General features: G+C 45.8%; 8 protein-coding genes, 1 long non-coding RNA gene and 1 pseudogene across 15 annotated transcripts; 5 read left to right on the top strand and 5 right to left on the bottom strand.

Annotated features, from left to right (window-relative positions):
• Positions 1–6,230: 6,230 nt before the first annotated feature.
• Positions 6,231–12,568, bottom strand: LOC118097140 (neuropeptide FF receptor 1-like). Its single transcript, XM_035139804.2, has 3 exons — positions 12,271–12,568; positions 11,024–11,123; positions 6,231–9,507 (listed from the first exon to the last, which is right to left on the bottom strand). Exons 1-3 carry the CDS (start codon positions 12,566–12,568, stop codon positions 8,616–8,618), a joined length of 1,290 nt encoding a protein of 429 aa, XP_034995695.1. The 3' UTR covers positions 6,231–8,615.
• Positions 12,569–36,520: 23,952 nt separating this feature from the next.
• EIF4EBP1 (eukaryotic translation initiation factor 4E binding protein 1) lies at positions 36,521–50,523 on the top strand. Its single transcript, XM_035140059.3, has 3 exons — positions 36,521–36,746; positions 48,338–48,511; positions 49,525–50,523. The coding sequence occupies exons 1-3, from the start codon at positions 36,581–36,583 to the stop codon at positions 49,554–49,556; spliced, it is 372 nt and encodes a 123-aa protein (XP_034995950.2). The 5' UTR covers positions 36,521–36,580; the 3' UTR covers positions 49,557–50,523.
• Positions 50,524–72,536: 22,013 nt separating this feature from the next.
• LOC118097317 (nodal homolog 2-A) lies at positions 72,537–84,761 on the bottom strand. The gene is made up of 3 exons (XM_035140060.3): positions 84,452–84,761; positions 79,562–80,376; positions 72,537–72,700 (listed from the first exon to the last, which is right to left on the bottom strand). Exons 1-3 carry the CDS (start codon positions 84,759–84,761, stop codon positions 72,548–72,550), a joined length of 1,278 nt encoding a protein of 425 aa, XP_034995951.1. The 3' UTR covers positions 72,537–72,547.
• A 12,129-nt stretch (positions 84,762–96,890) lies between these two features.
• Positions 96,891–118,737, top strand: ASH2L (ASH2 like, histone lysine methyltransferase complex subunit). Of its 3 annotated transcripts, none has more exons than XM_035139624.3 (17): positions 96,891–97,050; positions 98,209–98,278; positions 99,954–100,099; positions 102,597–102,685; positions 103,569–103,663; positions 105,354–105,449; positions 106,439–106,534; positions 107,286–107,361; positions 108,478–108,495; positions 111,357–111,450; positions 112,938–113,155; positions 114,548–114,715; positions 115,185–115,378; positions 115,865–115,957; positions 116,042–116,140; positions 116,741–116,800; positions 118,517–118,737. In XM_035139624.3, the coding sequence occupies exons 1-17, from the start codon at positions 96,914–96,916 to the stop codon at positions 118,622–118,624; spliced, it is 1,857 nt and encodes a 618-aa protein (XP_034995515.1). In that variant the 5' UTR covers positions 96,891–96,913; the 3' UTR covers positions 118,625–118,737. The 3 variants fall into 3 exon arrangements, with proteins under 3 accessions (XP_034995515.1, XP_088513672.1, XP_034995517.1); XM_035139626.3 differs by lacking the exon at positions 96,891–97,050 and adding an exon at positions 97,200–97,550; XM_088657546.1 differs by lacking the exon at positions 108,478–108,495.
• A 1,703-nt stretch (positions 118,738–120,440) lies between these two features.
• Positions 120,441–132,335, bottom strand: STAR (steroidogenic acute regulatory protein). Its single transcript, XM_035139627.2, has 7 exons — positions 132,129–132,335; positions 128,414–128,527; positions 127,952–128,079; positions 126,592–126,750; positions 125,470–125,654; positions 125,274–125,367; positions 120,441–123,998 (listed from the first exon to the last, which is right to left on the bottom strand). The coding sequence occupies exons 1-7, from the start codon at positions 132,190–132,192 to the stop codon at positions 123,876–123,878; spliced, it is 867 nt and encodes a 288-aa protein (XP_034995518.1). The 5' UTR covers positions 132,193–132,335; the 3' UTR covers positions 120,441–123,875.
• Positions 132,336–143,188: 10,853 nt separating this feature from the next.
• On the top strand, positions 143,189–144,289 carry LOC148683476 (claudin-3-like; annotated as a pseudogene).
• A 14,720-nt stretch (positions 144,290–159,009) lies between these two features.
• On the bottom strand, positions 159,010–228,025 carry LOC118096815 (G protein-coupled receptor kinase 5). 4 transcript variants are annotated; one of them, XM_035139023.3, is made up of 17 exons: positions 227,207–228,019; positions 185,938–186,033; positions 182,395–182,507; positions 181,551–181,622; positions 175,203–175,280; positions 174,122–174,222; positions 173,668–173,760; positions 173,509–173,572; positions 170,337–170,477; positions 168,469–168,659; positions 166,551–166,588; positions 166,051–166,140; positions 165,479–165,687; positions 163,803–163,940; positions 163,178–163,315; positions 161,642–161,773; positions 159,010–160,159 (listed from the first exon to the last, which is right to left on the bottom strand). In XM_035139023.3, exons 1-17 carry the CDS (start codon positions 227,256–227,258, stop codon positions 160,070–160,072), a joined length of 1,836 nt encoding a protein of 611 aa, XP_034994914.2. In that variant the 5' UTR covers positions 227,259–228,019; the 3' UTR covers positions 159,010–160,069. The 4 variants fall into 4 exon arrangements, with proteins under 4 accessions (XP_034994914.2, XP_034994915.2, XP_088514383.1 ...); XM_035139024.3 differs by lacking the exon at positions 181,551–181,622 and having other exon boundaries at positions 227,207–228,025; XM_088658257.1 differs by lacking the exons at positions 181,551–181,622; positions 227,207–228,019 and adding an exon at positions 226,952–227,061.
• A 15,354-nt stretch (positions 228,026–243,379) lies between these two features.
• Positions 243,380–261,770, bottom strand: LSM1 (LSM1 homolog, mRNA degradation associated). Its single transcript, XM_035139971.3, has 4 exons — positions 260,552–261,770; positions 258,773–258,841; positions 246,759–246,874; positions 243,380–243,878 (listed from the first exon to the last, which is right to left on the bottom strand). Exons 1-4 carry the CDS (start codon positions 260,760–260,762, stop codon positions 243,708–243,710), a joined length of 567 nt encoding a protein of 188 aa, XP_034995862.2. The 5' UTR covers positions 260,763–261,770; the 3' UTR covers positions 243,380–243,707.
• Positions 261,771–265,676: 3,906 nt separating this feature from the next.
• BAG4 (BAG cochaperone 4) lies at positions 265,677–279,644 on the top strand. Of its 2 annotated transcripts, XM_088657910.1 has the most exons (6): positions 265,677–265,886; positions 266,135–266,261; positions 272,048–272,149; positions 274,410–274,664; positions 275,893–276,147; positions 278,119–279,644. In XM_088657910.1, exons 2-6 carry the CDS (start codon positions 266,259–266,261, stop codon positions 278,617–278,619), a joined length of 1,116 nt encoding a protein of 371 aa, XP_088514036.1. In that variant the 5' UTR covers positions 265,677–265,886; positions 266,135–266,258; the 3' UTR covers positions 278,620–279,644. The 2 variants fall into 2 exon arrangements, with proteins under 2 accessions (XP_088514036.1, XP_034995503.3); XM_035139612.3 differs by lacking the exon at positions 266,135–266,261.
• A 3,867-nt stretch (positions 279,645–283,511) lies between these two features.
• Positions 283,512–285,639, top strand: LOC148683475 (uncharacterized). Its single transcript, XR_015947063.1, has 3 exons — positions 283,512–283,647; positions 285,052–285,157; positions 285,532–285,639. It is a non-coding gene; the product is annotated as an uncharacterized LOC148683475 (long non-coding RNA).
• Positions 285,640–286,442: the final 803 nt, after the last annotated feature.

The following is a 286,442-nucleotide window of genomic DNA, read 5'->3' as shown; positions in this document are numbered from 1 at the left end:
TCTTATTTTCTTCCTGTTCTATCCAGCCACATAATCAGTGCTTTACAAATAACTGAGGAGACGTGAGAATCTGAGCGCAGGAGTGTTTTTGCACAGCTGCTGTGCCGCAAAAGCAGGATGTAACATTAGTTTGAAAAACAGGACTTGCCATGCTGAGTGAACCCCCAGAAGCACGCCCATTATCCCAGTTCTCCGTTTCCATCATTCATTCATAACTAGTGCTCCAGGCAAGGGACCCAGTGCACAGCAGGATGGTAGCAGCATCCAGCCTCCCACACTCCGAGAGAGACCTTTAGTCTATCTATAGAAGTTCTGTTTTTAGCTGTAGTGACTAATAGCTATTGATGGACCTTTCATTTATCCAATTCTTTCCCCTGCCTCTCTTTTGTAGCGTCTGGTGTGAACCATCCAAGAAGTGATCTCTCCTCTCTCCTCCCTCTTCCAAATCTGAAATGAAAATGAATGAAAATCAGTTCGCAGAGCCAAAGGCAGTGCTTAGGTAATTAAAGACACACACTTTTTGTCACCTCGGTGTAATCAACAGCCTCCATCTCTTAAAATAATTAAAATGATGTGACTAAAGGCCTATAGTTATACTGTGGCAATTATAAATTTTAATTGCTGTGTAGCTTAATAAGGGTCTATAATACCCAATGGTGATTATGATCCCTTGTCCGTTTGCAGTGCAATTATAATTTTCAGAGTGGAGAATATTAGTGAAATATACTCGGAGTGACTCCTGTAGTGACTTCATGCTCTTTATTGCAGCTTGTAAAACAGTGAATGAAATGCCCCCCAAACCTCAGGCTTTTATATACATTATTTACACAATGAGTCCTGTCTGATTGGCTGGTTCTGCTTCCTTCCTGAAGCCTGATTGGTCTTTTCCTGCAGGCCAATCAGTTGTTGCATTCTAGGATCCTACTTGCCTATTGTTCTAGGATCCGTACATTGTTGTTGTTTAGTCGTTTAGTCGTGTCCGACTCTTTGTGACCCCATGGACCACAGCACGCCAGGCACGCCTGTCTTCCACTGCCTCCCGCAGGATCCGTACATAACAATTAGCAAAATATCTCAAACACATTCATTTGTATTTCTGCAAGAAAATTTACCATCATTGTTTTTCTCTTTCTTTTTGTCCATCATTCTTTCATTTTAGTAAAGATTACCTACAGATTACCTATAAATAATATTTGCTGCCAATAAAAGGCCACTGACCCAGAAGATGCCATGGAGAGAGGCAGCAGCAATACCATCCTTATTTCTTTGCACAGAGGTTTATATGACTTTCTGTCAAAAAATCTTTATACTGTACTGCACTTTCTACTGCATTTCCCTCTCACTTTCCTTACCAAAAAGGCTGCTTTTATGTTTATTTATCTAGGGTTGCTTTTTATTTTTATTTTTGTCAAAAGTTGTTGAGCCAAGAATTTTTATTTATTTATTTTTTACATGAAAATACACACTTCCCCAGTGGGTTGCCATACATCCGGGTTTTTCTGGACATTTGGCCGACTCGCAGGAACCACAGATGTTGGCAGCCCTAATTTATCTTTAAGTGGGTATGTCGTTCAAAAGTGCAAAAGCACTTTCATCCACATTCATGGCACAAACCTAAATTTGCCAGTGTGTAATGGAATTCATCTAAAATAGTGACATGAGCTCTGTTTCTTTCATTGCTCTGACTTGTTCTTCAGTACCAACTTGTCTTGTGACTTAACAGGTTCCCATTCTTGACTCACCTAACATTGCTGCCCAGCCCTGACACTAAATGGGACTTCCCAGGGATCCCACAATACCTGCCCCTTTCCATAACATGCATTACTGCTGTGAGGGAAAAAAATATTTGTGTATCCCTGCCCCCACCCACAACCCCCAGCATTTTCCATCAAGTAACAAGAAAAGAAACTGCATTCTTAAATGGCTGAGCAGGAGAGAAATGCTCTTGTAGGATTTTGGTTGCTTTCACCTGACTTTTCAGGTGGCCAAGAGATGTTTGTGAATGTCCTTTCTTTCATCCTGCAAATCATCTCTCTGCTGGTATGCACTCTGCAGCCTCCCTAGGTGCCCACACACCCTCAAATCTCCTGAATTCCTGTAAGTGCAGAAGGAAGGGCAGGGCCCGCCTACTGCCTATTTGACAACTGTTGTTTGTGAGGAGGCTTTTTTTTTACTTTGAAAGGAATTGTGTAGAATTATTTTTATAGGTAAAAGGAAGGACTTCCCTTAAAAATAAAACTCTTATGTGCACCAATCTCCATAGTCACCCTCCCCAATTTAAACCCAGGGGAAGACAGCATGAGGTAACTCCTGCCAGGAAGTTACAGACACCCAGGGAAGCTGCAATGTTGGTTAAATATTTAGTGGAAAGAAAAACATACTCAGAACACTGGTTGCCTTTATCACAGGCAAAGAAAAAGAATTGGGAAATTGAAGGGAAGTTTACTTTTTGCACAGCACTAAACATGCATCTTGCTAGTCAGGGCTGACTTGATACATTTGGAACCTGAGGCAAACCACAAAATGGTGCCTTCCCCTGCCAGCTGGGGAAGAAGGGCATAGCTGCCAGGTCTCCCGTATTCCCCGGGAAATCCCCGTTTTTCCAGCTGTTCCTAGCAAAAAAAATGGATTTTCCCCCCGGTTTATTCTGGCGCGGCGGCCATTTTGGAACTGGGCAGAGCATGCTCAGAAGCGACTTTTGATGCTGCTCTGCCCAGTTCCAAAATGGCTGCAGTGCGACTTCTGGTGCAGCGGTCATTTTGGAACTGGGCAAAGCAGCATCAAAAGTCACTTCTGAGCATGCTCCGCCCAGTTCCAAAATGGCGGCAGCACTACTTCCGGTTTGCTACTTCCAGTCCGGTCCCTTATTTCTCCGACAGCAACTTGGCAGGTATTGAAGAAGGGGTAAGGAAAGATCTACATCAGGAATAAGGGGGGATCAAATCAATCTTACCTGAAGGTTGAAATGGGGATCAAAGGCCATTGGGGAGGCGCTCTGAATCATGCCAGGTGGGTGCAGAGCACAGGACATTCCAAATACCCTGGCATTTCCTCCCTATTCTTCAAGAGCAGGCATCCCCAACCTGCGGCCCTCCAGATGTTTTGGCCTACAACTCCCATGATCCCTAGCTAACAAGACCAGTGGTCAGGGATGATGTGAATTGTAGTCCAAAACATCTGGAGGGCCAAAGGTTGAGGATGCCTGTTCAAGAGGCTACTGTAAAGGCAGCATGGCTGGGGCTGTTGAGGTGGCAGCAGAGCCAGCCTCCAAGGAGTGTGTCTTAGCAGCAGGAAATGAATTCCTTGGAGGCTGAATCCGCTGCCCCACTTTGCTTCATGGGTGGGCCAGATGTTGCTAGCTCATAAAATGTTCTGCAGGAGATTCAGCAAGACATCACCTCTGAACATGCTCCAACTTCATTTTTTTCAGGAAAAAGCCTGAAGCGAACAGGGAATGCTTTTTAATTCTTCACAAATGCTTGTGAGAGAAAAGAAGGCTGATGCTGAGACCTGACCCACTTTTGCCTTGTTTTAACTGACACGATTTTCTGGCTTCCAAGGGAAGTTTAAGCACATTACTGGTCTGCTCTCCTATCTATAGAACATCCAATAATGTATTTCCCAAAATGGTAGCAACATTTGTGAATGAGCAATTGTTCATATACTTCTAACTGTGCAAGAGCTATTTACAGCTCCAATCCATATTCAAAACTTGCACTACATCTGAAAGTATCAGCAGCTGAATGTTGCTTTTCTGGTGACTCATCAATATAAGATTGGCAGGTGTAAAATTGACCCAAGCCTGTAGGCACGGGGGTGGGGGGAGGGTACAGCTTGCATTGTAAAAGGAGAGGCAGTTTGGTGTAGTGGTTAGAGGCTATGATTAAGGCTATGAGGAGGATCCAGGTTCAAATCCCCACTCATCCATGAAGCTTATGACATAGACTTTTTGAAAATAGCACAGCGCAAGTCAGCAAGCCTATTAAAAATCTGTGGATGACGGAAACAGGAAGGTGGAAGAAAGTCATATGATACCCACCAACTTATCATCCATGGGAAATGGCAGTTATGCTTGAAAGCATAACACCCCCCACCCAAGAATCTTGGGAAGTGTAGTCTGTTAAGGGTGCTTGAAATTGCAGCTCTGTGGGGGGGTAAGCTATATCAATAATAGCAATTATTGATTGATTGATTGATTGATTGATTGATTGTACCCCACCCTTTTGATTGGGTTGCCCCAACCACTCTGGGCAGCTTTCAACAAAATATAAAGGAACACAATGAAACATCAAACATTAAAAGTTTCCCAAAGCAGGTGTCTACAAAAAGTCCTATTATTGTTTTTCTCTTTGACATCTGATGGGAGGACGTTCCACAGGGCGGGCACCAAAACTAAGTAGGCCCTCTGCCTGGTTCCCTGTATCTTCACTTTTCACAATGAGGGGACTGCCAGAAGGCCCTCGGAGCTGGACCTCAGTGTTGAGGGTGGAGATGCTCCTTCAGGTATACAGGACCAAAGCTGTTTAGGGCTTTAAAGGTCAGCACCAACACTTTGAATGGTGCTTGGAAACATACTGGGAGCCAATGTGGATCTTTTATGACTGGTGTTATATGGTCCTGGCAGCCACTCCCAGTCACCAGTCTAGCAGCCACATTCAAGATTAATTGTAGTTTCCAAGTCACCTTCAATAGAGCATATTGCAGTAGTCCAAGCAGGAGATAACCAGAGCGTGTGTAACTGTCTGGTGAGACAGTTCCCAAGGTTCTTGGGTGGGTGTGCTTTAAATGCATGGTGTGTGCGCAGGCCCACACAATTTAATCCTGCTGACTGCAGTATAACCAAGGTCCTGAAAGTACCATAGTATGGCTCACTCTCTCACCCTTTGCTCAAGGCTGAACTAGACATGACAACCACCGCAAAGTGTGAACTCATCTCCTTCAAACAGCAGCCATAGGGAGAGAGCACATTCCTGAATGGGACTGGAGGGGTAGGAGATCAACCCTTTTGTCCCAGTGCCATTTTTGCCCATCCCCAAAGGTGATACTTAGGAACATAGGAAGCTGTCTTATACTGAGTCAGAAAGCCAAAAAGCGAGTTCGTGTGTTTCCCTAGTTCTTTCTGTCTCTTACATGTCCACGGCTCTGATCCCAACACCTATCTCCCTCCCTCCCCTTGTTCAGAGTTCATTGATCAAGGGTGTGAATTTCGAGAAGACTCAACACAAAAGGTAATCAGACACATCCCTAAAGAGCTGTGGGCAGCAGAAGGAAGGAGTGGAGCACAGAGGAGGAACTGATTTGCAGTGCGTCTGGAGCACCACTGGCATAATTATGAACTGGCTGGAGCCAATTTCCTTTCACTTGAGTAACTAATGCAAGCTGATTAAGGCATTGCAAGGGCATGCAATTCTCAAATCACTCTGAGGACCCCTTTGACATTCGTATTTAAAACAAGAGGCCAAATCACATTTTAGCTGCAGAAAAGCACTTCTGTTACAATTTAAACTCAGCGTTTTCTTTTTAACTGTTAACCACATTTCCCCTATATATCCCAGAACGCTCTCTCTCGCTGTTGCCCTCTCTCTCTCTCTCTCTCTCTCTCTCTCTCTCTCTCTCTCTCTCTCTCTCTCTCTCTCTCTCTCTCTCTCTCTCTCTCTCTCTCTCTCACACACACACACACACACACACACACACACACACACACACACACTTCACAGGCACCCCTCTCTCCCTTCTTTCCAGTTTCCACTCCATCAATGGTGACTATTGCTCATTGGGACTGGGGCGGGGAGAGAAGGCAAGGAGCATAAAGAACTGATGTTGCTGTTGAACTGGCACAGCTAAATGTTTGCTTCTGTAGATGCATATACACCATACATTTAAAGCTCCATTGCCAAAGGGGGGGATCCTAGGAACTGTAGTCTACCCCTCACAGATCTACAATTCCCAGTTTCCTTAACAAACTACAGTTCCCAGGATTCTTGGGCACTGTCTACTTTAAGTGTGCCTTAAATGTATGGTATGTATGCAGACATAGTTTTCATAGCCCTAAATCCTATCTTCTTTCTCTTTGCCCATAAAAAAAATCTTCTGAGGTCAAGTGAAACTCATCAAAGTGCAATGAAAGTCTAAAAGGGATCTGTAGAAAAGGAATAGGGGGGGGGGAGATGTTACTTATTCTAGCCAAACACAAACAAAACACGCAGGATATGCAATGAGATTTTGTACTCTTATTTTAATGAGTTACCAGCTACAGTTATGTCATGACTTGTACATAGACACACATATACCCTTCAGTTGACAAAGTGTGAGCCATCCCCATTCTATGAGATGAGAATGTCCAATTTCCATGTAATTATCAGCCCATCTTGCTAGCAATGACTTTTTTATTGATACGAATGAGTTGTTTATATCCCACCTTTGTGCCACAGTCACAGTACAAATGAATACTGAAAAATTATTAAACGATGCACTACAATAACTAACAATATACTTCCCAAAATGGCATCAGATAAAAATATTGGCAGAGCATGTGCATTATAACAAAAATAGTGGACTATCTTCATTGGAGGTTTTTAAGCAGAGGTTGGATGGCCATCTGCCATGTATGATCTAGTTGTGATTTCTGCATTGCAGGGGTTTGGACTAGATGATCCTTGGGGTCCTTTTCAACTCTACCATTCTATGATTCTATGATCTGCCTTGAGAAAGTTCCCCCTGACTTCCAAACTGGGAGGATAAAATGAAGTTTGCGTAGTTTTGACACAAGTTCAATGTGTGAGTTAAAATGTGGTGCCATGCATTCTCACAACTCCTTTTGCACAAGTGTGTGTGTGTGTGTGTGTGTGTGTGTGTACAAACATAATTTGATGGGTACTGTATTTGGGGCTGGCAAGATTGCATGCAAAACCTATCCAACTATCCCCCATTGCACCAGTATGAGCCTACAAGCACTCCAGGGAGTTAGCTCCAAAAAGCATATGTCAAGGCTGAGACAGCCCAGGAGGCCAGCTGGGAACGGGGTGCTGGACAACCAGTTTTCAGTGGTACAAGGTTCCAGTCCCTTCCAGACAGCCATAGCCTCCAGTTCCCAGTACTCTAACTTCCCTATGTTGTAGGCTGTACAAGTAACTGAGATTCTTTTTCTGCTTCATTGGAAACATGAAAGCAGTGTTGTTCTTGACATTGCTAAGCATTAGCACTAAGGTTACCACAACATGGGGACGCGGGTGGCGCTGTGGTCTAAACCACAGAGCCTAGGGCTTGCTGATCAGAAGCTTGGCGGTTCAAATCCCTGTGACGGGGTGAGCTCCCGTTGCTCGGCTCCAGCTCCTGCCAACCTAGCAGTTCGAAAGCACGCCATTGCAAGTAGTTAAATAGATACCGCTCCGGTGGGAAGGTAAACAGCGTTTCCATGCGCTGCTCTGGTTCCCCAGAAGTGGCTTAGTCATGCTGGCCACGTGACCCAGAAGCTGTACGCCAGCTCCCTTGGCCAGTAAAGTGAGATGAGTACCGCAACCCCAGAGTTATCCGCGACTGGACCTAACAGTCAGGGGTGCCTTTATATTTACCACAACATGAATCTCTTAACTTCTTCACACAACAATAGCCGCTTTCATTCTTTACAATACTCTCTATTGAAAGTTGTTGGTTTTTCTCTGAAAGCTGCTCAGAAATCTACACCTGCGCATATAAATTATCACTTGTTTGTTTTCTGCAAATTTGCGCTCTGTTGACCCCTGCTCAAAATCCTTTCAATATCTAGCAACATCTCTGGTGTTATACACTTGGTATCTGAATGTCCAAAACTGGGCAGAAAAATATTTACAAAACCACTTGGACTACTATCCTGCAGCCTCTGATGGGTCATGGGATCTTTAAGACATGCTGTCACACCACTAGGTTGGCACTTGAGCTCCGAATGAAGCCCCCATCACACACTGGCAAATAAATCCACCAGTGCAGATGTACCATCAGCAGAGCTTCCATGTCCATAGGGGGTATAAAAAGTGACATGTCCAGGGCATATCAGGGCAGATGAGAAGAGCTTGGATGTTCCGTATCCAAATCCTCCTTTTTCACCCAATATGCACCCAGGAAGAGTGGAAAAGAATGCCAGACTTGAAGACAGAAGTCTGCGTACATACCGGTATTGTACCTCTATAGCACTTTCAAAGCACTTTCTTTCCCTCAAAGAATTCTGAGCACTGTAGTTTACCCCTCACAGAATTTACAATTCCCAGCAACCCTTAAAAACTACAGTGCCTGGAATTATTTGAGAGAAATAATGTGTGTTGAATATGCTTTAAAGATAGAAAGAAAAATAAAACATCAGGCTGAACAGGGGAAATAATAAATGAAAAATTCTGTTCTCTTTTAAAATCCATCTTTGTTTGGGCTTCTGATACAGGATTTGGGGGCAGGCAAGGGAAGACAAATTCTCTCTGTATGTTTTTTTTCTAATAATTGTAGACAGACAGAACTCCCACAACCTGCTCAGTTCACAGAAATTATGAATGAGAGGCCACCCAAATATCCCCATCCATTCATGGGAGGCAAATCTAAATGCAGGAATGGAAATGATCCCAGAAAAATCTCTGCTGATTCAACCCTTCTCAGGCATCCCAAGCTTTGCAAACTTTGCTCAGGGGTGTGATGTCGTTAACATCCTGCAGCAGTATTCCTGGTCCTTGTCCCTGGCCATGTTCAGCCTGTGGACCACAAGGAGCTTGAGGGGGCAGGTTCTTCAAGCACTTTGAATTGGAGGATTCCCCATCAGTGAAGATTTTATTCCGGGTACCAAATCCACTCGTGCTGACGGTTGTCCGCTCGGCATAGACCCCTTGATGGACCATTTCATCAGAGCAGGTTTGGAGTTTGAAGGCTGCCTGGAAGCCCTTCTTGAAGTTCTCATTGAAGTAGCCATAGATGATGGGGTTGACACTACTGTTGGAGAATGCCAGCCAGTGTGCAAAGGGGAAAACGTAACTCGCAAGCAGATTTATGTGCTGCTCATCCAGCTTGGCATAGTCCGTGAGCAGCATCAGTGTCCACAAGGGTAACCAGGAGAGCATGAAGAGCAGAGCCACGAGGACAAGCATTTTGATGACCTTCACCTTCCTTCTAGAAACCGCCAGGTTGCACTGACCTTCGTAAACTACCTGGTGCTGACTCACCGGACCTGAGGACCTGTACAGCTTGAGCCCAATTCGGCCATACATGAATGTGATGAGGGTCAGCGGGACAACATAGATGTGGGCAAAAAGCACTGTGGTGTAGACTTTGCGCATTTCACTATTTGGCCAAGCCTCGTAGCATGAATACAAGGGGTAGGTCATGCTCTGATTGCCATTGTATACCATGTAGCTGTCCTCCTGCTGAGCCACTGTGAGCTTGATAGCAGAGGGACACATGATGGTAATAGCCAGTACCCAGATGATGGCAATGGCGTTGAGTGCCTGGAAGAGGCTGAGCTTGGATTTAAATGGGTAGACAATGCAGAGGAACCTGCAGAGGAAAAAGGGAGGAAGAATACAAGTAGGGGAATGACTACTATGCAAGAACGGAGGAACAAAAGGATATGCTTTCTATCTGGCCAAAATGGGCCATTCTGAGAGGCAGGGAGATGAAGAGTCTGAGCTGGCCTCAACCACCATAATTTAAGATGATTTGTTTATTATTTGCATTTATAGGCAGCTTCCTGTCTGAGATGTCAAAGTGGTTTACACTAGGTAAATAAATATAAATTCAGAAAACACTATAAATTCCATATCAAGTGATTTGCAAAACAAATATTCATACATAAACACACTAATAATATCAATGAAATCAGAGAGCATTACAAGGCAGCATAATGTAAAATTTCAACCCACATAACATGCATTATTCATACACCCACTCAATGTCTCATTCACCATCCATTCTATGCAACCACAACACTCATTCGCTACCTCAAACATTATCTCTATCCCCCAACCGCTCATACTCAACAATATTAACCTACATGCAAAGGATAGGGTGGGTGAATCCTCTAATCCAGTGTTCACCAATCTGATGCCCTCCAGATCTGTGCTGGCTGGGGGCTAATGGAAGTTCACAACTGCTAGAGGGTACCATAGTGAAATGAGGTACCATGGAGTGTTGATCAGATGACTGGGCAAATGAATGCATTGACCTTTAGCACAGACGAGTGAATACATTGTATTCCATAGATGGGGTGCCACCACAAGTTCCCATCCCACAAGGTCTCATCCTGCATCGTAGCATGTCACTGGCACTTTCCTTCAGTCCTGCAGCTTTATAAGCTCCTTGACTCTGTGCCCAACATGAGGATGGAGCAAGTGGGTAAGACCTGCTACTTTGCGGTCAGTCATGCAACTATTTAAAACACAGGAGGACTGCTGTCACAATAAATTTGGCAGTCCCAAACACCTATATTTCATTTAATAAAGTGCTCCATCTCTGATTGTTTCCACTTAGCATCATCTGGCCTCAGGATAGGACTCTGACCAGGAAGGGGCCAAGCAAATACCCTCAAGGTCTTCAGCATCTCCACCCCCTAAGCCTCCCTCGCCACGGCTCACAGATTGTCTGGTCACTGCTGCTGGGGTGGGTGACACACTCAGTGATTGCATGGGACAAGTGACAGTTCCCATGGACAGGTCATATGGGTGAGCTGACCCAGTCCTATCCACTGAACTGAGAACGGACACCTTATGACACATTAAGCATCTGACCTATGGAACTTTGCTCATTTGTTTGAAAGAAGGGTGGTGGGCATCAGTTTCCTTCTTCCTTGCCCCCAAAACATGCATGGGAACTGAGCTTGATCCCACAGCAAACCTGTGTGCTCTCCCTGTCTGGCAAGGGTGGGGAACCGGTGGCCCTCCAGATGTTTCTGGACTACGACTCCCATCATCCCTTTCTACTGGCCATGCTGGCTGGGGCTGTTGGGAGCTGGAGTCCAACACCTGAAGGGCTACCTGCTCCCCATTCCTGCTTTAGGACCTCACCTTCTTCTTACCTATCCACAGCGATTGCCACCAGAGTGAAGACAGATGACGAAACAGACATGCCCTGCACCAGCCCGCTCATCTTGCAGATGCTGTTGCTGAAAGGCCATCCTAGGAGGAAGCAAGCAGTTGGGGGCCATGAGACAGAATTCAGCAGACATTAGAGAGAGGCTAGTTTTACCAGCTGATTCTATCTATTTAACATGCAGGTAGTCTCTCCACTGTGAAAATCTCGTCACCAATACATCTCCAGCATGGCTCAGCTGCTTTTCAAAAAGTGAGAAGCAGCTTAAAGGGGTTATGATTTGCACAGCAGCAGGAGGAAATGATGCTTAATCTTTTCCCTGCTGGCCATTTAGAAAAAGGGGCATGCAAGAGACAACATGAGGTGTATAAAATTATGCAGGCATCAAGAAAGTGGATAGAGAAAAGTTTTCCTCCTTTCATAACCCTCGTGGACTCCATGCAGCTGAATGTTGAAGCATTCATGGCAGACAAAAACAAGGACTTCTTCACACTGTGCATAGCCAAAACTATGTAAATTCACTCACACACCACTAACTTTGGTGGCTTTCAAAGAGGATTATGTTATTTTGTGTTTTTATTTTGTGATTTTATGTTGTAACCGCCCTGAGACCTGCGGGTATAGGGCAATATGCAAATTTAATAAATAATAATTACTATTATTCTCTACTCAAAGCCCCACCCTTCCAAGCAGCTTTCTGTTTTATCATGATGTCAAGTCAACATTCAGCATGGAAGTGAATCAGCTCTTACACCACCACCATCATCACCATCAAATAATTACATTTCTAAACCACCCTTCATTGTGTTATGGGGTTGGATCAAGCCCAATTAGGTTGTAGCCAACTAAGCTCTATGTAGAGTAGATCCATTAAACCTATGTCATGTGCATTAATTTCAGTGAGTCTTCTCTGAGTATGACTAATATTGGATACAAGTAACCCATTGAAATTAGTTTCATTTGGAATAAATGGGGCTGAATTTAAGCCCTGACTAACCTTGCCCCCTTGAATCCAGTGGGAAGTAAGTGCAACCAACTTAGTCTGGATCCAACACATGATCAGGGAACATTTCTCTCTTTCCCCATAAGAACATAAGAAAACAAAGGTCCATGCAACCCACAGCAAACCAGGTGCTTCTGGGAAGACTGCAAGGGGCCATGAAGATGAAATTCCCCCCGGAAACCAAGAGGCTGCACTTAGCCATCCTATGCCCCCCACACCTTTTGGCTTACCTGTGATCAAATTGTCAACTAGTGTGGTAGGAATACAGAAGATGCCCACCAGCAGATCACTGATGGCCAGGTTGAGAATGAACAGGTTGGTGACTGTCCTCATCCGGCTATTTTTCAGTACAATGAAACAAACCAGGCTGTTCCCAGCCATGCACAAGGCAAAGATGAACAGGTAAGCGACAATGTAGATGGCAGCAACAGGTGGTGAGTGTGAGTAATATGGGGAATAAGTCATGTTCCTTTTGGTATTTCCCAAGGAGTAGGTTGTTTGGTTAGTGTTGCCTTCAGGGGTCTCCATAGTGTGGCAATAATCCTGGGAAATACAAAGGAGAAATCACAAGTTAATGTGGATGGTTTGAATAAGGGGAGCCTTTCAGGTACAAAATTAGGGTGCACCTGCTGATGCTACTATTATGAAAGGGCTCCGTTTCAGCTTTTTCATTGCTGAAACAACTGTGTTTCCCAGAGCATAGGCAACATCCTGTCCTGGGGCCAAACTGTACGTTGTCCCATTTTACCTTGTTTCCAGCCCAAACCTCCCCTTGTCTGGCTGAGCCCTGCCCACTCTGCAGAGCAGAACATTGGTTGCCTTAGGGCTTTTCACAGCTGATGTTGAAAAGGCTGCACCAGAGACATACATATACACAGGGAACCTATTCTGTCACTTCCTGTTTTGTTCATCCCATCCCATCCAACACCTGATGAGGCTCCTTCTCTTTCTCCAGAGGGGATAAGTGCAGAGCAGTGCTTTCAGGGTGCTTGCAGGCATGCAGATCAGTTGCAGGTCTTCTACTGCGATTGCTGCAGGAAAGCGCCATCTTCTCCGCAACCTGTGTGCCATCTTGAAGAAGAATGGTCTTGTTGCAGCTACAAACAAACAAACAAACACAGCAACATTTTGCCCAAATTTACCATGTTGTTTTGTCAGCAATCCACCTGAAAATTGCAGGCATGAGAGAGGTGCCCCTGGGTAAGAAACCTGCCAGATTGCAGACAAATAGGCCCAGGGACTTTTGTACTAGGCACCTTTAAAGTTGATGTTTGGGTGGGAAGACCTAAAAGAGATTCGTTTTCTGGGTAAAAGCATTCAACTCATACTGCCCCATACCAATCCTGCTTCACCTCTGACAAGCCCCTAATTCCCCCTGAATCCCTCCAGATGTACTGTGGACCTCTGTTTTTTATTAGTACATATTAAACTATGGCATTCATTTAGTTGCTTATTGTAACCAACCCATGTATTGATGGAAGTCAATATATAAACATTTTAATGAATAATTAAAAGCAAACAAAAATGGAAATGTTTTTGGTAATAGGTTTTCAGATTTATGCCACCCAGAACTGTCTCTGGGTTTAACAGTGCGGTGAGCAAAGCATCCTCTGGTAGACCCCTTACTTTGTTGGTGGGCTCTCACAAGCTTACCGGGTAGTAGTAATGGGCACAGTAGCACTCCAAGCAGCACTGAGCGGCTGGGAGCTGCCATTTTATTTCCCCACAATTCCTCCAAAGTGATGCTACATTGCGGTCATTCTTGGAAATCAACATGGCACCCAGCCACTCTGAGGATTAGGCCACAGAGCGAGAGGGAGCCCCCCAGAGCAAATGTGAGCAAATGGCCCAGCAGCTGTCCAAGGTGCTGACCCCACCACTGACACTGACCCATGATGCAGTGCAAATGGCGGGGAAGGGGGTTTGAGAGCTTCTACTGCTGTGATGTTTAAATGGTTCCTGAAGACGGAGGCTGCATGCTCTGAGGCACTTGCAGGAAACCTGCCACGATATGGACAGCTCAATTTGGAATGCATTGAAATGAGGTAAACAGCTTTTTAATCACCAGGCAAGACATTAATGAGAAAAACAAGAACAAAAGGACATGCACCCAGGAGTGAAGACTTAATGGCCACCACAACTGGCATTCCATTGCTGCTCTGTTTGTCTAATTAGCTAAAGTACCTAATGAGAGCAACCGGCCTACAATTATCTGGGGGTGGGTGCCATTCAGTCTTGTAATTATTCTCCTGTTTAATAAGCAGGTGACTTTAGAAAAAGAAAAAGAAATCAATCAAATCTCCCCATCTCATTTTCCAGGTCTAGAAAAAGACATCTTTGTCAAGGGAGTGTGTTTTCTCAGCGGTCGGTCGCTTTCTCAGTATTTCAAGGGAAACTATTTTTTGCAAGTGCACAAGCTTCTCTACGGCAACCAAGTGCACTTTCCTTTTCCTCAAGTCTGAGCACAGGTGGCTGAGATGAAGCAGGAGCATATTCTGGCACTATAAGCATTTACCAAGAAGCCTGTACTTCTGCGACCTGTAGGGCAAGGTGAAAAGACCAGATATTCTATTCAGACAGGGCTGTCTGCATGCCACTCCAGATTCTGAACCTAAGAACCTGAATTCCATGTCAAGGAAGTGTTCTGAGATCAGAAAATGATTAAGCATGGATAGATTTGCTAGTTTAACATAGTGTTGTTTTGCTCAGGCTTTTAAAATGGAATATAGACATGCTGTTTATTAAGCAGATGTCTTGCTGAGTTGATTTGAATTGTCTCTTACTGTAATTGCTTTGTACTGTACTCTTGTGCTGTTTGAATCTATTATAAACTATCAAGGCATCAGTTTGATTGAATAGCAGGGTATGGATCTTTAAAACCAACCAAACAAGCATTTAATTACTCCAAGATTTTGTGCAATAGGATAGAATGAAATAGAAGGAAGGGTTCAGAGATAGAAGTGAAGTATCATAGCGTTGTATTCAGTTAATACTGACTCAGAGTAAACCTATTGAAATTGATGGATATAATTTAGCCATCTCTATTAATCTCAGTGAGCCTACTCTGAATATGACTAGTGTTGGATGCAACCCATAACAATAAACCCCAATCGAGTCCATATTTTGCTTTAGATTTTTGAAATGCATTGGCTGCTCTTTAAGCAAAGTCAGTGCTTTTCTGTATGATCTCTGTATTTCTTGTAAGCAAGTAAGAGGCTGCAACAAACCTAGACATTTGTAAATGCAAGCAGTTCCATCACAGACTCTAAAAGGCATACCCCAGACCCCTCACAATCGCACTGAGGAAACTGATGGCAACATTTCACGTGCATGTACCTATGGCTGAGTGACAGCCAGAAACCCAAACAACTATTCTACACAATCTTCTGCAACATTGCCAATGACCCTTCAGCACACCTCTGAATGATGCACCAGATCATTGATCTCTGCGTTCCAAGGAACTCTAAGAGTATGCCTGGAATTTTGGGGTGAGAGCATGCAGTCTGCTCCTCATGACACGATCTGTTTGTTTTATTATCCCTGTTTGTTTCCAGTGGGAAGGAAATTGGGGTTTTTTTCTGAATCCATAGTGCAACACCACATGGAATGTGGTACACGGTTCTGGTTACAGCAAATAGACATGAATATTGTCAAACTGGAGAAGATGCAGAAAAAGACAACCTCAGAAATAGCTTATCCTACCCACCTGCCAAAATCCCTTGGGCAGTACCCAAAATCCAGCTGAGAACTTGTGCACCCAAACAGGGCAGGATTGGCATCCAGGGATGTCAATCCTGCTTTCTGTCTGGTTTGGGTAATGTCCGCTGGTTGATAGCCGGGTGTGGTTTCATGAAAACAGGCTCATGGGCCTAAATGGAACCACTGGCAGGTCAACATTGGCCTGTTGAGCACATGCTCATCTCCCCTCCCCTCCCCACACACACTAGGACAACAGAGCCCTTCATTCCACTTCAATTGTGCAAATTTATAGTCCCCTTCATGGATCACTGCCTTGTCGTGGTGAAGGGGCTTGAATAACTCAAAGAAGCTATGAGCTATGCTGTGCAGGGTCACCCAAGATGGACAGGTCATAGCCAAGAGTTTAGACTAAATGTGATCCACTTGGAGAAGGAACTGGCAAACCACTCCAGTATTTTGCCAAGAAAACTCCATAGACATAAAAAATGAGAAGCTTTGAGAAGAAAGTGAGAGTTTCCAAGGCATGCTCTGGTTCATGGGGTCATGGAGAGTTGAACATGACTAAGACGACTAAACAACAAAATTTCAGGTATGTACTGTAATCCTTCCTGAACAATAGCAATGGTCTGGAGGCACCTTTGGTAAAGTAATTTTGCAGGTGGCTTGAAGTGGGTTTCCTGACTTTAGGTTGGTACCCTTATCCTCACCCTTCATGGCAGAGCTCCAACCTGGCCACATTCACACATGCCTTGGCAGTGTCCAGATGAGGTCCCTGCATTGCACCCTGCATGCCTTTGAAGAGCCCCCAGAAACCCCGCCTGGTCCCAAAAGGCAGCTGCAAGAGTCTCAACAGTGACTCATCCTTTGGAGCACATTTTATTCCATTGATTTATTTTTATTCGTGTCAACATTTATATTGCAACTCATCACTGAAGCCTCAGGGTGGCTAACAAAGATGAATATTTTAAAGACATGAAACGAAGCAACAGCAGGATTGGAAGCCCTGTAAACAACAACAAAATAGTGGATAAAGCACAGAACCAAAGCTGTCAAGGCATTAATTCAAGGGGGAAGAGGAAACAAGTGCTAAAAGCAATCAGATGTCATATAATGCAGATAATGAGCTATTGGGGACCCAGGCCCTGATTCACTGCCAGCTCTCCAGCTTGAAGCATCAGGAATATTAATAAAGAATATGGTTCCAGTGGGTGGGTGCAACGTTCATTTTGCCAAACCACTGAGTGGTATAAAAGTCTGAGAGCAGGCATAAGGCAGCAGTGCGGGGTGAGGGAATCAGTAGTCCTCTGTGTGCTTTTGGACTCCATCTCCCATCGTACCTTACCACTGGCAATGCAGGCTGGGCCCAATGGGAGTTGAAGTCCCAGCAACATCTGGAGGGTCACAGGTGCCTCGTCTCTGATGTAGTGGATAAAGGTAAGTTGTCAGGTAGGATGGGGAGCCCTTGACCGAAATCTCTCCTATCCCCCAGCCATGAACTAAGTAACAGCAACAAACAGACAACACAGTAATGTTAGCAAAACAATGAAAAGGTAAACCACCGTGAAGTGCAAATATATAAATGTATATGCACCAACAACCTTCACATATACAAGGAGTTTCAAAAATGTGTACAAAATCTCATGCTCGAGGTCTTAAAAGTCCAGTATAAAGTGCAATAATCAAGTAAAGTAGTAAAGTATCATGCGTTCTTATCTCTTCCCATGCGTTCTTATCTCATCCGACGGGTGGCCAGCTTCTTTCCCATTTCACAGGAATGGTTTCCTCAGGGGGCGGACTCTTTCAAAGGTTCATGTGCAAAAGCTTAACAAGACTACCGAAGCTCACAATCCTCAAAGATTGATGTTCTTATCTCACCCGTCAGATGAGATAAGAATGCATGGGAAGAGATAAGAACGCATGATACATCATAGCACTTTACTATCGGACTTGAATATTTTTTTTTCGGACTTGACTTAGTTTTTATGAACTAAGTAACAGCAACTGCCCGGGATGCAGAGATGCAGGCAGAGGACATTCTTATCAGTAAGTACAGTATGGTACCATGGAAGCTCAGTGTTGTTGACTGGCTAGCTGATCCAGGTGCAGGCTGCTGCTGTTGACACAGTGGCACATGCTTGCAGTTCTGACTGAGGCTTCGGCCTCACTCCATGGGCGTTCTTGAGTGATCATCAGTATGGGTAGAAATTTCCTCTCTGCTCATTTATTTGCCCTTCTGCAAGTACCAGATTTCCTAGAACAGGCCACTGCTGCAATAGATCAGCCACTAAGGCTACATCCATATGATGTGTTGATGGGTGATTTGCGCCTAATTGTTTGCACAAAGTTTGCAGGGAGGGCAGGCAACGTCAGATATTTGATGAGCATTCAAGCTGATTTGTTTGTTTGTTGCACAAGAGCACCAAGACAACTTTAATTGAATTTGCTGGTATGCGATTGAATCTCACCCTGAAAGAGAGGCGGTCTGAAATGAGGATTCTGATGCTGATCTGTCTTACAGGGGCATTGTAAGGATTGTTAAGAGGATGATTATAAAGCACTATGAATAAGTGTGCAGAGTTAATTTTCCTTCTTACCGAGTAATTCTAGCATAGTCCCATACATCCGATATTAAAAATGGGGCTTTCTTGGCAGAACCATTCCCCCTGTTTACCTCTGCTATGCCTTCACTTCCTCCATTGATCCCTCCATGTTCCATTTTAGACTGTAAGCTCCTTGATCACCACCTATCCTCTTGTATTCTGTAAATCACCATTCACATGGCTAGAGTACGACAATAATAGGGATGGTGCTGAGCTGATGCTGTAACAGAGCCCTGGTTTCAGCCATGAACAAATAAACAATACGACTGAGCTCTCTTTTAAAAAAAGAAAGTAACCATTAGATTCCGTTCTCTATCCATCCCATGAATTGGTCTAAAGCAGCCCTACATTGACCTGAAAATGTGTTTCATGGTCCATGGAATGGGATTTACCCAAGGCTGGGGGAAGAAGGGAAGTGTAGAAACTAAAGACTGGGTGTTATGTCCCAAAGGTATTAGAGTAGGCAAAAACAGTTAATGAAGCCAAGGAATATACCATACACCCCCTGTATATAAATAATACAAGGTTTGTTGTCCCCCTTTCCTTCTTCTTTGCTTCTGAAGAGAGAAATGTTAATTTTGCATCACTTTCAATAACTACTCATCTACAAGACAGACTCAATTTTCCTGACATGAGATGTAAAATTTAGAATATATTTCCACAACATTTCCCCCCCCCCTTACCTGCATCCTGCAGTGGTCCAAGGATATTCCTTTGTGGCTGGCAGAGAGAGGAATCAACTTTCCTTCTAACATTCTATGCTTCCATCACTGGAACAACAGATAGGTTTAAACACACAACAGCAGCAACAGGAATCTAATCATGCCTAGCCTGTTTTAGTCAAGAGAAGAACAGTCTGGAGACAGAAGGAGGTGCTGTGCTCCCAGCTCCCATGCCTATCTAGTCCACCTCAGCTCTGACTGAATACAAGAGAATATACAGACCCCTTATAATAAAAGGCAAGAACAGTGATGTCACTACAAAGCTTCAGAACACATGTGCAACAGGGAAACATTGATACTCTCTGCTACTGCACTGTACCTTGCTTTCCATTGACAAAAAAATAGTATTTGTTGCATTGCTAATGTTGACATTATTTGGTGTAGGCATTTCCTCACTTTTCTTCTTTCCCCACTTTCTTTAAACATATTACAAACCTTAACCTTTCCCTTCTTTTTTTTAATTTGGAAGGCTCTCCTCAAATGGAATCCAGCACTCATACTTAAAAAGTGCCCCCACCCCTAATATAAAATAACAGCATAAAATCACAATACATCAAGCAACACATCACCAATGCTAGGCAACCCCAATATAGATGATTGTTAGCATGAATCAAATGCCTCCATAAAGAGACATGTCTTAGCTTGGCACTGAAATGAGACTGCTGTTGGTGGACTGTTACGCCTCAGCAGATGGGACACCCACTTCAGTTTTGACATTGCCATGATTTGAGAACTGATCTGCAGCATGTGCAAAGTGTACCATTTATGGTTTTGTTTCACAGCTAAAACCAAAATTTTGCTCTGTTAAAACAGTAAATCCATTTAGCCTCCCTCACAGGAGCCAACTCCTAGGGGCCAAGGTCCCTTCTCCTCCTCCCCCCATGAAATATTTGAGCCCCACCCCATTTATGGGCACTGCCATTCAGATGGTGTGTGTGCATGTGCCATGTTTTGTGATTGATTGTGTGAGGCAGGGCTTTTCTTCACCCCCTCCACAAAAAAAAAAAAATCAAGTTGCCACCCCTGGCCTCCCTGAAACTGCATGCTGCCATTCCACCCTGCAAAACTGAATCCAGACAGAAAGTGTATTCCACATTCCATTAATGTCAATAAAAAGGCTCACAGGCTCACATATTCTGGCATTGCAGCCTAGCATCCCAGTGATAAGTAAGTTTGTCCCAACCAAGTTGCACTGATTTTAGTGAGACTCAATCCCTGTGAAGAAGTAGGACTGCAATAACAAATATAGTTGTTTGTTCTTTGTCATATCCACCCAGCCCTTAAGATACAAAAATAAACATAATATTAACATAAAGCACCGATAAATAAAGGACACTAAACCAGGTTGGTTGTAAAGGAAAAATGAGGAGGGAGGGTCAAAACCATTTACGGGCTCCTTCAGGTGTTTATTTTTCTTGCACCAAGGTTACACTTTGGTTAAATTATGTCTAGTCCTTATTGAGCATTCATCCTTCTTTTATTATGGAGAGGTTATATGACAACGAACATTCACCCTGATTTGCCAGTGCAGTGTTTACCACCTTTTCTCATTAATCATTTGTCCCCACCCCACACTTTTCAAGGTATTTCCTCGTCACTTTCCAAACCACCAAAGGTCAATTTCCCCCTTTTAAAATACGTATTTCTTATTCTCTCATTGTGAAAATCTGAAGTTCCAGTATGTGCTTGAATCCCTCCCACAAAATACTGACAGTGTGGAAGCATAGTGGAATAACAGAAGAAACAGAAAGTGCTTAGCACAAATGTTAAACGTTTTACAAGTTTTACCAGCTTCTTGGGCTCTGTCCAGGGTCCTGAAAGGCTAACCACTATTTTTCTAGGGAATCCTGAGCCTGACTCATTCCTGTCTGCCCTCTGCCCCAGAGTATTCACCAGATCTACACCCTCCTGATTTTACCTGCAAGTTCTGCTTTATCAGCAGTGGACAAATGCAACTTTCAACTCTCTTCAAAACTATTATCTGGCTAATGGGAGTTGTAGTCCAGCAACACCTGGAAGATACAATTTGGGCTACTTTTCCAGTCCTTCTAAAAATGCCTATAGTGAATAGACAGAAAGAGATTATGCCTGCAGTCTCTGCAATCTCCATCATTAATTAACTCTCTGTGCAGAGAATCTACATATGAGCAGGCTGTATGCAGCTGAGATTCTTTCCAAAAGGAGAGTCCCACAGTTGCACAGCAAGAGAGAGACAACAGGGATTTGGAAGTAAAAGGAGGTTGTAGAAGAGTGTTAGTTAAGTTTTATATGTATTAAGATTTAGTTAAGTGTTATTATGTATTGAATATTAAGATTTAATTAGAATAGAATTGTTTTTTGAGTAAAGTATAAGAGATTTACAGGATTGATATTAAGAGTATTAATAGGTTTAGATAATTATTAAAAAGATTGGAATTAAGATCTGGAAAATACTATGGTAATGGAGTAACATAAAGAAACACAGTTGGGAGGGAATGGAGGAAGTCGATAAAGATTGGTGATATAAGATTGATATGATATTTTTTATTGTAATGTGGGTATTTTGTTATGTTGTGGGTATTTTGTGTTTTTTTCTGTTTTTTCTGTTCTGTTTTATAAAATCAATAAATATATATTTAAAAAGAGAGAGAGAGAGAGACAACAGGCATACAAAAACAATCATTCAATGGAGGTTTTCGACAAAGACAGCTGGCATGGTCTTTCTCCACATGTTTACTTTCAGAAATTCCAGTAAAGACTAAATTCTATAATGAATTAACTCTATAAGACAGAGATATCCCTGCTTCTCAAGACAAGTGATGCTGCGAAGTTCTGATACCAAATAGACACCAGGTGTTCACCATGCATAAACAAAGCAGCTCCAAAACAGCAACTTGCAATTGTCAGCAAAGCCCAGTCAAGTTCTCTGTAAGCCTGATTTGTTTCCCAAGCCAGAATGCTAATCAATTCAGGCCTCCAGCTAGTAAGGTAAACAGAGGCTAGTGAAGTGTGGTAGGAAGCATCTGGTTCCTCCAGCTCATGCTCAGAGCTCCAGTCTTGGCACCTGTGAGAATCTGAGCTCTGGCGTTTATAGTCCAGAGAATTATTCTAGGGGCTCCTGTCTGACAGCCAGTAGCCAGCCTAGAGCCCTGGACTTGATCCATCTCCTTAACTGGTGCCTCTGTTTCTGCATCTTGGTTGCTGCTGGATTAAGGGGTAATGAGAGGAACTCATCCCTATTGTCAAAGCAACAGAGCTGAGAGTCTCTGTTTGTCATTGTGTGCTATGGCAGTTTAATTGCCACCGTACAGCACATCCAAGGTGAGAACATCACTTTGGTTGTCTCAGCAACAGGGTTGCATTTCCTTTCAAAGCTAGGGTCACTCCGCACATGATGGGTATGAACATTTCTCTCTCCTTTCTTAGAACCCAGGGGGGAAATGAGCAATGGGGAGGGGAAGCCCCCTTCCCCTGTTTCAGCACAGCTCCAGCGAATTAATTCACAAAACATTGTGAGAGGTGGTAATTCACATAGCAGTTTCAATATTCAAATGGCTGAGCCACAAATGGTCCTTAACAAAGAAAGAAAAAAAGAAATCCTAGCAACCAAAATCAGCATTAAAGCAGGTTAGGGAAAAGGTATTTTAAAAATGTAATTGCTTTCCTTGGCTCCTTTGGGTGAAAGGGTTGGATAGGCATTAATAAACACAATTCTATATTATAATATTTACAAATGCTCAGTTATACACCCTGAATAGTCCAGATCCTGTGCAGCATGTTTCAACATAACGCCAATGCATTTGGAAGCAACCATCTTGGAGAAAATAATGTAAAGCGAAAGGTGATTTCATCCATATGTGGTGGAGTTGTAAGGTGATTTAAAAAATACTGTTGGGCGGGACTAGAATGTAGCAAAGGGAGAGGTCACTGCATTGTGATAAGACCTCAATGGAACTTTTAACTATCTTTGATGGACAAAACAGATATCTTCCTGACAAAGACTTGCTGTCATTTCTTTTGGCAGCAACTAGGGAAGTGACAGCATGAAATTGGAAGTCAAATGAGGACGGTTCACTATAGGAATGAACAAATGTGATTTGGCAAATTGCCTTTACTGGAAAAACTGACTACATACATAAAAGCAATTGGACAAGTAAACACTGCGGATGACTTTTGTGATCAAAGGTACGAATTTGTTCCTTGGACAAAAGATAATTCTGGCAGTTCTGAAATTCTGGCTACTTGTGGAACTTTGGGATAAGGAAAGAATGTCATACTAGTTAAATTTACTTGTTGTGTCACAAAAAGTATTAAGATTACTATTAGGTCCAGTCACGGATGACTCTGGGGTTGCAGCACTCATCTCGCTTTACTGGCCAGCATGACTAAGGTCATGTGCTCTGGTCCATAGGGTCACGAAGAGTCGGACACAACTAAACAACTAAACAACATGCAGCTGCTTCTGGTGGTTACTATGTATGGCTGTTTTTTATTCCAGATGTGCTGAACTGTTAATGATTTTTTATAAAAAAAATACCACAGATTTGTCATGCTTTGCTTCTTTGATGTTATTTTAGGCCACTGATAAAGACATTTGGGTCAAAATGTGTTGAAGCATGCTGCTGCCTAGGATTTGGCCTATTAAGGACATATTATCGGAGTGCTTGTATTCAGGATAATTACTGCAAAACAATATTTTTTGTCAATACAAATACTCCAGTAATACATCCATAATAACAGATTTATGTAAATTTATTATGCCTTTTGTCCTTAACTCTGATTTTTGCTACCGTTTCAGTATTCAGCAGAAAATTTGGGGTATCTGCACAATAGAACCCTTCTATTCATTCCTCCCCTTTCACCTAGTGGGCAGGATGCAAAATGACATTTTGTCGTCTGGTGAGGCTTATCCTTCATAATATAGGTGGTACTGTCATTCAATCTCAGCTTCTCCAAGCATTTTATTATAACTAGTTTACAGAGACAGATTTAGATAGTGCAAGACAGTGCTCTCCAAGGCCCCTTGACACGCAGAACCATAGAAAATAGGCTGCCATACAATCTCAGTTGGAAATGAGGACCGTTCACCAGTCTTTGCTTCTGATCATTCATTCCTGGCATTTTCTACCTGGCTAGGTATTCTTACTGCTGCAAAATAGCATTGGCTGGTCCATGATGCTCTGGTGCAGCAATGATCTAAAATCTTCCCCAGCAGCTTATCCTCAGGCAACATTGATCAGAATCTTAATAAAGCATCAGGGTTTCATAATGTCCTTGGTGGCTCCATTTGCACTTTTCCTATTAAAAGATTTAATCAAAGTTTATCCCAAGACAGAATGTGACATTTTAAAATGTGGATAAGTGAGGCATTGGAACCACCACACCATCAGTTAATACGCTGAGCCAAGTTAAACTTTTGTGCACATGCAATTGTCAGACTTTCCTCTCTGTATAATGGAACCCACAGAAGCACCCCTGGCAAGTTCTGGGTGGTCTTAACCTTTAATGCTTAACCCTTTTCACAGAAAGGCAAAGGCTGGGTCCAGATGCCACAGAAATAGACATCTGAACAGCATAGAAATAAGCCACAGAGAGCTTGGGGACTGCAGGCTCCCCCCCCCCTTTTTTTTTTGTTCAGTGTGGCTGCAAGGAGATAAAAACCTTTTGTTCCCATTCTTTATTTACCATTATTGGAGTTCTGAGTTTGTTTTCAACATTGTTAATCTATTTTATTCTCTGCCTTAGTAATACCAAGATCACACACACAAACACACACACACCTGTAGTTCAAACTGCTTTGGACTGACTTTGCCTGGGAAAGTGGCACATAAATTAAATGAAAAACGTTTGTAAATTGTATGTGTGTTTTTTTAAAAAAATACCAGCATTTGTTTCATGGTTAAGATCAGTCAAAGTTTCTCAAGTTCAGGAGAAATGGCAAGCTGAAGTGATACCTTCAGGACTTCTTGAAATCTTGTGAGCATGAGATTTTGCTGTGGCTCATTCTTATAACACCAAACCATGGTTTATCATGACATCTGAATGCAGCCTACTCCCTCAAGTTTCATTGAACCAGTGCCAGAACTTCCACCAAGGGATGAATCTTGATTTCACTCAAGAACAATGCACTGTGATTACAGCATGTACGGTACTAACCAAGGCCATAGGGCCATCCCTGCTGTTAGGTAGAATGAGGCCATCATCTCAAGTAGCTAATCTGGCATGTCCTGAAAGGGTGACATTCTCTATATCAGTGGTCCTCAACCCCCGGGCCATGGACCGGTACCGGTCCATGGATCAATTGGTACCGGGCCGCCCAATGAACATTAAATACAATTAAATTAAAATTATTAAATCAAAGCAATCTAAATAAAATATAAACAATCAATGTTCCCCCCTCAGCAGGCCGCAAAACAATCGACGTCCCCTCCCTCAGCGGGCCGTAGTAAAATTATCAAACGTTGACTGGTCCGCGGCGATAAAAAGGTTGTGGAGCACTGCTCTATATCACCTCCACGGTTATGGAACTTGTTGCCAGTTGGGCACTGCCAGACCACAGCTGAAATGTGGGCTTTAGCCCATTGATGGAACGCCAGATTTTCATAGAGTAGGTCCTAGGTTATTTCCCTGGCATCTCCGAGTAGGGTTGGGAGAGATCCCTGTGGGAAATCTGGGGAGGCCATTGCCAGTTAGTGTAGGACTGAGCAGGTGGACCATGCATCAGACTCAGTGTTTGGCAGCTTCCTATACTTTATTCCTACAGGCTTAAGGAATAAGATATAAGTCAAGGAAGCATGTAGGTAGTATTTTGCCCAATTGCTCGGTCCAAATTATTTTAGATGTACCTGGCAGTCTTTAAGTTCTGACTGCTCTGGAATGATTCTATGTCTCCATAAATCCCATGAAAAGCGTGCACAAATAACACTGTTGTTAACAGACTATCACGTGACACCTTTTTGCACAGAGATCTGGACTCTAGCCAAGGTGAAGGCTAGTCAGGAAGACCAGGAGGACCAGCTGGTGCAAATCAAGACATAAATTATTGGAATATTCACAGTTAGCATTCATAGTCAGGACAATCTGGGGTGTGCAGAGCAGTCCCAAGCATGTGTACTCAGAATTATGTCCCACTGAGTTCAATGGGACTTGCTCCCAGCTGAGTCTGCCTTGTGGACTAAAGCCTGAAGGAATAAGTCCAGCTCAGCCCCTACAACCTGTTTTCAAGAGACACCAAAAGCGGGGGAGGGACCTCACTTATAACACAATTTCTTGACTATTCACTATTATAGGGCCATGAGCTTGAATGGACAAGACTGTCCAAGTGGCATTCACATGGAAGGTCAGCAGAGGGCACCAGCACGCTATGTAAACACCTCTGGATTCTGAAAAAATGAAGATCAGCTTAGAAGAAAATGTTACCAGTCTGTCTTTCTTCTTCTTCCTCTTCTTCTTCTTCTTCTTCTTCTTCTTCTTCTTCTTCTTCTTCTTCTTCTTCTTCTTCTTCTTCTTACAAAGGCTTTGCAGGAATATAAATAATCAATTGCTGTAAAGGTAAAAGGTAAAGGACCCCTAGATGGTTAAGTCCAGTCAAAGGCGACTATGGGGTTGTGGTGCTCATCTCACTTTCTGGCCAAAGGAGCCGGTGTTTGTCCACAGACAGTTTTCCGGGTCATGTGGCCAGCATGACTAAACCGCTACTGGTGCATGGAGGACCGTGACGAGTGCCAGAGCGCACAGAAAAGCTGTTTTCCCTCCCACCGCAGCGGTACATATTTCTCTACTTGCACTGGCATGCTTTCAAACTGCTTGGCAGGAGCTGGGACAGAGCAACGGGAGCTCACTCCATCACGGGAATTCAAACCGCCGACCTTCCGATCAGCAAGCTCAAGAGGCACAGTGGTTTAGACCACAGCACCACTTGTAATGATCCCGTGCAACTGGATTGATAGGCATTCATTTCTGCTTATATAAGGTAATAATTGGGTGAAATTCTTTGCCGTTTTACTTGCTATGTGTGTGATTCCATCAAGGACAGGCTGGTGCAGGAATTCTGCTGCTACAACATCCTCCTTGATAAGTGCCCATCAAAGCCAACTGGTGCAACTTGCAAAAACCCCTGTGATTTACCTCCACAAAAAGCCAGGAAAATATTTTCAAGTTGCTTCAGCACTGGCACTTGACACCACAAAAATATAATCATATTAATCCATTTTCTTCACCTCTCTCTTGGCGAGGATGCACAGAGATTAGGAGAATATTTCATATGTGGTGATAAAGTTCAAGCATTTTGAGCAGAAATATATTCAAAGAAATAAGTCTCTTTACAAAACAGACAGCTCACAGTTCAGTTCAGCACAGCACGGCTTTACCGACTGCCTTCCATGGGGAACAAAAGGAGCTGCATTGTAAGGAATTAATTACATTTCTACCCATGGCAACCCATGAGTAGAAACTGGTGGCACAAAACTGGAAAAGCTCGTCAAACATGCAACTTTCTCCATGGAGACAAAAGGCGAAATGGACACCAGCATTAAGGGCGAAACTTACAAAATATATGAAAGCTTGAAATGGACACCAACAATTTTATGGAAATGTTGTTGTTGTTGTTGTTTAGTTGTTTAGTCGTGTCCGACTCTTTGTGACCCCATGGACCATAGCACGCCAGGCACTCCTGTCTTGCACTGCCTCCTGCAGTTTGGTCAGACTCATGTTCGTAGCTTCGAGAACACTGTCCAACCATCTCGTCCTCTGTCGTCCCCTTCTCCTTGTGCCCTCAATCTTTCCCAACATCAGGGTCTTTTCCAGGGAGTCTTCTCTTCTCATGAGGTGGCCAAAGTATTGGAGCCTCAGCTTCATGATCTGTCCTTCCAGTGAGCACTCAGGGCTGATCTCTTTCAGAATGGATAGGTTTGATCTTCTTGCAGTCCATGGGACTCTCAAGAGTCTCCTCCAGCACCATAATTCAAAAGCATCCATTCTTCGGCGATCAGTCTTCTTTATGGTCCAGCTCTCACTTCCATACATCACTACTAGGAAACTATTTATGGAAATATACTATCCTTTTTTTTACTTTCTTGTCTGGCAATCCACACAAATTGCACCCTCCATCTATGCAGTGCAATGTACTTTGTTAAATATCTGAGCTTTTAATCCGTGCGTGGTTGAAGACTGTACTGTTTTCGATACATATTTCTGCTGATATACTAGCATAATCTAAAGCTTCCCCATGTAAAATTGAATATCTAAATAAATTTTAAAATGAGAGTGTGTGTGTGTGTGTGTGTTTTCACACTGTAATGCTACATCTGCATGTCCCAGTGGATAACCAATCAGAAAAGCAGAAATATACCAATGTGTATGTTGGATAGATAGCTGCAGCCATATATGTGATAATGAAGCAAAATATGCAATTCGTGCTGGTGTTATTTCACAGTCGTCAGCATCATAATGCTTCTAAAGAACTATTCTGACCATATTTCCTGTTCCAATAATAAACAGACCTTCTACAAGAATAAAAGTAAAACAAGTACTCAAGAACCATAGCCATTGAAAACGTCAGGACATTTCCCAACAGCGAATGTTCTTTTGAGTTGACACACTGCTTAGGGGCAGTTTCCTCTTCCCTTCTCTATTAGTGACATCTTACCCAGTGACATTTTACACCCAAGTTGGCAGAAAGAGGCAGAGCAGTGCATGGGGCTAGCGGAGTCACAGAGATATAACAATTACCTTTCCGGTATGAATGCAAACATGTGGCCCTGCTTTCATCAGCCAACTGATGTGCCAAAGGCACAGTGGGGCACACCTACAGATGGCTAGGCATGGACCACACTGGATTCAGAGCAGTTAGGTGGTCTTGCTGACCACCCACTTCAATTCATCCCCTAGGCAATAAATCTCTTTCTTTCTTTTCTAGGTTAAAGTTGCCCAGCTATTAGGAACATCAGAGAGATTCATCATTCACAGAAACATCGAGTCAGCCAAGCTGTAAGTTTGCGCTGGTACCCTGAATACCCTTTGCACAGCAATGGAGCATGCACATGCATATCTCTGTGGAAAGAGAGTTTGTGTCATGCTCATGAAGCAGATACAACCATATGCATATTACCATATACTTGCATATTTACAGTGCGATCTGGTGAACGTTTACTTGGAGCTAAGTCCCATTGTGTTCAGTGGGACTCGTTCACTCCTAAAGGTGTTTGGATGCTGCAGCATTAGGCTTGCCAACTGCCCTAATGAAGATCTTCTTTTATACCACCCAAACTAAGAACATACATTTCCAATTCTTACCAGTGTTGCCAACCTTTTTTCTTTTCTTTTTTAACCATCCCTGTTCATCTGACTTTAACTGTAGTCTGGCACACAGAAATTAGAAATTAAGCCAGGAAACATTCCTCAACCGGTAAGCGAAACTTTGTTACTCCCATTTTCTGCACCTCAAGTGTCTAGTTTTACTTATCATTGCATGCATATCACAGCTTTCCTCCAAGGAGTTTAAGGTTCTCCTCTCCACAACAACCCTGCAAGGGAGGTTAAGCTGAGAGACTGTGCCTGGCCAAAGATCACCAAGTAAGCTTCCAGACTAAGTGGGGATTTGAACTAGGGTGTTCAATGTCCTGTTCCAATACTCCAGCCACTACAGCACACTGGCTTTCTTGATGTTAAGAGCCAAGGGTACTAAAAAGAAAAGAAAAAAGACTAGTCCCAACACGAGCGATTAGCCAGTTTGAGCACTGGCTGAAGGTCCCAGAGACTTGGAAGGGCTCTTCATGGGACCAACCCAGCTGAGATTCACTGCCCTCCTCACCAGGCCCTGGGATGCTGCAACAAACTCCCTGCCTCCATATAAATACAGTTCTAACCACCACTGGTTATCTTTTGGATTTTGTGTGAGGGAATTCTTAGATACTTGGAAACTCAGGCAAAAGCAGAACAAATAAGAAAAAAATATTTTACAGAACAAAGTAGATAAAACAAAGGATGTATCAGGAAGTAATGTTCTTTTGGGAAACAAGTTAACTTAATAATTATACTAAAACTAATGGATGTTACAGGCTTCTAAACAAGGTAGTAAATGCATAGCTTCTTTCAAACTTGCTTAAATTCAGTTCTAGTTACAGGTAAGGTAGCCGTGTTGGTCTGCCATAGTCGAAAGAAAATAAAAAAAATCCTTCCAGTAGCACCTTAGAGACCACCAAAGTTTGTCATTGGTATGAGCTTTTGTGGGCATGCACACTTCTTCAGTTACAGATGACTTCTGCATAGCTGCCAAGGAAGCATAAGGGAATTTCCCTTTAAAAAAGGGATAACTTGGCAGCTATGGACTTCTGTTTCGGTGTATCTGAAGAAGTGTGCATGCACACGAAAGCTCATACCAATGACAAACTTAGTTGGTCTCTAAGGTGCTACTGGAAGGATTTTTTTTATTTTGTTTAAATTCAGGTATTACACTTCAGGTAGTTGCTGCAGGTTTTCACACTAAATGGAAAATGCTCAGCTTATTTGGAGTTATTTTACTTTGGGTCCTTAAGTTACAGTGGAACCTCGGTTTATGAACACCTCGGTTTACGAATTTTCGGTTTACGAATGCCGTGGACCCATCTGGAACGGATTAATCCACTTTCCATTACTTTCAATGGGAAAGTTCGCTTCAGTTTATGAACGCTTCAGTTTATGAACAGACTTCCGGAACCAATTGTGTTCATAAACCGAGGTACCACTGTAGTTAGATGTTTACAGCTTAATACTTTGGTTCTTAAACAAGGTGGTACTTTCTGCCAGTTATCCAATTACACTCCTGGGGTATTTCCAAATAGTATAACAGACCCAGGGGGTCACTACACCCCTCTTAAATGGTTTGGGTCTTGGGATTCTTCTCTTTCTAGGTACATGAGAGGTACTATCCGCCCTCCCCAAACACCCCCTACTTCTTGACATAGCGCATAGTTAAATGATGGCCTTTGCTCCTCCCACAAGAAGCAGCGACAGGCACCAACTTGGATGGCTTCAAAAGAGGATTTGACAAATTCATAAAGGCTAAAGCTAACAGTGGCGACTAACCCTGATGTTTTATCTCCATCGTCGGAGCTTCTGACTACCAGTTTCTGGAAACCACAGGAGGGGAGAGTGCTGTGGCACCCAGGTCCCAGGGGCATCTCCTTGGACATTGTGAGAACAGGATTGAGAACATTGTGAGAACAGGATGTTGGACTAGATGAGTCACTGGCCTGATCCAGCAGACTCTAAATAATGCTTCTACATTCTTAATGTTTGAATGTGAAGGGTAGTGCAGGATTGGGGGACATGTGACTCTCCAGATGTTTTGGGACTGTAATTCCCATCCATCCCGACCACTGGCTGTGCCAACTGGGGCTGATGGGAGATGAAGTCCAAAAATATCTGGGAGGCCCCAAGTTCCCCACCTCTGCACTAGGGAGCCAACCCTACACTATAGTTCCTCCATTCTTGGCACTACTTGTGTGAGAGAGACTTGGGGAGTGGCCATAAGTAAGGATTTGATGATTCTTCCACACACCCTCGATTGTCACCCCAACAGGTGAAGTTTGACACAATTGCAAGGTCACACAGAGACCAAAGAATGGGAGATGGAGGGGGGGGAAGAGGAGGAGCAAAAGAGTGGCAAGAAGGAGGGGAAGCTGCAAAATCTGACACTGCATGGGGTTCACAAGTGGTTCCAAAGGCCACCCAAACTTTTCTTAGGAGAACACAGGGAAGGTGAGCTGGGCCACAAGGGGACAGAACAGACCAAAGACCTGGAACAAAGAAGCAACAATAAGAGAATGAGATGAATGGGGGAGGGGGGACTTTGGTGCAGGGGAGGGGCAGGAGAATGGAAATGTCTAAAAACTTGAAATAAAGGGGAAATCATAAGGGACGTGGAGATTGAGAGCTGTAGAGGACTCAGATTTCCATAAATGGTATTTAACTCTGAGTAGGCTTGCTAAGATGTATAAGACCGAATCAGTTAAGTGCTGGAGATTCAAAGAGGCAGAGGAAATGTTTTTTTCATATGTGGTGGACTTGTAAAAGGATTAAAGAGTATTAGGAAATTATTTATAATGAATTGGGGGCGGGGAATGTATAAAATTACTTTCCAAAAAAACCCAGAGTCCTTTCTGTTGGGGATAAGCAAGGCTGAAATTCCTAGGTGTCAGGAAAGGTTGTATTCAGCCACTGTGGTCTGTGTTTTGTTAGCCCCAAAATGGAAAATGAGCAAGGTCCCGACATGAAACTGCAGGTTATTACAATAATCCTGCCAATGTTCTTATCTGTTTACAGTTTGTTGGTAAATATTCAATAGACCAGTTCCATTCTTTTATATGTATCTTTGTTATTTTTTTCTCCCCCCTCACCTTTCCTTCTTTTTTCTGTATCACTTTTTCATTTTAACAGAAATCACTTCAATAGAATATAAATTTTATTTTTAAAAAATGTATATTGTCTTTTTATGCGGTAAACCATGCTGTGGTCTTCGGATATTGTTTGCATCCAATCTGTCTCCAGAAACAATGGAATGCGCCTCTGGCCGTGGGTGAAGTCAAGCCACTGGAGAATCGCAGCAGCTGCAGAGACTGGAAACTCGTAACTGCTGCCTCCCACAATGTGCTTTCTGCATTAGCACCTTTGGATGAGAGGTAGTACGGGTATAGATATTCAATGATGATGATGATGATGATGATGATGATGATGATGCATGCCAGGAGCCAAAGGTGGGTCCTGAGTCTATGCCAGTTTGAGACCATTCTGGTCAGGGCGGATTTATGTATAGGCTAAGTAGGCTGAAGCCTAGGGCCTCTAGATCTAGGGGGCCTTGCCAGCCTGCCCGCTCCCCAGCGCCGCAGACAGTCTTCCCTCTCCCAATATTGCAAACCCAAGACTTCATGCAAGGGCAGGGCAACTCAGGCCTCTAAATCTAGGGAGCCTCGCCAGCCTGCCCGCTCCCCAGTAATGCAGTCTCCCCTTTCCCAAAATTGCAAACCCAAGACTTCATGCGAGGGCATTTCTCCCCCATTTCGATGACATTTTGCTTCAAAAGGAAAGGCGGACTTGGACATCGTCTTCCTCCATAATCCTCTAAGGGAGAGGTCATGCGTACTCACCTTGGATACCACCCTCCCCCATAATCCTTGGGATATACAGTCAAGTACACAGCACCCCTTCCTTGAGGGGAACAATGAACATCCATTGATGGGTTTCCTGCGGCCAGGTGTTCCCACAGCCCATCCTCGGAGAGGCCAGAAGGCAAGGTTATTATTGTTCTTTAGGTGGTGGGTACTTAAGGGGACATGGGTGGCGCTGTGGGTTAAACCACAGAGCCTAGGGCTTGCTGATCAGAAGGTTGGCTGTTCGAATCCCCACGACGAGGTGAGCTCCCATTGCTCGGTCCCAGCTCCTGCCAACCTAGCAGTTCGAAAGCATGTCAAAGTGCAAGTAGATAAATAGATACCGCTCCGGCGGGAAGGTAAACGGCATTTCCATGCGCTGCTCTGGTTCGCCAGAAGTGGCTTTGTCATGCTGGCCACATGACCTGGAAGCTCCCTCGGCCAATAAAGCGAGATGAGCACCGCAACCCCAGAGTCGGTCATGACTGGACCGAATGGTCAGGGGTCCCTTTACCTTTACTTAAGGTGTTGGGAACTTGATCTGATAACCAAGGCAAGTTGATGAACTTGGGTAACCTCATGACTCCCCTCCCTCCTTGTGACATGATGATGATGTATCAGTGATGTATCAATGATGGTTCTGGATATGTATTCTGGGTAGGGAGGGAAGAGCTTGTAACCCATGTTTGGGGCTCTTACTCTGTGTGGAGACCTGTTGCGCAACAATAAAGATTGTGGTCTACTGACCGCTGTTTTGCTCCTGTATTTGGCTGGAACTTCCTTCTTCTGCTAACCACAGAAACCTGGGGGGACTTTTGCCCTGACGAGTATCCTGGCGTCCCAGAATTTTCCATCTCAGAATCCAGACCCAGCAGAACCAGAGAGTCAACAACCATCTGCACAGCCTTCCTCAGCTCAAGGGTCAGGCCAGTAGTGGTAGGTGCTACACTTTAATCAGTGGGAGAGTGCGAGTGAGAGGCCGCATGGGGCAGATAGACTAGGCTGGGGTTACCAGACGTCCCCGTTTCCCGAGGACAGTCCCCGGATTTGCAAATATGTTACCGGACAAATTCCATCCCTGGAATGTCCCCGGATTTCATTATATGTCCCTGGGAAATGTGACACCCTGCTCTCCTGGAGTAATATGCAGCTGGAGGAGTGGGAAGATAGTTTTTGCACAGGCAGAGGTGGGTGGGGGGTGTCGAAGAGTGCGAAAGAAGGGCTTTGCACCTTGCCCGGCAGAGAAACTGCGCACCTTACGCCCCTCCTGGGCCACGGTGCGCCGGCCACCCGTGACTCCCGAGCCTCCCCCGATCTCCTGCCCCCTTCCCCCTTCCTTTTGAGAGATCGTGGGTGGGTGGCTGTTGTCCAGGAGGGGCACAAGGGGCGCGGTGTCTCTGCCGGGCAAGGTGTGGAGGGGTGAGATGACTTCGATCCCCTTGACCAACTGGAGCAGCGGCGGAGCTGGTGCAGAGCCAGGCAGCTGAGCATGAGAGAGAAAATGAACGAGAGCGTGTCCCCGACGGTTGGGAACTGCAGAAGTCAAATTCGAGCAGGGAAGCCTTATGTTCTTTTAAGTTGAGGCTGCTTGAGTTGGGGTACCTCCATTGCAGGGGGTTGGCCTAGATGCCCTTCAGAGGTCCTTTCCAAATCTGTGATTCTGTGATCATCCCACAGTCGTATTCTCAAACTCTGCTTCCAACTACACCCCCCCAGGTTTCTCTCCTCCTCCGGACTTCTCAAGACAGCAAAACAGCTGATGTATAGATGTAATTAGGGATAATAAAGCATGTAATTTTTTATTAAAGTGTCCCCAGATTCATTGAAAAAAATCTGGTAACCAATGACTAGGCAAGCAAGCTCTCCCAATTCTCTTCCATTCCTTCCCTCCTCCTTGGCTTGAACAGAGCAAGGTAAGCACATGTGACTGACACTGGCCTCACCCCTCCCAGGCAGAGAAGTCTATCTTTCACACTTCACAGAACCCTTTTGATGCCTGCAGGATGCACTGCAGATTGCCAAAGGCAGAGAGAGACCTTGGGACTCAGGGAAGGCAGCAGTGGGAAGGGATCCTCAGAGAGATCCAGAACTACCTGTAGAAGACAGCAGGCCAGGCTACAGGTTGGTAACTGGACCTCATCCTGAGGGGGAAAATAAGCATAGGGATCAGTTCAGGGTCAGAGAAACTGCTTTTTGTCTTATTTTATTTGTGCCTGGTGGTGGTTTCCTTTTCTGTGTTTAATTTAAAGTGCCTTTTGTGTTTGAAATCCTGTTACTTGTAGATAGTCAAGGGAATCTTTGTTCTTTGTTTAAAAGCCCAGTCTAGTGCTGTCCTACAGAGTCTCACCCGCTCTGCCTACTACCAGTGCCTTAAGAAGGGTCCTGGGAGGGGAAAAGCCCAAAAATATGCAAGTGCCGACCTCCAGGAGAAATTCAAAGTTAGGGGTTTTCATCTCCAAACCCCAGGAGTCAGCCAGAGGGGTCTCACTGCCCCTCAAGAAAGTCATGGGGCATTCAACCAGACAAAAACCTCCCTGAAAGAGAAACAGTGAAGGAGGATGTGGAACAGCAAGCTGATTATGAGGAAGCAGTCATGATGCTAGCCTAGCTCAAACTGAAAATACAGAACTAATTCAAGAGTCACTTACTGGGCAGGGAGAGGCTAAAGAGCCACAAGAAAAGAATGTGAATAGTCAGATTTTGCAGTTCACACCTGATACCATAGTAGACCAAGTCCAAGGTGTTCTGTATGCAGATAAAGCTGATGCCAAACATACTGTACCAGATGTTGGTTTGTGGTCAGAATTATCATATAGGGAAGTATCCTATTGGGGAGAGATGGGTCCCTCTCAAGTTCTGCATTATTGTCAAATTCCAAACAAGTGTACAAAAAGCAGTCCAGGTTTTGCACAAAAGTTTTTTTTTATTCAACAATCCTCCTTCCCTTCACTCAATTTTGTTTATAACACTTCCATTTTCTTCTAGTCGTGAAGTTGGGGAATGGGGGGGGGGCTCTCAAGTGCAGTATCCTAGGGTCTCTCTTCATCTAAATCCGGCCCTGATTCTGGCGTAAACGACACCGTGCTAGGTGGGCAAAGACGCTCCCGGCGCCGTCCCCTCCCTGGAGGACTACGCTTCCCGCCGTGCTTTGCGCGGCGCCGTAAACAAAGGGGCGGGGCCGGAGGCCGCTCCCAGTTTCTTTCCCTCCCTGAGCCTGGACTACGCTTCCCGTCGTGACGTAAGCAAAGGGGCGGGGCCGGGGGCGCTCCCTGCCCTGGACTACGCTTCCCGCCGTGCTTTGCGCGGTGCCGTAAGCAAAGTGGGCGTGGCCACGGGGCGCTGGGACCGAGAGGCAGAGCGAGCGAACTAGCGAGCGGCTGGTCACGCGTCTTCTGTTCTGCGAGCGCCTCAGCCATGTCCGCCGCCAGCTGCTGCCGCCCTCACCCGCCCCAGGGGCCGACGCTGGGCAGGGATATCCCCGGCCCTGCCAAGCGGCTGATTCTGCCCGACGGAGCCGCGCTGCCTCCCGGCGACTACAGCACCACGCCTGGCGGAACCCTCTTCGGGACTACGCCGGGCGGTGAGCGGCTGAGGGGAGGGAGGGAGCGCCCCTGAGCATGTGCAGAGCGTCCCTGAGCAGCCCCCGCGGCGTGCGTTGGCTCTTGGGACTGCCCTCACTTCCAATGGGAAACAGTTCTGGAGTGCCTCTGGGCATGTGCAGAGTCTCGTTCCGAGGGAGGGCTCGGTGTGGTGGCCCCTTCCCCGCCTCCTTCAGACCAAGCTCTAGTGCCTCTGAACATGTGCAGAGTGACAGCTGCGGGTGGGTAAGCAGGCGGCTTGATCAGAGGGAAGCAAGAGCATCCTTACCAGTGTGAGCTCTTGAGGGAAGTGGGTGGTGGGAAAGGATTGGGGGCCGAGACTCCCCTGCCACTCCGCTTCCTTTTTACAATAAGCACTGGGATCCCGAGGGCAGGGTCTGTTCCTGGGAAAGAACTGGAGAATAGCTGTGGATAAAATGAAGGTGAAGTTGAGCCAGACCTGGTTCATCTCCCTCTTTTTAATAACACATAAGTAATATTGGGGGTGGGGTGGGGAGAAAGAGGGAGACAAGATTGCGAGATGTATGAAGTGTTATTCTCAATTAACAGATTGGCCAGTGAGTACAGTATAGGGAGCCAGAGGATGTATAAGCCATGAAATTAGAGTGCTGCCTTAACCACATCACTAAGGGCCAAACTATTCCTTTACATGGGGAGAAATGATTGAATATGCTGGTGTCCTTTTGCAAAGATTACACACACGTGGCATTTGCCTGTTGGAAATCAACCATTCCCTGAAACGATGAATTGCCACTTCGTGCCAATAGTGCATAGGGGATCCTGGGGTATGGAGATTTTGGGGAAGGGGACAGTAGTTATGGTCAAGCTTGAGTCATGATACTGCCTGTTTTAGAATGATAATAACCATTACGGATAAATATTTTGTTTGGAAGGTGGGCAGGGGAAGATAGTGGATAATTCTGTTAATTTGAGGTAATGGAACTACGTAATTATCTAACACAAGAGAGCAAGCCTAAAACATCAGAAAATATCTTTATTGTGTGGAGAAATTTTTGTCTTTATGCTGTGAAACAAGTCTTTGGTTTAAAAGCTTTCTGTTCTTTGCTTCAGTGCAGGAGCCTGCACAAATGGCTGAAACCAAAACAACTGACTGCAAACGGTGCAGATTAAGCCTGGTTGGTGCATGCCTTCAAAGAGGCTTTGTGTTTAGGGGCAGAGAATGGGTGCCCCAAGCTTGGGGAGTGGGGAGCGACTGCCGGAGAATATGAGAGTGGGACATATTTGTTCTTTGGAAGTATTTGGGCTAGGGATCATGTGCATAGTACAGACGACTCTCAATTTACAGGGGTCATGCAGCACTCCATGCAGACTTAGTTGGTCTTTAAGGTGCTACTGAAGGAATTTTTTTTTTTGTCCATGCAGATTATTAGGCTTTTTGCCACCCCTGATGTTGAGAACAAAGTAGTGAATTTCTTAGATGCTGGGAAATGCACTTAGGTGCGGAATTTAAACTTTTGTTCCAAATGATGTGTCTTGCAAGTACAGTGCTGGGGGCAACTGATGACAGCCTAGGGCACCCTCTCTGCCTCCAGTGAGCCCCACAGAGCTCTAGTGTTTTCAAGCATTTTCATAACAGCACTTCCATTGCTGAACTAGAAGTGTATCCACAACCATGGAGAAGCTCTTAACTTGGAAGGATTTAAGGCACTGGTGGGTGGGTAGAAAATGCTTGAACACAGGACACATAATTTGGCATTGTGTTGCATATTGGGGGCTGCTCAAGACCATGCACTGAAAGTAGAAGAGGCTACATCTCGAAATAATAAGGATGGAACAGCTGATTCAGCTAAAGACTGTTTCTGCCTTCTCTGTGTTTACTGTTATGTCATACAGTAGTAAATTTCTTGAAAAGAATGTGACTTTCTAGAGTTGGGTGATGGCTGAGCAGGGCATGATTTGTGGAATTACGTATATGGGTCTGTAAAAAAAAAAGCCATTGCTTTCTGTCAGGCATGAGACAGTTGATATTAAATGATTATATTGGCATTAGCGGAGAGCAGTCCTGGAGGCTCAAGTGTGCTTAGGCTGCAATCCTAATACCATGGAATACCCATGGAATTCAATGGGACTCACCGGTACTTCTGAGTAGACATGGTTAGAATGCCAGCCTTAAGTTGCCTAGCACAGTGCAGAGGACTTAAATTCCAGTTTATAAAACAGCATGCAAAATTGTGAACAGCAAATTATGTTTGCCTGCAGAAAGGACGGCCATAGTCCTCTAAGCTGTCATGTGTATAACTTTTTCCAGAGTTTAGCTGTGTACAATAGTTTGATCAAAGGCTGCCAAAACCTCCCCAGAGTGACAAGAATAAAAGATAATGAGCAGCCTTCAGTCCATTGCCCCTTCCAATTTACGGTGGTACCTCAGGTTAAGAACTTAATTCGTTCCGGAGGTCCATTCTTAACCTGAAACTGTTCTTAACCTGAAGCACCACTTTAGCTAATGGGGCCTCCTGCTGCCACCGTGCCGCCGGAGCACGATTTCTGTTTTCATCCTGAAGCAAAGTTCTTAACCTGAGGTACTATTTCTGGGTTAGCAGAGTATGTAACCTGAAGCATTTGTAACCTGAAGCGTTTGTAACCTGAAGCGTTTGTAACCTGAGGTGCCACTGTATTAGCATTGCTGAGCAGATGTCCACAGCAATAACTGTTCATAAATTACTGGAAGTAAAAAAATACATAGATCCTTCCAGCGTGGAGAACATTCTGTTATAATCGGCGATGTAGTAATTCTAATGGGTTTTTTTTTTAATAAAAACTGTTCGGTAGCTTTATTGGTATATCAGTCCAAGAGAATGAGCCGTGCTGAGGAATGCTAGTAATTTCTTTTATTTGACTAATATCCATCTGTTTTGCAAACTTCTCTGGTTCCCCATGCAGAAGTGTTGCCAGGCTTTCAAATCTGTACGCTGCTGTCAACTAAAAGCAATTGTTGCTTTTTTAATAGATTGTTTGAACCGAGTTAAACTGCATGGCAGACATGCAAAGGCAAAATTTAATTCTTTGGGCATGGCCTTTTCTGTCTGAAAGACATTGCTGTTGATATGAGTAGTTTAGGACTGGAGGGTAAAGTAGCTAGAATAGCCTTGTGTACCTATAAATGCGATTAACTGGTGAAGCTTCCTGCATCCCTATAGCTCAGGATTTCCCAAACCTGGGTCCCCAGCTGTTTTTTGGACTACAATTCCCATCATCCCTGATCACTACTCCTGCTAGCTAGGGATGGTGGGCATTGTAGTCTGAAAACAGCTGAAGACCCAAATTTGGGGAACCCTGCTATAGCTCATAGAGAACTTGTGGCTCTCAAGATGTTGTTGGACCCCAGCACCCATCAGCCCCAGCCAGAGTGCCAACGGACAGGAATTATGGGAGTTGTGGGCCAACATGGACAGCCACATGGTCCCTATACCTACTTTAGTTCTTTTATGCAAAACTTGGCAGGAAGCAATGCCTGAGAAAAGACAGTATGGTACACCCAAGTTTTTCTCATCAGCCGTCTTTCTCCCTGCTACCTCCAATGTAGTTGCCCCACACCTGCTAAGCACACAGGTCAAGGATTGGTGTGAGATTTGCACAGGTGCCGTGGCCTTGCAAGAATCAGCAAGCTGAATCCGCGCACCAGGAACATGGGGCGTGGAAGAGGCATGCCTGGCTTTGTTTGTTTTTGTGTGAAGCATGATTCCTTGGCAGCCACCCAGACTGCTTCATAACACTAACTGTTTTGTAGCATGTAGCAACGCACAAATATAATAGAGCAGGTATCTTGCAAAGAACAGAAGCGGTTTGCTTAGTGAGCAGCGTAAAAGCTTCTGTGACGGTTCATGGAAGGCTCCAGACTGTGCATAAACTTCTTGGGTGTTAGCATTGCTTACAGTGTTTAACTTGTTATAAATGTGTTTAAACAGTCTTGTAACTCTTGTTGCTCTAGATCAGGCATGTCCAACAGGTAGGTCGTGATCTACCAGTAGATCACAGCACGTCTGCAGTAGATCACTGGTAGATCACTGGCTCCCTCCAAAGAAGCTGAACAACTGTGGCTCCCCTAAAAAAAGCTCAACAATTTACCTCCTCCCTGAAAAAACTCAACAACTTTGACTTGAACCCCAAAAAAGGGGGTAGATCACTGCCAGTTTTTATCTCTGTGAGTAGATCAGTCTCTTGGGAGCTGGCCACCCCTGCTCTAGATTGAAAGGTTGTTGGGGACCAGAGACAACGTTGTTGCGTCTTAGTAGAGACCACTTTGTCAGTGGCACGAACTATTACCCCTTGGTTGGCAAGCTGTGTATTTGTACACACCTCTTAGGCAGAGAGGGAAAAAATAGTAAGCACGGGGTCAAAAAATATGAGATACAGGTACAGTTTGTGACATTTCTATGCAAAAATTCAAATATATGCAAATTCAGAGCAGGGTGATGCTTCATGCATCTGACTAAGTGGGCTGTATTGGACATAATCTTATGCCATAATGACCTTATGCATCTGTTACTCTTTAGGGCAGGCATCCCCAAACTCGGCCCTCCAGATGTTTTGGGACTACAATTCCCACCATCCCTGACCACTGGCCCTGTTAGCTAGTGATGATGGGAGTTGTAGTCCTTAAACATCTGAAAGCAATGCAGTCGTACCTTGGAAGTCGAATAGGATCCATTCCAGAAGTCCATTCAGCTTCCAAAATGTTCGAAAACCGAAGTCACGGAAGCCCGGCCGGATGTTTGGGTTCCAAAAGAACGTTTGCAAATCGGAACAATCACTTCCTGGTTTGTGATGTTTGGGAGCCAAAACGTCCGAGTTCCAGGGCGTTCGGGATCCAAGGTATGACTGTCAATGTTTGTGGAACATCCAGCAAGGTCAAACATACAAACTGAGCTTTGCCATCTTGTGTGAAGATTTAGTTTGGCAGCTAGCTACTGATCTGAGACGTTGACGATAGAGTAAAATGAGTTTTGCTGAATTATGCGTACTATGAAAGTAAGATGAGAGTTACCCTAGTAATATCTTGCTTGGCCCTAGTAGTTTTTGCAATTATAATTTTTTTTAACCGTGTTTATTGTTGTATTTTAAATTGTTGTAACTCGTCCTGGGATCTGAGGGTAAAGAACTGGTACCGTATTAAATTAAAATAATACTGTACAGTACATGCCCTTACCACAGCAAAAAAACTGATACTGATGAATTGGAAAAATAAAAATGCTTACACAAACTCACAACATATGAACAACTTGCATATAAACGCATACTTGCCATGGACAAATTCAATTATATTTGGAATCTATTCTTGGGGGAAGGTTTGCAGTTGTTACCCTCAAGGAATAGGAAATAGGAATAAAATCAAACCTACATGCAAGCTCTGGTTCTAAAATTGAGGTTCTCAAAGTCTTACGCTAAGACATGGCTTGGCATTGGGTGGGATTACACACTTTTCTCCCTATTCCCTTTGCATGCTTTGCTTTTGACTTGGTGGCAAATGGCCATCTGCCATTATATCTAAACCCAGCAAACCAGCACCTGGACCCTTCCTAGAGTACGGCCAGAAACCGTTAAATCTAAAAGTGTGTGCTTATGTGAATGCTGCTTGTTTCCTTTGTTAGCTGTGCTGTTGAGGAGTAAGCACAGGAAAGGCAGAATTCACCTGAAAGCTTTGCTGGGAAGGAGAGGTGATGGTCTACTGCAGAGCTCTCCAAACTTTGTGTCACGACATGCTAGTGTGTCATACGAACACTCCCTGCGCTCCTCCCGGGGCTGGAAAGGGGGTAGTTTAGCTAATAAAACTGAATTACCATGTTGCGAAATGATACATGCCAACGTGAAAAGTTTAGAAAGCTCTCGTTTGCTGCAAGGGGGGGAAGACGTCATTACACTCCAACCCTAATCAGCCCCAACTAGCATGGTCACTGGTCAGGGATGATGGGAATCTAGCAACAGCCCCTTCTTCCACCCCCACTGCCACCCCCCATTGTTGTGTAGGGGAACTGCAAATATAAATTGGGAAGTGGAGTGTGGCTGGCCATAGTGCATCTGTTGAGTTGCTTGCAAGTCTACAGCCCAGAGATGTGACCTTGACCAGCACTTCTCTTATTCCTCTAAATTGTAACTTGGACAGAAAAAGGGGTTTAGTCACACTGGTGTCAACAGCTCTGACCTTTGACTTTCTAACCAAGGCTTATAGAGAGTGAGTGAGAGAGAGAGAGAGAACTGAGAGGGATTGTATCCAGAGGTGACAAACAGAACAGCTGACCTGGTCAAAACTGTTGTTTGTCGATTTCGGCAGAGCTCAGTATGGGGAAGTGAGAACAGGAAGCTGACCTAAGTACGTGACTCCCTTGATATGTCAGGAAAGGGAGCACGTTCTGGTCCGTGTAAACTAATGCTGTGGCAATATCCTGCCAATGCAGCTTTTGGATTCCATGGCTTTAGTTACCTCTGTGACCCACCCACCCCCAACTCTGCAGATGCGTTGCACATCAACAGGCCTTGGCCCGTCAAAAGTCCAAAATAAATCTTATTGCTGCTGAGCAACAAGTAAGTGGCTGACGGTCCTATTTGTGGCTTGTTTATAACTGTCTCGGATTGCTGTGGAGAGGCTTGCCAGTATCAAAGGTGTTCCTGCATAAGTGGTAACTGAATGATGTGCCTCCTTAGAGCAGAACCTCAGCACATGGCGGTCTCTGGGTCCGCTTTTGGCAATCAGTCACAAATGCTTGAAAAACAGCATACAGGGTGAAAGGCCCAAAACTCGGCATGGTGATGGGTGTGCATAACTGCCTGTTCTTGGGCTGAAGTAGCAAAGAGGGGCGTTGAAATGGGCAAGTGTTTTCCCCACTGCCACCCCACAGTGCTTGCTGTGTTGGAGAAGGTCATTGGGTCAGGTCGAGATCTTGTAGTTCAGCTTTTCCAATCTGGAGCCCTCCAGCACCTTGTGAGTTGTTGTCTGGGACATCTGGGGGGGGGACACACCAGGTTGGGGAGGCCTATGGTACACCGTTCTTGTCGATAAGTGACGGGGAGCCTGTGATTTCCCAGATGTTCTTGGGTCCACCCAGCATGGCTAGCGGTCAGGGAGGATGGCTTGGTCTCATGGGAGTTGGAGTCCAGTAACATTTCAGAGGATCACAAGGTTCCCACACCTGTTGTAGAGTGAGAGTTTCTGACTTTATATCATGGCACACAAGCATCATTATGCCATAGAAACATACAAGAGCCACAAAACAGATTGTGTGAATGGCTTTTGGACTCTATTTTTAAAAAATCCTAGTGAATTATATGTGTGGCGTTTATTTGAGCAATTAAGACTATATAAATTTGCACATAAAAATGAAAACAGTTTTAAAGAAATAAAAGTTTTGTTTTGTGTACATAATAATGCACCAGGCTTCTTGTACTTCACATACAAGAGCGAATTCCTCAGAATGGTGTTTGCTTTTCTGCAGTTTTAATAAATATGTTTATTTTAAATGTAGTTGTTTTTTGTTTTTTGAAGTCAAAAAACTGTGTTGGCTTGCTGCTTAAGTATCTAGATTTTGCAGCCCTATTTTAACTGATGGTTAATATAGGTTTTGATAATTTAGATTTCGATAATATGCCACTGTTTAAAAGTCTGAGATCATCCAGTTTGCTACCACTTGTGATTGAAAGGGCACCTTCTTCACACATCACAGAGTTAAACTGTTGAGTTCCACAGGAGACAGTGATGGCCACAAACTAGGATGCCTCTAAAAGAGGATTAGACAAAAGCTATCAGTTGCTACAAGCCACAATGGCTAGGTTCTGTCTCTATGGTTGGAAGCAGTCCATCTCTGCATCCCAGTTGCTAGGAATGGCAGGTGCTACACTGGGCTTCTGCTTTTGGTTGGCCACTGTGAAAACAGGATGCTGGAATATTCAGCTCTTAAGTTCTCTTATGACCAGGGAGTAATTGGGAGCGGGGGGGGGGAGTCAGAAGGGCAATCCTATACTTGACTACACAGAAGTAAGTCCTGTTGAGTTAAATGGGGCTTACTTCCAAGTACTAAAAATACTACTTCCATTGCCTGGTTTCAGAATTAAATTGTTCAATGAGAAAAGCATATTAAGCCTTCCCCGCCATGCACACACTAGCATGTGCCTACAAGCTCACACAACTGTATGTTCATGTAAAAGGGTTACCTGTTATCATGATATACCTTCAGGGCTGTGTACACTTTGCAGTTTTTCTTTTCTTTTCTTTTTTTAAGAAAAACTCACCACAAATGAGAATTCTCTGTTAAATGAGGGCTGATCTGCAGAGCATCTGCTTACATAAAGAAAATCCCTGGTTCAATCTCTGGCATCTCCAGCCAAAATAATTCGTTAGACTGCCTCTCTCAAACTTGTGTCCCCAGATGTTGTTGGACTAAAACTCCCATCATCCCTAGCGACCAGGACCAGTGGCCATTGGTGATGGGAGTTGTAGTCCAACAACATATGGGGACCCAAGTTTGAGAAAGGCTGGCTTAGCAGGTAAATGTGATAGACCTTTGCCTGGGACCACTGAGACACCGTGTCTGGCAGAGTATTTATTATTTAGTAAAAGCATGTGTAAACCACCAGCAAAGCAGTTTTTATAGCTTGGGCAAAGATGAGGCTGACCTGAGCTATATGTATGAGCTTACATCCCCCAACTCCTTGGCACTGAATGGGGGGGGGGGTTCAAGAACAGTTGCAATGTGGCAGCAGTTGTTGAAAAGGGAAAGGTCAAAAATCCCACCAGGTATGCCCAGTGGAATTTGGCCCTAGAAAACAGCTGAAAACTTAATGGGCTAAGTGGGAGAGGGTGCTATTGACCACTTCAAAAATGAAAACCTCTGGGTTTCTGCCAATCCCATTTGTATAATGGCACAAGCCTGTTGTGTTCGCTGTCCCATATTTGCTTAGATATGTGGCTTGACTGTAAACTCAAGGATGGAGTCCTCCAGTGAACCCGTTATGAAATGTCCCTGCGGTAACTGCTACACTGACAACACTTCTAGGAAAACTGGTGTTGTTCTGCAAGTGTTCCAACAGTTGGCAGCTGTAATAACTGACAAGGCTTGGCTCCAGGACCTTGATTAACGGCTGTTTAATGTGGGGCGTAGTCTGAACTGGTGACTCTGCCCATGATCTGCGGATACTAGCCAGATTTCGAAATACTGCTACTGAGTTGGAAAATTATTTAGCACCAGTTCCTCGATGCTGAGTTTCGAAAAGCCTTTCCTCACCACACATACACATAGAGCCTCTGTTTTGTTTGAAGAGCCTCAGTGAATTGGCAGAAGTGACCTTTATTTCGTTCATAGGCCTTCTTTCTTCCAAATGGATTACAAGGTTCACTCCCATTTCATGCTCACAACAGCCCTCTGAGGTAGGTTAGGCTGAGATCCACTGATCTTCATGGCTGAATTGGCTTTTGAACCCAGCTCTCCCAGGACCTAGTCCACACACTATGCTTTGAGCAGGCTAAAGCAGACACATGGTGCTTTATAATGTTCAGAGCACTTCATGTCCGTTATGTCAATAATCCTTGCAACAACGCTGCAAAGTACGGCAGTATTTTCCTGGCATGTGAGACCTGCAACAAAGCATTGCATTATATCAGGCATCCCCAAACTGCAGCCCTCCAGGTGTTTTGGCCTACAACTCCCATGATCCCTAGCTAACAGGACCAGTGGTTGGGGAAGATGGGAATTGTAGTCCAAAACATCTGGAGGGCCAAAGTTTGGGGATGCCTGCATTATGTCCTGTCACCTATTGTATATCCTGCTTCCCATGGGCATCTGTTTGACCACTCGGAGAACAGAATGTGGAAGTAGATGGGCCCTTGGTCTGATCCAGCAGGGCATCTCTCACTTCCTTATCCTTAGCCCCAAATGGGAAGTTCAGGGTAGCCAGTCTCTACCCCACCTCTCTATTTTTCTTCTCCAGCTGACTGTCAACATTCCATAGCTACTGAGCACACTCAAGCCTCAGTTTTTGGAGGGTTGCATCCCCTTAATATTCATTCTAAAATTCTTGGCCCTCACAGTCTGCAGTTCAGAAGAGGAGCAAGTGGCAGTTTGCCTAAAGTTTCTGGCTGAGAGTGTTTCTGGCACATTGAATGCAAATGTGTGTAATAAAACCCTGGTGATCTTTATTACTATTTTAGTAAAAGAGAAAGCTGCTTCCGGGGGGGGGGTGTCATGAGGGGTGATTTATGAATGAATTTTTTTGAAGGAAGAAAGGACGCTGAGCATCCCCTACTCCAATTGCTTCAACTGCTGCCTAACAGCTGGGATCCAGTTAGGTCGTCTTCACCTTTATTCACTTACCATATTTTTCCATGTATAAGACGCCCCCATGTATAAGGCACCCCCTATTTTGGGGGACTCAAATTTAAGAATGGGGGGGGATGGCACAGAGTTGTTGAGCTTTTTAAAGGGGGGGTTGCCGAAAAATCGCTCACCTGCACGCGTCCAAAAATCCGCAGCATCAGCCAATCAACACCAGCCATTGACGCAGCAACCAATAACACGCCCAATAGCCGTTGACAGCCGCGGCAGCAACCAATCAAACATCCACCCTATGCACTATCCATGTATAAGATGGCCCCTACTTTTTAGCATAATTTTTAAAGAAAAAAACCTAGTCTTACACATGGAAAAGTACAGTATTTGGAGTGTAGCTAGGACCAAAGTGAGACTTGAATTGGGCTCTTCAAGGCTCATACTTACAATTGTTGCACCAACTGTTGTTAGGTATTGACAGTCAATCCAGAAACAAGATTTTATTGACTGACTGTGGCTTTTGGAGAGTGTGTTTTGTTCTTTAAAACTGTGTCGTCTTTCTTCCATCCAATCCTGAGTACACATTTTGAGATTTGGCTGCCGTTTACAGATATGCTTCCTTTTAATTCTCTCTGGAAGCAACTGCCATCTCTACTACATGGCAGAAGATAAACATTTAATTGCATTTGTGTCAGGGATGGGGGAAAGATCCCATTTGCACTATATGAATCAATCAGCCAGCTTATTGGATATATTCATTCAGTTTTTAGCTCAAATCACATTGGCAACTGACCCCTCTGTTAAATGCCCCTAAACTGTCAAAGGTTGAAAGACAGAACTCTGATAATGCCCCTTGCCAGCTTGATTAGAGGCTAGAGAGATATATGTGTTTGTGTAGAAACTAACATACTGTACAAAGGTATATTTTACATTTATTTTTCTGCCCGCTTTTACCTTTGGATCAGAGGCCCCCAGAAGGAAAAGTGGCCATCCTTCTGAAGAAGGTTCCCCATCCCTCTCCTCCTCTACTTCCAGTTTTAAATTAGCCACAGTTCCCTGTGATGCCCATAGTTGGTATAAGCAATGGCTTCGAACACGCTGGGCCAAAATAGGTGCTTGAGAGGAGAGTGTGCAAGCCTGATGCTATGAAATGCAAGAGTATAGTATAGCCTAGCACTTGGATGATGAACACACTTTAACATGACTACACCTCTGGAATTTGTTTCTGGACCAAAAAGCCCGTCCTTACCCCGTCCCCGGGATGAAAGCAGTGATTTGTGGGTGTCTCTCTTTCCTAGGTACACGCATTATATACGATCGCAAGTTTTTAATGGAGTGTCGGAATTCTCAGGTTGCCAAGACACCACCTTGTGACCTTCCAGACATTCCAGGTGTTACAAGCCCAACTGTCCATATCCTTGGGACCGAGACCAATCTCATCCACGCTGAGGAAGAGAAACAACCAGGCTTAGGTGAGGGATTTGTTGCTGTGTCATAAAGTGCCATCATTTTAATCACAAGTTGCACTGATCTTACCCAGAAGCCGGTTATGGTGGTCCATCAGGAGCGCCATAAACCCTCTGTGTTGTTGCCTGCCTAGGACTGCAAAAATAGGCGAACCAGGGAGACCCAGGCCTGGGTCAGCACCTGGAATCCAAGGGCAAGTGCAAAGTTCTCAGAGCTCCAGTAGAGCCCTCTACATTGGGCAACCATGTCTGTGAGCCTCCAGTTTTCATGGTTCACAGTACCCTAGAGTAGAACGGTGTCAAGTGCTCCAGGGTGCTGTTGCTGCGACCACTGTCAGGTAAGGGGGGCTCATCAGTGAAAGGAACCCACCAGAAAGCACTTAGTCCCGGGGTTTTTGGAATCAAGCGATGCCCCAAATATGTGGCCAGTGGACTGTGTCGAATGAGCCGAGTGGGTCTCAAATTGTGCATTAAAATGAGATAGAGGTGTTAAAAAGTGTGAGAGCAGGGGTAGCAAATGCTGTACATTCCAGGAATTGTTGGGCTACAACTCCCATTATCCCAGGCAAGCAGAACCAACAGTCAGGGATGAAGGGAAGCTGTAGTCCAGCAAATCAAGATGAGAACGGGTAAAGCTGCCTGGAAAGGCAAAGGTTAAGGGTACCTTGCAAGGTTGCTTTCCCATAGCACAAGATTGCTCAAGCCAGTGGCCAAATGAATATCGGCTTTTGAGAGCACACATTGTTTTCCGCTGGCAGGCAAAGAACACTGAAAACTTTTTGTATCACCTGACCATCCTTATCAAAGGTGGCATTGCCACTTTGTTTGTTCATAGTCACGCTGAAAATATTAAATGGATTATAGGCTGCCAGCCTTTGAAGTCATTGCTTTTTCCAGTTGTCTCAAGGAACACATTGTGTCCAGAACTACTAGGTGCCTTTGGACACTTTGCAGTAAGCAACATCAAGTTAATATATGCAAAGCTTGGAATTCATCAGCAATTTCTTTTTCTTTTGCAGGTGAGGAAGCCCAGTTTGACATGGATATCTGAAAACCTGCCCCCTGAAATATATCTATGCATATAGATACACTTTTCCAGTTAAGACGTGAAATCAGTGATGCTTCCAAAACAAGTGGGGCTTGTAGAATAGCCCGCACTTTTTCAAAGCTTTCCAAGATGGAAGGTCCATTAATTATTATTACTTTTCTGGGAGGAAGAGGAGATTTCCTGTTACATAAGGACTGAAAACACTTGGCAGAGCCTCTCTGTGTAGTGGTGGTGGGAAGGCTGCCAATGAGGAGCATTGGCATGGAGAGGTGGAACGCTCTGTGCAATTCTGGCCCTTGAGTTCCAGTGCCTTTGTTCGTGAATAACTGTGCTGCCAAACAAGGCATTAGGGGGCAAGGAAAGATATAAAAATTTTGCCGGATCTAATACAGTGGTGGGTCACTCTTCAAATCGCATCACTTGTCTATGCAATGTGCTCTACAATTGTTATCTCATCACTGAAATGAGATCAACCGATGCAGTGCACAAATAAGTTGTTTCTGTAAATTGACAGAACAACTTTCTGCCTTAAGCTTTTCTACAGCACGAGCACCAATCCAGCATTGGTATCTTGATAAACTTCTACAAATAGAGTGGAAAAAGAGAGAGCCATGCTTGTTAAATGGGTTTTCCTGTTGTCTTACCTGTAGCAGATTTTCCTAGTACCATACAAATTAATGGCATGCTGAAATTAATTAGACATCAGCAGGTTCTTGTCAATTTCACTCTGGTAGAAACACTTCTTTAAAAAAATTTAAAAAAAAAATCTTGAATGTGTTGGAGAGGGCAAGATCACTTGCTTCCAAGAGATTTTCAAAAACTCTTGAAATGAGAAAGTATTGCTGTGGGAAAGTGGGTAGTCTGCTATCTTTCTTACTTTTTAAAGGGCTGCATACACATTCATGGAAATCTGTACACATTATTCACTGTACTTTAAAAATAAAGAAATAAAACTTTAAAATCGCTCTAAGCTTTGGAGGAAATGGTTTCCCATTATTAGTATTGTTGCATAAACTATCCAATCCAATGGGCGCCTGTGCTAATCATACGCTGTCAAAGAACACAAAAGAGCCTTTTCTAAATTGGTGCCCTCCAGATGCTGTGGACTACAGTTCCCATCAGCCCAGGACAGTGCTTGGGAATTGTGAGAGGTGTAGTCTGTCAGCATCTGGAGGGTAACAGGATCATAGATAGTAGATCATAGAATTGTAAAGTTGGAAGGGATCATGAGGGTCATCTATGCAATGCAGGAATATTTTGCCCAGTGTTGGAAACTGAGATATGAAAGCTACCGTAGGAGCTGAATGGCACCTTAAACCTAGGTTATGGGTGCCACAAAGGAATGTCTGGAACTTTTTTTAATAGAACAGGAATACAAAGCTGAAAATGAATGAACTCAACTAAAATATTATGTTCATTTTTCACATGGTCTAGTCCATGGGTGTCAAACACAAGGCCCGGGGGCCAAATCCGGCCCGCCAGACCTCGTCATGTGGCCCGCCGAGCGCCCCAGCCAGCAGGACCCAGCAGTGGGACCTTGCTGCTGAAGCGCCGCGCCAACAAAGCGCCGACAAACAGCTGGGGCTGGGGAAATGCATTTTGCCCCTGGGTCCCTTCGCGCTCTTTTCTGGCGCTGAATCAAGGCGGCGACCCCCCCCCCTTCCTTTCTTTCTTCCTCTCTCTCGTTCTTATTCTTTCTTTCCCTCTCCTTCCTTCCTTCCTTATCTCTGTCTTCTCTCCCTCTTTCTTTTTCTTTCCTTCTTTATTCCTTCTTTCCTTCCCAACTTTCTTCCTCTCCCTCATTCTTATTCTTTCTTTCCCTCTACTTCCTTCCTTCTTTCTCCCTTTCTGTCTTCTCTCCCTCTTTCTTTCCTTCTTTATTCTCTTCCTTATTTCCTACTCTTCTTTCTCTCCCCTCTTTCCTTCCTTCCTTCCTCTCTCCCTCCCACTCCCTCTTTTCTTCCTTCCTTCCTTCCTTCCTTTCTTCCTTCCTCCCCTCCCCTCCCCTCCCTTTCCCTCTCCTCAGAAACATAGGATGCTGCTTTATACTTCTAGCCCTTAAACCCTGGAACCAGGAGAGCAGCTCCAGTGAGTCAACCTCAGCCAGTCCCTTTGGTGAAGGGTGGTGGCTCACTGGCAGAACATCTGTCCTGCATGCAGAAGGACCCCAGCACCTCCAGGTACCAGTAGCTCTGCAAAGGTCCTGCATGAAACCCTAGCGAGCCTCCACCACCCAGTGCAGTTACCAAAAATCATTTTTCAATAAATTGTACAATAATTGTACATTTGAATATCGACTTGCCATTATTCTGACTATGTTTCTGCTTTCAGAGCTAGTTATTACTTACATTATTACAAAAAACAGTAATAATTGAATGCAGTGACAATAATTTATGAGAATAAAGAGTGGACACATCGTCCTACAGATACAACCGGCCCTTTGAGGGTGACCAAACTGCTGATGCGGCCCCCGATGGATTTGAGTTTGACACCCCTGCTAGTCCTTCCTCTGCCCCCCCCCCTAATATTCTTAAGAGGGTCTCTTCAGTCTTCAGAGAGTAGCTGGAAGTGGGGAGACAGAAAACGGTCCTCCTTTCCTTCCACTGCAGTCTTAATCTGTAATCTTTGGCGCAGTACTGTGCTCAGAGCTCAGAAACTGCTTGCACTAATGAAATTCTTTGTCCCAAAATGCACCTACAACAATGGGAGTTTCGGACACTGCTTTTGCCCAACGTGGGGTTTGAACCCGTGACCCAGAGATTCAGAGTCTCACGCTCTACCGACTGAGCTATCCCAGGAGTTTGCGGGCTACCCAAGAAACCTTCGGCAACGCTCAGTACAGAAGCCAGAAATACAGAGCCAGTGTAGCATTAGACAGTGAGACAATAGCCTCAGGAGGCAGATGCACACACCCAGGGGCGTCTTAGTATAAATCATGTGTTATATCAGTGGTGACTGGTGCCCATTGGGTCTGGTAGGGCAGAAAGCAGGGAGGCCAACAGCAGGGGGAGCCAAAGCTAATGAGAAGTGGAACTAATGCAAGTAGAACCTACTACAGTGGTACCTCGACTTACGAACGACTCGACAACCGAATTTTTTGACTTTCGAATGGGGCAAATGACCACACGCTTACGAATTTCTCGACATCCGAACGGAAACCACAGCGGTATTAGATAGGGTTTTTTCGACTTACGAATTTTTAGATGGGGTTGCTTCAACTTACGAATTTTTCCGTTTCCAATGCATTCCTATGGGAAATCGCGTTTCCAATGGCGCTTTTTGACTTACGTATTTTTCGACCTACGAAGGTACCTTCGGAACGGATTAAATTCATAAGTTGAGGCACCACTGTTTTTCTATTTTTGAGCCCCTCCCTGCTGAAGTCTACAAGGGCAACCCTGAGGCAAAGGAGAAGGAAGGCAACCCTCCACTCATTGGACTTGTAAGGCAGGCAGGTGAGCACTGGCTGAGGGCAGACTGAGTTTGGGTGGGGCAGGGCTCCATTCACCCACATGGACCCTTCTCCACTGTTAGAACTTCATTAATATTTCTAAGCAATGCTACCTTAAAATGCAAGATGCAATAGGAAGTTCATCAAGGAGGGTGCCTGCCTTGGTTCAAGTGGGAGGAAGTTCCACAGGCTTGGGCCCACAACATTGAACACAGTTTCTAGTAGTTACAACCTGTGCACCTGAGCCATGGGGATCACCCAAAGAGATTCCCCCAAAGTGATCTGGCAGGGATATAAGGTAAGGTTACCATAATTTTTTCAATGAATCCGGGGACACATTTCAGCTTCAATGGATTTTGTATGGGGACTGATTTGTAAATCCAGGGACTGTTCCCGGGAAACAGGGACGTCTGGTAACCTTAATATAAGGGGTTAAGATGATGAGGAAGGGAGACACACACCAAGATATGCAAGGCTCCAGTTGGTATGCTAAATTGGGAGATCAGAAGGCAGATCAGGCAATCCACTGGTAGATCTCTAGGATGATTTGCAAAGGTTCCCAGCTCCCTATGTTTTAACAATGGCACCAACACAAAGCCTGCCCCTTGTAAATGGGGCTGCTGCAATCAACAAGGTTGGTGAGAAACAGGAATAGATTTTATATATATCATTTTGACTCTGCTTTATATTTTTTAGAAGAAGAAAAATACCTCAAAGCAGTTTACGACCTAAATTAAAGCATCAAATAAAGCATTACATAATATCAAAATAAAAGATTCCAGATAATGGTCAGATGTGAAATCCACATTTAAAGCAGAATTTAATCAACAGGAAAACAAAAATTCTCTTAAACATAAAAAATTGTGGATAAAAGTGATTTTCAAAATACAATTATCTCAAAATGCCATAATTAATAACAGAATCGGTAGAAGCTGCCCCCACGCTCCCCCCTGTGACAGCCTCTCCTCTGCATCCAAAGCAAACATTCAGTCTGCAGAATTACATAGCAGTATATTAAGCATCATTTATAAGCAGCTCATTCAAGATTTGTGTGCAACCTTCGGAAAACCAATTCATGCGCTGAGCATGTGCTCAGGTTTGTTTTATTTGCTCCACTTATATCTCCCCTTTCATCCAAGGGGGATGTATGTGGTTCGTCTCTCTCCCCATTTCATTCTCACAAATGGTTTTCTGCTTTTTGGTTTCCACCTGGATGAAGAGGTTTTATCAGCTGGGAAGCTTCCTGTCTTCTTGATGAATGTTTGGTTCCAGTCAAGGTATTAAAGGAAGACATGATCAAGGCAAACCAGTGTTCCTTCTAGCTCATGATTGTCAACACTGGCTGGCTCCTAAAGAAGATTGGCAAGTTAAATTAATGGAATATGCTGAAATGGCAAAACTGACAATGAAATCAAGAGGCAGAGATGACAATGAATTTAAGGAAGAATGGAAGATGTTTATTGCATATATACAGAAGCATTGTAAACAGGTTAATACATTAGCAGGGTTTTAAAAGCACTTGTAATTTTACAATGGATGGATAATAGATGATTTAAATACAGTGGTACCTTGGATTACAAACACAATTGGTTCCGGAAGTCTGTACTTAACCTGAAGCGAACTTTCCCATTGAAAGTAATGGAAAGTGGATTAATCAGTTCCAGACAGGTCCGCAGAGTAATAATAATAATAATTTATTATTTATACCCCGCCCATCTGGCTGGGTTTCCCCAGCCACTCTGGGCGGCTTCCAACCGAATATTAAAAACAGTACAGCATCAAACATTTAAAAACTTCCCTAAACAGGGCCGCCTTCAGATGTCTTCTGAAAGTAGAATACAGTAGTTACTTTTTGCCTTGACATCTGCTGGGAGGGCGTTCCACAGGGCGGGTGCCACTACCGAGAAGGCCCTCTGTCTGCTTCCCTGTAACCTCACTTCTCGCAATGAGGGAACCGCCAGAAGGCCCCCAGTGCTGGATCTCAGTGTCCGGGCTGAAGGGCTAATTTCAAAATGATTACGCAAGAAAGAAAGCATAGGTGATATAATAATGGGATAAGGAACATTAAAGTCAAAAGCGAAAGAAAGAAAGAAAGAAAGAAAGAAAGAAAGAAAGAAAGAAAGAAAGAAAGAAAGAAAGAAAGAAAGAAAGAAAGAAAGAAAGAAGAAAAGCCTCAAATCATTGACTAAATAATTAAGGCAAAGATAAAACCCATACAAAGTTTAGGAAATCATGCAAAGCTCAGGCTCCTCTGAAGAATATTAACTTCTCATTTATCCAAACAAAAGAAAATCTGGGTCAATCAGCTTTCCTCTGAATTCACCACACAGCCTCATATCAGTGCAATGCTATGCTACCAATGGATTCCTGTTCACCAGAAAATTTTGATGACCCACATTTCACATGCCCAAAGGGCATTCAAAGAGGTGTGACAGCGATTTATGAAAAAATCAGCAGTGCTAAAAAGGCCTCTAGGGAAAGGAAGATGCTAACTGGTGCTCAATGGAGTCCAACTCAGCAGACATCTATTTCCCTGGCAGGGGGCACAAAGCTCCGAAAAATGCACTTGAAAGCAGGTGTGTAGCTTGGTTAGTAGCCTTGGCTTAGCACATCCCTGCTTCAGAGTGAGAGTAATGGCACTTGCGTGCATTTGCATGCAAATGTCTCTCATCAGATCATCAGCACTTCAAATATGTTCCTACATGCTAAAGGTTCAGTGCAGTTTGGGAACATTTGCATCAAAGCTAGCCAGGCCTTTGCCCCTTAATCCTCAAAATAATCTGCTTTGTCTGGGTGTGTAAGATTTAGGCTCATTATTGATGAAGTGGATGAGGATCACACCACCTCAGGGCACCATAGCCAAATCCTAAGTGTACTGCTAATTTTAAAAAATGGCTTCCTCTGGATTCAGGATGTTAATACATGAGAATGCAGAAATAGGAGAAGCATAAAGTGGGCTGGGTTGGATATCTCTCTAATGATCTGATCTAACAACCCTTATTTTCCTCCCACAGAGAAATGCAGATTGAACGTTTAGATGTGCTAGTCCCTTCTAAATATTTTGAATATTTCTTTATTTTTTCTGAATTTCTCTGGTGAGGGACCAGCAGAATTCAAATTGCACTGGAAAAACAAATGTATATTTCTTCCATGCCATTGTTTTCTGATTCTGCTTCCAGTTTCCTCTGAAAACAATGCCTGCTGTGTGGTACATCTGCAACTTCTTTTTTAAAGCCATCACTAGTGAGGGGTTTTCTTTAAAAATGTTTAGGGGTACTCTCATTTTGACTCAAGAAAATCACCATTTTATAGTTCAAATCAGGAAAAATACAGTAAATGGACAGAAGTAGAAAGATTCACAAAATGTTTAGGGGCGTTACCACTGGGATCTTGCTCTCCTAACCTTTAGCCAAAATCTGTTTCCCTACATGATCCATGGATGTTGGCCACAAACATAAGGCTATGGGCAGAATAAGGATAGCAGCGGAAGTCTGCCCATCCCTGCTTCCCATAAGACTGGTGGCTTCATGTTGTGCACCACCAGCATAGCTGCTTGAAGCCAGCTGGAGTGGGCATGTGTCCACTAACACCTCTACCCTGAAGAGAAAGGGGAACATATGGGCCCTTCCTGACCCTAGGATGCATAGGACCTGCCGCATGATGTCACGACACCCCTCTCTCTGCCCCCCCCCCGCTGCATGACGTTATAATCCTCCCACGTGATGACATTCACCACCCCAACCCCCCTCTCTCTCCCTCTTGCATACCCCATGTGCATCTTCCCCACGGCAGGTCCAGGTGGGCGAAGGGATAGGATTCAGCCCCCGTCCTCCCCGCCTGCTGGACAGCCACACACAGAAGCCTCTGTGTGCTCGCACATATATAGTCAGTAGGTTGCCATGGTTTTTTGTGATGTCACAGATAGTCTTCAGCCAATGGCAGCAGCTGAGGCCAGAGTTTATGATGCAGCATCCTCAGCAGTGCTGGCTGGGCAATGCCATGTTATTGTGATGTCACAGATAGTCTGTAGCCAATGGCAGCAGCTGAGACATCCTCAGCTGTGCTGCTTTGACATCTAGCAGATGGTAATACAAGGTTTTTCTATTAAAAAAAGAAGGTCACAAGTGAGACATCTATGTAATCTAGGTATATGAAAACCCTCCAGTATTCGAATGCAGCGTTGTGTCAAAATTTCAAAGCGATTGGTCAAGTACTTACGGAGCGCATAGATTGGTAACAAATGGACATATATATTTATAGAAAGGGGAGAAGCAAGTCAAAAAAATAGGAAAAGGAAACATAGAAAATGCAGTGACCATCTAATCATCCATCTCATCCTAAACGTGTAAGTAAAATTTGCCATCCAAATGTCTTGATAGATATCTGAATGAAACTGAAACAAAATACAGTGGTACCTCTAGTTACAAACTTAATTCGTTCCAGAGGTCCGTTCTTAATCTGAAACTGTTCTTAACTAGACATGTGGTTTCGCTAATGGGGCCTCTTGTTGCCACTGCGCCGCCGGCACACGATTTCCGTTCTCATCCTGGGGCAAAGTTCTCAACTCAAGGTAACTCTTCTGGGTTAGTGGAGTTTGTAACCTGAGACGTTTGTAACTCGAGGTACCACTGTACGTTCAGCAGCAGCAAAGGGCAGTGAGGTCCTGGAACCATTGCAAAATGGATGGTGGGTGTTTTTCCTTCCAGGTTTGATTCAGAGGTCTCATGGAAACCATAAGAGCTTGCAAAAGCCACTTTGGTCGTCCTGCTGTTGGTCCCCCATACCACAAGCATATAATTTAAAAGTGCATGGGCATCTGCAAATACCAAGGATTTCTCTGATACAAAATAAATGTGGGTGACTATTTTGGACCACAAAGAAAAATAAATCGCACCTCCAACATCTATCTGTATTACCTATGAAGATGTTGGTGAATCCATTGAATCTTCTTCCTTTTTATGAGGAAGCCACAACCCCCCCCCCATTGAATCTCTTTGCTTGTGGTAGATGATTCCTGGATTTTGGGGGGTGGGAGGGGGAATAGTGGGTTCATTCCTTTCTGGGAAGTCATTTTGGGTAACAGCTCTTGCAAATGAACCTCTAGCCACTCCTTAATTGCTAGAGGCTCACAGTGTGAAACCGCTATCTGAATATGCAGCAATGCTTCCCCCTCTTTTGTGCTGACAGGCAGGCCTCAGGGGTGAGAACCAGACACGCTTTGTTTATCTGCAAAGGCTGATGTGGATTGGAGCTAATCAGCCTTGAAAAACATGGTGGATTTTTGGGGAGGCAGTGGCAAAACAGCACCTTCCTTCTCACAAGGCTTGCTCCTTTTAATCCCCCCCCCTCCAATTTTGGGGCCAGCACAGATCTGAGATGAGAGCTGGGATCTACAGTTGATCGGTCCTATAATGTTCATCCTTTATCCAGCCACAGATGTTACTTGCTACACACACACACACACACTCATGGACTCTCAAAATCTGAGGGTTGCAAGGTGGTAAGTCATAAATTCAGCCCATACACCAGCAGAGAACACAACAGAAATGTTTGGGTCAGGGAACAGTGGCTCTCTAGATCAGGGATGTCAAACAGATAGTGATCTACTGGTAGATTGTGGGGTGTCCATGGTAGATCCCTCCCTCCCACCCCCCAAAAAGGTCAACAACTTTGGTCAATCCAGTGGGTAGATCACCACCACTTTTTTTTATAGTGGGAGTAGATCGCAATCTCTTGGACTGCTCTAGATAATGTTGGATGCCAACTCCCATCAGCCCCAGCCAGAACAGTCAATGATCAGGCATGAAAGGAACATAGGAAGCCGTCTTATACAGAGAAGGACTATTGGCCCACCCAGTTCTATATGATTTTCAACTCTCCCTGGAGATGCTGTACCATTGAGCTACAGTTCTTTCCCTATGACAGAGTTGCGATCCAACAGCATCTCAAGGGCCATGGTCCTCCATCCCTGGTTTGGGGCTTTTTCATTAGAATTTCATCTAATTTTCATTAGAAATCTAGTTCAGCCAATGCACCTCCCCAACACGCAGAGAGGGAAGCATTTGCACGCATCTTCTCCTTCTCTCCAGCTCCTTCCTTTCCCATCTGGACTGCACCCACAGGAAAGGGGCGTCAGGTTGATGTGTTTTCACGTACAGTTTATCCCCCTGGTTTATATACTGCCTTTTGCTCTCATGATTTTCAAGGCAGCTTACAAGGAGCAGATAATAATACAACCTCTCTCTCTCTCTCTCTCTCTCTCTCTGTGTGCGTGTGCGTGCGTGCGTGCGTGCCCTTGGTCCTCTAACCAAAGCATGGGGCCAAAGAGTGGGGGGAGGGCTATAGTTCAGCAGCAGAGGATCTGTTTGCATGCAAAAGGTTCCAGGTTCGATTCTCAGCATCTCTAAGCAGAGCTGGTAATGAATTGATGAGATTTGCTGCCTCTAATTGTAAGAATGGCCAGTGGCTTTGATGGCTTGCAAGGCAGACTAGGGCAGGGGTCAGCAAACTTCTTCAGCAGGGGGCCAGTTCTACTATCCCTCAGACCTTGTGGGGGGGCAGACTATTTTTTTGGGGGGAGAACGAACTCCTATGCCCCACAAATAACCCAGGGATGCATTTTAAATAAAATAATTCACAGAATTCCCTGGGGAGAAGGGTAGACTTTAAAATCAGTTTGAGAACTGTGGCTCTGTGAGGGGAATAAGGGTTTCCCAACAAGTCTCAGCACACTTAACAAACTACAGCTCCCAGGATTCTTGCGGGGGGTGGGGAGGCATGACTGTTTAAAATAGTAGAACAGTGGTTAAACTGTGTGGAGTGGATATGGCTAATCACAGAATCTGAAGGGATATAAGGGGGTCAACTAGCCCCTTCTTCCTCACCGTTAACTTTGGGCAGGTAAAGTTTTGTCACATCTTTGCAAAAACCATTACAGTATTATTCATTTATTCATTTTGTTTCCTTTATATCCCACCTTGTTCTCCCAAGGAGCTCAATGACCCTGAAAGGTAGTTAAGGCTGAGAAGCAATGAACAGCCCAATGTGAGCTTTATGGCTGAGTGGGAATTTGAACCCTCATCTTCCCAGGTCTTAGTCCGACACTCTAACCCAGGAGTAGGCAACCTAAGGCCCATGTGCCCACAGGGGTCATTTTACCACCCCACAAGATGCCCCTGAACCGAGCCGCCCACTCGCTGAGCCCCTGCCCACTGTGCTAAACCGGTGCGGCGTGGCGCGGGGACTCACTTCTGTGGCGCTGGAAATCACATCTGAGCAGAAGCAGACACCGGAAATCCCGGGGGCGTGTGTTCATGGGCGTATGGAATCTGGCCTATGGAGGGATCTCCACTGGAGTGAACCGGCCCAGGCGAGGTAAACCTTGCCAACCCCTGCTCTAACCACTACACCACACTGGCTCCCAATGTACTCTCAGTATACTCTCTTTGAGTATTCCTTTTGAGTACTGCTGGTTACTGAACCAAGGCAGGTTCATCAATGAACCATCACTGTACAGTCAATACAAACTACTGACTACTAGGGAGAAGTTGCTACTGATTTTGGGCAAGGGGTAAACAAGGAGCAAAGCACACTCTGTTTTTGTTTTTTTATGTGTCTGATGGGGAATTTGCACAACTGGAAAATCAGCTTTAAAAAATTTAATCTGACCCAATTCTTTCAACTGTCTCCACAGGACTTGGTTCCCAGACCACCTGCCATTTTGGCTGTCATCTTCTGTCCCAGTTTGTCAATGTCCTCTTTAAAACATGCTCACGACCCAGGCAGAGTAGTACAGTCATGGCTTGAACAACTCAAGGGTGGAAGCATATTTCAAATGGCCTTCCTGGGCTGGGTCTCTCATGGGAAATGACCCTAAACTCAACTTTTGTAGGGGGTGGTGGTGGCGATGATTAGCTGTTTATGAGTGTAAATGATCTTTCCCCCTTGCTGCAGAGCTCAGCCTCGGCTCAGGTGTCTGGATTCTCACTTCCCAGGATGACAAGACTCCCTGGGGAAACAGGGGCTTCTTCCCAGTTACACAAACATCCACTACACAAAAGACCCCCAGACTTAAGATCAAAGGGCATGACCCATAGCACAGTCTTCTGCGTGGTATCCTGAAAGGGGGGTGGGGTGGAATTTAGCCTTGCGGGGAGGGAGCAGGATTTGGCTTGGCCTGAAAATAAGAGATCATAAACTGCAGCTTTCCCCTTTTTGCCCAGAATTGCTTTGTTTGATTTTTGTTTTACTTCTATTCCTGCCCCTGGTAAATCACTGCCCCTATGTTTTGCAAGTTTTCGAGGGGTACCTGGATAAACATAAGGATGTAAGGAGAGCCTTCTGGTTCAGGCCAATGGCCCGTCTAGCCAAGCATCCTTTTCTCACAGCAGATCTAGGGGAGTGTGACTGGTTTGCTTGCAATATTTTTTGGGGGAGGGGTACTCCAGGGCACCAATGAAATTCGAGGCGCCAAGGTCTGCCCCTGCTCACAGCAGCCAGCCAGGTGCCTGTGGGAAACCGTGAAGCAGCATTCGAGCGCAAGAGCCTTCTCCCCTCCTCTGCTTTCCAGCAAACTGGTACATACTCAGAAGCATTGCTGCCTCCCACTGTGGCAGTAATACCCCTCTCCTCCATGAATTTGTCCAATCTTTCAAAATTGGTAGTAACTAGCTGCTGCATGAGGAAGTGCTTTCTTTTAGCTGCCCTGAATCTTCCAACATTCAGATTCACTGGATGCCCACAAGTTTTAGCATGGAGAGGCAGAAAAAACTTATCCACTGCCTAGTGGGTTAAACCACAGAGCCTAGGGCTTGCCGATCAGAAGGTTGGCGGTCGAATCCCTGCAACAGGGTGAGCTCCCGTTGCTTGGCCCCAGCTCCTGCCAACCTAGCAGTTCAAAAGCATGTCAAAGTGCAAGTAGATAAATAGGTACCACTCCGGTGGGAAGGTAAAAAAACGTTACCATTTGACCATTTGTCACGGTCCGGTCGGCGGGCGTCAGGACCAGAGGCAAGATGGTGGGGTAGAAGCAGGAACAGGTGCAGGGCTGAGGGTCCAGCCGCAGGCAGTTGCAGGGTCAAGGAGCAAGGCAGAGACGAAGGTCCAAGGAGCAAGAAGCAAGGCGAAGGCTCAAGGAACAAGAAGCGAGACGAAAGCCCAAGGAACAAGAAGCAAGGCGAAGGTCCACGGAGCAAGGATCACAACGTCGGCAAGGCAAGGGTCCACGGAGCAAGGATCAAGACGTCGGCAAAGCAAGGGTCCATGGAGCAAGAATCAAGGCGTCGGCAAGGCAAGGGTCCAAGGAGCAGGAGGCCAGATGCAACCAGGCAGGTAAAGCGTTGCTGTGGCCAAGAGCTGGAGGGAAATGCTGGGCTTTTATCCCTCCCAGCTCCTGCCACCAGGTGCAGTGAGGTATCAAGTGGCCTCACCTGAGTGACCACTCCTTGCCTCTCCAGCACAAGCTGAGGTCTTCACCTGTGTGGCCACGCCTTGCTTCTCCAGCACAAGCTGGGGCAGGCCCCAGTCCTGCAAAGCACTACAGGCCCCAGAGCCTGACTCCTGCCCATACTCCTGACACCATTCGCTGCTCTGGTTCGCCAGAAGTGGCTTAGTCATGCTGGCCACATTACCCGGAAACTGTACGCTGGCTCCCTCGGCCAATAAAGCGAGATGAGCGCCGCGACCCCAGAGTCGTCCACGACTGGACCTAACGGTCAGGGGTCCCTTTACCTTTACCTTAGCCTGCAGAAGCTCCCAGATTTAATCCACTGCATCCTCGAAGTTGAAAATCGGGCAGGTGGAATAGAATGGATGATTGTGAACGAGAGAATGGCTGGCTGGCTGGCAGAGGAGCACTCCATGCTGCAATATTTTGTTATAGGAACCATTTGTCCAGTCCAATTGCAAACCTCATCCCTTTCCATATCCACATCCCCCTCAGCCTTTATGACTTCTTTATTTATTCATTTATAAATATATATTTACAACAATGTAAAAACATAAAACCATACACCATGTTCTGTAAGCCTTGGTTTTTATTTCTTTCCCTTGGTGCTCTAACTTGAAATGAAATGCCCAATTTTGACAACAGAACAAAGAAAATCCCAAATCAAATGAATGGGAATGGAGCAAGATCTCCCTGGCAAATTGTAGCCCAAAACTGAGAAAACATGATAACGATTGAAAATTAAAGGCACCTCTCCTCTCCTCTTTTTCACAGTTTTAGAAGTATATTTGAAAACAATAAGAGAAGACCCTAGGATAGAAGGAATAAAACTTGGGCAAAGGGCATATAAGGTTAGAGCCTTTGCTGACGACCTAATAATTACAACAGAAAACCCACTAAAGAGTGTTCTAGCAACAATGGGGGAAAACAAAGGAATTTGGACAACTAACAGGATTCCAAATCAATGAAAAACAAAACTCATGGTAAAAAAAACTTAGATATACAAGGAAAAGTAGAGTTAGAAACAGAGACAGGACTTATGGTTACCAGTTAAGTAAAAGGCAGCTTCCCATGCGCCCATGATCTCTGAGCAGCCAGTCAGATGTTTCTGGCATTACTATAATGTAGAGGCATTTTCTCTCCCCTGCCCCATCTGTTTTATAAAAAAATTCCTTCAGTAGCACCTTAAAGACCAACTAAGTTTTTATTTTGGTATGAGCTTTCGTGTGCATGCACACTTCTTCAGATACAGTGAAATGGAAGTTTCCAGGCACTTATGTAGAGAAGGGGTGGGGAGGGGTGGGGATGGGGAGGGGGGATCACTCAGAAGGGTGGTGGAAATGGGTGATTGACTGACTGATAGCTGTTGATGACCGCAAACGACTGCAAATGGTTTTGCATGAAAAAGCAAGGGTTGAGATGGCTGAAGATCGCTTATCATGTATAATGAGATAAGAACCCGATATCTCTGTTCAAACCAGGTCCCTCCATGGTTTTGAGCTTGGTGATAAGTTGCAATTCAGCAACTTCTCTTTCCAGTCTATTTCTGAAATTCTTTTGTAGTAAGACAGCTACTTTGAGATCTTGTATAGAATGTCCTGGGAGATTGAAGTGTTCTCCTACTGGTTTTTCTGTCTTCTGGTTCCTGATGTCAGATTTATGTCCATTTATCCTTTGGCGTAGGGTTTGGCCTGTTTGTCCAATATAGAGAGCTGAAGGGCACTGTTGGCATTTGATGGCATACACAATGTTAGAGGATGAGCAATGTTAGAGGATGAGCAACATTGTGTATGCCATCAAATGCCAACAGTGCCCTTCAGCTCTCTATATTGGACAAACAGGCCAAACCCTACGCCAAAGGATAAATGGACATAAATCTGACATCAGGAACCAGAAGACAGAAAAACCAGTAGGAGAACACTTCAATCTCCCAGGACATTCTATACAAGATCTCAAAGTAGCTGTCTTACTACAAAAGAATTTCAGAAATAGACTGGAAAGAGAAGTTGCTGAATTGCAACTTATCACCAAGCTCAAAACCATGGAGGGACCTGGTTTGAACAGAGATATCGGGTTCTTATCTCATTATACATGATAAGCGATCTTCAGCCATCTCAACCCTTGCTTTTTCATGCAAAACCATTTGCAGTCGTTTGCGGTCATCAACAGCTATCAGTCAGTCAATCACCCATTTCCACCACCCTTCTGAGTGATCCCCCCTCCCCATCCCCACCCCTCCCCACCCCTTCTCTACATAAGTGCCTGGAAACTTCCATTTCACTGTATCTGAAGAAGTGTGCATGCACACGAAAGCTCATACCAAAATAAAAACTTAGTTGGTCTTTAAGGTGCTACTGAAGGAATTTTTTTATTTTACTTCGATCCAGACCAACACGGCTACCTACCTGTAACCATCTGTTTTAGATTGACTGTTCAGTTACATCTCATGATGGGGAAATCCATGCCAGCTCTCCAGGGTTTCGGATTGGGGGGGGGCATTCCCCCCCAGATGCCATCCAGGACAGAAGATCTGCATGCAAAGAAGATGGTCCAATCCTGCGGTATGGAGACCCCTCCTAGCCTGCCTTGAAGGATGTGGGGATAGTCTCCCTTTGGAAATGGGGCTGCAGGAAGAAGGATGTGAAATGCCAATGTGAATCTGCTAAGAGAAGATGCAGCCCAGCTGGTGCCCAGCTGGAACAGCAGGTGCCTCCAAGTTCTGACAGTGGAGCATCACCTCTCAGGAGGAGCCAGTCCAGGTAGGGGGGTTGCCACGGTGATAAGGACCTGCCCTCCTTTGTGACATCTCTTGCTTCTCCCTTAAAAGCCACTGACTTGCAGGTGGCCATTGTGGGTTAGTAGTGAGGCAAGTTGAGTAGGAGAGAGAGGAGTTGGTGGTGGTTGGAGACGATAAGGAGAGGTGTTCATTTCATTGTTCATTTGATTTTTATTTGATTTATTACTTTTATTTGATTTTTATTTATTTTTTATTTTATTTTTTATTTTACTTTTTATTTTAACACTTTTATTTTGCCTTTTATTTTATTTTTTGTTCTTTATTTTCATATTTTTTATTTTACATTTTTATTTTGTGCACATTTGCACATTTTGTGCATATATATAAAAAGGTAAAGAGACCCCTGACCATTAGGTCCAGTCGTGACCGACTCTGGGGTTGCGCGCTCATCTCGCATTATTGGCCGAGGGAGCCGGTGTACAGCTTCCAGGTCATGTGGCCAGCATGACAAAGCCGCTTCTGGCAAACCAGAGCAGCACATGGAAACGCCGTTTACCTTCCCACTGTAGCAGTTCCTATTTATCTACTTGCATTTTGACGTGCTTTCGAACTGCTAGGTTGGCAGGAGCTGGGACCAAGCAACGGGAGCTCACCCCGTCACAGGGATTCGAACCGCCGACCTTCTGATCAGCAAGCCCTAGGCTCAGTGGTTTAACCACGGCGCCACCTGGGTCCCGTGCATATATATAGTATATATTTATTTTGTACATAGAGTAGTAGTTAGGGGTAAGTGTAGGGTTAGGGCAGGGGTTAGGGTTAGGCTTACGGCTGGGGTTGGGATCAGAGTTAGGCTTGTTAGTTAGTTAGCTAGTTTAGAGAGGAGGGTGGGAATTTTTCGTAAACAAAATGTGTGGAGTGTAAGTAGCATTCCTTTGCTTTCTCTTGGTCTCCTGGGGGCGGGGTGTGAGTCCTGGGGTCCCCTGCACAGTCTTGGCTCTCTGGAAATTGACCCGCCAGTCTTCTCTGGAGAGCTCAGCTCCCCCGCACGCTTTCCCTGCCTTTCCCTTTTCTCTCCCCTCTCATCATTTACATTTACTAGGACATTCCTAGCCCACTTTCCTCCCAGGAGCTCAAGGTGGCCTTCATAGTTCTCCCTGCCACCAATTGTTATCTTCACAGCAGCCCTGCAAAGTAGACTAGGCTGGCCCAAGGTCCACTAGGGAGCTTCATGGCTGAGTGGGGATTTGAACCCTGCTCTCCCAGGTGCTCCTATTCCAGCCCTCCAACCGCTGCACCTCTGCCTGGCTCCATTTTGCATCTCTCCAGCTGCCCTATGACATCAGCCTTCTCCCCCTTCCTGGGGGTCTATCTGACTTCAAGGAAGACCACCACATTCCTCATGTTCTGCTCCTCTTCTGGGACACCTTGATGCTTAGAGCAGTGTTTCTCAACCTTTTTTGGGCCAAGGCACACTTGTTCCATGAAAAAAATCACGAGGCACACCACCATTAAAAAAGTTAAAAAATTTAACTCTGTGCCGCCCTATATTGACTATATAATTATGACTGTAAGAAACACTTGCCAATTGCTGTGTTGGTTGCAATCTCCTGTAATAAGGCTTCACAAGCCGCTGATTTCTCTGCCAGCACAATCCTTTGCTCAGCGAGTTTCAGGTTGAGCTCATCCAGCCAGCTTCTTTAAGTTTGTCTAAAACCACCCTCCAGTCGTTTGCACTGAGCTTTGGGAAAGAGGAGGAGAGGATTCCTTTCCAGCGGGTCAGTGATAATTATTGGCGGCCGCCAGGCACGTGACAATGCAAATCGCCCTTCTCGTCGCCGCACGTCGCGGCACACCAGCCAGCGTCTCGCGGCACACTAGTGTGCCGTGGAACAGCGGTTGAGAAACGCTGGCTTAGAGGACCCTCCTAGGGGTCTCCTCCCTCTCCAGGAAGGGCAGGGCTGTCCTAAGAAGATGAGGCAGAGGTCACTGCACTGCAGAGAGATGGAAGGAATTGCGCCAGACGCCCCTCCTCACACACAAACACCCCCCAAGATTGGGGCTGCCGGCTTCTGCGTCGCCCTCTCTGCTTGTCTCTTCTAGGTTCAGGTGTTTAAGGTGCCTGATCAGCCACAGCAACAGGGTGGCCCACCTGCAAGGCCCGGAGCAGCCCGTGCCGTCAGGTGAGCAAGTGGCCCTCCTTTTGGGGACAGAAGAGAGCAGAAATGGACTAGGGGGGGCAGCTAGTCAAAAGATGCACAGAGCCAGATGGCTGGAAACGACCCAAGGTCCATCTGGGTCAGCGTCTGGAAACCCACCCACCCCAGCGACCACCCCGTTTTGTGGAGGAAGCAGGGGGCTGGGTTGCGGGGCAAGGCACGGGGGGGCAGTTGTCAGCGGGGGGGCCACCTTCCCCGAGGAGCCATGTTCTGGGGGCAGGAGGCCAGGATTGGCCCTCCAGGCCTGGGGTGTCCCTCCCCTGTATAATGCCATTACAGGGAAAATGTAAGATATAGAAGGGGACAAGGCAAGAATGCCCCCTATCACTGCTTCAATCTATATCAGCACTAGAGGGGCTGGTGCAGAGGATAAGAAATAATTCTGACATAAAGGGGATGTGGGTGGACCAACAGAATTATAAGATAAAAGCCTTTGCAGGTGATGTGGTGTTTTCTGTAGAAGAAGCATTGACATGTGTACCTAAGTTATTGAAGGAAATAAGGAAATATGGAGAAGTTGCAGGTCTTAAAACAACTAAAACTAAGGTTTTAGGGGGAAATATGGGTGCACAGGCAAAAAAAAAGATTGGCAGATGGCCAGTGGGCTGACAACTGAAAAAAGGTGAAGTATCTGGAAAGATGGTTAGCAGTGAAAAACTCCAATATATTTCAAGATAATTGTGTAAAGATAAAAGAAAAAATCTTGAGTTATGGGGAAGAATGAAACTTCCTCTAATGGAAATAATTTTGGTTATAAAAATGAATATTTTGCCTAAAATGCTATTTTTATTTCAAACTGCTCCAATAGTAGGCAGAACAAGATGCTTCAAGAATGACCAAAATATATTTCTAGGTTTGTCTGGCAAGGCAAGAAACCGAGAATTAAATATAAAATTTTAATAGATATAAAATAAAGAGGTGGATTTTTTTTCGTTGCCAGACGTAGTACGATTGTATGATGAGGCGGCTTCTCTCCCCTTCTCCCCCAAACTGTGCTGCAGTGAATCAGGCCAGAGTCCAGCTTGCCATCTGGTTTGCCAGGCACTGCTGCCCGCTTTTTGCCAAGGCAAGGAGAGACTCCCCAGGGAAGGCATCTGGATTTGCCCTGGTGAAGCACAGACTGGAGGGAAGCCCAGCCTTTCTCGAGGCCTGAGGCAAGGGGGGTGCTGGGAAAAGAGGCAAGGAGAGGGGCTGGCTTTGGGACCAGAGCCTGACTGCCTCAAGGTCAGGTGGTACCCTGTACGGAAGATTTATTTTCACACACACACCCTAGATTGAAATTATTAAAAGAAGGAAAAATAAGATACAGTGGTACCTCAGGTTACAAACGCTTCAGGTTACAGACTCTGCTAACCCAGAAATAGTACCTCAGGTTAAGAACTTTGCCCCAGAATGAGAACAGAAATTGTGCGGCGGCAGCAGGAGGCCCCATTAGCTAAAATGGTACCTCAGGTTAAGAAAAGTTTCAGGTTAAGAATGGACCTCCGAAACGAATTAAGTTCTTAACCTGAGGTACCACTGTACTTACAGCTGCAAGTGTTATTTTCTGGTTTGTTTACATTGTGAGCATAAGCACTTAAAAACTTTTTTTCACAATGGGAATTTCTTATGAATGAATTTTTTTACTTAATTTCGCTACTTTGCCGCCTACTGTTGATGTGACTGCAGGAAGCTGAGGTGCTGTGTGAGTACAACTGCAAAAAACAAGCACCAGTGTGGATATGCCCCCACTCTTAAAAGAGCTTACCTAGAATACAAGAAGAGGCAGTGGCAGAGGAAGGGGTGTGTGGGCCGCCCTGGGTGTCATCACTGAGGGGGGTTACAGAATGACAAAAATATGAGTTGTTTGCTTTGTTTTGTTTTTTAAGGGCTCACGAAACTTTTTAGTTCAGTCAACAAGCGTAATGAAACGCAGCTGGCACTGGGCGTCACACCGCGGGGGCCGGCACTTACCGCAGGGCCTGCAGCGTGCCCGAGCCACGCGTCTCTCCTGGGACTGACATGGTGGCTTGGGCGCCAGGCAGGCTGCCTAAAACGGCAGTGTGGGACTTGCATTTGCCCTCTGCCTCTCCCTCAGCCGCCCTAAAGCTGAGGGGGAGGTGACGGAGAGGCTCCATGCAGCACGCCCTGCCCCCATGGGTGTCTTGCTCTGCCCCCATGGGCAGCTCACCCCTCCCACGGCTGCAGGACGCGCGCAGGCACCCGAGCGGCTAGCTACACCGCTGAGAGGAGCCCTGCTGAATCCCATCTAGAGCAGAATTCTGTTCTCACAGTGGCCAGCTAGATGCCTATAGGAAACCCTCAAGCATATACCTTCCAATACATATTTACCCACCAGCAGGACCTTGCACCTCTGCTAGTGCTATGTACAACCATTTGAAATGCACAATATCATTGCATTGTGCCCTATCCCTACCCCAGTTGTGCGGCAACTGAAGTGTATATGGGTGCTTCCAGCGGGGGGCTTAATATTGCAAACTGACCATTCAGAAATTGCAAATGGGACATTGGCAGCAGGTTGTTTGTTTTTTAACTTACCTGATTTTCTGTGAAAACTGTGGCTCTAAATACAAAAGGAATGAAACACAGCCTGGCATTTTGATGCTGATGTCATCGGGGTGAATGCGAGAGCAGTGCCAATCCCACAATAAACACCTGTCTGGAAGCAACCTATAATATACCAGGATGCCTCGAAATAGGGAAACGTACCTTTTAACTCTTTAACTGCAGCGGCAGCACATATCACCCTGCCATACGGATGAGACTGTAACATGATAACACAATACAATCCCTGCTGGATCAGGCCACCTAGTCCGGCATCCTGGGGCTTGTCCACACCTGAGCAGTATGTGGTTTTTGCACCTGCCTGTCTCATTAATAGAGGGACGTCCACATTACGTCCTCCCCATCCCAGTGTTGTCCCAGATCTCTTGCTCTTTAAAGGCAAGGATTTTTGAGCTTTGAAAAGTCAGAAATGGCTACCATGTGTAGTGCCCCCCCCGCGCCCGGAAGTGCAAGGTACCCACACCTCCCCCCCCTCCCCATGTTAAAAGTGTGGCACTTATTGTAATGTCTTCATGGTGGTTACCAACACCTCCCCCTTTTTTAATAACAGAAGCCCAGCTCTCAAGAGGCACTGTGCAGAAGTAACCCCTTTTTCCTCCCTAGCCCCCTCCCCTGTTTCTCTTCCAGCCATGCTTATCCCAACAGGGAGGCAGGAAAAAGGGGACATCGTAGCTGGTGATAGGGAAGGTGGTCCTCACTCTGCCTGAGATAGAGAGCTGCTGGTGCTGGTCAATATAGCCAAATGGTCTGACTTCCCTTTGTACCCTATGGTTTTAGTTCCGATGATCTACGTTGAAATTATGCTTTTAAATCCCAGTTACATTGGGGGGAGGGGGAAATCTGTATTACAGAATGTTAACTCAGATTTTTTTAAAATGATCTATATATATAAAAATGTATATGGGCATGTGTGTTCATTTCCATGTTCAAGGAAACCGCTTGACTGATTGCGTCCAATTTGGACACAAAGTCAAATGTGACTACGAGAGCAAGCCCATACCGTTTTCAAAGACAGATGTCACACCTGTGCAATGTAAAACCCCAAATTCAGCTGTTCCAGATCTCACAAATCAGACAAAACTGCATGCTGGGAGAGGTTGCAAAATTGTGCCCTCTAGCCCTGGCTACACTGGTACTGCACCTAGGAAAACTTCCCTCCCCACAGCCTCTCGCCTCGGCTTTCCAGACTGTGCCGTGGAAGTGGGGGCTCGCCTCGGTGGGGGATGAGGGAGGAGGGGGAGGGATAGGTCATGGTGGGGCCAATCACAGGGATGAGCCGGGGGTGGGGGGAGGGGCCGGATTGTAAAACAGGGGGACTCTGAAGGTGAGGGGAGTCTGAAGGGGGACTCTGAGGCTCCATTTAACAGACTGAGCCACAGCAATGCGTGTCAGGGCCAGCAGGTCTCATATAAACTTTTAAAACTTCACAGAATAATCACACAAGACAGACAAAGTTTGAAAGAATGGAAGTTATTTTCTTTAATACTAACAAGAAGCTGGAGGTTTACTTTTACCTTTTAAGCCTCACTGAAGCCGGAGGAATTTTCTTCCAAATAAATGCACATTGAATTGACCTACATGACCGAATGGTTTAACAATCAATTCCACTTCCCAGGGAACTCTTGAGTATTGTAGCTCTGTGAGAGAAATAGTCTCCTAACAACTCTCAGAACCCTTTGCAAACTACGGTTCCCAGGATTCTTTGGGGGAAGCCATGGCTGTTTGTAGTAGTGTAATAGTGCTTTAAACATAATAGTGCAGGTGGGGCCTCTCATACCTTGAAAGGAGGGCTATATACCTTTTAAGGAATACAGTATATCACTACTTTCTCAAAACCAGTCAAGGAGGCTCTTTACAGACATGTACAAAACAACTGTCTTCAACTAGTGGTTCAGCATGCGCCTATCATCCCACCGATCGCAGAAATTATTGGTAGACCTGTGTTTTGCATATAGGGGCTCTGTTTATATATAATCTCTCACATGTGGGACTTTTGGAAAGAGCTACAGATGTTTGAACCAGCATGAACCACAACTGATGCCTACTCTGGAGCCCCGTTTAAACCAACGTCTGCACTGGGCAGCTGGCTCTGTGTTAGTTTCCCACAATTCCCTGAACTAACATTACATCAGGGGCATTGTGGGAAATTTAAAAAGATGGCAGCATCAAGGCTTTCAAGCCACCATACAAGCCCACCAGGGAGGCCTGTTGACATAGAAAGGGGCTCAGCTGATATTACTTTGCCAAGGGACCCCAAAAATCTGGAACCAGCACCGGGTGTGGGAAAGGGGTTATTTCTGTCAGGACCCTCTGCTTCTGGGAGCAGACTAAGTTCCATAAGAAAAGCGTGACCCCTATCACAATCCTTTGCCTATTCCATTCCCCCACTTTGATAAGGATTATATAGGCAACACCCTAGAGAAACAAGCTTGATCTCCAAGTGGTGAGGAGTCTACTTTTCCCTCCATTTAAGGCCAATGCTTCCTGGGCTTCTGCTGCAAGAGGGGAAGGTGCTTTGGGGTTCAGGGAGCTGGTATCTGGAGGAGGCCCCATCCGCCAAGTAGCCAAGACTCATATGCATCAGTTGCAGCCACATTCCTCGATGATCATGTCCTCATGGTGACGGACCCTCACTTTCCCTTTCTCGTAGTACAGCATAGACAGTGGGCTCATTTTGACAGGGGCACAAGATGGGCAAGGCACCCGGTTGGGTTGGTATAACTTCAGCAAGCTCTGCAAGAGGAGAGGGAAAGGGAAAGAAGGAAGTGGAAAACTTCATATCCAGGAACTGGCACAGTGTAGTTAAGGGCAGTAGGGCAGGGCGCAGTGGGGCCCCACCACTTACCTGGCCTCCCTCGCTGCTTCACACCACAACAGAGAGGGGCAAGTGAGGTGGTGAGGCCACTGCAGTGCAAATGCAGATTGGAGCGCCAGATTGACTCTGGTGATGCGTTTGCACTGCACTGACCTCACCGCCTCAGTTCTCTCCATCCAGAGCGCAGGAGCAACTTGGATGGAGGGCAGTCAGGTAAACAGTGCAGTCCCACCATGTCCAATTATGACTTGGCAGAATCTGGTGCAAATATTTTGTGACCCCTACCCCTCCCCCTACCCCACACCACACCACCCAACCCCAAATATATAAAAGAACCTGGAATTTGACTAAGAGGAGGAGCGGCCAGCCCAATCAGAAAGACCAGTGGAAGGGATTTGACCCAGGCCCCTGATACTGAGGGCTTGTGACAGACCCCCAAACTGGGAACCCCAGAGACAACACCCCCTGGGCTAGTTTCTTCTGAGGGACCAACCTCTTCTACATCAAGGAACCCTAAGTGCAAAGGAGGAACCCAGAGGAAACTTGCTGATTGCCGATAGGGCTGGAGGACTTCCTCTTCAAGGCTCTCCATACTTCAGGAAGGAGACAGAGCCAAGGAGTGCCACTCTGCCCCAAGAGCGGTATAAATCCTTGGCAGAGCTCTAACCTCCAGAGCTTATCGGAGCAAGCTGCTAACTTTGAGCTCTCTCTGATGCGTGGCCATGCCTGCCTAGGGCATTCTTGTGCCTTGTGCACGGTCAAAACAGGATAAAAATGCCCCCCATTTTAGGGATTGCAGGGCCAAGGAATGCACTAGCCCACCAGGAGCATTAACTCGCCCCCCACTTGGAATGATGTTGCTTAAAAATTTAAAATCCAAGGCTTTTAAAAAGCCAGTGAAATTTCTTCAACAGTGAGAACCTCTTTATAGAATTGTGCACGGGGGGGGGGGGTGGAGTCTGTTCAAACCAAAGCTGAGGAATTTGTGACCCTCTAGATGGGACTCCAACTCCCATCAGCCCCTGCCAGCACAGCCAACAGTGGGGGGGTGAAGGGAGGTGTAGTTCAGCACCATCCGGAGGACCACAGCTTCCTCACCCTGCAAGAACTGGCAGTCACCCCTCCCCCAAATGAAAGTGTTTCGAACCCCACTCACTTTAGCTGTGAGCATAGCAGGCTGCTGAGAGAGCTCAAAGGGTAAATCGAGGAAGCTCTTCATGTAAGGAAGGTGTTCGTTATGGGTGGACACAGGCTTCTCGGGTCAACCTACAGGTGGCATTGATAGGTCCTGATCAACACCCCCGCTGCTATATGTGCTCCCAGAGGTGCTTTTGTCTTCTCTCCCAAAGGCACCTTTGGGGGCAAATAGCCTTGGGGGCAGAGATGTGCAGTCCAATCCGGTACCACGCCTATGCAGAAGTTAGCCCCAGTGAGTTCAGTGGAGCCTCTGTTGGGAATTCCATTCCACCTTTTGCTGCAGATATGTGGGTTTGTTACATGTCACATATCTGTTTACATTCCAGCACAGGCTGCTGGCATGAGCGGAACTTCCGCTCTGTATTGCTTTTGTTTTTCAGTCTCTCTCCGAGAAGACAAGGGGAGAAGTAATTTTTTATTTGTCCTGAATTATGTATAATAAATGCGTAGCCTTAGTATTGTATCTACGCCCCAAGCCTCTTCTATTGCGTAGTTTACACTGCTGAGTAATGTGTGCTTAAGTATGTACTGCAGCTTGAGTCACTGACGAATGTCGGAGGAGCAGAGGTCGATGGATCTCCGCAGCAGCTGAGAGGGGAGACGCTCCAGCTGGGGCTGAGACAGCTGGCGTTTCATCCCCAGTTCCGACAGCCTGAACTTAGGTAAATGTACAGTATTTAGGACCAAAGCCTTAACTTCTAGAGAGAGCTGGAGAAAGACAGTAATTGAAACAACAACCCACCACTAACAACATGTTAAAAATTCATCCCAAAAAGCCAGTGGGGGAATAAAACAGGACTGACATTTCCTGATGGGGTGGGGGCAGAAACAGTCGGAGCCTTAGGACAGTGTTTTTCAACCTTTTTTGGGCAAAGGCACACTTGATTCATGAAAAAAAATCACGAGGCACACCACCATTAGAAAACATTAAAAAAATTATCTCTGTGCCTATATTGACTAAATATAAAGTAATTCTCTTGAATAGGAAGCAAATAAACACAAAGAAAGTATATGTATATGATAACAATGAAACTTCAAGCTCTTTGTATCCAAGCTGACAGTGGTTTGAGATCTGGACCTGCTAAGCCCAAAGCCCCTGGCCCAGTCCCTGGTGCTGTGCTGCTTAACAAAGGCAACAAAAAGGCCACTTGCCTTGATGTCTCCTGCTGTCCCGGGCCAAGCCAAAACTACAACGTCTTCTGAGGGGGTGGGAGGGGCGGCCACGTTTGCGCGAAGGATCATGACGAGACGAGAGTCAGCCCCGGCTACGCCAGCCTCGGACCTCCGAGCGAGGCGGGCGGCGGCTCAAGAGAGCGTTAGCTTTTTCCTCAGCGAGGGCGAACCTCCTGACTTGCCAACGGCCGGACGCAACGCCAGGGACTAGCGCCGTGGCCAGTTTGAAGTGGCTCGCCGAGGAGTTTCCGCGCACATTCGCCGCCGCTGCAGCGACAACAAAGGAATTGGGGAGGTGCTTCTCGCCGGGCCTCTGGGCGCCGACAGCCTGCGTTCGGAACGGCACACCAGGCAACATCTCGCGGCACACTAGTGTGCCGCGGAACAGTGGTTGAAAAACACTGCCTTAGGACACAATCATAGCACAGTGCAGTGTCACTCATTGAAATTATTGGTGGGATAAGGCCTCCTTCTTATGGTCCCCCTGGAGGTATCCCTAGGGTGGGACTCGTCAGGCCCCCTCAGCCCTGCAAATTAGTAACAGATGGCTTTTGAAAATGATGCTACCCAGTGCTTTTTTTCTTTTAAAAAATGTTTAGGAGTACTCTCATTTTCCTACTAATATTGAAATACTGCCCCTCAGTGAGGCCAAACTTAGATTCACAAAATGTTTAGGGGTGTGCGTACCCCGGAATCCCCCCAGAAAAAGCACTGGTGCTACCTGTTGCCTCAGCTGTCCTTATGCTCTTATTAAATTATACCACTGCCAGTTAGTGTCAGTAATACTGAGCTACATGGATCAATGGCCTGACTCCGTATAGAGAAGCTTCCTATGCAAATGTTGAAAAGGAGCATTTGCCAAATCTCAGTTTTTGAAAACCCATCCTTTCCTGCAACTCTTCTTTCTCTTCAACATCATCATACATAAATGATCCCCAGTGTTAGTTATAATACATTGTTCTATACGGAACCCTTCATGGATCAATGCCTTGTCGTGGCGAAGGGGCTTGAATAACTCAGAAGCTATGAGCTATGCCATGCAGGGCCACCCAAGATGGACAGGTCATAGTGGAGAGTTTTGACTAAACGTGATCCACCTGGAGAAGGAACTGGCAAGCCACTCCAGTATCCCTGCCAAGAAAACTCCATGGACAAAGACAACAGGCATATAAAAGTTATGACGCTGGAAGATGAGCCCCTCAGGTCGGAAGGCGTCCAACATGCTACTGAGGAAGAGCGGAGGACAAGTACAAGTAGATTCAGAGCTGATGAAGCGGCTGGGCCAAAGCCGAAAGGACGCTCAGTTGCGGATATGCCTGGAAGCGAAAGGAAAGTCCGATGCTGTAAAGAAAAATATTGCATAGGAACCTGGAATGTAAGAACCATGAATGGAGGTAAGCTGGATGTGGTCAAAAATGAGATGACAAGAATAAATATCGACATCCTGGGCATCAGTGAACTAAAATGGAAGGGAATGGGCGAATTCAGTTCGGATGACTATCATATCTACTACTGTGGGCAAGAATCCCTTAGAAGAAATGGAGTGGCCCTCATAGTCAACAAAAGAGTGGCAAAAGCTGTAATGGGATGCAATCTCAAAAATGACAGAATGATCTTGATACGAATCCAAGGCAGACCTTTTATCATCACAGTAATCCAAGTTTATGCACCAACTACCGGTGCTGAAGAAAGTGAAATTGACCAATTCTATAAAGACCTACAACACCTTCTAGAAATGACACCAAAGAAGGATGTTCTTCTCATTACAGGGGATTGGAATGCTAAAGTAGGGAATCAAGAGATAAAAGGAACAACTGGCAAGTTTGGCCTTGGAGTTCAAAATGAAGCAGGGCAAAGGCTAATAGAGTTCTGTCAAGAGAACAAGCTGGTCATCACAAACACTCTATTCCAACAACACAAGAGACGACTCTACACATGGATATCACCAAATGGGCAGCATCGAAATCAGATTGATTATATTCTCTGCAGCCAAAGATGGAGAAGCTCTATACAGTCAGCAAAAACAAGACCTGGAGCTGACTGTAACTCAGATCATCAGCTTCTTATAGCAAAATTCCAGCTTAAACTGAAGAAAGTAGGAAAAAGCACTGGGCCAGTAAGATACAATCTGAATCAAATCCCTTATGAATACACAGTGGAAGTGAGGAACAGGTTTAAGGATTTAGATTTGGGGGACAGAGTGCCTGAAGAACTATGGATGGAGGCTCGTAACATTATACAGGAGGCAGCAACGATAACCATCCCAAGGAAAAGGAAATGCAAGAAAGCAAAATGGCTGTCCAACGAGGCCTTACAAATAGCGGAGGAGAGGAGGCAAGCAAAATGCAAGGGAGATAGGGAAAGATACAGGAAACTGAATGCAGATTTCCAAAAAAACAGCAAGGAGAGACAAGAGGGTCTTCTTAAATGAGCAACGCAAAGAAATAGAGGAAAACAACAGAATGGGGAAAACCAAAGATCTGTTCAAGAAAATTGGAGATATGAAAGGAACATTTCGTACAAAGATTACCATAATCAAGGACAAAAGTGGTAAGGACCTAACAGAAGCAGAAGACATCAAGAAGAGGTGGCAAGAATACACAGAGGAATTATACCAGAAAGATATGGAGGTCTCGTACACCCCAGGTAGTGTGGTTGCTGACCTTGAGCCAGACATCTTGGAGAGTGAAGTCAAATGGGCCTTAGAAAGCATTGCTAATAACAAGGCCAGTGGAAGTGATGATATTCCAGCTGAACTATTTAAAATTTTAAAAGATGATGCTGTTAAGGTGCTACACCCAATATGCCAGCAAGTTTGGAAAACTCAGCAATGGCCAGAGGATTGGAGATCAGTCTACATCCCAATTCCAAAGAAGGGCAGTGCCAAAGAATGCTCCAACTACCGCACAATTGCGCTCATTTCACACGCTAGCAAGGTTATGCTTAAAATTCTACAAGGCAGGCTTAGGCAGTATGTGGACCGAGAACTCCCAGAAGTGCAAGCTGGATTTCGAAAGGGCAGAGGAACCAGAGACCAAATAGCAAACATGCGCTGGATTATGGAGAAAGCTAGAGAGTTCCAGAAAAACGTCTACTTCTGCTTCATCGACTATGCAAAAGCCTTTGACTGTGTCGACCACAGCAAACTATGGCAAGTTCTTAAAGAAATGGGAGTGCCTGATCACCTCATCTGTCTCCTGAGAAATCTCTATGTGGGACAAGAAGCTACAGTTAGAACTGGATATGGAACAACTGATTGGTTCAAAATTGGGAAAGGAGTACGACAAGGTTGTATATTGTCTCCCTGCTTATTTAACTTATATGCAGAATTCATCATGCGAAAGGCTGGACTAGATGAATCCCAAGCCGGAATTAAGATTGCCGGAAGAAATATCAACAACCTCAGATATGCAGATGACACAACCTTGATGGCAGAAAGCGAGGAGGAATTAAAGAACCTTATAATGAGGGTGAAAGAGGAGAGCGCAAAATATGGTCTGAAGCTCAACATCAAAAAAACCAAGATCATGGCCACTGGTCCCATCACCTCCTGGCAAATAGAAGGGGAAGAAATGGAGGCAGTGAGAGATTTTACTTTCTTGGGCTCCTTGATCACTGCAGATGGTGACAGCAGTCACGAAATTAAAAGACGCCTGCTTCTTGGGAGAAAAGCAATGACAAACCTAGATAGCATCTTAAAAAGCAGAGACATCACCTTGCCGACAAAGGTCCATATACTTAAAGCTATGGTTTTCCCAGTAGTGATGTATGGAAGTGAGAGCTGGACCATAAAGAAGGCTGATCGCCGAAGAATTGATGCTTTTGAATTATGGTGCTGGAGGAGACTCTTGAGAGTCCCATGGACTGCAAGAAGATCAAACCTATCCATTCTTAAGGAAATCAGCCCTGAGTGCTCCCTGGAAGGACAGATCGTGAAGCTGAGGCTCCAATACTTTGGCCACCTCATGAGAAGAGTGGAATCTTTGGAAAAGACCCTGATGTTGGGAAAGATTGAGGGCACTAGGAGAAGGGGACGACAGAGGACAAGATGGTTGGACAGTGTTCTCGAAGCTACGAACATGAGTTTGACCAAACTGCAGGAGGCAGTGCAAGACAGGAGTGCCTGGCGTGCTCTGGTCCATGGGGTCACGAAGAGTCGGACACGACTAAACGACTAAACAACAACAACATACGGAACCACCTGTATGAGCTGAGCATACCATACAAGCAACAAATGGACAGGAGAAAAAGAAAGGTTTTTGCTGGTGTATAGATATGGGCTTCACTTTCCACTGTTCTTAATGGTACTGTTTATAAAGCATATAAGACTGGACTGTGCAGTTGGATATACTGCATTGGACCCAGTTTCTAGTTTCCAAGACCCCTAAAATGCAAACATAAAGACGAACCTGAATATATGCATGATTTGTTGGCTTGAAGGTCTCATCAACAGGCAATGGGCACTCTCCCTCACACCGGTAGGCATTGTATTTCTTGGGGTGCACAATCCAACTTCCAAAGCCAGTCTGCTCAAAGTCCACAATCATATCTACCCTCCTGCACAGCGATCTCCCTTCTTTGCCAAAGCTGGCGGTGGAAATATTAGTCGCTTTAATCCTTTGCTTCTGCTTCCTGTTCCGCCGGTGCCGACGGCCCCCAGTCTCCTTGAAAGTGTTGTCCATCATGATGTACTTGGACATCTCCACTGTCCTGATGAGACTTGGGCCCTGAGACGGCTCCACCAGTTCCTTATCTTTGGAGAAGATAACCAGTAGGACTCTGTCAGTTATGCTATGGGTCAAAACGTGGGCCTGTTGATCGTCATTGCATCCACATTTTCCCTGGAACCCACCGGCTGCTATTCCATCATTGTCCTGAGACATTGTCTCCTCCCCCCAGTGCCGCTCCTGATCATCTGTAGCACCCATGCCAAATGATACCCCTTGGTGGAGCCAGAAGCGGAGAATGCTGGTGGCATTGAAGACTTTCCAGGAGGAGTGGCTGGGGGTGCTGCTAATGAAAGAACCAAGGAAGATCTTGTCTGTGCAGGTCTGGTTCCCATGACAGGTGCGCTCATGGCTGTGGTAGATGTTCAAAGTGACATTCTTGTACTGGGGGAAAGGCATCAGGCAAACCCGGAACTCTGCCAGCCTCACATCAGAGCTGCTGGAAACGGAGGTCAAGTCAAAAGAGAAGTCCCAGTGGTCCTCAAACTGGAAATAATCTGGAAGGCAGAAGAATGGCACTGGTTGGGATGGATGGAACAAAGGAACACCATTGAATGTTAAAGGTTCTTAACTCTAAGACTCTCAAAAGCAGTCTTGGGGAAAGGGCAGGACAAGAAGACATGGGGTGGGAAAATAAAACAGCATCTATGAAGGCTAGCATAGAACTGTGCCCTTGTGCAATAGCACCCCCTACATTTTCTTCACCCAAACAATTTCCTCTGGACTTCTGTTGCAGCTGAAGTTGTCTGTGTGCAGTACTGATTGACTAGCATCTCTCATGTGTAACCTTCGACGCCTCCCTTTCCACGGAGGGCTCAGGTTGCATCCACAGCAAAGGTGGCATTTTTCCATCTCCGCCGTATCAAGCAGTTGGTCCCTTACCTCTCTCGCCCTGATCTGATCCAGTGATCCATGCGACGGTCACCTCCAGGCTTGATTATTGTAACTCGCTCTACGCGGGGCTGCCCTTGAAGCTGACCCAGAAACTCCAGCAGGTGCAGAATGCCACGGCGAGGCTCCTTACGGGGTCCTGGCCGCGGGATCACATTCATCCAGTGCTTTACCAGCTGCACTGGCTCCCGGTGGAGTACAGGATCAGGTTTAAGGTGCTGGTTTTGACCTTTAAAGCCCTATGCGGCTTGGGACCCTCGTATCTACGGGACCGCCTCTCCTGGTATGCCCCACGGAGGACCTTAAGGTCCACAAACAACAATATTCTGGAGATCCTGAGCCATGGGGTGGCTAGATTGGCCTCTACTAGGGCCAGGGCTTTCTCAGTGTTGGCCCCAACTTGGTGGAACGCTCTTTCACAGGAGACCAGGGCCCTGCGGGATTTGTCCTCTTTCCGCAGGGCCTGCAAGACAGAGCTGTTCCGCCTAGCCTTTGGGTTGGACTTAGTCTGACCCCTGTGTTTTTCCTCCCTCATGGCTTGAATTTGTGGACTACTCGAAATGAGGCTGCATTTTAAATTTTAATACTGTATTTTGGTCTGTATTTTAATTAATTGCTTTTTATGTTTTATTGTAATTTTATTGGTGTGAGCCGCCCTGAGCCCGGTTTTGACTGGGGAGGGCGGGGTATAAATAAAAATTATTATTATTATTATTATTATTATTATTATTATTATTATTATTATTAATCTACCCACCCACTTTTCCCTGGAGTCTTTCAGCTTTTTCTAAAGAAATAAAAAAAAAGTTTTGTCATATTATTTATTTTAAAAAAAACAACCCAGCACAAACAAGTGAGAAACAGAGGTCCAAGAGAACTGAGGGGGACTATAGCACATTGGCTAAGCATGTGTTATGCATATAGAAGACCCCAGGTTCAGTCCTTGGCATCTCCAGTTAGAATAATTGTTCAGCAGGTGATCTGAAAGATCCTCTTCCTGGAAAGCTGCTACCAGTCAAAGTAGATAACAATAAGCTAGATAGACAAATCAAATAACCTGGAAAATTTGGAATGGACCTGTAATTCTGGTATATTGTTGAGCATAACAATGACTGAGCTGTTCTCAAACTGGGAAGAGGGGATTTCCAGGAGCAGCCAGGAACTGTATCTAGAAGAATAGGATATGAGCCACCATGGTGTTGCAGTTAGGGTGAGACTACAACCTGGGATAAAAAGTTAAAGGTAAAGGACCCCTGACACTTAAGCCCAGCTGCAGGCGACTCTGGGGTTGCAGCACTCATCTCGCTTTACAGGCCGAGGGAGCCGGCGTTTGTCCGCAGACAGTTTTTCCAGGTCAGGTGGCCAGCATGGACTAAGCCGCTTCTGGTGCAACGGAACAGCGAAACCAGAGCAGTGCATGGAAACACAGTTTACCTTCCCGCCAGAGCGGTACCTATTTATCTACTTGCACTTTGGGGCGTGCTTTCGAACTGCAGGAGCTGGGACCAAGCAACGGGAGCTCACCCTGTCGCGGGGATTCGAATAGCCAACCTTTTGATCGGCAAGCCCAAGAAGCTCAGTGGTTTAGACCACAGCACCATCCGCGTCCTGGGATACCAGGGTTAAAATCCCCACTCAGCCAGGAAGCACACTGGGTGACTTTGGGCCAGTTACTATCTCTCAGCCTAACCTATCATGCACAGTTGATGATGTGAGGATATAATGGGGTGGCAAAACCATGCACATCACCTTGAGTTCCTTGGAGGGAAGGTGGGTTATTAATGTACTGATTACTAAAATTTAGTAATTAAAAAAATACTTCCCTACCAAACAGCCATTGGTGAGAAAGAAAGACCACAAAAAATTGACAGGCAAATAAATGAAGCTTAGATGCACAGGAAATAATCTGAATTCCATTAATATCAATGGGTGCTAAGTGAACTCAATTTTTTTGAAGAAGAATCTAGCCTTTACTGCAGGTACCATGGAGCTGGTTTTTATGGTGGCAAAGAATGAATGAAGAATGAATTAGTCATTTCCTTGCCTTAATGAACTCACATCTATATGCTTCAGCTCACCTCCCCAGGAAGCTCCCTCACCATCTGCAATATGGGAAAAATACTGGCCTCCCTCACAGGGTTGTTGCAATTATTACAGGGCAGCTTATATGAATGGTTGTTGAAATATAGAATAAAATTGTAGAGTTGGGACCCTGAGTTTCATCTGCATATACAACAGCTGAGTGTTATAATTCTCCACTTCTAAGATATGGGTATCTTAGAATCCTTACTCTCCTTAAAGCATGTCCCTAACAACATCACTTCCAGATTAGCTTCACAAGCTCCAGCTGTATTCATTTTATCTTCCCCTGGCCCTGCTGTCTTGAAGACAGCTATTAACTCATTGCATCAGCTAGTTAAGTGGTTGATTGGGTTATGGAAGTTCAAAGACCAAAGGCAAGTAGCACATTAAATTTCATTGTACTCCTCACACCCATAGACCCTTTGATGCTCACTCTTTGAAAGTGATGGTAACTAATTAGGACATTTAAAAAATACCTTTTAGCACCTTTTGAAGTGCTAACAAAAGACTGAGGGTAAACAGTTGGTATTGACTGTATAAAATTATATTCCAACTCAAAAAGCTGAAATGGAAAAGCAAGAAAAGGAAGACAAATTCACCACCGCAGAGGCCATGACTGTTGCACATCATTTGCAAACATGCCGAACCCGCAGCTTCAACCCCTGGCATCTCCAGGGGTTGTGGGGGGTGGTGGGGGTTGGCTGCTGCCAGAGTAGACAATATTGGGCTCAATGCATAATTAGTTTGACCTGATAAAAGACAGCTTCCTATGGTCCTACATGGGTACAGTGTAAATACAGTAAGTGGTGTTTCTAATCACTAGAATAAAAACCAGCCATGGTGTATAAATGTATTCTAGAGTTCCTGAACCCTATAACCATCCACTGACACAGCAAAGTGTGCAGCTGGATCAGACAGAACACGCACAGCCATAATGGAAGAACAGTCAAGTCTGGGCACGGAAATCTCTTCTCCCACCCCCAGCCACCCCTCCACCATCCCTTTCCCTTTTCCCTTTCTTTGAACGCAGCTCAGACAATAGCATCTCCCAATACCCTTCCAGGGAAAGTTGAGACGCCACTTTCTCCTCCGCTGGCCATTTCCAGGTGCCTCACTCCTCCCCGAGTGTAAGGCAGCTTCTGGAGCGTGGCAACCTCTAGCTGCCTGCACCCTTCCTGGGCACCACGCGACACCCCCAGCCTCGCTTCTTCTTCCCCCTCCCCGCTTCCCCATCTGGTTCCTGCCAGATGTCCTTAGTAGTAAGGGAAAGAGGATGTGGATTGCATCTCTCTCTTGGGGGGGGGTTCCCTCCGTTGCAGACGTCTGGGGCAACAATCCACAAAAAAGAGACCCGGGAAGGAGAGGCGTGAGGGGGGTTGAAGGGCCAGAAGGACCCTTAAGGGCCAGAAGAACCACCACTGCCCTGCGCTCCCAGGGATGCTGATAAGCACCCATCCATCCATCCATCCATCCAGGAGGCCCTTACAAACCCTGGGCGGGAAATCAGAATGGAAGAAACTCAAAATGGAAAGTGGGGGAGGCTTTTAGGGGTGTCGGGGGGACGAAAAGAGGTCAACCAAGGCAAGGAGCAGGACTTACTTCGCGCCCCCAGGCTGAGGATGGTGTCGGATTCTCTCCAGGCTGAGGCTTCTGCGCTGGGCTGGCTCGGGGGGCTGCCCACGACGAGGGCCCGGTACAGCTGCAGCATGTATGCCGGGGAGCGGAGCGCCGGGGGCTGCAGCCGAGGGCTGCCCGGGGCTGCGGCCAGGCCGGCCGGAGAGGAGGCGGCGGGCCGAAGCTGGCCCTCGGCGGCCTCCTGCAGCAGCTCGACAGGCTGCGAGCAGGCTGGACCCAGGAGGGCGAGCGCCCAAGATATCAGCTCCAAGAGCGAGGTGGTCCTGGGAGGCATAGCTGCATGGGATGCGCCGAAGTCTCTTTCCCTCTCTCTCTAAACTTCTAACCTAAGAGTCTGTTTTCTATCTCGTGTCACCTAAATCCCCGTTCTCTCTCTCTCTCTCTCTTTTCTGTGCTCAGATCCGAATTTACTCCGAATTCAAGGAACTTAAGAGGGTTGACTCGGGTCAGAATTGTCTCGCTCCCGTTCTCCAACTTTCCCTGTCTCTCTTTCACGCTCGTCTAAATGAGAAGTCTCGTTGTTTCTTTCTTTTCCCCTCTTCTCCCTCTCCCCGGAGGGTGTCTGCTCAAGCCCCTTACTCCGCTTCTACTCAAGCCCCTTCTTGGCGATGAGCACTTTTATACCTGCTGTTGCCTAATCTTGAGAGTCTTTGATGTCAACAAGCTGTCAAACTTTCTCTTGCGTTTTTTCAACTGGTCCCTATTCTCATGCAATTCCCCCACCTTCTCCCTCGCCCCCCAATGAGGAAAGAAACAGGCAATTAATGACAGCTCTCTCATTAGACATCAGCCTCAACGTGGAATGTGAGCGAAGTGATTCTTTTTCACAGATGCTTGAAAATAGCCAGATCCCCCTGGCGGGTGTTATCCCCCACTCCCAATCCGACCCCCTCCTCCAGTCTTTGCATCCTGATTCTCTAATACCTTCATCTTTGACACTTGGCTGAGAAAGTCGAGATTTGGGTGGCAATGGATGAGTTCTGATCGTTTTAATCGGGGGCTTGTGAAATGAGGCGTTTGTCTCTACAAATGTACCGCGATTCATACGCTTCTAGGACCCACCCCAGTTTGTGATTGCAATTTCTTTTAAACTGTTTTTAATGTTGTATTCTAAATTTTTGCAATCTGCCCAGGGACCTTAGGGTGAAAAGGGTGGGGTAACAATAAGCCAAATAAATAAATACATAAATAAATAAATAAATAAATAATTGATTCTCTTCCTTCCACATCTATGTGATTTCAGGTCAGCTTGCAGTGTTGTTGTTTTTTTTAAAAAAAAAATTATTAAAGATATTCTTGGTTTACAAAAGTATGTGTATTGTCTCCTTTTTCAGGTTGTAAAGTCTTTTCTGCAGATCAGTTACATTTGTTATGAGGCAGTAAGTGTTGAGTACAGAATGCACTGTTAAAACAATTAACTTCCTTTCCTTCCTATACACTGCAAAAAAGTACAAGGGAAAAACCTGTATATTTTGACATTCTCCTCCAAAGGGAAATTTATTCAGGTAACACAAACTAAAATCATTGGTGACAACAGAAGCAGAATGATTGCCTTTGAAAGGGGAAAATAACCTACAGTTATTAGGCAGATAACAGCAAATTCATCACCCACCGTGCCATATTTCTGCTTGGATTTATGAAGAATGCAATAAACAGACAGAAGTTTTTGAGGATGCTTTTCTCAGCAACATACCACCAAAATTCCATCGCATGCATTTCTGTGTAGTGTACAGTATAGTGTACTCCTTAAGGCCAACACTTTTAAGCAGAAGGAAATAGGTCTTTGTTCTAAAATGCAAAGCTTCCTTTCTCTGCAACCTCATCCTGAGTTAGCCACCCTTGAAGCTTGACAAGGCGTGTCACCGCCCAGAGGTTGCCCATCACCCGCAGCTATTGGCCGCCGTGTTGACTGGGGGTGATGGGAGCTGGAATCTAGAGAGAGCCACAGGTTAGTCACCCTGATGTAGACGCTGTGGATGGTACTCCAAAGAGCAACATGAGGTTAGAAAACTAGTACAGGCATGTCCAACAGGTAGATCGTGATCTACCGGTAGATCACTGGATGTCTGTGGTAGATCACTGGTAGATCACTGGCTCCCCTCAAAGAAGCTCAACAACTTTGGCTCCCCTAAAAATGCTCAACATTTTAGCCCTTCACCCCCCCCAAAAAAAACAGGGCTTTCCCGCCTCAGAAAAGCTCAACAACTCTGACTTGAACCCTTAACAAAGGGGGGTAGATCACTGCCAGTTTTTAACTCTGTGAGTAGATCGCAGTCTCTTCAGAGTTGGCCACCCCTGAAGTATTAAATCTGACAAGTTGTTGCTTACCGCTAAACAATCTTCAGCACAGGATGGGATACTTTCTTGAAGTAGCTCCCAAGGCCAGATTATTATTATTTTAAAGAAAAAAAAGCTTATAATGCAAACTTTTGGCATGTTTCACAATATTGTGAGGTGTGTTAGGCTGAGAGTTGATCACATAATCTTAGAGTTGGAGGGGGTTCCAGGGGTCATCTAGTCCAACCCACTGCAATGCAGGAATCTCAGCTAATGACTGGCCCAATATCGCCTAGTGAACTTCATGGTCAAGTGGGGATTCGAACTCTGGTCTCCCAGGTCTAGTCCAACACTCTAACCACTACACCACACTGGAGCTGAAGAAGGTGCCCTCTAGGCATAGCTGCCAAGTTTTCCCTTTTCTCACGAGGAAGCCTATTCAGCATAAAGGAATTTCCCTTAAAAAAGGGAGAACTTGGCAGCTATGCCTCTAGGATAACAGACAGTACTGTGGTGATTCCTGGTTTGCCTATATGCAGATAACAGCAGAATCTCTGGCAGCTCCTTGCTTCTCCCCTTCCTTACTGTACTTCTCAATAAGAAGGAATCTCCCTTGTTTTAAATGTCTGGAAGTTTACAGCACAATCCTAGTTGATGTGCAGTGGGGTTTGCTCCCCTGTAAGTGTGTACAGGATTGCAACCTGTCACTTTGCAATCAACCTGCTCAACAGCTTGAAAGACCTTTCTGCCTCTTATTGGGACAGGTCCTTTCATCTCCAAAAGCAAAATCCCAAGGTGAAACAATGGATTTGCATTGATCTACTTTGTTATCCTCCCTTTGATCCCAGCTGATGCCATAACACCATCAGACCACCCATTCTGAAACCAGTCCCGTCAATTGGAGTTGTGCTGTGCAAATTACTTATCTGGCACCCACAGCGCACATACTCTTTATTCATTCATTCATTTTGAGCATTTTAATTACCCCAAGGGTTCCCCAAGAACCGTTCCTGCACACAGGCTTTACAATCTAAAAGGCATGACACACACAAAAAAGGGGTTGGCAGGAAGGAGGAAAAATGCAAACTCGGGCACTAGCTCTGAGTTTCATATTTGGTTAGCTTCCAACAGATGAAACACCTTCTCAAAAGTGGCTTCAGGACAGCTGAATATTGAGCAAAGATCTGACAATGTCAGGAAGTACTGGGGGGGTCCAGGTGAGACCACATGCCCCGCCAGAACAGATGGGCCAGCTGTCACAGGCTGGTCACAGTTCAAAACAGGGAAACCTCCAAGATATACCCATGCATCACAAGCTTCCTGGGAGTGGCTGTGATGCAGCTGGAAGGTGGTGCCTTTGGGGGGTGGGGGGCAGATGCCACCCACCTAGAGCAGATGGTCCAGCTGCTCCCCCTCACAGGGCAGTTGATTCCAGTAGCCTCTGTGAGAGAGAGAGAGACCCAGCCGAGCAAATGAAGTCTGCTGATAAAATCCTGCAGCCAGAATAACAGAACTTTCAATAGTAGAATGAAGTTGCTGAAAAAGAATGTGGGGAGTGCATATCGGTGCAGAAGGACTTTTGAGCTTGGTCCCGAGTTCACCAACCACAGATTTCTGGCCTGAGCAGCTAAGTTACAGGGAACCAGGCAGAGGGCCTTCTCGGTAGTGGCACCCGCCCTGTGGAACACCCTCCCACCAGATGTCAAAGAGAAAAACAACTATCAGACTTTTAGAAGACATCTGAAGGCAACCCTATTTAGGGAAGCTTTTAATGTTTAATAGATTATTGTATTTTAATGTTCTGTTGGAAGCCGCCCAGAGTGGCTGGGGAAACTCAGCCAGATGGGCGGGGTATAAATAATAATAATAATAATAATAATAATAATAATAATAATAATAAGTAGTAGTAGTAGTAGTAGTAGTAGTAGTATGTGCTCAGAGGCACCCTGTTCCTTAATTCTTTGCAATTGTCTATGCAGAGCTGGTGTTTTGCACCAAGATCTGGTTCTAGTAAAAATCAAAACAGGATACTTTGTCATATCAAGGAAAATTCATCCATAGTTCATGGATGAATTGAGTGCAAGGACAACACTAAACCCTGTTTGGACATTTGTCTGAACAAGCAAGTGCTTGAAACATGGGTGAGAACAGCTGTGACCCCAATGTTCAGACCCTCACACATTTAGGCTTGTATTTGGAGTAGCATTATAAGCATCCCATCAGTGCAAAGATTTCTACTTGCACAAGAGGACTTCGTCCCCTTTCCCCATGTCCATCCCTGTCCTACCTCCAGATCTAGCCTGGTTTCCCCCTGAATCCACCAGAGCAGATTGGGGGGGGACATGGAGTGTACATGGAGAGAGGGCAAAGTTCTGTTGCACAAGCAAAAATTGTTGCACAAGCCTAAGTGCACACATCTTAAAAGATGATACGTAATCTAGTAAAGCTGGGACAAGTCATGCATTCTGATAATGTAATGTGCTGGAGAGGATGTAATCGGAGAGATTTGTGAATTTGGTGGACTTATAAGTCAGTGGCACACAGTATTTCATGAAATTAATGTAATCACCTAAACCTAACAGACAATAGCTTTCAGCTGCCTTAGCTGAAAAGAATGTGAGCTGAAAAGAATGAGACAGCTAAACCCAAAGACTTAATAAGCTTTATGATATTGGCAGATTGACAGGTCACATTGAGAAATGGGAAGACGCCTGACTCACAGGTAACAGGAATTATGGCAAGGAGCAATTGCTGACACACAAGATTCGCTCAGCCAAGGGAGAGGCAGATGATTTACATTTCTACATTGTATTGCGTGGCTTCATAATTTTTTCTAAACAAATAGAAATCAGGAGTTCCAGCATTTTTCAGAGGCAGTATTGTATGCTTCTGAACACCGGTTTCTGGAAACTAGAGGAGGGGAGAATGCTGTTGCACTCGGGTCCTGCTTGTGGGCTTTCCCAGGCATCTGGTTGGCCACTGTGAGAACAGAGTAACTGCCTGTCTGCACTGCAGCCCTGAACCAAGCAAACTCAGGATGGAGAAGAAAAACAATACTAGAAGCAGTGCTTTTTTCTGTGGGTACGTGGAGCTATGCACACCCCTAAACATTTTGTGAATCTAAGTTTGGCCTCATTGAGGGGCAGTATTTCAATATGGGTAGGAAAATGAGAGTACCTCTAAACATTTTTTAAAGAAAAAAAGCACTGACTATAAGACTTGAGATTTTGTGAGACATCACTGTGAAAGCCTCTAAACAATGCCTTGTACCTTTCTGCTCTCTGTTTTTCCTGCTAATTTTAATGCAGTGTTCATTACCTAATAATAAAAATGGGGGGTTTGTGGGGGGGTGTTAGTGGGAAAGAAGCACATTTAGGTATCATAGCTATGCTAGTCTTAACCAGTGGACCCTTTGAAAATAATAGGATTGTGTTACTCATGTTCATTGATCTAAATGGTCTTCTTGGAGTAGTGCTAGCACTGAATACACCACTTTGTGCTAAATGTGTAAAAATGTGTAAAAATCTGAATAGGATAGAATAGAATAGCCCTGAGGTGAGGGCACAGCTTATGGGCATGCCTCCACCCCAATCATACTTTGAGCCCTTGTGCAGGCAGGCAAACATCTAGACAGGGCTATTGTTGCAAAAACTGTTCCAGAGCTGGAAGGATATCTAAATCCAGGCTGGATCCCTAAGCCTCTGATGTCATGGAAGTCTGAAGCCTCTTTCTCCAAGATTCAAGCTCAAATGGTACACAGATCAGCAATATTTGAAGGGGCTCTGTGGGTCCCAGAATATCTCAAAGACAGTTTGCAGTCCCCTCCATCACACTTTTCTTCTTCTTCTTCTTCTTCTTCTTCTTCTTCTTCTTCTTCTTCTTCTTCTTCTTCTTCTTCTTCTTCTTCTTCTTCTTCTTCTTCTTCTTCTTCTTCTTCTTCTTCTTCTTCTTCCTTTGAAACAGGAGCAGAGGTATTGTTATTTATGGATTATTTTAACTAAAGGAAATAAAAAAAGATTTAATAGCTCCTTTCAGAAATGCATTTAGGGTTGTATCAAACTAACTTTTACTCAGAGTAGAGCCATTGAACTCTAATGAATTAGAAGTGTGCATGCACACGAAAGCTCATACCAATAACAAACTTAGTTGGTCTCTGAGGTGCTACTGGAAGGATTTTTATTTTATTTTAATGAATTAGAAGTTCGCCATGTCTATTAATTTCGTTGGGTCTACTTTGAGCGTAACTAGTATGGGATACAATACTTATACACCACTGGGCAGCTTATCACCACAAAACATTGCACTTTTATAAAACAATTACAAGAAAGAGCTTTTTTACATTGCTTTCTTATAAAATAAAAGCCATTCAGATTAAAAAGCCATGATGAAAAACAGTGAGGAAGGGGGCAGAGTATTCTATAATGAGCTACTGAGAAGATACTTTCTCTTTCTCCACTCAGCCATGCTTCAACTCTAAATATACAACCTGCTCCTGCTCTCACCCCTTACACTTTCTCTATTCCTACATCTAAACTTTCCTGGGATATATGTTTACTGCCACCAAGTGGTTTAATAATTTCCTTTCTTTCCCTGGCCAAAATGTGTGAAGATTTCACCACTTCACCCCTGGACCAGCATGCAGTAATTTGCCTGAGTTGATCCAAGACCAACCACCACCACCCCCCAGAAAAAAACCACCCACCAAATATTTCCAGTCAATATTTGTGTTGTTGCTATTTCTGTTTCTTAAATCTCAGTCCCATTGCCTCTGGGATGCTCTCTGGGGATGTTGTGTAATGTGATCAAGCACCACAATAGCTACTGACAACAGCTTTAACTACTCTGGAGCATGGAAGAGTTTTCCATGACCAAATGTGCTCACAGGTGGTGGTTAGGCAAGAGGAAACTGGTGCTGCTAACTTCTTTAAGTTGTTGAACATTTAAAGCACCTTGATTATAGGAGTGTGCATAATCACTAGGTTTTAATTAACACTAGCAATATGCCAGTAGTGGAAAAGGTATTAACTGTGACAAGTAGAATTCTAATAACTTTCTGGATTTTCTTCTTCGGAAATATTTATATTGAGAAGGGGGAATCTGTGGCACTCCAGATGTTGCTGGATTCAAACTCCCATCAGCCCCAGCCAGCATGGCCATCATTCCCAACCATGAGCCACGATGACCAGAGCCAATGAGAGTTAAAAGTCCAACAACATCTGGAGGATCAAAGGTTGACTGCCCTAGATCTATGTCAAAGAGAAGGCAGTCCAGTGTAGTTTTATCGACAGTCAACCAATATTGGTCTGAAGTTCAACAGGAGATGGAGCATCAGGTGCAAAGTTTGCAGGACCATGGACAGATCCCTGGATACAAAGAACTTGATTCAACTCCAAATGATGCTCTATGTGCCTGGAACTGACCACTTTGGCACCTATTTCTCATCCAGTGAGCTGCAGAGCAGGCATTGGGTGGATTAGGATAGCGTTTCTCAACCACTGTTCCGCAGCACACTAGTGTGCCGCGAGACACTGGCTGGTGTGCCGCGACGTGCCGCGACGAGAAGGGCGATTTGCATTGTCACGCGATTTGCATTGTCAACAATGACCCACCGGAAAGCAATATTTCTCCTCCTCTTTCCCAAAGCTCAGTGCAAACGAGCCTGGCGGCCACCAATACACAACGCTGACCCGTCGGAAAGCAATATTTGGCAAGTGTTTCTTACAGTCATAATTATAATATAGGGCGGCACAGAGTTAAATTTTTTAACTTTTTTAATGGTGGTGTGCCTCGTGATTTTTTTCACGGAACAAGTGTGCCGTGGCCCAAAAAAGGTTGAGAAACACTGGATTAGGAGGTGTTTGGCATGATGGGAATCAGTTCCTCTTGCTGATGAGTAATGGTCTCTGATACTATACCCAATAACGCATAAAAGACTGAAAGAAGGTGCATCTACAGCTTTAGTGAAAACTTCAGAAGACACTTAGGGTTGTATCCAATGTTAGGTAAAGGGACCCCTGACCATTAGGTCCAGTCATGACCGACTCTGGGGTTGTGCATTATTGGCCGAGGGAGCCGGCGTACAGCTTCCAGGTCATGTGGCCAGCATGACAAAGCCGCTTCTGGCGAACCAAAGCAGCACACGGAAATGCCATTTACCTTCCCGCTGTAGCGGTCCCTATTTATCTACTTGCAGTTTGACGTGCTTTCGAACTACTAGGTTGGCAGGAGCTGGGTCCGAGCAACGGGAGCTCACCCCATCGCAGGGATTCGAACCGCCAACCTTCTGATCAGCAAGCCCTAGGCTCTGTGGTTTAACCCACAGCGACACCTGCGTCCCTGCGTATCCAATGTTAACCCTACTCAAAACAGACCCACTGAACTCAACAGATTTAAGTTACTTTTGCCAACTGATTTCAATAGGTCTAACCTGAGTAGTACTAGCATTGAATACAGCCTTGAATTAATGTGCAGAGGGGATTAAAGCTCTCCCCAGAACATTAACCTGCTGACAATTAATTCCCCACCGAAGCTGCTATTTTCCTACAGAAATGCTACTATCTGCTCCCCCTCCTTTCAGTACAGTACCTATTTGGACTGGGGTCATCACAGCTGCTGCTGCTACTACTACTATTTATTAGACTTAAAATAAAAAAATTCCTTCAGTAGCACCTTAAAGACCAACTAAGTTTTTATTTTGGTATGAGCTTTCGTGTGCATGCACACTTCTTCAGATACAGTGAAATAGAAGTCCCCCTGTATATGAAGAAGTGTGCATGCACATGAAAGCTCATACCAAAATAAAAACTTAGTTGGTCTTTAAGGTGCTACTGAAGGAATTTTTTTATTTTACTTCGACCCAGACCAACACGGCTACCTACCTGTAACCATTTATTAGACTTGTTAGCCACTTGTGACCCAAAGGTCTCCAAGCAACTTACAATGCTGTTAAAAACACAAATAAATAAACAAAACGAACCCCCAAACAACCCACCAAAACAGCCACAGGAAGTTTGAGCAGCACTAATAGCAAAGCAGCAGCATCTCAGTCGAACAAAAGCCTGGGAGGAAATGTAAGTTTTTATCTGGTGCCAAAAGGACTTTCTTTGAAGTGAGGAGAGCATGGCCCTCTCCCTTGTCACCACTCTGAGCCTCCCTCAGAAGCTATTGTTGATTTTAAAAATGCATATGAGACTCTTAGATGCATTTAATGTCATTGTCTCACTTTACCCTCAGTCAGAGCTAATCAGTTCAATGCACCTCAGTAACTTTGTCTTTAAAATGGGTTGGTACTTCAAAAGGTTCCTGTAATGTTCAAGACTCAGAAACAATGGTAGTTATCAGTAACTTCAAAGGGAGGCTTAATGTATGAATAAATTAGTGAAAATGAAGCGATTTGGAGATGAAAGCTGCTTTTGGAGGCAATACTTTTGTTATTGGATGATTGCCATGTTATTCCCTGCACTGAAAGGGTCTTCATTGTAATTTGGTGACGTAGAGAAATCCAAGAGGCATTTTACTGCTGAGTCAATTACATTATGTTCAGAGAGAATATAGGTCAATTAATGGGGATGTAGTCTGCTAGAAACCTAAATATGGCCTGGATTGAGGAAAATAGATGTAACCTGCTAGTGACTGAATATTCCTAGTAATATCATGAGAAACTTCCCCAGGGTGGGGTGAGGTATCTTTGAAAATATAATTTAAAAATCCAAGCTTTCTCCTGCCTACACCCTAGAAACCATATCTTCACATATTGATATCATAATGGTGTATGTGGCTTTTTAAAAGGGGGGGGCATAGGTCAGTAGAGGTGTTTTGCATACAGGTGGTCTCAGGTTCAATCCTCAACATCTCCAGTTGCCAGTTAGTGTAAATAGTACTGAGCTAAATAGGGCCTGATTCATTATAAGGCAGTTTACTACACACCTTACCATTTTCTATGCTTTTTAAAAAAACAAAAAAAGCAAAATGATCTATTTAAACACCCAAATATTAAGCAGTACAAAATTCCCAATTCAATAAAGACACAGGGTTGTATCTAATACCAGTGCTATTGAGAGTAGACCCACTGAAGTTCATGAACAAGACTGCCTTAGGTTCCTTAATTTCAACAGGCAAACTCTTGTGTTGGGCTAGCACTGGATATAACCCAAAACAACAAATTGAGTTGCAGTTAGGTTTTGCTCTAAATAGGTTCTTCTGGTTGTTGTTGTTTTAATGAAGTGGTAGCTGCTTCTCTTACCTGACTCCCTTGAAACTGAAAGTTGCTGCCTTAAGAGCAAAAGGCCTGCTCAGGAGTATAGGACGTTAGGTAGAAAGTTTCTCCCCCGTTGTCCAGTTTTCTGGGTGGCAGGGAATTTTGGAGGAATGGGGGATGTGGAAAAACATTGCATGTAGTGAGCCTCTATCTGCAGTCCGAAGTGGCACATGTCTAACACTGTAGTAAGAACCTGTCCTGTGCTTGCTGTTTGAACTGTGAAACTATCAGCGCAAAAATAAACTCTTCAGATAAATAAAAATAAAATAGATCACTTGCTGGCAGGGTGGATTTGATTTAAATCAAATTTATTTAAATCACTAGTCAGTAAGACTTGATTTAAATCATTTTTTACAGACTCATTCTTGCTGATATAATCTTAATATTTACAATCAAATGAACGTTTCATTTTTGGAATAATAAATTTTCAGAGTGGTTTTTACAGTTATATCAAAAAATACTGATTTGGTTATACTATTAGAAATACATTGACAGATTATTATGAAATTATTGTGAGGTTCAATAAGTTAAATGTTTATATTCGGACAACTTTTTTGCTGGAAGGAGAAAAATAATCATTTCCTTAATAACAATTTAAACAATTTATTTAACTAAAACAATCACATTATAGCATATGTATCCATGTTTGTTAACTGATGTGGTTAAAAAAAATTTTTAATTAAAAAAAACCCTTAGACTGAGTTTTAGCATACATGAAAAACTTAAAACAAATCCTTATTTCCTGATGAATAGCCTTTGGACTATAACACAACTTAAATAGAAAACTATCTTTAGAAAGATATTTCCTCCAAAAGCATTTTATTTTAAAAATCCAATTTAAATTTTAAAAATCTGATTCATCTTTTTTTAAATCTTTAAAAAAAAAAGATTTTTATCCACCCTGCTTGCTAGCCTTAGCCACAGCCTACAATATACGGGAGCTACTTTGCAGACTTGTTGCAAGGTAAAGGTGGTAACCTGTGGCCCTCCAAACAAACCACAGCTCCCATTTCTCTCGGATTGGCCATGCTGCCTTGGGCTGATGGGAGCTGGATGATGGAGGGCCACATATTCGCCAGCACTGCTGCAAGAATTACTGAGATAATGTGTATATCCAAGTGTGCTCGGAATCCCATTGAGTTAGCAGCAGGCTGAAAATTGATGGCAGAATGGCACTGAAGCCTGGAGCTGATTCCTTATGAATCAGCGCAATTCTAATATATAAAATAATAAAAAAAAATTGTCCAGTAGCACCTTAGAGACCAACTAAGTTTGTTCTTGGTATAAGCTTCCGTGTGCATGCACACTTCTTCAGCGCAATTCTAGATAGGTCTACAAAATTAAGTCCTGCTGGGTTCAATGGGACTTAGACCCAGGACCACGTGGGGAATTTTTAGTCACTGCATTCAGCTTTAGGTGCAATGTTGAGGGGGTGCTGTTTTTATTGTAATTACTGTATTGGTATGGCTTTAATAGATTTTTATATCTACAAAATATGTGTACGTATGTGTGTAGTTTTAATTCTATGAATGTTTAATTGCTTATTCCCCCCTTATGTTTTTAGCTGTTCAGATTTTTTTCGATTAGCCGCCTTGAGTCCCTAACACGGAAAAAGACGGGATATTAATAAATATATAATATTAATACATTTCGGGGAGGGGGGGCTCGCTATAGTGTAATTGCTGTGGCAATTCTTCACTATCCCTCTCTCCCCATGAAAAGTCCACAGACTTCCCAGCAAGCCCGCAGTGGATCGGCATCGCCCGTTTAAGAAAACGAGCGTGACGTTGCCCCTTTAATATAAAGGAAAGTGGGGGGGAGCGTTACAGTAGGAGAGTATCTCACGAGAGTTCCGGCAGGAGTTCTCGCGAGAGCCTGTTTCCAGCAGGAATATGGCGGCGGCGGGAGCGGCGGCTTCAGCGCCAGACGAGGGAGGAGAAGAAGAGGCTACTCCTCCGGCGGCTCCGGAATCTACGACCGGGGAGGCCTCTGGGTCAGCGGAGCAGGGGACAGGGGACTCCGAGACCGGGTGAGGCCCGGCGATAACGGCTGAGAGAGAAAAGCGGGCAACGCCGCTGCTATTGGCTAGGGAGCCGCGGCTCCCGCCGCTTGCTCCTATTGGTCGAGGTTCTCGGGCCTCCGTCTCATTGGTTAGAGCGGTGCCGTCCTGCCCAATCAGCTGCGTCCGCCTTTCTGGCCGCCCCAACCTTGCAGCAATTTCCCCTGGTGCTTTTTCGCAGGCTCTGTTGTTGAACCCAGAACCCCATTGCTGCTTCCCTCCCGGTGTTCATACTGCGTGCAGGCGCCAGCTTTCTACACTCCCCCCCCCAGGAATGGGGCTTTACCTGAGCAAGAGAGTTCATTCCAAGTTCAGCCATGAATTGCAGGGTCGCAAGGGTCCCCCAGGGGTCATCTGTTCCAACCCTCCTGCAATTCAGGAATCTCAACGATGGTCATCCAGCCTCCAGTGAAGGAGAGCCTGCCACCCTCTCAGAGAGTTGGTTCCACATTGATGGAGCACCTCCCACGGTCAGAAAGTTATGGTTGGAATCTCCTTATTTGCAATTTGAATCCGTCGGTTCGGGTCCTGCCCTCTGGAGCAGCGGGAAATGAGCTTGCTCTGTCATCCATGTGGCATGTGCTCACCCTGCCATTCTCTTGGCCCTGTTCACTCCTGTCTTCCACTGCCTCCCGCAGTTTGGTCAGACTCATGTTCATAGCTTCAAGAACACTGTCCAACCATCTCGTCCTCTGTCGTCACCTTCTCCTTGTGCCCTCAATCTTTCCCAACATCAGGGTCTTTTCCAGGGAGTCTCTTCTCATCTCTTCTCATGAGGTGGCCAAAGTATTGGAGCCTCAACTTCAGGATCTGTCCTTCCAGGGCTGATTTACTTCAGAATGGATAGGTTTGATCTTGCAGTCCATGGGACTCTCAAGAGTCTCCTCCAGCACCATAATTCAAAAGCAGTAGTTTTGTGTGCGCCTTTCTTTTTTAATGTATGTTCTTTTCATAGCTGCCTGCATATCAACCTTTCTTGGAAGTTCTAAAGCAGAGGTTGGGTGGCTATCTGTTATGGATGCTTTAGCTGAGATTCCTGCATTGACCGTCCAGGTCCCTTCCAACTCTGTGATTCTACAATGCATAAAAAGTGTACTAAACATGATGATGACTTTCTGTGTCCTTCAGGGGGGATGCATCCCTGGCTGATGTCACTGCCACCATGGAGACGGAATCTTCCAGTGGAAAGGATGCACTGGTATGTGAACTGAATCTCCTCTGCTGGGATACCACATGCATGGGAAAAGCTATGTGCCCTGTTAATAAACTATTTGGTGATTTGGAGGTAGTCTTTTAGTCCCTGGATGTCATATTGGGCACCACAGAACAGTCATGCACCCACAAAGCCTGTTAAAGGAGCCTCTGACATGATTAAAGCGTCAGTCATCGTCATGCTTGTCAGACTATTTTGTAGTCGGTGAAGGAAGGGAAGGCATGTTCTTAAGCTCTCCAAAAGTAAAGCAAAATATTCATTGCACAAATCTCATGCACTACTTAGGGATTGCTGATGAGTTGTGTTGCAAAGGAACAACATGGCTATTATAAAGGAGTGGGAGAAGATGAGAAGGTTTTAAAGATGAGAATTTTGACTTATTGGCAGATTGCCTTTTAACCAGAAGGATAACAGCATACTGGGGTGGTAGGAGGGTTTGAGATTCCATATTGCTTACCCCTGTCCAATCTGTGTATCAGATGAATTATGCAGTGTTCATGGTGGGGTTTCTTTGAACCAACACTTTCTGTTGTAACATGCTTCGTACTGGTTTTTAATAACTGATAACTCAGAAATTTGGTAAAATTTGGCCACCTTTCTTTGAAGTGCAACATATTTGTCTTTTACTGCTCCTGGATAGTGGGCTAAAGTGGATCATTGTATTCCTATCCCAGGGTGGAAAATTATTTCAATGTGGAATGCTAATGCAAACCTAGACAAAGTGAATTCCTTTGCCTCTGTAGGACTGGTGTGATCAAAGTTTACCCACAAAGTTTTCTGCTCTTACTTCACTATATAGTTTGGAGAACACATCGTGTTTTTGCTGCTTGTTTGTTTTCCATCCACTTAAGTGACTAGAAAATTAAATACCTGTATATTCCAGCGTATAAGACAACTGGACATATAAGACGACCCCCAACTTTTCCAGTTAAAATATAGAGTTTGGGATATACTCGCAGTATAAGACATACGACCCCCGACTTTTGAGAAGATTTTCCCGGGTTAAAAAGTAGTCTTATATGCAGGAATATACAGTAATCGCATCTTAACATAGGGCAATCTCTAGTCGACTTACAATTATTTTTTACAGTTACAAAGTTGTTAAAAACCAGAATTTAAACAAATTAATAATATAATATTTTATAATAATAATAATAATTTTTTATTTATACCCCGCCCATCTGGCTGGGTTTCCCCAGCCACTCTGGGCGGCTTCCAACCGAATATTAAAAACAGTACAGCATCAAACATTAAAAACTTCCCTAAACAGGGCTGCCTTCAGTTTGGGAAAGGAAGCTTATTGTACCAAGATGTAGAAGTGATCTCGTGTTTCTGTATCATGGAAAACTAATGTTTTAAAAAGCCCATTCTTGTTGCAATTGTTCTTAAATGAGATTAATGTCAAAACTTGTGTCTTCCATTCTGGCAAAACTAGCCTAGCAAGAGGCATTGAAATGTGTCCATTAGTGTTGGACTAAGACTGTAGAAATCACAGCCATACAGTTCATGAAGTAACTTTGGATCTCTCAGCCTAACCTCCCTCATAGGGTTGTTGTGAGGATATACCACTTCAGGTTCCATGGAGGAAGGGTGGGATAAAAGCATAATAGATGTTATTCTTAGTTCTTCCTTTGGTACGCTTGCACTAATGTTGTTACAGGAGGGTGTTGGCGACAGTTCTGAAGTTATGGATAATCAGACCGGCTCAGTAGATGAAGAGAACGGACGACAGCTGGGAGAAATTGAGCTGCAGTGTGGAATTTGCACCAAATGGTTTACGGCAGAAACATTTGGCATTGATACCACGTATGTAGTATTTGCAGTTTTTCCTCCATTTTGAGCCATGTGATTCCTGTTTGTACTCGGATTCTAGTTTGGTCCTTCTAATACACACATCTTAAAGAACTTTCTAAATGTTCTGTCAATTTCTGTATGAAAAGTTTTGTAATTCCAGAAGAGGGCAGTATGAGCTCAGCTACCTAATCGTTTTCTAAGTGTATTTACTTGGAAGTCAGCACCACTGAAATCAATGGGGCTTTAATTTTCTATGACAGCAGAGCGTTAGTTTTCTCTCTCAAAACTGCTAGCCATAAAGAAAAATGCTACCTAAGGCACTGGGCAGGATTCACCTAACAAGACTGGTGTGAGGACGTCCGCTTGCATCATAGGGCTTCCCCATGCCTCTCATGAACAATGCATGGGGGGAGGAGAGGGGAGATTGTTTTGTCTGGCAAGCTGCAATGCTTGTGCAGATGGAATGTTCATTATAGTATTGCATGGAATACTGCTCATTGGCTTCAGTCCTATACCTACCTATGAGAAAGCTCCATTGAAAATACTGATACCTTCTCCCAAGTAGCCATGCACTGGGTTATGCTGACTTTAGAAATCCTATTTCTGAATCTCTCTCTTGCTTTTTAGCCATATGCCTTAATAGCTTTTTTGCGAATACGTGCACAGCAAGGTATTCTCAACGTAAACACCAAAAGACTAATATATGATAAATGATTTTTCCACTGTAAGAAATAAAAAGAGAAAACAACAACACAGTAGCAACTGATTTTCTACACAGAAATATTAATCTCTTAGACAAAACTTTGATTCTGTTTTGTTGAGTTTTGCATGTCATTTTCTTGATGTCCAGGCTGAACGTTATTGAATAGTTCATGGTGCCAGTAAATATCAAGTGGTTAAACTGCAGGCTTGCCCAAGAATTCTTCCAACCCTCAGCTTGTGAAAGAAATACACAATATCCACTCATTTATATGTTTTCAATTACTTTAACCTTAAGCTAAAACCTTGGTTTCATCTTGGCTGGCATGTGATTTGTGAAGCAGCAAACATTATTTTGTAGGCATTAGTTTTATGATTTCTTTTAATACTCTGCTGCCTGATGAACTTGCTGCATAATGAACTGTGGCAAGGACATTGCTTCTCTCTGTTTGTGTAGCATCGAGCACACACAGACCTGTGAAGTAAAACAAATTGTGCCAAACACAGCACTTAACCTACTTAATTTGAGAAAACCCATCTATTTCAGTTCTCCCGAATATACTCTTTATGAATAACAGTCTTGGATATTTACATATTTTTTAAATTCCATGAAAAATTGAACTTCTATTTGCTTGCTGGTATTTCCCTGAAATGCTGACAACCTTGACTTAAACTGAGCAAGCAAAGGCTATTTTGCTGGCTCATTCTAAATAAAAGGAGCCAAAGAGGTTGAGCTGAATTGCCACATTCCACGGAGTCAATAAACAAAGTGGGGCTTGAAAAATATTTTTGTAGTTGTGTGAATTTTAATGAACTGGTCTTAAAGCTGATTTGTAGGCCATATACTCAGCTAACTTGATGTGAATTGGAGAGATTGGTCCCACAAAGTTAGTATCTTCCAGCTCCATCATTTGAAGCCATTCTTTTCCAACTTTGCACTGCAATGCAGCAACTTTCATGCACAAAAAGTGAGGTTAGCCAAGCAGGGGGCTTCAGGTGGCTCAAGCAAGTGAGCCAGTCTGCAGGCTCTACTGAAAGATAGGAACCCCCAAGGTCACTGTGCAGTCTCTCTTGAGGGCTTGAGGTGGGAATTCTTTGTTGCATTGAGTCTTGGCACTTGCTTAGACCTGGAACACAGGAAGCTGCCTTTATACCATTGGCCCACTTGCTTCGTATTGACTATACTGGGTAGCAACACGCTAGCGTTTCAGGCAGGGGATATGTCAGGAGTTACCGGGGATTGAAACCGACGTCTTCTGCATGTGAAGTAGAGCCTGTTACTGAGCTACTGCCCTTCCCCAATATCTGGAATATTTAAATGCAAGTACATTATCTTAAGTAGATTGTAGATCAGTGCTTGACCTACACAGAGGTTGGGGAGAGGGCTGCCAGCCTATTCACCTTTTGTGGTGGCTTCCTTAGCTGCTGTTTTTAGAAGGATCTGGGGGTGGGATTACGGCTAAAATGGGAAGAAGTTGAATATGGGCCATAATTTGAAGAGCATTATGCATAGATTAGGCTATATTTCAGTGTCTTTGTGGGAAAGTTGCATGAAAGTTTGATATACTGTACTGTATTTTGTTTCTTAGTTCTGCCTCTCTAGACACTTCAAACTCACTCTGGAACCCAAACTTCAAGAGTGGTTAAAAATAGGGTGGGGAGGTTTTAAGGTTGTTTTTCATCTTAAATTCTTTAGCATTGTTAGCTCTAATTATATAAAAATCGATGGGGATTTTATTCTTCTGTCACAAGCCAGTACTCGTTACTTATTGTAAAGTAAGAAAAGGAGCACTGCATTTTTGTTTTTCAGAGCCTGTCTGCCTTTTATGACCAACTACAGTTTCCATTGCAATATTTGTCATCACAGTGGGAATACATACTTCTTAAGAAAACAAGCAAGTAAGCAAGCAAGGGGAAAATGAAAGTGTATTGTCTTTTAATTGTTCCTATACTTCAAAGTATCTAACCTTCAAAGGGCAGGATTATCTAGGGTAGCCGCCATCCCTAGCATGCATATAAACTTGCTAAATCATGATTTCACCTTTTCTCATTATGTATATGACAGTCTTCAATATAACTGTGAGAATATCCTCTTTCATGGCAGACCGCTAACCTGTTGAATCTCAAAAATCCTTGGCTAGAAATGATTTCAGTTAACCAGGGTGAAAGGTTTTATGATATGAATCAAAGACCATGTTGCCAAAAGCTGCTGATACCCAATTCTAATATGCTACCTTGAAGTCTCTACCAAATGCAGCAGATTCTAAAATGCCTCATGAATAAGTTTCCAAATTCTTCTAAAGCTGGGCCACTAAAAACTCTGATTTCACTTAAATATTGAGTGTTTTGGTTACCTTCTTTTCTCTCCTTGTTGATTTTATATAAAAATTGTTCACAGGAAGAGTCAAATGAGCCATGGCCCTTATGTCCGGCCTTTATGCCATTTTGAACAATTTCGAATCTTCCATTGTGAGTTATGTGTGGCATTCTGGGAGACATCTAGCTAATTGCCAAAAGCAAAGAGAGCTTGAAGGGTTTCTCATCTGACCCGGCATTGTAGTTGCTGCATTTGGAAGAAATTCCACATTGCCCAGAGCTATAAGATTTGTAGCCCACCCGATTGCTCCTTTCCTGACAAACTATTTCACCAGCCCTCTGCATCCTTCCCAGTTCACCAAGAACCTTTTCATCACCTGATGTTTCCGTCATAGTAGTATGTTTTGCTTGTGCAGTGCAGCCAAAGATAGCCTGCTTCATTTCTGTATCTGTTCTTTCCCTGAAGATCTGAAGGAAATGTGTCTTAGTGCACTGGCAAACTTAACATGGCAATCGAGGACCCAAGATGAACACCCGAAAACAATGTTTTCAAAAGATAAGGTAGGGGTTAATTTTCACAGCTGTAGCTCTTGGCATGCTGTATGCTTTGAAGCATGTGGAAGAATTTAGGGGACAGCAAAGTTAGAACTCATCTCGCAGAGAGCAGGTTTCCTCCGGAGGGAATTTTTGCCTGTGGAGGATGGTTATGCAACCCTTTATCTTCCACATGAAATGGTACAGTTCAAAACAGGTGTGCCATATCAGTGAAAACTAAATCCTATCCTTGTACAGTTGAACCTTGGTTTTTGAACGTTATCCATGCCGAAAGACCGTTTGACTTCCGAAACATTCAAAAACCGAGGATCAAAGGGCTGTCGGCAAATTCAATGGGGGAAAAATGAGAAATGTGCCTCAGAAGCCGTTCAACTTCCAATAACAATAATAATTTATTATTTATACCCCACCCATCTGGCTGGGTTTCCCCAACCACTCTGGGCGGCTTCCAACAGAAAAATGAAATAAAATAATCTATTAAATATTAAAAGCCTCCCTAAACAGGGCTGCCTTCAGATGTCTTCTAAAAATCTGGGAGCTGTTTTTCTCTTTAACATCTGATGGGAGGGCATTCCACAAGGTGGGCGCCACCACCGAGAAGGCCCTCTGCCTGGTTCCCTGCAACTTGGCTTCTCGCAACGAGGGAACCACCAGAAGGCCCTCAGTACTGGACCTCAGTGTCCGGGCAGAACGATGGGGGTGGAGACGCTCCTTCAGGTATACTAGACCGAGGCCATTTAGGGCTTTAAAGGTCAGCACCAACGCTTTGAATTGTGCTCGGAAACGTACTGGGAGCCAATGTAGGTCTTCCAAGACCAGTGTTATGTGGTCTCGGCGGCCGCTCCCAGTCGCCAATCTAGCTGCCGCATTCTGGATTAGTTGTAGTTTCCGAGTCACCTTCAAAGGTAGCCCCACGTAGAGTGCATTGCAGTAGTCCAAGCGGGAGATAACTAGAGCATGCACCACTTCCAAGGCATGTTCGAAAACGGAAGCATTCACTTCTGGGTTTTCGGCGTTTGGCTCCTGTAACATTCGATGGCCAAGATGTTTGAAAACCGAGGTTCCACTGTATTTTGTATGTACGTTTGCTATCCTCACAGAGAGCCTCATTATCTCCATTATTTTAGTTTGTGGAAACTGTCAAAGGCCTTGGTTCTTAACTGTGCCTTCATCAGTAATGTGCCTTTTGCATTGGAAAACACAGATTATACGCTGCAAGTTATGCACACTGCAGTAAGCTTTCATGGAATTGGTGAATTTAGTTCATGTTATTTAATCTTTGCCCACTAATATTACACACTGCTGTTTCTTAAAATGGGTGCTTAACTCTCCAGATATCCATCAATTTTACTGTTTCTGTCATTTCAAAAAAAGTTTTGGGAAGCCTACCTTCTTTACTAATTGCTAAAATGCTAGAAATAAGTACCAGTAGATAATCATGTGGATTGGTGATTCCCAATTGGTGGTCTGTGTAATCCACCCAGGGGGTCTGTGGCACCATTCACATAACAAAAACTACCATAGAGATATCAGAATTTTCAAAAGTAGGAGGTCCATGGCTTAACGTTTGAAAAACGGGGTCCTCAGTACTTAGCTGATTGGGAACCACTGGTATAGATTACCAAATTTCTCCCCAAAACCCCATTTTATCTGTTTAATAAAATATTCTGCCTTTTTTGCCTTTGATTTCAAACAGGATATTATACCATTCATTGATAAGTATTGGGAGTGTATGACGACACGACAAAGACCAGGGAAGATGACTTGGCCGAATAATATTGTAAAAACAATGGTAAGTCATGGTGGTGGTGATGATGATTAATGCTCCACCCATCTGGCTGGGTTTCTCCAGCCGCTCTGGGCGGCTCCCAACCAGAGCGATAGCTAGGTGATTTTGCACCCCTGGCAGAACCGTCCAGATTGCGCCGCCTAGCCACCGACAAATTAGCTCTTCTTTTCGCCTCTCCTCCAACCCCCCACTCCACCCATTCAGTTCACCTTCTGTTTAAAACCATTTCTTATGAGACAATAATTGATATTTATATTTATGGGCATATTTTTTAGCCGATTTTGCATGCCCCCCCATCGCCTGTGCCCCTGGCGGGGGCCCACCTCGCCACACCCTAGCTACGGCCCTGCTCCCAACAGAAGATTAAAAACACAATAAAACATCAAACATTAAAAACTTTCCTAAACAGGGCTGCCTTCAGATGTCTTCTAAAAGTCAGAGAGTTGTTTATTTCCTTGACATCTGACGGGAGGGCGTTCCACAGGGCAGGCGCCACTACCGAGAAGGCCCTCTGCCTGGTTCCCTGTAACCTCACTTCTTGCAATGAGGGAACTGCCAGAAGGCCCTTGGTGCTGGACCTCAGTGTCTGGGCAGAACGATGGGAGTGGAGATGCTACTTCAGGTATACTGAGCCAAGGCTGTTTAGGCTTTAAAGATTAGCACTAACATTTTGAATTGTGCTCGTGAATGTATTTCAAACGTACGTATGAAGTGGGACATAACAAAATTGCAAATTTCTTTTTTATTAAAACTTGGTTAAGAAGCTGATTTTTTTAAAAAAAAACAACACAACAAACCACTGGTTTAAAAATATACCTGTTACATTACTGTACCCTTTATTTTTAAAAGATAAACTTCTCAATCGTCCTCTATTTTATCTCAGCCGCCATAAGTGCCTGTCTTCATGGCAGAAAAAAACCACACTACATAACATCCCAGATACTTTTGACTGTTCCATTAGCACATGATTTTGTTTGAATGTTCTACTCCAGTGTAAAGAAAGGGACGTGTTCTTGGTGAAAGAGCATCCAGACCCAGGAAGCAAAGATCCAGAGGAAGATTACCCCAAATTTGGACTCTTAGACCAGGTATGTCATGTGCTTGGGAATAAACTGAGTAAGGTTTATGCATTTTTAAAGCACACTAAGCCTGCAACTCATGCGGGGGTTACATTATGGGAATTGTGCCTAAAGCCAGAATCATGTACAGTGGATGCTCGGGTTGCGAACGTGACCCGTGTGGGATGCACGTTCGCAACCCGCAGTGTTCGCAACCCGCGTCTGCGCACGCGCAGGTTGTGATTCAGCACTTCTGCGCAAAGCACAATTTTGTGCTTCTGCACATGCACGCGCGCTAAACCCGAAAGTAACCCGTTCCGGTACTTCTGGGTTCGGCACGGAGCGCAACCTGAAAGGACATAACCCACAGAGGACGTAACATGAAGTATGACTGTATAGTCAAAATACAGTGGGTTCAATGGCAAGTAGGATTGCCAAAGTTTTTCCCCAGACACATGGCCCCTTTCCGCCCCTTTTAAAATTTTGTTAATTTTTTTTTGCCAAGTTCATAAAACTGAATGCATGCAAGTTAAATATGCTTAAGTTGCGGGCTTGCTGTATCCTAAGATTTTTTCATTGAATACAGTGGGATTTCCTTCAGAGTCAACACTCTGGGAGTCAACACTCTGGGAGTGTTGTGCTGTCCCTACTCTGGTGGGATTGTGCTGTAAAAGACCTGCTTTATCTTGAAAATACTCAAATCTTTAGCAGTGAGATTTGATGCAAACAGCCCAAGGCGTGTAACTTTTAATGGTGTGTATTTAATTCTTCCTTCTTTTAGGATCTTGCTAATATTGGCCCTGCATATGATAACCAGAAACAGAGCAGTGCTGTATCTACCACCGGAAGTCTGAATGGCAAGTTCCTTTTCTTTTCCAAGTGGGGAAATCTGAATGGCACATTTTAAATTCTCAAGCCCTAACAGCTTCTTCATTGCTCAAATGGCATCGCCTTTACATGGCATTCCTGTGCATGTTTCCTTGGAAGTGCCACTGTATTCAATGGGGCCGACTCTCCAGTAGCATCCATGGGATTGCAGCCATAACTAGCTTAATCTTGAGAATACCCTAGAAGTGGCAAACAGCCCACTTAATCCTGTTTCTGTGTTGCATTATTTATATTTAATTGTATCTGATTTCTTTAAAGATCAGTGTTACTAATGTAAATTTGTGTTCCGTGTATGTAGGCTTGGATAATAAGACTAGTGGAGTTCATTTTTATTCTTACTGGGAGAGGGATTGAGGGGGATTTCATTTGACTAATATGCCTCAATAAGTCTACTTCAGTCTTACTAGCTGACAGATACCCCAAGAATATTGAATTTGACCAGTTGGCCCCCCAAAATTTAGCAAAATGAATCTGTGGTTGTATTTCACTGTATGTAGCTATGTTTTCAAGAATTTGTAAATCCAAAAAGCTAGAAATTTCTCAACTCTGATCTGGATTTTCTTTATAAAAAATTAGCATGGCTGTGTTCTTGCACATCTCCCATTGATCTCAGAGCAGGCTGTGCAGGCGAACTTCCCGGAGGATTGTGCTTCATGTAAGCTGAGCCTAAAGTACTGCAGATCTTGTTCAGGATCTTCAATATAGATGGGTGTCTTCTCCTGATATTTAGCAACTTGCCTGGTCACCCTAGCAGGAATACTGTGCAAGTGAGTTGGTGGGCTGCTGGAAGAGGGAGGAGTCCCTCTGCCTCTTGCCTGTTGCCTGTGGGTTTGCTGCATTCCCATACTGGCCCTTTCATTTGTTGCCAGCACAAAGAGGTTCACGGTGCAGAGATGCATCCCTCCTCTATCAGCTCACTTGGTAGAAGTTAGCAGGGAAAAAATTAAAATCAGGCTAATAACTTTTGCAGACTGGTAATGTGCAGGGCTAATATAAGTGTTTTTATCTCCATTTCATGCTGTGGTGTTTTCTTTTTTCTCTCATAAAAACTTGACAACTACATGGTGCAACTTCTGTTCTTTCAGGTGGAGCCTCTTTGGGAGGTGAATATTTACTTTTCAGCTTCTTAAAAACTTAAGTATTGTGGTTCACAAAATCTTTTCTTCCTTCCTTCCTTCCTTCCTTCCTTTCTTGTTTGCCAATCATTTTACATGCTAAAATAATTAATCCCAAGGCTGTCATATACATTTATGGGAGTAACAGTTAAAATGGCGCATCAAATTACACATTAATGTGAAGCATCTAAAGCTTTAGAGGTCACATTCTGCCTTTCACTCGTCACTTAACCCACATTTTCTCCAAGTTTATTTTATTCTGCTCACTTGGCCTCTGTTGCGAGGCCTTGAGATGTCCCTGGCTCTTCAGCCTCAGCAACTGTAAAATAGGAATACTGATAATCTTCCCTACAGGGTTGTTTCAGGGCAAGGAAACATTGATGCCCATTTTGAGCTGAAACAATCAAGCTGTAAGCATAAATAAATAAGAAATGCATGGGGGAAATGGCTTTTAAGAAATTGATTTGAACATTTGCACCTTTTGGTTTTCTGCCTAATTAGAGGTGTTAAAACAATTACAACCAAAACAAAGTTTGTGCTAACACTGACTTTTGGATTCAGACAACCAGTTTTTACTTTGCTTATTTGGTGAGCTTTACTATAATCACTGTAAACTAAGTTGTCCTGAGAGAGAGTTTGTTGTTCTTAGGCTCAGGACGCCTTGGCTTAAATCACTGCTCCATGTGACAAGTCCCAATCTCTCAGCCTAGCCTATTCCTCAAGATTGTTTTGAGGCTAAAATTCACCCCCCCCCTCAATGTTTCTTGCTCAGAGCTCATTGAAGGAAGGTTGGAGTACAAACCCGATGATGATTCCAAAGTCCAGTTTGCTTTTTTTAAATGAAAGCTGTTTTCACAGTTTTAGAATAGGAGCCAGTCATATGCTGGAGAGTTACATTTCTAAGAGGTTCCCATTCTGCCATGCTGAGAGAGAGCTGGTTCCCTGGTTTCACATTGAGAAGGGGCACTGTATAGTTAGAAAGTGGAAGGTCTCTGTTTTGATTTTTTCACCCAAGTTTAGAAAGCTAGAACAAGCATTATGAGCCATGGTTGTGCAAAATATAATACACCCTTCAGAGGCCGCATTCTCCATTTCTAGAGAGATACTGATTTCAAAGCTTGCTACACTTGTAGTTATGGCAACTTATGCTACTGTTTGAAGGTGGTTGTCTGCAGTACAAAAAACTTTTAGCTCTGGGTTCAGCAGGAAGGGTACATAATGGAGACGTCTATTGTTGATGCTCATATTTCATGCACATCCCTTCAAATGAATCCAGAACAGTTCAACACTCAGAGTCATCTCAAGTGAATTGGAATCGCTCTCTGAACATAAGCATGATACAAAACACTTGAGCAGTCACTTCTTCCATTCCAGTGACCAAGTCCAAAACTGGTATTAAAAGAGACAGGCACACATGTGGCAACACTGAATTTCCTCCATGTGATGCAGTAAGTGTCACGATTGTGACCAGTTTGGAAGCTGATGGCTTGATTCCCACGTCATGTAAGGCCAAACCTGCAGGGTCTCAGAGAGGAGCCCATAGCTGCTTTTTGCGTCTTCACTGAGCCAGGCCAACATTTGGTTGTTATGTTGTCCAGGCCTGGCCTTGTGATTGAGCTCTTTCCAGACTACTGTCATGTATTCATGTACTTTCCGAGTCACACTTTCGGGAGCACACAGGCTTTATAGTCTCACATAGAGGGAGACATGGGTTGTGTCTCATTTCTCGTAAAAACCATCCCAAAATATGTTACGGTACAGGTAATCAACAGTTAAATATTTTTTTTGTATGATTCCTTTGACAATCTTCTTTGGCACCTTTCAGTTTGTTAGCAGCTTTTTGTAGTGTATACAACTGTTTATACCTTCTCCAAGTCCTAAATGGTCTGAGCCCTCAGTCTCCAATATTGCTGCAAATTCTTCCCCCACAAAGTAGATGCTGTTGTTTCACTGGCATACACACATGTTGCATACATATCTGTAAGGCCCATAGATAAACAAGCACAAGAAGGGGCAGGGGGAGAGTCACGTGGACTATCAAGCTGTTGGTACCACCAACGATCCGTTTCTAACACTGCAGAGAAACATCTTGTGCTTTTGGTTTTTCTAGTTTGCTGTCTTTGAGTGGCAGATGCTTACAGTTGATGCAGAGATCGTGTGTCCAAGTGTATCTTAACTATTTTGTGCAGTGCTCAAATCACAGGGGGACTGAGGGGGTGGCCCTCTTACCTTTTGTGTTGGTACCCATAGTAATTGTTTTTAGAAGATTGCCCAGGTCATGGGAAGGCTTTTTTGTCAAAACCTGGAAGACGCCATGGTATAAGGGTTGTGGATTTCATTAAGGGTCCCCTGACTTTTTCTCCCCATGATTTGAGCACTGATTTTGTGTAGTGTTGAAATGAATGACAATCTGATTGTAGCTTATTTGTTCCTCCTCTTCCCTTACTGACTCAATTCCCTTTTTCATTTTATGTGTTTCGAATCTCCATAAAAGGGATGACAATGACTTGCTTTTAAATTAATACATGCCTGGTGACATTTGATGTGTTAAGGTTCTTCTGTCTTAGTCAAAATGCCACTTTGATTGACGCTATACTTAGTACAGTCCAAGAAGCAAACAAAATGTAAACCGTTTTAGATACGAAAATTCTGCTTCTGCTTGAACAATGTCTGGTTTTGTTGAGATTCAAACGCATCCAGGGAATGTTGAATTGTTTCTCTCTCTCTCTCTCTCTCTCTCTCTCTCTCTCTCTCTCTCTCTCTCTCTCTCTCTCTCTCTCTCTCTCTCTCTTTCTCTTTGAGTTGTATCTTCAAATGACAGACATGTTTGTGGCATTTTCTTCCCCAAGGGGGTATTGTGGCAGGAACTAGTGGGAAAGGAAGAGGAGCCAAACGCAAGCAGCAAGATGGAGGGACTACAGGTGCAACCAAGAAAACCAGGAGGTAATTATTATTATTATTATTTTATCCTCCACACGCAGCTGCTGAGTGACCTTGGGCTAGTCACACTTCTCTGAAGTCTCTCATCCTCACTCACCTCACAGAGTGTTTGTTTTGGGGGAAGAAGGGAAAGGAGAATGTTAGCCACTTTGAGACTCCTTAGGGTAGTGATAAAGTGGGATATCAAATCAAAACTCTTCTAATAATAATAAATAACAAATAATTATTATTATTTGTACCCCGCCCATTTGGGTAAGAAAAAAGGAGATTGCATTTAGTATGCAAATAATCAGGGAAAGGGAGTAACTGTTGTCCCCATGTTAACCTTTTTCAATAATTTATTGACTACAGTTGTGTATTGCTTTTGTGCTAAACTACACAATATGGTTCAGTTTAAACAGTAGAAAAGCGAGGAAAGTCTGTGATAAAAGAAAATGCCAAGCTGGTGCAAAATGCAGCCCCCTAGATGCTACCAGTAGTAGGTTGAGGGTCATACCACGCCAAATCACCTGATTTTAATACTTGACCATGCTCTCACCACTTCAGATTTTCAAAAAATTATCCTGCGCCCAATTTTGGACCAAAAAATCTTTAAAAATTAATTTCAGATTAAATCATTAAAAAATTGAAGAAAATCTGAGTTGTGTGAGAGCACATAGCACCATGTGATTTGGCATAGAATGACCCTTTTGAACCAGTTGGACTGTGATGAGGCCAGATTCCCTTAAAGACTATCTGCCATGATTTGGCACTGCCTATGATCTAATATCTGCTCCTGAGGTTCTTTGTATGCCCACTGGTGAAATAAATTGAGTTAGCAAGCCCACAGGACAGGGCCTTCTCAGTGGTGGCCCCACAGCTGCTATTGGGTGACAGAGAAAAGGCGGAACTACTCAACACCTGCTTTGTCTCTGTCTTCACCCAAAAGGAAAGAGATGCCCAACCTGGTGATAACAGAATAAATGATGGAAGGAGGGAACTGCAGCCCAAGATAGGACAAGAGGTAGTAAGGGAACACCTAGCTATTTTAAATGTATTCAGATCTCCAGGGCCTGATGGTGGTCTCTCCTTCCCTGGAGGTTTTTAAACAGAACTTGGATGGCCATCCGTCTTGTGATTCTAAAGATCATACAAAGCATTCTGTGATTCTAAAGATCATACAATGAATTGCAAATTTAAAAGTGCTGTATATATTTTCTTAGGTGATCTTTGGGGTTTGATATGCTCTGTTTCATGCCTGCCTTTGCTGCAGTTGTTTGCTTGGTAATTTGGGGGGAAGCATCCTGCAGTGTTGAGCATGCTACTTGAAACGAAAAGCCAAAAATTTGATGATGCACTCTTAGGGGCCTTCCTTCTTACATCTATATAAGTAATAGCAAAAGCAGGGCAGGGGCTCGGGGAGGAGAAACGTTGAATGACCAACTTCTTGTTCTTACCTCCCATCAGCTGCGCTTCCATAGACTTTCAATGCCTCTTTCTCCATTTCCCAGTGATCCTATGTTCTCCGCCCAGCGTCTTCCGCCTCACGGGTACCCATTGGAACACCCCTTTAATAAAGATGGATACCGTTACATTTTGGCTGAGCCTGACCCTCATGCCCCTGACCCAGAGAAGCTAGAGCTAGACTGCTGGGCAGGCAAGCCTATTCCTGGAGATCTCTACAGAGCCTGCCTATACGAACGAGTCCTTCTAGCTCTGCATGACCGAGGTACGGAATAGAGCTCTTCCCACACATATAGGTCAAGGCTGCAGGAGATGTGGCACTGGTGCAAAACTGGAATAGATTCTCTGCTTCTTAACCACTGTGTTGCCACAGGCTTCAGGCTACCAAGAGAAGAGTGTTCTGCATAGAGGCTTTTCAGACTTACATACTTTGCATGTCTGTGTGGCATTTACAATGATGATGTTGATAACGGCAGCATGCCTAACTTGACTCTGCTGGGTGTCACAAGGCAGCGCCCATCCCCTGACAATTTCTGCTTCAAATATCCAAGCTGGAGAGGCCCACATTGAGAGGAAGCTGAAGGATTCAAAATTGCATCCTATAACAGAGGCAAAGGTCTCCCTGGGGTGTCTGTGTGCACACACATTACTTTAAGTCTCGGTCTACAGTGTGCTGCAGTTTAGTTTGTTACACAGTGCAGAGGAAAGGGGGCTGAGCTCTGCATCTGCGGCCTCCCTACCCGTCTGCAAGTAACAACAAGAATAGACTCAAGGTGCACAGATAAGACTACGGCCTTAAACAGCCTTGCTCTGCACATAATTTTAAAAGCTGCCCTTGAAGACGACTTGGAAACTTGAACTGGTCCAAAATACAGCAGACAGATTACTGACAGGAGGTCCTTTTGAAACTCATATAACCCATTTCTCTTTAGTGTTTTAAGCCCTAAATGACCTGGGCCCCAAATATCTGAAAGATAACATTCTTTCCTACAGACCCTCTCAGGTGTTAAGATCAGTAGAGGGGGCCTTATTGGTAGTTCCACCACCCTCAGAAATTAAGGGGTTGTTGTGGCTCAGGAAAGGGCATTTTCTGTGGAAACTCCTAGGTTGTGAAATTCCTCAGAGAGGTGTGCCTGGCACCTTCACTATATCATTTCTGATTAATACACCTGAGACCTGTGTTTTCACAACCCACCTTACCCCTGTGACTGCAGTTGGTTTTCACTGAGTTTAATATTGAATTTACAATTGTTGTAACCTGCCCTAAGACATGATGATGATGGTGCAACAAAGAGGAGAGATCTTAAAACATTTCAGTCCTTGGTGCTTCACTTGCTCACAGTTGATATTTTAAACATGCAGAAGGCTTTAAGTATTCTTTCTTTCTCCCTAACTCCAAAAAGTGAAGATATAGGGAACCAGGCAGAGGGCCTTCTCGGTAGTGGTGCCGACCCTGTGGAATGCCTTCCCATCAGATGTCAAGGAGATTATAACCTTTAAAAGACATCTGAAGACAACGCTGTATAGGATAGCTTTTTAATGTTTAATGTTTTAGTATGTTTTTATATATGTTGGAAGTCGCCAGAGTGGCTGGGGAAACCCAGTCAGATGGGTGGGGTAAAAATAATTTTATTATTATTTATTCCAACAACTGCAGCTCCCCAATTGAAGATCTCAGATGACAGATTGACAGTCATAGGAGAAAAAGGCTACTCCATGGTACGAGCCTCACATGGAGTGCGGAAAGGAGACTGGTACTTTGAGATCTCTGTGGATGAGATGCCTCCTGAAACGGCCGCCAGGCTTGGTTGGTCTCAGCCGCTAGGTAAGCCCGACGCCCCTGCACTTTATTTACTGACATTTAGTACCTGGCCTTTCTCTCATCATAGAACTCAAGGCAATGTGTTTAAGGTTCCCAGATGGTCTCCCATCTTGGCGCTTACCAGGCCTGCTGAGTAAGGTTGCTGCATCATAGGCCTTCAAGCCTCGCTGTGGGATCCATTCTAGGATCTCCAAAGGTCTGTTGCATCAGTGCAGCTAACACAATGGCAGTCCTCGGGGGACCGAGGCATGACTCCTCTGCCTGCCTGCTTGCCCTCACAGCAGGGCTGCCATGGTACATCGCTGCAGGCAAGGAAATCTGGGCCAGCACCACCACCTCCCTGCCCAGGAAGGAATTGGCAATAACGTTTTGTCTTTGTTCCTGCTCCCCCTTCCCAGGAGACCTCTGACTATATATAGATAGCATGTAAGTCCAGGCAGGTACCTTATTGTGAACCTCCGGTTTTCCACAGGAAACCTTCAAGCTCCCCTTGGCTATGACAAGTTTAGTTACTCCTGGCGCAGCAAGAAAGGCACAAAGTTCCACCAGTCAATTGGTAAACATTATTCCTCAAGCTACGGCCAGGGAGACGTGCTTGGTTTTTTTATCAGCCTTCCAGATGAAACCGAAACTGCCAAATCGTTACCAGATACTTACAAAGATAAGGTAAGGAAGGGGTGTGCTCTTTTAAAGGGGAGACTTCAGCCAAGCTTTGACCTTTATCACTATGTGATCTGTCCTGAGAATACATATACTATAATAAGCTATTATAGTAGACTCCTCCGGTCTCTTACTAACCTCTAATACAAATTGGACTAGATCCTTCTGCTTCATGGCAAAGAGGCTGAATGGGAAAGGTACAGAATGTAGCCCTTTTTGGTGGTCCATCTATTCAAGTACACACACTTTTCGTTTTTGCCTTGCCTTGCTTTTCTCACAGTCCCATTGTGCATTCCTGGTGTTACCACCTCAGCCTCCGAGTCTGTCATAAACAGCAAGGACCATCTCACTGAAGTGTCTTGAGTTCCACACAGGATTTGGCAAGCGTGGAGGTTTTTTACCTCAATAACCTGTGTTTGTGTTTCACTATTTTAGTTGCATTTTTGTGCCTTGACTAAGGTGTTTGTCCTACTCCACTGCTTACCTTCTTAGGCTTTGATCAAGTTCAAAAGCTACTTGTACTTCGAAGAGAAGGACTTCGTGGATAAAGCTGAGAAGAGTTTAAAACAAGCTCACGGAAGCCAAGTAAGTTGGCGTTTGTATGCAAGCCCTGTCCCCTAAAGGAGGAGTGCAAGCCTCCTTGTGTGATCTCTGTCTGTCTCTTTTCAGATAATCTTCTATAAAAATGGTGCCAGCCAAGGAGTTGCATACAAAGATATTTTTGAAGGTGTTTATTTCCCTGCCGTCTCTCTGTATAAAGGCTGCACGGTATGTACCAGTGGAAGGCTGATCATGAGTTCATCTGATAACTCTTGGATTTGAAACAAAGAGTGTCGTTTGGATCCTTAACAAAAACCAGGCCCACACTGGCATGAACATTAGCTATGTGCTTGTGGTAAGCAGGTGTTCCAAGCTTTTCACAGTTGACAGGTCCAGGTGCTAATGTGCTAATGTGCAGATTCTCCCTGGCCTCTTCCTCACCACCTGTTTAGACCAGTGCCAAGGGCTAAGGGGCCTGGCCCCTGGGATACACTCTCCTCTGGCTGCCCATTTGGTTTCTATGCCAGTGGGAGGGTCCTGTTCCTCTACCAACCTGCTCTCTTGCCTGCATGGAGATCTTTGTCACTTTTTGGCTTCAAGACTAGCACTGGTTCTTTTCCTTCAGCTTCCCTAAAGGAGGTATTTAAATTATGCTTAATTGTCTTCTTGCCCTCTCCCCCCCCAATTCTTCATTTTCCTATTTTACTAGCAGTTATCCAGACTCACCGATCCTGTTAAAATTTCTGTAAAGTATCCTTGTCATCTAGGTGTCTTTCATAGCACCATTTCCCCCCAATAGCACTAAGCTGGATCCTTTTCCTTTTATAGGTTTCTATAAACTTTGGACCCTACTTCAAATACCCACCAAGAGATATCAGTTACCGCCCAGTAAGTAGAAATATCAGAATGATTTTGACATGTGACTTTCTTGGACAATGGAAACTTCAAGTCTTTGTGTGTTGAAAGTCTAAGATTCTATGTGTTTATTTTAAAAAAAGATCCCCAGATTCACTGACCCAGAAACCTAAATTTCAGCAGTAGGAGTAAAATATGTGAATTAGACCAAGGATGTAGAGCTACAGGGATGAAGGGAGCGATATGTGGTAAATGAAACAATATCCCACACCATGTCATGTTCCTAAGCATTTGTCATGAGAGCTAGAAACCTATAATTGGAGCTTGATTCCAAGGACTTGTGGCAGTTTCCAGATTCTGTAGCCAATAACTCGCTCAGCCATGCAGAACTCCTGTGTGTACATAAAGATGCAGTCAAGCTCAGAGTAGACCCATGAAAATGTATGGCTAATGTAGGCCTATTCATTTCAGTGCGTTTTGCTCCAAGTAAATGCTAGTTGGATACAATCCATACTGCATTGCACTTCGGAAACACTGAGCAAAATTAGCTCTGGATTATGATTGAATTGCCACCTTAAAAGAAGCACAAGCTCTTCCCTTGACCTCAAAGAGTGTGTGTTTGTGGCAAGCAGTTTTCATTGTAGGGTTAGGCCCCTCCTTGTGTTGCTGGACCTCAACTCTCACTGTCCTCAACTGCTCTGGCCAACGGGAGTTGGGAGTCCAGAAACATCTGGATTATCAATGCTTGTTTTAGAGCAGAGATGTCCCAACAGGTCGAGCGGGATCTACTGGTAGATCCCGGCAAGGTTTTGGTAGATCATGGGTCGATCTCTGGCTCCCTTTCCTCAGCTCAACAACTTTCACCTAACCCCCCCCCCCAAAAATGGGGGTAGATCATCACCAGATTTTAATGCTGAAAGCTAATCACAGTCTCTCGGGAGTTGCCCCCCCCCCCCCGTTTTAGAGGAACACTCATTGGAGTCCAATAGTTTTAAGAATCCCATTTCAGTTACCACCTGGCAGGGGAAAAAGTTTGGGCTTTGCCAGGGTAGGTGTGCAACAGGCCTTCCCATCATCTGCTGCCAGCATAACCCATTCATCGAGAAATGATGGAAGTTGCAAGATCTGCACATGTTCTTTGCACCTGATGCAGAAACCTGGAGCATGCAGGCCAAAATACTACTCATCTCCATTACTCTTTCAAATCCCCATTGCAACGGGCCTGTTTCTCAGTCATGGGAGCCACTTGCCCACAGAGCCTCCATTTTCCTGGCATCCAAACTCAATCTCTCCCCCCCCCCCAGCCAATTTCTGCATCCAGACCCTGGTCCAAGGCATCCAGGGCCAATTCTGATGGAGATATTGTGGCAGAAAAATAGAGCTGATAGTCACCAGGTGGTCCTTTGCCCCAGTTCCCCTGCTGATCACTTCTAGTGCCTTCATACAGATACTAAATAACATTGGAAATGGATGGCCCATCGGTCTTCTGCCACTGCCTTTTTTATCATCTAGTTTTACTTTCACCAGAACGTTTGGTTAATTTGATGTCATTGATGTGCAAGCCGCATTAGATGCTTAATTAATGGAAAGGCAGAATATAAAAAGTTCAAAATAAACTATGGACGTTTGATTTCAACTTCCATTGAGTTTCAGCCAACATGGTCAGGGATGGCTGGAGTTGTAACGCAACAAGACAGGTTCCCTGAGATGACTGACTTCTTCTCTCCCACCCCTCTTCCTTCTCCACAGATCAGCGACATGGGCTGGGTCGCTGTGGTAGAACACACTCTGGCAGATGTCCTCTACCATGTAGAAACAGAAGTTGATGGAAGGCGCAGTCCACCTTGGGAACCTTGAAATACATTGTATATATTGGGTTTTTGTTTTTGTTTTTTGTTTTTACAAAAAAAATAAACAGTATAATTAGATGTAAAGTGGAAAAGAAATAAATTTTGGTTTGGTTTTATTTATTTATTTCTGGACTAATTGCCACACTCTAAAACCTCCAGTGGAATGCTGGCTGAAAATGGGGATGGGAGATAGAGTATCCTGGTGGGACATAGCTGGCCGGTGGGAATCTTGAACAGGAGCAGCACACACGGCAACGCTTTGGTACGAGCCCCAGTTGTAGTGGGGCAGTGCTGCACTAGAGGAGTCCCATTTATCAGACGTAGATGCATCCTTCAGTCAGAATGATAGGAGTTTGTTCAGACATAAATTCCTGAGCTGCAAAGTGAAGTCACAGTAGAAGGGAAAGGGGGAGGAGGAACTTGTATGATTTCAATACTAGACTCTGAATGCTGCTGCTGGTGGTGGAGGAATCCCTGCTGAGAATCTGAGGGTCCTGCTCCTGCCTCTCTCCACCAGGCCTGGGGTGGGGCCTGACAGGCTACAAAAGGGCTGCTGCTGCCCAGCAGAGCGTTCTGTTTGCATTCTTTTAAACTGCTTTTTACTTGTGTTTTTATTTTTAAAAAATTGTTTCAAACTGTTATTGTGTGTGTTTGTTTTGGGGGGGGCGGGGGGGTTATTCGACTGTTTATACAGTGATACCTCTACTTACGAATTTAATGTGTTCCAAACGCACATTCGCAAGTAGAGAAAAAAGTCGAATCCCATAGGAATGCATTGGGAGAAAAAATTCATAAGTAGAAGCAACCCTATCTAAAAATTCGTAAGTAGAAAAAATCCTATCTAAACCGCATCCAAGATGGCGGACGGAGCTCCATTCGTAAGTAGAGTTATTCGTAAGTAGAGGTACCACTGTATTTTGATTATGTGTTTGGGTTTTTATGTAGTAATTTTACCTTGTGAACCACCTGCAGTTATAGGGTGGCATATTAATTATTATTATTAATAATAATACAAGCTGTGCAGTATGAACTAGCAGATAGCATTCGAGAAAGGTTGCTGTAAAACTTGTTTTTTCACTCTGGCACAATATGCACTTTTACAAATGTTTCATTGTCTTCCCTTTTACCACTGAAGCATCATGGAGATGGCATTCTTTGCAGTTTATTTGCTTGCGTTGGGGGATAAGGAGCTGCTTTACACCATGTACTCCCAGTATTGCCCATTCCATAATGCTTCTTCGGGATCTCTGGCAGAGATCTTGCCCATTGCCTTCTTAGCTTACTGTTCTTTTAACTAGAGGGGCAAGGTTAGTCCTCTCCAAACTGCTACCCTCCAGGTGCTGTGGACAACAGCTCCCTTCAGCCTGGCCATCGGTCCTGGCAACTGGGGTGATATAGTCAAGAACATCTAGGGTTGCAGGTTGGGAAAGCGTGCCCTAGGGATGAACCTGCAAAGTGAAAGTGCCCTGCCACTGAGCTTTGGACCCAGATGGTACATTGGCCATCCAACATTCAGAAGCTGCAAGCTGTAGAACAGGGATGAGGAACCTGTGGCTCTTCAGCTGTCATTGGACTCCAGAGCCCATCTTCCATAGCAATTGTCTATGCTGCCAGGAGCTGATGGGAACTGGGGTCCAATAACATCTGGTTGGTCACAGATTTCTGTAGCATACAAAATAAAATTGTTTTCTCCCTCTCTGTCCTAATCCATTGACTGGGGTCATCCCTGAATCAGGGGCAGACCTTTTGAGTTACATGAGCTTCAAAAGTCTTAATCCTGTAGGCAAAAAGAAAAAGAAAAAAGAAAGCAGTGACATGGAACATTTTAAATCATACTACATTTTTATTTTCAGAAGTACATAAACTTTGAGCACAGTTTTCTGCTACTCTTGTAAAATACAAATTTTAATGTCTCTGATCAAAGAAGCTGTTATTCATTTTCACCTGGCATTAGTGTCTAAACACACAAAATCTTCACACTGCCAGTTTTTGAAAAGATGTTAACCAAGAATGCAAGAGTAAAACAGAACAGGCTTTTCATGTTTAATATACCTGACTTGAATAAATATTAAATAAACACTTTGTCCAACTGCAAACAAGGGAGGAAAATACCTACAGGTTTTTTTTAAAATACAACAACAGGTGGTTATGAGTAATGGCATATTCAAGGGTTCTGGTAGCTGAAATAGTAAAATCTATTGTGAGGCTGGATAATGTGCCAACACCAAGCCTGAGGTCAGACTTTGGGGATCACAGATTCACAAAGTGAGTTTAGGAGTGTACCTATCTTATTTTAAGCTTAACAACAAACAATATGGAATACATATTTGCATTGAAACTAATTTGTTTTTAAAGAAACTCATTGACCAGGGTGACGCTGGTAGTTACTGAGATTTGTGTTTGTGTGCGTGTTTTAACTGCTCCCCTGCTCTGGTCTTGAAGAATATAGTAAGTTGCCTTATACTGAATCAGACCCTTGGTCCCTCTTAGCTCCACATTGTCAACACTGACTGGCAGCACTGACTCCAGGACTTCAGAGAGGGGTCTCTCCAGCTGGAGATTAGATGTAGAACTATCTGCATGTAAAGCAAATGCTGTCCTACGGAGCTTATTGCTCTTCCCCTAAAACACAAGGGGTTGAATACAGTGCAGTCACCCAAAGCTCTATGTGGACAGGGAGGGAGAGGAGGAAAGGCCTTGGCCAGAGAGCCAAGAGACTGGTGGGGAAACAGAGATGCTACAAATGCACTATTTTTATTCAGCAGGGTCTTGCTCTGTGGTGATTGTAGCTTTTAAGCTACAAAGGATGGTTAGCAGTTAAGTCACTTTGTTTTAATGCATGGCCTGTCACTTTGTTTTAATGCATGGCCTGCTGCTATGGACATCCAGACAAAACAAGCGCCTTGCTACCAAGCCCACTAAGATAAAGGAGTTCAAACTGCATTGATCTACTTGCATGTTGGACATAGGTTACAGCCAGCATTGTTGGGCTCATGCCCACAACCCATCCTTGGAGCTACTTTGCCCTGCTGTTCCTGGTTGCTGGTGCTGCCTTTCCCCCTGCCTTCTCTAAGTGAGAAAGCAAGGCGAAGGAGCAGCAACATCTGTAGGCCTTGTCCTGGTACAGAAGGGCTTCCAGGGAGAGAGGGGGGGCAGTAGTGACCCAGTGGAGGAAGTAGCTGTACTCGGGGTGGGGGGCACATGCAGAGACAGGGAGAACATCTTGCACCAGGTCCCCCTGGAAACCTGGAACAGGCACTGGCTCTTTTCTGATCCCATGTACAAAAGCTTTCCGATAGGCTGTCACTATGGGCACAATACTTAAGAGAGAGTTAGGAACATAGGCAGCTAAGATGGAGATCCGGCTCCACTGTTGACGAGAGCATGCCTCTGGGTGCCAGCTTCTGGGAACTGCAAGTATGGAGAGTGCTTTTGTGCTGAGTTCCTGCTTGCAGGCATCCCAGGGGCATCTGGCTTGCCGCCATGCCAACAGGATCCTATACTTAGATGGGTATTTGGCTTGCTCCAGGAGGACTTCCCTTATGCCCTTCCATTGCACAGTAAGCCAGATGATATGTCCAACTAGCCTAGCCTTGTTTCCTCTCGCTGGCAGCGCTTCTCTGAGATCTTCCATGTCACCTGCTCCCTGAGCCTTTCTTGTTTAGTTGGCAGGTCCAGGGACAGTGCAGGAGGCCTTCTGCATGCAAGGCAGCAGCTCTGCCACGCTGCTGAGGTTCCCTCAACCAGTCAGTTCAGGAGAGGCCAGCTGAGTGTAAAATAGGAGGTGTTGCATAGCACAGATTCACAAACTGGCCCAAGCAGACTGTTTCTAAATCAGGCATGGAGAAGCAGTGCAGTGCAGTGGGTAGAGTGCTGCCAGATTAGGCTGCAGACACCCTGCTTCAAATCTCACGCAGTTCTGAGAAACTCTGGTTGACTTTGGGCCAACGGCTACCTCTTGGGGTTTCTCCAGGCTGTTAGTATTTTGTAGAAGGGGTTCAAGTGCATACCTAGAAATTTAGGCTTGTTCCAATGAAGTGGATTAAAGCATTCTGTTACCGCAGCACAAAACACACACACACACCTGCAGACTTTTTGTGGTTAGGAAAGTAATGAGGGAATGCATTGAAAAGTGTCGAATGAATGATTAACCCAGAGTGATAAGCACTCCACAAGCAAATCGGCATGAATGCTGACTGTCACCACCCCATAAACAAGTCAAGAGGAATCCTTGGTAAACTTTGTGCAAGCAAATCAATAAACAGGTTGCAATGGAGGGGCCCTTACTCAAGCCCAACCCACCATCTCATTAGGAGGGGGGAAATGGGGGAACATGCACACCCCATGCTCCTCCTGAAACAAAAAAATGGGACATAAATGCAATAAATTAAAATATAAATGGCACTAGATTCTGCTGGTTTTTAAAAAGTAAGATAATAGCTTAAGTTGTTCTGTGAGATCAGTTAACTTGGCTCTGTTTTCGGGGTATTTCAGACACACCTTTCAAAAGGAAACCTCTTTAACAAACCCAGGGCTGCAAATTCTAGTCCTGCACTTTGTCATCAAAAGATCAGTGAAGCAAGCAACTAGGATGATTTTTTCTGCTGTTCAATCCTTTCAACTGGGGGTGGGGGCAACCTTCAAGCCCACCTGCCCAATTTCAGAAGATTTCTGAAAGCCATCATTTTGAACCTCTGAGAAGAGTGATTTGCCCCGCCCCCTACAAGCTTAAGAGAGAGATCACAGCTACACCATATACTCTCTTATACCACTTTAATACTCAGGGAGAATCCTGGGAGCTGTAGTTGGTCAAGGGTGGTGGGAATTCTAGTTCTGCGAGATCAGCACCCTTAATAAAGCACAGTTCCCAGTATTCTTTGGGTGAAGCCAGGACAATGAAAACAGTTTAAGTGCTTCAATGTATGGTGTGGATGTGAGAAAAGAGGGGGTGAAATGAAGGAGGGAGAGGAAGAGGTGGCCTATTCTGCCTTTTGGCTCTGGCAAGGCCCACGGCTGAAATGTGACCCACAACAGACCTGAGAACAACAACCACTGAGAAGCTTTCCCACTCTTGCTTTGGGGAGAAGATAAAGAAGCTGCCTCAGAGGAGCAGGCAGGAAGCCTGTTTTCTAGCAGGAGAGATGGATGTCCTTGTACCCATTTTCTGGAGCAGGAGGCCTCAGCTGCCAGGGAAAGATCCTTGAGCCGGGGAAGGGATTCATCAGCCACAAGGAGTGTGTTGCGTGTGTGCGGCCACTTCAACAGCGCACAGCCTGCTGCATGGAGGCGGAATTGCTGCTCAAATGGTTGCGCAGATGCTTAGCAAAATCCACCTGGGTTTGAGAGAGGACTTGGTTGATGAGGGTCTTGGGCAGCCATCCCTGGGGGAGAAGAGGAAAAAGAGCAACATCATTATGTGGTCAACTTAAAGGGTTAATTCTGTGAAGGTCTCCCTGCTATGCACAAGTTCTGAAGTAATAAAAAAGAGGCAAAACTTCTCTGTTTAATCCACCCCACCTCAGTTCTCAGTAAAGTGGTTTCAGGATTTATTTTTCTTTCTGGACTCTGAGGGCTCAGCCCCTTTTACACTTGTCCTGCTTCTCCTCCTGCTTGTCTGCACTTCCTAGGCATGGGTCAAAGACAGGGTCCCCCAAACTACGGCCCCCGGGCCGGATGCGGCCCAATCAGCCTCCCAATCCGGCCCGCGACGACCCCCGCCGCCCGCTGCCGCCGCCCGCTCTTACGGCGCGCGGCGCGGCGACGATCTTAAAAATTGCCCCAAAATCACCAAAAATCCTTTGTGCGCATGCGTATGGGCCTCTCCCGACCCGGAAGAGGTCATTTCCGATGCACTTCCGGGTCGGGGGAGGCCCATACGCATGCGCACAAGCGATTTTCGGCGATTTTTTCCCGCCCGTGTGCGTGTGCGCATGTGCACGGGCGCGCACTCCCCCGCCCTCCGGCCCGTCGCGCGGTCGGCGCGGCGGGCACCGGCCCACTGCGCGATAAGTCTGGGGACCCCTGGTCAAAGAGGTTTTCCCACGGTTTGCCACTGAATTGGAATAAACACCAACCCACAGGAAGCCCAATTCAGCAGCAAATAGTGGGTTTTCACAGGAAAAGTGGCTGGGCAAACGAAAATCCTCTCGGAACCATACCTAGAAAGCACAGACGAGCAGAAGTGTGGACAAGCCCTCAGACCAGTTTTACAGTCTATTCCTCTTCCCAGGAAACATTGGGAATAATAGCCCTGTGAGGGGGGTATGGGTCTCCTAACAACTCTCAGCACCCCTAACAAACTACAGCTCCCAGGATTCATTGGGAGCCATGACTGTTAAAGTGGTATCATTGTGCTTTAAATGTATGCAGCCACAATTCATTTTATCATCAAATGATGGAGAATGGCAGGGGGGGGAGATGCAGGAGGAATCCTTGGCACAGCGCTATGTATCTTCTTGCACAGTTCATCTAACTAAAAATACCCTCTTAAGAGCCCCAGAAAGTGGATCCCTCTTAGTGGCACCTGAGATGACTCCCTGCAGATTTGAATGCACAGCTGTTTATGAAAGTTGCACCACCAAAATCATGGCAAGAGGATGATCTCTGGCAAAACCAATGGATGCAGTGATTTAGCTTAGTCCACCATGTGCCTGTACCTTGAGGTCGATGCTGAGAAGCCAGGTTAACTTGGTCTGGGAGGGGTCACCAAGGAGTGGCCGAAGAACCATACATGTGGGACCATTCTCAGCTCTGTGGGAGGACGAGAGCATCATGTTAGCATATTGCACAAAAAATGGAGTACCCCCCAAATTCAATCAAGGAGAAGCAATCAAGAGGGGGACGGCTCTTTACCTAATAACCCCTTTTTGTTCAGGCATCGCTGCATAGGTGGTGGACATGCCAGCCAGGACACAGGTTGAGCCTCGCCTCTTGGAACAACGGACACTCACAAAGTCTCGTGGCCCAACTATGTTGCCAGGGGTTGGGGCTGCAGTTTCGTGAGTGATCACCGTGTCGCTGCCGATCTTCTGCAAGATCTGGAGAAAGATCGCCAATGAAAACAAAGGGTTGTCATTTTTCATACAGGGATATTTACTGCCCTTCTTTGCTTGTAGCTGATGCAATTCCTGCTATGGCTGACAAATTCCTTTCCTGCCTCACTATATCACTTTTGGAAGGAGCGCAGTGCTGATTGCCTTGTGGAAGAGAGAGACAAGAGGCAGAAGGAGACTCCCTTTGTCCCTAACACGTGATCGGTGCTACCAACATGGGTAGGATGCACACGATGTAAAGGTCACCAGCCACAGCCAGGTGCGTAATAGTGGCCCACAAGATGTAGCTGTTGCACTCAGGTCCTACTTGCAGGCTTCCCCTAGGCATCTGGTTGGCCACTATGAGAATAGGATGCTGGACTAGATGGTCACTGGCTGGATCAAGCAGACCCTTCTTCTTTTCTCTTGAAGTAGGGAGCAGGAGGGAGCCAATTCTCAACTGCAGCCTATGAGCCATACAATTGTGATACCCCACATATACCATACTGAATCCATGTCTGCATGATTACAGATCTGAGACTCTTAACACAAGAGTCTAAAACTGGCCAGCAGAGCTATCCAAACACCTCATTAATGCTCATGTTTTACAAGTGTGGAACCCTGAGATTAAGGCATTGGTTAGCTATGCTGAGATTTGGTTTTGTTTAAAAAAAAACTTGTGATTTTAATTTGTTGATGTTACACCACAGGGAGCAAGCAACCCTTGGTGATTTACTGTGAATCATCCAGGGATCTTTCAGTAGATCCCAATCTTTCTTCAGACCACCCCTGCTCTACAATATACTTTTTCTACTAATAGCTACCCCCCAAAAAAATCACTGATCAGGAAAAGCAATGTGCTTCACAACTCCTTGCAGAGTTGAATGCATAAGCCATTGGCACAGTCTTCTTTCGCCAAGAAGGCATTTCTCTGTGTGCTTACCTTGACTTCTTTGACATTCGGGTTCCATTCTCCCATCTGCTCCATCCTTTCCACTAACTCGCTATAGACGCAGTCCAGGGGTTTATCAACCACCACCTCTAGCCGGAATACTTTCCCCACATCTGGGAGGACTTTGCTCAGGACTTTGTCACCATTGTCCTGCAGAAAAAAGAAGAAGGGGGTCTAAATTGTTAGCATCACTGGCTTGCATAACCCAAAGCACGAGAGCTAAGAGTATTATTAGGTAGTATGTTGCATCCAGCCCAATTCCCAGATGATAACCTCACAACAGGGCTTTTCCAATGTGCTCTATATGGGGCTGGCCTTGAAGCTACAACTGGCCCAGAATGTGCTAGCCAGGGGGGTTGGCTAATGTTAGAAAAGGGTCATAGCTCAGTGGTAGAGCACATGCTTCGCAGGCAAAAGGTCCCAAGTTCAAGCTCTAGGTAAGGCTTGTCTGAAATCCTGGAGAGCTACTAGCAGTTGGTGTGTGGACCAGGAATGGGGAACCCTCATGTCCTGCAGATGTTGGATTCCAACTCCCATCAGCCCCAGCCAACAGGACCAATGGTCAGGAGTGATGGGAGTTGAAGTCCAGCAGCATCTGGAGCACACCGTGTTTGACTATGCATGAATCAATGGATTAGTGCATGAGTAGGCTAACTAAGACCCAGGGCCTGGATCCAGCCCAATTGCCTTATAAATCCGGCCTGTGGACGGTCCAGGAATCAGTGTGTTTTTACATTAGTAGAATGTGTGCTTTTATTTAAAATGCATCTCTGGGTTATTTGTTGGGCATAGGAATTCATTCAGAGAGAGAGAAAGAGAGAGAGAGAGAGGAGAGAGTCCAACCCCCCCCCCCCAAGGGACTGACCCCCTGCTGAAAAAGTTTGCTGATCCCTGGATTAGGGTCTATAAAAGTTGCATCAGCAGGACCACAATTATTGCATTTTTTTAGGATAGAAAGATGGAGGTAGGGGTGAAGGGTGAGCAGCATGAAGAAAATTAGGCCCATTTCAGATGCAAAATAACGATTTACCACTAGAAGGACCAGCTGAAATAAGCCACAGGCACATTTCTTTTATACTTATGAAAAGATCAGAAGGAACCCTTTCCAGCTTTATATTAACCACAGTTCCTCCTAACATCCAAACTCAGAGAACAGTGGCTTGTTTAAACCTTGGCTTGTGAACACACCTGAATTCAAAATGATATTTTGACCCTTGGCTTGTTCTCACTAACTAAAAATTCAGCTCTCCATCTGAAGGCTGCAAAGTTGGCGATCCCAACTGACATCTTCCCGGATCCTTTGCTAGCAGAGCAGAAGGGAACGCCAAACATGAACATGCAACATGCATACCATCACTGTCTCTGTCTTCCAGCCATCCTGCTCTCCAAGAATGTTAAGTGATTTCTGAAGCGCCTCATCTCCTTGTTTGATGTAGGACATCTCCATTTCATTGAAGGGATTCTCTTCCAGTCTAGAACCTGTTGGAGGTTGGAGCAGGTTTTAACTTTATTTTTTATTTTTTTTATTTTTAAAGAAGGCTTGTCTTTTCAATGCCACCAAAAATTCAGCAGCCCCAAAATGCAAGGATAAAACATAGAATCATAGAATCATAGAGTTGGAAGAGACCACAAGGGCCATCCAGTCCAACCCCCTGCCAAGCAGGAAACACCATCAAAGCATTCTTGACATATGGCTGTCAAGCCTCTGCTTAAAGACCTCCAAAGAAGGAGACTCCACCACACTCCTTGGCAGCAAATTCCACTGCCGAACAGCTCTTACTGCCCAACAAGATCCGTGCCTTGTTATGCTTACTTAGTAAAGAGCTCCTTCTGCGCACGTGATTGATCCACTTGCTGGGACCAGGCCTGGTAACTGCAAATTTATTCAGCTCCTGGACAATTGCAGCAGCCGCTTGTCTCTTCAAGCCTGAGGAGAAGAAAGCATAACAGTGGTATTAAAAGCCATATCTGAACCCGTAGAAGCAGCCCCTTTGAGGTCCAGAGAGGCCTGGGATACTTCCAGCTTTTGAGGTTCCTAACCAGCATTTAAAAAAATAATAATGACAACACAGAAAAATAAAATAAAGCACCCAAAAAAGAGTGAGCTGATCTGAGAGCACATGTTCAATACAGTCTACTCTTGTGCCACCAGAACCAATATATTTTTATTAATATTTATGAATATTTGAAACTAATGTGACAAGATTTGGTCAGTTAACACAGAAATCTTTTACTAAGTCTGATCTCTTACTTGCTTAAATCTGCAGCTGTAAACTGAGGGCTGTAAATTGAACCGAAGCACATAAAAACAAGTTGTGAAACTTATCAGATGCCGAAAATTAACAAGTGTACAGATTTGAGCCCTTTGAACTTGACTGCCCTTCCCCCCAAACTCAATTAGTCCTGAGGAGAATGAGTGCCTGTGAACCCACTTGTATTTCCCACTGGAAAAAAAACCACCTAAAACTAAACCAGCAGTGACAGCCTGTGTCAGGAGTCCTGTTTGCATTTTATTGTTTAAAACAGTTCTTGACTCCCCAGATGTTGTTGCACTACAAATCCCACCATCCCCAGCCAGTTTATAAGGCCAGTGGTCAGCTCAGGGATGATGGTAGTCTGACAACATCTGGGGACCCAAGATTGTTTTAAACGTTGCTTGAACATTTCTCCATTTCCAAGTTCCTTTGTTGCCTTCATAGCTTAAGAGGGGAATCCAGGCAGCCTTTTGGGGTTGGGGGTACAGTGGAAACACTGCTCTGGGGAGAAATAGATTTGTGACATCACAGCTGACGTCACAGCCAAGAGCCAATCAGTGCAGAGCACTGCTGATTTTACTACAAAGCTGCCGAACTGATTTCTCCTCTGCTCCATTTGAATGAGAACATTGTACAAACATGTAAAGGCATGTTGACATGGAAAATTATGTACCTCTGTATCTCTTGTTTATTTCTTCAAAGAAAACACTTAAAGTGACTTTAATTTATCAGAGTTGTGCAATGAATGCTTCTAAGAAATCAGGATGCATTACAAACATGCACACAGATTTATGACTATAAAGGCTTTTAGAAACAAGGAACCATCATATGAAAACTGACTCCACTGACCCCCTAGAAAAACCTTGAAGAGTGTGAACAGAGTTCGTGTCAATATAAACCAGGGGTGGGGAACCTGTTGCCCTCCAGGTGTTAACTGACTAAAGTTCCCATCATCCATGAGCATTTCTCATCCTTTTAAAATATTTTATTTATGATTTTCAGTTTTATACATTTCAATAATTTTACAGTCATTTTAACATTTCAAAACTTGACTTCCTTCCCCCTCTTTCTGCGGTTCCTTAAATTTATTTTTAATATTTCCTGCATATCCAAATTCACTTAATTCAGTCATCTACTTTAAATATATACTCTTATAAAACTGCAGGTTATTACAAGAATCCTGCCAATGTTCTTATCTGTTCACAGTTTGTAAATTTTCAATAAACCATTTCCATTCTTTTATAAAAAGTTTGTTATCTTGATTTCTTATTTTTTTCAGTTAAGTTTAACCATTTCTGCAAATTTCATAAGTTTTTGTATCCATTCTTTTTTTTTTATGGGACTACTTTTTTCCATTTTGGGGCAAGCAACATTATTGCCGCTGTAGTCGCATACACGAATAATTTTCTATACAGTTTGGGTAGTTCTCTCCCTATAATTCCCAAAAGGAATGAGCACTCTGGCTGGGGCGATGAGAGTTGGAGTCCAGCATCTAGAAGACATCAGGTTCTCCAGCCCCGATTTAAACTCTCTACAGCTGGGATGGGGAAAGTACACGCTAGTTACCTTCATAGTCCCCTTAGCTGAGATACTTTAACTGGACATGGAAGCTGTGACCTTCTGCATGTTGCAGCTGAGCTCATCTAAAACCAGTAGAGGCTGGCCATTTTTTCGAAGAAAATGGAGTACAGTACGGTACTTTCTCACCATCCTTAGTCTGCCCTTGGCCAATCTCTAAAAAGGTAAAGGGGACCCCTGACCATTAGGTCCAGTCGTGACCGACTCTGGGGTTGCCCGCTCATCTCGCATTATTGGCCGAGGGAGCCGGCGTATAGCTTCCAGGTCATGTGGCCAGCATGACAAAGCCACTTCTGGCGAGCCAGAGCAGCACACGGAAACACAGTTTACCTTCCCGCTGTAGCAGTTCCTATTTATCTACTTGCATTTTGACGTGCTTTCGAACTGCTAGGTTGGCAGGAGCTGGGACCGAGCAACGGGAGCTCACCCCGTCACAGGGATTCGAACCGCTGACCTTCTGATCAGCAAGCCCTAGGCTCAGTGGTTTAACCCACAGCGCCACCTGGGTCCCTGGCCAATCTCTACCTGCCTCAAAACCAGTCCAAGGGTTGGCATGGCATCTGTAGTCTCCTCTTTAGTCTCAGTATTTTCCCTGTGGAATTCAGCAGGGAGGTAATTGGAGACAAAACCTTCAGTTGTGTGGTCTGGGTGGTCCCTTCACTTACCTGGCAACGCCTCCCCCAGGCAGGATTGGGCGGATGACTGAGGTAGGCGGAGACCCCAGGTATCCAGCCTGGGGAGGATGAAGCCAACCCAAACTACCGGGAGCCGCACTGGAGTCCAGGGGACTGCGCACGACCACGCAAAAGTCGCCCCCCATTTGATGTGGGGGGGCGGTCATTCCGCCTTATTTGTCTCAGTGGGCAGCAGCCACCACTTGATTCCCCTGAACTGCAAAATGTAAGCTTTCCATTTCTGCATGCAATAGACAGATGCATCTAAGGGCATTGCTGGGTTATTTAAAGGCACATGACACACATTTACATGAAATGTACATAGGCTAATGCACAAGCACCAATGCCACTAGTAAATAAGAAGAGTTGAGCAGCTAGGGTCAACATTACAGTGCACCCTCCCACTATAAGCAAAGTTCCCCCTCTCCCAAAAGAAAAATTCTAAAAGGGCAGAAATCCAGGAGCTCACTGCAAAAGACCCCAAGCTTCCCAGGCTATCCATTAACAACATGTCAAGCAGCCAGAAAATGAGACACATCCATGATAACCTTTTATTCAATACAACAAAAATTGCTCTTTCAAACTTCTTTATACTTATACATCAATATTTCACCCACTGGATCCCAGAAGATGGCTTGTTAGAAAAGGTTGAGGAGCAACACAAGGAATGAAAAAGCTAACAGCTGCAGCGGTTCAGATTAGAACCATCCATCATTTCCTTGATTTGAATTCCTCCTTCCTGAAGTTTCTGTTTGTGCCACAGTAAGAACATACAGAAACAACTTTTAAATCTGGAAAATAGCAGGAAGGCAAAGGGTTCAGCCCCTGCACAATGGATGTGATCCGAATAACCCCCAAACACACACCAATAGCTGCTATTGCCTTTAAAAGAAACTGTAGGAGATTCATGTGATCACATTTACACTGTGTACCCACTATAAGTCATGTTTGAAGCACATTCTTTCCCTCGAAAAGATTCCGATTCTGAAAATGATAATAAGGTTGTTTTGTTTGTGCTCACCCATTGTGCTGTGCAGGTGTCTGTAGGAAATGCCGGCACACAGCTTGAAAGTCGCAGGCAGCATCACAGCAGTCTGTAAGAGTTGCGAAGGATCCTGGCTTCCCTGTACCTCTGAGCGCCTGTGCTGTTGCTTTGCTGGCGTCTCCTCTCCCCTCTGCTCTTAAATAGGCCAGCGAAGGATGCTGGTTTGTCAGCAGAGAGATAAGAAAAGACATCACTTACAGCAGGCTGGCTGACACCAAGGCCAAACCCATCGCCTCATGAGCTTGCGGTGGGGGCAAGCAAGTGGGAGGCGTGGATCTCGCAAGAGGGCAGAGGGCAGGCTGCACAATCCCCAAACCCTCTAAGCTGGCTTTCCTGCATTGAAGGTTGCCAGCTGCCTTCCTGGCAGAGTTGCCATGCTTTTGGAACAGCTCCATGAACAAACCAATTGCAGCAGCCAAAAGTTTTTCCTTTCTCTCTACTGTCTGAGTATCTTGAGCTTCTCGCTGCTGAGCAAAACAGCGACTGAGGAGGAAGAGGAAGCTGATAGGACTATTCCCTGGACTACTTGTAAGTAAGAAGGCAGGCAAGTTGAAGGCAAGCAAGTTGAAGCAAATGTGGTTGTATCCCATTCCAACAGCAGGTTAAATACTTCTGCTGGAAGTACTGAAGCAGAGACTCTGGGCTTATCCACACTAACCTTTTGCCCCTCTCTTTCCACACACAGATCTGTGCTTTAAAGTATCTGATGGCTTTAATTCTTTATTTTTATTTTGCCCTGGAGCTTTCCCCATGAAAACCTGCCCTTTAGAGCTCAATCAGAGCAAATGGCCATTCAGTTTATCCATGGATTGCAATTTGCTCTGATTCAGGTTTAAAGAGTGGGTTTTCACAGGGGAAGTTTCATGGGTGGGGGGTGATAAAGCTTTAGAGCTTGGACTGTGCCTGGAAAGAGTGAGGGAAGGTTAAGTGTGGATAAGCCCTCAGCTGGCCACCTGTCAAGGAAGCTGCAGCAAATGTACACAGGAAGCTGCCTTTTACTGAGTCAGACCACTGGGTCCATCTTGGCAGTGTCTCCACTGACTGGCAGCAGCTCTCCGGAGTTTCAAGTAGGGTTCTCTCCCAGCTCTACCTCTAGACAAGGAATTGATCCTGGGACCTTCTGCATGCAAGGCAGGTGCTCTTTTGCTAGAGGGCCCCAAGTTAATAATAATAATAATAATAATAATAATAATAATAACTATTATTATTATTATTATTATTATTATTATTATTATTATTTATAACCCACCCATCCAGCTGGGTTTCCCCACTCTGGGTGGCTCCCAACAGATTAAAAACAGAGTAAAACATCAAACATTAAAAACTTCTTGGTGCCACCACCAAGAAGCCCCTGTGCCTGGTTCCCTTCAGTCTCTAAGATTTTACCTGTGGTGTCATGGTCAGAGTGTTGAACGTTGAGTGGGTGAGACCCAGCGTTCAAATCCCTGCACAGCCCTGAAATCCACTGGGTTTTATATGGTCAACAGAGGCTTAGGTCCAAATAACATGAGATGCTAAGGATACGAAGCACATTTTCCCCTTCAGAGAATTCTGGGTGCTATTGTTTGCTGTGGGCTGCTGGGAATCATACCTCTGTGAGGGGTAAACTGCAGTGCCCAGAATTCTTTGAGGGAGGGGAATGTCATTTGAATGTGCTTTAAAGGTATAATGTATACACAGCCTTTATGTGTCACTTGGAAAATTGGTTTTTTTTCTAAAAAGATTAATAGCGGACATGGGGCCTCCCCTTCTCTGCGTTTCTGACAATAGTTGCCACCTCCGATGGGATCTGCACTTTCCCCCACCCCACCAGGCCTAACAGCTGCTTGGGGGGCTGTCCCTGAGTGTTGTGTTATGAGAGAGGGAAAGAGAGATTTTCTCCGCTGTAAGAAGCTGAGCCAATTTTTGTTCCATAACATTCAGCCAAGGGCACTGCCACAGGGTGAGAGGGTGCTCCAGCTCAAACTGCAACGTCAGAGCGCCTGAGCTGTGCAGAACCCCAGATTATGGCAGGAAGGGGACAATAGAGAGGCCTTAACATGGGGGGAAGCAACCTGGTGCCCCCCCAGATGTTGCTGGACTACAAATCCCATCAGCCCAAGTTAGCATGGCCAGTGGTCTGGGATGATGGGAGCTGTAGTCCAGCAATATCTGGAGGCCACAGGATTTCCACTGCTGTCTTAACCAGTAGGGCAGAATAGAGCATTCTTGCTCAAAGGTAAGAGCTTGTCACTATTTTATTGCAGTTATTTATATACTCCCGAGAGTCATTTGTTTTTGTTTTTTTACAGCTGCTTGTCAGCTATATAATTTACAAAGTGGTTTACACGATCCAAAACAAAAGGACAATGTGACGGTGACTGTTGCATGATACATCATTAGAACTGCTGTGCCCATGAATAAGGGTTTGTTTTGGCTCCACAAACTTCCATTGTGTTCCAGTGGTGACACTATAGTCATACAAGCAATGCAAATGTCGCTCACGGATTGCAAGGGGGAATAGAATTACACCACAATCCTATACGTGCCTACTCAGAAGTGAGTCCTACTGAGCTCAGTGGTGCTTACTCCCAGGTAAGTGAGTATAAGATTACAGCCTTAAACTTGGTGCAGTAAGAACATAGGAAACTGCCTTGTTCTGAGCCAGACCGTTGGTCCACCCAGCTCAGTATTGTCTGCACTGACTGGTAGCAGCTCTCCATGTTTTCAGGCAAGGTTCTGCTCTAGTCCTACTTGGAGACACAAGGGATTGAACCTGGGACCTTCTACATTCAAGGCAGGTGCTCTACCACTGAGCTAAGGTGCCATTAGGGCAAGACTTTGGGGCAGACATCCAGAGATCTACTCAGCAGGATGACCAGAAGGGCCCTCAAACAGAGCAGAGTTGACTGGACACATTTTGCATTTAACCACATAGGGAGCCTTTTTGTGCTTTTCTTGCGAGGATATTCTGCAACGTCACTGATGCAATAACATTGCATTAGTTGCCCATCCTCAAATCATTTAGTTGTGCTGCAATGTTCCCCCATGGTCATTGCACAACTGCCTCTGGAGGAGCTCTTTTGCACTACAATGCAACAAAAGCGGGGTGGAAGGGAACCAAAACCCTAACTTGGACCATTTGGGGTATAAACAACTATAGTGTTTCAGAGGGAAGTTAACTGACTGGAAATGAAGCAGTATGTCTTCCCTTAAACTTTTGCAAGTGCAATCATGGTTGAATATAGGATTGCAAATAGCCTCCTTCATTCCATCATGAGCACAAATCATAATGAATGCACCATAAAAGGACATCTTGAGAGTCCCATTACCATCCAAAGAGGGAAGGGGGCCCATAAGACCATCATTTCACAGTGGCATATTCAGTCTGTGCACTCAAAGTTGATCTAGGTCGTCTTCTGCAGCAAACCTTATTTCTTCTGTCTGAAAAGCCCCTCCCTTTCTTGCAGCAAGGAAAGTGACGGGAAAATGCACTGGAAAGTGTGGAATAACAACTGCTTGATGCAACATTGTATAACCCTTCCGCAAACAATTCAGGATGAATGCTGAATAAATAGCCAGTGTTGTTTAATTGGTCCACAAACTTTATGCCTTCACATCCGGATGAATTCTCAATCAAACAGATCAGCTGGAAGCAAGCTGGCTGCCCCTATGTCTTGAGGTGCTTTCTTGTCTGGTATGCTACGAACTTTTCAATGGCTTGTATGGGTGATACTACAACGCATACATTCTTCCTTGTGTTGTTTTGGTTTTTCAAAGTAAATCTCTGCCCACAAAGAGGATAAAGTGGTAAGTGTGTCAGATACATTGCACCAGCTTGTTATAATGTTCCCATTTGCGTTTGTTTCAGTACATAAGCAGCTGGTACAATTGTGCAATTTGTGTTTGTTTAATGTTTAGTGTTCTCGAAGCTACGAACATGAGTTTAACCAAACTGCGGGAGGCAGTGGAAGACAGGAGTGCCTGGCGTGCTATGGTCCATGGGGTCACGAAGAGTCGGACACGACTAAACGACTAAACGACAACAACAATGTTGTGTCTTTAGCTTCTTCTAGACTCTCTCCCCAACCCTCAGCACAGGAGTTTTCAACTCTGGGACAGAAGAACCCAGATCAGTCACAACCTGATCTAAAATGGCTCACACCCAGAGCATCTTAAACTTCCAGGTCAGTCTTTGGTCTGTCAGGGGATCCAATATAGCCTGCAAGGCCATTTCCCCAAACCACACCCACCTGTCAATCAGCTGGTGTCACTGGGTGACCTTAGCCGATGGTACGGGTCCAAGCCTACTGGGTGCTGTTTTGCTAGTGCCTTTTCCTGCAGACAACATGCTGGTGAAGCAGACCCGACCCTGACGAGTCAACGATTGACAGGTACGTTGATGCCTACTTCTTAGTCACCTGACATCATCATGACCAAATGATTTTAGTAAAAAAAAAAAACATCGCTTATGGAACGATTGTTTCCATGCTAAATTTTAGCTAGCCTGGCCAGTGACTCCAGATGTCTCCGTGTGTGCTGCAGGTGGGGTGGGGGCTGTGGATCACAAAGCAACAATGTGCCAAGTGGGAGGAGAACCTCATCCACCAGCGGAGGAGTCTCCTTTTCTGCTTTGAATCACACACGTGCACAAAATATCTGTGAAACGAGCGGGATTATCTCCCCACAACAGGCAAGCAAGATGCTGAAAGGGAGAAGATAACAGTCAAGGCTGAGATGACATTTTGCAGATGAGTTACAGCAGAAGGGATGCTCTCTCCAAAGAGCCAATGAACCAACAGCTGCTTCCTTTGACGTCAGCTTTCATGCACTTTTGCTGGGAGCCTGACCTTCCAGGTCTCTGTCCCAAGAACTCTGAGAGTTGCCTAAGGCCAGCAGCTCTGTTTTCTCTGCAAAGTCAGAAGGCTGGGCCCAAGAGGTAATGCTGCCAAATTGGGGGGGGGGGTATGGTCTTCCTATGCAATTCCATTATTAATTTCCTCAAATATTTTATCCCTTTAATTATTACTGCCCTGCTCCCATTTTGGTGGTGCAGACTTATCCCATCCCACTTTCCTATCAGCCTACCACGTGTGTTACTGGAAGAAATGCATGTTCCCTTCTACGTTGTGATGCTCGCGAAGGCTGCATTGAGCTCACTAGATGTATCCCCATCTGGAGGTACCAACTGCTTATTACTAGAGCAAGATGGGTGGCTTAATCAGATCCAGACTTATCAGTATGGTATTTTGCAGGAAGGATTCAAGCACATGCCATAACTTTTATTGTTGTTTTGTCGTTTACTCATGTCAACTCTTTGTGACCCCATGGACCAGAGCACGCCAGGCACTCCTGTCTTCCACTGCCTCCCGCAGTTTGGTCAAACTCATGTTGGTGGCTTCGAGAACACTGTCCAACCATCTCATCTGCTGTCATCCCCTTCTCCTAGTGCCCTCAATCTTTCCCAACATCAGGCCCGGCTCTAGGTGTAGTCCTGGTGGCGCGGGGCCGGCAGGGGGAGCGCTGCGCGGCAAAGCCGCGCGGACGCCATGCTGCGCGCTGCGAGGGCAGGGGCGCTGGAGCGATCTCCGCGCCTCAGCACCAGGGTGCCCGACCTGCTTGAGACGGCCCTGCCCAACATCAGGGTCTTTTCCAGGGAGTCTTCTCTTCTCATGAGGTGGCCAAAGTATTGCAGCCTCAGCTTTAGGATCTGTCCTTCCAGTGAGCACTCAGGGCTGATTTCCTTAAGAATGGATATGTTTGATCTTCTTGCACTCCATGGGACTCTCAAGCGTCTCCTCCAGCACCATAATTCAAAAGCATCAATTCTTCAGCGATCAGCCTTCTTAACAGCCATAACTTTAAAGATAAAGATAAAGGGACCCCTGACCGTTAGGTCCAGTCGCGGATGACTCTGGGGTTGTGGTGCTCATCTCACTTTACTGGCCGAGGGAGTTGGCATACAGCTTCCGGGTCATGTGGCCAGCATGACTAAGCTGCTTCTGGTGAACCAGAGCAGTGCACGAAAACACCGTTTACCTTCCCGTGCTTTCGAACTGCTAGGTTGGCAGAAGCAAGGACCAAGCAACGGGAGCTCACCCCATTACGGGGATTCGAGCCACCGAACTTCTGATCAGCAAGCCCACAGCACCATCCGCATCCCTTCTATAGCCATAACTTTAGGTTTGCACAATTAAAGTGGAACAAAGTGCTAAATTGCCCTGGAACATCTTTTTATTTTTAATGGACTTTTGTGGTTAGGGAAGTGATACAGAAATGCACTGAGAAGCATGGGATGAACAAAGGATTAATTGGGAAGATGTGCAAATACCACACAAGCAAATCATGATGAACGCTAGTTGTCATGATCCAATCCGTAGGCCAACCGTTTCCCACTCCTGCTTGGTCATGTTCACGTATACAATATGAAGTGCAGTCAAAGTTTACTGGACTGAGCTGTGAAGGTTGTTTTGGTGACTGGGCAATCCTGTATGTTGGGCAGAGGGCTATTTTGGTCCCATTGACCTCTGCCGTTTCTGTGAATTTTAACAATCTATTTATATAAATGTGACTTGTGCTGAGATAGTGTCGTGTGTCCCCACCCCTTCCAGTTCAAGGAGAAGTTTTGTGCCTTGAGCCCCAATTCTTTCCGACTCCAAGAGCTTATTATAGGCTGTCTAAGACAACCTTGACAGACTTTCTCTCTCCCAACAGTTTCTTCCTCTTTTTTCCTCTCAGCTAGCACTTCAGCATTCTGTAAATCCTGGAAGTTTACAGACACGTGACAGGCCATTAAAAAATAATAACTAAAATTATAGTTCAGTTTACAAATGTATATACAGTACTTCTGCTTGCACAGGAGTCCTTTGAGTACATAGAGGTCGCTACTTTATTTGGGAATGACCCCAATTTTCTTCCAAAACGATGGTCACTCAACCAGGTTCACTATTAGAAGGAATGACCCCACTTTTTTTCTCCAAAGCATTCAGGGGGACAGTCCCTCCATTTTAACCTCAAAACAACCTTGTGAGAGATAATAACTAGGGAAAGTTCATTCAGAAAGCTGAATGGCAGAACAGGGGCGAACCCAGATCTCCCTGATCCAAGACCACACACTGTTCACAACAGCACACTGGCTCGTTTTCCGCATGATCCTGCAACTAAGCATGGCATTATTATCCATTTCTGTCACTTGGTGGCACTGGGCTTAAAGGTAAAGGTAAAGGGGCCCCTGACCATCAGGTCCAGTCGTGTCCGACTCTGGGGTTGCGGCGCTCATCTTGCTCTATAGGCCGAGGGAGCCAGTGTTCGTCCGCAGACAGCTTCCGGGTCATGTGGCCAGCATGACAAAGCCGCTTCTGGCAAACCAGAGCAGCACACGGAAACGCCGTTTACCTTCCCGCTATAGCGGTTCCTATTTATCTACTTGCACTTTGATGTGCTTTCGAACTGCTAGGTGGGCAGGAGCTGGGACCAAACAACAGGAGCTCACCCCGTTGCAGGGATTCGAACCGCCGACCTTCTGGGTCCCTGGCACTGGGCTTAGTTTACTCCAACTAAGCAGTTCCTTGTTCTGTTCCTGTTGCAGAATGAGGGAGCTTTCCTTCCACGGCAACCACAGCAAAGCACACCCGACTTTAGTTGGAAAATAAGCACCTTCTAACACCAGCCACGTTTGGAACATGAAGGCGGTCTCCCAATCAGGAGTTCAAATTGGGAATCTTCTTGGGAATGCTGGATATTTTCAGTCCCACATTTTATTAGGGAAGGAATCCTCACGAGCATGTGCAGGAAAAAGTCTCTGTAGAAGACTTTTACAAATCTACAGACAAATATTATGAGTCCTCGCACATGAAGATCAGCGAATCTCAACAGAGTCTACCTGGGGACCAGCGACTGTAAGCAGAATTGATATTCCTCAGTTCTGAAGAACTGAGTGACCAGGAAAGTAACCAATGAGCTGGGAAACCTCTGACTGAAAGATCACCCTCACCATTAATTTACAGAGTAGTACTAACATAAGCAAGAAATTATTTCACAGTATCACCTTTGCCAGACTGTAATATGGAGATAATACTTGCCTGTCCCCACAGAGTTGTTATAAAGCTTTTCATTTTTAGAAAAGGGAGACTGGACTAGTCAGATCCACCAGCACTACTGAATAAAGTTGCTGTAATTCAAAGTGGTGTTCAAACCCAATAGAAACAACTAAATATTTGTCTATTTCAAGTCTTGTTCGCTCATTCCTTTGGAACTGGCAGCTTGGGGTGTTTATTTCTACATTTTGTGTCCAATCTTTGCATAAGCTTACATCTAACAATGAAATTTATCTTTTAAAAGTGCTAGAATCATACTGGTATTCAAAAACATACTGCCTCTAAGCAGTTGCCAAATGTTCCAAACGACCAGTACCCTGGAGTTTGTGGTGTTCTGAGCATTCAAAGCAAGCTGCATTCTAACTGCCTCAGAACTCAAAGGGGCAGTTGCTACAGTGACCAGACCAGCTTCACTTTCCTCAGGCCCCAGACACACGGAGAAAAAGCCCTTGCGTACCAAAGGCTGGCTGAAGAACCAATTTCATGTAAGTGCATATATGCAGCGCTCCTCAGTTCCCCACCAGCATAGCAGTGTTTTATTATAGGTAAAGGGACCCCTGACCGTTAGGTCCAGTCGTGACCGACTCTGGGGTTGCGCGCTCATCTCGCATTATTGGCCGAGGGAGCCGGCGTATAGCTTCCAGGTCATGTGGCCAGCATGACAAAGCCGCTTCTGGCAAACCAGAGCAGCACACGGAAACGCTGTTTACCTTCCCGCTGTAGCGACACCTATTTATCTACTTGCACTTTTACATGCTTTCAAACTGCTAGGTTGGCAGGAGCTGGGACCAAGCAACGGGAGTTCACCTCGTTGCGGAGATTCAAACCGCTGACCTTCTGATCAGCAAGCCATAGGCTCTGTGGTTTAACCCACAGCGCCACCCGCATCCCGCCACCCGAGTGTTTTATTATTATTTAACCCAGCCACCACCCGAGTGTTTTATTAGATAAGAACAAATGGACTTTTATTTCCTTTTGTCCTGTCTGAGAGCCAGTTGGTAGGCTTTTGACATAGTCTCTCTCTCTCTCTCTCTCTCTCTCTCTCTCTCTCTCTCTCTCTCTCTCTCTCGTGTGTGTGTGTGTGAGAGAGGGTGTGTGTGTGTGGCGGAATAGTGCCTGATGATGATTCCAGTTCATCATGGGTTAATCTATCACTCCCATTATAGACAGGTGTTCCCTGGGAGGCGGAGCTAGATGGCATTCTAAATGGCAGTTGGCAGTTGGCAGTGGAGAGTAGAGCAGTGTTTCTCAACATTTTTTGGGCCATGGCACACTTGTTCCGTCAAAAAAATCACGCGGCACACCACCATTAAAAGACGGGGCAAATCCTGGGGGTTGGGAATGGGTGGGGAACTGAGGAATAGGGAGGGTGGGGAGACAGGGGGGAAAGGAAGTAGGTCGACCCACTGGCACACACACACACACACCCCAAAAAATGAGACTGAGAGAGGTCATTCCCACAACATTTACCTGCTTTGCCAGCCCTGGATGAGGTTGGTGTACTTGCTGAGAGAGCCCTCGAGCACCGCCTCCGTCGTCCTGCCTACCGCCAGCCCCCCGCTCCCTCCTGGGCTGGCCGCATCTGAGCTGGGGCTGCTGCTGCTGTCGCCGCCACCGCCACCTCCCTCCGGCCTCCCCGCTGGTGTAGCCGCCGCCGCCGCTGCTCCTTGGCGGCCCGAGAGCCCTCCCCGGCTGGCGGAGGAGGACGGCGAGGAGCCCGCCGAGGTGGGGCGGCTGCTGCTGCGGCTGCTGCTGTTACTGCCGCTGCTGGACGGGGCTGCTGCTGCTCCGGAGTCCCCGCCGCCCTGCGCCGCTGCCTTCTCCATGGAGCGCGCGGGGAGAGCGCGAGGAGGCGCCCCTCAGCCCAGGCGCGCGGCCATGAAGCGCTGCCTCGCTCAGGGAGCAAGCGTGAGGAGATGACGGAGAAACACCCTTCGCGCCCTCGCACCCTCCAGACTGACCCGGCCGGCTTCCTTTCCGGCGGGTCAGCGCTGCCTATTGGCGGCCACAAATCGCCCTTCTCGTCGCCTCACGTCGCGGCACACCAGCCACCGTCTCGCGGCACAGTAGTGTGCCGCGGAACAGTGGTTGAGAAACGCTGGAGTAGAGTGTCAGGGAGGGATGCAGGAGCTGTATTAACAAGTCTGTATTATATAAAAAGAAATGTGCTTTTAAGAACCAAAGAAATTCATGTTTATAAGTTAAATAATAAAGTTAAATGTGCTTAAACATTCACTGACTCAGCAGTGTCTCAGTACCTTCAGAGGTGTGAGAAAGAGGCGAGAACAAAGCTTTCTTGTGGAAGAGGAAACTGTTTGCTTTTTCTCCTGTCATACAAAGGGCTGGTTAGCGAAGCCGAAGGAGCCATATAGTTGCCTAAGGGAGAGGCACCTTGTAGCAGTAGGGATCCCAGGGAGGGAGACCCCACTGGTGGCAATAGGTTTCGTACGCAGTGCCTGAGGTACTCTGGAGACAAGTCCAATTTGGACACTGGAGGTTTTTCTCCTGTTTGTAGAGAAGCACAGGGAGAGCCTCTGTTGTTAAAGCAGTGAGGGGTGGGAAACTGGGGGTCTTTTATTTCCTTTTGTCCTGTCTGAGAGCCAGTTGGTAGGCTTTTGACATAGTCTCTCTCTCTCTCTCTTTCTGTGTGTGTGAGAGAGGGAGGGGAGGGAGCGGGGAGGGAGGTCTAAAGTCAGAAAGGATTCTTTCCGGAACAGTAGCTGTATTGGTCCGTTGCACCAAACTTTCTTTACAGGGTAGAATGCATAACTTTGGTGGGATCATGCCTGCCATTTAAACAATGGAGAAGTAAGGGAGGGGACTCAGGGGAGCATAGGAATGCAGAGGAGGAGTGGACTAGACAAGAGCCCAATTATCTGCATGGAGGGGGTCCATAGAACAAAAGGGGTTGTGCGGTTGTGCAATTACTTCACCCCTGGGGAAGTCTGATTCCTGGCACTTATGATTGCAGGTATAGCAGACTTTTCCATTCCTACGTCTCAAGGTGGGAAATGCAGAATTTGCCCTAGAATGATGGCAATGTTTTAGCTGCACTTCACTGTTTGCTCAAACTTTAGGAGATGTCCATATGATACTGTGCCTAAGTATCTAACAGTTATCTTTTGTCTTTGTTTTTCTCCAGCGTGCCTTCAATTGCCTGCCTTGCCTGTACCAACAGCAAAGTACCCCCCCCCCCAAGCACATTATGGCTCCTTTCCTGTATGGCTGCTGTACAGGGTATCTTGCATGCCAATAGGTGCCATTGCCTTGGCTCTTGTCGGCTGCATTTGCTCCACAGCCAATATTGAAAGGAGAGTGTGGCAGGTTGACAACATCATGGGCAGCAACAACCCTGACATTGTAGGGATTGGAATCTGGGGTGCCTGTTCTGTGCATAGAATTATTGCGCAGCATTAAATGATGAGGAGTCCCTACCCTCTGAAATAATCATTACCCAGGACTTGATGCCATCAGACTCCATTGCTAATGTCGTGACCATTTTATTTGTATGGCTCTATAACATCTTCAAGCCTGGAAAACACGATTATTCCATCTTTACCTTCTTTTCCATTGGAGCCATCATGGACTTAGCAGCAGGAATATTTGTACTTATTTCTGTTTCTTGGAATCTGTATTCTATATTGGCAAACGATGGAATGAAGCTTCCTGGAGTTTTGGGGGAGCCTCTCATCCCAAAGGACTGACATGTTGGAATTTCTATTTATGTGGGGTTTATTGCTGCAGCTTCACAGCTCTTAAGTTGAACACTTGTTCTAGGTGACAAATATTTTTGGGAAATCAGTGAAATAGACACTTCCAAGGAGAAATTCATTCACCCACCCTGGGAATTGTAGTTCTGGGAAGGGAGCAGGGCTCTCTGACCAATTCTCAGCACCCTTAGCAAACTACGGTTCCCAGGATTCCTTGGGGGAAGTCATGCCTGTTTAAAATGCTATGATGCTGCTTTACATGTATAATCCAGATGTGGTCTTAGTGCTTGTAAGGGTGCTTTCATGTGTTCTGTGCACCTCGCTCAATAAACATTCTCCCAACATGCACACACGCCCCCCCCTATATTTTTATCATTCCTAATATATGTAACAAATCAGGAGGGAGGGAGAAGTCAGCAATGCTGGAGCCTCCTGGGACGAGGGTGTGAAAGACAGGGCCATGGCTGAATAATCTGATGTCACACTCACATGTTTGCATCAAGTTCAGTCATCTAATACATCATTACTCAGTGTCCAAAATTGCTTTCCTTTGGAACCCCTTTTTTCATGTGACCTCCCCTTTGACTCATACTGTTACTCATTTTCAACAAGCTTTCAGTGTTTGTCAATACAAAAGATATCCCCCGTGGGTAAGAAATGGAGTTTTTACATTACAAGCAGGAAAGATATGTGCTGGTGTGTGTGTGTGTGTTGTGTTACGTGTGACATCATTGTTGTTCTGTATGAGGAAGGCTCCATTCGAATAACAGGTGGCCAAGAAAGAGTAAAGACAATCAGATAGGAGTTAAATAAATAAAAAATTCCTTCCAGTAGCACCTTAGAGACCAACTAAGTTTGCCATTGGTATGAGCTTTCGTGTGCATGCACACTTCTTCAGATAGGAACTGTCGCTGGAACCAAGATGCATTTGGCCTGACCTAGCAAGGGAGATCCTGGCACTGAAGGGGCTTCTTGGTGCTCTTGGATCAGGGAACTAAATCTCTGGGCACCTGTATAGCACTGCTCATTTACATGCAAGGCACCCAATGGAGTCTCCTGAGCCCATTTGCCTGGCAAAGTGTGGAAGGGGGGGAGGTATTTCATCTTGTGATAACGGGAATGTGCCTCTTCCTTGGTGCTCTGAACGACCGCATGGGAGCATGAAAGGTGGACTTATACAGAATCTGACCATTGGTCCATTACTCAACACTCTCAGCTTCTACACTGAATGACATTGGCTCTCCAGTCTTTCCCATCCCTACCTGAAATTAAATAGCAAGGGTTTAACCTGGGACCTTCAGCATGCAAAGCACTTGCTTTGCTACCGAGTGACCATCCTTCCTCAGCCATTGGGAATGTAGAAAACTGCTTTAGGTACTAAATCAGTTCAATGATCCATCAGCAATGTCTGAAGGCAATATTCAGTGGTAGATCACCTGCTTTGCATTCAGAAGGTCCCAGGTTCAGCCCCTGGTATCTCCAGGTAAGATTGGGAATGGCCCCTTCCTGAAACCCTGATAAGATGCTGCCAGTCAGTATAGACAATGCTGAGCTGGATGGACCAATGACCTGACTCTGTATCAGGCCACTTTCTATGTTCCTGTGACTGGCAGTGACTCCCCTGTCTTAACTGGATTGAACCTGGGGTGTTATTTCTTATGTAAAAACACCTAGTATAATTATGTCTGCAGCCCTGTAGCTACTTAAACCCCAGTGAGCTCAATGGAACTTACTTCCTAGTACACATGACCAAAAACATCCCATCCCATCAATAATTGGCAAAAGGATGGGAAGACTCCCTCGCTGAAGTGGAATATACCCTCCCTGTTGGGGTTTGGGAGTCATACTTCCAATCCTTATACACAATTAACCAACACCCAGAGGCCCAGGCCCTACCTTTGAGTGATGTCGGTGCTCCCAGTGTCAACTGAAGAAGCTCTCAGGCTTATTCAGTCCCCCTCAAACCTGGCAAAGTTCCTGGTGCAGACAATGTTTTCCCCGAACATCTTAAGGCCAATGTTGAATGGTGGGCCCCAGTGCTTGCTGCCCTGTTCACCAGTATAGATCAATCGGCTACCATCCCAGAGGATTGGGGACTAGCGATCATCATCCCATTATACAAGAAAGGGAGTAGATCTGACCCTGCTAATTACAGACCTGTTGGTCTCCTAAGCATTATTAGTAAACTATATGCTGCCCACTTACGTAACAAACTTGAAGATTGGATGGAGCGAGAACATGTCCTTAGAGAAGCACAAACATCAATAATCAACAAAGATTTCTCTAATTAAATATTGCCAAACGAAAGCAATTAATATCAGCAACATTCCACCTGTTTCCTTATTTGTAAATGAGGAAATGTTTTATTCCCCACGCTTTGAATTTAAGATTGCCATCTCTTAGGGACACAGGCTGTTAAACTGCAGAAATCTCCGTATGAAACTTTCCCCCTCGCTTGCACTTGGCTAATTTTGTCCTGTAAGGAAAGTCTAAAAGTGGAGGCCTGGACATGTGGGCACAGGGGGCTCTGCCCCACCAAGCTCAGTCTGCCCTCAGCCAGCCCCACCTGCCTGTCTTCTTTCTTACTACCGGAACCAGGAGTGGAGGGTCGCCTTCCTCCTCCTCAGCCTCAGCCTTGACCTTAGAGAACCCAGCAGGGTGAAGGGCAGGCTCTGCCTCTCAATGGCTCTGCCTCTCTCTTGTTGATGGTCTCCCTGCCTTTTGCGCCACCAGCCCAGCTGCCGCTGCCTAAGGAATCTCACTCCATTTTAAACAACAGCATCCTGTTTGAATGTACCATTAAATGGAAGTGAGCAAAGGTGCTGCATGGTTCTCCAAGAAGCTTGCCTACTTGCTTGGGTGGCCGCGCATCCTGCATTTAAGAGGACAGAGAAGCCCTCTGTTTTTTTAAAAAGGAAATCCATGAGGGGAGGGGAGGGGTCTTGATGTCCCCCATCAACAGCACCTGGACGACAGACTGAGGCTTCGCCACTCTGCTGAGATGTAATTATAGTTACAAGTAGGTAGCCGTGTTGGTCTGACGTAGTCGAAACAAAATAAAAAAAATTCATTCCAACAGCACCTTAGAGACCAACTAAGTTTGTCATGGGTATGAGCTTTCGTGAAGAAGTGTGCATGCACATGAAAGCTCATACCTATGACAAACTTAGTTGGTCTCTAAGGTGCTGCTGGAAGGAATTTTTTTATTTTGTTTTGCAAATTATAGTCATTCTTTTTAAATATGCACACACAAATGTTGTTGTTGTTTAGTCGTTTAGTCGTGTCCGACTCTTCGTGACCCCATGGACCATAGCACGCCAGGCACTCCTGTCTTGCACTGCCTCCCGCAGTTTGGTCAAACTCATGTTCGTAGCTTCGAGAACACTGTCCAACCATCTCGTCCTCTGTCGTCCCCTTCTCCTAGTGCCCTCAATCTTTCCCAACATCAGGGTCTTTTCCAGGGAGTCTTCTCTTCTCATGAGGTGGCCAAAGTATTGGAGCCTCAGCTTCACGATCTGTCCTTCCAGTGAGCACTCAGGGCTGATTTCCTTCAGAATGGATAGGTTTGATCTTCTTGCAGTCCATGGAACTCTCAAGAGTCTCCTCCAGCACCATAATTCAAAAGCATCAATTCTTCAGCGATCAGCCTTCTTTATGGTCCAGCTCTCACTTCCATACATCACTACTGGGAAAACCATAGCTTTAACTATACGGACCTTTGTAGGCAAGGTGATGTCTCTGCTTTTTAAGATGCTATCTAGGTTTGTCATTGCTTTTCTCCCAAGAAGCAGGCGTCTTTTAATTTCGTGACTGCTGTCACCATCTGCAGTGATCAAGGAGCCCAAGAAAGTAAAATCTCTCACTGCCTCCATTTCTTCCCCTTCTATTTGCCAGGAGGTGATGGGACCAGTGGCCATGATCTTGGTTTTTTTTTATGTTGAGCTTCAGACCATATTTTGCGCTCTCCTCTTTCACCCTCGTTAAAAGGTTCTTTAATTCCTCCTCACTTTCTGCCATCAAGGTTGTGTCATCTGCATATCTGAGGTTGTTGATATTTCTTCCGGCAATCTTAATTCTTATGCATGTTTCGTGAAAATTCCTTCCTTTTTGTGAGGTGAAGGTGGCTGCTCTGTTTCTTGCAGAATATAGGACGTCACCCACCTGGGGTGAAAAAGGAATGCTATTTCCATTGAACCCGAGAAAGGAAAGAAGCTATGCATATATTATAAACATTTTTTTAATTAAAAAAACCTGACAATGTGCTCTCATGCTTAAGGAACACAGGAATCTGTTTGGTTACCAAGTCAAACAGTTTGCCTGCCTAACCCGATATTGTCAGCACTGACTGGTGGTGAGCCCATCGCCCAGGGTCTCAAGTAGAGGGTCTTTCCCCTTAACCCGGTCCTTTTGAGACCAGAGATGCTGGAAAATGGACCTGGGGCCTTCTACATGCTAGCACCTTTCTCAAACTCACCCCTCTGGGTGAATCATATTCGCCACCCTATCTGCTTGAAAGCACACAACCGGCCTCTCAAAGCACAAAGGATGTTGCATCAAAAAAACTAAATAATCTCCTTTCCTCTCACCACAGATAATTCCCTGCCAAACGTTTGAGGGAGCAAGTGCACTTGAGTGCGCAGAGGAGGATAAAACGTTTCTAACAAGCAGATAAGAAAGCACCCATTCTATCTGCCAGTTGCACAAGCACATCACAGAAGAGGCCCATGGCGGATGGAGCTTCTTACGCTATCAGCTCCTTAACTGCGAAAGCCTCAACGCTGGATCCTGGCTTCTGGAAAAGAACAAAAAGAATGTACAGTCCTCACAAAATGCCCCCAAATTGTCTAGTTGTGGGAAGATGCAAGCTTGCATACGCTGCAACTATCCCCGTTTTCTGGTACCTTTCCCCGATAAGGACAATTCCTATCCTTCCCTTACATTTGCCTTGATAAAATTGCACAACTGTGAATTTCTAGAGCTGTCCTTCTTCAGAACTGAGTTCTCTCCTTAGTGTCTCTACACTGGGCCAGGGAGCACATCTGGGACTGAGAAAGCACCATGGGTGCCAGTCACAAAATGGCCCCTGCGGGTGTGGGGCACCACACAAAATGGCTGCCTAACAGCTAAACATCTAACACAGCAAATCTGGCGAGAAACATGATTAAAGGTAAAATCACCAAGCATCTAGAAGAACAAAGCTCCCTGTAGGAAAACCAGCAAGGCTAATGAGTTGGGGCCCAAGTATTTGAAGGAGCATTTTAAATGTATGGTGCAAATGGGGACAAAGTCAGAAGTGCTCGATGAAATGGACCTTCTCTGCTGCCCAAACAACCTTCAAATCCAGCAAAACAGCACAAAGGAAAGTTTGAGATTTCCCAATAGGACTGGTCAGGGTCATTTGTCTTGACTGAGGAGGCAGCCAAGGCTGAGGTGCCTCAGAAAAGCTGGATGAGAGGAAGCTTCTTTTTGCACCCTCTCCCCTGCCCACCCCCACCCCCCACTCATCCATAGCAGAGCTGATCATCCTTCGCTGCTCTCTTGGGCACTCAGGGATAACAGACCTGAGAAGTGTGTTAGGGACATGTCTTTTTAAAATGTATCTACCTGGGGCTTGCCAGCACTGCCTTCCCTCCAAACCCTTGGCCAACCAACAACCCCCCCCCCCTACCTAGGGCTGCCAAACATCTGGGGAAACCCGTACAGGTCCTCCTTTGGGGGGCCAATATGCCCATCTGGCTTGGGCAGCTCGGGCGACTCTGCATGCCAGCCCGAGTTTTATCCTCCTGCAACCTCATGAGGTTGAAAGATAATCACTGGCCCAGTGAGTTTCATAGTTGAATGGGGGCCACAGCAACACTACAAATCTGATACAGTGGTACCTCGGTTTATGAACACAATTGGTTCCGGAAGTCTGTTCATAAACTGAAGCGTTCATAAACTGAAGCGAACTTTCCCATTGAAAGTAATGGAAAGTGGATTAATCTGTTCCAGACGGTCCGCGGAATACTTAAACTGAAGCGTTCATAAACTGAAGCGAACTTTCCCATTGAAAGTAATGGAAAGTGGATTAATCCGTTCCAGACGGGTCCGCGGAGTACTCAACCTGAAGTGTACTTAACCCGAAGCATGGGTGTAATTGGTTCTGGAAGTCTGTTCATAAACTGAAGCGAACTTTCCCATTGAAAGTAATGGAAAGTGAATTAATCTGTTCCAGATGGGTCCGCAGCGTTCGTAAACCGAAAATTCATAAACCGAGGTGTTCATAAACCGAGGTTCCACTGTACTGGTGTTGAGAGCTGTTAGGAGATCCTTATTCACTGTACAGTGCTACCTTGGTTTACGAACTTAATCCATTCCGGAAGTCCGTTCTTAAACTGAAACCGTTCTTAAACTGAGGCGTGCTTTTCCTAATGAGGCCTCCCGCCGCTGGTGTCCTTCCACCATTCAGCTACTTCCGGTTTTGCGGAGTTCGTAAACCGAATAGTTCATAAACAGGACTGTTCTTAAACTGAAGTACCACTGTAATGTGTCAATAGGGATTGATTGATCAAACTGTCAGTTCTTTCCATTTTTTTATTTTTCCAATCTCAACATCAGCTGTCCTATCTGTATCAATCTGCATGTTTAAATTTTAAAAATCCTCCTGAAAATTCATCGGCATCTTAGTGTGCAGTTCTCACCAAAAAACACATTTTTGTATAGTTTTGAGTAATATACACATTTTAGTGAACCATTTTCCCCAATACAATGCATTTTGGTATGTTATTTCCATGACTGTATGCACACATCTTCGTATTAAAGGTTTATTATACATTGTTTGCTTGGAGAACTGCATTTAGAGAAGCGCAGATTTTATAATTGTGTTCTGCTTTGCATAATGGTTCAAAAGGTAGTTCAGTTAGGTAAAGGGACCCCTGACTGCTAGGTCCAGTCGTGACCGACTCTGGGGTTGCGGTGCTCATCTCGCGTTATTGACCGAGGGAGCCGGTGTACAGCTTCCGGGTCATGTGGCCAGCATGACTAAGCCGCTTCTGGCGAACCAGAGCAGCGCACGGAAATGCAGTTTACCTTCCCGCCGGAGGGGTACCTATTTATCTACTTGCACTTTGACATGCTTTCGAACTGCTAGGTTGGCAGGAGCTGGGACCGAACAACGGGAGCTCACCCCGTTGCGGGGATTTGAACCGCTGACCTTCTGATCGGCAAGCCCTAGGCTCTGTGGTTTAACCCACAGCGCCACCCGCGTCCCACCTAGTTCAGTTAGGTAGTTACATTATAATGCCAGCAAAATCAAATTCCTCCAGTATCCCTAGTTATTGCAAATAAATGCATGGCTGCTGTGGCTAAATGTTTCCAAGCACCCCTGTGCACACTTTACATCCGAGAAAGCTGGGCCCTCGTGGCTGTAAATCTCAGCCTAGTGGACAGTTCGGCCTTGGCTGCTGAACTGACCCCCGTCATCAGGAAGAACTTGACGCAAAAATCGGGAAATCCATAACAACAACAGAAACCCACATGAGGCATCACTCTTGTTTGTGCAAACAGCGATGCTGCCAGTTTTACCTCCCAAGGCTCTGTGCTGCATCGCAGCCATTTTTTCCTCCAAGCTAATCCATCATAGCCTCCTCACTACAGACTTCCGGGTGTCTTTTGAAGACCTCCTTATGCAAGCAGGGCTATCCATTTATAGAAACTTCCTAGATTAGCCAGTCATTCATTCTTTTACAATTACTATGTATGACTCCCCCATCACCCTAAGGTCCAGAGGCAGGTTGCAACAATCAAAACACAGTGCGGTAACAAAGATTGATGGATGACAACTGAACACTAAATAAGAAATGATGCAGCTGTGGGGGGGGGGGAGATTGACATATGTTTGCAACAGGAGCGGGAAACCTGATTTTAGGAAATTATATTAAAGTAATTTGGTCACCTCATGAGAAGAGAAGAATCCTTGGAAAAGACCCTGATGTTGGGAAAGATTGAGGGCACTAGGAGAAGGAGACGACAGAGGTCAAGATGGTTGGACAGTGTTCTCGAAGCTACCAACATGAGTTTGACCAAACTGCGGGAGGCAGTGCAAGACAGGAGTGCCTGGCGTGCTCTGGTCCATGGGGTCACGAAGAGTTGGACACGACTAAACGACTAAACAACAACAAAATTTGGTTGTATTTGTAATAATTTGGAAAATTAATAAAAATAATTGGCAAAAAAACCCACAAACGAAACACAGCATTAATGTTAAAACAAAATACTATACAATATAAAAACCAGTTTCAAACAACTAAAAATTGCAGAAATATGGAGGGTCCCAAAACAACAAGCCTCAAGGGTCAGAAGCCAGGGCATAGGGGCGCTTCTTCAGCACTCCCCGAAAGCTGTATCATGACAGTGCCAGACACGCCTCTGTGGGGAGGGAGTATCATAATTTAGGGGCTGACACAGAATATGCCCTCTCCTGGCCCACCATGCCCCAGAGCCTCTGAAGATGAAGGAATTACCAAGAGGGCCTCCTCTCTGATCTTGGCACTTGAGAGGGTCTGTAGAGAACGAGGGAGTCTGTGGATATTGGGGGTCTGAGTTGTTTAGGGCTTTAAATATATTTATTTAGTTTGGTACCAAAAAAACCCACAACCCAGTCTACTTATGAACATCCAGAGATTATTAAAAAAAAATTAACAGCACATTGAATGATCCATTGTTTATCTAATTTGTAGTACAGTCAACTTTAATCTACTGTAAAATTTAATCATATATTGTATAATTTTTAATCATATGTTGCACTTATTTATTTCCTGGTTCCTAGTCAAAAGATGCTCCTCAAACAGGTTGCACTTAGAATCAATAGAAATGTAGTGTTGGAAGAGACCCTCGGGACCATGTAGTCCAACCCCCTGCAATGCAGGAATATTTTTGCCCCACGTGGGGCTCAGACCCACAACCCTGAGATTAAGAGTCTCATGCTCTACCTACTGAGCTATGGGACTGGTAAGACAATCCTTGCCATTAGATTTACAATCTAAATGACACAAAACAAAAGGCCAAAGATGAAGGGCATGAGATGAAGGGGTGGGGTGGGGGGCAACCCAGCCACATCTTTGCTGCAGAATTCTTGAAATAAAGGGAAGATTTTGAGGTGAGAAGAATAAGAGTTTCTGGTCCTTGAGCAAAAACTGCTGCCTCATTTTTCTCCATCTCCTAAAGTTGTTTGATGCTGCCTGCCCTGTGCTATTATTTTGCATGTGGTTCTGACTGAGATTTTATTAAAATACAAACACACGGAGAGTAGACTGAACAGCTCTAGTATGCCCGCCTCTGCTGTAAGCTTGTGCAGTGAGCACTGACCGCATCAGGAGTTACAGGCCAATGGAGCATATTGAAACCTTACAGGAGTCAGGATGCGAAGGCAGAAAAGTGGGAACCATTCAGAAAAAGCTTCACTCCTCTTCTGATCTGCCCTCATGAATTAGATCCTACCAGCCTCAAGCCTGCCTCACCTTGCTGAAGATTGCCTTTGTGGGGGGAACCACCTAATGGACCCTCTCTCTGCTCAAGCATTCAAGGCAGGCTATGACTGAATGCCACCAAATACGAAATCGCTGAAGGGTCAAGGGGACAGCATTGATCGCCATGCCTTCAGTTCCTGCTGGAAGGCGAGTAAAAGGAGATGGGAGGCAGCAAATCACTCAAAAGAGACAACCTTATCCCTTTTCCCCATCCAGCCCAAAGAAACTCGATGCTATAAACAGGACTGTGTGCATTACACATTTCTGGGAAACGGCCAAGTGGTGCAGTGTGGGACCTTAGGGTTGCCATATTTTGAAGAGCAGAAAAGAGGGCAGCTCATGCTCAGACAAGCCGTGAAATGGCACACTCCGATGATGAGCCACTTCCCAGCATGCACTATGTGGGCACAGAGAGAAGAAAGGGTTGAGAGTGATGCTCAGATGCGCACTTCCTGGCTCTGCTTGCAAAGCAAGACTTTGTACAGAGAGCAGGCATGTCCCTTGTTATGTATTAGTGTATATAGTTTTGCAAAGACCTTGCCTTCACCCAGGGAGTGCAGCAGGTGCTGGACGACGGGAACCGGATAAGCGTGCTGCTGAAGCGCCTTGTTGATTGTGCACTTGTAATCAGTGCATATTCTCACCGACCCGTCTGGCTTGACTGGTGTAATGATGGGAGTCTCCCACTTGGCATGATCCACTGGCTCCAAGACGCCCTGGGCGATCAACTTGTCCAGCTGTTCATCCACCTTAGCTTTGAGGGCGAACGGAACCCGGCGTGGCTTAAGTCTGATGGGGGAGACTTGTGGATCCAAGCTGAAAGATATGGGCATGCCCATGTATTGGCCCAGGGTGCCATCAAAAACCTCGGCAAAGTCTTTGATGAGGGCCTCTGTTTCAGCGTTGGAGATCCTGTTGATGCTGGTGACTTCCATGCCGAGGGCATCAAACCATTCTAGCCCTAGGAGGCTAGGACGTGGACCTTCAACCACCACCAGTCAGAGCAGGCCTGAGAATTCCTTGAAGGCAACCCGGAACACTAATACATAACATCCCTAGAGACAGGGAAAAGTAAAAAGTGATACTTGCGCACACGCTTCCTGGTTCTTTTGCAAAAACCCGGACATCTTGCTGATTTTTAAAAATATCCCCTGGATGGCGATTCCGCCCTTGGAATCCCGGCCATGTCCGGGAAAACCCGGGCATATGGCAACCCTAAGGTGTGGGCATGTGCAGTGAAGAGGATAGAGTATGCATGCACATTCGACTGCCTAGTGCCGTCCGCATCACCCAGGAGACTGCAGTTGCAGAAAAAAGAAGAGCGGTTCCATTGTATGGCGAGGTCACTTTCTGTTTCACACGGAGCTGTTTTCAACGGAGCCCAGAAGCGCAAAGCTGTATTGAGGCCATTGAATTTTTGCACCCCTGAAAATTTTGGACCCAGAGCAACCGCCCCTGTGGTCTACCTCATGCTACGCCACTGGAAACAGCAGGATTCAAGCTTCTAGTCCTCCTAGATGCAAAGATATACCTGGAAATGCGTGGGCAATGCCTCCTGGAATCCCAGTCTAGAGAATGAGCAGAGATTCAAAAGATCATCGATTCAGTGAGGAAGGAGATAAGGATCCAAATGATTGCATGCATGCAGGTGTGAATAAGTTGCGTGCCTGACTCAGCACACAGAACTCAGCTTTCATTGGTGCATTGTTTTATTTATTTCTTTTCAGTGCAGATTACACACAGCCCTGGGAATAAGTAACAAGGAGAACCCCCCTCCCCAATAACCCTATGGTATATATTGTTCTGTAAAGAAATTTTAAAATCAGGAAAGAAAAAAGCCCAGTTCATTGATGTAATTTCCTTTCTCACCCCTCCCCTCCCCACCCAACTGGGATAAAGTGATACCCACCCTTCACTTAGAGAAGCTGAATCTTCCCCCACCCCCAACATTCCCCCATTAAAAAAACACATCCCTGCAACATCTGGGTAACATGACCACATGGCTTGGCTTGCAGCTTTTAAAGCTTAAAAATGTACACCTAGGCATTCAACATACAAATATTTACAACTGTACAAAATAAAAAGCCAAAATGTAAACCAAAATGCACCAGAATCAGAAATAAACAGTGAAAAAGGAAAATAATAATAATAAAAAAACAGTATGTCCTGCGACAACCAACCCTAAATACATTGATGCAAAAGGAAAGAGTGATGGAAATATAAGGGGGGTGTCAATGTCCTTTTGTGGAGATCTGTCTGGGATGTAGAGAATCACCAGACCCACAAGAATTCCTTTTGGGGAGAGAAGAAAAGAGATCTCATCCACAGCAAACATTTAAAGCTCTCCTGTTCCGATTTAAGTGTTGTGGTTTCCCCCCTGAAATCTCAAGAAGGGTTATGGGTGCTGATGACCTCACAGACCTACAAGTCATAGCAGCCTTATCAACCTGCAGTTCCCAGGATTCTCCCAGGATTTTTAAAGTGTGTTTTAAGTGTGAGGTGCGGGTGTCTCTCAAGGTTCTTTGTTTGACATGTGTGAACATCACACGGTGGATCAGAATGGTTGGAGAGGAATGCAGGGGTGCCCCCCCATAAGCTCCTGTTTGCATTCTTTTGGAGCATCTTCTTGTTCTCTGCAGCCCGGGGTGCCCACAAAGACTCACACTTTCCATTTTGGCAATTTAGAAAAGGCATTTATTTTTTCTCCTTTTGGATGATAATCCCAATTGAAGTCTCTCTCTCATATGTACACCTACCCACCCACCCAACTCAAATCTGGCAGTGATTGGCAGAGAGGCGTAGAAGAAGTCTGGAAAGTTGCCCGTTGATTGGAATATTCTAAAATACATATCCTCATGTTTTTATAGACACTGTATGGACTTCTATGCCCAATGTCTGACACACACTGAAAGAGGCATTGTTGTTTTGTTGAGGAGGGCATCCAACAGGTTTCCTAAACTATCCAGGCCTTGTCTCAGCCCAAGAGAGTGTGTGTGTTGTGTAGAGGAATCGAAGCCATAAGGAATACAAAGAGAAAGAAACTCAAAACACCCTAAAGCACCTACCTGCAAACACCTCTGATACCCTTTAAAATCCTTAAAGCACCCTATCATAACCCCAAATCAGAGCTTCCCTTTTCTGTTATGTCAATCCATATTGATCTTCGCTTTATTTCAGTTGTGCATGGTGCTGAAGCTGCCGGATACAAGTCAGGGTAATCTACCTGAGTTTAGGGCAATTATGCTACAATCTGGGAATGCGGGGTGTGCATCTGGACCCTCTCACAACTCCTGCGCTCATGCATGCAAACTTTCGCCCTGTGGTGAGTCTGTGTTGGAACAAAAAAGTTGGAAAGGACCTCCAAGGTCCCCTTGCCCAACCCTTGCAATTGCTACCTCATCCCTGGCGGACAGCCGCATCCAGCAGGTGCATCACAGATCAAACTGCTTTTTAAACTGCAGAAGCTACATCAGGTGTAGGGAACCTCTGCCCCCCACCTGATGTTGCTGAGCTACAACTCCCATCAGTCCTGGCAAGTATGACCAACAATGATGGGAGTTGTAGTTCAGCAACATCTGGAGGACCAGAGGCTCCCCACACCTGCTATAAACTGACTCGTCAGAGAGCAAGCTTCAAAGCAGGGGTGGCTAACCCCCAGTCAGATGGATTAATGCAAATTTTTCTCCCCCCATACCCCGAAGACTGCACTGATTTTGGCAGGGGCAGCAAAATGGGGGGGGGATAAAGCAGAGAACATTCTGGTGGGGATGCAAATACCTTTGATAAGTCAGGAGAGGGCAATAACCCGAATGCATCCTTATTACCCTTGGGAAACTAGTCAAAACAAGGGGAGCCATCCTTGCTCTAGAGAGAAAGCCTGATTTCAAGGCACCCAAACTTGCACATTTTAATAACCACACAAGGTTGAAGTCTGCTGCTCTACTTCCAAGGGCTGAACTGCTGCAACAACAACAAAAATCCCTCCATGCCGTATGGCTGTCAAAAGCACAGAACTGACCCAAGCATTCAGCTTTAGGAGGGGGAAGTTTTGCTTGCATGGGGTGTCATAGCACCCCATTGCCTCTGCATTTCCAGCACCAGAAAACCCCACAGGTGCCAGGGCCTTTAGGATGCAAACTCTCTGCTGTGTTTTGCCATGGTTTGAGGTTTCAGTGCATGTGTGATCTTTGCTTTTCTTATTTAAATTAAAAAAATATATATGAAAAGCTCACAGTCTCTGCAGCACCCCAGCTCCCCACCCCCAGATAGTGATTCTGCCCCCCCCCCCATTTTGCAGCAGGGAGATAGTCACTCTGAAAAAGCAGAGCACAGCTCCTGTGCCCAAGGCTAACTGCCAGGCAGCTGGCACTTCTCCCTGGCACTTCACTCGGAAAGTCCTTCCTGCCCCAAGGCCAGATCTGTTGCTAAGTGAGTGGGGTAAAACTGAGCCCCCCGCTTGGAGCAGGCCCTTTGCACAGCAGGTCACAAAACAGCAAAATGATAAGATAAAGAGGAGAAATTCTGGGTTCATCTGGGTCTAAACAGATCTACCTTCCCTCAGCTGTTTTGGAAAGCAAAGGCTCTGCAGTGGCATTCAGTGTTAGAATGCCACTAAGAGGAGACCCATTAAAAATAACGGATATGCTTAACTTTGGTCTACTAATTGCAATGGATCTGAATTAAAGTCAGTGGGTTTTTTTCTGGGGGGACACAGGGGAACGCATACGCCTAAACATTTTGTGAATCTAAGTTTGGCCTCATTGAGGCACGGTATTTCAATATGAGTAGAGTACCCCTAAACATTTTTTAAAGAAAAAAAAGCACTGGTTAATGTTATATGGAAACAGTGCTCTAGCTTTTTTGTGGGGGGGGGGTAGGGGGATCCCAGCTTTTACCTCTGACAGAATCCATGCACTCTGTTGGCCCCTGGACTGAACTTTTGTGGTCCCCCCCTCTCTCTCTGGGCCCAACTTGCACCCCCTACAGAAGGAAAGCAAGCAAACTGTGTGTGGAAGTTCTGATTCCTTGCTTGGCTCACTGCTTGTTCACTTGGAGAGCAGGCCAGGCGGCAGAGTGGGTGGGGCACCTGCAGTTGTTTGCCCTCTTCAGAACACTTGCTCGCTCACTGATGTGCTAGCTTACTACATGCAGGGGTGGGAGAGAAGAGAAACTGTGATCAGGTCAGTTGCACAACGCAAATCAGTTCCCAGGCCCATTTTAAACCTATAACAGAACAAGCTGGTGGAATCCTGATGTGGTCAAGTAGACTGTGCCACTTCAGATGACAATGGCTTATGTTCCCCTGTGGTGAAAAACCCCTCACGCAAGTAGAAAAGAAGCACACCTGAGACAAAGGTTCTAATCCAATCCTCTTCCTGCTGTGCTAATTTTCTATTTGCAGGGGGGTTGTGTTTAATTAAATGTAGCACAGCATTCAAGAATATTATCAACCACCTGCCATTTCCTCCTCACCTCATCCTGCTACATGTTTAGAGTAGGCTTTTCTTCTGGGGAAACCCAGACAGGACTGGGCTGTAAAACACACACGAACACAATCACACTCAGCAAAGAACCTGCAATCAGTTAATTCATTGGCATTCAGATGTTGGGCTGAGACCCGAATCCAAGTGTGTTAACAAGCAGTATCACAACCTCCTTTTGACGAGAGACAGAGAAGGAGAAATGGGGGAAAGTGAGAGAGACAAGAAGAAAAGAGAGGAGAAGGAAGTCAGTGGAGGAGATTCTGTAAGGAAAAATGAAAAAGGAGTCCTTTCGGGTTGGGGTGAAAAGTGAGGTCTGGAAATGTTGACGGCCTGTTACGTTATCCGGCCTGATGTGCCGTCCACAGCTACTCTTGGCATGGTGCTCCCTCCACCAGTTTTAATGCTGAACCTTTGTACTCCCCTTGATGCCTCCAAACGGGACCCGAGAGTGCTCTTCATGCCTCTTTGTCCCCCGCTGTCCTTTGGCACACAGTCCCAGGCTCTAGAGTTGTCTCGAGAGGGTGGGATTCCCGAAAAAATGCTCCATAAATGAAAACAAACCCGTCGTTTGATACACACATCTTTGTGTGTGTCTCCATTTGGCATTCCGATTTTCCAGCTCCACAAACAAAGGCCAGTGGAACAGCAAGAAGTCTTCCACTTTGACCAGATGACATTCCTCTTCTCTCTCACTCTTTCTGTCTCTGTCTCTCTCTATTCCCATTTTTGGGCTTCACAATCTCCAAGGAACAGAAAACCCCTCCCAGGCACACCTGTAGTCTCTAATGAGTTGTGGTAGGAGCCGAGATGGAGAGAATGGAGCATGGGGTGGGGATGGGTTCTCTGAACAATCGGAGGGCAGAGGGCAAAGGGGGAAGACCCTGGTGGGGAACAGCCCGGTTTCGAGGTAACCGAGTCATCCTCGGGGATTGCCGGGGGCGTGTCAGTCCGTGTCAGCACCAGGAGGCGTCGAAGGCTTGTTGCTGCTGCTCTGCCCATCCTGCCGGCTGGAAGGCTGTGTTGCCCCACCTCCTAGCCAGTAGTAAAGTCCAGCGCTACGCGGGGACGCCCCGGTGCCAGCGCTGTGCCGAAGGCAACCCTGAGAAGGCACAGGACAAGTGGTGGCTCCAGGGGCCCTCTGGGTCAGGAGGGAGCCTGTGCTGTGGGCCGGGCCGGCGAGGGAGCCGCTGACAGGTTGGAGTTTGCGTTGGCGCTGATGGTGAAGTCACTTGGCTGTGGGTAAGGAAGCAGAGAGGAGAGGCACACTTTAGGGAGAGCCTGTGCTTTTTTTCGGGGGGGGGGAGGGACGGGACGCAGGCATATGCATACCCCTAAACATTTTGTGACTCTAATGGGAGAAGAATAAAAAAAAGTACTGGGGAGAGCCATTCAGGTGCACCCGTGCCAACACTGGCAAAGGGTCTCTCAGAATGCACAGGAATACTGGAGGGGTCTCTGAGGGACGGGGACCCATCCTGCCACTGCCAAACCCACTCGGTTTTCATCCTATATAATGAATTCTACTTGCTAGGAATCACAAGCGGGGAAAGTGCTGGCTTCTGCACTCGGGCCCAGTTCTGCAGGCTTCCCGCCAGCATCTCCTTGGCCCCTTAAGAGAACAGGATGCTGGACCGCATGAGCCATTGGCCTGATTCAGCAGCAGGACTCTTCTTAGGTTCTCAGGCTGTGAATTTGACCTGTGGGCTAAGACAGGGGACGAATCGCAGGTCAGTGGTAAATGGCGTGCTTTGCAAGCAGAAGGTTCCAGGGTTCAACCCCTCAGCCTCAGCTGAAAGGTTCCCCCTTAACTGGGGGAGCCGAGGATGGAAGCCGGAACCTCTGCAGGCCGAGCATGTGCACCGCCAGTTGGTTGGAGCCTCTCTACCAGAAAAGCCACATTCGTCAACTCTTAGGGCAAGTTTTCATTGAGGCAAGTAAACCTCTGTGCCTCTCCAAATTAAGGAGAAGACATTCTTGAGATAATGTTTCTCCATTAAAAAATTAAATGAATATACATGTAGGTTAGACTAGACATAGGCTAGGCATAAGAATTACATAGGCTAGACCAGGGTTTCCCAAATTTCCCCTGACCACTGGTCCTACTAACTAGGGATGGTGGGAGGTATAGTCCAACAACAGCTGGAGACCCAAGTTTGGGAAACCCTGAGCTAGACTAGGGGCGGATCTGCACTCGTCGTTTAGAACGTTAAAAATCTGTTATTAAAATGTGACACCAAAGGGCGCTGCAGAGCCACCGGCAAAGGGAAACTGCCATTAAATGTTATAGAAAGTTATATTTCTAATGTTTGGAAGATCAATGTAGATCCAGCCTATGTCTGACAGCTAGTTGTCTCTGTGTTTTAGTGTGCATTTTCTCTAAAATGAGTATCATTATTTTTTTGCCTAATTCATACACCTGTGCAATCATTTCCCCCCAATATACTGTATTCCTGTTTGTTATCTTCACTAACATATGCGCTGTTATTCCTGCTTTCCCCTAATGTGTGCATTCTGTGGTCAGGGAGGTGCATCACAAATATGAATTTCAAAGGAACGCTGTGCTTCGGTTTGCATGCTGTTTCAGGAAGTGCTAATCAGGTAGAGTCCTGCTGAAAACGCAAACTGAATTTCTCTCCCCCTGCCCCATCCCTAGTGGAGAGAGGTAGCAGTAAAAGAGCATGGGACCAGAGGGAGCAAAAGGGTGGTGGGCCTTACGTTACGTCGGAAGAGCCTCTGCAAGAGGCTACGCTTGGGCGGGTCGGGGAGTTGCTTCCAGTCCAGGTCGGGGGAGCGGGTGCCGTTTGGTCCAAAGGTGTTTAGATCTTTAAAGCATTCTGTCTCGATCATCTAGAGAGAAGAGGAAGAGGATGCCATTGGTGGTGGAGGTGGTCAGCTAAAGCAGCAACATCTGGAAGTGGAGACTGGGGCTGGGCGACACCACTCCTCAGGCTTACATGCCAAGGCTCCCTTGGGTTAGCTTTCCCCAGACAGAGTTGGACACCCCTGCCGGCAACAGTGGGAAACAGCCCTGGCAGCTCGGTGGTAGAGCATCTCCCTTGCAGAAGGTTCCTGGTTAAATTGTGAACCTCAAAGCAGGGATGGTAGCTTAACCCACCCTAAACCACCATTGTCCAATATATGTCACTGCCTTATCCTGAACTCCCTTCATCGTCATGAAGCCCAGAACCAACAGCTGCCTTCTGCAGCATAGGAATCAAGCTCTGTGGCGTTTCACCTCTAGGGGCTTAGAAAGAGTTAAGTTGCCAGGGAGGTAAACGGCCAATGGGAGCTCTCCAGGCAGAAGCAGGGATATACAGTGGTGCCTCGCTTAACGAATGCCCTGCTTAACGAAATTTCCGCTTAACGAAAGGTTTTTTCTAGCGGAGGTTGCCTCGCTAGACGAATGCGCTTTACGAAAAATTCGTCTAGCGAATCGCGGTTTCCCATAGGAATGCATTGAAATTCAATTAATGCGTTCCTATGGGCAAAAAAAAATTCAATGCATTCCTATGGGATTTGCTAGACGAATTTTTCGTTATAAGAAAAGACCTGTGGAACGAATTAAATTCGTCTAGCGAGGCACCACTGTATAAGGGGAAGCAGGCAGACAGGAGGAGAGAGAAAAAAGGAGATAAAGGGAGATAAGAAGAGTTGAAGGGAGTTGGTGTTGAGTCAGGAGTTGGTGGGTTATTTGCAGAGAGAGAGCTGGTTTAATATATTGAGGTGGAGAATAGGTGGTGATTTTAGTCAGACAGGATACAGAGTTGAGGGATTATTTACAAATATTTATTTAGTTGACTTTAGCGGTAATAGGCCGGTAATTTATAATTAGAGGTAATAGGCCGGTATAGGAACCATCTGAAATTTGGAACAACCTAAGATTTGTACTGCAACCATTAAGCTTATGAAAACACAATAAAGCAACTTCGTTTTATTTTACCTTATCCTGGTCTGTGGTGTTTTGAGGAGGTATTTATTTTGTCGTTGGCACATCACCAATAGACCGTCAAACGTTCGGGGGTGATGTGCAGGTCAGAGTGACCGCGACATGCTCAGAGAGTGATTTGTAAAGTAAATGTTTGCCAAATATAACCCCCATGAACATGCATTTGGGCAGATAGCCAGTGGCTTTGGGAAGATAGGCAGGTGCCTATCTTTAAAGACAAGGTGACTGGGTGTTTTTATTTAACACCAACAGCCAGTCTCCTCTCTCGTCTCCATCATCGGTGCCTTCCCAGCCCAATTCCTCACCTCATTCTGCCATGGAATGGAGACGCTGCCAGTGGCAAATTTGGCATAGAAGTCATTGTCGGTTTGGTCTAAGTTGACACCCTTCACAGTGGAAAATTGTTCAATGTCCAGCACGTCTTTGCAGTATACGGCTCGGGGCTGTTGGATAGATAGGCAGAGACTCAGCTAAGTTTCCAGTCTCAAGATCTTAAGTATCAAGATGTCAATGGCTTGTGTGACATTAAATGGCTTAAGGTGTCATATCCCATAAGCCTGCTGTGATGTCACAGAAGCCTGGTAAGGCTAGGCCAGAGAACCAACTCTTGGGGAAACAGAGACATCTTAGAAATGGAAGTCCGAGATCTATAAGCAACTTCTGCTAGATTAAATGGTAGGGCTGTCCTCAGCGACCAAGAGAGAAAGCAAGGCCCTTGATGATAATATTAAGATCTGGACAGGTGGCCCTTAAGATAACCTCATCAAAGGCCATTTAGGCCTTCTGCGGTGAATGTGTCAAGGTCAGGGGTGGGAGCAGCATCTGAGCATCTGCTCCCTCTTCTTCTTCACAAGCTCATTCTTTGCAGAGCAGTTGTATGGGAAGGACTCATGCGTGAACCACCCATGACCTACTCTGGCCTGCACTTACATCTGGCACAAAGGAGGGCTTCATGATCCCAGCTTCCAGGCGCTTGAAATTGATCGTCTTGAAGAAAGGGTGCTGCTTCACCTGGACGGCCTCATCTCCCTTCCCTCCAAGCCGCTGCTTGGGGTCCTTGGTCAGCAGCTGGGGAGGCAGAAAGGTGCCACGGTCAGTAAGTGAAAGCACAAGAGCAGGGAGGGATGTGGTGTGCTGTGAAAGTTAGGCTGCTAAATCACAAACAAGGGCTGTGGGGAGGCCACGGCTCAGTGGCAGGGCATTGTGTTTGCATGCAGAAGGTCCTGGGTTCAATTCCAGACATTTCCAGGTCATCTTTAGGCAGGAGTCTAAACCCCTGGGGAGCTGCTACCAGTCAGTGCAGACAATCCTGAGCAAATGGACCAGTAGTCTATGTTCCTAAGGCTGGGTAGGTGCTTGCTTGCTTTGCAAAGGAGCACTCACCACCTCTTGACCAATGCTCTACTCACAAGATCACAGAGGAGAAACTTTCCATGGGCTGTGAAAATGGCCAGGTAGAAGCTGTTGCCCTCCAGATGTCGCTAGACAACAACTCCCATCGTCAATGACCATTGGTCACACAGGCTTGGGCTGATGGGAGCTGAACAATATGTGAAGGACCGGGAGCAGTGAGGAACAGAACGAAGGCAAGGTAAGATGAGACTTGCTGGATCAGACTGTCTGTTCCAGCATCCTGCTCCCCACTCCATCTAATCTATTATCCCTTTAAAATGATTGTGTATCTGTCATTGTAAACAACTCCGATCATTTCTGCTTGAAGGGCAATACTTAAGTTTATTAAATACACAAATGATGCCTTTTCCCATTTTAGGTAGCTTGTAAAAAACACTTTCTGTTTCAAACAGAATGCTTGCCTATGTTTGGTTTAGGTTTTTTTTTAATTCTCCCGATGCCTCCCCATCCTGCCCCCAGCCAGGGAGTTATTGGCAGAGTCTGGCCTCAAACATCCAGATCGGAATGTTGCGTCCCAGTAAACACCACTGCTGGGTAAGACAGGGTGGAGGGAGAGGACATCAAACAACAACAACAACAATCCTAGTATTTGTGCACACACTCCTAACAGGGTTCTGCCTTGCTTGAGGCGTCAGGCCAGAGGCTGCCCCAACTGCATTCCCGGATCAGGTTTCTGATGTTTTTAGGTAGCAAGTGCCTATCCACATGTAGCCAAAATGGCAATCTCCATGGACCAGAGAGAGGGACCAGCAGTGTTGGGGGAGCTCATAGGTTTGCAGACAGACCCCTGCCAAAAAAAAGAGTATTTAGGAAGCAAAGAAACACATAAGGGGAAGTGGTCAACTCCCCCCAAAATAACCTAGTGAGGAGGACTAACAGGCTGTTGGGTGGGGGCAGAAAAAGAGGAATGTGCTGGAGTTGCTGAAGACCTGGAGAGAAGCATTCCATACAGAAATGTTTTGCTACAGTTCCCTCTCCTTTCCTTTAAAGTCCCTATAGAAACAAATGCTTCACACTCTGTGCCCTGAAAACTCCTGCAGGGTTGGGTTCTGGCAGGCATCAGTGGACAAACAGTTCTATAAGAGTAGGGCAAGTTGCATCCCTGCCTCCCACAATCCCTTGCACCCCCCCCCAATGACATCTACCCTGATTCTACAGAGCTTTGGCACAGCCTCTCACTTTCCCCAGCTCACCGCCTTGCAGATGGCCTTGGCGTCTTCAGAGAACTTGTCCGAGTACTGCTCCTGGTCCTCCTGAACCCGCTTCTCCACTTCCTCCCTCTTCACCCGCTCCTTACGGGCGCGGAATGGCGACTGGCCCTCGATCATCTCGTAGACGAGGCAGCCGAGCCCCCACCAGTCTGGACTGAAGGAGTAGCGCTCGTTGTTGATCACTTCTGGAGCTGGAGGGGGAGAACGGTCAGAGATGGGGAGAAATAATAGCTCAGCAGAAGACCACATGTCCCAAATTCTACCCCTGGCTTCTCCAGCAAGCCAGTGATGGGGAAAGCCTTTGACTGAGACAATTCTCCCCCTCAAAAAGTGTTGCCCGAGCCCTGGATTGATGCAGGCCTTAAATTTAGGTCTCCTCAATCTCATTGCCTTAAACTGCAACCCACCCACCAACCCACCCTGGCTCTTTGAATGGTAAGATTGCCTTCTGCTTTCAGCAAGAAGGGGTTTGTAAAGCTACCCCAAGAGGACTGGGCCAGCTTCTCCACAGGGCAAGGAGATCTGGAGATCTGAGATTTTCCTTGACTACATACCCATGTAGCCAACAGTTCCTACACGGCCACGGATGGTGTCTCCCTCTGGAATCTTGATGGCCAGCCCCAGATCTGAGATCCGGATATGACCTATAGGGAATAAGAGGGAAAGAGGAGACTCTCTCAAGGCAAATCTTTAAAAATGCAGTGTAAACACAGACAACTGGGGAACACTGGCCTGCGAGAGCTCCAATTGGAGAACAGCCTTTACCAAAGGTGTCATGTGCTTTGAAGATGCTCAAACTCAGGACAAAAGGGAGAAACATGCTAAGAGGAAGGCATGCTGGCAAACCTTCACCATGATCTATCTGGAAACCTTTCCACTGTGGAAAGACGTGTGGATCCAGAATTGGCCTCCACAGTCACTTATGTACTCACTGTTGTTAAAACCGTGTTCATGGAAAACAATCTTACTTGGCTACAAGGGATCGAAGAAGAAGAAGAAGAAGAAGAAGAAGAAGAAGAAGAAGAAGAAGAAGAAGAAGAAGAAGAAGACTCACCATCATCATCCAGGAGAATGTTCTCTGGCTTCAAGTCTCTGCAGCAAAGATACAGACACAACTCAGAATGAGAGGCAGGTGGATAGGTGAACTTCTAGGTTCAAGGTTCTTCAACCCTTTCAAGCACATAGGATATTTGTGGGGGGGGGGGAGGAATGTACAAGGGGGTCCTAAACCAGCATATCTATATAAGCAGCTGCTCCCATAATCATAGCTGTCAAGTTCTCCCTTTTTTTAAGGGAAATTCCCTTATGCTGAATAGGCTTCCTCGTGAGAAAAGGGAAAACTTGACAGCTATGCCCATATTCCACCTGCTTCTGAGGTCCTACTCTTTGTGCTACCACCATGCATGGTCAAATGAGTGAGCAGGAAAGACAGAGACTTTTCAGCAATAGCACCAAGTCTGCGGAATGTCCTCACTCTGAAGATTCGCCTGGCAATCTTCTCACTGTCTTTCATTTGAGAATGCAGGTCCCAGGTGGATGAGGCAGAGTCACACAATTACATCAGCTCAAGAGCAGTTTATTATAAGCTCTCCAGAAGATATTAGCGTCCTGAACAGGGAGGGGAGCAGCAAAAATGTTCAGCCCTTGTGGTATAGAAAGAAGCTCAAAGTCTCCAGGAACTAAGGCAAAATTTAAACACTGCTTTGGACAGAGGAAGCTTGATTCAGTATCTTACAGCTGCAGACGGGATCAAAGTTTTGCTTATGGGTCTTTCTATTTCCACTATTCAGTTTGTGAATGCTGTTACTAATGGAACTAAATGGGCGCCACCCAAGCACAACAGGGAGGTTTCAGCAAAACAGGAAAACCCAAAGTTTGCAGAAGTACAATAAATAAATAAATATGTGGCTGGGAGAGGGATCCCTAAAACAGCCCAGTGAGGACTGATCATGCTCAGTGGGCACAGAACACCGACTGACTGTGGGAGGAGGAATGAAAAACTGGAGGTGGAGGAGAAAATTATTAGTAATATAAGTATTAGTATTTAGTATTAGTACATCGCCCTTCATCTGAAGATCTCAGGGTGGATATCAGCATAATAAAAGCAAGAACAAACCAAATCAATAGCATGCCCCCCTCCCACAAACATATTTAAAAGGACATAGACTGTTTAAAAGGACATAGACTACTGCAATGCGCTCTACGTGGGGCTACCTTTGAAGGTGACCCGGAAACTGCAATTAATCCAGAATGCGGCAGCTAGACTAGTGACTGGGAGTGGCCGCCGGGACCACATAACACCGGTCCTGAGAGATCTACACTGGCTCCCAGTACGTTTCCGAGCACAATTCAAAGTGTTGGTACTGACCTTTAAAGCCCTAAACGGCCTCGGTCCTGTATACCTGAAGAAGCATCTCCACCTCCATCATTCAGCCTAGACACTGAGATCCAGCACCGAGGGCCTTCTGGCGGTTCCCTCATTGCGAGAAGTGAGGTTACAGGGAACCAGACAGAGGTCCTTCTCGGTAGTGGCACCCGTCCTATGGAACGCCCTCCCAGCAGATGTCAAGCCAATAAGTAACTATTTTACTTTTAGAAGACAACTGAAGGCAGCCCTGTTTAGGGAAGTTTTTAATGTTTAATGCTGTACTGTTTTAATATTCGGTTGGAAGCCGCCCAGAGTGGCTGGGGAAACCCAGCCAGATGGGCGGGGTATAAATAATAAATTATTATTATTATTATTATTATTATTATTAATCAGGTTCAAAATGCAACCAGAGAGACACAGACCAATATGCCAGGCCTGCCACCCCTGGCTGGGCTGACACTTTTCACCTTCCAGCCACACGTGCAAAGGACACGGAGGGTTTCTCCATCTTGCCCTGTGTCAGCAATGCTTCGCCCTGCTCCCAGGCTCTCCCTATGCGCCTCACCTTCCTGGAGCCTGAGGAGCATGACTGCTCCTCTCTCACCTGTACACGATGCCCTCCCGGTGCAAGTGCTCGAGGCCGCAGCAAATCTCTGCAGCGTAGAAAGTGACCCGCTCATCGTCAAAGCCGGGGTTGCCCATGTTGTAGATGTGAAACTTCAAGTCGCCTCCGTTCATGATGGTGAGGACCAGGCAGAGGGCATCCTTGGTCTCGTACGCGTAGGCTAAGCTCACCTGTGGGCATGCAACAGAAGAAGGGCCCTGCCACATCAGGCCAAAAACATCCCACCATCTTGTTTCATGCAGCAGCCGACCAGATCCCACCAGGAAACAAGGCACGGAGGCAACAGCCCACCTTCGCTGTATGCCTCCCAACAAGTGGCATTCAGAGGCTTAGGAGTAGAAACTGTCTTGAGCAATGTGGGAGCACTGGTCCAGCTAGCTCAATATTGTTGACACCATTTTTGCCCCTGGGGGGGGCAAAGCATCAGCCAGGCAGTGGGTCAGAGGCCAGATCTAGCAGTGGGAAGGGCCTGGACATTCCCTCCCCACATACACAATCTTGTCCCACTCGCCCTTTCCCCCATCTCATCATGCTGGCATGGAGAGGTTTAAACCCACCCCCCTCCTGCTGCACTGAAATCACACTGTGCCTTGCTGCCACCTGCTGGCCCAGTCAGAGGAGAGGAGGTGCTTAATGGGATCACAGCGATGTGCCTCCTCCTGCTGCTGCTGGCTAGCTGACTGATGTGGGAAAGAGTTAAAGAGGTGCACAGATTAATGCGATTCTCCGCTCCTTCCAGTGGGGAGCCACAGAGTGGGATGTCAGGAGTCCCATGACATCCACCCCTCTGGTTCCCAGCAGGCTGGTGCTGGAAACAGTTGTTGGCAGCCACCTGTCTTTAGAGACAATGGAGTGTGCCTCCAGGATTTTGGGATGAAGTCAAATGGCTGCATTAACAGCACCGAAGTGACCAACTTTGGGCACAAGCCTGGGCAGTGTATATGGAAGTCCTAGGCTGCCCCGAGGACAAGACCCCCCTCTCGGTCTTGCTGAAGTGGTCCAAAGGAAAGCAGAGCAATACATTTGGCTGGAGTTAACAGAAGGAGGTGTAAAAGGCTACATCAGGGTGAGGGTAGCCAATGGGTCACAAACCCATGGACCGAGTGGACAAAGAAGAGCATGTCTTCTTGACCACTGGAACAACTCTTGACCTTGTCCACTTGGTCCATGGGAGCCTGTCTTTGCATGCAGGGGAAGGTTCCTAACTCATCAAAGGTTTGTGACCCATTGGCTACCCTCACCCTGATGTAGCTGGGCAGTTGAAGCTGTTCCGTGGTGGGGCCAGTGGCTGCTGTTGCATGCTGACAGCTTCTAGGAGCCACAGGTCATAGCTGAGTGCAGAATGGGGACCAAAGGTGAACCAATTACCCCAGAAGGAGCACAATGTCCCCCCCCCCAGAGGTAATACCCCTCCCCTAACACTGCACACCCACCCCTGGAACCAGCTGAGGAGTGTGGATCAGCTGTTTTCCAGCAGCATTCAGCGGAGGATTATGCCACGAAGCTGCATGTAAGTTGGCGAAGTACTGCAAGCAGCTTGCAACCCCTACATGGTCTGCGTTGACAAGGAACTGGCTCTCCAGGATTTCAGATTGGAGTCTTTTGCCCGGCACTAGCTCGTGTTACCGTGGATTGAACCTCATATCTTTTGTATGCAAAACATGAGCTCTATCACCTTTTGCAGACATGCTGTCTTTGAACTTGGGAGATTCCTCTTATATGAGGCATCCCCAGTGAGCATTAGCAAAGGACATCAGGGAAGCTTATGAAAACTGTAGGGCAGGAGTCGGAAGAAGGCAGTCTTGGACGCATGTGGGATATCAGCAGCGTGCCAGGCACACACTCACCACGAACCGGCTGTTGACCTTCTCCAGGATCTGCTTCTCGTTCAGAGCCATGGCCTCTCCTTTCCGCTTCTTGATGCGCTTCTTCTCCAGTTTCTTACAGGCATACATCTTCCCTGTCGCCCGCACCTGACACGCGCAAACCTGAGGACAAGGTAAAAAGTGGGCATGGCGGGGCAGATGGATTTGGGTAGAGATCCATACGTGCTCAGACAAGGCACTGGCACTCATTGAAGAAAAACAGGCAGCCGGGGGGAGGGGAACCATGTTTACTCTTGAACCTCCAGAGTATGCGTTCTTCCAGATGTCAGGTGGTCCAGGGAGACTCAGTAAGGATAAGAATCCTTCCCTCCTTGCAGATCCCTTTAAGGCACATGTGCAAACCACCAAGTCCTGCATTAGGACTCGGCAAACAATCCCCTTCAAATGTGGGTGCAAAGTGCAGGGGAGGCTCTCAGAAGTCCCCCCCTCTTAAATTTCACATTCAGGTGCACAAGAAACCCTGCCCACCCACCCCATCAAAGTACTATCAGGCAAAACTGCACATTATACATGCAACTGCCGTGTAAGTGTAGCTTGATGAAAATCTCACTTCGGAAGTAAAAAGGAGAGGTGGAAAGGGGCACATCATTCTTTCCTTCCTCCGAATCACCCCTCCAATGTTTCTGCAAATCTGCAGTTTAAACCTGCAAGAGAGAGCAATTTGGAACAAGAAAATGGCGGGCAGGGGAAGAATTGAAGGGAGCCCCCCTAAAGCTAAAGCTTTTAAAATTAAAGAGCTGTTGGTCCGCAGTTCTACGTGCTGGCATACAGCATGTGATGTGGTCCTTTTGTTTCACTCGGAGTGATTTGGGGCACAATGTCATTTATTAGTACTACTTGCAACAAAATGTTGCGGTGTATCTTTCCTCTTAAAAGGAGTGCTCCTGTTTCGGGCTCTCAGCCAGTCATTCCCTCCAAGCACAATAAGCCATTCTTCCCACCACAGTTGCTAACCACCTGACTTCACTGTTAAAAGGAATTATTCATCTTGATTTTTAATTGTATTTTGATTGCTTCTTTTATTTCCTATATTGTACTGCATTTGAACGTAATATAAAAAATACAATATGTAAGGGATAAAAGAAGCAACCAAAATACATTTAAATACCATGCAGCATCTAGCTAGCACCGACACTGCAACTGTCCAATCAAGTAGAAAAATCCTTAAGTGACCCACCAAGACCCTCAGCAGTTTTCAAGTGGCCCATGTGGGTGTGGGTGGAGTTTGGAAACCGCTGATCTAGATGCATTTCAAGCCTCAGCTGGATATTGAAACTGCCTTGGTCTGATGGATGTTCTGTGCCAGGAGAAGGATGAGGGGCCTGGGAGCCTGGTAATTCCCCTCTCGGGGGCCTTTGATATTATTGACCTTCTGGACATGCTCTTGAAGTTGGGGAATGAGAGCACTGTGCTTCACTTCTGCCAAGACAGCTGACTCCAGAAGGTGGAGCTAAGAGACGGTTGCTGAGTCCAGTGGTACCTCGGGTTACAGATGCTTCAGGTTACAGACACTTCAGGTTACAGACTCCGCTAACCCAGAAATAGTTGTTGTTAGTTGTTCAGTCGTGTCTGACCCAGAAATAGTACCTTGGGTTAAGAACTTTGTTTCAGGATGAGAACAGAAATCACGCAGTGGTGGCGTGGCGGCAGTGGGAGGCCCCATTAGCCAAAGTGGTACCTCAGGTTAAGAACAGTTTCAGGTTAGGAACGGACCTCTAGAATGAATTAAGTTCTTAACCCGAGGTACCACTGTACTGTGAGGATTCAGTCTTCTCCTGTGCTTTTCTAACACGAAAGCCCTGAGTGAGATTATCTGGGGACTTGGGATGAGGAGCCATCAATATGCTCTCTCTCTCTCTCCCCCCCCCCCTTACATCTGAGTCAGGTAAAGTGGTAGAAGTGCTGAATCAATGGCTGGGATCTGTCATGTGCTGGATAAGAGGCCAGCAATCTGAAGCTTGATCCAGGCAAGATGGAGGTAAATGGTGCATGGCTCATCTGCCTGAGGAAGTGCTGCTTACCCTCTTTAAGGCTGATTTGCACCCTCCCTACGAAAACCTTTTCACTCTGATGACTGCATTCCCTTTGGGGCAAACTTCCAGGCACAACACTCCAGAGGTGGGTGGGGCCAGAGGCAAAAGTGGATGGAGGATTGGGTGACAATTTTATAGGGTTATCATATGTCTGGATTTTCCCAGACCGCAATCGGGAAAATTACGGCAGCCCATGCTGGCAGTGCCATTTTTCATTTAAAAAATAGCTCAAAAACTTTGCCAAAAAAAGCTCAACAATTTTTCTGTCTGTCCGAATTTTCAAGGTATGAAATATGGCAACCCTAAATTTTACCTTTGTACAGCAGTCAAGTTTCTACACTTGCTCATGCATCGCTCTCTGTCCTCCATCCGAGTTTAGGGACACACTCCAGCCAGGCAAAAAATGCTCAAGGGGGGTCCAGAGCTGAGTCAGTAAGGTGTGTGGCCGAGGGAGAGTTCCGGGGTCCAAGGAGAGAGGAATTGGGGGTGGGGCCACTTGGTCCTAGACCTGAGGTTCTCCACCCTTGTCTTAGGAAGAGGTCTTCCCCATCACCTGCTACCTGATCCTTTAAATGAAAGACATCAGGTATCGAACCTGGAACCTTCTGCATGGAGAACATGCCACCGAGTTATGGCTCCTTGCTATAGTCATTGCTATAAACCACCGTGGCAATTCGCCTTTTGACAGGGATCTTCTTAGTGGCCACTCACAGACTTTGGAAATCCCTCCCTAGAGAAGCTCAATTGGCTCCCTCCTTGTTGTCCTTCTGCCGGCAGGTGAAGGCTTTCTTCTTCCCAAAGTTAGCTGCTTTTAATGAAAGGGCTGGTGCTGTGCTGTTTTTATGGTAATTCTTGGCATGGTTTTAATAGATTTTACATATGTATATAGTTTTAATTCTATCAATGTTCATTTGTGTTTTAATAAATGGTTTTCCTGTCTTTATAGGGGGAAAGGCAGGATATCAATAAATATATAACTAAAAGTAAGTAATAACAACACCAGTGTTTTAAGCATGGTCAGATATATGATAATCCTGTATCCTGTGCCTTTGGAGCCCCACACCAGAAGCAGCCCCTGTGGCTGCCTTGCATCTCCCTACCTCTCCGAAGCCTCCCTTGCCAAGGATCCGGTATTGCCTGAAGGTGTCTTTGGTCACTGATTGCCTGAAACAACAAAGTACACGCAAACTCCATTCAGGTGAGCATCCGTTTGGCAAAGGAACAAGAGGGATTTTGGGTGATGAAGAACACCACCTTACCTCTCCAGGTACTTCCACTGGAGGAATCTGTCAAAATACATGCTGTCCTGGTAGTTCGTGAAAGGAGCTCCACTGAGGTACTCGTGTAGGTGCCTGTGAAAAAGACACAAATTAAGATTGGGCCGACTCTGAAAGGCTTGGAGACAGGCTGACGAAACTGAGTCGCAACTCCCAGACTGTACCCACGTGTACATGTGCTTGGTGCTTGCCATCAAGATCAACAGAGCTCCTGCCCAACTTGGAATTAATCGACAAAGAAATTTAGTTTGGTCCCTGCCTGTCTCGGCCTGCTAAGAAAGTTGAGGCTGCATTTATTAAGCAGCAAGCCCCAGTGAGTGCATCTGGGCATCACAATAAACCATGGTTTGATATGAACGTGGCTGGAGTACTGTAGTGTCAAGGAACGAAATCCACCCGCCACTACCCACCCATCTCCCCAGGGCCTGGCACTCACTGCACGCAGCTGCTGAAGAGGTCTTTGCAGGCGCTTCTCTGCAGATTCTCCGTGCAATGGCCCATGAGAGACTGGCTGATCTCTTCTATGTAGCCTGGAGACTAAATAAACAACAACACCAGCCATGAGTGACATACACTTGAAATGTCTTGAGTGCTGGACTTCATTCCTGCCTCCACCTCCACCACAGGCTCAGATCTGGAACATTGTCCAATCCCCACCCCCATTTGGCCCAGCTTCCACTCCTCCCCAGCTGATGTTCTCCAGGTGCTGCTGAACTACCGCTCAATGGCAGAGCATCTCTTTTTCAGGTAATTTTCCATATTAAGTAGAACGCAAATGGATTCCCCCCCCCCCCTAGAAACAACACAGAAAGGAGTGCTAAGCTTCATGCCCACTGGCGAAAAAAGGTTGGTAACCTTCGGTACAGATGCAACGCTGATGGTGATCTATTTCATTTATGAATCACATCCCAAAGCAATTTACAATATAGCAACACACACACACACACACACACACACACACACAAACAAACAATTCTGTAAAACAATTAAAAATATTAAAACATTTTAAAACAACAGCAGCACACACATAAACTCCATTCAAATTCAAAACAGATATCAACTAGAATAAAGATTTTAGAAAGCTTGTTGAAAGAGGAATGTATTTGGAAGGAGCCAAAAAGACAACAGAGGATGCAGCTGCCCAGTATGCAGTGGGAGGGAGTTCCAAAGGGCAGGCCCAATTCCAACATCAGCTTGATTATATCAGGACTGGGGCATGGAAAATGGGCTGCAGTGAGTCAGGTCCATAAAGCAAATCCTGATCCAAGATGGGAGGGCAAACTGGTGTACACTAGAGCTCAGGTTGGCCTTGTTAGCTAAGCAAAGCACCATTTACCTAGGATGCCCTTTTATACTTTTTCCTGCCCACGAGGAGTCAATGGCCAGCCTCGGTGGAGTCAGCTCAGAAGCCAGTCCGTTTCCTGGGAAGCCGCAGTGAAGTGAATCACCACACGGGGGAGCGGTCAGCAGTTCTCGACACAGAACTTGCCCTTGCCCCACAGAAATAATATACCTACCTTGCTGTTGAAAAAGTTGCGGATTATCTCGTCTCCCATTTCCTTCCGCTTCTCGTCTGGGGAAACCTCATACTCTACCTGGGAGAGGAGAGGAGAAAGGGCAGCAGTTTGATCAGACCTGAGACAGACATGCACACACGAGCTGCAACGTTGATTCTGGAGAACACCCACACATTCCTTTTCTCCTTCCGCCCTCTTTCACCATGTACAGGTATTTGCGTTCCTCTGCCCTGAATCCCCCCTTGCCTGCTGCTGGCTCTCTTTCAGCGTTTTGGGACTGGCACCAGGAGAATCCGTAGCTCAGTAGCAGAGCACATGCTTTGCATTCAGAAGGTCCCAAGTTCATCCACCAACATCTCCAGAGGCATGTGTCTTTTAAGGATGAGACAGCAAGTGATGGGAGACCTCTCTTCCTGATGCCCTGGCGAGATGCTACCAGTCAGAATAGGCAATACTGACCAAGATGAACAAGCAGTCTATCCAATTAAAAGGATGCTTCCTCCGGTATACCATTCCTGCTCCCATTTCCCTTTTGTTTGTCAGTGGTGGCTGGTGCCCATTGGGACTGGTAGGATGGAAGACAAGGAGGCAGACAGTAGGTGGCGCCAGACCCCAATGACAAGCAGAACCAACTCCTAAATTTGTCCTCCCTGTTGAAATCTACAAAGGCAAGACCGAAAGGAAGGAGGGGTGGCATGATGGGCAGTGGCCCCCATGGGGCTGGTTGTTAAGTAAGGAAGCAGGCAGGTGGGGGGCTGGCTGAGACAGGCTGCTGGGGCACTGCCCTATTTGCTCAAAGAGGCCAGCTCCACTGCAAATGCTGCTGCTCTTCCTCTTATCATTTCAAGTGCTGTTCTACACATACTCCAGCTTTTGCAGACCTGGTGTCCTTTGCATGTTTTGGACTAGGCCTCCCATCACTCCCAAGCTAGCACAGTTGCCGTCCAAAGCAGTTGGAGGGCACCAGGACGGCACTTATGAATGCATGCCGTATACACCAGCCTGGTACTGAACAACTCACCTGCTCATAGCTACTTTATGCTGCAACAGACCTTTGGTGCCTCACAGTTTTTTGAGTATGGGAACTGGAAACCTTGCATGCAAGAAGTCCCCTTTACGAATACACACACACACACACACACACACACACACACACACACACACACACACACACACAACATGTCCTTTTCCCTGCCCTGGGGTCCACCTCCCTCCTTCCTGGCCCTTTTCCACAGGATGAAAGCTGTTTGCCTCCTACTACAGAGAGGAGCACACTGCTGCTATAAAAATCTGACCTGCAGGTCCCCTCTCAATTGTTTTGGAACACAGCTCGGTGCTAGGAGACGAGAGAGGGAGAGAAACAAGAAAACGCCCTCTCTCTCTCTTCCCCCCCCCCCAGCCGCCCTCCCTCTGCCACACACAGAACTGGCAGGGATGAGGAGCAGGCGAAGGGTTAATTGGCTTGCCATGTCCTGGAGAGAACGGACCTCAGCGCAAGAGTGCAGTCAAGTCAAATATGGAACTGGGGTGAATAGCCAGAGTTGAAGAAGGTAGCCAATCAGAGGAGAAGAGAGGAGCAGGTGGATAGAGTGTGGTTTGTTCTTTTCTAAAACAACAATGCAACCTTCCCCTTTCTTAAAAGCAGGACGCGCCAAGTAGGAAGCAGCAGGGGCAAAGGGGTGTCCCACATAGCCGGGATGGCTGAGGAGTCGTTGCCTTTCTCAAGGCTCAAGTGGCATCTACGTTCTCCTTAATGAAAAGGCCACATCTCCTGTGGGGGTAGAAGAAAGCTCTCTGGGCTGACCCTGGGCTGCAGGGGGGCCTGTAGGGAGCTCCCCCTGTAGCCACGGCGGTGAAGGGCCACCCACAGCTAGAAAAAACAGACGGGAGAGTACAGTTGTTGTTATTATTATCCACTTGCGCCTATTCAATGCCTGGTGCTTCTCTATTTATACTCCTTGCTGTTGTGTGATGAATTTGTTCTTCATAATGTACCTGTTTAACTGCTCCCCTTCTTGAAGGCTGGGCTCAACTGTTGGAAGTGCAACAGCAGAGATCATTCCGTATGCTAAAGGGTTAACTCTGTTAGCAACAGAGTCAACTTCGGGGTGGGGGTGTGTGTGGAGGAGTTTGCTTAGGAACCAGGCAGAATAGCATGAAGTTTCCTGGGGTAGCGCACATCCTGATTGGCTAGGTAGCTCAAGCAGTTTTTCCCTATGTGTGTGTTTGGTTGACTATCACCCTGCCATGTACAAGGTCTGAAGTGAGAATGGCAAACCTCTCCATTTATTGCTCTTTAGATTCTACACTGCTTTTGTTCAGTTTCCTCAGTGAAATGGTGTCAAGGATTTCCTTTCTCACTGGTCTCTATCTGCATTATTTAAGTGAATTCTTTTTTTGCAATGCTTGGGTTTTCTGAGAGCTCAGAAGGCTTATTCATGTATTACGCTGAGCACAAGGACCAGATGTCTCTACACACATACAAGTGTTTGTTTGGAGGTGTGTACCCTTAGCGATTTGTACAGCTCAACTCTTGCAAATGCAGACTGTAAACTTGTTCACAGTTACCTGTGAATAACCTACAAGTGTACCACTCAACCATCTGTGTACAAGGGTGTGTGTGTGTACATTCTTTGAATGTAGGTCGTGGAAAGGATCCCCAAACTTTGAGGAAGGTAAGGTGGTTCTTTCCAATCGTTCACAAAGCCAAAGCATCCGAAAAAAACTCTCATAACTTCCCTTGTAAAAAAGGTTCCTGGCTCAGCAGGGCTTTGAACCACACTGCGAGTTTTCATCGCTAAGCCTTTTGCTAGCTGCAACCGTCACAGCCTTGCGGAGGATCGCTTTCCGAACATGTGTTTCCCATTTAGCAGCCATCTGACCAGATCGGCATTCCTGTCATTCACAAGCAGCAAGCTTATGCAAATAAGAAAAAGGCCCTAACTTTTGTGTACGCGGGTTTAAAATTTGCTAGCAGGGCCAGTGACTTCTCCCTGTTACACACAGGGATACAAACTTAAGTGGGTTCGACAAGCTGCCTTCAATGCAGACAGAGGAGGAGTTGGGGAGAGAGATGTTCAATTGCATAAACACAGTTTGGTAATGGGAAACACAGATCATTTTATGAGCCTTATGTTCCCTCTTAAACAGCACCGAAAAGTGCCTCTTGGCATCGTATAAGCTCAGAGTGGGAGCAAATGGATTTCAGATCAAAACTTTTTGTGTGAGCTAGCAAGAAAAAAGAAAGAAAGGGAAAGAAAGAAAGAAAAATAAATTTCCTTTAAGCTTAAAATGAGTTGACATGACCTGGAGCAATAGTTTGTTCCACTGGATGCAAAAAATGCTTCCAGAACCAGCAAGCCTTTGAAAAGAAAGAAGGGGGTGGTGGGGCGAAGCTCATGAAAACACTAGGATATTATTTCGGATGAAGGGCTGACTTTTAAATTATACGTCATCTGAATGGAATTTTTGCACCATTGACTTTAGAATGGGCGAGAAACACACTCTCCTCTCCCAGCGGAAAAGGTCGCTCTTCAGGAATTCATTTTTTCGCCTTCCCCTCATGAGCAAATCAGGAAGGCAGCAGCAACGGGGAAGTGAATTTGGCGAAAATAACAGGGGAAAGGGGTCTGTGAAAAAAATCAAGATCTGAAAGAGTTGTGGCTTTCTACAGGCTCTTTTTCAAAACTGCCCATGGATTCTAGAAATGGAGGAATGATGCACATATCCCAGGCAGGGGTCCAGAAACCCCATGAGTCTATAGCAAAGTGGTTAGATTCAGGGCTGGCTCTACTGTTAGGCAGAGCGAGGCAGCTGCTTCAGGCACCTTGATTTGGAGGCCATGAAAGAGCAGCAAATTGTACGTTACTCAGTTTATTAATACTGTGTTTTTACTCCAAGCGAAATACAGTTTGGAGATTTTTCTGCCCCAGATGCCAACATAACCTGGTCAGCGTGGGTAATACCCACCTTAATTCGGTCTGCATTTTCTGTTTTGCCTCAGGCAGCAAAATGTCTTGGGCCAATGCTGACTAGAATGTTATTTGCATGAAGGAACCTCAATTTCTAATCCCTGTTCACTATGAAACTCACTCAGCAGTCTTGAAAAAAACATTATCCTGGTTCAACCTATAGCTGCCAAGTCTCCTGCTGAAAAATGCGGGATCAGCAGCGGCGCGGCACTGGAAGTCGCTTCTACGCATGTCTGGACATGCGTAACTTCCAGTGCCGCCGCCGCCGCCCAATTTCCTGTGTCCATACATGGGTAGCGTAGCACCGGAAGTCACTTCTATGCATGTCCGGACATGCATAGAAGCAACTTCCGGTGCCGCTCTGCCCGATTTCCTGTGCCCAGGCATGGGCAGAGCGGCACCGGAAGTCGCTTCTACGCATGTCCGGACATGCATAGAAGTGACTTCCGGTGCCACGCTACCCATGTATGGGCACAGGAAATTGGGCGGCGCCAGGACCCAAAATGGAGCCTCCCTGGCAGATAGGAAATCCGGGGGATTTACAGGATTTTTTCCAATCCGGGCTGCCAGCGGGAAATGGTTTAAAATACGGGGGTTTCCCGCGAAAAACGAGAGACTTGGCAGCTATGGTTCAACCTACCACACAGGATTATGAAAATATTTTATTCTCTTGTTAATTATGCTGTTTTAAATGTGCATTTTATATTTGACTTCATTTAGTAATGCTTTCTTTTGAAATATTTAAGATTTTTGTTTGTTTGTTAACTTTGTTGCGTTAAATGGGCATTCTGTAGTTGAACTCCTTTGTAATGTTTTCTTTTGAAATCTTTAAGGTAATATTTTACTTTCCTGTTAATTATGCTGCTTTGAATGTATATTTTATATTGGACTTTTTCAGTAATGATTCACTCTGGATTGTTTTATTTGATGTTTTAATGTACATTGTAAACTGCTTTTGAGATTGTTTTCCCCTTAAGGAGAACAGAAATTTTTTGGAGTTCAGAAAACCCACAAGGAATTGAATGTTCAAAGAAGTGGGGAAAACCAGGAGGCAAGAAAGGATTGTTGGGTTATAAAGCACCATAGAAAGGGAGTGGGATGAAGGAAAGGATGGTCTGATTTATTAAGGATGGGTAAAAATGGGTTTGAAACTGGTCCGTTGATATCGGAGCTTGCTGAACTGGAAGGGAATTGTCGTGATCAGGGGAGGAGGAGGAATAAAGGTAAAGGGACCCCTGACCATTAGGTCCAGTCGTGACCGACTCTGGGGTTGCGCGCTCATCTCGCATTATTGGCTGAGGGAGCCAGCGTACAGCTTCCAGGTCATGTGACCAGCATGACAAAGCTGCTTCTGGCAAACCAGAGCAGCACATGGAAACGCCGTTTACCTTCCCGCTGTAGCGGTTCCTATTTATCTACTTGCATTTTGACATGCTTTCGAACTGCTAGGTTGGCAGGAGCTGGGACCAAGCAACGGGAGCTCACCCCGTCACAGGGATTCGAACCGCCGACTTTCTGATCAGCAAGCCCTAGGCTCAGTGGTTTAACCACAGCGCCACCTGGGTCCCCCAGGAGGAATAATGGAGGATAAAAAGTTTTAAAATTAAATTGAGGAATGAGAATATGGGAATTTTGAAATGTATGAATATTTTTGGAAGAAAATTTAGGCAAGGGATGAAAAGAAGTGATAATTGTATTAGAAATGAGATGTATAGTGAAAATTGGAAATACTAGAAATAGATTTGCGGGGGGGGGGATGGCTGGGTGGTTCTGCCTCTCCTGTCTGTTGCCTGCATCCTGGGGTCTCTTGGTGGCGGGCGGGGGGCTTTTGGGATGGGGAGGACGGGGAGGGGGAGTAACCTAAGGGTTAATTCTCCTATCAGTAAGTCAGATAACCTAGAGGGATGGAGGTGTTGCTTAGCAACAAGGCTGAGTAGCAAGATCTTCACCTGTTCCAATTGCCTGTGTAGTTCTGAGGGAGTTTTTATTCTGTATGTTTGGCTGGATGTCTCCCTTCTATGTACAAGGCCCGAACTAAGAAAGGCAAATCCTCTCTGTTTCTTTCTCCTGAAATTATACACTTTTTTACTCACTTTCCTCAGTCAGGTGTTATCAATTTTTCTCTCTGGACTCCACCCATGCAAACGAGTGGGCCCACAGCAACCACTGTGTTAAGATTCTGGGATCAAGACTGATTAAAAATTGCATGGCTGAGTTCTGGTTCAAATTCCTACACCGTCATGAAGTACCATGCATGACTCCACATGGGCTTGTTGTGAAGTTAGAGGGGGAAAGCCATGTACAATGCATGTACAATGCATGAACTTCTTGGAAGGGATATTACTGTCATGTAGTCCAAGCACATTTAGCTACTTACCGTAATTCTCTTTTTATCCAACTCTCCATCCAAGTAGTTCAAGGTGGCATCCATTTTAACCTCACAACAACCCTGCAAGGGAGATCAGGCTAAGTACAGGCTTCCTCAACCTCAGGCCTCCAGATGTTTTGAGACTACAATTCCCATCATCCCTGACCACTGGTCCTGCCAGCTAGGGATCATGGGAGTTGTAGGCCAAAAACATCTGGAGGACCAGGGTTGAGGAAGCCTGGGCTAAGATATAATTTTCAACAAAATATAAATATTTTTAAAAGAAATAGTGGCTTCCCCAAGAACACCCACTGAGCATCTCGGCCAAGTGAGGATTCTTATCAGTTCTCTCCAATACTAAACCAAGCCAGGGCTTAGCGCAAACTAAGAAATGTGTGGGTTTCTAGAGCAAAGATTTTGGTCTCGGTATTCCTCCCTCAGTCCTGTCGCCACCACGCCATCTGGGGCTGAGCCTCTACCCAGACCCTGGACTGTGGTTTGTCTTGCTCCAGATAAACCATGAGCTGCGATCAAAATGGCTGTGTTCCACCTTCACGGTCAGAGGCAGATGGTCAGCTACCGTGAGAATAGGATGCTGTAAGTTAGTCCTTGGCCTGATCCCGCAGGGCTGGGATGTGCTTAAGACCCTTTTAACAGGCAATATTGAGGATTGGGACCTTCTGCATGCAACGCACGTTCTCTACCCTAGTTCTATGCTCTACCCATTTCAATAGCCTTATATTTAAACAGAAAGCTACCCAGAAACATCACTCAAGCGAGCCCAAGGTGGGCAGCTCTGAGCAGTAAGCATGCCTCTGAGCCAGACCCACTCTAGGCATGGCACTTGCCTTACCACAGCATCCAGGAAGTGGATACACCGGAGGAGCTCCAGCCGCGTCTCGCAGAACTGTCGGAAAAGCTGCTGGCCAATCGGTTGCTTGTCACACAAGCTGCTGTAGTCTCGTTCTGCAAAGGAAGAAATGGATTTTTTTTTTCATGGGCAGGTGAAAAATGACACATCAGCTGTCTGTACTGCTTAACTGGAATACAAAGAAAGAAGCATTCTCTCCACCCTCAAGCACCGCTGTGTTGTAGTGGGAAGAGTACTGGGCCAGGAGCTACAATTCGGAACTTAACCAACTATTGCCCTCACAGAGCAGAACTATTGCCCCAGTTCTCTGAGTGGTTTAATAATCAATCTCTTTTCCTAGGGAACACTGGGAATTGTAGCTCTGGGAGAGGAACGGGTGCCTCCCAAAAACTCTCTGCACCTTTATGAAACTACAGTTCCCAGGATTCTTTGGGGGAAGCCATGCCTGTTCAGAGTTGGCGCAGCAATAAAACTGCTAGCACATTTGCAAAGCTAAGTGAGGTCCTTTATGATTTCAAATTGGATGGGGAACCACGGGTTGAGATTTCTGCATTGCAGGGGGTTGGCCTAGATGACCCTCGAGGTCCCTTCCAGCTCTACAATTCTATGATAAGTGGTATGAAGCTGCTTAAATGTATAGTGCAAATGAGGCCTTAGGGCAAGCCCACTGAAATGAATGAACACGACTGAGTTAGGGTCATTAATTTCAATGCCTCTGCTCTTAGTAAAACTTAACTGAATAGCATGCTATACATTTTGGGCCGTGAGTCAATCTGCAAACTCTGCTCTAAAGCTGCCTCGTGACTGTTAATGGGAGTTCTAAGGAATGGCCAGTCCCGAGGGGTGTGGAGAAGACAAACAAAAATTGAACTGTTAGGAAAGCGATAGCCCCTCCATCTCCACCCCATCCCACAAATATGTCCGCAGGTCGTGCGTAAAGTCAGCATGGCAGACAGTTCTCAGGGCTGCCTCCTCCTGGGTGTCGCACGGGGCAGCTGCATGCTGTGCTCAGCTGCGCACTTGCACATTCCAGGCCTGTGACCTCTGGCTGCCACAGGCATGACTCGCTGCGCCTCCTTGCTGAGACCTCCGTTCCTGATCCTCTCAGACCCCCCCTGCCCTCCCCCTTTGCCAAGGAGGAGGACGCTTCTGCAGGACCTCTGCGGAACACGCACTCTCTCATATCCCAGCCTGCGCCCCCCCACCTTGAGAACAAACTTCCACATGGGGAGGGAGCCATGCGCAGAAGAAGCCCCTCACACTTCTCAAGAGCCTGGAAGAAGAGCAGGCATCTTCAAAACACAGAGGGATCCAAACAGAGCCAGCCTCAGGCGTTTTGCTGCCTGAAGGGCAAGACGGCAAGAGAGGACCCTCCCATCCCAAACACGGCCTAGGTCCCATCTGTGCTACACATTTAAAGCACTACAGTGACACTTTAAACAGTCATGGCTTCCCCGAAGGATCCTGTATTTCCTTAAGGGTGCTGGAAATGACTGGGTGACCCCTTATTCCCCTCACAGAGCTGCAACTCCCAGAGTTCCCTGGGAAGAGGAGTTGATCATTAAATCTGATCGATCTGGAACTGTAGCTCCGTGAGGGGAGTAGGGGTCTCCTCACAACACACAGCACATTTAACAAGCTACATTTCCAGGATTCTGTTTGAAGCGGTATAAAACTGCTTTAAATGTAAAGTGCAGATGGGGCCTAGGATCAGGGTGGATTTGATTTAAATCAATCTGATTTAAATCATGATTTAAATCACGATTTAAATCACTAGTCAGTAAGGCTTGATTTAAATCATAGTTTTCTACATAAAGACTAATTCTTGCTGGTATAACTTTAATATGCAAGTAGATGAAGATTTTTAGAATAACAACTTTTCATATTAGTTTTTTACCCCCAGTTTAATGGGTTATTCATATTTGGACAACTTTACTGTTGTACTTAGGAAGGAGAAAAATAATCATTACCTTAATAATAACAATTTAAATAGATTTATTCAACTGAAATAATAACATTACAGCATATGTTATTTGCTTAAACAAACATCCATGTTTGTTAACTAATTTGGCTAAACAAAAACAAAATATATATATTTTAAGAAACTTAGACTGTCAGCCCAGCCTACACATGAAAAACTTAAATACTGTCCACTCCAAACAATCAGAAAAATATTGTTTCTATTCTATTCACTGAACTTCTTGAAACTTAGCACTGAAGGGGTTGTTTCTGTATTCATAGGTTTGTAGAACAATAGGATTAAGGTCTTTTTCTCAACTCTGTTCATGTTATAACATTTTTGCTGTGAAGAAGAGACATGTGATCTCTGTTGAGTCAAATTCAGTTTTGAGAACTGTAAAAGTAAACCAAGCATCTGTGATAATATCTTGTAGGCAGAGAAACTGCCCAATAATCTTACAAAAACCTCTGGAAGAGCATGACATTGTGAATGGATTAATGGAATTTATTTACCCCAAAAATTAAACATATACAACCTTATTCTACATAATTAAAAATCTAATCTTTATTTCATGATGGAATAACCTTTGGCTGGTAATATATTTTCCTCAAAAAGCATTTTATTTTAAAAAAATCCAATTTAAATAAACAAAATCGATTTAAATAAACAAAATCCGATTTAAATCAAAAAAATCCGATTTAAATCAAAAAAATCAGATTTTTTTTTATTTTTTAAAAAAATCATTGATTTTTATCCACCCTGCCTAGGATTCAGCACCGGTGAACTGAGTCCTCCACTACAGCAGAGGGCAGCAGGCTAGCTTAGGGGGCACAGAGCAGGACCTGTGGCAAATACAGCACCGTCTTCCTTGCCACCACTTGCCACCCCACCAATATCTGGTGCCTGAGATGGACACCTCATTCTGCCTCTTGGTAGGGCCAACTCTGCTGGGCCCTTTGGGGTCGCAGCTGACATGCATGCCTCGTCCTCCATCTCCAGTTTGCAATGTTACATGTCAAACAGATGCCCAAAGACAGCTGTGGGCCTTATTTCTGAGTAGACATGCTCTGTTAGTGGCACACCTTGTACAACTCCCTCACATTAGCAAAGGCACTTAACTAATCCAGGCAGAGTCCAGAGAAGAAGAAATCCTAATAATACTTTACTGAAGAAACTGAAGGAAAACGGTATATGAATTGGGGGAAGGGGTTTTTTCCCCCTTCTCTTTCTTACCTCAGGCCTTCTACATAGCACAGTACTGAGGAGGTCTCCCCTCAGAATTACACAGCCATCGGGGCATGGGCTACCTCTGCAAACATCATGCCACCCTATTGCTAAGCAGCACCTCCACCTCTTGGCTTTAATACTAACGGAATTAACCCTTAAGCTGCACACAGAATGATCTCTGCTGTTGCACTCCCACGACTTCACAGTAGGCACTCTGCAAATCCTCTGGTGAGCAAGTCTGACTGGTTCTTGCAGCACCCCTTTCTGTCACCCAGCCTCTGTCTCCCAAACCCTGAACGAAAGCTCAGCTGGCTGGATGTGCCTGACTTGCCACCTACCCAGGCCTTTCCGAAGGTCATCGCACTGACTGATGTGCGGGAACTTGAGGATCTCTCTCCATTTCTTACTTCTCCCTTTCCGCTTCCCTCCGCCTCCTGCAAAACCAAAAGGGAAGGAAAAAGATAGATGAGGATGATTAAGTTTTTAAAGGAGAAAAAAAAATATTTTTGTCATTTTATTTACTGGAAATCTGTTATCTTCCCTCCATGGAGCCCAGAGTGGTGTTTGTCCAAACTCGACTTTGACTCGGACCATGTGGGTTTAGCTTTAGAAATGGGACTACAGTTAAGATGGAACCAGGAATGGTTAACTTCTTCTGTACCAGCCTTTGCCAACCTCCTGCCATCCAGACGTCTAGAACTACAATTCCCACCAGGCCCAGCCAGCATATGCATATTATGGGAGTTATGCATCAGAACATCTGGAGGGGGGCAGCTTGTGAAGTCTCCTTTGCAAATCTCGTCCATCATTTGAGAGCATCAGCAGAGGCTCCTTTTGGGGTGCCTCCATTTCAGAGGTTAGTCATATGGTTTCTGGAACTTGTAGATCTGTGGATTCTTAGCCAAACCCTATGAAAAGCCAGATTCTGTAACTTACAAAAATTACGGCAACAGCAAACAATTGAGGGGGCCCCTTAGTGCTGTCTGGAAGCTTCAGCTTTCAGTTAACCACAGTTTAGCATTTAGTGTGTATATAAACTTAAATAAATTCATAATATATTACACTCGCAACTTATGCCCATTTAACTTGTGTGCATCAGCTTGGCATTTTATTTTATTTTATTTTTAAAAAAATTAAGGGGGTAGAAAAGGGATGGGTACCCAGGAAAAAACCTTTGGCAACCCTACCTGCCTTTTAACCCAGTATGTTTTGACTATACGTGGGTTTGGATCATAGCTGCCAAGTTTTCCCTTTTCTCACGAGGAAGCCTATTCAGGGGATAACTTGGCAGCTATGGTTTGGATTTAGGCGCTATCTCTGGAACATAACCCCTGCATAAGTTGCAAGCTTACTACAATGTTTAAATTTCTATACTGTATTACAATTTGTTCTCTGGTTTATATACTCAGTTAGAAATGTTCAAGGTGGCTTATGTAACAATAGAATACAAGAGCATAACTAAAATAGACATGTAAATTACCAAACACACAAAGGATAAGACTTCAGTCCGGATGCTGTAGAACATATTTTTTTCTACTGTCCATTGTACAACCAGCTATGCAAACACGTGCTATGCCCCCCTTTTAAATAGTCCAACATCACAGCACAATGAAAATATCAGATTCTATCTGTCTGACATTAACCCGGAAGTAACTGCAAGGGTGGCTGAGTTTTTGCCAATAGTATCTCTTAGAGTGGTGAATGGCACTATTTAGCGGGAATTTGTAAGGCCTAATAAAGGTTTGGCGAAGTAAGTAAGACTTCAGGCAACAACACAAGGACATAGGGCTATGGCCAATGGCTGACGCAAATAAAGTTTCATTCATTCATTCATTCATTCAAGGACATAGGGAGCTGCTGTATGCCGAATCTGATCACTGGTCCATTTAGCTCAGTATTCCGGACACTGACAGGCAGAGGCTCTCCAGAGGACATTCCCAATCCTTACTATAGACACCAGTGGTTGAATCTGGGACCAAACACACCACCTTGACCCCATGACTGAGGGGGCTGGGCCTGCGCACCGTGCAGGCATGTTATGGGGATTGCTGCCTATTTTTTTGGAATTGCAACAAGTGAGCATCACCCTTTTCCTTTCAAGAGCATTGCCTTTCGGTGACCTTTGGGGGGCTGTTCCGATGACAAGGGACTTCACTTTCACGGCAAAGCCTAGGAGTCAGAGATTAGAGGTGGTTCCCATTTCCTTTAAGAACAATGCACCATCCTCTTCTTTATCTTGCTGGCTGCCTTGTGGAGACCCGGGGCTTGCAAAAGACAATGCAGGCCCAGCGCTGCCTAGGAACTCACTGGCAACAATAACCCAATCCTAGCATTTAGTCACAACAGAGAGAGAGCAGAGACAGACTTATATTCAAATAATCCTCACACATCTACACAATACGCATGTATATATTTACAAGACAGACATATATATGAAAAAAAAACCACACACACCACAATAAGTAAGTGGGGTTTGCAGCCCTATAGGACTAAACAGCTCTCTTTCTCAATCTCTCTCTCAGTATGTTGCCCCTTCTCTTTTTTTCTTTCATAATTGTATCTCATACAAAATCAGGCCAGGCGGAACAGCTCTGTCTTGCAGGCCCTGCGGAAAGATGACAAATCCCGCAGGGCCCTGTTCTCCTGGAGCGTTCCACCAAGTTGGGGCCAGTACTGAAAAGGCCCTGGCTCTAGTAGAGGCCAATCTAGCCATCTTATGGCTCAGGATCTCCAGAAAATTGTTGTTTGTGGACCTTAAGGTCCTCCGCGGGGCATACCGCGGGGCATATTCCAGTTCTCCTTCTCCTTCTTTACCTATTACCTGCAACCTGCCCCTTCCTTTCTGTTCCCCACATCACCAGGACAACCAGCCAGAGGTGGTTTTAGGGTCAGGGCCATCTTTAGCATATGCACCGCCGGGGTGCAAAGATCCTGCTTGAAAATTCACTGCCAGTCAGTGCAGACCATAATGAGCTATACAGTGGTACCTCTGTTTATGAACACAATTGGTTCCGGAAGTCTGTTCATAAACTGAAGCGTTCATAAACTGAAGCGAACTTTCCCATTGAAAGTAATGGAAAGTGGATTAATCCGTTCCAGACAGGTCCGCGGAGTACTTAAACTGAAGCGTTCATAAACTGAAACATGGGTGTAATTGGTTCCAGAAGTCTGTTCATAAACTGAAGCGTTCATAAACTGAAGCGAACTTTCCCATTAAAAGTAATGGAAAGTGAATTAATCCGTTCCAGATGGGTCCGCGGCGTTCATAAACCGAAAATTCATAAACCGAGGTGTTCATAAACCGAGGTTCCACTGTATGGGCCAATTGTCTGACTCAGTATAAGGCAGCTTCCTATGTTCCTAACATATAAAGTGCACAACTTTCTCCAAGAATACTGGAACTGTAGTTTGTTAAGGGTGCTGAGAATTGTAGCTCTGTAAGAGGTAAACTACAGTTCTCAAATAATTTTTGTGGGGTGTGTATGTGTGGTTTAAATGTATGGTGTGTGTGCAGCCTTAGTTTATTGATTTATTTTAAAGATCAGGAAATGGAAAAACCTGGCTGCTGGCTATGCCTGACCCAGGTTGATGTCACCATTTTTGTGGTGGGGCTTTTTAATTATTATTATTATTATTAGAGGAGACTGCTTGGAGGGAAAGGGGAGTGGGTGGGTGGCATTGCATGGGCCAGCTTCCTACTTTCGTCATCGTTCTTCCTTTCCCCTCCTCTTATTCACACGGAGGCCTAAATACTTCACTTATGAAGTAATCCCTGTGGGTATACGACTAAACAACAACAACAACAAATGTGACATCAGCACTCCTCAGGAATGCTCAGGGCTGGTTGCAGGCCAGTAACAACCTCTCCCTTTGACCGGCTGCCACCGAAGGACCCGTGACGTCAAGGTAAGAAAACAGGAAGCGAAAAGACCCCCGCCAAAGCAGACGCTGCTCTGCAAAATGACCGACGACGCTCACGCCTGCCGCGGAATCCCTTCGCAAAGCTTGTGGAGAGCCCTTGTCTCTCCAGGCTCTCTAGGGAATTGACTGGGTATGAACTTCCTGCTGGAATCACTCCACTTCCTCCAGCATGAATAGGCTGAGCGTCAGAGCTGGAACCAGCCCTTCTCAGTAAATACGTCTAGGAGAGCATTGTACACCCTCCGCTGATCTTGCTCTCAGGGCCTCTGCCAGTTCTGCCTGCTTAGAGGCAGTCATGTGCCAAACTGGCAGGGGTGTAGCTATTAAGAAGGTAGGAAAGCAATGGGGTGGCATGGGGTAAGAGAGTGCAGGGTTTTGGTAGGTGGGCAAACAGATCAGTATCTTCTGGGGCCCTGGGCTCAGAAGGAATATTTAGGCCTTACATATTAAGAGTCCTGCTGGATCAGACCAAAGGCCCATGTAGTTCAACAGCCTATTCTCAGAGCAGCTAACCCCAAGCAGGGGCATTGGCAAGCGGCCACACTGCATGAGATGGGGCTCAAGGTTGATGCTGGGCAACGGTCTATTGGTAGCAGCGTGCCAGGCACTCACTAAGGACTAACACAAGCCTTGCTTCGGGCCTCCGGTAAAAGATCTCCACTAGCAAAGCTAGGAAAGACCTCTGCTGCTAGTGGGAATGAGTCATGGCAAGAACTCCTCCTTTTTTTTGGCCGACTGTTAACATCAGCCAAAATACGTGGGCTGCTGAAGGTAAGCATCAATGATCAGCACACTTAAAGTGGTCCAATCTGAGCTCCCTGCTCCACCTAAGGAGGCGGAAAGATAAGAAATTGCAGTTTGCAACAAATTGCAATCCTTCCAAAATGTGACCAAGTGCATCTTGTACAATTCGCTGGGAAAGCAGGATCTGATCTTGCTCTTGACTTCCACTCCTCTTGCAGTCTTTACCTGCCCTCTTCATCTCCTCCCCCCCCCCCCAGGACCTGGCAGTGCCTGGCTCTTGGTTTATAACCTCCCACGTGTATGAATCAACTGCTGCTAACTCATCAAGGCAAATCAGAAGGAAAGGACTGCCTCTTTTGCCTGCCACGTTCTCCCAAGAGGCTCCCAGGTTCGGCTTTCCCTGCCTGACTGCCCTGGGGTTTGAATGTGCTCCATAGGGGAACCGATGAGGACATTGCCCAGTGCACAAACCTGCCGCAAAGGCAGGCAGACTTCAAGCTTGTGGGATCTGCACTTTGCGTATGCATACGGGCATGTTCACCATAGCTGCCAAGTCCGGGCCGTAAAGATCCGGGATCGGCAGCGCGCCCATGACCGGAAGTTGCGTGATGCAACTTCCGGTGGCGCTTCGCCCTTCTATGGGCATCAGAAAATGGCGGCGCTGGCGCCGGAAGCCGCTTCCGCGCATGACCGGAAACACGTAAAAGCGACTTCCGGCGCCGCCATTTTCTGATGCCCATAGAAGGGCAAAGCGGCACCAGAAAAATGGACGCCGGGCAGAAGCCAATTTAAGGGACAATACCGGGATTTTCCACCAAACGGGAGACCGCCGGGAAACGGTAAGAAAAAAGGGGTTTTCCCGGCGGATACGGGATACTTGGCAGCTATGATGTTCACACCGCATGAAAATGTGCATTCAACACGGGATGCAGGTGCCTTTGGGGGGGTAATTTAGACACTGCATCATCCCCGTGTCATCTAAGCACTTTTGCACATAGTGGCTTCCAATTGTGCACACCTTGGTGTGATGACGTCATCCAAAGCGGCAGCTACTAGCCGTGTTGTCTGCAACCACAAGTGGACGTGTTTTCAGATCAGTGTACAGCGTTGTTCTCTCTTCCCCTCCACTCCTTCAGTGTTTTCACATGCAGTCTTTCAAAAGGCAGGGACTGGAAACTAGTGTGCTGATACACCGCTATGCGTCTCTCCATACAGATATGTCGGTATACAGAGGCAGACAAATATCTGCACCCTGTCCTTTTTTACCTATTTCACTCATAGACAAGAGAAATATGGTAAGGAGGGGAAATGGCACAGCTCAGCGTGCACTTTCAACTGACAGTGATGACATGGGCATGGTGCCATGTGTACCTAGGGTTGTCATACATCCGGAATGCTGCAGTCAACAACTTTGGGCTCAAAAAAAAGAAAAGAAAAAGAAAAAAAGGTCAACCCCAAAAGGTGCTGTATCCAGCACTGGAGGCACATTTCTCAGTACATGCTTGAAAAAGAAAACAGAGTGGCCAGATGCGATAAGAAGGCACAATTTCTCGATCTGTAGTTATTATGTAGTATAAAATACATTGGTTGTTGCTGTTTTTTCATCCTAGCCTTATAAGCAACTCTTGGTTCGTTTTTGTTTTTTTTAAAAAAACAACCTCCCACCTTGCTGCAATTAAAAATCTAGGCACACTGTCTAACTTTGCCTCGAAAACTATGGTCCACCAGAAATGGTTGGACTACAACTCCCATCATCCCCTGCCATATGGCTCCATCTTCTGCGGCTGATGGATGATGCAGAGTCCAACACATCTGGAGAGCCACAGGATTCCCCACCCCTGCCTTAAACCGAGAAGGAGAGAAAAACAACCACCTGGCCCATGTAGCACACCTAGAAATCAGAAGTGGGTCCTACATGGGTCCTACATTGCTGTTGGGACCACGTGAGATTGAAGATTACTGGTTTGCGTCCACTTGCAGCAACAGCAGAGCTCAGAGGCCACAAGTCACTTGCATTTTCATATCTGCGGAACTGATAGGGAGCTGCATGGCACATGTGAGCTAAAACATTTGGCTGGGAAATCTGTGCCTTTGGCTTTCGACTCTACTTACGCACCACGAGGTTGTTAAATGGGCTTTTGGGTTTCCTTTTTCCTAACTTGCAACAATAGCAGGACTTGTGCGTGCCAACTTTTCAGAGATCTCCTCTTCCCCCAGTCTCCCCCCTGCATGCAAATGCAAAACCCTCAAGGCCCCTTCCTACCCTGGATCTTAATGGAAGCGCGATAAGGATCTTATTAAGGCCTATTCATACCTCATTTCTGTCGTAAGCACAGAGCCTCGATAAGAATGCAGACGTCTGGTGTTCTAATAAAACGACATTCTTCCATATGTTTTAAATTGATTTTTTTTTTTAATGGGAAAAGGGTGGGCATGGGTGGACTTTGCCAGGCCCACTCGCCCTTTCCTCCTCTTATTTTGATTTTAAGCATGCACAGTTTTTAGAACAACACAGGACTTGCAAATTTGTTCCATTCCATGGGGGGGAGGAGGTGAACATGAGAACAACATACTGGGGAAGGGGCTTAGATCATGGGTAGGCAAACTAAGGCCTGGGGGCCGGATGCGGCCCAATCGCCTTCTAAATCCGACCCACGGACAGTCTGGGAAGCAATGTATTTTTACATGAATAGAATGTGTGCTTTTATATAAAATGCATCTCTGGGTTATTTGTGGGGCATAGGAATTCGTTCATTTCCCCCCCCCCAAAAAAAAAATAGTCCGGCCCCCCACAAGGTCTGAGGGACAGTGGACCAGCCCCCTGCTGAAAAAGGTTGCTGACCCCTGGGCTTAGACATTCATGGGATGAAGGGGGCTGTCACATTTCCACTCAACTTGCAGCCTCTGAAAGTTAACACAAGGTCAGTGCAAAGAACAATCCAGGAATTTAGGAAACTGTGGTGGCATCCATTTTATTTCATGCACATTTCCCCCCCCCAAAAAAAAAAAAAATCCAGGAAACTGTAGAGCTGCTGCAAGTCAGAGTGAAGAATACTGAGATGTACAGTGGCACCTTGGTTCTCAAACGGCTTAGCTGTCAACCAAATCGGCTCCCGAGCGCCGCAAACCTGGAAGTTAAGTGTTCTGGTCTGTGAACATTTTTCCGAAGCTGAATATCCGACGCGGCTTCCGCTTGAGTTCAGGAAGGTCCTGCAGCCAATCAGAAGCCGTGCCTTGGTTTTTGAATGGTTTCAGGAGTCAAACGGGCTCCCGGAATGGATGAAGTTCAAGAATCAAGGTACCACTGTACAAAGAAATAGGCAAAAATTCAATGTCACACTCTCATATTATTATGCATTTCTGCTTGCCAGATGAAACAATCCCCCCTAACACCCCCACACCCCCGCTTTTCTGTAGGTTGACTTAATCTGGTCTATAATCTGTTATGAGGCAGTTTATGAAACTCCAAAGACACGACCAGAAGGCTTTCCAGACTTTCTTAGATGGAAGTTCCATTGAAATAGCCATGGGATCAGGCCTCACACAGGAAATTCACGGCCTAGCATAGACTGCTGTTAAGCAGCAACAATTCGTGCAAATGGACAATCTGTTTCTAGGAACCTTCAACGTAACATTGCCTACAAACCATGGTTTAAAATGGGCTTGTTTAGAAACCTGAGCAGCATTTGTTTTGAACCACCTCAAACCGTGGGTTTTGAAGCTAGCTTGTTAAACCCGCCAGAGCTCACTTTAAACCACAGGCTCCGGTTCATATGCAAAAACAAGCCACATTTGCGGAGATGTGAAAGTAAAACTCCGTCAAAGTCCTTCTCCAGGCTGCATGGGAAGAAGTGAAGGAGAGGATATAGCAGGGAGAGCGAGTGAGGGAGTAGCTCCTTCCGGATTGTGCACCAAGTGTTAGACCCTGATTTAATGTGATGTGCAGAGCTACGGGTATGGAGACAGAAACAAAGGAACAAATGTCCGAATGTAAAGTTTGTATGGGCAACAGAGAAGTAAAACATGCATTCTAGAATTGTCTCCCAAAAGGACAACTGGGCTAACTTAGTTCATTCATGGGGCGCCAGACTTTGATTCTCTTTAACAGCTTTCAACTCCCATTTCATGTAATACTCCCATTTCATGTTTTCCTTTTCACTCGAAAGCAGCAAAGGAAAAGGATACTGGTAGAAGGTTTGGGGGGGGGGGGTTGAAAGAAAAAAAAACCCTTTTATTTTCAAATCAGATTTGCTGTCCCCACCCTCAGCCCCCAAAAGGCTATTTTTGTCCACTAAGGAAAGAGTAAATGATTAGGGAAATGTTGGGAGAGACTGATCACGGATCTCTCGCATCCTGTGTCGCTTCACCCTGGAAGAAGAGGAAACTCACAAGGATGGGGACTTATCAGCCACATTTCAAAAGATTTGTTATTATTTGGTAACAAGCAGGAGGCAGGCAGGGAAGCTGGTAAAAGGTAAAGTGGCGTCTGTGTTTGACTGCCTTTACGTCTCTCCACTGTGCCTTGGAGGAGGTCAGGTTAATGGCCCATGTCAATGGCCTACTGGCCACGTCAGTGCTGACGCCCAAATTTGCCTGTCCTGGACCAAATGATAGCGAGAGGAAGTCCCTTGGCTACCCTCCAAGTGATAGAGCTGTGTTATCGGCAGCAATCAGTGTCACAGCTAATTTGACAGGATGCATAAAGGTAGAAGGCAAGTCGGGATTGCCCCCCCCCCCTCTTTTCAGCTGAGACTGCTTAATAGGTTGTGATTTCACTGAAGAAGTAAGAAAAGAGGAATCAGTGCTGTAACACTGGGCAAAAGGAAAGGTCTTTGGATTATTATGGATCAGTCCCACCTGCCTGTCCTGCTCTGCACGCTATGCCAAGCCAAAATTTTAAAATCTTCCTTGCAACTCAACATGCTTTCGATACACATCAAAGCAGCTACAGCAGAAATGGGGAACCTGTGTGGGTGCTCCAGATGTCCTAAGACTCCAACTCCCATCAGTCCCAGACAACACAACCAATGGCCAGGGATGATGGGAGTTGTATACTCCAGCAGCATCTGGAGGTCTCAAAGGTCCCCCAACCTCTGGCCCACCGAGAAGAGCCTTCCTCTTTGCCTTCCCCTGCAACCAGTTCTCCCTCCAGCCTGGAGTTGGCTGTCTTTCCAGAAGCAAAGGCCAACCTCCTTGGCAAAATGGAAGTACCCAAGGCCAGAGCCTAACAGTGAAATCACAGGCTGGCTCACAGAGTTTGTAAGGGCACCCCAGAAGGCCTCTGGTTATAAGAAATCACAGGTCAGATTAAGAAGAGAAATACTAAAAGGGTTGGATCACCTCTTGAGAGGAAATAGATCCCTCCATGTGCAAGATCAGGACTTGGGCATGTCATCCGCAACAAACTTGTGACCTGCCTTAGATTGGCAAGCGAGTGAGCAAAGCAGAAGTAACCTCACCTTCTGCTTCCGTTACTTTATCTGGAATATTTGTAAAGCACCAAACATTGCAAAATACTGTGCTGCTGTACAAAATTAAAATGGAACACATAACAGTAGGTACAACAGTTCTCAAAAAGGAAATCAGAGGTTTCCCACAAATCAACTCATCCTTCTGGGGAAACCTGTGTAAAAAATTTAAAAGCCTCTAGCATTCGACAAATGTGTACAATGTTGGAGCCTCTCTAACTTCACTGGGCAGTGCATTTTACTGCCATAGAGAACCCTGGGAACAAGGAGGGCCCTGAAGATGACTGCAGTGAATAGGCAGTTATATACAGGTGCCAGGTGTGTACACACACACACACACACACACACACACACACACACACACACAGGCAGCCCGGGCACTTATCCTGACCAAGCCACAAGCTTCTCAGAGCAGAACACACTGGCCATTTCTGTGCATATTGGCTATTTGCCCACACTGGCCAGTTCTGTGCAGCTGCTAACATCATGCACAGAGTTAAGATTTCCACACATCACCACAAAAAAGTTTGGTTTTTGCTGCTGCTGCTGCTACATCTGCCAACCTTATCTCAGCATGTTATGAAACTGCCTTGTGGCCTTGCAAGTAAGTCCACAAAAGTTTTTCACTTGCAAAATAAAACAAAACACTAACCTGTTGGGGGCTGGCAAAAGAGAGGTGTGGAGTTCTGTCACCCCTGCAGCAGCCTGCTTTTCTTATGTTGGCTAAGGGGCCTTCCTGTCACAGAGGTTCCACACCTCCTCCAACAGCTTGCTCACTCACTCACCTACAAGCAATATCTTGTTGCCTGTAGCTGACAGTATACAGTGGTACCTTGGTTATCAAATGTCTGGTTCTCAAACACTTTGGTTCTCAAACTCCAAAAACCCAGAAGTAAGTGTTCCGGTTTTCAAACGTTTTTTGGAAACTGAACATCCGATGCGGCTGTCGGCTATTGTTTCTGGGGCACCTGCACCAATCAGAAGCTGTGCCTTGGTTTCTGAACATTTCAGAAGTCAAATGGACTTCTGGAACTGATTAAGTTTGGGGCTTTTGCTATTTTGTGGTTTTGTTTTTGAGGCTTTTTCAATTAATTTGTTTTTGTGACTGTGTGGAACCCAGTTCAGCTACTGATTGATTGTTTGTTTGTGTGGCTGCGGAAATGGATAAAGCCCCCATCCAAACAATGACTATCATCAGTGCAAGTAAGAAAAAAATTAAATTTTTATCATCTACAATACTGTCTTATTTATTTTATAGTACAGTACATTGATTATTGCTTTCATTTAATGGATCAATGGTCTCGTTAGATAGTAAAATTCATGTTAAATTGCTATTTTAGGGGATGCTTTTAAAAGTCTGGAACAGATTAATCCATTTTGCATTACTTTCTATGGGAAAGCGTGCCTTGGTTTTGGAACAGACTTCCAAAACAGATTAAGTTTAAGCACCAAGTTACCACTGTATGCTTAAATTCAAGTGGTCTTATATTAAATCAGACCATTGGCTCACCTGGCCAGGCCTCTCATCAGCCCCAGCCGGTGGCGGACCCACATTTGGGGGGCCCTGAAGCTTGAATTGTCCTGGAGGCCCCTTTGTAACTGGCAACGAGGTCTAGGTAACCACTGTTACCATCTTCACTGGAGTTGTTCCACAACAGATCACCACACCCTTACAACATCTGTGTGCTGCTGACTCTTAAACTTTGGGATTCTTGAAACATATACAGTAGAACAAAAAATTAATCAATTTGAGTTGTACCATTCAATATGGGTCTACTAGACCCCCAATTTTTAAGCTATGTGAACTTGAGTGGTCTCTGGGGCCCCTCTGGGATTAGGGGCCTGGAAGCTTAAGCTTCATTAGTTTCGTAGATCTGCCCCAGCCCTGTGCCACAAGATCCTTTTGGAGATAGTTACTAGAGAGATTGAACCTGGGATCTTTGTCATGCAATACATGTGTTAAATCACAGAGCTCGTGCTCAAACTCAGAATCAATCCCTTCTGGACTTCATATACAAAATAAAATGACGACGATAATTATTTTGATTCTCTCCCACCACCACCATTTACCCAATGTTAACAATTTAAAACACATCAAAAGCATTTCAAAACGAACTGGAATCACAAGAACAGACGAATTGCAATCAACATATAATGAAAACTGCACAGTGAAGGTGCCAGGCGCACCTCTCTGGGGAGGGAGTTTCACAACTTAGAGGCTGAGCCAAAGAAAAAACCCCTCCTGGCCACCAACCTCGGAGCTTTGACTGGGAAGAGAGCCTTTTGGGGGCCTAAGTCATTTAGGGCTTTAAACACTAGAGCGAGCACCTTCCATAAGACCCACAAGTGAACTGACAGGCATTATGGCACCTGTCAGGAGACCACTATGTGACAATCAATTTGATTGCAATCAGCCTTTATACAGCAAATCCTTAACAACGTTAACAGTTTGGAAACAGCAACAAACAATAAACAGTCCGCACAGGAATTGAAATACGTTTGCGTATTTCTAGCCTTATGCAGGGGAGAGCAGGGACCCACTAGCAAGTTCTGCATCTTCTGCTGCACCAGAGGGAAAATGTCTGCAAGGGGGAAATGTCTGCTGCCGTTCTGGAGACTCTCTGCAATTCTGTACTATGATCCTGCAGGATTCACAGCCCTCCACAAGTACAACAAGCCAGCCTCCCGCAGCTCGATGCTCTCCAGATGTTTTGGATAACAATCCCATCATCATCTCTGAGTACGCTGCCTATGCTGGCTGTGGTGGATGGGAGCCATAGTCCAAAGCATATGGCGGACACCAGCTCGGGCAAGGCTGCAGCAAGCTCACTCCTTGTTCGCGGTGGAACATGTGGATGGCTGGGGGGGGGCATAACAGAAGGGGCAGAGCCAGATTATGCACACATTCTCCTCCCATTTTACTGTACGTGGGAAAGCATCTGATTGGGATTGCCCATTACAAACAAACCTTGTAATAGTAGTCAACAACTAGGCCCGTCTTCCCCCCATCTTGGTGTCCTCTAGACATTTTGGACTACAACTCCCATTATCCCTCAATGCTGGACATACTAGCTGGGGCTGATGGGAATTGCAGTCCCACTGCCATCTGGGAAGGCAGGTAAGACCGACTATAGGACCAACTTAAGATAGAAAACAAGGGTGAAAGATGATCAGCCTCATCCTCCTGGGAGACCTTTCATGGGAGGTGGAGGAAGACTTCACAGGATGTGTCCATGGATTAGTCCATGTGTTTCCAGCTCAGTTCCCTCCTGCTTGGTGCCAAACGAAATGAGATTTTTGGCAGGAGCTAAAAAGCTCCTTTTAGTTATTTCCACCATGAGATGTTACCATCCATTATGAGGCGCACTTGGGCAGTGAATTCCGGATGCAATTTAAGGGTAGTGAATTTTGCCAAGGGCTTGCTCAAAATACGTCCCTGCTTGGGAACTTGTGTCACTGGCTCCAGCTCCCAGTGCTGATGGTGTAGAGGAACAACAACCAAATGTGAACTCTGTGGGTAGATTTCTTGGAATGGTTCTTCTGTCCAAAAGGTGCTGCTGTTAAATGGCAAGTTGCCTGCTCAATGAGCAATCGGCACTCGTGATCTTTTCATAGTACAGAATCGTGGGGTTGGAAGAGACCACGTGGGTCAACTAGTCCAACCCCTTGCAATGCAGGGATCTTTTCCCCCAAGTGGAGCTAAAACCCACAACCCTGAGATTACCAATTTTATTATTTACTAGCTGGCCCTGCCACGCGAACTGGAAGAGGTCCAGTGTCCAGAATGGTTTATCGTCAATCCGTCTTCACAGGGAACTCTGGGAATTGCAGCTCTCTAAGAGGGAACAGGGGTCTCCTAACAACTCTCGGCACCCATAGCAAACTACAGCTCCCAGAATTCTGGGGGAAGCCAAGGCTGTTGAAAGCGTTATCGCAGCACTTTAAACGCACGGTGCACATGTGGCCATAGCAAGAGCTGGGGTTGGGGAAAGCCAGACAATGATCTCATGTCTCGTCCACCTCTGCAGTCTCCCCGCCATGCAGGCCCCCCACATCTGCTACTGCTTTGCATCCCCCTCCCATGAGAGGCAGACTCGCTCGCTCCTCAAATGTGTGCCCTTAAGACGCCGGGAAGGCCTAGCACTGTGCCTGCCCGCCTCTGCCGAGCGACGATTCCTCCTCCCTCATGTGGGAAAGACGGAGCAGCCAGAGCGCAGACCACAAAAGCCACATTACTCATCCACACCCACTCGGGGGCCCCAGCCACTAATCTCGGTCGCTGGAGGACCAAGATTCCTCTTAGAAGGTCTGCATGCACCTCATGGAAGGGGCGAGGGAGAGCAGAGGTGACTGACAGTGAGGGCAGCAAAAAAAGAAAGACCTGTACTTGCCCAACTCTGTCCTAGGAGCTGCTCTGGCAGGCTCCGTTGGGTGAGTCAGCACTCCAGCCAATGAGTAAGCTCATTCAAGCAACGGAAGGAGGAAGTGCAGAAAAGATCACAGGCTGCGATCAGGTTTAGGCTTGGGAACTGCATTTCCTCCTCAAAAGGCAGTCAGTCAGGAATCCAGCAGGAAACAATATTTGGAAGGATATTTAGGATTGTGGTTTGTGAAGGGTGTTGGGAACTATAGCTCCGTGAGAGATAAACTACAGTTCCCACAATAAAAAGTTTTTTTGGGGGGGGTGATATAAATCAATGGCACGTAATGCAGTCTCAGGTTTGAGGAGCAAGTGGGCATCATCCAGGCGGCACTGCTATCAAGGGGCAGATTTCTACTAACACCTCTTCTGCTTGGATATGAAGCCAAGGCATGGGGGCATGGTGTGCACATGCAAGAGTTGGGGCAAGGAGCAAAAATGCACAGGGTTTGGATTCATGTGCCAAACAGAACTGTAAAAAATGCATTCCATTCTTAAAAACATGTGCGGGGCTCTTCACTTCACTCTGGCTGCATTTTGCATTTTTGGCTGACACGCAACCCCCCCCCCCGCCGCCGCCAAAGTTCGTCACATATAAAGAGAAACGCCTCAGGTAGCTCAATAAATAATAGGTGCAATAATGACCTTCAGCTCTCTGGCAACTGATTGCAAGATTTTTCTTTTTAAACAGGCAAGAGAGAGGAAAGAAAACAGCAAAATGTCGTTTTCCACATATAGAAACATAAAAGCCAACCGTCTCGCAGAAAGGTAAAAAGATGCGCCGTGAGTTAGTTTAGAGAGGAAAAAAGGCGCAGTTCATTAATTCTCTCCAAGGAAAGACAGTGAAGTGTTTGCGTTTTGTGTATCCCTCATCTCTGTGGTGATGTCACATCCGACCAACTGTTTTCATGCTCTTAAGAATGCCGCCCCCCACCATTTCCCAGTGTGGGAGGAACCACCTTCACAATCCCAGAGCTGGGATGCTGAGTTTCTCTATGGCAACCACAGTGATCAGGAAGGGGGCAGCTAGGCAAGCACTTGCTCCATGTTATTCCATGTTTATACTTTGCCTCTTTATACGTTCCCCATCCATGCACCAGTTCCCCTCTCTTAGAAGTACAAGTTCATGGCGTGTTGCGCGCACACACACACACACACACACACACACACACACTGCATTTCCCAGGAGAGCATATGCAGTAAGGAGAGCAGACTGGATCAGGCCAATGGCCCAACTAGTCCAACATCCTGTTCTCACAGTGGACAAGCAGATGTCTTTGGGAAACCTGAAAGTGGCACATGAGCACAAGAGCTCTTACTACTCCCACAGCTTCCATCAACTGCTACTCAGAAGCATTCATGCAGCCAATGATTATTGCCTTTTCTTCCATAAATTTGTCCAAGGCTCTTTGAAAGCCATCTAAGTTGGTGTCATCACTACCACCCTGTGGGAGCAAGGTCCTAAGCGCTGACTGAAGAACGGCTTCTTTCTTTCTTTCTTTCTTTCTTTCTTTCTTTCTTTCTTTCTTTCTTTCTTTCTTTCTTTCTTTCTTTCTTTCTCTGCCCTGAGTCTTCCAACTTTCAGGTTCATTGGATGCCCATGGGTTCTAATGTTTCTCCGTGCCACGCATTATTTTACAAACTTCTACCATGCCACCTCTCAAACGCTGCAACCTTTCCTCTGGTTCATTTTGGTTGCCCTTTTCTGAACCTTTCCGAGGTGAGGCAAGCAGCACCGGACACAATATTTCAACTACAGCTGCTCTATGTTGTTGTTCAGTCGTTTAGTCGTGTCCGACTCTTTGTGGCGCCATGGACCAGAGCACGCCAGGCACTCTTGTCTTCCACTGCCTCCTGCAGCTTGGTCAAACTCATGTTAGTCACTTCAAGAACACTGTCCAGCCATCTCGTCCTCTGTCGTGCCCTCCATCTTTCCCAATATCAGGGTCTTTTCTAGGGAGTCTTCTCTCCTCATGAGGTGGCCAAAGTATTGGAGCCTCAGCTTCAGCATCTGTCCTTCCAGTGAGCACTCAGGGCTGATTTCCTTCAGAATAGAGAGGTTTGATCTTCTTGCAGTCCTTGGAACTCTCAAGAGTCTCCTCCAGCACTATAATTCAAAAGCATCAATTCTTCGGTGATCAGCTTTCTTTATGGTCCAGCTCTCACTTCCATACATCACTACTGGGAAAACCATAGCTTTAACTATACGGACCTTTGTCGGCACAGCTGCTCTATATAGTTTGATAAACGGCAAAATGGTATTGGCAGTTTTATCGCATTGCACCATGTGACCTTTGTAACACAGCTTGGCTTTTAGTAGCTACCAGTAGAGGGATTTCTTGACGGCTGCTCCCAGGCTCTGGAAACCATGCCAAGGGAGACTGAAAGGGTACAGGTAGTTTCATTTAGACAGGTTTTCGGACCATCAGCAAACTTACAAAGATGCCGAGTCTGACTTTTTTAACAAGCTATTTGCATTATTTGGACTTTCCCTGACTTGGTGCTGTTTTGTTGCATTTCATTGCCGTGATGGTTATTGGTGCAGAACATGAGAAGAGTCCTGCTGGCTCAGGACAGTGGCTCATGCAGTCCAGAATCCTGTTCTTTTTTCTTTATTTTTAAAATTTTATTTACTTAAAATTTTACAGAGATATATCAGACATAAATCATAAAAACACTATTCCAAGGAATCTGCTGGACTTCCACCCTCCCCTATGTGGGTCCTATTATTAATCAGTTCCTCCTGCATCTTTTATGATACTCCAAACCCTTTACCTCTTCCATTATGTCCAGAATTCAACCTTCAACTACAAGTGATATTTTAATCCTACTAACAATTTCAACTGTTTGCAATGCTCTTTAAGATCAGTTACAATTCCTTGTTAAAATTTTGGTCTTCCTGATTTCTGACTCTTCCGGTCATTCTTCCTACTAGAGAAGAATGGCAGATGAAGTTAACAGAATCCTGTTCTCTCAGTGGCCAAGCAGATGTCTATGGGAATCCTGTATGTAACACTGGAAAACAACAGCATACTGCCTCCAAATGTGTTAAGTAGAATCTAGCCATCATGCCTGGTAGCCACAGAGAACCTTATCATGAATTTTTATATCCTTTATATCCTTTTTTATATCCTTTTTATATCCTTCCCAGTCGGTGACCATCACTAGCCTCTGGGGGGGGAGAGACTCCATAGTTTAACTATGCCCTGTTTGGGGAAGCACTTCAAAATGACCTTAATAGATTAGACAACTGGGCCAAAGCAAACAAGATGAATTTTAACAAGGAGAAATGTAAAGTACTACACTTGGGCAAAAAAAAAAAAAAATGAAAGGCACAAATACAGGATGGGAGACACCTGGCTTGAGAGCAGTACATGTGAAAAGGATCTAGGAGTCTTGGTAGACCACAAACTTGACATGAGTCAACAGTGTGATGCAGCAGCTAAAAAAGCCAATGCAATTCTGGGCTGCATCAATAGGAGTATAGCGTCTAGATCAAGGGAAGTAATAGTACCACTGTATTCTGCTCTGGTCAGACCTCACCTGGAATACTGTGTCCAGTTCTGGGCACCACAGTTCAAGAAGGATACTGACAAGCTGGAACGTGTCCAGAAGAGGGCAACCAAAATGGTCAAAGGCCTGGAAATGATGCCTTATGAGGAACGGCTTAGGGAGCTGGGTATGTTTAGCCTGGAGAAGAGAAGGTTAAGGGATGACATGATAGCCATGTTCAAATATATAAAAGGATGTCATATAGAGGAGGGAGAAAGGTTGTTTTCTGCTGCTCCAGAGAAGCGGACACGGAGCAATGGATTCAAACTACAAGAAAGAAGATTCCACCTAAATATTAGGAAGAACTTCCTGACAGTAAGAGCTGTTTGGCAGTGGAATTTGCTGCCAAGGAGTGTGGTGGACTCTCCTCCTTGGAGGTCTTTAAGCAGAGGCTTGACAGCCATCTGTCAGGAATGCTTTGATGGTGTTTCCTGCTTGGCAGGGGGTTGGACTGGATGGCCCTTGTGGTCTCTTCCAACTCTATGATTCTATTATTCTTATAAAAGTGTTAGCCACCTTGAGCAAAGTACTGCAAAGAACTGATCCTTCAGTTTGGCAGCACTTATCCTCTGGAACTCCCCGCTCATTGATATTAGTCAGGCATCTCTGTGGTGCCTGCTAAAAATATATATTTAGGCAAGCCTAACCAGACAAATAATTTTTTTGTGTGTGTTAACAAATTTAAAATGCTGATTTTATTTATATTTTGATAAATGTCACATTTATTCATTTTTAATGTGTGATTTTATTGGCACACACACACACACACTATACATATAGAAAGAGAGAGAGTAAAATGCTTAAAATGCTTTTTGTTGAATAAGCATTATATAAATAAATGTTGGTGGAAAGCTGGGATAAGAAATTAACAAACAAATAAGACAGCCGCAAACAGTAAGAGACTCAGAGCAAATAAGGACAACTACAGTACTTGGACCAACTAATGTTGAGGAATGTATGAAACAAGCTCTCTGAAGTCACACAAAAACAAGATTAACAATGTAGAATCCAGTATCTGTTGGTTTTAATTTGGGTGTGCAGAAGCTTGGCAAAATATAGTCTGATTTATAACAAAAATGTTCAGAAAGTCAGTGAAAATCTTTCTTTAGAAAATGCCCCCCATGCATCCCTCCCAAAATATCATCAGCTGCTAATATTCACATATTCTCAGTTGATGTGCTGATACAGAAGCATTTAAGTTCGAAACTTATTTTCGGGTCAGACCCAGGAGACACACACACCATACATTTCTCCCCTAAGAGTCCAGGGAGCTGTTGTCTGTTAAGGGTGCTGGGGACTCTGTGATGAGTAAATGACAGAGATGCGGCAACAGTCAGTTTTCAGCAAGAGACCTCTCTGGCTTCGCTCCTCCTTGGGTCCACCTCACAGTCTACCTTTTTTTGGCTTTGCCACCAGGTCTCAAAGTGCGGGGTCCCAGCAGTTGGGGCTCAGCGCTGCACCCACCAGAACTGTTCTGCTAACTAAGGAAGTAGGAGAGAGGCAGGGAACACTTGGGAGTTTCTGACCGCAGCAGGGAGGCTCTGACTCAGAGTCAGCTAAGCCGGTTTTGTGTATCAATCAATCAAACCAGGTAGTAAAAGGGAAACAGGTAGGTGGCAAATCATTCCCTAACAGCAAACCTGGGCAGCTGAGTGCACATCAGTTTCAAAACAAAATAGGGAAAGTGACAAAATAAGGCAGGGAGCTTCCACCATGCATGGAATGCCAGCAGAAAGGAGATGGAGAAAAGGAATTTGCAAATGGGGAAGGAACTGACCTGCTCAAGTGCCTAATAGCTGATAGTAAATCTCCTGAAGTGGAAGGTAGGGAATTAAGAGATGGGACAGGATGTGTAGTTCGCCCAACACAGGTAGGGTTGCCAGACTCAATAGAGGACAGGACTTCTGTGCCTTTAATTGCCCTGCTCTCTTTTGAGTCTGGAAACCTCTGACTCTTCTGTTTCAAGTGTATCTGAAGAAGTGTGCATGCACACGAAAGCTCATACCAAAATAAAAACTTAGTTGGTCTTTAAGGTGCTACTGAAGGAATTTTTTTATTCTGCAGACCCTTTGTTTAATTTCCAAGCAAAGGGTCTGTTGGTTTCTCTTTAAGGTTTCCAGACTCAAAAGAGAGCAGGGCAATTAAAGGCACAGAAGTCCTGTCCTCTATTGCAGTGTTTCTCAACCAGTGTGCCTCCAGATGTTTTGGGACTACAACTCCCATCATTCCTGACCACTGGTCTTGCTAGCTAGGGATGATGGGAGTTGTAGTCCCAAAACATCTGGAGGCACACTGGTTGAGAAACACTGCTCTATTGAGTCTGGCAACCCTAAACACAGGGACATTTCAGGAAGGAGCAGAGAGGGAGAAGGGCAGAGATTTCCTTTTGCTGCTGGGATACAAATTAAAAACCTAGCTGGTGCCAAACATCTTGCTCTGTTTTCCTCTGAACCACATCACTGAGGTCTAGAGGGGGGGGTCTTGGCAGCTCAGGACCTCTATATACCTGGCTTGTGCCTTGGGGAGATCAGTTTGCTGCTGCTAACACAATGGTTTCACTTCACCTCCGGAGGCACGCTCCATTGTCTCTTGATGCCAACAAAACAATAGTCTGTTAAGGGTGCTGAGAGTTGTTAGGAGACCCCTATTCCTCTCACAGAGCTACAACTCCAATAGTTCCCTGCTTTAAATGAGCACTGCAGATGTTTCCTTCGAGAATGGATGGGGAAGCTGTGGCCGTCCAGGTGTTGCTGCCACAACAGCTCCTATAGCCACCGAGTCTGCTGGCCGGGGCAGATGGGAGAGGGTGTCCAACAACATGTGAAGAGTTCCAGGTTGGGGATCCCTGATTTAGGGCTACTCCCAAAGAGCCTCTACTTAGAACAGACCCCTGAATTCAATAGACGCAAGCTACGTCACCTCTGACCATTTCAAGGGGCCTATTCTGAGTAAGACTAGCACTTCGACAGGATCTGGATTAAGCTTGTTGCAGCTCTTATTCAACAGCAGAAGCTTGGTATTGAACAAGGACAGGGAGGAGTTACGCCTCTATAGAAAGAAGGAAGATTAATCCACGTTTGCTGGAAATGAGCAGGGAGGCATCTCTCAACACACCCTTGCGGACTCTGCATGCCCAAACATGCCAGCTGCACAACCTTTATCTTTATGAAGAACATTTCACAGTCCCTCCTGCCTCAAAGTCACAATAGAGATAGATATTTCCTGCTCATATAGTGCTTTATACACAAGCTGTTGGGGAAACTGTGGTCTGACCCGTGGCTTCCCCCCCCCCAATGCTCAACCCCAGGGCATGGCATATTTAAGCCAAGACCTCAGTTCTGAAGCGTACACACTAATAACAAAGAGGCCCCAGAGCATGTGCAGAGAGTCTTCCCTTCAGTGTTGTAGTTTGCATGTAGGGCTAAGCCAAACCAGGGCTTAGCACAAACAAACATGTGGCTTCCCCAAAGTTCGGGGCCACTGCCCTCCTCCCTCAGCCCTGCTGCTGCTGCTGCACTGCCTGGGAATAGGCTAAGATGCCTTACTCAGACCATTGGTTCAACATTGCCTGCAATGTATTCCTGCATTGCAGGGGATTGGACTAGATGATCCTTGGGGCCTCTTCCAAACTCTACAGTTCTGTGATTCTATGCCTACACTGGCGGCAGCCCAGTTGGCATTCACCCATGACAGCTTGCTTGTTGAGCTGCGTCCTTCTCCCTCCTTATTTACTTTCAGGAGGAATTTTAAAACATTCCGGTTTACCCAGGCATTTTATGGCTGTAAGGCACTGTTCCTGGTAACCCTGAGATCACTGGTCAAGATAATGTTCTTGCTTGTTGCGTTGAGGTGTTTGGTGCCCTGGGCTCCTGTCGGAGGGAGAGAGATAAATAAGCTGAATACATTATATACCAACTGGCCCATAGATTCAGGGATTGTACCTGAGACCTTCTGCATCTGCTACTGAGCTTATGGTCCTGGGGCTAAATCATGATTTGGCTTAACATTACATTCAAACCCAGGTTCATAGTTCCTCTCTTCCAGACAAATTGCACATGCTAAGCCAAGAAGAAACCTGGAAACAGCTGGTGGTTTGCTTTGTTGTCCTCAAGATTCTGGCAACAGTTCTAGTCCTCAAGTTTGTGACTTTTTTTGTAAGTACCCTGTTTCCCCGAAAATAAGACATACCCATAAAAGAAGCCGTAGCAGGTTTTCTAAGGATTTGCGCAATATAAGCCATACTCTGAAAATAAGACATGGTGATAGACACAGTTTTAGAGGGCGCCAAGGAAGAGGTGAGGCTGGATGCGTAATAAAAAAAAAAGACACCCCCTGAAAATAAGCCATAGTGTGTCTTCTTGAGGAAAAATATAAGACAGTGTCTTATTTTCGGGAAAACATGGTAGCAAAGCTTCTAGACCAGGCATCCCCAAACTGCGGCCCTCCAGATGTTTTGGCCTACGACTCCCATGATCCCTAGCTAACAGGACCAGTGGTCAGGGATGATGGGAATTGTAGTCCAAAACATCTGGAGGGCCGAAGTTTGGGGATGCCTGTTCTAGACCATAAACCTAAAGCTGCCCACTACTGAAAATGAAAAATGGGTACCTATACGAGGTCTGAGTCAGAACAAGAAATGGGACAGAGCTGGCTTTAGGTGAGTTCAGAGATGGTGGAGTCCAGCGCAAAAGTGGCCTTTCACCTAAGCTGCACAGTTCCCTGGAGAGCCAAGACCAGCCAGCATAGGCTGGATCAATGGTATGACTCAGTATAAGGCTGTGCTCCCGTGGCTGGGAAGCGAGCAGCACTGCCGCTCATCACTGGAGTGAGCGAGCAACTGAATGGTGCTTGTTTGAAGCAGCCAGTGCTGTTTGGCACCAAGGAGGGAACACCAGGAGAAAGTCCTATCTTCAGAATGGGGCTGGTGCTCACTGCTCAAAGAGAGCTGGGGTGGGGTGGGGGTGGCAGGGTCTGCTGCTTTGTGGCAACAAATAAGGAGTTAGCAGCAGCCCATCCTAGGGCACTGGGACCTCAGTGGCTGCCCAAATATACTGATCTCTGGCACCAACCCTGACCCTCCACTATTATTAGTGCTAAGCCCATACCACAGCACGGTGTTCCCGATCCAAAGAGGAATGACCTACGTTGCATGCAGAAGGCACCAAGTTAAATCCCTGGCATCTTCAGGTACGATCAGGAGGGTCCCCTAGCTGAAACCCTGAAGAGTCGCTGCCAGTCAGAGTAGACAGCACTGTTTTTGTATAAGGCAGCTTCCAGTTTGGAATTTTTCTACACTGCTCAGTTGGCAACTAGGATGAGGCAACATGCATCCTTGTCTTCATTTTGAAAGATGATTGTGATATGCAGGGAGACTGGGTTAAGACACAGTTAGCCAGAAGAGTTAAAGCCCCACTGAGCTGGCCTGGCTGCATCACATTTTGGAGCAGCTTCCACACTGGCGAACCCTGCCAAAAGGGCTGCATCATTAGCTGTGTGTGGCACACGAGGAAATGATGCCGGAACAGTATCCCTCCTCTTGCCACCCTTTATTCTCTGCCCCTCCTCTGATTTGATTTTCAGTTCTGAAAAGGAAGATCCTGGTGAGCCCTTTTCCATGTGGGAGGGAGGAGCTACACATGTGGTGCAATGTACAAACAGAACACACACACACAACTGCTCTCTCTATCACTCTTGCAGGGACAGCTGCGGCAGAGTAAATTCAGTGGCTTCGCACAGGGAAATGGAAGCAGCAGGAGCCACAGGCCTCTTCACATCCATGACAATTTTCAGGCAGTCACTGTCACATTTATACAAAACAATTCCGAACATGTTTACTTGGGGGAACAACCTCCCAACAATATGCCTAGAACTGCTGTCTTTTAAAAAAAATGTGTTGCATCATTCCCTGTTTCTTTTCCAGAGCACCTGCGGACCTCAGGCTAGGGCTCCTTCGCTCTCCTCCCAGCCCAGATTAAGGGAAGCTCTCTATTTACCCCCACCTCTTTCCACTTGGGTAAAACGCAAGCAATTGGCCCATGCAGGGCTGTGCAAAGAGTCAACAGAGCTGCCAGCAAACCTCTCCCCACAAGCATAAACAGCCACAGGTGCCTCTGCCCAGCTGGCCCAGGCAGTGTTTGCCTTTCTCATGTTTGCCTAAGGCAGGCACAAGACCCAGTTGGTCTCTACAGCCAGGCCTGAGTGGCAAGGCTTGCAACAAACATAACAAAAGACCAAAAGGGAGGAAGCAAGAAAAGCCGAGCCGACAAGTTGGGGCAAAGACTGTAGCTCAGAGGTGCATGCTTTGCGTGGAGAAGGTCCCAGGTCCAATCCCTAGCATGGCAACCCTCTATGTTCTAAGTCCTCAGGAACATCCCAGCATCACCCTGAGAACTGAGAAGGAGCCAGAAGGAAGGACAGCCTCCACCAAGCTTGATGTCAGCAGAGGAGGAGGGTCCCACTGCAGACCTCAGCCAAAAGGATCGAGTTTCAGTTAAAAACCAACAGGCAAGCCTTGGCTTTGGTGTCTTGAAGAATAGGCAGCTTGTAACCATAGCAGCTTGAATCTGTGGCTGTGCATATACCATACATTTGAATCATACCTCCCACCCCAAGCAACTTAGTAACTGGTAAAAGGTAAAGTTAAAGGACCCCATGATGATTAAGTCCAGCCAAAGGCGACTACGGGGTGTGGCGCTCATCTCACTTTCAGGCCAAGGGAGCCAGCGTTTGTCCACATACAGCTTTCTGGGTCATGTGGCCAGCATGACAACCATTTCTGACGCAATGGAACACCTTGATGGAAGCCAGAGCGCACGGAAAAGCCATTTACCTTCCCGCTGGAGTGGCACCTATTTATCTACTTGCACTGGCGTGCTTTTGAACTGCTAGGTTGGCAGAAGCTGGGACAGAGCAAAGGGAGCTCACCACCATCATGCGGATTCGAACCACCAACCTTCCGATCGGCAAGCCCAGGAGGCTCAGTGGTTGAGACCACAGCGCCACCCACATCCCTGATAACTGTAAGGGTGCTGGGAATTATAGATCTGAGAGTGGTAAGGTTTAGTTCTCAGGATTAAGAACATAAGAAGAGCCTGCTGGATCAGGCCAATGACACATCCAGTCCAGCGTTTTGTTCTCACAGTGGTCAATCCAGATGCCAGTGGGAAGCCGCCAAGCAGGATCTGAGCCTAAGAGCCCTCTCCCCTCCTGTGGTCTCCAGCAACCGATATTCAGACAGAAACTACTGAGAAAACCGTATGGTCTCATTATGAGCAAAGATATTTCTGTTAATACATTTGAAAATAAATGGGGAGAGAATGAAAGAGTTGCAGCCAATGCAGCGCTAAAAAAATGGATTCTGTGAGTGCAGATGAGGGGAACCTTTAGCCTTCCAGATGTTGTTGAAGCTACAGTTTCCATCACCACCAGCAAGCATGGCAAATGGCCACAGCGAGAGTTGCCTTGTGCAAGCATAATGGGACAAGTGTTTTGGACGCCACCCTGAATCCTGAGATTCCGTTACATGGCAAGCAACATGTCCCATGACAAATGTTAACTTTCAACCTTAACATTTCCCCCCCTTAAAACAAGAAACAATTCATTGATATTTGACATCTTCAGAGTTTTATCAAATATAAACAGGAACAAATAATGAATGTTTGTTGGAGAAACATTGAATCTGGTTATGTTTCAAACTCCCAGATTAAACAAATGGAATATGAGAATACAGGAAGCAATAAATGTGGTCAAATTAAGAAGTATAATTAAGGTGAGAGAAGGTAAACATTTTGATATAATTGTTATTGCAAAATGAGGTATGTTTATCATCTATTGGTATAATAAATCACAAGTCATATACACTGTAAATGCTGGAATGCATAACCATGGAAAGCTAGGAGCAATAAAGCAGGCAAATCTATTCTTTTCTTCTTTCTCTTCATTTTATCTTCTTATATATTTATGTTTTCATTTACAACTACCTATATTATTTATTTTTATTTACTACTATTGTATGATTACTCTGATATACTTGTATTGTTTTCTTCCTATACAGAATATTGTACAGTAAATAACTATATATTTTGGAATAAAATGCTAAAACTGGAAGAAAAAAGGGAAAGAAGAGGAAAGTCTTCCTCTGAAACAGGTATCCCCAACCTGCAGCCCTCCAGATGTTTTGGCCTACAACTCCCTTGATCCCTAGCTAACAGGACCAGTGGTCAGGGATTATGGGAATTGTAGTCCAAAACATCTGGAGGGCCGAAGGGTTGGGGATGCCTGCTCTAAAAAGCAACATTGCTGAAATTTGCTCTTTTATTAAAACAGTTAAGGGCATAGGAGCCTTGTCCTCTCTTTCTTTTAGCCAAACTACTTACAAGTCAGAGAAAACACTTTGGGTTTTAGCCAATTCTAGCCTTACTCAGAGTAGACCTATTGAAGTTAATGGGTTGGACTAACTTAGACTTATGTGGTACCTCTACTTACAAATTTAATGCGTTCTGAACGCACATCTGTAAGTCGAAAAAATTTGTAAGTCGAATACCATAGGAATGCATTGGGAGAAAAAATTCGTAAGTTGAAGCAACCCTATCTAAAAATTCGTAAGTAGAAAAAATCCTACCTAAACCACATCCAAGATGGCGGACGGAGCTCCATTTGTAAGTAGAAACATTCGTAAGTAGAGTTATTCGTAAGTAGAGGTACTACTGTATTCATTTCAGTGGGTCCACTGTGAGTAGGACTCAGTTGGATGCAGCCTCTTTATCTTACATGGTCTTCCTAACCGGATTATCCTTTCTATGAATTCTAGAAGCATGACAACAACAAAATGCCCACAAATTATCTGCCACGTTCCAGAGAGGGATAAAGGAAAGTGCCTCAATTGAAAATTCGGGCAGGCATATGTGGAGTACTGTGTTTCCAAGTTGTAAAGATCAACATCATGGGAGACGTATTTCAATTGTCCCATCCCTTGTATTTGGAAGACTGGAGAGGGACTGTGAGCAACATTATGGGAGAGGCGTTTCTAGAACCAAGGTGAAACTGTCAAACTCCTTTGCTATTCTTTGCTGTTGGATGTTGCTAATGCAATCTTGTTATATTTATAGCACTGAAATGTTGGTGCTGTATTTGCTTTTGTGTTGCTTTATTATGCTGTTCTGCAATTGTTCTGCAGGGTTTGATTTTGAGCTGCATTTCTGTTTCACAGAATCATAGAACTGTAGAGTTGGCAGGGACCACAAGGATCATTTAGTCCAACCTGCTGCAATCCAGGAATCTTTTGCCCAATGTGGGGCTCAAACCCGCAACGCTATGTTTAACAGTCTCATGCTTTACTGACTGAGCTCTCCTAGGTTGCCTTTGTTATAAGCTGCTTAGAACATGATTTCTTTGGTTGAAAAACAGCATACAAATAAAATGATGAATCAATGAAACAGACTGCGCTCAGTTCTGAAAGACACATTTTTAGAAGGAGATTGATACACTGGCATGTCCAGAGAAGGATGCCCAGGATGGTTGTGGTCCAGAAATGAATGACTGAAAAAGCTGGGTATATTTCGCTTGCAGAAAAGATGATTAAGGGGAATGACATAATAGCAGTCTTCAAATATCTGGTGCATGGTCAATCAGAAGAAGAAGCAAACTTGTTGCTCTCTGCTGCTTTCCCTTCTTATCTTGTATTTTACAGCATTACATAGAATTCAGATCAAAATACAATATAAGAAACAAAAGAAGCACTAAAAATGCAATTAAAAATCAATATGAATAGTTCGTGTATTTTTAGTGTCAGATTTTATGATTTACGTGGAAATTGTGTTCCATTTGGTTGTGTACCTTTCAATGTGTTTCATTTATCATGACTTTTGTTATGTTGGTAATTATGTAAATCTTGTCATGTTGTAAGCCGCCTTGAGCACTGTTTTAACTATGGAAAGACGGCATACAAATAAAATGATGGTGATGTGGACATGCAGCAGCTCACAGATCAAAGACCACAATTAGGGAACCCCCTCACTTAGGAGAAACTTCCCGAAGTTAAGAGCAGCTCAACAGTGGGACAGACTGCCTTGAGAAGGGATGGGCTTTCCTTCACTGGAGGCATTTAATCAGATGCTGCAGGTCCACCTCATCAAGGGTGCTCCGGGGCCGGCCCAACCATAAGGCCAGGTCAGGCGACCACCTCAGGCAACAGGGTCCCCCGGGGCAGTCAATCTCGATGTCAATTTTTCTTCCCCAGCTTGTTCCCGATGTAGATCTCCACCCACCCCTTCTTCCCAACAGGGAGGAGGAGCGCCATTTTTTTCATTCGTCTCAAACACCAAAATGCCAGCACTGCTCCAGGGGTGCAAATCCCCACCTCCTTGTTTCCCTGACTGGATGTCCATCTGCCTAGGGCTTTCGTGCTACAAAGTGTTTAAAGTTCAAGACTCAGAGGAATGTGCAGGAATCTGCCAATGCAACCACAGCATGATTTCGCTACAGCCGAGGACCCAATTTGGTTTGAGCCCTGCAACCTCCTTAGCCTTGCAGTTCATCCAGCCTCAATCAGAGGCTGATGTGGTGGCTAATTGCTTGCTACAGTTACCAAGGATTTATTGCCTCCCGCATCAAGTCAGGCAACCCTTCCCCGTTGCAAATGTGAAGCAAAATACATCTGGTTGCCAAGATCACCCAGGCCCTCCCGCCAGAACCGGCGACATAAGAGGATCCAGTTGCTTCCCCTGCACTCCACTCCCACGAGCCAAATGATTGTCCCACTGCCTGTTAGAGCAATGACTTTCACGCAGAAGCACAGCAGCCATGACCAAGCACAGAATGCGTATGACCAAGAACACACCCATGAAGCAGATGGGAGCTGGGAGGTGACATTTCACATCGTCACTTCTCCAAGTGCTGACTATGCTAGAGGGCGGCTTTCAGTTGCTCTGATCCAAAAGTGCTGTGAGTGCCAGTAAAGCAGGGACGCACAACCTTTGGCCCTCCAGATGTTCTTGAACTACAATTCCCTAGCAGGCTTGCTAGGGCTGATGGGAGTTGTAGTTCAACAATATATGGAAGGTCAAAGGTTCCCCAACTATGGCAGTGAAGCCTCAGTTCAAAAGGGGCCATGGACTAGGGAGGGGGGGTTCTTGAGTTCCCACCATGCACCAGCAATAAAGGGCAATTCATAAAATTGTAGAGCTGGAAGAGACCCAAAAGGTCATTTAGCCCAAGCCTTGACACACATTCCCACCAGCAATATCTGCTTGCTGTTCAGTCTGTGTGTCATTTAAATACTTAAGGGGGGGGGAGGAAGGGAATGAGGAGAAATCCACAAAGCCTATAAACACTTGAAGCCGCTTGGTCTGTCCTGCCAAAGATGATCTTAGAAGCAGACAGGCTGTTGAATGTAAAATAAAACTGTCACTTGGGGAAGGAGGTGAAACCCTCACATGAAACAGCAAGGCCTAAGTAGGCATCCCCAAACTGCGGCCCTCCAGATGTTTTGGCCTACAACTCCCATGATCCTTAGCTAACAGGACCAGTGGTCGGGGAAGATGGGAATTGTAGTCCAAAACACCTGGAGGGCCAAAGTTTGGGGATGCCTGGCCTAAGTATTCTTCCGTCGGTTAACATCAGCAAACCTGCTCACGATAGTGAAGTCTTTCCGACTGCGCTTTGCATTACCGGTGGAGCTGTGCATGCAGGGCCATGCTCGCGTTCAAAGCTACCACAAGTGAGGAAGTGCTGCAGACAAACCCTTCCTCCCTGAATCACACACCCCACCCCACCCCGCTCACCCTCACACCCTCTTCAAATGCTCAGAGCTGCTGGGAGACACAAGGTACAGATTCTCTGGAAGAAACAAAAAACCAAATCAATGGCTTAAACCAGGGTGGTACTTCCCTGTGATGTTGCTGGACTCCACCTTCCATGACCAATGGTTGAGGATTATGGCAACTGTGATCTAACAACATCTGAAGGGCCACAAGTTCCCCATTTCTGCTCTAGTGCCAGGGCAGTAGCTCCCAAATGTCTGTGAGAAACAACAGCTCAACCCTCCATGTATGCAACTGCTCCCTCGCATTCGGAGTAAGAGAGCAAGGAGTAATGGCTGCCCAGGAGCATGCTTCCCCATAAATGCATTGCTTAAGAGAAGGGCGGAGGCTCCAGATGTTGCTTCCCTCCACTCCCATCAGCCCCAGCCTGCATGGGAACTGATCAGGGATCCTGGGAAATGCAGTTCAACAACATTTGGGGAGCCCCTGGTTTAAGACGTTAGCTTCAAACGGAGAGCTTTGCTGGCTCAGACCAAAGGTTAAGCTTGTCCAGCAGCCTGTGCCCCTCTGTGGACAGCCAGATGTTTTCTAGGAAGCTCCCTGCACAGAGCATGAAGGTAGGCCTCTGCAGACGCAGGCTGCTTTCCAGCACCTGACCTCTAAAGCTGGAGCTCCTTTCAGCTAGAGGGGACAACTTTCAGTCCATGCACTAAACTAGGACAGAGGCCTTTTTCGCGCTTGTGGAACAGGGATGGAGGACCTCTTTCCACCCAAGGGCTGCATTCCCTTGTGGGCAATCCCTGGAGGGCCACATACCATAATCCTTTGGGGGCGTAGGCTACATTCAAGCTGCACGAAAGTCCCAAATTTCTACCCTCACGCCGTGCTCCTTCAAGGCAAGCATCACAGTTCTCCAGCACAGTTAAAGGACACATGACAGCCAGGCAAAAGAGGGATTGCAGCTCTATTTCAAGATAACTATACTAAACTGTGGAAAGAGATTAAGAAGGAGATGGAAGTATGGGGAAGGATGAAGCTTTCCCTACTGGGTAGAATCTCACCCATTAAAATGAATGTATTACCTAAGGTGTTATTTTTATTCCAATCAATCCTGATTGTCAACAACTTAAGTTGCCTCAAAGAATGGAAAATAGATATCTATAAATTTGTCTGGCAGGGGGAAAAGCTGCAAATTAAACATAAAATTTTGATTGATACAAAAGAAAGAGGAGACTTTGCCCTGGCAGACTTACAATTGTACTATGAGGCTGCTTGCTTATGCCAGCTAAAGGAATGGATTGTATTGGAAAACACATATATTTTAGATGTAGAGGGCTGTAACTTAAAGTTTGGCTGGCATGCATGTCTTTGGTATGGGAAAGAATAAATTTTAAAAAGCATTATGAATGACATTATTATGAGAAATCTGTATAGAGTCTGTGAGAAATACAAAAAATTGTAGGAAGGGGAAAACACCTTTATGGTTATCCCCCATCAAGGCGATCAAAATTAAGAGAATTAATATGAATAGGAAATGGTCAACATATAGAGATTTATTGGAATTTACAGGTAGTGAACCCAGGTTGAAACCAATGGAAGAAGTAAGGAACCAAGTTACAGGACCATCAATTATATGATTTGTTTAAAACAGGCCAAAAAAAGGATTTATGGACCAAAGCTCACAATTTGAAAGAGAGTTATTATGGAATAAGGATAAATTATTGTCTAAAATGTATAACCTTTTACTAGAATGGGAAACAAAAGGCGAGCTAGTTAAAGTTTCTATGACACACTGGGCAATGGATATAGGGCATAACATAGATTTAAACCTCTGGGAGAAACTTTGGAAGAATGATTTAAAATTCACTGCATGTTATACATTGAAAGAGAATTATATGAAAATGATTCATAGATGGTATTTAACCCCAAGCTAAGATGTATAAAGCAGAATCAGATATGTGTTGGAAATGTAAAGAAATGGAAGGAACCTTTTTTCATATGTGGTGGACGTGTAACAAGGTTAAGGAATATTGGGAGATGATTAATAAGGAGTTGAAAAGAATGTTCAAAACAACTTTCCCAAAAAGACCTGAAGCCTTTTTGTTAGGAATAGTTTGAACTGAAGTTCCCAGATGTCATAGAAATCTATTTATGTACACAACATCAGCAGCTCAGGTTTTGCTAGCCCAAAGTTGGAAAGTGAGAGAGGTCCCAAGTAAGGAAGATTGGCAATTTAAGATTACAGAATTTGCGGAATTAGCAGCTTTAATTTATAGATTGCAAGAGCAAGAAGAATTCTTATTTAAAGAGGAGTGGAACACCTTTGCTGATTATTTAGAAAATAAGTGTGCACAACTGAAAACGGTGGCAGCACTATGATAAATTCAACAGCGTGATTAACTGAACGATGTAAATTGGAGAATTACTAAAATAATATGCAGGAATGATAGATAAGTAAAATGACCCATGAAAGAAGGGAAATCAATGGATATATGGCATTGTGTAGAATGTTTATTTTGAAATGCATAATTTGAAATGTAATAAAAACCATTAAAAAGAAAAAAAGAGGGATTGCAGCTTGGCTGTTTAGGGACATGTCCCAGGGTTCAGCATTGCAGGGGGAAAGTACTGAGCACCTGATGGAGAAGCCTGAGGTTCCAGTGTGTTTATGCTGTACATATTTGGGAAGGAGAATATGATTTGTTTCTTATAATAAAAGTTAATGATAGTAAATGTTCAAAGATGAACAGTTTTCAGGGGTACATGGAGCAAGGTGGAAGCCCGTTAAATGCCAGTCCAAGCTAGAATGTTTGTTAATTTGCATTAGGCAGGTAGTGGCATTTTAAAGTCATTAGCTATCTTATTTGTATTGTATGCATCTCAATACGGTATCCGGCCAAAGCCCTCAGGAGAGGGCAGGATATAAACAGAACTAGGTGAGCGAATTGATCAAAAGGTCTGGAAGCAAATAGGCAGAACGGGACAGGGATGTACGGGCAGAAAACCCACTGCAATTTTGCCAGGGAGCTTTTCAAATTCTAGGTAAATAAATAGATTGATTCACCAATACTTGGGCAAGCCAGAAAAAAAGGGAGGCAGGAAAAGAAACAATGGACTGCAGCTGGGGGAGAAGTTTAAAGGCAAACCTACCCATTTCCCACTTTCCAAAGCAATACGCAAACCGAAACACAGCCAGCCTTCAAAATTCACACTTCTCCAAACTTTGAAATGCAATTCTCCAGCCAAGTAACGAAACTGCATATACTGGGGTAAATTGTGCATAGGAACATAGGAAGTTGCCTTACACCAAGTCAGACCATTGGTGCGTGGAGCCAGGAGCAAAAGGGGGTGGAGCGAGCAACTAGTTAATTTACCCCTCTCCTCCATTTTCTCTGTCTAGGCAAGCGAGAACCATTATAAGAGTTCAAAGAAGCATTCTGGCAGGCAGAAACACTCACAGGAGAGGGCAAAGTAGAGTTGGCGAGGGATGTGGCCTGGGGAGAAGGGTGAGGGTTGTGGCGGGTGCCATGGCAGGGAGCAGCACCGGAGGTCCCAGCCATGTCAAAGTTCCAGCCAGCCAATCCAATGGTCTGACTTGGTGTAATGGTTCTTGCTCGCTCCAACCCCCTTTTGCTCCTGGCTGCACCCACCATGGGCCTGTGTCCCGCAGAAGGTCACCAAGGAAGCAATGTGACCCTCAGGCTGAAAAAGGTTCCCTACCCCTGTTTCACACCATCACAATCTAAAAGCTTCCCATTATATAAAGGTGTCTGTATACTTTGGCCACGTCATGAGAAGAGAAGTGTAGAAGTGTATTTTAGGAAAAAGAATATAAAAACTGAGTTAGCGATTTGTTGGGATTAGAGTCACACGGGGATATATTTATACTTATATTGATATTTTGTAAGGGAATTTTAAGGATGGAGAAAGTTAGAGCTAGCAGAAGAACAATAAAAGGGTAATGCAAGTAATAGGAGAATACATAAGGAAAGCAATATATAAATGGTTTGGAAGAAATTTTAATTGGAGTGTATTGATGGTTTTATTGTAGAATTGTAGAATTGTATTTGTTATTTGTCTGTTTGTCTTTCTTTTGTTTATAGGTTTGTATTTTTTGTTTATTGATTTGTTGTTCTTTTAAGACGAGAAATAAAGTTTATTTTAAATATTATTTTAAAAAAAATTAAAAAAGAGAAGAGAAGACTCCCTGGAAAAGACCCTGATGTTGGGAAAGATTGAGGGCACTAGGAGAAGGGGACGACAGAGGATGAGATGGTTGGACAGTGTTCTCGAAGGTACCAACATGAGTTTGACCAAACTGCGGGAGGCAGTGCAAGACAGGAGTGCCTGGCGTGCTATGGTCCATGGGGTCACGAAGAGTTGGACACAACTAAACGACTAAACAACAACAACAACATGCCACACGGACAGCTACCCATATTTCCCACTTTCCAAAGCAATATGCACGGTGATCTCCTGGTGCCTTCCTCTCCCACCCTAAAAAAAGGTAAAAGCAAGCCACAGAAATCCTCACCCCAGTTATGCTGCTCTGTACAGATATTTGCAGGCCACCAAGAGAGCAGAGCTGAGAGTGCTCCTCTGGGAAGGATATAACTCACTACTATGAATAAAATGGCAATGCAAATTAATTATCAGAATTACATCTAGGGCACTGGAGAGTGCAGGTCTTTCTAGATCCTTATCTGCATCAGCTTCAACAGAGTAAAACCCTCGCTTAGCACAGGGAGGGGTCTCATCCCCCTGCTAACACCAGGGGCCTGGGAGTGCGGGGGAGGGGGAGGGGGGAAGAAGAGTGAATATTGGTGGGAGGAGGCCTCAGAATAAAACAAAAGTGAAAAACTTCCAGGTTTAATTTGGAATCAGTTCAGCAGATCAGACTTAAGGAACATAGGAAAAAGCCTTTACACCAGGGCAGACTATTAACCCAATAACAAAAGAAGAGCCTGCAGGATCAGGCCAGTGGCCCACATAGGTCAGCATCCTGTTCTCCCAGTGGGCAACCCGATGCCTGTGGGAAGCTGGGAAGCAGGACCTGAGCGCAGCAGCACTCTCACTACTTGATCCCATAGGATCTTATTACTCTCATTTATGAAGGTTATGCTCATTGTAGAACAGTATCTGGTACCTGTGCCTTCATTTCTCTCTCATACTCATACACACACACACACACACACAGCTCTGACAATCACCACATCTAGAAGAAATGTGAATTGCTTTGACAATCAACATTGTGTCGAGGCAAGTAAGTACTTCCTTCAGTTGTCCACAAGCTACTGCCAACCAGTTTCAACTGGATTCCTAAAAGACAGGACTTTGCTGCTGAACCCAACTTGAGACTATTATTTTTATTTATTTATTTGATTTATATACTGCCCTTTATCCAAAGAACCCAGGGCAGAGTACAACATTAAGAACATAATTTACACAGCATAATAATAACAAAAACCATAATACATAGCATAATAATAATAAAATAATCATAATAACAGTGCAGATTTACCAGGCCATAGATTATTTAATGGCCAAAGGCCTGGGTTAAGAGGCATGTTTTTTGACTGGCACCTAAAGACATTTAACAGTAGTGTCAGGCAAGCCTCTCTGGGGAGAGCATTTCACACACGGAGAGCCACCATTGAAAAATTACTGGCCTTTGGGAAGGGAAGTGTGAATATACCTGGAAACTTCTGTTAACTTACTCCTGCACATGTCCCTACAAACCTTGAAAAGGGTGGGGGGGGGGGTTAGACCTTGCCATAAAGAATCTGGCATGAAGGACAAGACCCTACAAAATTTGTGTCCACAACTGATGACTCCTAAGAGGAAATTACACTGTTTTGCTTTACTGCTGTTTGTTTCCACAAGAAATCTGAGTATACAGTGGAACCTCGGTTGTCAAACACTTCAGAAGCTGAACAATCCGGAACCCGAACGCCGACAATCCGTTAGTGAATGCTTCCATTTTCGAATGATTTTCAGAAGCCGAACAGCTTCCGATACGCGTTTTTCATTCCCCCCCCCCAATTGACTTTGCAGCCAGCCCCTTGATTCTCATTTTTTGAACTTTTTGGAAGTCGAACGGTCTTTCAGAATGAGTTACATTCCAAAACCGAGATCCAGCATCGCCTGAGCTCTGCGAGTGCAGCTTTCTCCCGATTGAAGTGCAGAGTGTTTGAGCACCGGGACATTAGCAGGGAAACCAAAATGCTTGCTTACAAAGCTATTGTACTACCAACCTTACTATATGCTTGTGAAACATGGACCACTTATAAACGCCATCTCCAACTCCTCGAAAGATTCCATCAACGGTTTCTCCGAAAAATTTTACACCTCACTTGGGAAGACAGGCAAACTAATATCAGTGTATTAGAAGAAGCAAAGATCACCAGTGTTGAAGCAATTATTCTTCAACATCAACTTCGTTGGACTGGTCATGTTGTGCGGATGCCTGATGATCGTCTTCCAAAGCAACTACTCTATTCCGAACTTAAAAATGGAAAGCGTAATGCTGGTGCTCAGCAAAAGAGGTTTAAAGACTGTCTCAAGGTAAATCTTAAAAAAATGTAGTATAGACACTGACAACTGGGAAACACTGGCTTGCGAGCGCTCCAGTTAGAGAACAGCCTTTACCAAATGTGGCATGGGCTTTGAAGAAACTCGATCTCAGGACACAAGGGAGAAACGTGCTAAGAGGAAGGCACACTTGGCAAATCCACACCATGATCAACTCCTGCCTGGAAACCAATGTCCCCACTGTGGAAGGATGTGTGGATCCAGAATTGGCCTCCACAGTCACTTATGGACCCATTGTTAAAACCGTGTTCATGGAAGACAATCTTACTCGGCTACGAGTGATTGCCGAAGAAGAAGAAGAAGAAGAAGAAGAAGAAGAAGAAGAAGAAGAAGAAGAAGAAGAAGTGTGTGTGTGTGTGTGTGTGTGATATATATACCCAGGGGTATCTAATTTTCTGCCCTCCATACAATTTGGGCTCTCAATTCTCATAATACCTAGTAAGTATGGTCAATGGTCAGGGACCATGTGGTCCAGAAAGGGAAGACCCCCACATGGGTTACCCCTGGTGTAACCTAATTCCTTGAGGAATGTCTGTCCCTGTAGCAGCCTGCCCACGTCTTAAGATCTGCCAGAGGCTTTTCGCAATTATTATTACAGTATATCAGAGCAGGCCAGCCAATGGCATCGAGAGTGACAGGATGAGCAGAGAGGAAAAGAAAACATCAAGAATGACCACATTCTGGGGCTATTTCACGAGAGAAGGAGAAATATACAGCTTTGTATATTTAACCATTTGCTTTAGTTAAAAGAAACTGCCAAGTGATCGAAGATGCATGCCAATAGGTGCTAAGGAAACAATATTAGCAGAGTGACAATTCCCAGAAGTCCCTGGGAAGAGGGATTGATAAACTACTCTGAGAACCGTGAGGGAAACAGGGGTTTCCTACCAACCTGCAGCACCCTTAACAAACTATACTTCCCTTTGGGGGAAGCCAGGACTGTTAAAGTGCTCTAAATGTATAGAAAAAGTGAGAAAACAGCTAAGGCACAACTAAAAGCTGGCCAACTCAGGACCACTCAGGAGGCAAATTCCTTCCAGGCCCTAATGACAGCAACTCTTTTGCACAGAACTATTCACTAAATACCTCAAGAAAAAAAACTTTCCTATTCAAAATTCTGTTTGCAGCTGCAGGCATACATGGTGTATTCATTTTAAATGAACAGAGAGGGGGAAAACATAGAGTTTTCGAAATATGGGGTGGAGGCTATTTTCACTGTGCAGAAAGCTCAATCCTACAGCCGATGTGTTTGTAGCTTTCCATCACCAAGGAGACAGCTAAGCACATTCATTTCAGTGCATCCTCGGGATAGTTATGGAGGAACTAAGAAAGCACACTTGGCTGGGTGTCCTGCTCCACATTATCCTCACAATCCCCCACCCTCCTTAAGTGGGGCTTGGCTGAGAGATGGAGATTGGCCCAGTATCATGCAGTCAGCCTTCCGAATCCAACACTACTCCCTATGCCACAATGGTTTTTCTTAAACTAGATTTAAATGCAGGTTTGGACAGAGTGGAATCCAACCCTCCTATTTGCAAGGCAACACGAGTGTTAGCAAGTGGCAGCCTCTAGCATGTCGGCACATAGATCCATTCCCTTTCAGGGCACACTCTTGTGTAGGAAGATAGAAGCTGCCTTGTCCCATTGGTTTATGTAGCTCAGGTTGGCAGCAGCCCTGCTTGGCAATATATGGGATTGAACCTAGGACTTTCTGGATATACGGCTCTACCTCTGAGCTACAGTCCTTGCAGCTTTCTTATGGGTCTTTGATAACCTCCCAGCTACACCACTTCTCCCTCCAAAGGTGGCTGAGAAGATTTGGCTGTTTTCTTGCAACCACAATTGAGCTCCCTCCTTTCTATGATTGGCTAGAATGGTTGGGAAGGTTGGAACTGCTTGTATCACTTCAGGGGATGAAACTGCACCTGGTGCATCTCTCTCTCTCACACACACACATCCATTTTACAGTGTGTACCTATTGTGTGATCTTTGCTGGTCAAGGTTTCCCACTGTTTGCATATTCAGAGAATCAGCCACATTAGCTACAGCAATTTCCTCCGTGGAAGTGACAGCTGCATAGGAAATGTGTTGCGCATGAAACATTCTTGAAACAATATCGCCCATTTGCCAAATGGGCGGGCATGGAACAGCCTTACCGACAGTCCTGTGAAACCTCTAATTTGTGTAGAGCAAATAAGGGTAGGTCCATAGCTCAGTGGTAGAACATCTGCCTTGCAGCAAAGGCCCCAGGTTCAATCTCTGGCACCTCCAGACAGGCCTGAGAAAAATCTGTCTGAAACACTGGAGATTCGCTGCCAGTCACTGTGGACAAGGGGGACATAACTGTGGCCTCCTGGTTTTGGACCTCAACTCCCATTAGCCTCACCCAGAATGATCAGGGTCAAAGAAGATGGGAGTTGTAGTCTAACAACATCTGGAGGGCTAAAGTGCCCACACACACATAGACAATACGGGACTGGATGGCTCAGTGGCCTGGCCTGGCACAAGTCTGCTTCCGTCATTCCCTGTTCACACATCTAACTCAGGGCAGGACCCCATGGGAGAGGATACCACTTCCAATCGCTTCACATGCTGCCAACATACCTCCCACCTGGATTAAATTTTGGCTTTCCAGGAAAAGTGCCCTTCAAACCTGGAAAAAATGTGTTCCTTGTTTCAGAAACACTGTAACCAGACAGAACTTATGGCTCTGACTCCCAACAAAATTAGTCATTCTAAGAGGCCTGAAGCCCAATTACAAAACCTTTAGGAATTCTGGAACTGCTTTATATTCTGTTTTATAAAGGTTATGTAGGGACAACCAGTATTGCAGTAATGAGTTACATTTGCATCATATGCCCCATTCATTCCAATGGTCAATAAAATGTTCTCACTGTACCAGAGGGGTGTGCTTCCTCCGAATTGCCCTGAGCATGCCGAAAACAAACAATCCCGACAGACCCGCCACACATATCAACATGACCAATGCAGCAAGTTAGCTGAAGCATGGATACTCGGATCAAATCAACATGCTGGTGTTGCTGCATATTGGTGAAGATTAATACCAATGTTGAGAAGGTAAAGATAAAGCTTGCAGCACCTGTTTCCCTGTGATTTGCCGTAGGTTTTTTTCTTCTTGGAATAATCAAAGGGCTCTGCAAAGGGTACTCAGACTCTCTCTCCCAAAATGTCAAGATTTTAGAGAGCTGTGAGCATCAGGTAAAGCTTTCTGTCTAATTGCCATGGTAGTATTTAGCTTACTCATGTAAGTGGCAACGTAGTTCTGAGAGATATGTGAAATCTCCATCCCTAACCACCAAATGGCCATATATACAGAGAGAGAGATATATATACACAGTATTTACTGTGTTGGACACAATTTATCTGAGAAATTTAGAATTTATTTTCAATGCATTCATCAGCCCCAGTTTGAAGCAACTGAAACACACCTCATCTGTGTAAAGCATGTGCCCTGCCTATACCTAATGTCATTTAAATCCTGGCAGCATGCATGAACATAGGAAGCTGATGGATACTGAGTCAGGCCATTGATCTACCTGGCTCGGTATTATCTACATTGACTGGCAGTGACTCTCCATGCCTTCTGGCAGGGTTCTCTCCCACCTGGAGATGGCAGCAATTGCTTGAACCTGGGACCTTCTGCATGCAGAACAGATGCTCTATAACTGATCCAGGAATTGGTGCAGTGTGCTATGTGGACCCCAAAGTGAGATGCACTTCCTTGCTCTCATTTGCAAAAGGTGCCCAGTAAGGGCACCAATGATGATGATGATGATGATGATAGTGGTAGTAATAGTAATCAAAATATTAATCATAATAATAATGTGTGCTTTCAATGTCCAAAGCATTTTATAATAGTAGTAGTAGTAGTAATGATGGCGACGACAATGATGTATGCTTTCAATGTCTAAAGTCTTTACTTTGCCCATCCTTGCAAAGCATTATAATAAGATAAAGGTAAAGGTAAAGGGACCCCTGACCATTAGGTCCAGTCGTGACCGACTCTGGGGTTGCGCGCTCATCTCGCATTATTGGCCGAGGGAGCTGGCGTATAGCTTCCAGATCATGTGGCCAGCATGACAAAGCCGCTTCTGGCAAACCAGAGCAGCACATGGAAACGCCGATTACCGTCCCGCTGTAGCGGTTCCTATTTATCTACTTGCATTTTGACGTGCTTTCGAACTGTAGGTTGGCAGGAGCTGGGACCAAGAAACGGGAGCTCACCCCGTCACAGGGATTCGAACCGCCGACCTTCTGATCAGCAAGCCCTAGGCTCAGTGGTTTAGCCCACAGCGCCACCTGGGTCCCATATAATAAGATAGACTATGATTAAAAGTCCCAGTTTACAGATGGCTAAGAGTCTGCACTTTAGCCTAAGGCCTACACACAGGACCTTGGCTGCAGAGGGATTTGAACCCTCAGGCAAATTCAAAATTGTGTCTATCCCCATTAATAATAATAATAAACCTAACGGGTGGGCACAGGAATATAAAACAGAGTCCACCTCCCCTTTTAAAGACTGCTAAATTGCCATAATGGTCACAGCATTTAGGCTATGATTCTGCACACACTTTTTGGGAATAAGCCCCACTGAACTCCAAGAAGCCTGGTTCTAAAGAAGTATGCTTAGGGTTATACTGCTAATTTAAGATCTCACTTCCACAAAGAAGGCAGTGGCTCCTTTCTCTGGCCATTTTCATTTGGGAAGCAAAATCATTCTTACTGGTCCACCATTCCGGACCTGTTCCCTGCAGAAGGACCCTGGGCTCCCCTCCTTCCACTTGTTGGCCTAGGCCAGAGTTCAAATCCCTCTTCAGCCATGTAGCTCCACAGGGTGCCATTGGACCAGCAGTTCCCACCTCTGGGCACGACCTACCTGCACCGACACAAAGTTACACCCACGGGCGGCGCACACTCTTTCTCTGGGCGCTCCAGGGAAACCAAGGAAACCCCCATCGTCACACAGGAACGGCCGGAGGCAAGAGCCCAACTTTCTTTCTGCTAAAACCATTATGCCAGTTCTGGGTTGGGGGAAGAGAGAGAGAGAAGCGGGGGGAGAAACGAGCCGCCTCCCCGCTCGCCCAGGAGCAAGACACAGCTTGTAATCACACGCCCCCCCCCAATCTCTTACCTTCTCTGGCTTTGAGCAAGACTGTGTTGGCCACAATATTCTCCAGCTCCATAATGCTCCAGCTTGAGTGATGCTGCGGCAGGGTCGAGAGGAAAACGAGGGAGAAGAAGGGGCAGCTGTTTTCTTCGAGATCCTCTGCAAGGTGATTTTCCCCGCCTCCTTGTTGTTTTTTTTTCCTTTTAAAAAGAGGCCGCCAGCATCCGAGTCCTCAAGGCAGCATAGTCATTCATATACATTCCTTTTGCTTCCGAGGCGAAATCGAACAGATGATTAAAAAAAAAGAGTGGAGAGAAAATGGGGAAGGGGGAGGGTGAAGGAGTGGGCAAAGGCTGGACGAAAAGGAGCAAAGCCTTTCCCCCCGCTAGGAGCAACAGCCGCAATGCAATGCGATCCAGGGATCCCTTCCCTCGCGCACCGCCCCTCCTCCCCTTGGAAGGAGGCTTTCCGGCGCCGGTAAAAACCCTCTCGGGGTAGGGCTGGGGAGGGGGGGGGTCAGCAGCGCTGAGGAAAAGCCCCTTCACCCCCCTCCCCAGCACACCATGCCCAGATGGGGGGGGAGGGGGAAAAGAAAAAAGAAGACGAAGAGACCCTAAGTCCAGCCCTTGTGATGTGGAGGCGCAGCTTAGAGGCTCGGTACGTTGATTCCCCCGCAAGCAGGATTTATTTTTGTTTAAGGGGATAAGGAATCCGGGGCCTCCACGCAAGAATCTGGCGGTGCGGCGGGGGGAGACGGCGAGCAAGAGCGCAGGAATCTTTCCACCCCCCCAGCGGCAGCAGGAAATAGCATGGACGGGAGCGCGACTGTAGCAATCTGAAACTGGCTACAAAACGTTCCACGAGGGCGGGGCTCCGAGCTAGTGACGTCACTCCCCGGGGGCGGGGCAGCGATGTGTCAACGTTCTAGACTTATGTAACCTCCTTTACCCACCTTCTTCCAAAAGAGAGAGAGAGAGCGCGTGCAAAAGTTTTGCGCTCCAGTGCATCCTGGGAAATGTAGTTCGCCGTCGTTAGGTTGCGCCCAGAGAGCGTCCCGCACAAAGAACAGGCAGGCAATCGCCGGCGAAAGGCTCTCCCTTCGAGGTCACACTAGTCAGGTGCGGGTTGCGGGGAAGGAGAAGCTCGGCACACACACAAACACACACGGGTCTCAACTGCAGGCCCCTCTCTGTCTGGTCGTCAAGAGACTCCCCAGGACACACCCTGCCTCACCAGCGCTGATCTTCACCCTCCTCGTGCTCTTGTCTAGCTGAACATGTCTTTGAAACATAATGCCTCTTGCTTGCTTGCCTGGATGGAGGGTGGAAGGAGATGGAGATGTAGTTACAGGTGGGTCTGGAGGACTGGAGGCAGGGGTTGGTGTGGTAGTGCCTCATTGGCCCCAATGGATCAACCTTCACCGTGTATTCTGTTCTGATATATCACAACAATTACATTATTTCGACAGTGTATCTGAAGAAGTGTGCATGCACACGAAAGCTCATACCAAAATAAAAACTTAGTTGGTCTTTAAGGTGCTACTGAAGGAATTTTTTTCTATTTTGCTTCGACTCAGACCAACACGGCTACCTACCTGTAATTATTTCAAGAGGTTTACTTGTCAACTGGAAGGCTTGTGAACTGTGAGATTATTGGTTTTAACCCAGTTTACAACAACCTGCAGAAGGGCCAGAGGTTCTCCTAGACCAGTATTGTCAGTATTGTATTGATTTTCCTTTTATTCTCTGCCGTCCATTGTAAAGGTCTTTGCACTAAAATTGACTAACTAGTCTTCTTATCACCCACATTTTCCAATCAGATGCTTCTCCTTTGCAGGGCATGATGAAGATGGTACTTATTTTGTCATTGGCTTGTGGTACTCAGATATATTGTTCCCAGATGTGGAGGCTCATTTACATCTCTGAAGGCTAACAGTTGCTCATTGAACTCTCCTTTCAGTGTATCTGAAGAAGTGTGTATGCACACGAAAACTCATACCAATGACAAACTTAGTTGGTCTTTAAGATGCTACTGGAAGGAATTTTTTTATTTTGTTTCTCCTTTTTTAATTCAGGTACCGTAAGTAGCTGTGTTGGTATCGGAAGAAGTGTGCATGCACACAAAAGCTTATACCCAGAACAAACTTAGTTGGTCTCTAAAGTGCTACTGCACAATTTTTTAAAAAAATCTCCTTTTTTAATGTATAAGACTTAACTTTTGCTAAAGCCACCTAAGTTAATAGCTGCTACTTAGCTTAGCTTATTAAATTCACTGCCCCCCCCCAAGACTACTTCTGTATTGCCTGGAGAAAGCCATTCTCTTGTGCTGAAGCTATTGGCAATAAGTGTCAGTGGATAAGTCAAGCACTGGAAGAACATCACTTTTAATATCCTGCGGTGTTTTTTTTCTCCGAATATATGGAGCTACTAGGTAAAATCTCACACAGTACAATCCAGTTCAAGTTGAGCTATTTTAAGTTCCCTTGATTTCACTGCTTATAATTATACCCTTACAACCAGTGAGAGAATTAATAACTTGACATAGGTTGCGTCCCTGGCATGTAAGCTTTGCAAACCTGGAGCTCTAAGCTAGTTGGCCTAATAGAAGAGTGTGAATGTATCACTCAAAATTTTTAAATTATACATCTACCATGGAGAAAAGTAATTACCGGTCCAGACTGGCAGGGTATGCAGATGCCTTCCCCCCACCCCCCTGCATCACCTATTCAAGTAGTGCTACTTCTGAAATGTGAAAATGGCATAGTCCAGGGTCATTAAGAGATTCCAGCAACACCGAACAGTTACTCCAAGTTGTGACAACCTTACAAAAATCCGGTCAGAGTTCCTGTGCACAATCACATTAGTTTCTTATCTTTTTTTTTTTATTGCGGCAAAGCTCATTCCCCATTGCTCCCTTTATCCAGGAATAAAAAGGCCCAAGAACAAAACGCCTTAGATGGATTAGAGCAGGGGTCAACAAAAATTTTCAGCAGGGGGCCGGTCCACTGTCCCTCAGACCTTGTGGGGGGCCGGACTATATTTTGAAAAAAATAAATAAATGAACGAATTTCTATGCCCCACAAATAACCCAGAGATGCATTTTAAATAAAAGGACGCATTCTACTCATGTAAAATCATGCTGATTCCCCGACTGTCCGGGGGCCGGATTGAGAAGGCGATTGGGCCGCATCTGTCCCCCGGGCCTTACTTCGGGGACCTCTGGATTAGAGGAAGTGCCGCTAGTTTATGGGTGCAAATTCGCTGATCTGCAACGCCCATAACTAACTTGCGTCAAACTTTCTCCCTACAATTTGTGTGGTGTGGATTCCTTGTAAGAAAACCTGGCATTCCACTTGGGTCCTGCAGCCTGAAAAATTTGCCATCTCTGCGCTCTGCCCCTGTGGTCATAAGCAACTGTTAAGGAAGGTGCAACTTCCTGTGCTTGTGGGTGTGGTGCTTGCCTGCCCTAAGTCAGGCCTTGGCTTGTGCACATACAGACTGCCTGGAATGGCTGCCATTCGCTTCCATTTGTGATAGGTGTAAATAAGCAGCAGCCGACAGAGAAGTGCCCAGGACAAAACTAGGTGTGTTTGTGATTAATGTGTCTGATCTTCCTTGTGTCACATTAGATGCAGGACTCCACTCCTTGCGCCTTTTTGCCAGTCTTTCTACATGTTTCTGTACACCCTGTTCCATCTCCCTCTTTAAGAAGATTGCCCCAGTTCAGACACTAGTGGTCTCAGCACTGCCCATGCTAAGGCCAGCTTAGCTTGAACAATGTACTGGGCATTCTATGGCTCTGGAGGATCTTGGATACGTTTTCTGCATTGTGGCTTCTTTCACACGCCTGAACAATTGCTGGACATGGATCACTCAGCCCTCCAATGGGTTGAAGCCAATACTAGCCGCACTCAGAGAAGACTCGCTGAAATTAATAGGCATTGCTAACTTAGGTCCATTAATTTCATTGGGGTTATTCTGAGTATAGGAAACAACCCATAGCTTGGCACAATAGTAGGAGGTTCATTTGTTTTGTACGTGGGTCATGGCTGCATTGCTTGTGGTCAAAAATATTTGCAAAGATCCAGCCACTCCCCAAAGTTGGTTGGAGCAGACCTTTGGGGGTGAAGTCAAACAGTTGAAAGGTTGCAGCAGCTGCTCTGACTGTAGAGACCGACATAGAAGAGTTCTTGGTGCACAGCAATCAAATCGTGTTTGCAGATACTAAGAAGGTAATGTATATGAATCACAGTGCATAAAAGCCAGAATTAAGAGTGATTATTTTAAGAGCAGTAACATAAAGAATAGGAAAAAACCAACACTCAAGCATATGGCAAAAAGGCAATAAAATTATCATGAAAGCAAGGCACCCCTTGGCACTTTTGCACAGATCCTTGCAGTAGCTAGACTAGAGCAAGAGGAAAAACTCTAAGTCACAGAAATGTCAGTATATTTTTCTCTGGGGTGGTTTTTTAGGGTAAGCCTAATAAAATAAAAAGAAGAAAAATTTCCAGGTCCACAGTTGGGCAATACATTTATTGGGAGCCAATGAAATGTCACAGAAGTGTGGCAAGCTTTCAGGTTCTCAAGAATTCTTTGCCAAGTAAGATGATACACAAAGCAGGAAGTGGGGCAGGGAGTTGAGGTAAAAGTGGGAGTTCAAGAACTAGTTCTGTTTTTTAACTGTCTCTCAAAGTTCGTTTTTTTTATTTTTGAGACCTTCCATCTCAGGATTTCTGTAGATCTATCTTTGTGGGTAATAAGGAGTCTGACAATATCAACCATCAGTCATGGCCAATAGCATAGTCTCAGAACAGATAGCCACAAAGGCTTACATTAGCTTAAATTAACTGACTAGGCAATTCTGAAGTTCCAATTTTAATGCTGCCAAAAGGACCAGGAACACTTTGAACTTATACCAGAAATTGTGCTTTGTACATCAAGCCTATCCCTTGAGCTTAACATGTGCATTGGGCGTGACCAAAGAATGTGCAGAGACAACAATATTGGGAGTTTCTTATCGCTGGAGGTACAACAGCAGGGATCATTTTGTGTACAACTTAAGGGTTAATTTTGTGTTAGTCAACTAGCCAAGAGAGGAAGGGGTGTGGTGTTGCTTAGCAACCAGGCAGAGTGGCATGATCTTGGCTGAGATAGCATACTAGGTAGTTTTGAGTTTTTCCTCTATAGCAGCGGTAGGCAACCTAAGGCCCGGGGGCCGGATGCGGCCCAATCGCCTTCTCAATCCAGCCCGCGGACGGTCCAGGAATCAGCATTTTTTTACATGAGTAGAATGTGTCCTTTTATTTAAAATGCATCTCTGGGTTATTTGTGGGGCAGAAGAATTTGTTCATCCCCCCCCCCCAAAAAATATAGTCTAGCCCACCACATGGTCTGAGGGACGGTGGCCTGGCCCACGGCTGAAAAAGTTTGCTGACCCCCTGCTCTATAGGTTTGGTTGAACGTATCCATGCTACATGCAAGGTCTGAAGAAAGAAAGGCAAACCCTCTCTGTTCCTTTCTCCTCAAATTAGTATACAGTACAGTGGTACCTTGGGTTACAGACGCTTCAGATTACAGACTCCGCTAACCCAGAAATAGTACCTCGGGTTAAGAACTTTGCTTCAGGATGAGAACAGAAATCGTTTGGTGGCGGCACGGTGGCAGCTGGAGGCCCCATTAGTTAAAGTGCTACCTTAGGTTAAGAACAGTTTCAGGTTAAGAACAGACCTCTGGAATGAATTAAGTTCTTAACCCGAGGTACCACTGTACTGTTTTCCTCAGTAAAGTGTTATTAGGATTTCTTTTCTCTCCACCTGCACTATATAAGTAACTTCAAGTAACAACATTTAGAAAACAAGTTTTCCAGCTTTTTTGAACCCTGGCCTCCCAGGTCCTAGTCTGACACTCTAACCACACCACTAGGGGGCAGAATTATCGACTTTCCCAAGAGATTATCCTCTTAAGATTCACAAGTGACTGTAGCCCTCAAGCTGGAAAAGGTTTATTACCCCTCATCTTTAAAATAACTTCCGAGATACTTAAGATTAAGATACTTGGCAAACTGGTTGCTCATCTGTTGACCGCCTGAGTCTCTGGTGTTTCTTCCCAAAGATCGCAAGTTTGGTTTTTGAGCAGGTGATCTTTACACTTTCCTCTCTACTATATTCACCAAGCCTAGACAAATGCTTTTTTGAACCAACGCAGGCAAGAGAGAGAACCTGTGAGGGACAGGGGATATCGCGAAGTCCCTCCCCTCCTGAGTTCAAGCCCGTCCCCGAGCAAAGGGGAAAGCAGGGAGAGTTCCGATTCCAGTGGGGAAGCAGGAAGTCGTGTCCGAGGCTCAGGCAAGGTAGAGGAGCCAGGGTCCCAGGTGGGACAGGAAGGGGCAAGTAAGGGGGGAAGACCCATCCCCCCAACTCCAGAATTACGCAGGAAGAGGAGGGGCAAGAGGATGGGTCTGCCAAAGCTTTTGTGTTGGAGAAAGACGCGCCAAAAGCCATTAGGAGGTTCTGAAACCGACTGACAACATCGCTCCGTGTAAATAGCAATGACTTGAGCACTGTAAATACGCAGCACCAATAAAAGAATAAAATGCAGAGCTGCGTAGCGTCGTTACTCTGAAGTAGTCCTCTCCGGCCACTGTGACAGCAACCTCCTAATCATTTTTGGGCTACTTTGGAGTCGCCGGGATGAGCGTGTCAGAGGCGGAGAAGTGGCGGCAGATCGCTGAGCAAGCCCAGCTAGAACTGCAACAGCTGTCGCTGCAGGCGCAGGGAGAATTGAAGGCAGCTAAAGAGGAGACTAAGAAGGTCCAGGACGACCGGCTACAACTTGCGGAACAGGTGAGAGAGCTTCAGGAAAAAGAGCAGCATTTAAGGGCGGTGGCGGTAGACCTCCAAAACAAGCTGGATGCAGAGAAAAACAAGGCGGGAGGGGCACCCCAAGTCCAAGTGCTGCCAGGAAGGAGAGCCGGGACCCTAGTAAGCAAGTTCAATGGAGACCCGAAGGAGTTTCAGGGCTTTGAGACTGAGATTGTGTATGCTCTTGAGCTGCACCACGATGAGTTCCCTGATGATGAGCACAGAGTAGCGTTTATTGTGGAGCACCTTACAGGGGCGGCCAGGGAGTGGCTAAGACCGTTAATTGCAACAAGGAATCCTTGCATGAAGAATGTCAAACTATTTCTAGAAGGTTTGAAAACGATGTATTCGTCAGATAGTCATATGGACCAGACTAAGGAGGAACTTCATAATTTACGCCAAGGAAATATGACAGTTCGCGCGTATTGGGCGAAATTCACCATGCTGGTGCACAGATTGGGGTGGGATCTGCAGTCGGCCCCAATGCAAGCGGCGTTCTACTTGGGGTTGCATGAGGAGGTGAAGGATGAGCTCTCGAGAGGTCCAAAGCCCAGTAATATGGATCAACTGAGCAAAGCGGCTCTGGCGGTGGGGGTGAGGCAGGAATCCAGGTGGAGCGACAAGCAAGCAACGCGCGCAAAGCGGGCTTGGTTCCCACGGTCGCAAGAGAAGCCACTCCCTCAACAACCCTTTCAAGCCACGCCTGGGGCCAGTCAGGACCAGGAACCCATGCAGATTGATAGCGCGCGCGCGCGGGCTTTTCAAACCCCAGCGGCGCCAAGGCGAAAGGAAGGAAGGGGTGGGAATTGCTTTCTCTGCAACTCCCCCCAGCATCTCGTCAGAGACTGCCCACATCGCAGGGAGTGGCAAGGAAAGGCGGGAACGGTTGTGCCCTCCCCCACTGACGCAGCACCACAGCAGGGAAACGGGAAAGCCTGGCTGCAGGAGACAAGGGGCGGCAGCCAGGCACAGTCAGCAGACAACAGCCCCAGCCCACCCACCCGCACAGAGAGGAGCAGAGCCAGCCCACCCCTCCCAGAGCAGGAGTGGTTCTAGAAGTGACGCTCACGCTCCCAAATGGCTATCCCCTGACAGTCCTCGCCTTAATTGACAGTGGGGCGTCAGCGAACTTCTTCTCGAGGAACTTTGCAGAAGAGCACCAGATCCAGCTTCTGCAGCTGGATTTTCCTCTGCACGTGGCAACCATTGACGGCAGAGAGCTGCTGGGAGGGGCCATCACTCATCAAACCCCCCCCATGAGAATGACGGTTGGAAGGCACTCAGAGACACTGGCATTCAACGTCACCACCATCTCAGACCCCCCAATCGTTTTGGGCATGAGCTGGTTGGCGCGCCACGACCCCTCCATAAGTTGGCATCAGAGATGCATCACTTTTGGATCGGACTTTTGCCTGGAACATTGCAGGCAGCACCAACCAGGGGAGGGGCCTCCGATAGCCACGGTGGCCACCATGCACGTCAAAGGGGGTGAGGCGATACCCAAACCATACTGGGACCTGCAGGAGGTCTTCAGCGAAGCGGAGTCCGACCACCTGCCCCCACACAGGCCTTTTGACTGCCAGATCAACCTGGTGCCAGGGGCAACTATACCCCCAGCCAAGCTGTACGCCATGTCAGACCAGGAACTGGAGGATCTGCGCGCTTTCATCGACAAGAACCTCAAGCGGGGGTTCATCAGAGAAAGCAAGGCAGCAGGGGGCAGCCCGGTCTTCTGGGTGGACAAGAAGGACACGCAACAGCGCCGTCTTGTGGTGGATTTTAGACGGCTGAATTCGGTGACAGAGCCAGTGGCTTTCCCCATGCCCAGAGTGGATGATCTCCTGACAGCGGCACGCAGGGGCAAGATTTTCACCAAGCTAGACCTGAGGGGGGCGTACAACTTGATCAGGATCCGGGAGGGCGATGAGTGGAAAACCACGATGTTCACGCCTCTGGGCTCTTTTGAATATCTGGTGATGCCCTTCGGGTTGCAAGGGGGCTCAGCATGCTTCCAGGCCTTCATGCACCACGTCCTGGGGTCCCTACTCTTCAGGAAATGCTTGGTCTTTCTGGATGACATCCTTATTTACTCCAACGACCCAGTGCAGCACGTGAAGGACGTCAGGGAGGTGTTACAGCGCCTGACGGAGAACCACCTGTATGTGAAGCTGGAGAAGTGCAAGTTTCACACCAAGGAGGTGGACTTCCTGGGCTACAAGCTGTCAGACAAGGGGCTAGCGATGGACAAGGACAAGGTGCAGACCATCCTGGACTGGCACAGCCCCAGGACGCGCAAAGATGCCCAACGCCTACTAGGCTTTGCCAACTTCTACAGGAAGTTCATCAAGAACTTCTCTCGAGTTACGGCTCCCATCACTGACTGCCTGAGAGGCAAGCAGAAGTTCAGGTGGACACCAGAGGCGCAAGCAGCGTTCGAAAGCCTCAAGAGGGTGTTCGCCTCAGACCAGAACCTGTTCCACGTGGTTCAGGACGCGCCCCTACGCATTGAGACAGATGCCTCGGATAAGGCTGTGGGCGCCATTTTGTTGCAACTGGACGCCAACAGAGAGTGGAGACCCTGTGCCTTCTTCTCCAGGAAGTTGACCCAGCCCGAGCGAAACTACACAGTTTTTGATCGGGAACTTCTTGCGATCCACGCGGCGTTCCAGCACTGGAGACACTTCCTGGTGGGCGCCAAGCACCCCATCCAGGTGTGCACAGACCACAAGAACCTGGAGTTCTGGAGAACTGCCAGGGTGCTCAACCAGCGGCAGATACGGTGGGCAGAGTTCTTCTCGAACTTCAACTTCTCCATACATTACATCCCGGGAGAGCAGAATGTCAGGGCGGATGCCCTCTCCCGCAAGCCAGAGTACATGGAGGAGGAGGCGCCACCAGCCCCAAGGCACATTTTCCCCCCGTCGGCATGGTCCTGCGGAGCAGCAGTGGTGAGCGAGGCAGAACTCACAGCACTGACGGCAGCGGATGAATTTGCCAACCGCATCTTCAGAGAACTGAGAGGGGGGAGGGAGCAGGCAAAAGACTTTGCAGAACGCAGAGGGCTGCTTTTCTACAAGGGTGCGCTGTACCTACCCACCAACCAGCTTCGACGTACGGTCCTCAAGCAGATGCACGACAACCCAACAGCGGGGCATTTTGGAAGGGACAAGACCACTCACCTAGTCATGAGACACTTCTGGTGGCCAGGGGTGAGGGAAGATGTTCGAGACTATGTAAGGGGCTGTAACACCTGCCAGCGGGCGAAGGTGGTCAGAGCAGCGCCACCAGGGTTGCTGGAGCCCTTAGCCACACCACACAGGCCGTGGGAAGTGGTGTCCATGGACTTCATCACAGATCTGCCTTCGTCCAGGGGTAAGACTGCAGTGTTGGTGGTGGTGGACCTCATGTCCAAAATGTGTCACTTTATACCGTGTGCCAGGGCAGTCTCGGCAGAAGAGACAGCCAAACTGTTTGTTGATCACGTTTTCAGACTGCATGGATTACCTTTAAGGGTTATTTCGGATCGTGGCCGCCAATTTGTTTCCAGGTTCTGGCGGCGGCTCATGAACCTCCTGCAGGTGGAGGTCAGCTTGTCGACGGCTAGACACCCGCAGACCAACGGACAAGCGGAGAGGGTCAACGCCATTCTGCAGCAGTACCTGAGATGCTACGTCAGCCAGCGGCAAACGGACTGGGTGGATCGCCTGCCACTAGCAGAATTTGCCTACAACAATGCAGTGCACGTCTCCACAGGGGTGTCGCCCTTTAAGGCCAATTACGGGCGCGACCTCAGATCTTTCCCAGAAAGGGAGGGGGAGGAGGAGGAGGAGGGCCCACAGGCTGAGGATTGGGCAGAGGAACTGGAGACGGTGCACCAGCAGCTCAGAGAACACTTGGAGAGGGCCAAGGAAGCGTACAAAAAGGGGGCAGATCGCCACAGGCGACAAGGGGAGGTCATCAGGGTGGGGGACAAGGTGTGGTTGTCCTCGGAGGGCCTTCCCACCAGGGGGAGGTGCAAAAAGCTGGCACCCAAATGGCTGGGCCCCTTCACGGTCACGCAACAGGTCAACCCGGTGGCATACAGGCTGGCACTGCCAGAGGACATGAGGGTGCATCCAGTGTTTCATAGATCGCTGCTGTCGCCGTACAGGGAAAGCAGCAGGCTCCGAGACAGCGAACAAACCCCCGAGGGAGGGGGGGAGAGGGAAGGCACGGAGCAACTCAATGAGGCCACGGCCATCCTGGATTCAAGGTGGGGGGTGGGGGGCCTGGAGTACCTCATGGCATGGGAGGATGCTCCACCGTCCCAGAATGAATGGGTCCCCGCCACTCAGATACAGGAGGAATTCTTGGTGGAAGAATTTCACGCCCTCTTTCCCCACAGACCCAAGCCCTGGCACAGGGAAAGGGAGGGGGAGGAGGAGGAGGCACGGGAGAGCAGCTCCCCATGGCGCTGGGAAGCGGAGTTTGAGGAACCAGAGGATGAGGTATGGGTGTCGCCAAGATCCACCCAGTCAGAGGAAGGAGCAGATTGGCAAAACATTTTTACCCCCACCAGCTCTGACGCCACGGACTTTTTGGGATTCCCGTCCTCCCAGGCGGAAGGGGGGGGCTCGCAGGACTGGGGGGAGGTGTTCACACCAACGGGCTCGGAGAGCACCGAGTTTTTAGGCTTCCAGTCGTCACCGACACATGGAGGGGGCCTGGGGAGGGGTGAAGGAGAGCTTGGGAGGGGGGTGGATGTGAGGGACAGGGGATATCGCGAAGTCCCTCCCCTCCTGAGTTCAAGCCCGTCCCCGAGCAAAGGGGAAAGCAGGGAGAGTTCCGATTCCAGTGGGGAAGCAGGAAGTCGTGTCCGAGGCTCAGGCAAGGTAGAGGAGCCAGGGTCCCAGGTGGGACAGGAAGGGGCAAGTAAGGGGGGAAGACCCATCCCCCCAACTCCAGAATTACGCAGGAAGAGGAGGGGCAAGAGGATGGGTCTGCCAAAGCTTTTGTGTTGGAGAAAGACGCGCCAAAAGCCATTAGGAGGTTCTGAAACCGACTGACAACATCGCTCCGTGTAAATAGCAATGACTTGAGCACTGTAAATACGCAGCACCAATAAAAGAATAAAATGCAGAGCTGCGTAGCGTCGTTACTCTGAAGTAGTCCTCTCCGGCCACTGTGACAGAACCATATCAAATGTTTATAAAAGAATAGAAGCTCCGTGGGGACAGATTCCTTAGTATTTCTATACCCAATCTCTCTGCCATTAGGAAACTCAAAGCTGCATACTTTGGGTCCACAAGCAGTCTCCCATCCTGTCACTGACCAGACCAAAATCTGCTTAGCTTCAATACTATATACCGTGTTTCCCACATTTTAAGACACCGTCTTATATTAATTTTACTCAAGAAAATAAGCCTATGGCTTATTTTCGGGGTGGTGGTGGTGTCTTTTTATTATTATTACTGTAAGTACCTCCTTACGACTAGTAAGAACTGTACACTGCTTTAAGAAAGCAGCGCTACAAATGAAGGCAGGAAAGAGGAAAGGCTTTTCTCCCGCCCTGCTTTCTCCCTCCTTGGCTCCCCTCCTTCCCTTTCAGGCGCGCTGACCCAGACACGAGAAACCCACTCACACAAGCCGACCGCAGCAACAAGCTGAGCCAGGCGGCGAGCGGAGCAGCGCCTTGCCTTGGACTGCATCCACCGCCTCCTCCTGGCGCCGTTAATGCTGTCACCACCACGGTTGCCCCTGCCATTTTTCTGCTGGAAAGGGGTCTGCGGGAACCAGGGCAAACCAACATGCAAGTGTCGAGCTCTTTTGCCCGGCTCTGCCCTTTACTTCCCGCTTCCTCCCGCTGCCGCTCTGCCTTGGGCCATGCGGCCCCAGAACGTTTCGGCGGCGCGGCTCCTGCCGCCGCCTGTCACCCGCCGCCGCTCTCCTTCGGGCCATGCAGCCCCAGAACGTTTCGGCGGCACGGCTCCTCCCGCCGCCTGTCACCCGCCGTCGCTCTCCTTCGGGCCATGCGGCCCCAGAACGTTTCGGCGGCGCGGCTCCTCCCGCCGCCTGTCACCCGCCGCCGCTCTCCTTCGGGCCATGTGGCCCCAGAACGTTTCGGCGGCGCGGCTCCTGCCGCTGCCTGTCACCCGCCGCCGCTCTGCTTCGGGCCATACCACAACATTGCGGCGGCGCGGAAGGGGCCAGCAGGGCTCCCGACGCCGAGGGGTTTTCCCGTCCGGGCGCTCGGGCCAAGTGGAAAAAAAGTCCTGGGAAGAGCGGGAAGGCTCCCAGCGTGGCTCGCCTGGTGACGCGCTCAATTCATGCACCCCCTCCCAACTGGTTTCAAGCCTCTCGAGGCTCTAAAGGAAAGCAAGAAGGTACGTCTTATTTTCGGGGTATGTCTTATATTTCACGAATGCATAAAAACCCTGCCATGGCTTACTTTATGACTACGTATTAAAAAAGGGGAAACACGGTAGATGATTGAGGTGGAATGTTCTGGCAACTTCCAGATTAGATTAGTGAAATGTGCTCTATGTGGGTCTTCCTTAAGGTCAGTTGTCCCCCCTCCCCACACTGCCCAGAGAACACTTAAAAATGGTGTCTTGATTAATTGCCTGTTGAAGCAATTGTGAGGGGCAGATGGGGCTCATCAACTTGGGAAGGCAGCCCATGTAGAAGGAAAACACGGTTCCTAAACCTCCACTGCCTTGCAGGACATCTTCAGAAGGAAAATCAAAGGGGTGAACCCTACACATTGGTTGGATGGTGCCTTGTACTCCTCCTTCCAGCCACTCCTGCAGCCATGGTGGTGCCAAACATATTGCTCTGCTTTCCTTTGGACCACATCTGTGAGGCCAAGAGGAGGGGTCTTGTTTGGGCAGCCTAGGACCTCCATACACACTACCCAGGCTTGTGTCATGGAAGGTCACGTTGGTGCTGCTAATGGAATCAATGGTTTGACTTCACCCTTGGAGGCACACTCCATTGTCTCTTGAGACAGGTGCCAACAAACAAAAAGGGTAGCAATTGTAATCCACATGGATGCTGCACGATTTTTTGTGTTTTTATTGCTTATTTTGTATATGCTGTCTTAGCATTCAAATGTCATAGACTCCGGAGACACAATGTGGTCCACTAGAATGATGCTTGGGAACCCTGCCTTAGGCTCTTCCCAGAATCTGTAGCCTGTGCAGAACACAGCAGCTAGGTTGTTGGCTGGGCTTTTCCAACACCATGCTGAGAGAGCAGCATGGGCTGCTCTGAGCATGTTTTGCGTCTAGCATTTAAAGCCCCAAACAACTTGGGCCCAGGATAGCTAAGGGGCTGCCTTGCCCTATGCCTGCCTGCCCAGCAACTGTGCTCCTCAGATGGGGCACAGCCAAGAATACTGCATGCCCCAAGAAATCAGGCTCTTAGTGTTGCAGCTCCAGCCCTCTCAAATTCAACGACCAGCTGAAATTAGACAGGCTCTTTGTGCCATGATGCTTAGACAATACTGAAGAGGGTTTGGTTTTCAGAAGGCTTTCCCAGAGATATGACCCAATAATTTCTGAAATACTAACTGCACATTTGTAGGAATGGTTCTTAGTTTGTAGAAAGGGTTGTGGGAATTTTCCACAGTTGTGGGAATTTTCTATCTTGTTGATGACCTCAGGCTGCGAAGCTATTTATAAATTAGTTAAATAAACAAGGATAAGTATGAAATGAAGTATCTTTCGTAAGCCACTTTGGGAGCACACAGGCGGCACATAATTGCGAAGTGGGAAAGAACAAGCATCACCTACTGATGATGTTCCTCTTCTAACAAGTCTTTTAAGGAGAGGTCTTTTTCCAGTCTGCATCTGTACTAGAACCACTTTTAGATGGAACGCTTTGTTTCCAAATGATTAGACTCTTATTGCAATGAGGTACAGATTGCATTTTTGTTGGCGTTTTGAGCTGCTTCGAGTACATTCGTATGGAAAAGCAGTGTACAAAAGGTAAATAATAATAATATATCCCCCCTTAGGTAGCAAAAATTGTGCACAGGGAGAGAACAAGGACATGCTTCTTGGGACACCCTCCTGTTACCTGGCCTGTGAGCCTGTCACATGTTTTGAAGGCAACTTCTAAAGCGGGAAGCCTGTTGTAAAGCATTAGGCACCCTATGTGGTTTAGCGTTTGGTTGCTTGCTGCTACATTTATCCTTAAAGCATGTGAGATGCTCACAGTGGGGCAATGGGAGGCTGGCCCAGGAAGAGTGACCCCACTTTCCCCCTCTGAATGATTATAATTGCATATTGGAGAACACAGCCCAGAAGGGCTCTTGTAGATATGCTCTGTATGATGCACATAGAGGAATAGAAGGCATTTATCTATCTCAACCAACACTCCACAAAGATCAATGCCAATACCAATCACTGGGAATTAATACAGATTCACTTAGGTAAAGGTAAAGGGACCCCTGACCATTAGGTCCAGTCGTGACCGACTCTGGGGTTGCGCGCTCATCTCGCATTATTGGCCGAGGGAGCCGTCGTATAGCTTCCAGGTCATATGGCCAGCATGACAAAGCCACTTCTGGCAAACCAGAGCAGCACATGGAAACGCCGTTTACCTTCCCGCTGTACCTTCCTATTTATCTACTTGCATTTTGACGTGCTTTCGAACTGCTAGGTTGGCAGGAGCTGGGACCGAGCAACGGGAGCTCACCCCGTCACAGGGATTCGAACCGCCGACCTTCTGATCAGCAGCCCTAGGCTCAGTGGTTTAACCCACAGTGCCACCTGGGTCCCTACAGATTCACTTAGTTGCCTGTTATTAAGCCTGCTCAGTCCCAACTGACAAGACGGACATCTTTAAAGCGGGGATGGGGAACCTATAGTCGAGTCCTCCAGATGTCTTTCCGTACTGCGATTCCCATCAGCCCTAGCCAGGGCTCAACTGTCTGGGATGGTAGGAGTCATAGGCCATTGCAATGTCTATGGGAGGATCCATTGCTTGATCCAGACCAGGATTCCCAGAATGCTCTGGGTTAAGCTTGGACTTGTCCACCCCAGGATGCACAGAGAACTCCACCATATGGAACTGTGAGAGAGGAAAGGACTCTAAAATAAATGTAACAAACATAGCCTGAGTCCAGGTTCTTATTTCTAAGTCCCAAGCTTCTGAACACAAGTTACCAACCTCTGGAAGGGCACAGATTTTCCATGCACCTGCCTCCAATTCAGGCACCAAAATCTCCACCAGCCCAGTTTTTAAGAGGCAAAGGTACCTTCACTGAATTCGCTTTACACTTTTAGAGAAAAGCACTTCGGGGAGTTGACGCACAAAACTCTCAAAGGGTTCTAGCCTAAGCAAGACCCGGGTTCGCAGAGTCAGTTTTTATTTACATATCAGGGGAGGCTTAATTCCACCTCCTCCAAAGTCACAAAAGGAAAAAGAAAAGAAAGAAAACTATATATAAAAATGTTTCATCCCTAGCCAGGATTGTTGAAGCTGCTCCATCACATTGGATTACGTAACACTGGGATCTTTTCAGGTCTTCGGCAACAACGAGAAACCATGATTAATTTGTGTTTCGCACTCAGGGTGCAGGGAAAGGGGGGGGATGTGTTGGTGGTGAAATGCATATTGCGAGGGGGCCTAAATGGTAATTCAATCTTTGGGGCAGCTGCGATTGTCTGGACTGAATGCCTAGTATTCATCTAGTGTATCAGCCCGTGGAATGGAGAGGCCCCGCTCCTTGAGCGCTTGCACTTTCAGCTTCTCCGACTCCTGCTTGGCCTGCTGCTCTATTCGCTGCACTTCCAGGATCTCCTCAATCGACACTTGCTGCAAAGGGGTGTCACTTTCCTTCTCCAGGTCCTGCAAAAGAAAAGGAAGGGTCAACCGCCACTCAAATTTGTCAATCCACGCCACCTTCTTTACGTTAAGGAGAGGAGAGTTAAAGTTTTTCCACCCCACTTTCAGCAGCGTAAAATCCTGCACACAGCAGGAACGGCAAAGCTCAGGCCCAAGGGGCTGGATGTGGACCCCGAGACCTCAACACCTAGCCCTAGGAACTCCCTGCAGGCAACACTGCTCATCAGCTTTGTTTCACATCCTGACTTAGTGTTTCTCCCTGGCTGGAATGTGCCTTTGAACTCTGACAATCCCTCTTGCTTGCCTGGCTGGAAGAAAGAAAGGGCTGCCCACTGTACAAAGGCCAAATGTACATGATTTGTTCTGGCCACTTTTGCCTCTGGCCACTAGCAATGTAGCTTGTGGGCTGGAAAAGGCTTCCCTTCCCCTGGTATAGAGAATGGTAAAATGCCTGGAGAAGATTTTTCATTTCCATGGAAAGGACAAAGTCGAACTGCAATGAGATGCCTGGCTAATTACTCACAGGAAGGGGCCATTGATGCCAACACTGTGCCCTCCAAAGCTGCCAGCCACCTGCCAACCAAGTGATCAAAAGCAGAAGATGAAGGCAAGGGACGTCTCCAGTATCTGGTCCACAGAGATATACTCGCTCTGAGGATGGCTTTATTGAGCCATGATGGATAATAGCTGTTTGCAACAGCTCTTTTTAAACACTGGGCAGAGGAGGGGGGTTTATACACTAAATAAATAAATAAATGACTATGTAAGCTGTCCAAGGTGTTTTTGTTGCTCCTGCTACAACCAAGATACAACAACAGATGACAGTTTAGCAATGCATGATATTGGGGGGGGGGCGCGGAGAGAAAATGGCTAGTTGTCTCATGGGCCAACCTATAAATGGGGTAAGAAATCTGTCCTACATCCCAAATCAAATGAAAATTTTACACACACACACACACACACACACACACACACACACACACACCAACCCAAACAGACCAACTCCCCTTAAAAATGAGATGGAGGAGGGGGGTCTTTGTGGGCCCCAAGGGGTGTCTGAGGGAGCCATGTACCCAAGAGGTATCAAGTTGTGTGCCGCCCCCCCCCCCAAAAAAAACAGGATATAATCTTTCAGTTTAGCAATGGAATTGACGGGTTATAAGGGAGTCCAAACACCAAGCTGCTCTCCACCAGGATAACATAGCAGATAGAGACTGAATGCAAGCAATCTGCATGGTTTGAATAAAAGGCCTCGATTTGTTTCAAGGTACCAAAAATAGTGCAAGAATTCAAAAAATAGGGCCTTCTATTATGCTTAATGCAAAAGTCCCAGGGGGGAGGTAAAGAAAGGTAAGAACCTCATGGCTCCTTGCCACTCCAAACTTTGCCCTTTGTCTGTTGAGATGAACTACAATTGACAAGTCTCTGTGCTGTCAGAAGAGCAAGCAATTACAAGCCCCCCCCCCTTAAACAGGGGGAATATCATTCATCACAGTGGTTAAGGCGAAGCAGAAAAGAGCCTTCCAAAATGAATGGATGCAATGATCACATGATTTGGTTATCCCTCATCCAGAAAAAAATGCAAGACCATCTAAAACTTGTGTGAAAAGTGCCTATGGCATATGGCCTCGGTTGCAGATGGGATCAGGGCTCTGAGATTTGAGAATGTGATGTATCCCATCAGACAAGGCTTTTGAATCAGGCCTACTTCACAGGGTGGTTGCAATCCTGTGTCTTGTGCAACTCATAACCGGAATGCATTTCCACACTTTAAAATAATTTCATGCATCTACAAAACTAACATTACCAGAGAGATGGCTAGCCTAGAACTATATCCCCCTATTTGGGCCATATCTGCACCATACATTTAAATCATTATACCACTTTAACAGCCATACCTTCCCCCACAGAAGCCTGGGAATTGTAGTTTCTTAAGTGCTGAGAGGAGAGGAGAGTTTTGTTAGGAGAATCCTATTTCCCTCACAGAGCTACCATTTCCAGAATGGTTTAACAATCAACCAGGGAATTCTGGGAACTGTAGCTCTGCGAGGGGAATAGGGGTCTTCCTAACAATCCTCAGGACCCTTAAAAGGCTACAGTTCCCTTTTGAGGGAAGCCATAACTGTCAAAATGGCATCAAAACACTGTTAAAATATTGTGTAGGTGTGGCTTATGCTCATCTCCAGCATTTGGAAGGTCCTGGAAGCCCATATATCACAGGCATTCATAAACTACCATCCTTTTAAGTGGCCCTCTTTTGCTTGCACGGGATCACCTAGTCTCAGTATTAGAACAGCCTTACAAGTAAGCCTACTAAAGTTACTAACCTGCCAACACACACAGGTCTTTCTGGTGAATGGCAGAGGAGGGATAGAGAACTGAATTTCAGTTTTGGTGCGGAAAAGGGGGCTTCTATGCAGAAACTGCTTGGTTTCTATGCAGAGCACAAAGGACTTTCTCCTTCTTCTACAAGCCTACTCACTTGCCTGCATGCAATTCCTTGTGGCTACCAGGCTAGTGCTTATCGTAAAAGAAGGAACTTCTAACAAACCAAGGGAAGGAATTGAGAACAAACTGTAACCTGAACCTCCAAATGATGCAAACTAACATAAGATTGACATTAATAAAGCACTTTACATAACCAACACAGTATAAACAATTATATAATTACCAGTTCTCTATTAATTTGGTTAGCATCATTTGCAAGTTCGGATCCCAATTTATTCATAATCACTTGCTAGGCTAGTGTTTAACTGCAGGGCTGCACGAGAAGAAGCAATGACATTTAGGGCAAGCCTTTCTCCACTGACAAAACTGAGCACGGCAGAAGAAACCGCTGCCCATTAAGCCCCAAAGGAAGTCTATGCGACAGGGTTTACTTACAATTTCTCCCAGAAGTACGACGTTCTCGCCTCTCACCACAAAGATGCCCCGAGGGATGTCACCGTACTTTTTGCCCACATGAATGCGCTCCACTGTCTGGTGCAACACCAGGTTTGCTACAAGGTTCAGGGAGAGACAGAGAGAGAGGAATGGAGATGGAAAATCAGACTGAAATGTGTGGCAATGCAGGCATTGAAAACCGAATGTGCAGCTATCAGCCTCCAATATGATCCAAGCTTCTAAGAACCATCTTCTCTCAAAATGCCCCTGGCGTGGAATGGCACCAGAACCAAAAGACATAACCCCCTCATGTTCTGGCAGCGATTGCCAGCAGTCTTGTGAGTGCTCTGAGAGGGCCGTAGTTTGCATGCAGAAGGTCCCAGGTTCCACCCCTGTCCTCCTTCACACACCCTCTAACTCAGGCATGTCAAACCTGCGGCCCTCCAGATGTTTTGGCCTACAACTCCCATGATCCCTAGCTAGTAGGACCAGTGGTTGGGGAAGATGGGAATTGTAGTCCAAGACATCTGGAGGGCCGCAGGTTTGACATGCCTGCTCTAACTGGAAAGGCTCCTGCAAGAGACCACAGGATAGAGTACTAGGCAAGATGAGCCAAAGGCCACACAATCAAGGAGTAATGCCATGTTCATATGCCAAAGTCCCATGCAAGTCGGAAACCAAATAAAATATATAGAGCCCTCCTAGATCCCACCAAAGGCCTATCTCACCCAGGATCATGTTGACTAACCAGATGCCTATGGGAAGAGCAACGACACTCTCTGTTCTTAATACACCCATCAATCTCAGTCATTTGTGAAGTTAACATCAACCGCATGAAGGAACCCCCATATGGTTCCCCAAAAGCTCTCAGGCCTGGTGACCTGAAGGAGATGCCTGTTTTCCTTCCAAGGTTACCAGACAATTTACAGGACAACCATAAGTAAAGGCCATCTTGCTTTGGGCAGCTTCAAAACTGGGGTGGAAGATATATGGGGTTTGAATTTTACTGTCACTACATGTGTGTTGGGAAGTGAACATACTGAAGTGATGTTGGTTTCACCTATGTACGTGGCACTTTGCGAAGAACAGGCACGGCAGGTCCTTGCCCCAACCAAAAACAGATGCAGATAAGCTGCAGAAGGGGAAGGAAATTAAGCGAGGGGGTAACACCACAAAGCAACCCAAATAAAGCCTAGCCCATGATAGCCCGCTAATCCAGGCTTCTAGCACCCCTGTCTCAATTCCCAGACTGCCACTAAGCATAGACAATGCCAAGGTAGAGGGACCTAACTGTATAAGGCAGCTTCCAACATGGTGGCGGGAGTGGGTGGCGCTGTGGTCTAAACCACTGAGCCTCTTGGGCTTGCCGATCGGAAGGTCAGTGGTTTGAATCCCCACGACGGAGTGAGCTCCCGTTGCTCTGTCCCAGCTCCTGCCAACCTAGCAGTTCGAAAGCACACCGGTGCAAGTAGATAAATAGGTACTGCGGCAGCGGGAAGGTAAATGGCATTTCTGTGCGCTCTGGTTTCCGTCATGGTGTTCCATTGCGCCAGAAGCGGTTGAGTCGTGCTAGCCACATGACCCAGAAAGCTGTGTGCAGATAAATGCCAGCTCCCTTGGCCTGAAGTGAGATGAGTGCCACAACCCCATAGTCGTCTGACTGGACTGAAGTGCCCAGGGGTCCTTTCCTTTTACCTTTACCATACAAAGGAAGAAGGGATTTGTAGGATGCTAGCCTCTTAGCAGGCCAGTAATATTTGTGAGCATAGAGTTGGAAGAGACCACAAGGGCCATCCAGTCCAACCCCCTGCCAAGCAGGAAACACCATCAAAGCATTCCTGACAGTCAAGCCTCTGCTTGTTGTTTGTTGTTTAGTCGTTTAGTCGTGTCCGACTCTTCGTGACCCCATGGACCATAGCACGCCAGGCACTCCTGTCTTGCACTGCCTCCCGTAGTTTGGTCAAACTCATGTTCGTAGCTTCGAGAACACTGTCCAACCATCTTGTCCTCTGTCGTCCCCTTCTCCTAGTGCCCTCAATCTTTCCCAACATCAGGGTCTTTTCCAAGGATTCTTCTCTTCTCATGAGGTGGCCAAAGTATTGGAGCCTCAGCTTCACGATCTGTCCTTCCAGGGAGCACTCAGGGCTGATTTCCTTAAGAATTGATAGGTTTGATCTTCTAGCAGTCCATGGGACTCTCAAGAGTCTCCTCCAGCACCATAATTCAAAAGCATCAATTCTTCGGCGATCAGCCTTCTTTATGGTCCAGCTCTCACTTCCATACATCACTACTGGGAAAACCATAGCTTTAACTATACGGACCTTTGTCGGCAAGGTGATGTCTCTGCTTTTTAAGATGCTGTCTAGGTTTGTCATTGCTTTTCTCCCAAGAAGCATGCGTCTTTTAATTTCGTGACTGCTGTCACCATCTGCAGTGATCAAGGAGCCCAAGAAAGTAAAATCTCTCACTGCCTCCATTTCTTCCCCTTCTATTTGCCAGGAGGTGATGGGACCAGTGGCCATGATCTTGGTTTTTTTGATGTTGAGCTTCAGACCATATTTTGCGCTCTCCTCTTTCACCCTCATTAAAAGGTTCTTTAATTCCTCCTCACTTTCTGCCATCAAGGTTGTGTCATCTGCATATCTGAGGTTGTTGATATTTCTTCCGGCAATCTTAATTCCTGCTTGGGATTCATCTAGTCCAGCCTTTCGCATGATGAATTCTGCATATAAGTTAAATAAGCAGGGAGACAATATACAACCTTGTCGTACTCCTTTCCCAATTTTGAACCAATCAGTTGTTCCATATCCAGTTCTAACTGTAGCTTCTTGTCCCACATAGAGATTTCTCAGGAGACAGATGAGGTGATCAGGCACTCCCATTTCTTTAAGAACTTGCCATAGTTTGCTGTGGTCGACACAGTCAAAGGCTTTTGCATAGTCAATGAAGCAGAAGTAGACGTTTTTCTGGAACTCTCTAGCTTTCTCCATAATCCAGCGCATGTTTGCTATTTGGTCTCTGGTTCCTCTGCCCTTTCGAAATCCAGCTTGCACTTCTGGGAGTTCTCGGTCCACATACTGCCTAAGCCTGCCTTGTATAATTTTAAGCATAACCTTGCTAGCGTGTGAAATGAGCGCAATTGTGCGGTAGTTGGAGCATTCTTTGGCACTGCCCTTCTTTGGAATTGGGATGTAGACTGATCTTCTCCAATCCTCTGGCCATTGCTGAGTTTTCCAAACTTGCTGGCATATTGGGTGTAGCACCTTAACAGCATCATCTTTTAAAATTTTAAATAGTTCAGCTGGAATATCATCACTTCCACTGGCTTTGTTATTAGCAGTGCTTTCTAAGGCCCATTTGACTTCACTCTCTTAAAGACCTCCAAAGAAGGAGACTCCACCACACTCCTTGGCAGCAAGCTCCACTGTCGAACAGCTTGCAAATACAAAAATCAAGCTAAATAATAATTAAAAATTAAAAACAGTCATAAGAGCAAGAGGACTAAAAATGCACGATAACAGAATAACAATGTCCAGCTCTTCCAAGGGAAAAATGCAAGTAAGCCAGCAGCCAGCCACAATTTTCTTGAGAAGGCTTTAAGAGAAGCCAAGGGAGGGAAGCACATCTTATCAAACATTCTATTCTATGGTGACGAACAACACAGAACCAGGAAGATGCCACAAGAAGCCATTTCATACTGCTTATTCTAGAGCAGGCACCCCCAAACTGCGGCCCTCCAGATGTTTTGGCCTACAACTCCCATGATCCCTAGCTAACAGGACCAATGGTCAGGGGTGATGGGAATTGTAGTCCAAAACATCTGGAGGGCCGAAGTTTGGGGATGCCTGTTCTAGAGCAGGGGTGGCCAACTCCGAAGAGACTGCGATCTACTCACAGAGTTAAAAACTGGCAGTGATCTACCCCCTTTTTGGGGGGGGGGTTTCCAGGTCAAAGTTGTTAAGCTTTTTTTCAGGGAGGAGGAAAGCCCCGTTTTTTAGGGGTTCAGGTCAAAGTTGTTGAGATTTTTTTTAGGAAGTAGGAAGGCCCATTTTTAAGGGGTTCAGGTCAGAGTTGTTGAGCTTTTCTGAGGTGGGAGGAAAGCCCTGTTTGGGGGGGGGGAAGGGCTAAAATGTTGCGCATTTTTTAGGGCAGTCAAAGTTGTTGAGCTTCTTTGGGGGGAGCCAGTGATCTACCAATGTCCAGTGATCTACTGGTAGATCACTATCTACCTGTTGGACATGCCTGTTCTAGAGCAATGGCCTAGATGGTGGTTGCTTTTTTAATGATTGGGGATGGGAGAGGGGAGTGTGCAGAGAAGAGAACTATTTCAGTCCTGTAGTTCTAACGTCACAACTGGCAACAGTATTTTTTTTTAAAGAACCAAAAAATCACGAGGACGTGTTAGGCAGCTTTCAAGAGGTTTTAGCCAGCCAGAGTACATCCTGACACTATCTTCAGTGTTTACAAGGGCTTTTAAAAATTACTGAGCAATGTTCTTATGCGCTGCATATGACTAAAAACCCAACTATTTGCCAAGTGAGGCCTTAATTACAAACTAGTTCATCTTGAAGAAAGCCAGAAGCTCCCAACGTGTAAAGTGAAGTGGAAGATTATTCAGATAAGAACGTTGACTGCTGGTTCCTGGCTACAGGCACGCAGAGACTCATTCTGAGGGCTTAGGGCACCCTCTAGATCAGGGACAGAGAATCTGTGGTCCTGCAGATGATGTTGGACTACAACTCCCATCAGCCACAACCAGCAAGAAGACAGTGCTCAGGGATGATGGGAGTTGTATTCTAGACCACCACAGATCCCTCATCTGTGTTTAGAGACTCAGATTTCAAGTGTTCAAGATGTTCCTGGCCTGAGATTATTTCGAGGACCATGTCACAGCCCTGCTGCTGTGGACAGAAATTAGTAGTCCAGCTCCTGAATTTCTTTCTTTTCACAGCAATAAAAGAAGAGCCTGCTGAATGTTTTTTGTGCGCTATTCAATGCTAGTCCTACTCAGAGGAGACCCAGTGGAGTTAATGGATATGACTAACTGAAGTTCATTAATTTCAACTGGTGTACTCTAGAGTAGGCCTTAGCTCATGGGTAAGCAAGGTATGGCCCAGGGGCCGGATCCGGCCCAATCGCCTTCTAAAGGTGAAATTCGGAAAAATTAGAATATCGTCGAAAAGTGCATTTATTTCACTAGTGCAACTTTTTTATTTTTATTTTTACAAAGGCTTTCTTTTGGAAATTCCACAGTAATAAAACAAATAGCTACAAAAATACAAAAATAAACAACGCTATTACATTTCATTAATTACATTCCATTTATAATTGACCCGCCTAATGACAAATACCGTATATACTCAAGTATAAGCCGACCCGAATATAAGCCGAGGCACCTAATTTTACCTCAAAAAACTGGGAAAACTTGTTGACTCAATTATATGCCGAGGGTGGGAAATGTAGCAGCTACTGTTAAATTTCAAAAATAAAAATAAATACCGTCCTATGCCTTTCCCAGCTGTCAGCGGCGGGGTGGGGGGAGAAGCGGTGAGGAAGGATCCATTCCTCGCCGTTTCTCCCTCCCCGCTTCCTCGCATAGAGCAGGCATAGGACGGGGGTTCGGAGAGTCGCAGCGCAGCACTCCTCCGAACCCCCGGTCCTGTGCCTTTCTCCACCACTGCCCGCCTCACTCGAGTATAACCAAGGGCAGCTTTTTCAGCACATTTTTGGTGCTGAAAAAGTAGGCTTATACTCGAGTATATATTACAATTGCAACAAATAAAGGCTTGACATATCTTGATTTTCATGTCATGCATCTATCTCATATATTGGTTTCACCTTTTAAGTTTCGTTACTGAAATAAATGCACTTTTTGACGATATTCTAATTATCTGAGTGTCACCTGTAAATCCAGCTCATTGACAGTCTGGGAATCAGTGTGTTTTTACATGAGTAGAATGTGTCCTTTTATTTAAAATGTATCTCTGGGTTATTTGTGGGGCATGGGAATTCATTCCCCCCCCCAAAAAAACATGTAGTCTGGCCCCCCACAAGGTCTGAGGGACAGTGGACCTCCCCCCTGCTGAAAAAGTTTGCTGGCCCCTGCCTTAGCTGAATGCAATCTTTGGTTTTAACAGGTAAAACATTCTGGCATGTATTTTGTCCCAGGAACAAAACAAAACAAACCCCGCACTCTCCCCTTAGAAAAGGCAAATTTTTATACAGAATTTCCTAGGCAAATTATCATATATCTGTATTGTAATATTTTGATTTTTGCATATTTGTATTTTCTGGCAATGTGGCAGGTCTTCAAGTAAAGAAGGGGCACGGAGCAATAGCCAGCAGCAGAGAAATTAGGTAAGGCAAGGACAGAGGAAGCTTGTGCTCGTGTCTGTGCCTTGGACAAAGCTTCATCTGGCACACAGTGGCCCATAGATTTCAAAACTTTTCTGAAAAACTAGATGCTGCATTGGATCTGACAGCTCATCTTCAGGAAGCCATAGCTCTCCAGTGTCTAAGGATTATTTCCCAACTCTTCCTGGAGATGCCAATTATTGAATCTGGAAGCTTTTATGTTCAAAGTACACACTGAGCCACTGAGCTACAGCCCTTCTTCAAAATTAAACACTTTCAGGACAGAATGGGAAAGCATTAAGCCCTCGTTCCAGGAGGAGGAGGAAGAGGAGGAGGAGGAGGAGGACTGGACATCATGAGGCGGTCCATTTCAACTGGAGCTCCTTCACATGGAAGGTCTGTAGCTCGGTGGCCAAATACAGGGATACCTACAGAGGTCCCAGGTTCAATATTCCTGGTATAGGTCCCAGGCAGAGCTGGGAAAGACTTGCTGAAAAAGTTCTGGAGAGCTGCTGACAGTGAGTAGTAGCTTCATTTCTTACTTCTTTTGCCATATATTTGTGCGGTGATAATGCTGCTGTTATGGCCCACCTTAGGTCAACCTGAGACACAGTACTGAGTTCTCTGGACCCACTAGTTGAAAACCAATGGTGTAGATCAGGCATCCCCAAACTTCGGCCCTCCAGATGTTTTGGACTACAATTCCCATCACCCCTGACCACTGGTCCTGTTAGCTAGGGATCATGGGAGTTGTAGGCAAAAACATCTGGAGGGCCGCAGGTTGGGGGTGCCTGGTGTAGATATTAAGAAAAATGGACCAAACCTTTGGATCTGGAAGTTTTTAAACCAGATGTCATAATCCCAGTTGCGCTCTTCATAGTGTAGACAGAAAACAGCCGTATGCAAATTCTAATACCCCCAAAGGAGCAAATGATGACCATGATGCAGTAGAGACCTTACCAAAGCTGGTATCTATTATGGCTTTGCATGAGTTCAATGATACAAGTTTCTTTAACAAAGAAAGAGAACCTGTATTGTGAAATGATAAATATAAAGATGGCACAAACCTCGAGATTTTTCCTGCCAAAACTCTATTGATCGCCACAACACCCCTCATTCGCCCTACATTTCTGATCAAAATCAAGTTGGCTGGTTTTGTGAAGTCCACCATAGTCTACTTTTGCAGGGACTTCCAATGGCTTTATTGAAGTCATGACGCCACCCCCATGTTCTTATATGCAAAACCCGTTCTTTGAATTCCTTAGCTATGTGTTGTTCCACATAACCCAACAAGACAACCAAAGGATTCACTGGCACAATATGACACATGATGTCTCTTATTAGTTCTATTACATTTGCCCATGGTTAATCTGATTTTATAGCATGATGAGCAAGGCTGCATGAAACCAGTATTAAGACAACACACTAAGACTAAACCCTTCCAATTTAGTACTGAGGGATTCTATTATATCTTCACTGTTAATATCATCAATCAAATCCAATCAAAAGGGGGCATTTCACATTTGAAGCTCCTTACTTTTTACACCAGTGCTGCCAATGCCCTGCTCTCATTTCGTCTCCTATTAAACACCAACAGAGGCAATTCAAGAAAGCTAGTTGCTAAAGCATATGCAGTAATAAATTGTCCTTAGAAACCCCTTAGCATCATCATACAATAATTCAAAAATTATGGGTGTACTGCAAGTCTATTTTTATATATTTTTCAATTTGTATCCCACCCTTCCTATAGCTGATCTAAGTAGTTCCTAGTTTATAAGTAACTGAGAAGAGTATGGAGGATTCATCCTATTAGGAATTTCCATGTAAATTAGTTTCCGTTAACTAAAAGCTAGGCACATTCTGTTCAAACTTTGTTCATTCAAAAAACCCAATTTCTAAATTGCAGTGCTGGTCGAAAGTTTGTATTTTGAACTGAGCAGCACTGGATAATGGTGGAAAAGAGGGTCTAAAAAACCATCAACAAGGAGTAATCGTAATGATTTCTTCATGAACCTAATGGCTCTTGTTCAGTAGGAATTCAACTGTGTTCTTAGCAAGAGATCTAATTATCTGGCCCAGAGGAAAGAAGATGGGGACCCAATACAGAAAGGGTCCTGCGAGTTGTTAGGAGACCCCTATTCACTCCTCACAGAACTACAATTACCAGTTCCTTGGAAAGAGGGATCAACTGCAAAACCCCTAGAATCGTTGCCACGTGACGGGAACATCTCTATGTACTGTTAGCAAACTACAGTTCCCAGAATTCTTTGGGGGAGGCTATGACTTTAAAGCGGTATCATAGGGCTTTATAAATGTATGCTGTGAATGTGGTGGTAATATGACTCTAAACACCAATAACCGGAGGCACTCCGTGAGAAAGAGCTATTGCCTTCAAGCCGAGCTTCTGGGCTTCGTGGAAGCATCAGACTGGCGATCATAGGAACAGGATTCTGGATGAAGTTCACCTATGGCTGATCCAGCAAGGCTCTTATTACCTCACCTTTCCTTCAGAGAAAGGAAGCGGGCAAAATATTATTTTACCGCCATGAGGGCTGGGTTAGTTTAGGAAGATGGAGCCGGACTTGCTCAAGGACAACCAGTCGCCTTTGTGGCAGAGCAGGGATTTAAAGCCCTGAACCCAACATCCATTCTGCTGACTCTCAAAATCCAACTTTCATCCTTACAGGGAAGGAAGGGCTGCAGCGGAGTTTCTGAAGAGAGCTAGAGGAGGATTGCATCTTAACTGCACTGTGTCAAGCTTTTAGAAGGGCACAATGCCAGTCCTGCTCAGAGTAGACCCAATGATTTGATCCGTTAGCTTCAATGGAGCCACTCTGAGCAAAACTCAGTTGGATGCGGCCCAACTCTCTCCATGGTCCCACTTCTTAAAAGGCCTACCCAGATATTTTAGGGCTGCCTTGTACAAGGATTTCATCTAAAAATGAGACTCCTGGGTTTTTTTTTCTTGAGTCAAAGGCTCTTTTTTAAGCATAAGGCTCCCTCTAGTGGTGCAGGCTGATAGAGATCTCCATAGCTGCAGCACTTTTGTCCCCAGGGTCCAGTGTGGTATAGTGACTCAAGTGTCAGACTAGGAGCTGGGAGACCAGGATTCAAATCCTGCCCAGCAGCCATGGGGCTCACTGGGTCACCTGCGGCCAGCCAGAGCCTCTCAGCCTGAACTACCTCACAGGGTTGTTGCAGGGATTAAATGAGGGGTTAACCGCATATGTCTTGGGGAAAAGGTTGGGATAAAACAGTAAGTGCAATGAAAACCTAATAAAATAAATGCAAGGAGGGAGCTGCCCTGCAACAAGTCAGACTACAGGACTGCCTCATTTCTGACTGCAACCAGCTCTCCAGGATTTCACACAGCCATCTTCCATAATGCTTGATCCCTCTAACTAGCAGAGGTTCAACCTGGGACATTCTTCATGCAAGCAGACTCCCCACCACGGAATTCTAGCTAACCCCCAAACATCCTGCTAAGCTTTAGAGGTACTTTGGGCACCTCTAGTTCCTTGCGCAACCCTTGTGCTCTGACTAGCTGCCAGGGCCTCAACACCTCAGCTGGACCCACCAACACCAATGTCTGTTGTGGGCTTTTCTTGGCTTCAGGCTTTCCTGGAAGCAGCAGGAAGCAGCTGCCATCTTAAATCCCCCATAATGCCCCAGGGCACTTAACGCAGCACTGTTCTGAGAGCATTGTGGGAAATTTAAGATGGCATCCCTGCCACTGGTACAAGATAAGCTCACTTCCTGGGAAGGGGGGCAGGCTATAGGAAAACAAAACCCTGTTTAACCTTGCATGAAAAAATCATGTTTGACCTTGTAGCCAGCCTTGGAAAGATCTGATATCTGCTGAAGGCTCCACATGAGGTTCAAGGATTCCCTGACCTTGATCTGATCGGGGTGGGGGGATGCTCTCCCAGGCCTCATGTGGTGTTCAGAAAGCAGAAAGCTGGCTTTTTTCTTTCCCAAAAGTATGCATACACATACAAGCAGCACCAGGCTTCATATTGATCATAATTAGTTGAGGGAGGACAAACAGCAGCTGCTCAGTCTGACCTCCAACTCCATCTCAACTGTGCAGGTGCAGATCTGAGTGTGTGGGCACGCTTTTAAGACAGGGGTGGGAAACCTCGGGTCCAGGGGCCAAAGGTGGCCCTCCAGACCTTTATACTTGGTCCTTGGGTTTTCCCCAGGCCACACGCCTCCCCAGTCTTACCCTACACCTTCCCTGAGTGCTTTTATTGGCTGGAATATGTCCTCAAACCATGAGAATGCTTCTTTGCCTGGATGGCAGGAGAGATGTGGGAGCCTGGAGGGAGGAAGTGTGTAGAAACCTGACTTGTGGGGCTAAAATTTAGCCTACTGCTCAAAGCCATATCCCCTATTATGCCCACTTCTCCCTCTGGCCACACCAGCAGGTGGCCCCTGGAAGGTTGCTCAGGAGAGAATGTGGCCACCTAATGAAGAGTTCCCCAGCCCCCTGCTCTTAGATCGGAGTCCGATCTGCCATCTTTATTTAGCACTTCCTGGAGACTCCACAAAACTTCTTACACAAATGATGGAAGCAATGTGTCACGAGAAGTGAGTGAAAGCAGCCATCACCACATCTGCCACCTGGTCAAAACCCTCCAATACTTTCTAACAAACCATGAGCTGCCCTACAAAAGATCAAACAAACCCCACCCCATTTTGCTAAAGTTTAGTTTGTTTTCCAGCTGCTCTTATCCCATGCCTTGGTAGTTTGGTGAATGTTTGGGGTGCAACAGTCAAGAAAACCACAGCTTCATATTGTTGGCAGTAAACAAACCCCAATTAAGCTAGGTTCATGCCTAGAACGCAAAGCTGTGGTTTAATAAACTGCAGTTTAATAAGCAGAAATTTACTGCTATGTGTGAACTAGGCTAGGCAGAGGGCCTTCTTGGTAGTGGTGCCCTCCCTGTGGAATGCCCTCCCATCAGATGTCAAGGAAATAAACAACTATCTGACTTTTAGAAGACATCTGAAGGCAACCCTGTATTGGAAAAGTTTTCATGTCTAATGTTTTACAATTTTTAAAGTGCTGTAAGCTCTCCAGAGTGGCTGAGGAAACCCAGCCAGATGGGTGGGGTATAAATCACCATCACCTTCATCTTATTATGCTTAATGTTAACACTAAGAGATTACTTTGACCTTATGTGACAATGGGAAATGGGGCTAAGGAAAGAATGGAGTTCTCCTAAGTCAAACCTGATGTGTTCATGGAAAGGATGAGAGTGTGATCAGAGACCTCTTGATTTGTATCTCAGGTCTTCACAACTATTCCATGGCCACTCCCTTTGGGGGCAGCAACTGCTGCAGTCCCCCACTCAGCCATGAAGTTCACTGGGTGACCTTGGGCCCCTCACCATCTCTTATCCTAACCTACCTCACAGGGTTGCTTTGAGGGTGAAATGGTGAGGAGGAGATCCATGCACGGCACCTTGAGTTCCTTGGAAGCAAAAGGTGGCATATAAATGCAATTAATAAATACAGTCACATAAATCATAATGCAAAGTTCTCCCTCCACACACACACGCATATTCTGTTGCTGGATTCCTGGTCATGGCCAAGTACAAATACAAAGGGGAATGAAACAGGGTAGCACCCAAAAAGGTAAGTTTACATTGGCATACCAAACTGATCGATGCTGCGTAAATATCCAATCAGCGTTCGACCGTCCCGGAGGAGGACCAAGTGTTTCTCTGGGGCAAAATAAAAAGGAAAAGCTTCATTAGTGAACATAAGAATGTAAGAGGCTGCTGGATCAGGCCAAGGGCCCATCTAGTCCAGCATCCTGTTCTCACAGTGGCCAATGAGATGCCTGTGGAAAACCAGGGAGCAGAACATGAGCTCCCTCCCCTCCCATGGCTTCCAGCAATTGGTAATCGGAAGCATTAATATCTCCAACTATGGAGGCAGAGCATAGCCATCCTGGCTAGTAGCCACTGGTAGCCCTCACCTCCAAGAATCTGTCTAACCCTCTTTTAAAGCCATCCTACTTGGTGGACATCACTGCCTCCTGGGGGAGCAAGTTCCATAGTTTGACTATATGCTGCGAGAAGAACCACCCACAAGTTCAGCTCTGCAGTAGAAGCAGGTTAGTGGCGGCCAGTGTTACCACTCCGCCAACTAAAGGTTTGCTTATTAGATTACTGAAGTTTTCCCCACGGAAAATGCTGAAATGCCAGTTGTTGGGGAACATAGGTGGGAGAGCCGTATGCCCTGCTTTGGCCTTCCTAAAGATCTCCAGTTGGCTATGGGGAAAACCAGGTGCTGGGCTGGAAGTGTGATCCAAAAGGGCAGGGTGGTGGAAGCTGTGGCCCTCCAGATGTGGTCGGACTGCAGCTCCCATTGTCCCTGTCCATTGGCCATGCTGGGTGCAGCCGATAGGAATTGGGAGTCTAGCAACTTCTGGAGGGCCACAGCCTCCCCATCCTTGCAGAATGGTGCATAATGGGGGGGGGGGAGTTGTGGATCAGTTGACAGAAACTCTGCTCTGACTATAAGGCAGCTTCCTATGTTTGGGGGAATGGGCTGATCCAAAGGAATCCTCCCAGCATCTCTACATAGGGCTTTGAATGTTCCCAGCCTGGAAGCCTGAGAGCGGCTGCCAGCCAGTGTGGCCAACACTAACCCAACGTAGTTGGGGGGGTTGCATGTGTACTATACCACCGGTCTTTGGCTTGGTGAGTCACGGACTGATCCGAGGTACCACCTGACCAGAGGAGGAATGACTGCTGGGAGGAGTGCAGAGAGAAGCGCCGTGGTCCCCCTGCAGCAGCTAAATGGGGTGCCTTCATCTGCCCCACCTGCAACAAAACATCTTTGCAGCCACAGCAGGCGCTGTAACTCTCCAATGGTTTGACTTCACCCCCAGAGGCACACTCCTCCATTGTCTGCTGAGACAGACAAATGCCAAACACCCATGGGGCTTGAAACTGGACCCCAAACACGCGTTTGCAGTTAAAGGATACCCAGTCTGATAAGGCTTACTGCCTTATACCTCTGAATCACATTCTTTCCCTCAAAGAATCCTGGGCGCTGTAGTTTGCCCCTCTCACCTAATTACAGCGCCCAGCGACCCTTAGAGAACTACAGTACCCAGAATTCTTCGAGGCATTAGGAGCTGGAGGGATGTGCTCCGAAGGTGCAGCGTGCGCGCAAAGATGTATTAGGCAGCCTCTGTTGTTTCCAAGCAGCCGGGGGGGGGGAGCCTTGGGAAAGGAAAAAGGGGTCGCAGAAGGGAAAGGGAAATGGGGGCATAACGAAAGCGAAAAGCCAGGAGGGAAGAGGAGGCGGCGTCGGGAAGGAAAGGGCGGCGCTTGGCACGGCTTCCCGAGGAGGAGCCGCCGAGCGCCGGGCTCGGGTGGAGGAAAGGCGCCCAGGCGTCTCCGTCGCGCCGCTGTACTCACTGTCGATGTCCTGGATGAGGCTGGCGGTGCCCGGCATGTAGTTCATCTTCCCCGCAGACGCCGCGGATGCTCCGCCGCCGCCGCCGCCCGCAGCATCTGCCCTGGGAGAAGCGGAACCTCCCCGCGCCCTGTCCCCGCCCGGGCCGGAAGCGCCTGCTCCGGCGGGGCGGGGAGAGAGGAGGAGGCGGCTCTCGCTGGAGGGCGGCTGCATGCTGGAGGGAGGGGGCTTGGCCGAGGCCGGGCCCAGGCTTAAGTAAGCGGGACGCGCGGCGGCCGAAAGGCCCCGCTGGAGCGCAGTCGGAGCTGCGGAACCTCCGCCTGCGGGAAGCTGCGCGCACGCAGCCGAAGCGAGCGAGAAGAGAGGAAGTGGGTCGCTGGCAACCCTTGCAATGGCTTATTTGCTCCTCCCGAAATAGGGCCCGCTGAGCGCGAAGCGGCAGCCCCGAGTCTATGCGTGCTTACTCAGAAGGAGGCCTCCCCTGACGCACACGCATATACAGTACTGTATACGGAGAGGGTCGCCGGTTCTCCCATCGTGGTCTAGCTAAACCCAGCGGCGGCTTCCTTTTGAGCAAGCACGTGTGCATATACAGTGCACACAGAGCCGGTGCCAGGCTGTTTTGCGCCCAAGGCAAGACTAACTGCTCGCACCCCCTTCCCCCCTCATATTGGTAACCTCAGTTTTCAAAAACATGTCTTGTAGGAGAAATGAAAATATTATCAGAAAGTTGTAACAAAAACTAATTCGTATAAAGCTGGCCCTCAAATGTCAGTACAGTACTGCACCTCTCCGAGGTCTGCACGCTAGGCGGGTGCACTGCAACAAAGATAGGATCAGTTTAAAACTGCAATCACAGGTGTCTGTTGCTGGGCTCCTTTTATCAACGCCAGCCAGCACTGTCAGTGAATTGGAAATGGTGGGAGCTGCAGCTCAGCAACATCTGGAGACACACAGACCCCCTGCTCCTCAATTAGGCTTGTGCCCAAGAGGGCCTAGATTTGAAGCCTTGCAATCTTAGCCCTTTGTTTAATCTGTAAAATTTATTCCTTTAATTGTGTGACAATATTTACAGTGGTACCTCGGTTTATGAACACAATTGGTTCCGGAAGTCTGTTCATAAACTGAAGCGTTCATAAACTGAAGCGAACTTTCCGATTGAAAGTAATGGAAAGTGGATTAATCTGTTCCAGACAGCTTAAACTGAAGCGTTCATAAACTGAAGCGAACTTTCCCATTGAAAGTAATGGAAAATGAATTAATCCATTCCAGATGGGTCCGCGGCGTTCATAAACCGAAAATTCATAAACCGAGGTGTTCATAAACCGAGGTTCCACTGTACTGCTCAACAAGGTCTTCTGGACTGTACACAAACCATTGAAAAGTGCATTCAAACAGGGCATGTATTGTCTCTGTTGATGTGGTTTAGCTTATGGGTTTTATATATGCACGTATGTGTGAGAGCTTGTCTTCATTTATTTATGTAAATGGTTTAGCTCAACATTACTGCATATACTGATGGCAAATAAAGTTGTGTTGTGTTGGCATTATTATTAGCACTCTTAGCATCATAACTCTTTCCAGGATAGGCATGCTAGTCTCTTGCAGCAAAGACTAACATATATTGTATGATGGCAGAAGATTTCACAGACTACAGTTGTCATCATTGCTAGTGGTCGCCTACTTCCCCCCCACAAACTCACTCAGGCTTCGTATTTTGCAGGTGGGATTAAGTTGCATATTCACAAACTGAGGTTCTACCATTAAAGCTGTTGGAAATGATGGCACTCAAAGGATTCCCACTACATTGTTTCAGAGGGGCTTATTTTGGATTTACAAATCACCAACTGGCCTTAATGAGTATATGGACTAGATCAGGTGTGGGGAATCTTTGGCCCTCCAGACGTTACGGTACTTAACTACAACTTCCATGAGTCCTAGCAAGTTTGGCCAATGGCCAGGCATGATCAGAGCTGTCATTCAACATCTGGAGGGCAAAAGATTCCCTACACCTTGACTACCTGGTTAAGATACTCAAAATTGGTCTGTGTGTAATCTCTAATTTCTGAAGATCTAAACAGCTCCCCAAGGTTTGTTGTGTTTATATATGCTATACATTCTAAAGCTTTAAGGGAAGGTTTCATTTTCTTGCAAGTACCATACCGGTAGTAGCAACACCTGCAGAGATTCTGAAAATACAGCTTTCCAAGAACTTGTTCTGAGTCAGCACGGACTCCAGGAAAGCACAGAGCTTTCTGATGAAGTCTGGATAATTTTGGATGTATGCCTTTGTAGAAATCAAATTTCATTTTTAAACCGTTTTATATTTAACTAGCTGGCCCTGCCACGCATTGCTGTGGGTTATCCCTGTGGCTGCCCCCACCCTGTGACGATCCATGACGCGTTGCTGTGCCTGACTCAGGTTCCTTGTTTCCCAGGAAAGGGGGAGGATGTGTACGTTCCCCCCTGGACTATGTCCCCCCCTGTTGTGTCTCATCCCTGTGATTCCTCCCATCCTGTTGCGACCCATGAGGTATCCTGCCCCCCCTCCCGTCCGCCCCTGGACTATGTGTTTTTCCACCCCCACCCCCGTTGTTGTGTCTCATCCCTGTGATTACTCCCATCCTGTAGCAACCCATGAGGTATTTTGTCCCCCACCCCACCCCCGGGTTATCCCTGTGACTCCCTCTACCCTATCTCAACCCATGACCTATTCAGGCCCCTCCTCCCCCCACCCTCCACCATGGGCGTAGGCAGGGGGGCAGGAGGGGGCAATTGCCCCCCCTAGAAGCAGGGCCGCTGGCCAGCATGCCCGGCTGCCCGCCCGGTGCCGTCTCCCTTCTCCCTGGCTGGCTGTGGAGCGGGCGGAGGGAAAGCCAGGCAACCGCTTGGAGCGGCTCTGGGGCTTTCCCTCCACCTGCCCCGGCGATTGCAGAGGGGGAGGAGGGGATCGGAGCAGCCCGATTTTGGGCTGATCCTGGCTCCCCCTCGCCCCTGCCGATCGCGGAGGGGGAGGAGGGAGTCGGAGCAGCCCGATTTTGGGCTGATCCTGGCTCCCCCTCGCCCCTGCCGATCGCGGAGGGGGAGGAGGGAGTCGGAGCAGCCCGATTTTGGGCTGATCCTGGCTCCCCCTCGCCCCTGCCGATCGCGGAGGGGGAGGAGGGAGTCGGAGCAGCCCGATTTTGGGCTGATCCTGGCTCCCCCTCGCCCCTGCCGATCGCGGAGGGGGAGGAGGGAGTCGGAGCAGCCCGATTTTGGGCTGATCCTGGCTCCCCCTCCCCCCGCCAATCGCGGAGGGGGAGGAGGGAGTCGGAGCAGCCCGAAATCGGGCTGATCCTGGCTCCCCCTCACCCCTGCCGATCGCGGAGGGGGAGGAGGGAGTCGGAGCAGCCCGAAATCGGGCTGATCCTGGCTTCCCCCCCTCACCCCTGCCGATCGCGGAGGGGGAGGAGGGAGTCGGAGCAGCCCGATTTTGGGCTGATCCTGGCTCCCCCTCACCCCTGCCGATCGCGGAGGGGGAGGAGGGAGTCGGAGCAGCCCGAAATCGGGCTGCTCCGATCCCCTCCTCCCCCTCCGCCATCACCGGGGCGGGAGGAGGGAAAGCTGGCAAGGGAAAAGGAAGCTTTCCTTGCCCCGCTGTGGCCCCTCCCCCGCCCCTTGGCCCGCCCCTCCCCCCTGATTTTCATCCTGGCTACGCCCCTGCCCTCCACCCAGGGCTCCACTCGGGGTATTCTGTAAAGTTGAGCTGAGGCCTAGTCTGTAGGCTATAAAGTAGAGCTGAGGCCTAGTCTGTTGGCCTTGGCTTGGGCTGGTATTTAAATGCGAGCTGAGGCCTCCGCCCTGTATCTCCATTCCTTGGCCCTGGCCTGACTCTGTGGGTTTTTGCGGATGAGTGTTTGGGCTAGTTGCGTTGCTTGTTATGTGAGCGTTTGTGGGGGAGGGGTTGTTTGTGGGTTGCGGCCTGTGGCTGTGGGCTATGGTGTCCTGTGGCTGTGGCTCTGCGTTTGGCTCTGCGTTTGCCTTTGTCTGGTAATGGCCGTCTTGGTGGTTTACGTCCTAGGGCTTTGGAGGTGGAATGGCCGTTGTGGCTTTGGTGGGGGTGGTGGGGACGTCGGGGTAGGGCCTGGATCCTGGGGTAGGTGTGGCGGTGTCGGGATCTGTCCTTGGCCTTTGGGTGTGGAATGGCTGCTTTGGCGGTTGTTGGATGGTGGTTGATGATGTAACAATTTGGCCCCGCCCTCGGAGATCTGCCTTTCTATTGGATGCTGCTGGAGTCTTCAGAGCTTTTGCTGGTGATGTCTAATTTGGGCACCACTTTTTTGTGTTTAATCATTATTTTAGGTATGAAAGGCATAACTGCCAAGTATCCCATTTTTTGCGGGAAACCCCCGGATTTTAATCGCATGCGGCCACCACCAAGATGGCCACCGGGCATGTGTAGAAGCGACTTCCGGTGCCACTCTGCCCGATTTCCGGTGCCCACACATGGGCACAGTGGCACCCAAAATGGAGGCTCCCTGGCAGGTAGGAAATCCGGGGGATTTCTCTGATTTTTCTCCATTCAGGAGAACAGCGGGAAATGGTTACGGAGGAAGGGTGTCACATCTGCGCACGCAGTGTGAACATTTAAATATATATATAGACATTTATATATACGGTAGATAGGTAGATAGATAGATATAGTGTGGTAGTTTCACTTTTATGCTCCTTTAAAGGTCAGTTTACCGCTTTTGAATGCCTGTTTTGGCATAACTGTACAATAGAATCACCTGTCCATGTCTACTGAGCAGCAAAGCAAGCTCCTTAGAAGTAAATGGAACTTCCTCCCAGGTAAGGTGTGCACTGCTGACCCATTACATTTCTCTCCAGGTCTTCAAGGGTTACCCTAAACTGGTTGACGGAGGCGAAAGCTTTCCTGATCGGATGCTTTCGCGCGGGTTGCTTCTGCGGGTCTCGTTCGCAAGACGTCAGCAACGGCTGGTGACGTCGCCCAGAGGCAAAAACCCCCACACAAATCTTTCAGAACTCCCCTCATCCGGGAATGCTATAGCTGGCGAAACGCCTGTTTACGATAAGGCAGGGAGGAGGAGGCGTGTCTATGACAGGAATGAGATGCGCAGGCGCATTGCTTTCTCAAGGGGACTAGGAGAGAGTTAAGAGCCCTTAATGGCGGCGGCGCTGAGGAGACTGTTACACGGAGCGGAAGTGGAGCGGGCCCGACCTGAGCCCGAGCCTCCTCCGCCACCGCCGTGGGGCGTGGAGGGTCGCAGGTGCCCGCGGCATCGCGGCGGCGGCGGCAGCGAGAGAACGGTTCGGGCCGGCTATGGCGGCTCTCAGGTAACGGCCGAGTCCTCCCTCCTCTTTCCCCCCCTCCTTTTTACCAGGGTCTGTGACGTAGGCGGCCCCCCTCCCGGTGTCCGCGAGGCTTGAGCGTTGCCACGTGCGCCTCTCATCTGTTACGTCTCCTCTGCTGCTTCGACCGCCTTGGGAAGGGAGGGGGAGTCAAAGCGGGGCGAGAGGGAAGGAGGACTGGTCCTCCCGGGCCAGCCCATTGCTAAAAGGAAAATGTGTGCTGGTTAATGCAGGGCAGATGCATTGGCTTTTCCTCACTTCACGCTCAAACTGAACTAAGGACAGGCGACCTGGCTGGGTCCACATAAGGGAAAGAGGGGAGAGAAAAATAATAACAATCCGCTTGACACTAGTAAAATGGTAAGTCTTGTACTGTATAATTGTAGTCTCAATCCAGGCGATTCCCCCCTCCCCCCCTCTTACGTACTTAAAAAAATTGATTTGCCCTGCACTCCAGTCCAGTCCAGAACAGATGACTGCTATTGACTGTTCCTGCTCCTCAGGATTACAGTCTAAATAGCATGGCACAAAAGGAAAAGACGTTGGGAGGGAGGAGGAGGGTGGGAAGCAAGCCTGATGGCTGTAATAGTGATACTGTACTGGGTCTATGCTGCTTTCTGTCCTTTTAATTATGTGGGATGCCCCATCCTGTCCCCTTGCAAGCCGTCATTTTAATACATTGGAGCCACTTGTGTGCAGGTGGGAGGATTGCAAAAACTGATTAACAGTTTCTAAGGGCAGAGCTGTGCTATGGTGTGTGAAATTTGGCACAGAAACTGCTTTGGTCATCCTGTAGGATGGCCTTTGTCGGGAGAGAGATAGGGGCAATGTGTCCTTGTTAATTCTCCTCAGCATTTCAGCAGCTTTCGATACCATCCACCAAGGTATCCTTCAGAGTGGCTCTCTGAGTTGGGGGTAGTTAGGTGGCACTGCTTTGCGTCTGCTCTGGCCCTACCACTTGGATGGTTGCTCCTAGAGGATGTTGCTTGGGGAGTGCTTTTCAGCCCCATGGAGCCTTCAATTTTCTCCCCTATGCTATTTAACATCTACATGAGCAGGGTCATTCGGAGTTTTGGAATACGTTGTCAGCAATTTGCTGATGACACACAGCTCTACCTCTCCTTTACATCTGCAGGTGAGGCAGTGGATGTATTGGACCGTTATCTTGCCTTGATAATGAGAGCCAACAAATTGAAGCTCAATCCAAATAAGACTGAGGCACTGTTAGTGGGTGTTTCCCAACAGACCAGATGGTTGGGAGTTAGCCTGATCTTAATGGGGTTACACTGCCTCTGAAGGAGCAGGTACATAGCTTGGGAGAACTCCTGGATCCTCTGCTGTTGTTTGAGGCTCTGGTAGCATGGAGTGCCTTCTATCATCTTCAGCTGGTGGCCCAGTTGCCCTCCTATCTTGGCAGGCATAGCTTAACTTCTGCAGTCTATGCTTTGGTAACCTCTAGGCTAGATTACTTCAAAGGGCTGCCTTTGAAGACTGTTTGGAAACTTCAGCTGATGCAGAATTTGGCAGCCTTGTTGCTCACTGGGGCAAAACAGTTTGAGCATATTACACCAATCCTAACCAGACTGCTCTGACTGCCAATTTGCTTCTGTGCCCAATTCAAAGTGCTGGTTTTGACCTCTTGTTTTGACCTCTTGTTTTAAATGCCTAGGTCTAAAGCATTTTGAGGTGGTGTATCAAATCCTTCAATGGTTGTGTTGGCTACCAGAGGTGACCAGTGCTAGCTGTTCTGTGGCATGGTTTGGGGGAACAACTGCAGCACCATCTCAAAATGCAAACACAGGATTACATGTGTGAAAGCACCCTTAAAAGAGAACCTCATTTCATGTGGGATGTTTGCATTTCAGTGGAGAAAGTGTTTTGCTTTATTCATGGTTGTGTGGTGTCCTTTCTTCAGGTGGTTTTTTAACAATGTGATGATTTCAATCAAGTGATTTTGTCCTATGTATATTTTGAGGTGTTGTTGTTGTTTAGTCATTTAGTCGTGTCCTGACTCTTTGTGACCCCATGGACCATAGCACGCCAGGCACTCCTGTTTTGCACTGCCTCCCGCAGTTTGGTCAAACTCATGTTTATAGCTTCGAGAACACTGTCCAACCATCTCGTCCTCTGTCGTCCCCTTCTCCTAGTGCCCTCATTCTTTCCCAACATCCGGGTCTTTTCCAAGGATTCTTCTCTTCTCATGAGGTGGCCAAAGTATTGGAGCCTCAGCTTCATGATCTGTCCTTCCATGGATCAATGCCTTGTCGTGGCGAAGGGGCTTGAATAAGTCAGAGAAGCTATGAGCTATGCCATGCAGGGCCACCCAAGATGGACAGGTCATAGTGGAGAGTTTTGACTAAATGTGATCCACCTGGAGAAAGAACTGGCAAGCCACTCCAATATCCCTGCCAAGAAAACTCCATGGACAAAGACAACAGGCATATTTTAAGGTAGATCAGTCAAAAGGCATATTAAAAATAGGATCCTCCGTTTGCACATTTTCCTTGATGCACAGCATACCAACTTTTTTATTGTAGCACTTGTTCACACTGGTTAGTGTGCCAGGCATGTTTATTAATGTGTGGTTATGACTGTGGGAGATGCATGTGTCTCCAAAATATAGTCAAACCTGCAGTGAGAAAAGTGCTTAAGGCACCAGTCCTATTTAGTTTGAAGATGTGGCTGATTTGAAGCTACAGATTCACATATATTCAGTTAAGGAGTGTATGATATTACTTTTTTACCAAGAGCAAAATAAAGATTCTGAAGGATATTAATGTGCTTGTGCACATTGCTGGAATTGTGGGCTCCACTCCTGTCTTTCCTAGTCTAGAGTGGGAGGGATTGGCAACAAACAAGAGGCTGGCTTCTTGTTACATATGAACAGCACTTGCTGTTTCTCTCCTCTCCTCCCATGAGCAGTAAGCTAGGATTTGCTAGTGGTTTCTTGGCGGGGAACAAACCAAAGGCAATAGTTTGTATGTAATATGAAACCAGTCTCTGGTTTGTAATTTCCCTCCAGGCTGAGAAAACAGGTGAGAAAACAGGTAGGAATAATGGAGCAGTGAAGAATGCATTCACATTAAACCATAGTTTATTTGACCAGGAATATTTACGAACCAGGAAGCAAACGTTTTACTTGTAACCACACCGGAGGAGGAAGAGCACGAGTCTCAGGCTTGCCCTGACTTGTTCTCATAATACTCAACCACCCTTTCGTATTGTATCTGAAGCAACCCCAAACCAAGCTAGTTTGCTCTCATTAAAATTTTAATTGGCGTTGTTAACATATCTTTATAGTATCATAATGATACAAAGGTGCTGTATAGGCTTAATTATGATCAGTGCTTTGTACAGTGGTACCTCGGGTTAAGAACTTAATTCGTTCTGGAGGTCTGTTCTTAACCTGAAACTGTTCTTAACCCGAGGTACCACTTTAGCTAATGGGGCCTCCCGCTGCACTGCCGCTGCACGATTTCTGTTCTCAAAGTTCCTTAACCCGAGGTACTATTTCTGGGTTAGCAGAGTCTGTAACCTGAAGCGTCTGTAACCTGAAGCATCTGTAAACTGAGGTACCACTGTATATGGTGTAAAAAAAAAATCAAAACTGATAAATCATTTTGTGAAAAGACAGTTGCTACAAAGCTTTCTGGCAGGATTGACCTCTAATCTTGATTCCTTCCATTACTGTGTGTGATTCTTGTACAATGGCTATTTTGGGAAGACTGCTTTGTGTCTGTATTTAAAGCTACTTCTTCACAGCGATGCTTGCTGCACATGCATATAGGCCTTGGTTGTTGTAAGTTTCTACAGTGATTGGAAATATAATCACTGGAAAGATGAAGTTTTTCTCTGCTGATTTGGGTATATTTTTCCCAACCCAGATTCCTAGTTAGGTCATCTATATACTGTAGGTCATCTATACTGACTTAATAAAATAGTTAATTGTGTTTGTGGTATCTCAAGTACAGTACTGCAAAAAGAAGCCAGCATGAAATACAACAGTGCAGTTTTACCCACAGATTTGTATGTTGCTGTTTAATTACCAAGCTCTGATTACCTCCAGGTTCTACTGTCGTTCTTTGTATGTAGGACTGCATTTGAAAGCTATCCAGAAACTGCACTACATTCATAATACATTTGCTAGGTTACTAACTAGGAGTGGATGCTGGAAACACAATTTGCCGGTGCTTAAAGAGCTCAGCTGCCTTACAGTCTGTTTTTGAACACAAAAGTGCTGATGTTTAAAAGCCCAACATAGCATGTGACTGTATTCTTGAGTGAACATCTTCTGCCATATCACAATACCTATACAGTATACAGAGATCTTCCCCAGATGGGGTTCTCCAGTTGCCTCTGCTATCTGAAGCAAAATGGGTTGGCAACAGTGGAGGTTCCAGTGCCCAGCTTGTGGCTCATCTAGTGTCAATGTTGATGTCTTTTAGGAACATAGGAAGCTCCCTTATACAGAGTCATGCCGCTTGCCCTTCTAGGTTAGTACTTTTCACTGACTGGCATTGGCTTTGCAGCATTTAGGTCAGCAAATGTTTTCAGCCCTCCCTCCCTGGCAATACAGTACCAAGGATTGAACCTGTGACCTCCTGCATGCAAAGCAGATTCTTTACCACTAAGCTTCCGCCTTTTTAGGGGCCAAGCAAAGACCATCTTATTTTTCCAAACTTTTAACCTCAAGGGTATTTTATATCTGCTGGGATTGCTATTAATCCTGTATATTATTGTTCACTGTTTTATTGTTGTTTGCTGCTTTTGTTTATCTTGTGAAGTCTCGTAAACTGTCCTGGAAAAATAAATTTAAGGATTATATAAAAATATATAAAAATGTGTTAATATTTTGGGATTTTTGTACTTGGACACTTTTGAGGGGGTAGCTAAGCTTGGTTGACCCAACTTAATGTGATAGCCATAATAATATATTGGGATTTTTAATGATTTTTTAGCTTTCACTTAAAAATAAATTGTATCAAGAGGTGTGCAAGCAAGCTTTTCTGTAATTGCTCACTGAGATGTGAATATGCTCCTGCCTTCCAATGTTCTGGTGAGTGAATACAGTATTATTGGAAATGAGAACCAGGCCCTTATTTTAAAATTTTATAGCACCAGTAGGGTTCCTACAACAAAACATTGTCATATGAACAGTCTATTCTGGTTCAAGTCATACCATTCCTGCAACTGTCAGTTAGTATTCTGTGTACTAAAGCTGCTTGGTTTTCTTTTTTTCTTTAAAAACTTGGAATTTCTTTGTGTAGACAGTTTTCATCCTTGTCCCTGGGAATATTAAAAACAAAGTTTCTTAATGTGAATCAGAAATTGCTTATTTGGACAATGATATTAATCCGTCTACTATTTTTATATCTATATAAACGCAAACAGCAGTGTAAGAGGAATTATTTCTGTCACAACCACAGCAGGGCAGAAAAATTATAGCAGCCTGGCAGCTGCTATTTGCATTCACATCTAGTTTCACCCTGAATTTGAAGTAATAGCATCATTCCCTGCGTACTAACCCTTGCCTGAAATAAAGTTTGTTACTCTTTAAACTGCACCATTAACCACAAATTTTTAGTCAGGCTCAACCTGCCTCTCCACTGGGGCTTGGCTGATAAGACTAATCTGTACAGTATAAGAGGCTGGCCCAGCTACTTTTTGGAAGAACTGGGCTTTACAGTCATACTTCGGAAGTTGAACAGAATCCGTTCTAGAAGTCCGTTTGACTTCCAAAGCGCAGCTTCTGATTGGCTGCAGGAAGCCCCTTCGAACGTTCAGCTTCCAAAAGAATGTTTGAAAACCGGAACATTCACTTCTGAGTTTTGAGTATTCGGGAGCTGGAACGTTCGACTCCCAAGGTGTTCGGGAGCTGAGGTAAGATGGTATTTGCAAGAGAAAGAAGGAAGCAAAACTTGCTATTACTATAAGTCTGCTGAATATAGCTCCATTGCCATGAATTGGAAGAAAATAATTTTTGACCATGCATAGGTCTGTTGAAACCTTCATTAACAGTTTCTATATTCAGAGTCCTTTTAGGCTACATACAATAATTCAAGGAACTAGAAGATTCTAAGATTTTGATACATTTTCAAAACATGTTGATGATTTTCAGGAAGTGAATATCTTGTTTCTTTCTTTAGGAGCACCCCCCTTATCCTGGATATGGTTCGCATTACTGGAATTCATCTTCCAGAACTCCCTACCCAAGCCCATATTCTGTTGGACCAGAGCTCCAAGGCCAGGTATAGTCATAGGACAATTTGTCTGAGAAGTGGTCTCTCATGGAAATATTGGGTTATTGAATACAGAGTGGATGGCACTCCAATGTTAAAATAATGTTAAAGCAATGTTAAAGTTATTTTCATACTGACAAGTGGTGATCATTATACGGCTTACTACTCGTGGAAGACCTCGTAAACTACAGTTGTACCATCCTGTGTAGCTGTAGCATCCGGGTGTGAAATGCCATGACGCATCATGTTGCAGTGATGAAGGAGGACCTTTACACATGTTCCCTTGCCTTTCACAGCAGCCTGTAAAGCTCATTAGATGACCTGTCTCAGATTTCCTATTAAAAGATCTGTCGTACAACAGTGTAGTCTGTTCAGAAAAATATTGATACAAGGCTGCTTGCTCTGTACAGAACAAGTTCTTCCTTATCCAAAGTACCTGTGTGGTTCCTAATAAACCCTTCAAATAGTTCAAAAACATCTTGTTCCATTTGCTACTAAAGGCAGCCTTGCTGGAGGCTGGTGATATCCTTGGAAACAACTATATCTTAGTTTTACTTCTTTAAAATAAGAATACTAGTATAGGCTTCTTTGATAGGAGCATTAATAACTGATTCTTGGGGAAATAAGGATTGTAAAAAAGTTAGCATGCCTTAGGAATGATTAATACCGTTTAGCTTTGTCTTTGAGATCAAGACTTTAGTGCTATCATCTACATACATTCTGAAAGGATAAAATAAATTGCCCAAGCTTATAGCACCGTGTACCAGTAATACGCCATTCTCCTTTAATAGTCCTTTCAAAGTGCATTCCTAAGTATAAATATTTCATTTGTTGCCACCTCCCGGATGAAGGTTGTTATCTGATTACTAAATAACTTGCTAGAGTTCAGTTTGTAAATGTGCACTGAAGTTTGCTAATTATTGCTGGGCTATAATAATAGAGAAATGCTACATAAGGGCGATTGTGACATAGTGGCTTTGATCTGGAGAACTGAGTTCAGACCATGCTCATCAACCAATGGATTTAGGCAAAGTATCATATACATACACATTTATGTAAGCTATATTTGTAACTTGTGTACTAAATTATGTTATAAATGTTTTCCTCAAACATTTATTTTCCTTTTGGATTAAACAAGTGGGCCTGATTTTAGTACAAATCTGAGGCTATAAGGTAGATGAGCATTGTCTCATATTTAAGATATTTAAGATGGGAAGGGTTTAAGGTGAAGTTTGGGCATAGGCAATAATTTAAACCAGGGTCTTGGTCACAACTTTATACCAAATCTCAACCTAGCCAACCACATCAGCTTGTTAATAAGAATGAAACCATGCTGCCCACCTGCCACATTAAGTTTTTTGGAGGACGAGCAGGGTGCATTTTTAATATATTTTTAAAAGCAGAACTTGCTTCAGAGCTGGAGAACGTGTGACTTGAAAGCAACCAACCAAAATGGGTGGGAAATTGTATTCAGAACAGTGATGCAAGAAATTAGGTGATTGCAGAGAAAATCTGCAACAGTGTGCAATCTCTTGCAAGTAAGTGTTGTTCAAACATTTCCAGAAATCACTGATGGAAATATGGAAAATCTCTGCTCAGAGGCACTAAAACTTCCAATATATTCCCACTAGAGGGCACTTGGTGGTTTACCATCTCTTCGGCAGTGCGACCATTTCACATTTATTGAGTACTGTAACTCTGCAAGGTAGAGTACCAGGAGATGGGTTCCATCCTTTTGGGTTTACAATAGGAATAAGAGAGCTGTGGATTCATTAAGCCCAGATAACAAACCCTATGAAAATGTGTGGTCTAAATGACCAGGAATGCAGACTTCTCAGGATCTCTTGGCACTTGGCAGAAATCTGACAGCCAATTTTCGTGTTGCTTAGGTAAGCAGAGTCTGTACTAGCAGCTGTTGGAATAGAAATGCTGCCTTGCCTGGTTCCAAAGGGAATTATTGATGTTGAGGGATGCAACAAATTCTGCATTGAAACAGGATTGTGCATAGCAGGGCCCACACAGCATTCTATGCTACCTGTAACTGAAGGCCTGCATTGTCATTGTCAAGAAAAAGCTTAGTGAATGTGGCTTCTACATTCACTGCAGAAATGACACCTACTGAGCTTTATTTGTTAAAAAAATAAAGGAACCATCTTTGGCCCAGGATTGACAGCATAACTAGCTCTTGTCCAGGAGTTTTTGAGACATAATACTTGATTTGCTGTGCAATCAAGGTTGATTTTAAATAATTTACCCTCTTATCTTCTAGGGAATTGATCCTTCCTACACAAATGGTGTTTATGGCACTCCATACTCTACTCCTGGGACTGGGCCGCCATATTCCAATATCACACAATCAAATGCCTATTATTCCTCAGGGCATCCTCATGCACCATATTCCACAGAGTCTCCCAATGTATATAGATCACCATCACCAGCTTCTAACTGGAACTACCCACCACCAGACTGCCCAGCTGAAGGTTCCATGGTGAGGAGGCAAATACCAGGATATTCTCCTCCACAGGTAAGGATCTAGTGTGGGCTGGTGACATAATTTCATTGGCTGCATTGGCTGAACTGATTGGGTGCATCCTTCTACCATTGACATACAGTACTATTAAATTATTCTTGTCTTTAACATTCATAGACTTTAACCTGTTATGCCAGATGCTTATACAATCATCTCTTATAGCTCCAAAACATATAAGTTATTGTTTTTCCTGGTAACTATCTCCATTCCAATCCTTTGTAAGCTTACTTGGAGTTCCTGAGTTGATGGGACTTCCTTCCTAGCATTCATGTCTTAAGTTACAGATTATTTTGTACTCTCAGTATCCTGCATGAGCAGATACTTTTGAAACTAAACTCTTATTGCAAATTCCCTGCACAGGACAATACTTTAGTTTAGCAAATACAATGATACCTTGGTTCTCTGACGTAATCTGTTCCGGAAGACCGTTCGAGTTCCAAAACGTTCAAAAACTGAAGCGCAGAGGGCTGTCTGCAAATTCATTTGAGAAAATTAAAAAACATGCAGTGGAAGCTGTTTGACTTCTGAGGCGTGTTCGAAAACCGAAGCATTTACTTCCGGGGTTTCGGCGTTCAGGTTACGAAATGTTCATCAACGGAGACGTTCGAGAAACGAGGTACCACTGTATTGTGAAAAGCTACATATTCTTGCTGATATAGTGGTGGAGGGGAGCAGGGACTTGGCTAGGTGTCATATAGGCACAAACAGTGCTGTCTACACCCAGTGCCCAAACAATATTCCCTAGCCTGTCTTCAGTTTGGAACTGGTTAGAGAAGCAGTGTTTCCCTCCCATCATTTTATTGTACCCTCTGAAGCTCAGCCCAACTACAAGGACATTCCCTGCCTTTATTCATCAGCATGTTTCCGTGTGCTGCTCTGGTTCACTAGAAGCAGCTTTGTCATACTGTCCACATGACCTGGAAGCTGTACGCCGGCTCCCTCGGCCAATAATGTGAGATGAGCACCACAACCCCAGAGTCGGTCATGACTGGACCTAATGGTCAGGGGTCCCTTTACCTTTAAGTTGGAGACACAAGGCTTGAGTTTTTCTCACCACCCTCACCAAAAAGTGTGAACTCTTGCCTTGGCAAGCAGAATTGTGGATCCCTGCTTCTGCAGTTAACTGCCAGCTTAGTCTTATTTGGTGGGTCTCAACATTTAATTAATGTGTTCTCATAGGCTACGTGAAGAAACCATATCTTATTTTTCCTTCGGCCTGCAGACACCAAACTTTCCAGTTCCACCCTATCCGTATGGCGACTGCAATCACAGCATTCCACAACAGAGGCCCCCACCACCACCTCAGCCAAGACTTCAGGATACAAACTGGAGACCTCCTCTCCAGTATGGAATGCATCCTCCGTATGGTTGGTCTCCTTCATCAACAGGACATGGGAGTCAATATGTTGCAGAATCCTCTCCTCCATGGCCTCCTAGTGGAGTATCAGCTCCACATGCTCCAAATAACAATCCAAAGGTAATTTTTGAGGGGAGGCTATCTTTCCCCAATGCTTGTCCTCTGTTCATTGTTGGGAAGCTTTTTGTATCAATGGCTATTACATAAAAGCTGCTTCCTAACTAAAGAAACAAATAAGTTTATCATCAGTATTAGCTTATTTAATGGGCTATCTTTTGAATAAATTTGTATATGGGCAAAAGTATTGCTGTAGAAAATAGGATTATTTGTTTTAGATCAAAATGTATTGTAGCAAGCATCATATTTAGAAGAGCAATTGCGCCTAAGTGTGAGGGAAGAGAGAATATCTCTTAGGATGATGCCTACCACCTGCAGTTTTTAAGGCATCTGTATTTGGGCAGGGGGGAGAGAAATGGTGCCCAGTTAATTGGCACTGTTTTGGTCAATTCATAAGGTTTTTTTAATCTGCTGATTTGATTATGTTGCAGCCCAGTTTTAAATATGTATGTATGTGTGTGTGTGTGTGTGTATACCATACACACACACACACACCTTAATCATTAAAAACACTCTTATCAGCTTAAAATAAAATATACATGTAATAAGAGCAAAAAAGGAATTAACAATAATAAAAAATCAACATTATAAAAACAAAAAATGCCGAAAACAAGTAACACACACACAAAAGAAGAAAATTGAGTAAATATAACTGCCTTAACATTTATGAGTCGTTTTCCCAGCTAAAGTTCTTCTTGAAACAACATGTTTTGACCAAACCCATAAAACCATAAAGTGTCAGACTTTATGAAATTCATCTAAGAGTGTTCCACAGGGTGGGTGCCACCACCACAAAGGTCCTACTCCTTGCCGCCACCCATCAGGCTTCACATGGTTGAGGAATACAAAGTAGGGCTGATGGAACAGATATGAAGGGAATCACCCTGGAAGGTGGTGGTTCTTAAGGTACCTACATCTCATACCTTTCAGGCCTTCATACATGAACAAATCTTGAAGTTCTGGCATCCTTTGCTTAATGCAAGTAGTGAAGGAATAATTTGGTGCTGCTATATTAAGCTTATGTTTTTTTCTGTAGATCACCTTTCACCTCTAGCAAAGCCTAAAGTGGTAGGTGCTAGCCTAGTCCAGCTCCACCTTGATAAGCCATCTGAAATGGGAGTATAACTTTCTCCTCAGGTGTCTCTAAGCTTGGAACCCACAGGCAAGCTTTCCAGCCCTTAAGCCTCCCATTGTACTTGCTTATAGGCATACAGATGTGATCTTTTGTTGGTTTCCCAGAGCTCTGAATTGTTACCTGGACCTTCTTGGAAGGGCTGTGCTTTCCCTCTATGCTTGTTATTGTAAGGTACAGAAGAATAGTCTACATCATTATCACCTGGCCAACTTGTGCCCTTGTTCCTTTTATCAGCAAAGGGATTTTCTCAGCTAGGACATAGGCCCTCTTATGCTTCTGTAGACATTATAGCATAGGCAGATCTAGTTTGCATTTTCAGTAGGATAGGAGCAATTTCCCCCTTGGCTAGTGAAGTCACCCTTAATTAATTACAGGAGTGGGCAACCTTCAGTCCATGAGCTGGATGCAGCCTCTTGGTCATTTCTTCAAGGTCCCACTTCCCTGCTGCTAAGCTGTTTCTTGCTATTCAGTTGAGAGAGAAAAACCTCAAGAGCTTAGTCTGCCAAGTGTCTAGTATTCTCCCCCTCCCTCCCTTTTGGAACTGCTTATGGGTTGCAGGGCCTATGCAGGTCACCTGGGATTCAGGTTATTATGTCATTCCACATTGTGATGTCAATCTGACAGGCTCAAAGTGCAAGTCCTGTCCCTGGTGTCTTTCAGTGCTTGGACCTTTTTGCACTGACATCCTGAGCATGCAGACCTTACTGATAAGCAGAGAGGCAGCCTGGCAGTATTGGCAGCCTAGGGATCTGTGTGCACAGCACCTTTGCTGCAGGATGTGGGGTAATGGGATTGTTAGAGTTGGACACCATGTTGAAGACTCTTGTTTTTTTCTTTAGGACTCTTATAACCAATTGGAGCAAGGAAGTGACCAGCAGGGCTACTTTTCTGAAGCCAATAACCTGCCTTCTGGGACCATGAATGATTACAAGCCGGCACAGTTTGATACTAAGCCATCTGCTTCCAACCCCAAAGTGCAGTATAGTGCGCAGCCCCAGCTGTATGATAATGTACATAGGAAACCATCTGTGACTGCTGACCATGGACCAGGATCTAAAACCAGTATTCAGACTCCATCAGAGACACCAGATGTGCCATCAGGCATACAAAAGGTTATGCAAGTTATGGAGGGGGTTGAGCAGTTGGAGGAGGAGGTGGACGAATTTGTAGGAAAAAAGACAGACAAGGACTACTGGCTGCTGGAGGAAATGCTGACCAAGAAGTTGTTGGAGCTGGACTCTGTGGAGACTGGTGGTCAGGACAATGTACGGCAGGCAAGGAAAGAGGCCGTTCACAGAATCCAGGCCATACTGGAAGAACTGGAAAGAAAGGGGCTTTAATGTAGGTAATAATCCTAAGGCCTCCAGTCTTTGAATTCCCAGAGATATCTAGCTTTGTCCGATTCTCAGCCCTCTTTACCACCCAAAGCAATAAGTGGGGACTTGCATTTTAATTTTAAAATAACACCACTGGTTAGTTGGTTGTGACTAAATGACGATTTCAAACCCAAAGTCTTGGTGATCCTACCAATGAATGCAGGAGAAGGGATGAAGTGCTGACCCTGGTGACCGAAGACTTCAGCTATAGCAGCCTCCATGGATATTGCCACATTTTTCCAGCCACAGAAGGAAAACACTGGGTAAAAGACATTTTGGTACCAGAGCGTGCATCTCTGAAGAGATCTCTTGGAACACCAAGGACTTCAGCTGCTCAACTAACATGCCAAAATTCGTAAGGTACAAAGACTTTTCAGTCGCAACCCAGTGCCAGTAAAACCAAGACTTCGTCTCCCTAGCTGCTGCTCTTGTGTATTATTTCCGCCTTCCTGACTCCTTGCCATATAAATTGTGTAGTGTTTGGTAACTTTTTTGGGTACTTTCTGTTAAAGTGCAACCATACAGTATGGCAGCCAAAGCCAATAGATGTTTTATGCTATATTTTCTCCTTTATCATGCAGATATAATCCACAATGCTTTTTCATGAAGTAGGCAGAAGGAAATGCTTTGATCATTGCAAATAAGAGACTGATTGTAGGAACTGTGGGCCAGAGGCATATCAGGACAATTGTGCTTAATTGTGATGTCACTTCATATGTTGCAGTTTTTTGTATTCCACTTTTAATCTTGTAACTGATTCAGTATGATCAACTCTATAGGTGGCAGGGAAGGCTACTGCTGTGAATCTTTTAACTCCTCACAAAGTGGTTGTTGCTCCAAACACAAGAAATAAGCCACTTAGTTTTAAAACATACACTTATTGCAAAGCATCTTCAAGTAAGAACAGTATTGGTGTATCAGATCATTAAAAATGAGTAAGAACAGTATTGGTGTATCAGATCATTAAAAATGATAAATTGGGTATTAAATGAATTGTGCAGTGTTCTGTTTTGAGTGACCAATTTTATGAGCGAATGTATATATACACATTCCCATGCCTGTCTGTATAAATGAGATGGGCATATATAATGGCACAATGGGATTACACCCTGGATACACTAAAGTTGTTTCCTGTGGCATGATGCTTGGTACGTCTTTCTTAAGAGAAAGTATGGCCTGGTTTTTAATACTTGGCTACTGAATTGAGTGTCTATGAATTTGTGTAGTCCATCATAATGCCCAGTTGCACCGTTGGCTGTCGTGGCAGTGAGTTTATGAAGTGTCAGAATATTATGTTTAGATTTGTTGGGTTTTATTTCAAAAGGTTGCACCACCTTTCTTCTATAAGTAGTGTTTGAGGGGACACAAATGTCTGTGGCCTTGGTAACACCAGCATGATGAAAAACCATTAGGTAAGCAGTGTGGGTGGCAAGAGATCGAGACAAGCTGTTTAAAGGAGAGTAGGTGCTTCAGAGAGCAGGTTGCCAAACTGCTCTCTGAAGTGTCACCCACCCTCATTTAAAAGGGGTTGGGTGAGCTGTGTGAGGATAGTTGACAGGGTTGGTCAGGTGTGTGTGGGAAAGGGGTTGGCAAGCAGGGGCATCAAGCCCTAGTATATACATAAATATTTGTTAGCAGCTTGAAACTTTTACTACAAGGCAGTACAGTAAGTGGTGTTAGTCATATGCAAAGATGTTGATGTATAATGATGTTGCTAAAATGAGCTGTGCTTGTTCTTACTGCTTCTAGAATGATGGATTAGAGCAGGCGTGGGAGAACCTCGGACCTATGAGCCGGATTAGGCCAGCTGGGTTCCTAATTTGCCTGCAATGTTGTTTTCCTTACCAGGCCCATAACTGGTGTCAGTTCTAGGGCAAGAAAAGTAATGGTTGCAAAGGAACCATTGGGTGTGGTAGAATCATTTCTCTGCAAGCAGGGCTTACAGTTGGTGCCGAATTTAAATTTAGTGCTGAATGTAAGCCTTTTGAAGGTGGCAGCTCCCATGTGAAGAGTAGCTTCTTGTTAAGAACCCTGAGAATTCCTGACCCTTTGAAAAGAAAGATTCCTGTGGGTGTGCATAGCATAAGGAACAAGCTAATGGCAGAGTTCAGAAACTGCAGGCAGATCACTTAAAGCACATTCAACACTCCTTTAAAGCACACGTTTCCCCAAACAATCCTGGAAACTGTTAAGGGTGCTGAAAATTGTAGATTGGGAGGTGGTTGTGGTTGTTGGTGGGGCCAAATTGGTCACAAGACGACATTTGAGAGACTGTTGGCAAGTTGGAATCCAGGGGGTACTCTGGGGCTACATTCCTGTTCCTTCAGGGGGAGTGCAACACTTCCTATAACATGTGGCACACTAAATTCCTGGACATAGGAAGCACTCACCCACAACACTTCCAACTTAACAGGATTCAGCCTCAGTTTGTTGGCCCCTATCCAGTCGCATCACTGCTTCCAGACATCAACACCTTCACAGCCTCTCCCAATTCTGATGGAGAAAACTCTTACCAGCATACTGACACTGCTTTGAATTCCTCAATGAGAGCTCCCAACCTTTTCACACACATATTGTTGTTGTTGTTTAGTCGTTAAGTCGTGTCCGACTCTTCGTGACCCCATGGACCATAGCACGCCAGGCACTCCTGTCTTGCACTGCCTCCCGCAGTTTGGTCAAACTCATGTTCATAGCTTCGAGAACACTGTCCAACCATCTCGTCCTCTGTCGTCCCCTTCTCCTAGTGCCCTCAATCTTTCCCAACATCCGGGTCTTTTCCAAGGATTCTTCTCTTCTCATGAGGTGGCCAAAGTATTGGAGCCTCAGCTTCACGATCTGTCCTTCCAGTGAGCACTCAGGGCTGATTTCCTTAAGAATGGATAGGTTTGATCTTCTTGCAGTCCATGGGACTCTCAAGAGTCTCCTCCAGCACCATAATTCAAAAGCATCAATTTTTCGGCGATCAGCCTTCTTGATGGTCCAGCTCTCACTTCCATACATCACTACTGGGAAAACCATAGCTTTAACTATACGGACCTTTGTAGGCAAGGTGATGTCTCTGCTTTTTAAGATGCTGTCTAGGTTTGTCATTGCTTTTCTCCCAAGAAGCAGGCGTCTTTTAATTTCGTGACTGCTGTCACCATCTGCAGTGATCAAGGAGCCCAAGAAAGTAAAATCTCTCACTGCCTCCATTTCTTCCCCTTCTATTTGCCAGGAGGTGATGGGACCAGTGGCCATGATCTTGGTTTTTTTGATGTTGAGCTTCAGGCCATATTTTGCGCTCTCCTCTTTCACCCTCATTAAAAGGTTCTTTAATTCCTCCTCACTTTCTGCCATCAAGGTTGTGTTGTCTGCATATCTGAGGTTGTTGATATTTCTTCCGGCAATCTTAATTCCGGCTTGGGATTCATCTAGTCCAGCCTTTCGCATGATGAATTCTGCATATAAGTTAAATAAGCAGGGAGACAATATACAACCTTGTCGTACTCCTTTCCCAATTTTGGACCAATCAGTTGTTCCATATCCAGTTCTAACTGTAGCAGAATTGACCCTCATGGGACCCCAGAGTCCAAAAAGCATGTCAGATGTCCCTGAACTACAACTCCCATTAGCCCAAGAAAGTATGACCAATAGCCAGCAATGGTGGGAGTTGTAGTTCAGCAACATCTGGAGGGTCATAGGTTCTCCATACCAGTCCTAAATATTTGTATTTGCATGTTCAATGGCAACTAGTCACGATAGCTACATATTGCCTCCAGCATCAGAGGCAGTATGCCTCTGAATACCATTTTCTGAGAAACAAGAGTGGGAAAATGCTAATGTACTCATGTCCTGCTTGCGGGTTTCCCATGGGCACCTGGATGGCCACTATGGGATCACACCACTACACTAGATAGATGTCTGGTTTAATTCACCATTTCTCTTATGTTCTTGTAATATTGATACAAATTTACAACTGTTTATAGTTCCAGGTTGTAGCCTATGCTAGACCTATTGAAAGCATGAGTAACATAAGTCAATTTATTTCAGTGGGTCTATTCAGAATTGGACTAGCATGGAATACAATAATCCTTCGTGGACTTACTGTTGTGTGATGTGGTTTATGAGTATGTGTTATGTAAAACAATGTCTTAAATATCTTGCACTAGCTTATGGGTCAAACGATCATTTTTTCACCCAACACTTCATGGCGGTCCGTTTATAACTGTGCTGAGACCGTTGAGCAGAAAGATTGTGCAGCGTCATGCAATTCACAGACTTGATTCTAACAAACTGAAAGAGCAGCAGGGTTGCCAAAAACTGGTCTGGGACTGATTTGTTTTGAAAGCTATGAGCCTTTGTGAATGAATGGATGGCAGTGAAACATCTTAGAACTAACTGGTACCTTTTATGCAACTGCCCTGTTGCAGTAACCCTAAGTGGCAGCACAGTACAGTGAAAAGGGCATGAAAATTGTGCATTGTTGGCTGGTCTTCAGATCCTTGTAAATGAGGGTTTTATGACATCATCTACATCAATTCCATGCCAGTATGTATTAGCACAATGAGTTTGCCACTCATTGAATTTCTGACAAGTAAAGACCCATCTTGCCTTTGGGTGTGCGTGGAAAGAAAATGGATTTATTTCCCGCTTTTCCTCTCAATAACTCAAGATGGCTAACAAGGGAAAACCATAAATCAGCAGTGTAAAACAGCTTACAATGGCCTTCCTCAACTTGGTGCCCTCTAGATGTCTTGGAATACAGCTTTCATCAACACACTTGGTGAGAGTATAATAAAGGATATAGCAGACCATCAGAAGCGAGACAAGATGGGCTTCCACTGGGAGTTCCAAAGTCTAGGTGCAGCTACAGAAAAAAGCCCTTGCCTTGTTCAGAACTAAGCCTGTTTCTGGGAATGCTGGGAACGCAGTTGCCTTTAACTGCAAACTGAATCTCATTTCTTTGTCCCTGGTTGGAATACACAAGAGGGCATCTGAAGATAATCTCAATAGGTAAGTAGGCTCATATGTGAGGTATCCTTTGAATATCCCAGTCCTAAATGGTTCAAAGCCTTTAAAGCTTATTACCGGCACTTTTCACTATTGTCCAGAAACAGATAGGAAGCCAGTGCAGCTGCTGTACAAGGGAATTACATGCTCCCTATTTTCAGCTCCTGTTAACAGCTTGGCTGCCGCATTCTGGACAAGTTATTTCTGCGCATACAGTGGTACCTTGGTTTAAGAACAGTCCTGTTTACAAACGATTCGGTTACACACTGCAAAACCGGAAGTACCGTAGTGTCCCAGTTTGCGAACTTTACCTCAGTCTAAGAACAGAATCTGAACAGTGGAAGGGCACTGGCGGCGGGAGGCCTCATTAGGGAAAGCGTGCCTCGGTATAAGAATGGTTTTGGTTTAAGAACGGACTTCTGGAATGGATTAAGTTCGTAAACCGTACTTCAAAGGCTATATGTAAACTGTACTTCAAAGGCTATATGTTGAGCAAACTGCAGTAATCCAGATGTGATGTAACTAAGGCATCTGTCATTGCCATGGCCAGATCTGCAGGCTGTTTTATCTCCTGCCTCCATGTTGCAAAATAATGCAACCACTCAGTGGCGAATGGTGCCGCTTGCCTGCCCAGGGTGGCAAACGCGGAGGCACCCTGCTCCCGTAGCAACCTTACGATCCGCTGAGTAAGTGGCAACTCGTAAGGCTGCCATGCACGAACAGCGCGCGTAAGGCTAACCTGTCCGTGCTGCTTTTCGCACACGGCAGCCTTACGAGTTGCCGCTCGTAAGGTTGCCGCGGGAGCAGCAGCGCCAGCCCGGACTGCACATGTCTGCACATGCGCACACCATCCCATATGGATGCTGCACATGTGCAGTCAGTACGCGCTGGTGTTGGCGCATGGCGGCCCCATGGGCCGCCGTGTGCCAGTACGTACGGACTGCACAGGCGGACTGTCCAAGGAAGGGACAGAACATTTCCTCTGTCACGTTATTCTACTCCCCAGGTTCAATTTAGTCCAGTCACTAGGGAGGGAAATGTTCAGAGCTCTGCTGCTAAGACTTGTGGTGTGTGGTGATGGTAGAGACAGGCAGTGAGCAGTTATGATTGGGCTTAATTCCACCCAACTGCATTAGAAACTTGTACATGCAAAGGTAGAAGAAAGGTATATAACTTCTACTCTGTACCTAAGTTAGCCATGTATATTAATTTCAGTGGATCTACTCTAAGTATGACCAGTGTTGGATACAATCATATATCAATATGTATATATATTTTAATGTATCACACCTTAAGTAAAACTAATGTGTCCATTTTGTTGACTATTTCTGATGATTTCAAATAATCTTCTAGTGGAGGATGTGTGTGCATGTGGTCCCTGATAATATCCACCTTTCTGAATTTCAGAGCCCCCTTTATATGCCAAGGATGCAGATTGGCTGGAGTTGGGTTCTATCCGAAAAATATCAGGAGCTCATGAAAAAATTCTATATAGGCAATATGTAATAGTCTGGTAAGCCATTAACTCTTCTCCGTCTGTGCAGATAAGGTCCAACACAGTTGTCATTGGTAGGACTTTGGGCTGAGACGGTAAAATGATCTATTTTTAGAAGGGTTGTGAATTGTCTTGTGGTTGGAAAAGGAAGATTAGCATCAAATTGCAAAGCATTTCTTTCTAAAATGGGCTCCATGGATCAGAAATAACAATGTGTTGTGCAAGCTGTATTTGTCAGCAGTTTAAAGTATACGAAGGGTCAACAATGAGGTAACTAACTGAATGCAGTTATTTTTTGAAACTTTGAGGGAATTTCCTAAGAGAAGGGTGATATTAGGGGTTATGTTGATGTTGGACCAAACCTGCTTTAGCCTATCTCTTCTTGTCAACAGATTGTGGGTGCTGGTACCTCAATCCTGTCGTAACTCTGTAACTCAGACTAAGCCCTGATGGCAAGAACCAGACTTTGCCTCGGACTCACAAACTGTCCTAAATTTAGGGAAATAGGCTTGTACCCAATGTTAGTTCTACTCAAAGGTAGACCCAATGAACTAATGGACATATTTAAGTCCACAATTTTCAATAGGTTTACTCTGAGTAGAACAAACATTGGATACAACCCAGAAGATGCCATATTGGTCCATCTAGGTCAGTATTGTCTACAGCAGCCCTTCAAGGTTTCAGGCAGTTGACATTCCCAAACCTATCTGGAAATGCTGGGACTTTATGCATGCAAAACAGCTGCTCTACAATAGGGCTATAACCCTTCTCCAAATCTGCACCTCTGATTTGGGATGGAGCTTTGGTTTTCCACACCAGGCCAATGAATTCCATCTGAAAGCCTATGGCAGTACATGGAAGCAACAGCTGCACACCATCCCAACATTTCACAAAAATGGGGATGATTGCAACATCTTACTTTCCACACTAAAAATATTGCCTAGGCTTCTCCCTTGCATGCCATGTTACAGAATGTGGTTCTCTGCCTGCTGTATTGGTTTACTTGGAAACAAATGCCTTACTGCGGAAATCAGATTAAACATGGGTTAGTGTTAAGGTAAGGAGAAATTTGATTCAGATCATATTTAAAGATGAGACTACCAAATCTGCACAATAGAACCAAAACAGAGCAATCCTCTGAAATTCACACCTATTAAAATTCTGTAATGTACTTCTCCAACCAACCAATGTTCATAAAAATGCCTTTATTAGAGGAAACTGCATTAAAATGTATTATCAATTAAAATACAAAAATGTGTTTAGGAGAAATTTGCACTAAAATACCAGTTTCATGAGGATTTTT

Source organism: Zootoca vivipara, chromosome 14 (assembly GCF_965207765.1).
Source record: "Zootoca vivipara chromosome 14, rZooViv2.hap1.1, whole genome shotgun sequence".
NCBI lineage: Eukaryota > Metazoa > Chordata > Lepidosauria > Squamata > Lacertidae > Zootoca > Zootoca vivipara.
Note: the sequence above shows the minus strand (reverse complement) of the source record. Positions and strands in the feature narration are given on the sequence as shown.

Bases quoted from the DNA above. Each gene is read 5' to 3' on its own strand.
- LOC118097140 (XM_035139804.2), bottom strand. From the start codon at position 12,568: ATGGAGACCCCTGAAGGCAACACTAACCAAACAACCTACTCCTTGGGA. The intron at 11,124-12,270 runs GTAAGCCAAAAG...GCTTCCTCCTAG, and splicing joins AGTTGACAATTTGATCACAG to GATGGCCTTTCAGCAACAGC. The intron at 9,508-11,023 runs GTAAGAAGAAGG...TTTCCTCTGCAG, and splicing joins GTGGCAATCGCTGTGGATAG to GTTCCTCTGCATTGTCTACC.
- EIF4EBP1 (XM_035140059.3), top strand. From the start codon at position 36,581: ATGTCCGCCGCCAGCTGCTGCCGCCCTCACCCGCCCCAGGGGCCGACG. The intron at 36,747-48,337 runs GTGAGCGGCTGA...TCTCTTTCCTAG, and splicing joins CTTCGGGACTACGCCGGGCG to GTACACGCATTATATACGAT. The intron at 48,512-49,524 runs GTGAGGGATTTG...TTTCTTTTGCAG, and splicing joins AGAGAAACAACCAGGCTTAG to GTGAGGAAGCCCAGTTTGAC.
- LOC118097317 (XM_035140060.3), bottom strand. From the start codon at position 84,761: ATGCCTCCCAGGACCACCTCGCTCTTGGAGCTGATATCTTGGGCGCTC. The intron at 80,377-84,451 runs GTAAGTCCTGCT...TCTGCCTTCCAG, and splicing joins CCTCAGCCTGGGGGCGCGAA to ATTATTTCCAGTTTGAGGAC. The intron at 72,701-79,561 runs GTTCGTCTTTAT...CTCCTCTTGCAG, and splicing joins CAAATCATGCATATATTCAG to AGCTTGCTGAAGTTATACCA.
- ASH2L (XM_035139624.3), top strand. From the start codon at position 96,914: ATGGCGGCGGCGGGAGCGGCGGCTTCAGCGCCAGACGAGGGAGGAGAA. The intron at 114,716-115,184 runs GTAAGCCCGACG...GGTTTTCCACAG, and splicing joins TGGTTGGTCTCAGCCGCTAG to GAAACCTTCAAGCTCCCCTT. The intron at 116,801-118,516 runs GTAAGTAGAAAT...CCTTCTCCACAG, and splicing joins GAGATATCAGTTACCGCCCA to ATCAGCGACATGGGCTGGGT.
- STAR (XM_035139627.2), bottom strand. From the start codon at position 132,192: ATGCTGCCTGCGACTTTCAAGCTGTGTGCCGGCATTTCCTACAGACAC. The intron at 128,528-132,128 runs GTGAGCACAAAC...TCTTCTCCTCAG, and splicing joins ACACCTGCACAGCACAATGG to GCTTGAAGAGACAAGCGGCT. The intron at 125,368-125,469 runs GTAAAGAGCCGT...GTCCTCCCACAG, and splicing joins GAACAAAAAGGGGTTATTAG to AGCTGAGAATGGTCCCACAT.
- LOC118096815 (XM_035139023.3), bottom strand. From the start codon at position 227,258: ATGGAGCTGGAGAATATTGTGGCCAACACAGTCTTGCTCAAAGCCAGA. The intron at 170,478-173,508 runs GTAGGGAGATGC...CCTTGTCCTCAG, and splicing joins GCAAGGGAGGCTTCGGAGAG to GTTTGCGCGTGTCAGGTGCG. The intron at 166,589-168,468 runs GTGAGAGAGGAG...TCTTTGCTGCAG, and splicing joins CGGGAGGGCATCGTGTACAG to AGACTTGAAGCCAGAGAACA.
- LSM1 (XM_035139971.3), bottom strand. From the start codon at position 260,762: ATGCAGCCGCCCTCCAGCGAGAGCCGCCTCCTCCTCTCTCCCCGCCCC. The intron at 246,875-258,772 runs GTATGCCAATGT...TGAACCTTGTAG, and splicing joins ACGCAGCATCGATCAGTTTG to CAAACCTGGTGTTGCACCAG. The intron at 243,879-246,758 runs GTAAGTAAACCC...TTTCTTTTGCAG, and splicing joins TCGTACTTCTGGGAGAAATT to GACCTGGAGAAGGAAAGTGA.
- BAG4 (XM_035139612.3), top strand. From the start codon at position 265,716: ATGGCGGCGGCGCTGAGGAGACTGTTACACGGAGCGGAAGTGGAGCGG. The intron at 272,150-274,409 runs GTATAGTCATAG...CTTATCTTCTAG, and splicing joins GACCAGAGCTCCAAGGCCAG to GGAATTGATCCTTCCTACAC. The intron at 274,665-275,892 runs GTAAGGATCTAG...TTCGGCCTGCAG, and splicing joins CAGGATATTCTCCTCCACAG to ACACCAAACTTTCCAGTTCC.